At 30.9% G+C, this 288,358-nt stretch overlaps 15 protein-coding genes and 7 long non-coding RNA genes across 35 annotated transcripts in view; 12 read left to right on the top strand and 10 right to left on the bottom strand.

The window, feature by feature from the left end:
* Positions 1–55,295: 55,295 nt before the first annotated feature.
* LOC121128016 (glutamate-gated chloride channel) lies at positions 55,296–135,874 on the top strand. Its single transcript, XM_040723594.2, has 12 exons — positions 55,296–55,547; positions 90,324–90,480; positions 94,172–94,317; positions 97,329–97,396; positions 97,459–97,528; positions 99,183–99,336; positions 105,908–105,990; positions 118,062–118,199; positions 118,261–118,391; positions 120,148–120,329; positions 123,893–124,034; positions 135,175–135,874. The coding sequence occupies exons 2-12, from the start codon at positions 90,413–90,415 to the stop codon at positions 135,469–135,471; spliced, it is 1,479 nt and encodes a 492-aa protein (XP_040579528.1). The 5' UTR covers positions 55,296–55,547; positions 90,324–90,412; the 3' UTR covers positions 135,472–135,874.
* On the bottom strand, positions 83,094–85,106 carry LOC121128017 (uncharacterized). Its single transcript, XR_005868002.2, has 2 exons — positions 83,683–85,106; positions 83,094–83,616 (listed from the first exon to the last, which is right to left on the bottom strand). It is a non-coding gene; the product is annotated as an uncharacterized lncRNA (long non-coding RNA).
* Positions 135,875–142,515: 6,641 nt separating the features above from the next.
* Positions 142,516–158,203, top strand: LOC121127600 (uncharacterized). 2 transcript variants are annotated; one of them, XM_040723018.2, is made up of 4 exons: positions 142,516–142,599; positions 153,915–154,229; positions 156,373–157,235; positions 157,296–158,203. In XM_040723018.2, the coding sequence occupies exons 2-4, from the start codon at positions 154,110–154,112 to the stop codon at positions 158,050–158,052; spliced, it is 1,740 nt and encodes a 579-aa protein (XP_040578952.1). In that variant the 5' UTR covers positions 142,516–142,599; positions 153,915–154,109; the 3' UTR covers positions 158,053–158,203. The 2 variants fall into 2 exon arrangements, with proteins under 2 accessions (XP_040578952.1, XP_071748805.1); XM_071892704.1 differs by having other exon boundaries at positions 142,521–142,599; positions 153,766–154,229.
* Positions 143,600–150,707, bottom strand: Usp32 (Ubiquitin specific protease 32). The gene is given in 14 exon segments (XM_040722825.2): positions 143,600–144,409; positions 144,485–144,994; positions 145,055–145,246; positions 145,578–145,785; positions 145,914–146,104; positions 146,794–146,925; positions 146,996–147,048; positions 147,111–147,264; positions 147,335–148,892; positions 148,894–149,335; positions 149,398–149,797; positions 149,861–149,982; positions 150,051–150,311; positions 150,361–150,707. Coding segments are annotated over 14 exon segments (4,452 nt in total). The 5' UTR covers positions 150,419–150,707; the 3' UTR covers positions 143,600–144,238.
* A 5,824-nt stretch (positions 158,204–164,027) lies between the features above and the next one.
* LOC121128007 (uncharacterized) lies at positions 164,028–190,620 on the top strand. Of its 2 annotated transcripts, XM_040723584.2 has the most exons (11): positions 164,028–164,376; positions 164,475–164,607; positions 182,196–182,362; positions 182,638–182,830; positions 184,600–184,931; positions 188,644–188,886; positions 188,960–189,125; positions 189,189–189,333; positions 189,390–189,531; positions 189,599–189,916; positions 190,162–190,620. In XM_040723584.2, the coding sequence occupies exons 2-11, from the start codon at positions 164,479–164,481 to the stop codon at positions 190,229–190,231; spliced, it is 1,905 nt and encodes a 634-aa protein (XP_040579518.1). In that variant the 5' UTR covers positions 164,028–164,376; positions 164,475–164,478; the 3' UTR covers positions 190,232–190,620. The 2 variants fall into 2 exon arrangements, with proteins under 2 accessions (XP_040579518.1, XP_040579519.1); XM_040723585.1 differs by lacking the exons at positions 164,028–164,376; positions 182,196–182,362; positions 182,638–182,830 and having other exon boundaries at positions 164,479–164,607.
* On the top strand, positions 171,270–173,418 carry LOC139906920 (uncharacterized). The gene is made up of 2 exons (XR_011783119.1): positions 171,270–172,650; positions 172,734–173,418. It is a non-coding gene; the product is annotated as an uncharacterized lncRNA (long non-coding RNA).
* A 1,076-nt stretch (positions 190,621–191,696) lies between the features above and the next one.
* LOC121127897 (uncharacterized) lies at positions 191,697–193,356 on the bottom strand. Its single transcript, XR_011783118.1, has 3 exons — positions 192,851–193,356; positions 192,420–192,586; positions 191,697–192,330 (listed from the first exon to the last, which is right to left on the bottom strand). It is a non-coding gene; the product is annotated as an uncharacterized lncRNA (long non-coding RNA).
* Positions 193,357–206,471: 13,115 nt separating this feature from the next.
* LOC139906918 (zinc finger MYM-type protein 1-like) lies at positions 206,472–208,954 on the bottom strand. The gene is made up of 2 exons (XM_071892703.1): positions 207,042–208,954; positions 206,472–206,985 (listed from the first exon to the last, which is right to left on the bottom strand). The coding sequence occupies exons 1-2, from the start codon at positions 207,828–207,830 to the stop codon at positions 206,620–206,622; spliced, it is 1,155 nt and encodes a 384-aa protein (XP_071748804.1). The 5' UTR covers positions 207,831–208,954; the 3' UTR covers positions 206,472–206,619.
* A 2,475-nt stretch (positions 208,955–211,429) lies between these two features.
* LOC121128718 (tRNA:m(4)X modification enzyme TRM13 homolog) lies at positions 211,430–213,667 on the bottom strand. Its single transcript, XM_040724310.1, has 2 exons — positions 213,508–213,667; positions 211,430–212,717 (listed from the first exon to the last, which is right to left on the bottom strand). Exons 1-2 carry the CDS (start codon positions 213,665–213,667, stop codon positions 211,777–211,779), a joined length of 1,101 nt encoding a protein of 366 aa, XP_040580244.1. The 3' UTR covers positions 211,430–211,776.
* On the top strand, positions 213,510–216,673 carry LOC121128715 (uncharacterized). 3 transcript variants are annotated; one of them, XM_071892702.1, is made up of 4 exons: positions 213,510–214,251; positions 214,308–215,094; positions 215,148–216,188; positions 216,599–216,673. In XM_071892702.1, the coding sequence occupies exons 1-4, from the start codon at positions 213,925–213,927 to the stop codon at positions 216,637–216,639; spliced, it is 2,196 nt and encodes a 731-aa protein (XP_071748803.1). In that variant the 5' UTR covers positions 213,510–213,924; the 3' UTR covers positions 216,640–216,673. The 3 variants fall into 3 exon arrangements, with proteins under 3 accessions (XP_071748803.1, XP_071748802.1, XP_071748801.1); XM_071892701.1 differs by having other exon boundaries at positions 216,358–216,673; XM_071892700.1 differs by lacking the exon at positions 216,599–216,673 and having other exon boundaries at positions 215,148–216,290.
* On the top strand, positions 216,532–221,884 carry LOC121128719 (UDP-N-acetylglucosamine transporter). 2 transcript variants are annotated; one of them, XM_040724312.2, is made up of 7 exons: positions 216,532–216,673; positions 216,716–216,957; positions 217,011–217,165; positions 217,230–217,352; positions 217,415–217,498; positions 221,183–221,315; positions 221,384–221,884. In XM_040724312.2, exons 2-7 carry the CDS (start codon positions 216,792–216,794, stop codon positions 221,776–221,778), a joined length of 1,056 nt encoding a protein of 351 aa, XP_040580246.1. In that variant the 5' UTR covers positions 216,532–216,673; positions 216,716–216,791; the 3' UTR covers positions 221,779–221,884. The 2 variants fall into 2 exon arrangements, with proteins under 2 accessions (XP_040580246.1, XP_040580245.1); XM_040724311.2 differs by having other exon boundaries at positions 216,535–216,673; positions 216,743–216,957.
* On the bottom strand, positions 221,033–223,589 carry LOC121128717 (P2X purinoceptor 4). The gene is made up of 4 exons (XM_040724309.2): positions 223,237–223,589; positions 222,870–223,172; positions 222,473–222,820; positions 221,033–222,420 (listed from the first exon to the last, which is right to left on the bottom strand). The coding sequence occupies exons 1-4, from the start codon at positions 223,397–223,399 to the stop codon at positions 221,978–221,980; spliced, it is 1,257 nt and encodes a 418-aa protein (XP_040580243.1). The 5' UTR covers positions 223,400–223,589; the 3' UTR covers positions 221,033–221,977.
* An 83-nt stretch (positions 223,590–223,672) lies between these two features.
* On the top strand, positions 223,673–235,045 carry LOC121128716 (uncharacterized). Of its 5 annotated transcripts, none has more exons than XM_040724305.2 (4): positions 223,673–223,814; positions 233,082–233,635; positions 233,709–234,140; positions 234,199–235,045. In XM_040724305.2, exons 2-4 carry the CDS (start codon positions 233,112–233,114, stop codon positions 234,890–234,892), a joined length of 1,650 nt encoding a protein of 549 aa, XP_040580239.1. In that variant the 5' UTR covers positions 223,673–223,814; positions 233,082–233,111; the 3' UTR covers positions 234,893–235,045. The 5 variants fall into 5 exon arrangements, with proteins under 5 accessions (XP_040580239.1, XP_040580238.1, XP_040580241.1 ...); XM_040724304.2 differs by lacking the exon at positions 223,673–223,814 and adding an exon at positions 232,372–232,637; XM_040724307.2 differs by lacking the exon at positions 223,673–223,814 and adding an exon at positions 232,735–232,814.
* A 5,004-nt stretch (positions 235,046–240,049) lies between these two features.
* LOC121127804 (uncharacterized) lies at positions 240,050–242,406 on the top strand. Of its 2 annotated transcripts, XM_040723325.2 has the most exons (4): positions 240,050–240,129; positions 240,258–240,499; positions 240,584–240,816; positions 241,835–242,406. In XM_040723325.2, the coding sequence occupies exons 2-4, from the start codon at positions 240,417–240,419 to the stop codon at positions 242,155–242,157; spliced, it is 639 nt and encodes a 212-aa protein (XP_040579259.1). In that variant the 5' UTR covers positions 240,050–240,129; positions 240,258–240,416; the 3' UTR covers positions 242,158–242,406. The 2 variants fall into 2 exon arrangements, with proteins under 2 accessions (XP_040579259.1, XP_040579258.1); XM_040723324.2 differs by lacking the exon at positions 240,050–240,129 and having other exon boundaries at positions 240,331–240,499; positions 240,551–240,816.
* Positions 242,172–243,468, bottom strand: epsilonCOP (coatomer subunit epsilon). Its single transcript, XM_040723323.2, has 4 exons — positions 243,245–243,468; positions 242,728–243,177; positions 242,445–242,669; positions 242,172–242,378 (listed from the first exon to the last, which is right to left on the bottom strand). The coding sequence occupies exons 1-4, from the start codon at positions 243,332–243,334 to the stop codon at positions 242,262–242,264; spliced, it is 882 nt and encodes a 293-aa protein (XP_040579257.1). The 5' UTR covers positions 243,335–243,468; the 3' UTR covers positions 242,172–242,261.
* Positions 243,469–243,980: 512 nt separating this feature from the next.
* Positions 243,981–244,701, top strand: LOC121128329 (uncharacterized). Its single transcript, XR_011783114.1, has 2 exons — positions 243,981–244,118; positions 244,187–244,701. It is a non-coding gene; the product is annotated as an uncharacterized lncRNA (long non-coding RNA).
* A 1,456-nt stretch (positions 244,702–246,157) lies between these two features.
* On the top strand, positions 246,158–246,952 carry LOC121127378 (uncharacterized). Of its 2 annotated transcripts, XR_011783079.1 has the most exons (3): positions 246,158–246,357; positions 246,418–246,485; positions 246,655–246,952. It is a non-coding gene; the product is annotated as an uncharacterized lncRNA (long non-coding RNA). The 2 variants fall into 2 exon arrangements; XR_005867817.2 differs by lacking the exon at positions 246,418–246,485.
* Positions 246,953–257,566: 10,614 nt separating this feature from the next.
* On the bottom strand, positions 257,567–262,056 carry LOC121127379 (uncharacterized). The gene is made up of 3 exons (XR_005867818.2): positions 258,509–262,056; positions 258,125–258,447; positions 257,567–258,036 (listed from the first exon to the last, which is right to left on the bottom strand). It is a non-coding gene; the product is annotated as an uncharacterized lncRNA (long non-coding RNA).
* A 9,801-nt stretch (positions 262,057–271,857) lies between these two features.
* Positions 271,858–274,086, bottom strand: Coq5 (ubiquinone biosynthesis protein COQ3, mitochondrial). Its single transcript, XM_040722717.2, has 4 exons — positions 273,859–274,086; positions 273,647–273,801; positions 273,338–273,579; positions 271,858–272,179 (listed from the first exon to the last, which is right to left on the bottom strand). The coding sequence occupies exons 1-4, from the start codon at positions 274,002–274,004 to the stop codon at positions 271,874–271,876; spliced, it is 849 nt and encodes a 282-aa protein (XP_040578651.1). The 5' UTR covers positions 274,005–274,086; the 3' UTR covers positions 271,858–271,873.
* Positions 274,087–274,118: 32 nt separating this feature from the next.
* On the top strand, positions 274,119–280,288 carry Strip (striatin interacting protein). The gene is made up of 15 exons (XM_071892505.1): positions 274,119–274,337; positions 274,398–274,561; positions 274,658–274,894; positions 274,960–275,117; positions 275,181–275,377; positions 275,435–275,676; positions 275,733–275,830; positions 275,894–276,093; positions 276,157–276,365; positions 278,933–279,041; positions 279,111–279,229; positions 279,299–279,470; positions 279,532–279,736; positions 279,799–279,944; positions 280,019–280,288. Exons 1-15 carry the CDS (start codon positions 274,236–274,238, stop codon positions 280,184–280,186), a joined length of 2,526 nt encoding a protein of 841 aa, XP_071748606.1. The 5' UTR covers positions 274,119–274,235; the 3' UTR covers positions 280,187–280,288.
* Positions 279,008–280,456, bottom strand: LOC121127377 (uncharacterized). Of its 2 annotated transcripts, none has more exons than XR_005867816.2 (4): positions 280,316–280,456; positions 279,997–280,101; positions 279,776–279,894; positions 279,008–279,708 (listed from the first exon to the last, which is right to left on the bottom strand). It is a non-coding gene; the product is annotated as an uncharacterized lncRNA (long non-coding RNA). The 2 variants fall into 2 exon arrangements; XR_005867815.2 differs by having other exon boundaries at positions 280,001–280,101.
* Positions 280,457–286,580: 6,124 nt separating this feature from the next.
* The window catches only part of Ptp69D (Protein tyrosine phosphatase 69D), a 9,002-nt gene continuing 7,224 nt past the window's right edge, over positions 286,581–288,358 (top strand). Inside the window, exons 1-2 of one of the 2 annotated variants that reach the window (XM_071893099.1) lie at positions 286,581–286,620; positions 288,311–288,358. The exon at positions 288,311–288,358 is cut by the window's right edge and continues 106 nt beyond it. In XM_071893099.1, the coding sequence (XP_071749200.1) occupies positions 288,311–288,358 (48 nt within the window). In that variant the 5' untranslated portion in view covers positions 286,581–286,620. Of the gene's footprint in view, positions 286,621–286,672; positions 287,029–288,310 lie in introns of those variants that run through there. The other variant, XM_040724138.2, reaches the window with a different exon arrangement.

The raw sequence follows: 288,358 nt of genomic DNA, 5'->3' as shown, positions 1-288,358 counted from the left end.
GTTAATTTCATGGGCACATGCACAAGTTATTACTTTATACTTAAAGGTTCATTTCATAAGGATTAAATAATAATGACAAAAGCCATGGAAAATAAAAGATCCTGTTTAAATTTCCAACTAAAAAAAACCTGCTTCCGCTTTCTGGTCTATATATTTTATACACCTCTGAGTTTAAGTAGTTATTACAGGATGGACACACACAGTTGACGTAATCCTACGCGGCACCAGTGCCCTCAAGGAATGTATACCAAATATGTTACATATGTACTCGTATATTGAAATATATAAAAGATACGACATTTTTTATTCTTTTATTTATGTTTAAGAGATATCTCTCTCTTTTTCTTTCCGTCTTCATAGTATGCATTATGCTTTTAACTAATTTATTCACACATATCGTGTAATAAAAATATACATACATACAAATAATGTAGTTTTATAAAGTAATACTTTTCGTATTATCTCTCTTTATTCCTCAACTTCTTTTTTGGCATATAATGAACATATGTATGAAGCACAGACATACAAATATACATATTACATACATATATGTGTAAAGAAATATAAAGATAAGAAAGTATGTAGAAAGGATATCAATATAAGATCCCTTATTCCTTCAATCTAATGAAGATATAATATGTAATAATATTCAATTATATTGATCACATATTTTCCAAATAAAATTATGATATTTCACTATATATCAATATATTCTATTTCTTTCATCATACAAAAGGATAGATATATGGATTAATAGAGCTGGGAGAAGCTCTTTCTTGAGTACCCAGAGAAGTTTTTTGGGCTAGAGTTTTTGTATTACTTGAGAAAAATAATCATTTTATTTTTGTGATATAGTGAGACCTCTTTATCTATGGGGGAGAGTTTTATGACCAATAGGTTTGACATAACTATCAAGATATCAGATTGGAGTATTGCTCTTACAATGCGAGGAGTAAATGACTATAAAGTGGAGGCGATAAAGGTACTCTCACGATTATTTATACTTGCAGATCAAAAAGGATTCCTCTTCCTGCAGATCTGAACACAATAATTGTGAGATATGTAGACTCAATTAACTTTTTATCAATAACAAATTATATATTTTTATTTTATAAAGGTACTTTTTCCCTTCTTTTTTCAACGTTTAAATCTGTCATAGGGGTTTCAATAACTGGAAAATATTCAATTTATAATTTATTCATTTCTTGTAATTTTAAAAAACTGTACAATTTGATGCTTTTGGACGATCATATAATAATAAGTCTTTTTCAATTAGATATAGAGGTCACAAAAACGGCTTTTGAAGACAAAAAACTTTTCAAAAATAACTTTTTCAACAATACACCACATGAAATTGAGTCAACAAATTACCCTACGAATGGGATTTCTTAGTTCACAAAAAAATATAAATTTGGAAGAAATTGACTTTTTTGTGACTTTTGACCTTTAATATAACTTTAAAACTATACTTTATTAATTTAAAATATTAGAAAGCTATTGATTTAAGTATGGAAGGGTTTAAATAGTCTTATAGTTGTATGAAGTATAGTTATAAAATAATTTATGGTCAAAATATGCTCGGAATCTGAGAAGAAACAAATTGAACACAAACTGAAAGTAAGGAAACGGTTGGTACAGCAATTATTATTTTAGTGCTATATGTTTTGTAATGTAATTCATGCTTTCTGATATCTGGGACCGTATTAAACGTTTCTAAACGTGTACGATCATTACATTGTACTGACTTATCTGTTAGACTCGCTAGTAGTTCTTGGTTAACCTACAAGGTGCAAGTGTATTTATTACGCTACAACCAGTGATTGTTTAGATAAGTGAAAATATGATGAAATATAAAATAGTCTAAACCCCGTTAGTAGTGTAATAAATAATGTCGGAATTGGATGCAAAATCGGATAAGGTAATTTTTATTAGAATTGGGATCGTAATACACATTGGGATATTTTTTGAAATTGTCTTATCGTTATAATTTTTTGTTTTTTAATTTTCTAATACAAAAGAAGTAATTCCTTTTACATTTAACTCACTTAAAACCTTTATATTTTGATGATTTGTCAGAATTTTCTTATATTTTTATTATCTCCCCCCCCCCTTACATTATAAAACTTGCAAATTCAAGGACCCGGCGCAATCTCTAAACATTCATCAATAAAGGCTAAGCTGTATGTGTTTTTTTTTCCTTTCTTTTTCTTGTCCCGGAGTTCGGACGGCTTATTATCCTCAAAGTAAATAAATAAAAGTAATAGGAAAAAAATTACCTTCTAAAACAAACAAATGCTTAAAATAACCAACATACAGATATTTAAAATAAAATAAGTGATAAAATGCCGAAATATAGTATTTACATAAAGTATTAAAATTAGTTTATCATTTAAAATATACCATTCATAGTCAATAAAACTTCTATCCACAGCTTTTGGGTTTTTTTTTTTTTTCAATTAATAATAGTCTACAAATTGTAGATAGAAATTTTAATGTAATAATATTATATCTCATTAAGTCCAATAACAAGTAGATATCCCCCTCATCAACAATTGTTGTCCAAATATTGCCCAAGTCTTATTCTTCCATTTTGTGAATAAGAACACTTCAGGAATAAATGAATATCATCCTCTTCTTTCTCTTCACACAGTCTACAAATAACTGTTCCGTTCCTTTTCATCCATTTATTTGTAGGATGCTCATTTGTAATTAGTCAATAATGTAATGGGAAATCAGAGGGATTTGAGTGCTTTTTAAAATCACCTTGGTACATTTGCTAATTCCCCATCTCTTCCTGAATTTTTTAATAAGCCTCAAACCAGATAATGTAGGTAGAGTTAAGTGGTTCATGATCACTAACCATCTTCTTCAAAGATCCTCAATACTCTTGGGCTTCAAACTAGATGGTCTGCTCCTTTCATACCCAATAAAACATTACCATGTAACTTCGAACATACAGCACCTATACCACTCCAAAATCTTCACTTAATTTTAAATATTTTCATAAGGGTGGCATTACCATATTCAGGACGGTGATAAAGATCATAATCAATTATTCTTTTCATATCCATATTTATGCTGCTTGTCTATGTAAATGGACTCCCATTCAATCTTCTAAACCATCAAAAATTACTCCTATCCAGCGTTTTTCATGTCCACTAGTCCAAGACACGCATTAAATGACCAATTTTTGATACAACCATTTGATTCCATATTACTATTCTTGCAAACAGGTCCAAACTGTAGTTTTGAAAGTGAAATAACATTTTTTTATTCTAATTTCCATTTCTTCAAATTTTAGGTTACTTGCTCTCTCGACTTGTATATCTAATTAATACATTTCTTAGTTGGTTTTTGTTTTCTTCAGTTTCCTTTACTTTAGAGATCCCTTCAGCCTTATTCACATTAATGTTCAATCTACTTTTTCTTCCAAAGCCCCCTAGCAGTTCCATAAATTCTAAAATTGATATTTTTATGGGTCTTCAAATATATCAAAAGTAACAATTTTGGAGTATATCCAACAAATCTTATAAAAAAATAAGAACCAGTCTATTATTCCTACATATAATATGTAAAAGATAATAATTTGTAACTTTCTAAATAAAAGTCAAAGATTACATCATTTGCCTATCAAAATTATAATTTTATTTCAATTATTACATTATATTTTTGATGTACATACATAGATATATATTTTTCTTTTGCTGTGGATAGCATGGTGTCATCATGTTACTGAAATTGTATCCCTCTTTTTTAAAGGGGAAAAATTAATCAGTGTGGTTACGATTGTTTAATAATTATCTATAGGAATTAATAGAACTTAATTTAATAAGTATTGTTTTGATAATATAAATAATATAATAAAAAGTTATAAAAATCGTATGGTTCTGTAAGAAAACAAGCGTGTATTGTTAAAATTCAATTCCTTTTTTCATTTTCTAAATATTCTATTTTAAGAAGTAGTCTTTAGGTAGTAATTAAACATTTAAAAAAGGAGGACGTTTTTCATGTAAACGGTTGGTCATGTAAACGTTCCCAAGCAGAGAAAGGGTAAAAACGATTTTATTAACATTTTCAGAAAAATCAACGTTACACACGAACATCAATTTGACTTTTAATCAATAAAATCTTTTCACTGGAAGCCTCAGTTTTAGCTTGATCAAAGTCTTGATTCGGATGACCCTTTTCTCCTATTTGAAGTTGTCGCTTTTGACGTACATAGCTGTGGTACCGTATGCCTTCATTGATGACACGATGTACAGTTGAACAAGACACAACGTTTTTGCTGTCAGCTGTATAGGGATAGTTAGTACTGGGATAACTCGCACTGGGAAAATTCGTATAGGATAAAGCTCACCGGGAGGAAGACTTACCTAATTTTATTGAATGTAAATAATAATCTCACTTATGTAATAACTAATGTGTTTCAACCAGAGACAATATAAATAGTATTAATAAAAATAGGATTAAAGAAAAATAAACATACACGACAGTAATTCTAATGGAGGGAGAGCTAATCACTTAATAATCCGTTATCAATTATCATTAGACCTTAGATATGAAGGATTATTCATTTTGGAAGAGACTCAAGGATGAACGAACAAGCATAACATCAAATTAGGCAAGGGCTGTGATTTCCTCTTCGGTATGAGCTAGGATGTACCACTAGAAGAGGTGGTTGGCGAATCACTGAGAGGATTCGAGGAGGCACTCAAAGGTCGAATCGTAGGAGAGCACGAGGAAATGAGAGATGTAAGGGAGACAAAATGTACAACTCAGTATCTTTGGAGTAACTTAGAATTGAAATAGATAGATGAGAACGATTTTCTTCGTCTCTTCATTAATCTTCTTTCCTATTTGAAGAGCAGGAAGCAGGCTGCACTGCGTAATCACTGAAGGGACTTCAATCACCAGAGTTATATGTCTAGAACTGGGAATTCATAACTCCAATGGATCTCAAGCCAAGTTATGGTAACCTTAACAAGTGTCTTATTGACTCCTCCAACGAATTTTTGAGTGTATTCTATAATATGATACAATTAAATTTCCAAATATGTAACTTCATTTGTAATGGTAGACTGCAGTGATTCAGCAGACACCTTCCATGTCCGTCAACCACCTGAAGAAAAAGCTGAATTCCTTAATTACTGACATGGGCATTAGATGAGCTTATCCCCATCAGGAGTGTCCAGGCCGATAAAAAACACAGGAGGAAACTAAAAACCTGTGAACTCATAGTGATATTTTCTCATGAGTATACTCTTACCCAGTTTTTTGACCCAGTCTTCAATCAGCATGTCAGAATGATCAAGTAGTGACATTCAGGGATGTAGAAGCACCTATATGTCTCCACCGCCAAACATCCTGCTTCAAGGATAATGTTAGGCCTGGTTGTCAATGAGAAGAAGACCATACTACAAAGTAAATTTAAGAGTGGCTCCAGTTAAACATACACTTCTGTGCAAAGGACTTCTTGCCGCCGCAGAATCCCTATCTCAACCCTCATGACTATGCCATCTAGGCACACGGGGAGTCAAATGCCTGTGGTAGATGCCACAACAGAACCCAAACTCCGAATACCTTCGTCAACAAGGCTTCGGCCTCCGTGAGCGCCGAGTACATTCAGAGTGTCTGCAGCAGCTTCTGCCACCACCTGGAGTTCACCATCAATTCTGAGGGTGGATACATTGACAAAAACATATTCTTTGGGGTTCAATTCATAGTTAATAAACTTATTTCCTAATTCACCCAAGATCCTTGCATGGACTTCAATACTTTGTGTGTTAAAACGGGTAAATAGTAACGTTACAGTACATTAAAGGGTGACGTTTTGAGGAGTTTCCATCTCAATTTTTTTAACAAAAAAGTAATATTCTTATGTTGTTTAATCATAATAATGGAAACTCTTATTGATAAAATAGGTGCTGTAAAAATAAAGCCGTTACTTTTTTTTTTAATTTTTTTTTTTTTAAATGAATGTTTATCTCTTTAGTAATCGAAGCATTGAATTTAATTTCAATTTCAAAAATAAGTATGGAAATTTATAAACCCTTTAGATGTGCGAGACCTGACGAAAGTTTCCATAATAACTACCTTATTTACAAGTTTAAAATCCTTCCTCTCTAAATATTCCACTCTACGACGTGCCTCCTTGAATTTATACCAGATATTGATGGAATTTTCTGGGCTATGCAGGGTGAGGACTCAAAAATTAGAAAATTTTAAAAGCTGTTTTTACTTTTCCATATTTTTATTTTATGCAATTTTTACTGAAAACTTTTGAAGCAAAAGTAGATAATTCAACAATTTTCTATACTTGTTATTGAATATGTTTCCCTCTATTCTGAATAAAGGCTTCAATACGGGGACAAACAAAAGAGCAGCTGTTCTTGAGGAAGTTCGAGGGCAAGTTGTTCCACTCCTCTATGAAAAGGGGTTTTGAGTAAGTCAATTATTCTTTGTCGATGATGGTCTGATTTTTCTTCTCGTTGTCGACCAAAACAAACATTTTAGCCCATTTCAATTACTTTTGATTATTATCAAGAGATGAAAATGGCTGAAACTTAAATAGAGAACTTCATTAGGTCACTCGTTATCTACACATTCCACAGGGAACAAGTTAATTTTCAAGTGGAATTCTTAATCAAAAACTGTCTAAAACATTTAAGAAGAAAAATATCGTCAAAATGAACGAAAATATATGATTTCTAATTGTTTCAGAGCCTAATTTAATACAAAAAGAAAACAAAATTAATATAATATCTATGATTACTATTAGTAATTCACTATTATAATATGCTATACAACCTTAAATATTTTTTTAAAGTAAACTTTCTTTGACTGGTTTAAGTAATGTGCACATTTGAAATGAATCTCGATTTTATTTATTAATTTGCTGCATAAATATTAAATAATATGTTTAATGGCATAGGGAGATTATGTAATCAAAATAGAATTGGAATTAAATTCCTTTTTTGATGAGTTTTAATGAGAAATTAATGAGGTTCATCTTTACCCACCTCATTGAAGCTGTATTTAATTTTGTTTCAGTTTAACATATTATTTTTTATTATTATACCTTTACTTACATAACGATCGATCTATCTACATATGGGCTTCTATATTATTTCTTCATAATATATTTCCATTGTTTGAAAGGAAAAAGATCCAATTTTTCTTGGCTTTTTGTTCATATTGTAAGTATCTATATTCTTTTTTATACGTACACATAATAAAAAATTGGCATTGTCTGCATACGAGTTGTCAAATGAAGGAAGGAGAGAGCATGGGAAAATAATATATCTTTTGAATTTTTAGGTCAAAATAATATCCATTAAATACGTACATGGTTCATATTTATGTGGAGTGGGGACCCAAAACTTGCAATAGCATGACTAAATTACGAAAAACGTGTTTTTAAGGAATGTAGAAAAGACAACGAAGAACCTATTGGCAGAGCAATAGTAACTGAGCGCACTCAAGCTCAGTTACTAATTTTGTGAGGAAGCTCTTGCTCGTTTTTTAAAGAAAAAGGTTGCTCCGACTCAATTAAAAATTAGCAGCAATCATTTTTTCGCTCGTATAAGAGTACTTGAATTTGACATCTCTTTATGTAGTAATTAAACTTCTGAATTATTTATTCCAAAAAATGAAGAAAAATAATCTACAAGAATAAATGAAACTTAAAGATCTAAAAAAAAATCAATAAAATGATTAATTCTTATGTTTTAACCATTGAATAATTGATTCATTGACCAAAGTCATTTTTTAAAGATAAATCATCTTTTAAACTTTGACATCTTTCCTTAAACAATTGACCACTTTTAAAAAATACTCTCACAACGGTATCTGAGAACAGCAGTGTATAAATCAGAAGGTAACATTTATGCTTGATTAGATTTAACGAAATTCAGCCAAATATTCAAATTACTTTTAATCAAAAATATTAAATTGATAGAATACACATTATAAAATGCAAATAAAATAACATTAAGTGGTTCTCAAACAGTGTGTCTTGAGACTAGGTTAAGTGTGCCGTACGATTTTTGACTTGATTTTTGACTTTGTAATAGATTATAATAAACCGAATTATTGGTTTAATTAAAATAGTTGTATAAGAAATTTTTATTTGTCTTTCGGTGTGCCTTTGCACAAATCTTTTGGGAACCACTGTCTTAGGGGACATGTAATTACAAGGTTTCATAAACTATCATCCAGTTAAGCCTGATCAATATTTTTAGCTTGAACACAAGGTTCATAAGTTTTTTAATTTAGTGTTGCGTGAGATTTTGAGATTGCATGTCAATTTACTACATACATAAAAATATAACTATATAGTATTTCAGTTGGGAAAATTCATTTACAAATAAGAAAGATTTATCTTCTAATGTAATCTCCACATACTAAGGAGCTGGTGGTAACTCTGAGGAAACTGATGTCTGAGTCTTCTAAGAGTGGCCGTCTACGTGAGAGGTTAACTCATGATCTGAAGACATCAGAGAGCCACAGATACAGCATAGTAAAAAAGATTATAACTTATCTTGAGGCATAACTTTAAATCTATTTTTTGTAATCTTAAATATTCTTTAACTCTACAATTTCCCGATGATATTCCGATGTTAAAGATACAGAAAACGGAAAAAGTAATACAAATTTATATAAATAAGTAAAAATTCGAGGGATTTTTTTGCTCTTCTAAAATGGTGAGTGCGTTCCTGCTCTCGCTCGTTATTCAAAAACATACAAGAGCCGCTCGCTAATGCATTGCCAATTGGTGATATGTTTAAAAACTATATTTTATTTTATTCAACACGTCCTCCTTCACAAATAATAAAAGCGTTGACACGCCGGCAAACAGATTGACAAATCTTGACGATGAAGACTGCGTTTACTTTCATTATGTCTGCTTGCAGCGAATCCATATTTGGATGAGTGGAGCGGCAAACATTATTCTTCAAGAAACCACAAACTACAAATTGCAGGGGGATGAGGTCATGGCTGGAGGAGGACACTTGGAGGCAGTCCATAAGTCAGCCATATTGTTGCTGCAGAAATTTATATTCTTCTTGGCTCGATGGGCCCAAAATCGACTTCGTGATGTTTTAAGCAGTCCGAATGAATATGCCTAAGGTCTTCTTCTTAAAAAAAATTGGAGCGGAGGGGATCGCACACACGTTGCTTTTTTTGTTATTGCTACAACATTTTTACGATTAAGACATGAGATAAAAACAAAACTTGTTTATTTTGGTTTAAATGTCATTTGGTTGTGTAACGAAACCTCGCAATTAAAAATAAAGGAGACATTTAATTGAATGCTATTTCAAGTTTTAGGTTCCCACTCTGTATATCATTCAATAATAGTCTATGACTGTTGAATCCATTATTTTTTAGAACTTAAATTAAAGTTAAATTATGTTTTCCAAATATCATATACGTAAGAAATGATTGGGGGGGGGGGAAGGTTTCCGTTGCCTCCCCCTTGTAGGCAAATATAGCAATATTTATATTATATTATACATCTAAAATATATGCAAAAATATTTCTTGAAAGGTCATCATATCTGTAATGAAAAAAGGCATGTCGTAATCACTGGAGGACTCAAGAACTCTCCCTCCACAATACATTTTCCGGCAGTAGTATTTATCAAGTTTAATGATGGTTAGTGATCTGGAAGATCACTATTGTCACTAAAATTGCCAAATATGTAGAATAAAACAAATATATGCAACCCATCGAAAAATGAATCGAAATGTACATTCTATAATATAGTAACAAAGGTCTTATAAACGTGAGACACAAAGTGAAATATCAGTATCAATGTCAAAAATTTTATTCTACGTCTTAAATCTTAAGCATATGTTTAATTGAGCATTAAAAACGTCCTATTGTAACAATCAATGGTCTCATGATATAGAAAAACCAGTAACGTTATAACCAATCTATTTTGAAACCATAAGCTCAATATACTTATAAGGATTAATATATGCTGAAATTAACCCTTAGTTAAGAATAATATCAAATTATTCTCAGGCAGAAAAGATACCCAAAATGTATTAAACGAATTTAAGTGGGAAAATGAAATTTTTTACTGTCATATTAGTCAAAATCGTACTTTGCAGAGAGCGATCATTTCTTTGAGTCATTTATAAGGACCTGCAAGAGTGAAAAGACAGGATAAAATCAAATTATAGGTCCCTTTTAAACACTTAAAAGGTTCCTTTGGATCCCATTTAGAAATAATAAAGTAAGCTTTGTGGACTTTGTATGTCCTTTGAAGTATTAAAATTTGAATTATACAATTATTAAAAAATATTTGTTATTCGAACTATATAATTCGATCAAAAAAAATTACTCTTGAGATAATTTCTCTGAAGGAATAGTTCAATTTTATTGAATTTGATGGATTTAAAGTTAAAGTACTTCTACATCTATGATTTTCTTATATAAGTCTCATGTTATTATGTACCTATACGCTAATTTTTATTTTATTAGCTACATTGCTAATAATCTTGAAAATGATATTTTTCTTAAGAAATGTTTTATAATTCTATGCTGAGAATTATCTGAATATATTTTTGTTAATGTAATATAATCTATAAAATGAATGTCTAAAAAAAAATAATTTGGATCATTCAATTTGTACTCAAAAGAACATTGAATAGTTTTTCTTTTGAATAAGTATCTAACAAAGAAACATAATATATATTTTTGTGCTTTCAAATTAACCACAAAAGTAAATGCAATGTTGAATCCTTTTGAGACTAATAAATAAATGTTTATCCCTATATTGAGGTATTACACAACTTAATTTTTTTTGTAAATAATATACATTTTCTCAAGATGCCAGATGTTATAAAAGCAAAGGAACACCTTCAAAGACTGAAGATTTATCTTGGACAAGAAAGGAAAGACTCACAACTGGACTTGGGATCGAAAGTCATTTCAATTTTTTCCTTAGATATAGATAAAATTCTTATTAAACTATCTTTTATTTTCAGTGGATTTGAACTGTACTCATTAAAAAATATTTAAAGACGTGAACTTGGGATTGTCAGCAATTCCTTAAGATTCGGGTTAAATTGAAGTATTATAACTTTTTCCGACATTTGAAGAAGAGAAAATTTTAATAACAATCAAAGCAAAAAAAGTTTTACATTTCTTTTCTAAAATAAAGTTCCCTTGTTCAGGTAAAACCTCAACTTGAAAAAATAATTCTAAAATTCTTCAATATTGTCTCTTCTTAAAAATTAAGGCCCTTAAAATAATATCCTGTAGACGGCCGGCCCGGCCTACTTCTTTTACTGAATAAAATATTTTACAAGCATACATAAAACATGTGTTCAATCAGTAGGGTCACTTTTCATATTTCGGGCAACGTAATTTTTTTTTAATGCTAGATTTTTTGATTTTTTTATGTTAGTACATTCGAAAAAGAACATATATTTATTGCTTAAAACTACATAATATGTTTAGCTTGTTTGTGAGAGTCATAATGGATAGAAGTATTATGTATGTTCAGTGATTTTTTGCAATTTAATAAGAATGGATTCTAGAATTTTCAAAAAATTATGTTTAAAAATTGGAATTAATTGCTCAAAGACACTTGAAATGTTGATAATGGTATACGGGGAAACTGTTTTGAGTAAAGAAAAAAAAATGTTTATATGCGGTACAAACTCTTACAAAATGCCGCAAAGATGCCAATGATAAGTCTGGATCAGACACCTAAGCACAGTGAAGAAAATTGTTGTTGTATTTATCAAATAGTCACGCAGCTGGATTAGCTAGACGTCACGTCACCTTCATATGATGAGTGTCTCAAAATAGAGAACATTATTTCCAAGGTCCAGGAAATGCTCTACACGGCAAAGCATACGAAAGGGGTTATTCCACCCGGGATCCATAGCTGTGTGTCCAACTTGATTAAAATTATGAGCTCCTTCTCATGTGCAGCCACACCACTAGCTACATAATAATTTTTAATGATAATATTTACGTATTACGTACAGCGTTGTTTATTAATCTTGACCTGCTTCTGTATCTCTCAGAATTTTTAATGGGAGATGTTAAGGGCAAAAGAATAATAAAAATATGGAAGTCGTTGTACTAGATTATTGGTTTCCTTTAACGATAGTTAATTATATTAATAATTTGATATTATAGATATGCTCATTAACCATTTTTTAATGGATATATTGATGTACCAATTTAACTATAACTAATAAATTACCAATTATATGTATTTGATGTTTATGTTAAGGTGATATTTGATTTATAGTGTGTATATGTACTAAGATATGTAAATAATATAAAATAACTATCGTTATTAAAGGAAAAAAATGTCGAATGACTATCAGAGAAGTTGCTGAGGATAATGGCATATCGGTTGGCTTATGCCTTTAATTTTTTTCGAATGTTTTGAGTATGAGACGATTGTCAGAGAAGTTTGTTCCAAAATATACTATATCATATCATATATACGTTGTCCACGAAAATTGAAAACGAACTTCGTATAGACACTATGTTTATTCTTGTACTACTTCCCCCCCACCCACCCAAAATTTAATTTCTGTGAATAAATATGGATTTTTGAATTTTTTTCCCTTAAAATTTGTTTTTTTGAGAAAAACTGTAGATTTGTGTAATTTTTTTCGAAAAAAATTTGATATTTAAAATTTTTTCTCCAAAAAATATTTTTAAAAAAATTCCAAAAAATTCAATTTTTGTGAATAACTATTGATTTTGAGTTCTTTTTTTTCCAAAAACATTCACGGTCCGACAGGATTCATCAATATCACCCCATCGCCCTCTTGCAGGTCACTTGTATTTATGCTTCCAGCGTAACTTATATGTACCATCTTCTCTCCTACATTTTGGCTGAATATTTGTAGAATGCCACCATTTTTTTAACCACATTTTCTGTTCCCCTTGATTAACACTTCGAGAATATTTGTACACGACGACCTTTCTAAAACAAATATCTATTTTTTTTAAAGTATAAAGAGATCGTTAGCCCCATAATCAGACCTGTTTTTCATATCATACCCATACTAAACATACTTTTCAAAATTGATTTCCATAAGCCAACTTTATTGTCAGCTAAATTTTGAGGCAAGATGAAATGACACTTCCTTTATAGTCCCCTTGTGTTTACCAGTCCAAGTCATCCTGGAACGATTTTTCTATATTTTATTGATTAACAATAGAATTTCAACAAAATTAATACTATAAATGGATGTGTGTTTGAGCTCTCTTAATCATTAATATAGCCTCTCTTAGCGGCAATAATGGCGTCTATGAGGTGGCGGATGCGGCTGTAACCCTCTATCATGGCGTTCCAGTACGTCCTAACAGTGGCTTTGAGGGTCTCGGTGTTTGGATGACAGACACTACAAGCCTTCCCCTTGACATTCACCCAGAAGGCGTAGTCAAGGGGTTGGCATCAGAGCTGTAGGGGGTGGTCAAAAAAGCGTCAAAAAAGAGTTCAAAGAAAGTTAAATGACTCATTTAAAAAGAGTCTTGCAACGGAGGAGATGAGTTTCTTTCATTACTGATGTCAAAAGTGGCATTTCCACCCTCACAAGGCTCTTTCCACTCACTTTTTTTATAATTCTCTAGACATCCTGCAGTCAAACCGTGAGATCTCATGCATGGGACCTCATGGACTTGAGCAGATTGATTGGCCTCGGCTGTGGGTTTTTTCAACTCCTCTGGATATTGTTTGACCTTTTTTGATAGATTCATTCTTCCACTCCAACGTTTGGAACTTGCTGATGACATAGACGATGGTCCTGGAGATGCCAAACTGCTTGGGGTGTGCAAATGAAAATTAATCGATCACTTTAGATCACTTGGTATTAAACTTATTTTGCAAAGTTATAACAATTTACACCAAAGATAGGTGATAATGATTCTGTAAGAGGGAGATATTAGCACCAGAATGATCTATTGAAGAACGAACAAAAAAGAAATAAAAGTACAAGGTCCAACCATTTTCCTTTTCTAATTGCTAAACTCTCTGTTGTCCCCATAAAATTGTCATCCCTATTAACAGCTATTAAGGGTAAATATATTGATACAGCAAGTATTTTAATGTTGGAGTTTCCAAACACCGTTGCTTAAACATCCTACTCGTAGAAGGATTAGAAAGGGAAAGGGGCTGTGGAATAGATTTATTTGAATTATTATAAAAAATATAGATTTAGAAAATGGGAACAATTCATAATTATTATAAATAAGATAAATTACTAATTATTTATAATAACGAAATATTAATTTTAGAAATTTTCCAGGAATCGTGTAAAATGTATAAAGCATAATGATAATTTTATCCAAGTTATTAAACTCAATAGATAATTTAATAATGTTAATAATACACAATTTGCTACATTTTTATTCTAATTATGTATTCGATGAAAGAAAAAACCAGCTATATAGCTTTTTTTCTTCTAGCTAACTACAAAATTTGACATAACAAATACTATATTTTAAATATTGTATATGTATATTAGAGTGTCACAAAAATATATATTAAAATTTTTTACAACATGTAATGTACGAACAACCTAACTCTAATCTAATCTACTCGTGTCCGTTTTAGTTTTTATGCACATAATTTTTATAATATCTCTTATCTCCATATTTTTTGCTTTTAAGACCCAGTGACCTGTCTTACTACAACAGCATTATGTCGTATCTTATGTTCCTATTTTAATATTTTTTATAAACTAATTTATCTGCGTATGCCTCTATTATTGATTGAATTGTAGTTTCTCCTCATTTCGAGATTTAATATAGTCCCAGTTTGGCAAATGAGTCTAAATATGAATCATCCTTTTAACTTTGTTTTGGTTTCAGCTGGGCGAACCCCCTAATTTTTGTTGAACCTTACAATAAGTATTGGTTTTTGAATGAAAAAATATCATTTAATTTGATTAAATAGTTAATATCCCTTTTCTTAGTTCGTTAGAAACGAAATTCAAAGTGTTATGTCTCACTATAGTTAAAGTTGTATAAAAATTTATATTTTTTGCATCATGGGTGTATAAATTAAATATAAAAAATATGTACATTCTTAAAAAAAATATTCCTAGTGATGTGTACCGATTGGTCCATTAAAATCTGAACATTTTGAATTATAAACTTATGCAACATATAATTTATTAATTAATAATATAATTTCAACTAAACTAGTATTATAAATAGTGTATGTCTGAGCTCTCTTAATCATTAATCTAGCCGCTTTTTTTTATTTTTTGCTTTATCTCCTTCGGGTCAAGTTTGGCCTTTTTTATAGAGCCCTTCTTCTTCTCAAACGTTTTGGACTTGATGACGACGTAAACTGTTGTTCTGGAGACGTTTAACTGCTGGAAGTGCGTGAATGGAAATTCGTTGATCACGTTCAAGGATCATTTTCTCAACGTGTACGTAAACTAGAGAGCTTAACTTTTTTTATTTTGTAACTAATATTTATGCTGTAATATAACGAAATATCCAATAATATCAATCACTCAACCTTCCTTAATTATTGAATTAATAAGTTTTCAGATTTTAATACACCGAGCGGAAAAATATAAAAAGTTATGAGAGTACATATTATATAAACGTTTCAATAATGGATGCCTGATATTTTGTTACTATAGAGTAACAGTTAATTATCAATACTAACCACTACCATGAAGGTAGTAGGTCATAACGATGACCAACAGAACGTCAAACGACAAAACTTCGACCGAAAAATATTACATTTCCAAATATGAAAAACAGTTCCTAAGACATTTCACTCCAGACATTTCCTGCCCGAGATATTTACCCCACCACCCCTACATAAACTAATAGTAAGGAAACCTCACAAACCCCAATTGATGACAAGAAATTTGGGGTTATTTCGGGAACCACAGAGTCCCAAAATGAGATGAACCCCACCGCTGCGCTGTTAATTCAATTATTTTTAAGTAATTGAACTCTCAGCACACCAATTTATTCCACAAAAATTAATATTCATAATGTTAATATATATTAAATATTCTTATTTAATATCTATTATTTTCTTATAATCAAATTAAAAGAGACATCTCCCCTACATAAACAACAGTAACGCCCCCTGAACACCCCATAATTTATACAGCGAATGTTGGTATGTTTTCATGTATCACCAGGTCTTAACAAGAGATGAAACTCACCACCGTAAGATAGATTACCTTCAATCTCAACAGCTTAATTTATATCCAGGAAATTGGGGCAGCTTTCAGGTACAGTCTGTCCCCAAAAAGAGGTAAAACTCAAAACAGCCTCAAATTTTGGAGGCCCTTCGGGGGGTAAATGTTAGTACTGGTGGTGGGGTTCATCCCATTTGGGCCCTGGCGGCACCTCAAACAGTCCCAATATTTTGGGTGTAAATTAGGGGTAGTTAGGGCTCTTATTGGTTGCTTTAATAGTGGCAGTGAGTTTTATCCCATTTTGGGACACGGTGCTCCCTGAAAACAGACCCAACATTCGGGTTGTTTAAGGGGGTTGGGAGGGGCCCTTACTGGGAAGGGGTATGTTTCAGACGGGAAAAGACTGAATGGGATATATTGCAATAACATTTGGAGGAGCCCCTTACATTATTTCTACAGTCGACATTTTGTCTGGTCTACTTTTAGTCTATTCGACGGTTTGTTGGTCGAAGTTCTGTCTGTCTACGGTATTTTCCATGCACCCATGAAATAATTCAAATCTAACAATTTGAAATGTCAAACTCACACTAAGTTTGCTCTGTAGTTAATTAAAGTAATATTTTCATGAAAAAAAATATTAAATTTCCTCATTTTTTATTTCAAAGTTACTTAAAGGGTGAATGGTGTGTGATCCATTGTCACTCCAACTAAGTCCTGAAACAGATTACGGCACTAATACCCTATATCCTGTTTTAATTTTTTTGGTTTATTCCTTAAGACAAGTAAAGTATACTTTGCGTGAAGCGTTGGAAGCGTACAGAAGCGTCTAAGGATGTCTTACACTATTCAACTTAAAAGTACATGCCAACGTCTGGCTTTCTTATAATTCAAATTTTTATCCAGTTTAGGTGTGTATTTTTATATCAACAATTATCGTTTTAAAATTAATGCTTTCTAAAATGATTATTGAATGAGTTTTGGGGACTTACAATTTCAAAAAAGTGGATAAAAATCACTTCGAATGAAAAAATTCTAAGACTATTATTGAATTTGAATGTTAACTATTTGGTTAATGGATATCCATAATTACAATAAATATTAGGGAAAATTAAAAAATATTTACGTAATCATTCCTTGCTTATGTTGAAAATATATATATATATAAATTTAAAGACACAATGAAAAATAATGAAACCTTTCGACTTCAAGACGTCAAGATGAACTAACTTGTAATTTAGATAATTTATTGATATTACATTTATATGCTAATGCATATAATTAAAATGGAAGAAGATATGTTGTTCTTACAACAGTATATGCAACAAGGTCAATCTTATCACAATAGAATATATAAGAAAGCTCAATACTTCAAAAAGTTGATAAAGGAAAAAAAAGTAGAATGAAAAATGATTTTCATCTACCTCCATTATTTTTTGCACAATATTTTTCAAAATGATTTATTTCCTGCTTTTAGTGAAACTAAAAATTCAATAGATTTGACAGCATTAATCAAAAATCAGGCTAGGATATTGAGTAAAAATGAGTCACTTTGTTTATTTTCATTCATTTTTGAGCACTTGAGTGCCTCAAGAAATAAGAACGACTGAAATAATGATTGAACAGCGTTCAATTATATGTGCATAATTTGTCTCTTTTTCGTTTTTTCTTATTCTTTCTGTTTTTATGAGTCAGGGATGATGCCGGCATTCCGTGATCAAGAAAGTGAATATGTATCGTAAAACGAACAAATAAATGTAAAAAACGAACCAATACTTACTAAAAATGTTAACAGTTCCAAGACTGTGAAATATACGGAATGAATGATAAACCGAGCTATGAGCAAAAGTTAGGTAGCCTCAGGCGTCAAATAAGTAAGGGCTCGGTGTTTGTATGACGGGCACTTCAGTCCTTCCCCTTGAGAGCATTCAAAATGTGTACTCGAGGGTGTTGGTATCAGGGCTGTAGGGGACCCTAAAATGTCAAAAAAAGTTCAAAAGACTCTTTCTGAAACGGAAGAAACGAGTTTTTCCATTTCTGGTGTCAAAAGTGGTCTTTCCACCCTCACAATGCTCTTTCACCAACTTTTATGGTATGTTTTGTATCTCTGGACAGTCTGGTGTTAAACTCCGAGATCAATTGCATGGACCCTTATAAACTTAAGGGATTTAGCCAGGCTGTTCTATTTAATTCCTCCGGATCCAGCCTGACCTTTTTGAGAGATCCCTACTTCCTCTTCAACGTTTCGAACTTGTTGACGACGTAAACAGTGGTCCTAGAGATCCCCAACTGCTTGGAGTGCGCAAATAGAAATTGGTCAATCACGTTCAAGAATTTGATGTAAGTTATAGACCTCAGGTTTTTTATTCTCGTTTTTAACTAATTGCTTATGGTTTTTATCATTTTTTCTGTTTTAAAATAAATATCTTGAAATCTTAACATTGGTGACCCCGACGTGATATCATGCCTCTTAGAAAATCTCATTTTGATTGTTAAGACCATGCAGGCAATGTCTCTCAGATCGAACAAAAGTACCTAGCGAAAAAGAGGTCAGCAACTTAACTCTTGCGTAGCAGATCTACGTCTTCTAAAGTTTTAGACGAAGGATTTGGAAAATTGGTTTCGTAGAATTAAACTGGATTTTTTGATGAGGAAGATCAATGAAGATCAGACCAAATATTGTTTAATGGCTTCAGCATTACCTGGTGAAATTTTAGGTATATTGCTATTAAAAAAAGAAGGACTTATGTATGATTGTGCAAAAAAGACAATTTTACAGAAATATAGTCTCTCACCTTCAGATATAATTTAAAAAAATTCTGGTATGCTGTGCAATTCATCAGGATTTTCCCCTGGGGGAGTTATAGATGAAGTTGAGTGTCTCCTTGACAAGGAATACATTCATGATTTGCGTCATCATTTACTACGAGATGCCCTCATCAGAAATGTCCCTAAAGACCAGCAAGTGTACTTCAGAGCACAGTCCCATCTATTGAAGAGTTGAAGCAAATGTGTGTTGCAGCCAAAGAACTTAGAAATTCAAATATTTCCACTGTTGAAGACTCGTCTGCATCGCCCCCTATCAATGATTTTTTCCAAAAACTCTTCATAACTCGTCCAAATTTACTAAATCTAAAAAGGAAAAAAGAATACGAGGTATATGATGAATAATTAATACCATCTAAACAAGTCGAACTCCTCCACTACTCCACCTAGACGACAGAGTGAGTAAACAAATCATCGTCTTGTTAGTAATACACAATAAAGAACCAAAAACACAACCTTTGTATCATTTAGAGTCCAACGGACTCATAGAACGTTTCCACAGATCATTTAAGACTGGGCTAGTAGTACGAATGCTGGAAGAAAAAGAAGACTGAATCAATGCACTACCTGTAGTTTTATGGGGATTGAGGAACTCAGTACCAATAGACTCAGGTTCTAAATATTCACCTTTTTAATTACTCACAGGTCACTCAGGATCTATGGCCTTTAATTGATTTAACGCGTCCACCTTTAGTTCTGGCAACCAAGACGTCAAAAGTTTCTTTAAAATAATAGAGAAAATAACACACGTTCTTTCGAGACACTTTAATAAAGGAGCCATTACCAAACAATTAAAAAAAAAAATTGTTTTTGTTAAAAATGAACATATAAAACAGTCTCCTTCTCCAACTTTCTTGGGCCCGTTTAAGGTGATTGAGAAGCACGACCTTTACTATAAATTGGACTTGGGATCAAGAACTGACAATGTCTTGGTAGATAGAATTCAACCTACATTTGGGGTTCCAAGTATCCTTCCAGCGTCTCCGATTATAAGATGCACAAGATCTACAACTAGAGAATGATCTATTTGTTTATTTATCAATGTTTTTATGATACCTTTTATTGTGTATTACTAACTAGACGATCTCTATACCTTCCCCAGAACACATAAAAAAAATCTTCCAAACGGAGCGACCCAGATTTTGAATATTCTAGCATTATGCGATGATATCATATCAGTTTATTATCTTAAAAAACAACCCTCCTCAGTTATTGTACCATGTAAATTTAATTTTCCTCTGGAAAGATTCGAAAAATACTACATTCCTCCGTTTCTCTGGCATCTGAAAATGTATTAGCAGTAACAATAAGGAAGAAGTGTTAATAAGTTATGCGACCCTTTGTATGAATCTTTTAGACTTTTGTAGACACTGGCACAAGAAAATGCAAGGGCCGTTGCTTCATATCAACGATGATAAGGGGTTCATAGCAAAACCTCAAACATTGGCGAATCTATATTTTTGTGACTCTCTATGCAAAGACTGTGAGAGAACTATTAATTCTACCATACATGCCTTCCTCTCGATTGTCTTCATGTTCAGATTTTAAAGGGAGCTAAATCATTGAATGTATATTGGCAAGAAAACATCGAATCAAATTTAATAAACGAGATGATATTTTTTGATGTATCGAATAGTGGGACTTCTTCTAATAATATAAAGACATTAAATGTTGCTTTGTCTAATGTCAAAGCCTAAATGCAAACAAGTTATGCTCCTATAAGCCACCGGAGGCTGAATAATTGCGAGCAATTTTTATATTTGCTGCTATACAATATTCTGCCTTCTCTTTGAAGATTCCAAATGTGTCGGGATCTGTATGGAAATATGGAGCGGATTTATAACGATTCTACCCGAAAATATTTGAATGCTTTGAAAGGAATTATTAAACCATAAAACACTTTTGGGAAGTAATTGTTTTGAATGTGAATTTCAGACTCTCTTCACGGTTGTTTGTTCAGTTTCCAAGTGTTTTATTATTTATGATCGTTTTACTCGTCATATTTTATTTATTTGTTTTACTAAATTCTTCAATTGACATGTTTGATCTCAATTCCTGTACTGACTTATTTTATTTTATATAATATGAGTGGTTATGGGCCTTCATAATAAAAAAGAATAAAGTATTAAATATTATTAAAAAATTAGCCAAGATGGAATGATGATGATGCCACTATGTCACATAAACACATGTTTTATAGGACGGCTTTTGTGTCCTATTTGGACCCATTTTTAAAATTTAGCTATAAGGCGTCAAAAAAAATTTACATCTCGAATCCTGTTATCTGTATGTATAAAAATAGAATTTATGTGTGTGTCCTTTATGGGTGTCCATGCCTATAACGGTGCAGTTGCATTTTCAGGTGCAAAAAAAATAAAAATTGATTTCCAATGAAATATTGGATTCGTCCATAAAATAGATCGTTTTATAACTCGTCCAATGGTATATCTCCCACCACTCTCCATCCTCTTTGGTTCAGTTTCCACTGACTGTTCTCTTCAAAGATCCTTAATATTCTTGGGATTCGAACTGAAGGATCTGCTCCTTTCATACCCAATAAAACGTTCTCAAGTAACTTCGAACATGCAGCATCTCATAACCACCTTTATTATGCTTGCCCATGTACTTTGACTCTCATTCAATCTTCTTAACCATCTGAAATTACTCATAATCCAGTGTTTCCTACTAATCCAACAACCCCAAAATAACTTTTTTCAGGATTTTTCAGGGTAGCACCAATTTTGTATGGGTCTTCAACGATCTTACCTTGTTTATTGAACACTGTCCTCCAACTTTTTTTGTATTGTTTTACATTCTTCATTTTCTGATGCATTCAGTTCCAATCTTTACCCTATATTAGATTATCTTTCCTCTAGTCTTCAACTAAGTCCTCAAATTCTTTATATATTTCCATTTCAGCCTTTTGCTTGTATATAAGGAAATTGAGAAACGCTCGACGTTTTTTCTTCTTTCCTTGGGTCACGAGCCATGATTTCTAAGAAAACCTCGGCATCTTTTGAGTATTTTCTCCATCTCATTTCTAATTCAAACAGTAGTTTATAACGTTTTATAAAAATTTAAAACTTGTTATTCACATTGTTTTGCTAAAAAATGGAAACTGATTCAGTTTCCATACCATTTCAATATTTGGCCTCTTGACACTCAAGTTTAAATAAATAGGATAATGGAAATAGTAAGATCGAGGCAGTAGCGAGTATTGTTTAACATTACCTCTCAAATCATCGGAGACCAAAAAATGTATTTTTATTGATTATATGTATGTCTATAATATGGGTTTTATTTTCAGTTTGGTATGTAATCTGTGTGATGTTACTAAAATCGTTCTATAGATTACTATTATGAAGACTCATGAGTATGTACAAATGGACTTTTAAAAAGGAATATGTGCAACCATTACACGGTTTTTCCTTTGTTCCCTTTTATTCAAATGGTTACAGTCATAATAATGATAGAAAATATATTTTATACATATATACTTAGTAGAAGGAATAGAAATAAGAAAATAATATTTTCGCATCAGTGATTATCTTTTTCTCATAACCTTATCCTCCCTCTTCTCCTCTCCTTCTCTTATTAAGGATTTACATACATAGTTGAGGCATATAATATAGGTATGTGTGCATGTACATTACACTCATATTACATACATAAATATCTACTATCCTGTCTCCAACATCTGATTCGCTATAAATGTAATCAAAAAACCCATTCACAAAAAAAAAAAAAATGAAAAACTCTACCTTTGTGTACATATATATTCATTTAAAGTCGTTATTTTATCCATCTATTGATGTGGCATTGATTTGCATTAAAGAGAAGGACACAATTACAAATATTTACATAATTTTTAACGGGAAACATAAAAAGTCAATATTCCTCATATAAGATTTTGATAGGTTACTTTAATGTTCCTTTGAAGTTAGAATGTAATGTAGATAATGATCATCAGAGATTCAAATAATATGAAACACCGGTATGTTTAAAAAAGAAACCAAAAATAGCGTGGTCACCCTGACAATAAAAAAAAAGGATATAAGATGGAATTACTCTACTCCTCTGAGTTCAACAAGGACTTACAATTATAAATCCACAATAAATCCTCAGAGTTACTTTTCTTTTTTCAAACACTATTGATGACTTTATACTTATTGTTCTCTCTTCAAGAACCATATAACAATGATAACAGCTTTGGTTTACAAAATAATCTTTTTTCAGGTTGCAATTACAAAAACAGCATTCAAAGAAGAAAATAAATGCAATGATGAAAATCCACTGTAGAATGGGCATGTTAAAAAAAAAGAAATCAACAATCAACCTGATAATTTGAAAAATGTTAAGGAGGAGAGAAATAATAATGCTCATGAGGTTTCCTATGACCAGCAACAATCAGCTGTCACAAGAAAGGAAGGAGAAAAGGGCATTTTCTAGAATTACTCCGATGTCGATGCCCAATTCTACTCAGAGTTCAACAAGGACGTGCAATACTAACTCCGCAACAAATCCTCAGGGTTACGTTCAGTTTTTATGAGGAAACACAAACGTTTAATCAAGTTTAGAATATAATTTAATCTATTTTGGAATGAATCTTCACTACTCAGGAATTAAATAATAACTAAGTAAAATAATTTTTTTCTTTATGTTACCAATTACAAATTAACGGACCAGCTAAAAAACACACCGGATTTACATCATTGAAAATAATACTATAATGGAAGGAGGCTCTTTGTATATGCTACCTGATTATATGGGTTTTTTTTATTTTTTATTCTCTAAGGGGTTTTCATTATTCTTTCATTTTCAAAAAGTGAATGATTTCTTATATTTTACAACTGTAGAGCCTACAAGATACACTTCTCTTCAATAAATCAAGCAGAAACTTTCCCATGTACGATCCTTTTCTTCATAATTGTGACCGCCCCTTTCATCTAACAAAAGTCCTATAACTATCGGTCATTATCTTGTCACTTGACCAAATTGAAAATACTACATACTTATTGACTTTTCAATCGTATAAGTATCAAGGTATTTATATTATAGAGAAAATCTAGCTTTTAATTTGTATTTACGTATTGAAATATGATATCAGAATACATAAAAAAAAACAAGAAGAGGCAAGCTTGAACGTTTGTCTGTGGAGAACTCATTTTTTAGTGTGCGCTTGATATATTAAAACTGCATTTTTATTTGATCAAGGAAATAACAATGTAGCTCAGCTCATTATATCAAAAAAGAAAAGAGGAGTACACATCTCTATTCTTATTTGAAAGTGTATCTATTTTTTGTCTGTTTGTCGACGCCTAATAGCTCCGAGCAATGCCTGGTATTCTCACTAGTTAATAAAAAAGCGGATTTTTTCATTTCATTTGAGGGCACAGAAAAATAAATTAAGGTTGAAATTCAGCCTATTGCACCCCAGTCAAAATGGGGCTGGTTAGGGACCAGAGTGACGCATTTTTGATTTAAAATGTTGCAAGTGATTCAAATGCTTACATATCTTTTGATTTTGTTTAATATCCTGATTCGTTCGATATAATTCAAAAATATGTATAATTTGATCTTAAAATTACCTGTATGAAAATTATAACATTAATTTGTGATCCGAATCGATATAAATGATGCAAAAATAATAACCACATTGTTTAAAGTGTTGTAGATAATGTGTAGGTAAAATATTGCACAACTACAAGAAAATGATTATGTATTCTTTTTCCTTAATAAATGAGACACATTTAGAATTATCCCATCACTTTTCGAATGAAAGTATGTAAGAACCTTGTGCATACATTGATGTTTATTGTATACTTTCAATGTCCTCATCAAGTTTTTAACTATTATTTTATTACTTAAAAAATACTCATAAATCTTGAGCTTTAATATATGTATCTCGACTTTGCCTTATCCTTTTTACATATATAAATAAATGGAGTTGTTTATTTTGTAAACATTTCAAATGAAATAAAGTATATTTATAAGTCAACATTGGGATACAATTTTAATTATAGACTTTGGCGACTTTTTAAATTCAAAATAATAGCATGTTTCATTCAAATTTTGAAGAAAAAATACAAATTTTGGATTATTTCTAAATCAAAGCACTCTTATTGGAGAGTTGATTTATTTATAGTATGGAAAAACTGTCGCCAACATGCTGGCTTGTAGCACCCTCTGTTGCAGGAAAAATTTAATACAACATGGAGCAACACTTGTTAAATTCTGTGGGTTATACACTTGCATAACTAAAGAAATCGCCATTCCAGTTACAATTAGGGTTTCATGTACTTTAAAGACTAAAGAATTTTATTTATATACTATTTCACTTATTTCTTTTCCCAGGATAGTAAAAAAAAATCTTTTTTCCTTTTCTGAAAACAATTCTTTTTTTATCCGTTTTGCAAATCTTTACTTATGGATAACGACGCTTTTGTAAGCAAACTTGCTCCTAGTCGTATTTTGGTAGAAATTGATCAAGGTTAAAAAGATCCTCTAATGCTCAGACAAGTTGGCTTAATCGGTTTTCTTCTCCTAATCGTGAGTATATATGTAAAATATCTATATGAATAAAGCAAAGTATATATCAATTGATATATATTTGTATGTATTCCATGATTTTTGAGAGTAACATAAGACTGCGTACATACTTGATATAAAAAATAAAAAATCAGACGAGCGTGTGAGTAATATATACAGTGTCATTCAGATCCGCAATGTTCATTTTTTCCACCATAAATCATCCATTCATTATTTTTTGGCGCCAAAATTGTCTTCAATCCTATGATTTTTATCTCTCCCCACTAACTATATAAAGGAATAAGTAAAAATCCATTTTAATTCAGTCAAGACGGAGTCTAGAAAATAAGAAGTTATTGAGCTCTATAAAAACGAATGAAGTCCTCCAAAATTAGAAACGCCCATCAAATCACAAAGCTATCAAACAGAATGAAGAGACTGGTATTAGTCAAGATCAGCAACTAGTACCAAAACCTCGACTGCAAGGACTGCCACAGATTTATCGGCCATCTGTGCCAAGATTTATAATGACCCAAGAAGATCACCTCTTAAATTGGCAGCTGAGTATAGTGTTTCACGAGCTCTGTAGTCCAAGAATATCTCAAAATGCAATTCCTAAAGATTCAGACCTGACCGTTCATAACTAAGGCAACAGGAGAGCTCTGTGTGGAACGGAGTCCAAATTTGCTTCAAAATTTTACGAGACGCACGGAAATTATCTACTTGTACGAGAAAAAAGTTTGATCTGCATGCCAAGATCAACTGTCAAAATTACCGAATCATAGCTGGTCGATGTAATAAGGTTCCATCAGATCTAAGAGCAGTCCTCAATTCTAAATTTGCAGCTTCATTGATGGTATGGGGTAAAATTTCAAGTCAAGACTTCAAACTTCCTTTAGTGTTTTTTCAAAATGGTGTTCGGATTAACCAAAAGCGCAACATATCCAAGGTTTGGAGCCTGTTGTCTTTTCTTGGTATAAACCACGTAATTAAAAAAACAAAACAAAAATAACTTATATTTTAGTAGGATTGAGCCTCTGCACATACCGGAAGACAAACTCAAGAGTCGGTTCCGTATATTGTCAAAAATTGAATTTTGGGCAAAGAACTTTTGGCCCAGATACTATCACCTCAATTATTTTGTTTAGGGTTATCTAGAGTCAGAGGTAGGAACAATACAACAACCAAATTTTGAATCTTTTAAAGCCAGCATTGAGCAGGAATGGGACGCATTACCTGAACCTTTAGTGTTTAAATCACGTCAATCATTTCCAAAACGACTCCAAACAGTAATCTGCAAGGGAGGTGGTTTAATTGAATAAATTTTTTAAAATGTTTGTACTTTTTTAAGTATATAAAAATAAATATTAACAATCTTTTCATCCTAAAATGTCTTATATTTGAAAAATAGGTAATAGATTTTGTCTTAACAACCCTGAGTATATATAGAGGGGTTTCCAATAAGAGGTGGTATTGTGAATAGGCCGCTATTTCGGTAGAATCTCTAATTTGTTTACATTTGACATTTACAAACTACACCATTTATAAAAATGGAACAATACGCACTTCAACAACGTAAAAAAATTAGTAAAATTGCAGTGTTAAAATGGGGAAAACTCAGCTGAGACGGTTCGTAAAACTAAAACATTTTTAGGTCGTCGTGAAACACCTTGCCGTACCACACTACAGAAATTGCTGGGAAAATTTTAGCTTTTGGGACAGGTTAGTGATGTGAAGAATAAAACCCGTGTACGTCCCTCGTGAACAACAGAGAATATCGCTGCAGTAGCCTAAAGTGTTGAAGAAAAGTTACGGTGAATGGATTGCGGTATCGAAAGATGATTAATGATTTTTTATGAGCCAAATTGGATGGTATTAATCTAAACAACATTTACTTTAAAAAAGAAAGCACAAGGTGCCAGACAAGCAATGAAACCATCGTTATTTTACAGGAAAAGTTTCTAGGCCGTGTTATCTCTCGAAGAGGTGATCGCAATTGGACACCGAGATCCTGTGATTTTACACCTTGCAACTTCTTACTTCCGGGCCACGTGAATCTTAATGTATACGCCAACAGCCCAGCTTCTATTCAAGACCTCAAACATGGAATTCGTGAAGCTATTGAGGGCATACAACACCCACTTTGCAATTTGGTGATGGAAAATTTCATAAAAAAGATACGGTCATGTAAGCGTAGCTCTGGCGGCCATTTGGCTCATATTGTTTTCCATTATTAATGTCATACATTTTTCTTTACATTGAAACAAACATCCCATCATTTATCTCAAAAATACCATTTTTCTTTGAATATCAAAAAAACACCTCTTATTGGAAAACCCTAAATATAAAAAGGAATATATATTGTGTAAAAAATTACCTAAAATTATGTTGAAATGAAATTTTGAAGGGTATTAAGTACAATCATATTTTATACAACTCTCTACTGTATAAAATTGTTGTTGTTGTTGACTCATTTTTAACAACGAGCCTGTGTAGGTAAGCTTGTACTAAATATTGGAGTATTAGATTTAATAAGAAAAAAACTATTTACAATTTATGTCAAAATAATATATAAATTTTTTGCAAAATAAATTTTTATTAACTTTTTAATTGAATATATGAACTTATTCTGTATACTAAACTATTTGATAATATATGGAAATATATGTTTTTTATACCATACTGTTTATTGAAATATTTTTTATATTTTATAATCAAAAATTACATGATCAGCAAAAGTCTTTTTAACGAATATTAATCAATAAAAATAAAATTCTATTTAATTTTTAATTAATATATTCAAGCATTTAAAATTACATTTGAAATTCATTTTTATTTTTTGTTTGTGTAATTCTCTTTAATTAATATAATTTTTAGAGATCAAACAAAATATATGCCAATGATAATTGTGGGGGTGGTGGTGGGCAACAAATATAATTTATTCATCTCTATTATGAAAATTTGGAGAGGTTAAGAGTCATTTTTATACAACTTCCTTATGAATAATGTTGTAGAACACATAATTAGCTGCATGGAAAACATTGTAAATTTTCCTCTTAGAGGATCCAGCCTACTCTCCGATTGTCTTCCACGACAATCCTACACGGAGTACCACTGCAATCTCAATCCTCTTTTTGTTCTGTGTGCTTATTGTTGCAACTAGGACAGCGGTTTTCATAGCAATTGACACCTAATTATGTGTTCTACAACACTGCTTATCGGAACAATGAAAAAAATGACTCTTAACCTCTCAAAATTTGCATAATAGAGATTAGTAAATAATTACGATTGACCCGGTATATGGTATATGATATGGATATGAACTTTAAACGACAACTCCTAGGTCAGGTAGAGTAGTTCTAATATCATAATATTTACTTATACTTAATTAGTGTAACTTCATCTCTCCAATTAAAAGAACATTAACAAAAAACTATGGCTGAAATAACCAAACGTAATGTAATTTTTTTTTTAAACAGTATTTTGATTGTTACTAAGGCTGTTAGAAATGGGAGGCATTAAAGTCCTAATTTTTTCTTGTTATCTAATTTAGAAATATGAAAAGTATCCTTTTTGATACGAGTAAATCGCGGTTATATGCCACAATCTTGAAGATTGATCTGAGGAATATTATCCAAATTGACTATGTTTGTGTTTTTGTTCGATTATTGTTATTTTTATAGGAATTTTAAAGGTTACTTGAAAAAATGGACCTGTTAATCGGTTATCAGTTTCTTTATCTTTAAATGATTATTTTCGATAAAAAAATATCGGTTGCTCCATAACCTATAATTTTAAGTATATTTAATCAATTGTTTAACAATATTTTAGTTCTATTTAACTTCAATATATCTCAAAATATACCATAATAAATTCTTCCTTATAATAAGTATAATGAAACAATTGAAATTCAATTTAATAGATAATATATCAGTGCTGTAAATTTGACTCTTTTAAATACTAATTTATTAGTATTATATGACACATATAAAGTTAAAATGCTTGCAGCTATATTTGTCCTAACTACATGTTCAACAAATAATTACCATATATCCAAATGAAATGATAAAATCAATATGTAGCTGTTAATTGATATGGATTTGCCTTATAATTAAACTAACAGGAGTAACCTGCACTGTTCCGAGTCATTCGTCATCGAAGAACAAACCACTTTGCTTTAACACAGGGAACAGAAGAATTCAAGCCAAAAAAGGAACTTATCTTTGAGTGCAGAATCCACATCTGATCTCAGTGTTTATCTCAGTCATCGGAATTCTGAAATATATGGAATTATAATAATTTGTGACTATTATCGTTCAGAGTTATCTTTTAACCTTAAGACAATTCCCAAATTAAAAGTACGATGAATAAAACTCATGTAAAGGGTTTTTTTTAAATATTATAAAAATGTTTCTATTGATTCTGTATCTTGTTCTGAACTCGATATATTTCCATTTTTAGGGTGATAAATGTCGAAAAATGACACACTCCTTTAGGTCCTTAAACTTAATCAATAATAAATATTAATGAGGAATATTATAGCTTTATTTATGGACAAATATCCAATGTATAATTTTTTTGTTCCATTTTGTATTTTTTATGTGGGGGGGTGTACTAGCAAATATATAGTCAACATTATCGTCATATTTTTTTCGATTTCAATGCATAATTGAAATTATGTCATTCTTAGATCCAGTAGTCACGTAGTTCTTAAGCGCACACACAAAAATTAGACCTCCACGGACAGCTTTTTTAATATAAATAAGGCTTTTTAAGACGAAGAAATTACAATTGTTATAAGAAAATATTTATAAGTAGAAATGGACTAGACACTTGCCTAATCTATTGATTTCATCAGGATAAGAATTGGAGCGTACAAGTTACCTTCTCCTAAAAAGACCGCAATATTTGGGAAAGTACAAAGGATGATTTTATATCATTAAAATTGTGGTGAAAATCTAGAAATATTGTCTACGGGTAATTTTGAAACGGCTATAGTGAATAATATTTTATGTTATGAAATTTATTCCCTCGTAGACAAAAAATGAACATTTTATGTTGACATAGAGCCAGAATACACACTTTCACGACATCATAATTACCGTTTTTGAAATTTTTTGGTAAGGGTAAACAAAATAGAACATTTTGTGTGAAATTTTAGACTTATACGAGCACGAGGGCCTAATTGGGAACCCCTCGAAGTTTGCCCCTATTCAAAGGATCTTCGATCTTCGATGAGGCATAAACTGCGTAAACTCAGCCGATTTAAAAAAAAGACTTGCTTTTAAATACACACAGTAGCAATTTTTTAAATTTAACTTTCATAAAACATAAAACTTTTATAAACATTATTACGAAATAATAGAAATTACATCATAGTCAAGCTTCAAGTTTAACCTACCCATACACTATGAGTATGAAAAAAAAATTAGTGTGGGAGATCCCATTTTAATTCAACTTTGTACTTGTTCAACTTTAAAATCTCCATGGAGTATTTTGGCCTATAATTGAAAAATTTCATATTCGGCATAAGAGTAAATGCCTTTTTTTTAAAATAAATGATGATTTATTTTATATCACACCGAAGGTGAATTTGTTGACATTGAAGACTTTTCTCAAAAATACAGTTTTGTAATCCAAGATGTTTCCCAGGGTTGTGGTCAGTGAACAGGCAACAAAACACAAACTGGGCATCTATTACGAAAAAAAATGAAATTTTTTTGTATTATTATCTTCTTCTTACAACTGCCATGATATCATCACAGTACAATTATTCAATTGCTAACAAAATTATATTTTTGAAGGCTACATTCGGAAATTATAAAGTGATTTCTAACTTTTTAGACGACAATGCTGATCAATTCCATTGTGTAAATCCATCATAAATCTGAGAGGCTTTCATATTCCTGAAGTGTTACATTTTTTCGCCACTAGTCATGTAAAGGACCAGAAAACGGAGTCTAGGGGAAAAGATAAACAACCTCACCAAAAATTGTCCAAATCAGAGATGACCTAGTCAAAAGTTACCCAAAAGTGTGTGCATTTGACATGGGATTCCCTTCTAGATATATTGATAACTACACAAGACTTAATACGGGTTACATCAAATCAACGTTTGGAATACTAATAGAATACTCAGTGCACAAATCAAGAGCTGAGTTCTTGATGTTTTGGGGTCAATACCATTGTGAACTGTACAAAAATGAATGCTTAAATGATCCTAAAAATACAGAATAATTCAAGCGATAAGAATAGATTTAATGCCTTCAATAATAATAATAATTATAAAAAGATTTCAAGAATATTTTTCAAAAATCACTAATTTATCATTCTTCTTTGTTGTACAAAATTTTATATATATTTTTCCTTGTTTATAGAGCATTATGTAATAATATATCCAAAGCAAATCAAGGCATAAATGCCTACACATCATCCTCGTCTTTTCTTTTCTTTCCCTTACTCATTTATATTTTGAAGAAACTGCCTTCATTATTTTATAAAATGTTGAATATATGTATGTATTTTTTATGTACCCTCTGCTGAATAGATATGAAGGATAAGAAAAAAATTGTTTGTTCAAAAAAAAAAAAAAAAAATGATATAAGAAAATCTTCTTCTTTCAAAATAAATCTTCAAATAATCTGTTGGTAAATATGTATATCCCTAAGGAAATATTATTTTGTCATTTTATTAAAGAAATGATGAGGGTTTATTTCAATTTAACCACTTTTTAAGCATATAAAAATATATATTAAATATCAGCAGTATATCTTCATTTCTATATCATACATATGTTCAATAATAGAAATGATCCATATTATAATTTTTTCCCATACGTATATCTTTAAAAAAAATTACTTCTCTTATAACAATGTATGTTTTTTTTTGTTGATATAATATGTCAAACTTGAATTGCTCAATTTTCTTAAAGTAGATATATGTATGTATGTCCCTTAAATATTCTTTATGGAGGAAATCTGCGTTATGAGTCTAAAAAAATATACCCAATATTGTATGTATGTAAAGGTTTTTTTTATTTTTTATTAGGGACTCTTCAATTTTTTTTACCGTTAGGGAAAAAACAACACCATTTTACTTTTCTTCCACAATGATAGCAGGTTTTTTTGTCCGCAATTGCAAGGTATGCACTTGTCAAATATGTGGTTTTAACAAGACGGTGCCACTTATCACACAACAAACGTTACAATCGATTTATTGCAAAGCAAATTGGGTGAGCGTGTTATTTCGATTGGCAGCCTCAATCGTGCAATTAAATACCTTTAAATTGTTTTCTTTGGGGTCACGTGAAGCCATTAGTCTATACTAATAAGATAAAACAAAAATGAAGGCTTATTTATGATTGTGTCAAATTCGCACCATCACCTAATTGGATCACGAGAGAATAATTGAATTTTTTTTCTATATACTTACATCTGGATCTAGAAGAGCTCAAAGAAAATAGCGACAATAGAAGAGCTCAAAGAAAATATCGAACGCAAAATTGTTGCAATATTGGAAAAAGTGGCTATGAAAAATTTAAAATAGCAATAGTGATGGAAAATATTATCATTTTTAAAATCATTTACACCAAAGAAAAGTTAGGTGTTATGCCTCGAGATATATTGCATGGATCCTCATGGACTTGAGGGGATTGGTCTGGGCTGTATAATTTAAATCCTCCTTGACCAACTGCCTTTATGACATATACCTTCTTCCTCTCCAACGTGTTGGACTTGTTGATGGCGTAGAAGGTGGTTCTGGAGACTCCCAGTATCAAGGAGTGCGCTAATGGAATTTTGTCAATCACGTTTAAGTTTCATTTTCTCGAATTGTAGAGCTCAAGTTTTTTTTTTTTTTTTATATATAACTAATTGTTTATGCTTCAATATATCGAAATTCGAATTATTTTCAATCCCTCAACCTTCATTTATTATTGGATTTGTAAGTGTTTAGATTTCTATTGACGACTAGGTATTGTTTGAATATCTACACTGATATAATAAAATGCGGGGACCATATTACTAATAAATCAAAATTTGTTACAAGGACATATCTAAATTTAAAAGCACTCCCTGGCCCTATCTAAACCTACTGACCTAAGAGATCAGGAAGTAACAAAATTCGAGGTAGTTGTATATGACAAACAGTTTACGATGACAAGAGATCTCAGAATTCCAGGTTCAAATACAAAATGCATTTGACAGATTTGATAAAGATTGAGGAAATATGCATGTTCAGAACTACTGTGAGAAAGTCGACCCAGTGACCAAGCCGAATCGGGATCCAGTCATACTTAAGCTAATTGAGCAGAATGAGGAGTTAAAAAGATTGGTACTTTCAGATTTTAAATTTAGAAGAGCTTAGATTAAAAGGCTTTAGTTCAAAGAAGCCCCAATTTGTATCTGTTCATTCCACTTAATGGAACACAACATACAAGTTTTCATTTATAAAAAAAAAACATAAAAAAATACAATGTAACAATTGTTTCGAGTTTCGTCATGGGAAAAGTAAATTTACGAATACAAGGTATACTGTAGGGTAGTATCAAATTATTCAGTCAGTTAAGGAAAAAGGTAGTAGGCTATGAGCTATGAGAAGGATGGATAAATTTGGGAGAGAGGAAGGGGAAAAGGTCAACCAGGGCTTGATGACTAGATTGACACTAGATTTCCAATTCTTCTCAACGACAGGAATATGGATGAAAATAGAAGTTTAATAAATTTTTGTATCACAAATTGTTTGATCATTTAGTAATTTTCAAAGAAGACATTAGAACCTAGAATATATTTATATTTCCGGGCTCGCATTGAATGTTTCTAATCATAAAAGTAACCAAACTAAGTTTACTTGTAATAATATGTGTGACAAGTGTAACCCAATTTGATATTCTTACTTTAGGAGGAGAAAAGAGAAATTTGTATTATTGTGAAAGGAAATATTAGGATTGAAGCTAGCTTCTTGTGGGAAATGCAAAAGCTATAATTAAAGCTCATTCGAGATAATAAAGTTAGTTTCGAAAAATTGGAGAATATGTATCCTTACTGTATACGTCCCAAACAAAAATTAACAGTAATTCTATATAGAGATTCATAAAAGTTTGAAAGGAGTGGGAAGGACATTATCATGGTAGATGATGTAAACCTGTTCTTTAACAATAAAAAAATAAAATAGACAATAAAGGGGAACACAACCCCTTCTTACTCTTCGTGTTAACTGTGATGAGAAAATCTTTAATTATGCTATAGCATGCGTTACGGCCGCTAAGTTGTATACATACGTGGGTGGAATGTATTCTAAAGAAATAAAATATAGGACGGGGGATATTCAAGGTGAACCTTTCTTAGCCTATTTATTTAATTATTCTTTCTTCTAACGGATCAAAAAGGCCCCTTTTTCACTTTAACTTAAGATAAATATATCTTATTTACTTTTTTCAGACTTGAAATTTCATGACTTTTCCTACAACGACCTTAACATTAGAAAAAATGTTGTTTTTTTTTTTATCATTTCACTTTTTTCTCAAAACGACTTTTGTACATACATAGATTGTTTGTTACAGGTCAATTTGACCCGGATATTATAAATAAGTAATAAAAAATGTAAAACCCTCTAGGATGACGTATTTGAAAAAGGTAAATTGGTGGTACATCTACATAAATTCTAAATTTATTTACCAGGTTAGAGTAGCACATTTCCAAAAAAGAAGCTAACGTACTGAAGAAGACTTCTATTTTATGAGGATAATATTAAGAAGTTGGAAGAACTAAGTTCTATGGGAGATTCGGGATTAAACTCCAGAGAAGAAATTATATCAAAAATTTACTCTAAATTTCTAATAAGAATCACTACTGAAAACAAAACATGGATAATGGAAATGAGAAAAAGCATAGATTTGTAGTGGGACTGTATACATCGAAAAATCCACTTCTCACTAGGATAACATTTGAGGTTCTAAATTTTAAAAAGTGAAAAATGCAATTTATATACATCAATAGTCTACACTGGTTTATGTTCAGAAACAATAGTAATAAATATGATCCTTCAAAGACCTAGCAAAGTTCCAAATTTCTTCAGGTGAATAATAAATCCCATATCAATGGACAAAGCAATTCGTTATTTAGGCATCAAAGTAAGAATCTGTATTTATTTTTTTCATATACATTTAAATTAAACAGATATAGTAATAATATTTTATAGTTTTATAAAAAAAAAAACAATTTCAGTTATTAATTTAAATTCGTTAAAATATTTTTTTATAAGTTCTAATGTACATACATATTTCATACATTCTTATTTAATATAAGTAAACTGAAGAAAACAGGAAAAAATAAAAGGAGAAATAGGAAGCAGGAGAAGGCCCACAGACATAACCCCTGATATCTTTCAAAGTAAGACTCTTACTATCTTGTATTTGCAGAATTTCTTTAATGAAAAATACAATGTTATTTCTTTAAAAAAAGGTTGAAAAACAGATGAGTAATATTGATTGACTCGATTCTTTTTATTTTTTTTTTGAAAATTTGTTGTTAATTTTGAATTGATGCGTAGATAATGTAAGCATATATTTTAGTAGACTCATGCGTTTAAAAATATTCTTTACTAGGCTCCATAAGTAGAACTGTGCATCTGTCTTCAATCACATTTTACACACATTAATTATTATAATTTTTTTTAATGAGCAAATATTTGATAATACATGGTTTTATTATCATTTATATATTTGTGTTTTCATTATTAATTGAATGTACTAGGATTGATGAGTCTATAAAATATAGCTTTAATCAGCAAACTATCAACACATATAAGAGTGTATATTGTAAATTTATATAATTATCAATCTACTTTTATAAGCTAATTATATAGTATTTAAAAAATGAGTATGGGATAATAAGTCGACTAATTGTCAACTTAACTATCACTTGGCTTAATACATGGACAACAGTAGCACATTTATAGATTAGTCATTCAATTGACCTACTCAAATTTATTAGATAGACCTTAGAGAAAAAAAAATATTGAGGCGACAGGGTTCATGAAAAATTGAGCAATTTACTCCAGCTGACAGAAGGGGTATGTGCAAAGGAATGAAGTCATATTTATTTTTGAATAATATATTACTAGTAGAACAGAATGTCCGTTGAGTTAAGTTATAAATAAAATTTAATTAAATTAAAATACATGGTAATGAATACTGATATTCTGTAAGAAGCGCCATAATTTACAGTTTTAGTAAACGTTCATTTCAAAATTATCTATATATACCAAATAGGAATTTCATTAATATGAGTCAACTATTAATTTTGTTTTGTGTAAAATGAATGACATTTGTATATAATAGTTCTGAGATTAACAGATTAAGTACTATATTTATTAAAAATTTCTAATCCCGGCTGATAAAATTATATTTTAAAGTGACCAATCCACTGTTTTTCTTTAGCTGAAGTAGAAAATTTGTCATTTTTTTCAAATTTTCTAGAAGATATTGAATAGAAATATTTTTTTTGAGAAATATTATTTTTATAATTAATGAAGTCAGTTTTCTTTTGTCTTTGCTGTAAATTAATAGCATTTGAATCCTTCTTTATATATTTTATCTAAGTTTAAAGCAAAGATATTTATAAGAAATTTGAGATATTATAACGTTCAGGGTATATTAATAACACAATAATGGATTGAATCCATATTCGTAAGCATAGGTAAATTATTAAGTTTTAGCAGTTGAAGAAAATGATAAGATTTAAAGATCTGATATCTTATAATATAAAAGTTTCTTGACGGATGGATAAATAGATTAATTAAAGAACTCCAACAATTAATTTGAAAAATGAGCTTATAAGTGAAGGGGGGGGGGGTATCGAATCGAGCTTTTATAAAAGGTTCATTAATCACATAGATTGTATCTAGATGTATAAATTTATATACAAAAAATAATATTTCCTGTAGATAATGGGGAAAAAGAATGGATGAATGAATGAATTGCCAAACACGAAGCACTATGAAACAATCAATAAACAATTATCCTTTGAATGTCCAAAACATTTATCATCTGTTTAAAAAAAGATTCAAGCCTATAGTTCTCCGTTGTATTCGTTATATAATTTATACCTACTTAAAACAATAAAAAAACTTTTTACCATTTTAATATAAAGCAATGCCTTTTCCTAGTCATGCATAAATTATTTGATTGGTTGCTATGGCTATTATTCAGAATTGAAGATAGAGTGTAGATAGATTTTCAGAAACATTTTTGTGTTGGTCGTTGACGTAGTACGTATTTTTCTCTCAAAGTCCCATGGATAGAATATTCTAAAGATATTGTTTCTAGTATTCCATGTGGACTTTTGTAACCAAAAATTACAACTTCCTAATTAGAAAAGGAAAAACAGTATCTACGATTTTTTTTTTTTAAATGAAGTTCATTCTTTGTTTTGCCCTAAAGGACACATATTTCTTTAAAAGAAGAATTGAAGAGCTAATAACTACATTTGCTGTAAAGTTTTTAAAAGATTTAATAGATAAATATAAATTGTAGCTGGACTACATGGAGAGAGCCAATCAAATTATTTTCTCCATAAAGTCCTTTAACGGACTATATGGAGACTGTAGACTATTTGGAGACATTGATGATAAAATTAGAATTTCGAAACGTTTTTTCCAAAAAATGAAAAAAAAAAAAAGATGAGAAAAGAAAAATAATACAAATATGAAATATTAATTATTATTATACAATTCTAATCAAATATTGAAGTTTTGACGGATGTTTTCTTTGAATCGGAACAGACTTCGTGTGGCAGGTGGACTACGGATAGAAGAAAGACCCAATTTCTCATGACTTGATGTGAAAAGGCCTGGTTGGATGAATGATCCAGTTTACTTCCTACCTATGTAAACAGCATGCTACGCCAACAGATGAGATGCCCAACGCGTGAGTAAATTGTTCATCAGATCAAGTAGTAAAGTTCAATTGTCAGTTTGTTCTTACCCCATTATACATAGGTCACAGTGCCCACTAGTAGGATAATCTGGACTCTGAAACAGGTGACAATAATAACTGAAGCTTATGGAAGAGTCAATAGTGAATAACAATTATTGTGCTGAGTTGATCATTATTTTGTAAGAATCAAAATCACTTGAATCACTGGACATTTTCTAGGGCCTGACATATCTTTTTCTGATGGAGTCCAAAGAAAGGAAGACTAGATACATGTCTTGAGAAGAAAGAAAATAATTTCATGTGCTATATTTTAAGCACTTCAGCAAATATAACATCTACTATGAGAACAATCGAAGAAGGAATCGTATTTTACCTGGAGCCATTGAGGGAGTAGTAGCAGAGGAGTTACGAGAGTTACGATATTGTCGTGGAGGAAGAGGTACTAAATCAGTTATATTAAGGGAATCATTGAGGAAGGACATTATGAGTTTTATATATTACATAAAAGTGTTTTTCGTCCTTATAATTAAACAATTATTTCAATAGCTACACTAGTTGTTGTTATTGTATCCATAAAATCATTTCGTGTCTGGGCGATTCGCCTTGAACATTTTTTTAAAATATTAAGTGATTTACTTCAAATGAGAAGCACCTCTTCTTTTTAAAAGAGAAGTAAATTTTAAATATAATAGAATTTATTGTATTATACAAAGAAATCTTAATGACATTTTTGAAATTCAGTAACACAACTTTAAATTCAAATTTCTCAATCCCTTTATGAATATATGATTTCTATTAAAGTATGTTATTTTCAAAGGACTAGAGGTTACAAAAACAGCATTGGAAGAATAAACCTTTTCAAATATATACTTTGTATCAATACATAACAGAAAATCATACTACCGAAAAAGGGATACAGCCTGTTACACACTTCAAAATAAAAAATTGAAAGGTGCTATTGAGTTTTTGTATTATAAACTTTGGCATACAATTAGTTGATTCCCAATTTGAAATCTGTTAAAAATTTATAGAAAATTGTGACTTTATTCTATTTATATAATTTACATTTACAAAATCTAATCCTAACATAATAATTAATAGAAGCAAAAATATACTATATATAATACTAATAAACAGAATACTAATTTTTTATAATTTATGCTTTTATCGACACTGGAGCTTCCATATAATTAATTCCATTGAATCTTGTAAACGAATGTACTCTCAGTCCTACATTAATAATGTTATTCTTAGTAAGTGGGCTAGATTGAAAAATTATTATACTATATTTCTATTTGCTCTTTAAGAAAGTTCCCTTGGACATAATTGCCAATGCTCAATATCCCATTGTAGGTATGGACTTTTTTAGTTTTTATAAGTTCGAAATTGACTGTGGACTAATAATTATAGTTATTATTATATAATTAAATTATATTTCAAATCGTTAAAAGTGATTTGCAAATAAAAAAACCAATTTTAATAATAAAATGTATTCCAACTTTAAGCCTCAAACTGTGAAAATCTCCTTATCCTATTCAATTGTCAAAGCTAGAAAACTCAAAAAATCAATCGGGTTCTTGTATTTATCAACCACTACAAAGGATGTTTTATTTTGGAAGGGCCTCAAAACTATACTTTTCTTCCATCCGTTAGGATCCAAAATCCTCACAATAATAGGTAAATGGATAATTGCCACTAATCAACGAGCTGGTGCACTAATATAAAAACAAAATACACATAAAATATAATTAACAGTTATATAATATACACAAATTGATGAACGAGGTACACTTCTTGACCTATGACTAAAACTCTTTGTGCAAGTAAAGATTTCAATATCTTTTCTCGTTCTTTTGATGAAGAAATGAACGGTATACGGTATGCCAATGATTTTTTGCCGCAGATCCTGGCAGTAGTCAATTGTGATTCCTTTCAAATGATTTAAAAACTATGTATCAAAGTTTGAGCAATAGTGTCGTGTTTACTTCTTTTTTTTTTCTAATTTATCAAAAACTCCATTACAACAATAAAAATTATAAAAACAAACATATTATAAGTAAAATTCACTTTATTATTATTCAAGGCGAAAACGTCACTAGAACTAAATCACTCATCCAATAAACAATATGACGATGAGTTCGAACCAGTTTTTTGTATTTAAATAATCTTTTCTCTCCATATAGTCCAAAAACGGACTATATGGAGATCAGTTATTCTCTATTTTTGTTCCATGGGATAACTTTAAGTCATTTTCTTGGCTATATTTTTTTACAGCAATAGTTTTATTTGCAAATTTGAAAAAAAGTTGACAAACAAAGAAGATGTTGTTGAATATTGTAAAACAGTATCTAATAATAACCATCCAAGACTATTAAAAACATCAACGGAATTTTAGGGCATTCAAAAAATAACTTTTGTTAATTTTTAGGGATGTGCAAAACTTTAAATTCTCTTTCTTTTGGTTTTAAAGAGAAACACAGTCAAAGTGGGTTATCACTATATACGTAAATGAAAAAGAAAATATTTATTAGAGTAGTTTTTGTTTAATGATAATAGTAGTTCTTTAAGTATAATATTTTATCATTCTTTGGTTTAAATAAACTTCATTCAACTGATATTCTGCTAGTATATAACTCTAATGAAGGATCCAAGATAAAAAAGCTACTTACAATATAATGAAAATATATCCATGAAGACATCTAAAAAAATATGTAAATAAATCAGTTTAGCTTGCAGAAAGATGATTGCACACGATTCACGAGTGAGCAAGTTCACAATGACTAATATTATAACTAATATGTATGTATTATTGATTTATTCAATTTTTTTAAATATCAAAATCATTAATTATTGTCCATGCTAATTGAGTAGTAATATGAAAACTCTTTAGGGCTTGTAACTTTTTTAAATCCTTAGGTTTTAATAGCCTGAAATGAAATTAACTCGGTCTTTCGTGAAAATGCAGGCTGTTTGTTTGAGCAGCGTATGAGAAAACGTAGAGGAGAGCAAGAGAGAGATAATGAGCGAGCAGGTGCCTGGCTCTGCACATAAAACACAGAATTACATATTGTCTATATGTAGGTTAAAAAAATATGACAATGGAAGTTTGCGCTCTTTTTGTAGTTGTAAATATAAAGTAATCATTGGTGGGGGAAAGACCATCAATAACTCTGAGGGTTTGTTGTGGAGTTATAAGTACTAGTCTTTGTTGGACTCGGAGTAACATTGAGGATCAACGTTGCTGTAATACCTGCTTATATGATTACTAAATACAGAACGGGATTTGCGGGATTATTTCCCTCATTTTATTGCTACTTGCAGCTAATATAATGAAACGTCATAACAGCCTAAAATTAAGATGTACACGTCCCTGGGACGTTGAGATAGTGATTTTTGCAAGCCCTGTTCTTATTTAATTTTTGGGTTATCAATAGATACAAATTAAAATCAAGGAATAAATAGTAAATTAAATAATATATTCATAAAATAATTCCTTATTTAAAATTGTTTCATAAACCATTTTTGAAGAAATGTTATTAAAGATTATTAAAAATAAAATTTGAATTGATATGACTAAATCTGATTAACAATTGAGTTTTATTTTCTAATATTAGGCATAGTTTATTATTATTTAAGAAAATTACCGAGACAATTATATTTGTATTTTAGTTTTCGATTTTTTTTTTTAAATTTAATTTTTTGTGAATAACTTTGAATTTTTGAGAAAAACATTTCCAAAAAATTTAATTTTTGGGATATTTTTCCTCTGATATTACACTTAATATGTATGAGGTATGTACAAATATAATATTATTTGAAGAATATATATGTACAATATACCCTTATATTGTACATATATGCGTGTATATATGTACAATATAACATTAAAAGTGCTTTTATTTTTAAAGTGTTACATAACACCTGATTATATTGAAAACAGTTTTGTAACTATGTATGCAACAAAAAGTTGTTGTATTTTTTGTCTGCCAGTTTTGTCTAGGAAACACCGCCTTGTTGTAGGTTTCATCCTTTTTGGGGGGTTTTCTGTTGTAATCTTTTCCAAGTTCTCTTTTCCTTCCTTTTTGTTTTTGCTTCTTCTTGAGAGGAATAAAATAATAATGAGATTTTTTGATTGTTTAAAAAGATAAGATATTTTAATTTTTAAAACTTTCTGCAACAATGATATTTTATTAAAGGATATTATCTACATAAACTTTTATCATTAGTTTATAATTATAGAAAATGGACTCTTAATCTCACTGCCATTTATATACATAGGAAATATATATTTATGTTAGTGATGGATTAGATGCAACATTTTTTAGTTTGGTAAAATTCGAGTTTTCGAGTCTAATTCTTGTTAGGACAATATACAAATTTTCGAGTTCGATTGAGCTTCAGTTTCTTAGAATTCCACGTATACAATTTTTAAGACACCATCTGTTTATTAACTTTCCTTTTGACTCAAAATTTACTTACTTGAAATGTAACCAATCAGTACACTAATTTTTGGAGTTTTGATTATTCGAATTAAAACTCGAATCTTTGAAAAAAAAAATTTTTTTTTTGGATGAATTAGAATTATTTCCCAAATCTTACATTTTGATGATTTTTAATTCAATCTACTTATTCTCATCGGAACCTATTTTGGCTGTAATTAAATTAAATTTGAAGAACTAATTCCATTTCCGCTTTTGTAAATCTACAATATTATTGATGAAACAATTGCCCAAATTTCAAAATACGATTTTTAGCGTTATTTTGAATCATGGGTCAATATTTTTATTTGAGGAATTGAAATTTACATTATCCGAATTAGAGCTTTGACTTAAAAGATTATCGTGTGGAATATTTTACTTTAAAAAAAATTCCAAAATTTAAATTGTATATTTTATAGATAATATTCTATTCAGTTTTGTCATCTAAGATTTTCATGATTCTTGGTGCCTGGGTATTGAGTAACCGTAAGTAAATATTACATTTTTGAAAGTATTTTATGTACACATATTTTATCCACTTTTATTATAACCACATACATTTATTTAAATACTTTTGTCATAAGTGTAGAATGTAGACCTCTTTATTGATGGATTATTTATTTTTCCGAATATATTCGAGTCCAGATTATCGCTGTTCCTTTTGTTCAGACTAACATGCTTGAGTAAAATTGATTCAAGTCTTTTGTTTCTATAGAAAATATTACTTTTTTCTTGGTTGATATGTATATATGTAGATCTACTAATCCTTTTTCATTTCGAAGACAAGGCCTCAGAAAATAACTTGGAATGTTTAATTTGTGAAGATAAAATTTCTTAATACTTGGATGAAATTACTAAAAATTACGAAGAAGATGTTTTAAGTTAGGAAAAGATATATATATACGCATATATGGTTCTTCGAGACTCAAATTTTACTAATTAATTTTAAAATAGACACTGTATTTAGACATTATTTTATGCTAAAGAAAATATGATAAGTTTTGCTTTGTCTAATTTAGAGACCAATATTGAATTTCTTGAACTACCTATCTAGATAATGTTTTAAATAAAATACCAAATATTTTGAATATATCAACCTACATATGTTGAGAAAACTAGCACCAAAAACATTATAATTTGCTTTAGTTAGTAATAACTGCTTCACTTCTGTTGTCTAATTCAGTGGTTCCCATTTTTTTTAGTTCGACCCTGAAAATATGTGACTAAATAATGTGTGAACCCTAAACCTCTCAAGGCTTTATAAACGAATCAAAGTCTGAATGTGACGGATGTGCACTGTGCATTGAACAAAGCAGGTCTAATTTGAGTTTAATTTTGGGCACAGCCACTTGAACATCATCTTCTACTTTAAGCTACAATATGTCTTTATTTAGTTAATAAGTAAATGGTCTTCTCACACAAATACGTTGAGCCAAATGGTGTGAGTAAATCTAAAGCGGCTTTTTTATTCTAAATATCCCGCACACACAAATAATTCCAAACAGTTTAACTAAATCTCACTTTGAACAAAGGAGTTTTTGGTTCATTTATTTATATATATCTCTTTTTCAAATGGCATACATCAAATAATTTAATTAGACAGCTGCTTAAAGAATTGTCATGAGTACGATAAATTTGTTTGACTCAAATAGCTCACAAAACAATATCCACCAATATTCTAACACAGCGCCATTTTTTAAGAATTTGGGTAATCTAGTAGAGTTGGAAAATATTGTCATTCGTGAGAACGTTACCCCGCTCCATGAGCTAACAGAAGCTCAGACTTCAATAATTGAAGGTTTCTCTTCCCACTTTGTAGATCAGAGAATTTACATCCTTCTTTAGTATTATTGTTTCTAATATTTACCGTTAGATTACTATAGTTGTTCGATAAAAAGCTCATTTTAAAAACCTATGGCCAAGTACTGGATCATACTCAGTAAGAGGATTGTATAATTATGGATTCTACGTGATGCATCAATGATGAGATATTGTGCAAAGTATGTCGGCAAATGTTTGTATTACGCTATACACGCCTTATGTAACTATTCAGCACTGTCTATTGTTCTACACTTTGTATTTATTACTCATAACCATTAAAATAAAATGAATCTAACTTTGCAAAGGCTTATTTTGTGTTTAGTGTTCCTTACTCACCAATCACATCTTTTGGAAGAAAAATTGTTCAGACTGTCTTGAGAAACATTTTTAGCCTATTTGATTGCAAAAAATAGAGTGATTGATGTTATGGATCTAACCTTAAATATGTAAATTAGCATGCAACTAATTTATGTATAGCATACAAACTTTCAGATGAATCGGGGTAGTTTAAATGGAGTTATGTTCAAATTAGTATGTTTTTATGATCATATCACCACTTTATCTAGCTTTTTCTTTAAAATCCCCCACTTGCATGGAATATTTTGAATTATGCATGTCATTTGGTTAAGTAGCATGCATCAATCTTCCTAGATTAGAAATACATACTATAGCCTTGGCGCCGATTATTAGGAATTACAACTGACAATTTAAGGAGATTTCAATATGACTAAACAATTATTCTACCGGGTTGTCCAATGATATCTGAACACTTACTGATTCAATAATTAATTAAGATTGAGTTATTGAAATTAATTCATATTTATTTCACTAAGTATGAAAAATTAGTCACAAAACATACTTGAGATTTTTAGCTTATGTACAAGTAGACTAAATGTTGGAGGGAAAGAAGGGCTCTGTCAGAAAGGCCAAACTGGACCCGGAGGAGTTAAATAAAACAGCCTAGACCAATCCTCTCAAGTCCATGAGGGTCCATGCAAGAGATCTCAGGCTTTCACACCAGACTGTCCAGATAACTATCAAAAAAGTGCGTGGAAAGAGCCTTGTGTGTGTGGAGAGACCACTTTTGACACCGGCAATGAAAGAAACCATCTCTTCTGTTACAAAACTTTATTGAATCAGTCTTTTGAACTCTGTTTCGACACTTTTGGCTACCCTACTGCCCCTCGACAACACCTTTTTAGTACATATAAAGGGGAAGGACTGCAGTTTCTGTCATCCAAAAACCGAGGCCCTCAAAGCCACAGTCAGCCAGCACTGGGACTCCATGATAGAGGACAACATCTGCAGCAGGTACCATGACTTCCTCCACCGCCTGGAAGCCATCATTACAGCTAACAGTGGCTACATTAATGATTAAAAGAGCTCAGGTATACATCTATTTATAGTATTAATTTTGCTGAAATTCTTTAGTTATCTAATAAAATTATATCTTGTTCAAACTTATAATTCAATGAGTTCAGATTTTAAAGGACCACTCGGTACCTATTTTTTTTTCTTTTTTTGTATCACTTTTAGTCTTTCTAATTGTTCCTTAATGACTTCACAGCATCAATTAATAACTTTTTAAGCTCTCCGATTATTTTATGCACTGTTTGATGTGTTGTTGATTTTTTTTTAAATATATATTCTATCATTTTAGAGGTCTAAAGAAGAAAATTAATTTCAAACTTGAATGTTTATTGACGTTGTATATTTAAATAGAAATTTTGGTTTAATTATTTATGTAACTATTTTTAGATGTTTAAATAAATAAAACCCTAGCTCATGAAAAAAAAAATGATTTAGGGTTTAAAGGTAAAAATGTATTTCAATTTTTAATATTAAAGTATACGTGTTGTATTCATTAAATTTGAGAACCAATCAAAATTATATTTGTATAAATGATTATTTTACTTATAGATAACAATTTAGTGTTCATATTTTTGCATTTTACCTACTGGGTGGACCCTAAATACGTTAAAAAAATAACTTCAAATTAAATTTATATAACTTGTAGAAGTTTAGAAATCTCATTGTAAGACATTTTTGTCAAAAATTATTGATTACCTGTGAACAAAGTTTACTCAAAACATTTATTAGTCATTTTTCAAATATGATGGGGGCGAAAGTAAAAAGATCCAAGAAATTTCTGAATTTGTTGAAGTCTAGCGCATTTCCTAACATTGTGTTAGTGATGCTATTTTTATTTTTTTTCTATTGAGGCTCTATCCATCTTCGCCAAATGATCGAGTTTTGGTCAATAAAAGGTCCGATTACCCTGTAGGATATTTTCAATGGAAAACACAAAGTCAAGTGATGCTATATGTTCAGGCGTCCACATAAGGTGCACCTTATCTTTGTGCCCTAGGGGGACAAAATTAACAGCATTGAGTACGTGGGTGCCATTTTCGAAAAAAGTATCCACTCTTGTGCCAATTCCCACCTCAAGTAAGAGTTGTATACCTTTCAACAGGATTATACTCATTCTCATACATCTTATATGATACAAAAGTGGTATGAGACACATTCCCCTAATTTTTGGAGCAACAACTTTTAGTCTCCATCCAGTCCGAATTTGAAACCGATGGATTGTAGATTCTGGTTCATTTTGGAGGACAGGGTAGGCAAGGAGACATATCCAATTTGGATGTACTGAAAGCTCCCTTAATTAGTGAAGGGGTAACATTCACATGGAGATAAGCCGTACAGTTATTCCTTGACTATAAGGCTCAAGGCAGTAGTTTCTTTAAAAAGGGACCAGTCTGACTTCTTTTTTTTTTTTTTGCATATTATTGATATGATATAAAATTATATGGGATTATTTGTTTTAGAGTATTTTGGGCCATTTTTGTATGTAATTTAAATGAAAGCCTTTATATTTAATAATAGTAGATGATAATATGAACGTACAATTCACACTATTATATTGTTGTATATATAACTAGCCACAACACCCATTTCAAAAGAAAAATAGATAGAAACTGTGTTTTTATTTTTTTGTTTGGTGAACTGAATAGTTTTTGAACATATATATAATTTGGATGGGCAGACAATTGAAAGAAATGATAAAACAAAGGAAAATAATGATTTCTTGTTTATCTTTTGCGATTCTTTCAATTGAAAAATTTTCCCCTTTAAAAAATTTCCCTTCTCCCCTAGCAAAGACGTATTAAATGAGTATGACTCTGCTTATATGCACAATATGCATTTCTTCCAGCATTTTAATAAATGTTTTTTTTGGCATTTGATATGATTGTTTTATTTATATAATATGACAATCGTCCACTTATCAAAGAACTACTTCACATTCGAAGAAGATATAAAAAAAATTCAACTTATCAAAGTAATATTATTTTAAATGATAAACTGTATTCACTTACTTACTCGAGGTTTCTTTCCTTTTTTAAATCATTTTTTATTTATGTGGAGTTTATATATTTTTCTCCAAATTATTATCGATAATGAGGTAAGATTTTACTCCATGTATTATGTATTTGCTTATACAAAAAAGAAGATTTAATTACTTAAATTGATCAAATACATCATAGTTGACGAAAACTACGTGCATTGGTGAAGCGATAATTTAAATAAATTTACAAATGTTTCGAAGTTAGCTTGTCAATACCTCAGTACATCAGTATTAATAAAAAAATAAATATTCTTTTGACAGCTGGTGAAAGTGTGACTGCTAATCGGTCTTGTTTATTACCGGAAAATGTAGAGACAAGCTCATTTTTTTGCAAAAAATAAATAAATAAATATTCATGAATAATAGTATATACATGTATATATTAAGCTATGTTTTTTTAGAGAAGTTAAGTTATTTGTACTGAAAAGAAATTATAAAAGTATAAAATATCGAAAAAAAAAACAACTTGAAAAACAAAAGTAATTCCATTAAAAATAATATTTTTTACAAGATACTGTTCCGAATCGTGTATCGTGAAGGGTGTACCGCGGTCCGTACCGAACTATGCGTTTAGTTTTCCTTCCCAATCCTATCACTTTTATTCAAAAAAAAAAAAAAAAAAAAAAAAAAAAAAGATCGTGGGTTGGTTAACAAATACCAAAAGTCTCTAATAAATAGCCCGCACAGTAATGGTGATACTGATAAAAATAAAGAACATGAAATTTGATAATTTATTGATTGAATAGTCTCAAAATTTATTATTTCTTCTTAAATATAAAAAGAAATGCTAAATTTTCAAATTATTTATTATTTACTAACGGGATCCGAATGTTCATACATTTGTTTCCCAGGAAATGAGAAAGCCTAGTAAGTACGAGAATTAATGAACGTATTGTCAAAGAGTTTGAAGTATAAGTGGGGAATAACATGCAATCATCAAGGAGGTACTTATTGGATTATTCGACACTGAAAGCTAGAGTGAGAAGGGCTTATTAAACCAATTTTACAATTCCAAGAAACGGTAAACAAGAGGTCATATCAAAAGTTCAGTCTTGTCCTCGAAAAATCAGCTTTGTCTACAACATAACTTCTGCTACGTTACAGAAAAGCTCATTTATATTCTTTTTAGAAAATAGTTTATTGATTTACCGATGTCCCCACATTAATTAATATCATGAACACAAAATGTGGAGTAATTATGTGTCTAGAAAAATAAGACCTTAAAAAATTGCTTTGTCTAAGACAAATCCTCTCCCTCTTCGCGTACTCTTGTCTGCTTTGGTTGGAAGGTTTCATTATTCAGGAAAACTATTATGTTATAAAGCGATTTTTTTTTTACTAGCTAAGTTTAGATCCGTCAAAAATATTAAAGTTTTTTTATTTTTTAATATGAGTTGTACTTCCCGTCTAGAGTATTTCCTTCGTGCCTTCAGTTCCCTATCTAAATACCTAAAAATCTCCTTCAAAGACAGTTTATTTATGTGAAAGAGACAAACTAATCACTGAAATTTAAATTGAAAATGTATTGCGTAGCAAAAACATTCATGAAAAAGCTTAAAAAGGGCTAGAAGTGGATGAAAGAAAGCATTTAAAGAAATGACATAAAAGAACTCATTCATAAATACCAATATTGTATAACGCAAACACCTATATTATTTAACTTTATTCTTTTATTTTAATGAATTTTTACCTCAATTTTGTAAATATTGAGAGGTCCCTACTTTACCTTTAATATTTTTGGTGAAACCAGTTAAAGTTTTACGACGCAACACCTCTCCTTACATAGTATTTTAAACCCACTTTTCCTTGAGGGATCACAATTTTTCTATGAGAAAAACTACAATTGATATAATTTCAAAACTTTTTCATGATTTAAATAGATTCACTCCTAATAAACTAGAGTGAGTACCAGGTATTGCTTAGAATTATATTATAAGCTATTGTTTTATTTTTGAAATGACTCGCTGAGCGTCTCACACGCTTGTTGCTACATTCTTATTTCCTTTGCAATATTTTGTAAAATACAATTCATTCTTGTTGATGTTTTTACGAATTAGGATTGTTACAGGTACCAGGTAAATGGGTCCTATAATAGTTGATAAATATGGTCTTATAACTTGTTATTATTTCAGACAAATAAAATAAAGTAGTCTTGCAGTTCTGTGATATTATCCATACACTTAAAACTGAAGTGTCAACAAACAGACCGTCACACAAACTTTGCTTTATTAATTTAAATAATTTTGGAATTGTCATCATAAGTTTTGTATCAAGGAACACAACTAAATATATATGTTTTGTCGGTAGATGCTGTTTCTCTTATGCAATCCTTTTGCAATCTTTAATATTATTCAATAAGTAAAATATTATACAACAGTGTCAAGTTTAAGTTTGCATTGACTTTCTAAAATATATAAGTATTTACAAAAATAAATACCTTCATACATAAGAATTTCCCGTGTTTGGATATATTTTTTTCTGTACTATGGTATTTTTTACATTTATTTCAATCACTATATGCAAAAAAGGGGATCCTTACACCCATTTTATGGACAGTAATTGTACTTTAAAGATAGAAAAAAGGGGCAATAAAGATATGATCCAATTATTGTTTTTTGTTTGTTGCATTGGCCTTAATCTAACCAAAAAAAAAATAATATGTCCCTGACTAGAGGTGGATCAAGCAATAAAATATCGGGCTTTGGGCTACGAGGTATCAGATTTCGGCCAGACCGCGGACTTTTGGGGCAACATATGAGAATCTATATAATAAAGGTAATCATATATATACTCATGAGAGCTAAATATATTGAAAACATCAGCATTTAATAACTAATTCATGAAGTCAAACCCTGATCAACTTTATAAAAATACATTAATTTGGATGCATTACATATTGATATACTCATTACAATGTGTTGATGACTTTCCGATCTTACAAACATATAACATTGTAACGTCATTATGTTTATAGATGTCGTTCTCCAAGTTAAAAATATTAGTAGAGTTATTTACTACAGTATAAACTACTAATGAAGTTCCAACATTGTGCAAAGAAATTTTTGAATACTTTTGACCTATTTCTTCACCTGATCTTAGCCCATTTGACTTCAAAATGTAAGGATTGGTCGAGGGGAAAGGAGAAATGTTTTTCGGCTCAGCAAGGACTCCCTGATAGCAGTCGCGGAGTTTTAAAAAATCGGAAGACGTTGTGTGTACTGGCTTCAAGTTAGTAGTGAAGTATTTTGCCATAATGTTAAGAACAAGGATTAATAATTTTATACATGTTTAATAATGAATATTTTAATGTAGATATAAACAACATTCTCTGAGTAATTTTATTTTTTAAATGTAACCATAAGAATTGGGTAACTTTTGAAAAATTTTAGAACTTATCTTCGCCTAAAGACCCTATGTTTTGAGACTATAACTTATTATGTTAAAATTAAACCAGTAGAATTCCCTTAAACAAAAAATTAATACTCTCAATTTTTTAATAATAAATTATGCATCAAAATCTTAGATTCTTGCAAAAAAAAACCTCGTATATATATTCAATCTTGGCTGTGATAGATATTGCGCCGAGGATCAAAGTATGGAATATACCCGTTCTTATAAAAAAACAAATATTTTAAACTGACCCTTTATTCACCAAGCTTCATTAATATTGTAAATGAAACATGGAAAAACTTTTTATTCACCATTTAAGAGTTTGTAAAAGACACAAATAGTATATTTGAAGTTGACGATTGTGCCATTTAGTGCATATTTCATGTTGATCAGACTCCAATAAGAGGATCTTGTAATCATATCCTTTTTGAGTGGCTGAAGCCTTTTTTGATCCACTGGCAGAACTTTTATTTCGTCTCTGAAGGCATTAAGAATATCCACGTCTGGTGAATGCTCACAACTTTGTCCCGTTATTCGTAGGACTTATTTTCTCAACTCTGCCAAGAACAACTTCATATACCGCATTCGTTGGCCTGGACCCATGGTAACATGGAAATCTCCTTGGGTTTCTTGCCAGCGTCAAAAAGTGCACAAGCCGAAATTCGTTGGTCACGTTCAGATGGCATTTTCTCCGCTTCTAAGACACTTAAGAAGTTTTATTTTTGTATTTGAACGGAACAATTTTACTGCATTCACAAATACATAGATTTATGTAGCAAATCGAAGTATAAAGATTTTTTCGCCGCACCTAGTACATATGATACTGGGAGAAGAGTTGCTATCCCAAAAATATCATTTATTCATATATACATATATATTTATTCCTATATCTACACTGGGACGTGTACACACACAAGCGAGATGAGATAACACACCTTTAGAATTGAGTGAGTACTAACGATACCTGAATATTCTTAATAAAATCAAAGACCAAAGACAAATTCAACCAGTGGATCAATTAAGTGGGCTTCAGACTCTCAAAAAAGGCTATAGTTACAAGATTAGATTATGATGACTCTGAGGGCCTGATCAACTTGAAATACACACTCAATGGCACAATTGTATCATTCAAATATTATGTTTGAGTCTTTGCTAAGCTCTTAAATGCTTTCGAGGTCCACAGGCCCCCATGTTGGATCAAGAAGGGGGTCTACCATATTGATAATGTAAGACTCCTATTGCTGCTCCTAGCTAGCATGCTTGACCTGTATTGATTAATGATCTTATTATTTTCGCTCCCATTTTCTTTTGTATAATGTTTTCTTTGTATTTATTTTTCGTGTACTTGTTCGGTTCGGCGCGCCCCTCAATTTATTCTAAACTCATCATCCTTATACTAAATCAAAATCTTTCTTCTTACTACCTTCGTAGCTACTTCATTTAATTTGTCAAGAGTAAGATTTTTAATATTGTAAGGTATAGTCTCCGTTAATGTGGGGTATAGCAACAACCCCCAAACTACAAATTTGACCAGCAACTTCATCAAAGTCAAAACGATAACTCTGGGTCCCCATACTTACCCAAATTAGCTATTTTGGAACAAGCTATTGTCGAACTCGCTATAATGAACTAAGCCTTGATAAGCCGGGTAAACCTATATATATAAATATCTATATTATATAATCTATTCCATCTTTCTAACAGAAATATCAACATGAAAGATACAACGTTTGATATAAAAAAGTCTCTACATACGTAGAACGAACATATTGAGCGTCCTCCCTTTGACCATCAAAATATTATTTCAAATAAACTATATCTTCGTCGTTTACCTTTAAATCTTATTAAACAGTTTTAAATGTTATTTTAAACCTGACACTTACACTATTTACATTGTATATAGTAGTACAACCATGAGCAAAGGCCAACGAAAGGATATTTATTTTTTTACATCATACCGAAATACATTCTGGCAATATTAGGCTATATCCATGTATGTTTCGGTCAAGCTGTGAAACTAGGCATTCCATGAAATCCTCAAAAATATTGGTCATTTTGTGAAAGGACTTTTTCATATAAATGTTTCTCAAAATTACTCAAATTTTCAAGGATTTTATAAAATGACTAAAAAACAAGGACTCCTTATAATCCCAGAAAATTTAAATCATTTCGTAAAGTGCGTTAGTGAAACAGTCATTTTTTGAAATGACTATCATATTCAGGGATTTCATGAAAGGCATAGTTACACAGTTTGACTATAATATACATGGATATAGTCCAATATTGAAAGGATCTATTTGGTCAATTATAGGGCTTGTGTTAACATTTCCGAATTGAGTTGAGATACCCAAGAATGTTAACTATGGAGTATATTTTTTATTTGATTTATAAAACATAATTTGACCCCAATAGGACGTTTCAAATATAATCGATCAATTTAAGAAAGGATAATTATGGCTTGCTTTTGTGTTGATGTTTCACATTTATTAGAGTGTTCTATTTTTTACTTACTTTTTTGCCGATTCAGATGAAAGGTATAAAAAAAAGCTAATTGCAAACTTCCAAATCTTTTATACTATTTTTGACACGGTACTGGAATTTTAATGATGAAAATTAGGGTGGCTTATGTCTCATTTTTCTAAATTTAAACTTAGAGTAAAACTTAAATAAAACTTTTACAAAAAGATTCAATGAAAATCAAAAACGATTTTCATAGTTTAATTTTGTATAGCAATTCATAATTTTTATGCTTATTTGTTCCATAGAAATGAAAATATTTAAAAAAATAAAAATAGTTAATGGAAATTAGTTCAAGACTTTGTCTGTGACATTAAATTAGAGTTTGACTCAATACAAATATATATTTTTTTAGATCGATTTTTTATGGTTAACTTAATACCGATAAAAAATTAAACACTTAAAATATCTTATCAACCAACCAACAATATTAGAAATAGGAAATGGCATTACACTTAATGGGACTCTATTTTGTAAACTGAGCTTTCAATTTAAACAATTCAACCCTTGTATAGTAACGACATACACTCTTACATCCTTATATTGTATAAAGGCCTACATAAGTATATACCTATGTAATCTTACCCAATGTAAAATGTACACCTTTCTTTGGCATAAAAAAAAAATACATATTTATTATAATTATTTTTTGAACATGCAGAAAGGTTTCTTTTTTTTCCATTATATATATACATAACATTTTATCTAAAATACTTTTCATCCTGTTATCGTTGATTTCTTTTAAACAGCTACCTACTTTTTTTCAATTTAATTCATAAGAAATGGGCAATGTACAGACATACGTTAAACACTTAAAATATCTTATCAACCAACCAAAAATATTAGAAATAGGAAATTACGTTACACTTAATGGGGCTCTATTTTGTAAACTGAGCTTTCAGTTTAAAGAATTCAACCCTTGTATAGTAACAACATACATCCTTATATTGTATAAAGCCCTACATAAGTATATATATCAAATAACTAAATTATTAACAGTAGACAAAAAATATGTTTCATTGGATGTCTATTCCTTTTGAAGATTATGTACACCTGGAGTTACCTCACCTTTGAGTTATAGATGTGTAGGGACATTTGATTTTTATATATCATTTCTTTTCCCTCCGTTCCGGTGGACAACCCCCCCCCCCTCCCCCCTTCTCCACTGTTTTTCTTGCTCCTTTCTTTCTTTTCCTTCTCTGAAAAAAAACTACTATTTTTTTTCTTCTATTTTTGTTATGTGAGTGTTTTTTATTGTATGCAGTTCTCCGTCGTCGTTCAACTCGTCTTCTAGAGCCATCCATTTAAGAATAAATACCACGAATTTGGAATCCAACTCAACTTTTGACGGAGTCACAAAAGTTATATTTGAAACTCCCCTTTTTATAATATGTAAAAACGTAATCATTTTAAATTTACACATCCGGATTGTGAACAGGAAAACGCAGAGTGGCATTCAAAGAATCATTACATTTGGGGGAAGGGAACAGGTAAGAGCATATTTCTGCTTATTGCTATTATTACACGATTCAATAGCTGTAGAATGCTTAGTCATGATGGTAGTAGTGAATTTATAGAAGGAAAAGGCATTTATTGACTTCAGGGTATGTAAATTAGATACAAAGTATGTATTTTATTCTTTGACACCTTTTTCTTATTTAGAAAAGGCAAATAGACTTTCATCCGTGCTACTTAGTTCTAACTCAAACTCCTTTTGAACTTCTGATATGTACAAGAGGGCAAAAAAGAAGTTTATGGCTTAAATAGTGTATATACATAAATATATAAGATTATAAAAATATATTTCCCTTTGACAAACATCATCTTTCTTTATTTATTTAAATCATCATTCATTTTCAATTTATGAGGATATTTAATACGTAGTTAGTAGTTACTGCTGAAGGATTCAACTTTAGTGCAATAAAATAAAAGCAGAACCCTTGAATAAATATTGACTTTACTCCCCCCTCCCTTCCTCTTGGGTACTCACACACACACACATTAGTAATACATAGGACAAAGTAAATTGGATTTTGTGTATTTGGTAGGTTGTAGAGTCTATCAGGTCCGGTGATTATGTCTTCTTGTTTCTACACATTACATTTTATTACACTTCATCCCATCTTCGTCACATTTAGTCTCGTCTTTATTTTAGTAAATGAAACGTAAAAAAAAATGTTTTGTTTTGTCTTGCAAAAATAATCGTTGAGGAATACATTTCATTCGGTCATTGTTGACGAGATAAACGCTGATTGGCGACCTTCTAGACTCTTAAGTTACCTTCATAATTATGAATCTACTCGTATGTATTAAGGATATTCCGCTTAAATAAATAAATGAGCTTTATTCGTTGTTATTATTATTTTTTTATAAAACTAATGCTCACTTTGATTTTTTTTTTACATCTAAAAATGTAATCTTTATTACCTTAAAAAATTAAATTTCTGTTTTTGGACGGAAAAATGATTCGAATGGAAGAAGTGCTAATCCCTTCTCCAATATCTTTCCAACTTTACCTTTCACAAGATAAATTATTGATGATTCTGCTCATTTAATGTTTTGTATATTAATAAGTAATACATATTTTGATTAAAAATTCGGAACATCCATTTGAGTCAAAAATAAACAAAAACTACGCATAGATCTAATTTATTTATATATTAAGGCGAAATATCCTTGAAGGAAAATGGATTTAAGGAGAAATAGTTTAAGGTTAAAGTACCTTCGTACCCCTAAAATATAAGTTCATGCACGCAAAAATTAATTAACATTAATTATTTTATAAATAATTTTAAAAAGAGGCATCCAAGTTACATTAAAAAGCGTTTTAATATTATTACTTTATAAAATGTAGATATGATTGAAACAAGTCGCTCTAAGCTTTTAGAAAAATATGTATTGAGAAGTCTAGTCATTCAAATAAAAATTGAACATTTAGGACGTAACTATATATTAATATATTTTTTAAGTTGAGTGACTTCATCAAGTACTGAACTTTATAAGTTTTAGGACTGATATTAAGGACTGAACTGGACGGGACTGCAGTCTTCAGGCCTAAATAAGGACCAACACAACACATCTCGTATGCATATAAAGAAAAGCAAAAAGGAGGAATATTGTCTTTTTCTAATTTGCTGTCCGTAAAGAACAGAACCTGAACCTTAAATGTTGAAATGGTTGGAAATGATAAGAGATCAAGGAGGATCAAATGATACAACTGTTTCTGTCATATTATACTTTGTTTCAATTATACCCCGATAACGACTATTACTTTCTATTATTATTTAGCGATAATAATAATAATAAAGTTATTTTCGTTTCAGCAAACACCTTCCCTCATCTTACAAGTAAATTAACAATACCGTCTCTGAAATCTACTTTACAAAAATAGTAATATTTACAAGAGTATTTTCATTTTTAAACTTTATTAATTACGCAATTTAAAAAAAAAAAATACTTTAAAAATCATGTCCTGTATGTTTATGTAAAATAAATCAATAAAAAAAGTGTTAGATTCAATTTTTATTTGGTGTGTTAATCACGAATATGTAACTATTATTTGTTTAGGTACTTTTTTAATGTCTAATAATCAAAATATAATCATTTTTTATTTTGTCTTTTTAAATTAATATTTCAACAGGGTTGCGAAATTTAATAAAATTTGTTTTGTTTTTTCCACAAAAAGACTTTATTCGTTTAGAGAAGTTACATATATAAATAAACATTTTAGTTCACAATTAAATCCCAAAACAAAAGTCAATACAACAATTAATTAGCTAGGTGAGTCAAAAGATAACAAAAATTCCGAGTTTATCACATTTCATAAAAGTCGTCAATCAAATAAGTAAAAGGATTTGGTTGAAAGCAAATAAATAAAAATTATTAAAATAAGAACTAAAACAAAAATAGCTTCGTACGACTAAAACAAGAAGGATAGAAACATAAATAAATACAATACCATACCGGGTCGCAAGAAAGGGATACACCACAACAATAGATTAATTTTTCGAGGTATAGTGATTGTAATTTGTAAATTACAGTTGTTTCAAGCGACAGCTGACTTTTTAAGCTTACTAATGTATTGCAATCGCCTCTATCGCCTCTTTACTTAAAGGATAAATTTAAGCAAAAAGAAATCAGATTGCTACTTTGATTTGTGCCTGCCACAGGGTACCTGAAATCGTCAAGATTGTTGGGATCGAGAGAGATACCGTCGACAGGATCAGAAAGCTCATGAAAGAGGGGAACCCCTTAAAATCAAGTCCAGTACTGGAAGGCCGGCCAAACTGACCCCAGAAATGGCTAAGAAGGCGTTTGTGGACAAGCCCACCCTGTTCATGGCCAAATTTGCCAAAAAGAAGTCAGTGGCTCCAATGACTCAACAGCAACAAGATGCATGTTTGGAACGGGCCAAACTCATCCTAACGACCTTAAACATCATGGCAACCGTGTGCCCTATTCTACTGGAAGACGTAGGACGCCTTGATCGATAACTTGGACATATTGAAGACCAAGGTACTCCCGCTAGAAGACGAATTTCCAATTAAAAACACGAAATTTTAATTTTTTACAAAAAATATGGTCATTTTAAGCCCTTTTTGACTTTAATGTGAGTACGTAGTGATGGATTAAAAATAGTTTAATTCATATGCAAAAGCATGACAAACTATTTTTTTTAAAAAATACAGTTCTTGCAAGAGCATTGAGGAATGTACATCCTGAAGATGTTTGAAATTGCACAGTAAATCGCTTTCCATCTTTGACTTTAGAAATTGAACCTATGATATTCTTCTTCCACAATATGGGCAGATCCAATATTTTTTAGAACTTTTCGCATATTTTTTCAACTTATACCTTATAATTTAATGCAAGAGATATTCAAAATCCCTTGGAATGGACATAATGTGATTGTCTGCGGCTCTCTTCAGTGGATTTTAAAAAAGACCATAGTTGAACATTGAGGGGTTGCTCAAATTGTGAAAGGAGGTACTACCCCTGGATAAGGCTAACCATTCTAACTGTTTGGTTCAAAGAGATTTTTAAAGTAAAACCGTTTTTTTACACCAAATTAATGGTAGAGGTGGATGAAAATGACGGTGTTCCTTTCCAAATATTCACATGTGCTGCCACTAAAGGTGGAGATAATTCTCCCAAATGAGCATTTATAAAATCTGTTCCCAGCATAACCCAATTGTAGACCGGGTATTAGGAATTAGTAGCTCGCCACTCAGTCTCTGGATGTCTTAAAATGATAATTAGAGTTTTTTTGATAGATTTTGGGTAGTATTTTTGGAAAAGAGATAGTCAGTCCTCTTCTCACAAAAGATTTAGGTCGCTTGATAGAAGGTAAATAGATCCTATGAAATAACTTATTAAGCCAGGACTTCTTCTTCAATTGCGTTCTCAGCGAGTCAGAGAATAGTTATTGACTTATAGAGTATATTAGGAAATATTAACTCCTTAATATTTTTCTTTTTAATTGATTTTTTTTTAAATAGTATAAAAATAATTTTGTCGCCTTATATAATCCCCACATTGTACAATAACAGTGGTGAAGGCCGATGTAGTGGAGAGTTTTACTTGAAGTTATCCATCGTAAAAATCCAGGTAATATGCTGTAACAAAGAGTGAGCAATTATTTTCCTTCGATATTAAAGAAATCGAAACCCCAGAAAAATTGGTTGTATTGCAATGAACCCATATTAAAAGAAAACCTGGTTACATCTTGGTCCTTATATAAAAAAGTTCAACTAAACAAATTATGTAATGATAATAAAAGAGTCCACTTTACAATTACGATAGGTCGTTTGTAAGCAACTATCTCAGGTAATTAAGAAATTAGTCTCTAAAACTTAAATTATTATATTAGGTACTTTGTCATATTTTCCCCCTTTCTTAACACTTCCATGCTTTGGATCCAGAGCCAATCATTCCATTTTAAAGTTTTACTCAATTAAAGCCTTGAATAATAAAGTTTCTCAAAAGTTTTCTATTCTACTTTTATGGAAAAATAACAGTTATCAAAAATTAACGTACAAATACTGATAATTTGAAGAATGCCTGGGAGGAAATCTGCTTACCTGTCATAAACCTGTATTAAATCAGCTGCAGGTAACTGTGAAAGGAAGGAAATAAACACAAATCTTATTTTCAGATAGTAAGGACATATAAGCTGGAATTGCTCCAATTTCTATCCTGAATTCTACTCCAAATCCAGGAAGGATTTACGCTTATAACTCCCGAGAAATATCCGTCTTTTATAAACGCACGCTCTAGTTATTACCTTAAACATAGTTGTTCCCTTCTCAATAATTAAATAATAATAAAGTAGCTTTGGAAAATAAGAAAGCTTGTTTAAATTACTTACAAGAAAAAGCCACTCCCACTTTTTAGGACATACTTTATAGACTTCTGTAAATAAGGCTATATAATAAATTGGACCTCATGGAAATGTTTCTAAAGTAGCTCTGATTCATATACATATCCGTGTACAAGATACAACTTACTAGTCAAATATTACAAGTTGCAATTAAAAAATGAGATGAATAATTTAGAGTGTTTATTATAAGGGTAATGCATTGGGTTGTAAATATTTTTGACATATTTGTTGAAAATTACAAACTGAAATGTTTTATTTTGCATATTGTAAAGTTCACATATAGCAGGGTTATATTACTTATCATAAATACATAATTAATTTGAATTCTTAATAGATCATCAAGGAAATGATAACGTCAATTAATATCTGGTAATTAAATGACTGATGTTTTAATTAAACAAAACGTAGTGAGATGTAAAATTACAACTTGTACAATTTGCTGCTGCAAGTAACAACTTGTACACAACATATATATGGAAAAAATACATGGATCGTTCATTTTCCTCAATCTCCATGGAGCATCATCATATGAATGAATACTACATTAATATTCTATAACAGTATCACATTGTTTAATTGAGTGGCTGAGTGGTTATTTGGCTCTTTTTTCTTTTGAGTATCTAATTAGGGAAAAAACAAATTGGCCTTTATTTTTATTTTGTCCAATTAACTACAGCCATTGAATTTATTTTTCAACATATTTTGAGTATTTATTAAATAGTATTATTATTATTATAATTAGTATGAAGCAAAACTAACAACATTTAATTATTCATAGTAATACAATTAGTTTTTTTAAATTTTATTAGTTTGCTTGAGGGGGTAAACAATTTGTAAAGGAATTTTGAATTCTTTGAGCAAAGTCAAAGTTTAAAGTTTATGGAATATATTTCAAAGATACAATTACTATTACGGATCACCAAATATATGTATTATCTACTGTTCCAATTAACGAGGGACTCAAATCTCATTTGAGATTACATACTTTTGTTTTTTATTAAGCAAACTTTTTATTTGGCTAAAAGATGTGATATGTACTAGAGATTTCATTTTTTTTTTTTTTTGGTACATCCCAGAGAGTATTTCTTCTGAGTGCTCAAAATTGATGAAGTTTCTGGAATGTGTAGAAGCACTACATCTCCAAGTGAATATTTGGCTTAAATACTTGTTTATTGGTTCACATGAATATCTCCATATCCAAATTCTTCTTCTTCATTTTTTGTAATAGTCGCGTGATATACATATATTGAGCAGTCATTTAATACGCGTTGGAAAATATATACACGCTTGATGCTATATAAAAAACGCCTGCAAGATTTTATTAATACTGAATCACTGAATCATACATATAAATAAACTTTGTTTTATTAATATAGATATATATGTATGAGACGTCATTTATAAAAAACTGTCTTATTATCAATGATGAAAATCTAGTGTAGAATGGGCATGTTTAAAAAAAAGTATCTAAAAGTCAATATGGTAACGCTGGCAATTTGAAAAATATTGTGGGGGTGAGAAGGAATCATATTCATGAGGTGTCTTTACATCAGCTAGACAAGAGAGAAAGGAGAAAAGGATATAAACAAGGACATTTGCTAGAATTACTCCGATGTCGATGCCCAATTCTACTCTGGATCCAACAAGGACTTATAATTAAAACTCTGCAACAAATCTTCTTGGTTACGCTCCGTCTTTTATGAGCGCATACGAATGTTCACTCAGATTTTGAACATAATTGAATCTATTTAGGAAAAGATGTTCACTACTCAAGAATTAAATAATAATGACGACTGCTATGGAAAAGAAAATGTCTTCTATACATTACAAATTAACGGGCCAGCTAAAAAAACAAACATCGGATTTACATAATAACTTAATATATATATAAGCTTTTCCATTGTTAGATTATTTCACTCCAGAAGCTGTTTTGGAAATATATAATTTTTTTTTTGAAACAGCTCGTGTGTATACAATTCCAAATTTTATGGAGTGAACGGGGTATAGGTTATAAGTCAGAGCTTTGATTTCAATTTTTAAGTTTAGAAAAACTAATCAACTCAAGTCCCATATACAATATATATGGCAACAAATATTTCAGTATGTACACGAAGCCGGCCTTTTTTTTTTCACCCGAAAATATATTCTTTGAAACTTACATATATAATAAAATTGTCATTATACACATCAAGATTCTGAATTGATTAACAGATTTCTTCCTCGTGCGAATGCAAAACTTTTTGAATCCGAATCAAATAAATCCAACGTCATTTTGAAAATGTTACCTTGTAATCAGGGCCTCAGTAATCTCAATTCTGTACAATAAAATACTTGAAATTCAGGACGTATTTTCTTTATTCCATAATAAAAAATTCATGTTTTAAAGAAATGAAAATTATGGCTAAATTAAAAACCAAATTTAAATTTGTCCTTCACTACGAATAATATCAAGAAACTGCTTTATCAAAGAGTTAAATCTGAATTATTTTTGGCTATTACATGAATATAAGTATTATACATACGCATTGTACATGTTTATATGAATTAAAGAAAAAGAATTACTTAGCATATCTTTGTTTCTTGGTCTAAATGTACGTCATAATTTTTTGATAACTCCACAATAATGTGAAAAAAGTGAGCAATAAAAAGTCCCAACTTTTATTTAACATTCCTCCTCTCCTTCTTCTTTAGAATAGAATTTATTATCAGATTTTATAAACTAAAAAGGCCCGTACATGAAACCCAAGATTAGGCATATATCAATTGAATAATGGTGTAGTATGACCTCTAACTTTGTGGCAAAAATGTTAGACGCAATTTTTTTTCTTAAATAAGTTTTAACTTATCGTAGACATTGCCAAATTATCGCTTTTCAACATCTCATCTGAGCTTTACAGCATAAAATTAGGATCAATTTAAATATATTTAATTACCTTACTACCTCTTAGCCTCAAAATCATTATATCAATCTTCCTTAATTACTCGAAAATATAATTGAAAACCCTCTACTCAGGTCTTGAAATAGAAAGTCCTTATAATGTATAATAGAATTTGTGAAGAATTTGGTTACTGTATGTCGTAGGATACTAATTGTCCATGGAACAACTCGGATTTGTAGTTCATTTTTTTCTTTATTTTCTTGGCAAAATGCTATTAGGTTCCATTAAAAATTCAGTGCGGAAAGAATAACAAAGCTGACCAAAACATAAAACTAGAACTCAGCCAATATAATAGCAAGCCAATTAAATGGATTTAATATTGTTTGATTAGCCAAGTCCGTCATCAAGAAAATAAGACTGAATCTACGATTTAAAAATTATGAGTAATTCTGAGAAAGCATTTTTCAATGTTTTTCCTCTGCAATGGTATAACAATGAGAAAAATTATACAGCTGAAAAAATGAGCAGGCTTAGGCTTTCGTTTGAATATTTTTGTTGATTATATTAAAAATTAATTTACGGTGAAAAAATCACTAGAAAATTGGCTGATATTAGGACATAATTTTAAGGTAAATCTATAAATTTTGAGCAACTATGTTTTTTGGTTTTTTTTTTGTATAAAAAATAAGAAGCTTTTGTTAGAACTACTCTCAAATATTTTTGTATGGAAACAATACAATCATAAGGTCATACTTATAATTACAAAATTTTAACATCTTTATTTTCTCTAACTTTTTATTTGCCGGGCCAATAACCAAGAAAAAGAGAAATGATACATCCAATTTCATTAAAAATTCAAATATACCCATAAATTGGATGTCACGTATTCAACACACACCTCCCCCACCCGACCCCCTACATCATGAACCATCTATAACTTTGTAAGCCCACATGTCACCAGTTTTGTTGACGTCAAATACGAATCACTTCTAAGAAAAACATAAGTATTTAAATATAAACAATTAACTTCCTTTATTAAATAACCTCCAATTTGTGGATTGAAAAGATATCGTGAATAAATAAAAATTTATATATATATTCCTACGATCGTCCAAATAAATATGATGCAATACTCCAGGAGATCAAAAAGAGACTTTACGCAATATAAAAATATACGTTCGTTAAATAGCCTCACATTCCACTCCCATCTTTTGTATTCATTTCATCATTAAGAAGTTCATATAGGTGGATTACCATATATATTATGCTTGTACACGTAATGTATATCTAAAAACTTTTCAATAATCTTCAAAAACTCTGATTATCAAAATGAAAAAATTTGTGATTTAAAATGTGTATTCTTTTGAATAGAAAAAATGACATGTTAGTAATTTTGTGCTTGAAAGATTTAATTAATCATGGCATTTTCTCCTCTCCCTCAAACATAAAATATTTTAAATCAAAAATCATCTTCAGTTTGATAGGGAGAGTTTTAGACGTTTATAATATGGAAAGTCTCTAGAAATAAATTGACTATACAATATACGTGTACACGTATTATTGATGTGGTAACCCACCTTAGCAATTGTATCTTTCTAATTTTTTTCACGCAAAGATACTGCAGACCTTCACGTTTGACCACAGATGGTTTTTATTTTGTAGATATTTTGAATGTATGTATATAGAGACTGGCCAGTAGTAGAAAGGGGCAAAGATTCGTTATGAAACCTCATCTAAAGAAAAAAGGCTTTATTGCTTGTCGTTACGAGATATACAATGTACAAATTACATATACTTGTATATACATATCTTCTTTTCTGCTTCTTCATTACACGTCAATATAATTTTCTATGATTGATTAAAAGGGTTTTATAAGGGGTTCACTCTATCTACATATGTACAGTATATTATATATATATACTTTGACAAGCTATTTTATTAAATTAGTTTTTATTTTGATGAGTATTGACATCAAGGATTTTTAAAAAGCTGTTTTTAGAGAACAATTTTGTTTATTATACATACATATGCCATAAAGATTTTTTCTTTAACAAACTATAATTAACTTTCTCATATCTATAAAAGAAAAATAATACAACTTTTATAATACCTAGCTTTAAAAAGTACATTTCTCAATTAATAATAAAGTTTTTTATAAGTAATATCATATACATATAATGATTTAACAGTTGTTGAGCAAGAAAGATACAAAGCATCATCCCACCAATTGTATTAAGAATCAAATCTTTTATCAACATAATTGTCTTTTCATAAGCAATTATAATTGCAATTTCAACCTACAATAAATTTTGTATCCCTTACAGATACATCTACCAGAACATTAAAAATGCTTATATTTTTTTTCTTCAGCTGTTGATTTCTCTGCTTTATGATATTATTGGTGTTCTGAACGTTGATTTTGAATTACAATTATATCTTGCGATACTTTAAACATATTCATACTCAGTGTCGTTGCTATCCCCCTTTTTATTTGATAAATTATAAAATTTTATCATATGTTAAGGGTGGGATTTTAAATCCGGAGCAAGCTTAGCCTTCAATATCTTGGCAACCCTGATGTATATATTTATGAAAGAGTGACCATCAGATTTAAATGACAAAAAAAGTACAACATTCTTGAGATGCCTTCCGAATACGAACGCTGTGCAGCCATTATTGTGGGCCTCCGTGCCGGTTGCACGGCCAATGAGATTATTTAGTTTACAAAGCATCCCAAATAAACTGTTTCTAATGTTGCTAAGGCTTTTAAGGAGTCTAATTGACCGGTAACATCTGTGAGGAAGACTCATGATCGTTTTGGGCTTATAACTAATCATAAATTAATGAACTCCTTGAACTACTATGTGTCTTGGAAAGTAACCGTGCACATAACAATGTTGACTCCTTTCATGCTTCCATCATCGAGGCAGAGCCCGACATGGACAAGGAGTTTCTTATCAGTTTTTATTTATTTTATTACTCATAATTTTTTGGTATAAGTCCCCAAATGATTAAAGTTAGCGACACCTTTACGACACTTCTCTCATTTTTCCCAAATAAGAGAAGTCAATAAAGATTCTACCCAATGTATTTCCATATAGGGACATTATGACAAGTGTCTTCCCTCCACTTTTCCTATGGTCGAAGGAGTGTGATGATGTTATCTAGATCTTTATGTCAATTTTTGAAGGACTAATTATCATTTCAAGCTCCATTCTTTAATGTTTTGATCTTGTTTTGTAGGCCAAGATCAAAGCAACTTTATCACAATCCCCTTTTTCTAAAAAGCAATATTTTACTTTGCCATGGCCCTTCATGTCCCGAAAAGAAATGTTTATTTTTTAATATTCTCGAGTACCTAATATTTAGATCTTGTAATGTTCTTGTCTTTATCCGCTCCATATTCTTGATCTCGTGTTAGTCTTGGATTTTAAAGTCTTCCTCTTGTCTAAGGAAGGATGAGCACACATTCATATATATATAGATTAATTTATAACTTTATCATATACATTTACCACACCTTGAGGCAAAAAGATACCAACGACCAGATTCGATATTATTCGAGTTACAACAAAATACTATCATTGATTACATTTTAAGATAAAATAAATTAAAATTTACTTAGCATACTTATTTGTAGAAATACAGATTGACTACTTAAAACTTGACTAAATGTCAAATAAACGTTTTTTTATACATATAGTACAGAAAAGACAGCTCAAAATCAAATTGTGATATGTTTAAATACTAAATTTGGCTATATTTTTTTATTCAGTATGTCCTCCTTGACAAGCAATAGCAGCCTTGATTGACAGTTCTTGACGTTGAAGGCTGTGTCCATGGTGTACAATGCTGTCCTGATGACAGCTCGAAGAGAATCCATATTTAGATATGAGGATCAGTAGACACCTTTCTTTAAGATGCCTAATCTGCAAAAACCAAGGGGCTGAGGTCAAGGCTGTAGGAAGGTCATATGGACCAGAAGTCAGCCATTGCTTACAGAAATGTAAGATTATAAGATTCCGAATACAAATTTCAAAACATTTCCCATCCTCATTGGACTTCTTGATGTTATAGGAGGCAATCCAAATAAAGATTCCAACGGTATATGTATCCTTCTTGGGGCCAACATTCCCGTAGAGGAGTTTGCAATTCCCTCGCATGATAAAACTGTTCTAAAATTGTAATTAATTGTTATTTCAAGTTTTGGTTCCTCACTCAGTACATAAAAAAAAATTTCAATAGTTAATCGAGATTCACTAACACAAGTAGGTACCCTTTTTTTTAGTAAATATTAGATAAACTAAATACGTAATTTAAAAAAATATTATTATTATAATGATAGAAAGAGAGTAAAGGAGATTAATCTTTATATTTTCATCAAAGTAAAGTTATTAAAATTCAAAGAATGAAAATATTCTTTCGTGAAAAATTATATACTTTTTCTTTCTAAACTTTTATCCATGTACAGATTGTAGAAAGATAGAAAATATAAAGAGAGAGCAGAAGAAAAGATAGATGTAATTATGATTGAGTATGGTGAGTTAACACGAAAACATTCTGGAACAAAAATCAAATAAATTGAAAAATGTGCAATTTATTTTTTTACATCATTTTAAATGTACCCCAACATATCATTTATCTATTTTAGTCAATTATAGGCTTTATATTTAAATTTATAGTATAAGTTGAGATACTCAAATATTTTATCTATTTTTTAAAGCCTCCACTTGATTTGTGATACTTCATTTAGACCCAATATAGCCTTTCAAATCAAATCTATCCATTTCAATCTTTTTCAATGTGATAATGGATTCTTGCTATTTTAAATGTTGTTTATGTGATCTCCAAATCATTAACTATAATAATGCATTGGTATATATTAAGGATAGTTTGTCGGAGAAGACAAATGTCATTCGGACTCAATTTAATATATTGACAGTTCACACGGTTATGAATATCCCTTCTAATAGTGATATAAGGAGTGGTCTGTATTAAAGGTCATTTTATAGATTTGTAGATTTCAATTTAGACTAGATTTTTTTAGCTTCCAAATAGCTTATATTATGACAAAAAAATGGAATCAACCTCGTAAGAAAGATGAGCAATGCCATTTTATGCGGCTGTGTCCATTTTTTTACTCGTCATACAGTGTTATCTATATCTCAGCTTTTATAATGGGTAAACACACAATCTTAAAAAAGATAGACGTAAAATGCTCTAAAGCACATTTTAGAATACTTCAATGCTATTTAAGTACATAATTTTGGCCGAAAACGGCAAATTTAGAGCCCAATTTTTTGAGCAAATTTCGAAATGTAAAGCTACCAGTATTTTAGTTTAATCTCAATCTTCTATAATCTTGATAATTGGTAATATTTTTTGATCGTGAACATGGTGTAAATCATAAAAATTTAGCTTAACCCAATTCCTATGATTAATATCCTTAACCCTCACTAAATGATCTATGCAGTGTGTTCCATCTATGTTTTAATCCAAGTAAAGCTCTAAATACAACTGAAGTTGACCACAAATGTCTCACAGTATTACCACAATGTCATTTTGAGAAATGATAATAGAGTCTTGTTGTTCTTCATTTGATATTAGTTCTTTTGTAGCTATGGAAACATAATTTTTCAGCGACCCATTATCTCTATTTGCTTCATCTAACATGGTGATGAGGTTGTATCTAATTGGGTTACTTAGTTCACCTTATACAGTGCAGATTTAGCAATCATATCTCTTGGATTATTTACTCGTTGGTGCTGGAGGTCTTACCTAAGAAACTGCCATAATTATTTAGAAGCATTATTCACTATCAAATCCTTTAACTCTTAACTCCTTTAAGGAAGTTGCCGACTCTGCATTTCTTAACCAGATATCAAGTTGATGGATATTTTCTTCTTCTTGATGTTTCTTCCTTCATTCAGTTTCTGTATGATCAAATGTCTCCATTATTCCAATGTCATTTTTTTCAATTACTTTTGCAATATGAGAGTATAATGATATTAATTTCCAATCTTGTATATTGAATTACAATGTTAATTTTCAGGAATTCGGGAAAATAATGTGCGTGGCAGCTATAAAATGATAGTTCAGGACAGATATTTATGAAGATCGAACTTATACATTCCAAAATGTTTCTTAACCCTATATGGACCAGTGTTCTTCCAGATGTACGCCAACAAAATCCCTCATATAACTCATGTTTATAGTCTAATTTCTATTTATCTGTGTAAACTTACTCAAAAGAACAGCGAATTTTAGAAAACATGGAATGAAGATTTCAGAAATTTTGAATTCAAGGGAAAATTTCTGAACTTTTCTTTTTGGGCCCATCAAAAGGGGTAGAAAGGCGACTAGTGGAAGAAATTGATTTGAGTTATTTCAAATTTTTAGCATGATTTGCAAAATGGATGGGAAGATAAAACTATTTACAGAAGAGTCGTCTTATGTTGTATCTGTTGTCAATCAATTATTCTAATTAAGAGCTGTACTTTTAATAGACTCAACAATTTTACAAAGCTTTTAACTTTCCAGTAACATCCGGCATAAAAAGCCTCACATTGAGATGATCATCCAAACGAGAAATGTCTAGATAGGTTATATGGAAGCTAAACAACCCAGCCTAAATTAAAATAAAATTTTGTCTAATACAGCCTACTCAAAGTAATATAAACATAATTTTTCCCTTCGACATTCATGGATGTATTATATTGTAAAAAATGGTCTATAATATGAACATAATCTATTTTACTAGCATACTTTAAAATAATAAATTCAATGTATTTTTGTCCGTTGTGGATTTTTCTACTATTATTCTCATTATTAGTATTGTGAACATTGATTGGTTGAATTCCAATTAGTTATTGTTCAGCTGTTAAACATGCCATACTTTTAAATAAAGAATGTTTAAACCTACAAGACTGAAAAGGAAAGAGAAGAAAAGACGGTTCAAATAAATAAAGTAAACATAAAAATATATATATATATATATATGATTTATGTTCAGTATTCACGTAACTTCGATCAAAAAATTTAGAATATACCCTTCGTATATGATAAGGTTTATATATTTTTGTTTTAAAATAACTAAAAACCATTTAGAGCATAATTAAGATTTAGATACTAAGAACTATAGTTTTAATTAATAGTTTATGTTTTTGGTTTCTTCTGAAGAAAAATACATTAACCTAACCGAAACGTAGAATTGGATTAAAATACATTACATAAACCTTTTTTAGGGTTTAAAATCATCATAGTTGAGAAGTGGAGTCATTAGTTTGGAAATAATTGATTTATACTTTTATATGCATACAGTTCTTAATGATCAATGCCTTTTCAGCTGTTCCATAATTTAATGACTAACACTTTTTGAATTTGTCATTGCGAAATTCAGTTTCTGATAAATTAAAAATTATAGTTTGCTTTCCTTATAGTTAATAATGCATTTCCTCATTTTTTTGATTATTTTTAAATAAAAGCTATATTTCCATAACATAATATGTTATTGTACATGTTATGATTCAAAAAATATTAACTATATTTGATTCAAGTTTGGCATTCGTTTCTCAGACAGCTTTATTTATACATAATAAATATTTATAACTGGTACATGATTCCGAGGGATTTTGTTGAATTTTTTCTATTACAACGGCAGAGAGTTTTCTTCAACCGTCAATTCATCAAAAGTATATTGCTCACATGTTTGATCCATAAAAGTGCCTTATTCACCATCTCTATTGAATGAATATGCAAAGTTCTTGGAGTATGAATGACAAAAGGAGGTTTGAGTTTATTTCTTGTTAGATCTTTTTCTACTCTATTTGTATTTGATGAAAGTTTTCAACTATTCATTCTCTTCTTATAATCGAAAAGAGCTAGAACTACATTATGTGTGAATAGTTATCGTCCTTCGAAAGGTGGACGAAGAAACATGTTCTAACCAAAATGAGTCTGCAACAGGTGTTGTTGTTTTTTTATTCGGGTAAAAATTGAATTTAAAAGAAATCCTTATGTTTCAATGCATTAAATAATACTCCGTAGGAGTAAATTTGGGACGTCCAGTAACGCTAAGTCACAACATTGACCTTTCGGATAGGAAACCATTCTTTGAAGAGTAGAGCCTGAAGTTAAATCCTGGGATTCACACTCATTCACTGAAGGTAAAATACATCAGTCATCCCCATTATAATAAGATAAATTGAATAGATTTTATAATGGATGTTAAAAGAAACTATAAAGTATAAACTGCGCAAGAGATGAAAATAGCGCAAATACAAATTTTAGACGATACAGAATTAGAGATAAGAAAAACACATTCTTGATTGATATATGTATATGACGCCTCTTTCTATTCTAGTTTCTTTAGTTTTATCTAAACTTAGAATGAATTGCATAACAGCTACCAATAAAATGTTGTACCTTTTTTCTTTTTGAAAGAAAGGTTGAGAGATACAATGAAAATTCTTAAGTGAATGACCTTGGGATACACTAACATGCTAAATTCATTTGTTCAATCATTATACCCGTAACATCAATGATTCCGTTGAATTATGCTGAAGGGATAATTAATTAAATACTCTATAACCGATTCATCAAAATTTCCATGAATCTACCAAAGGAATTCTACGATAAATTAAGTTCCTATGTCACAAAAAGGACATTGTAACTTCATTTAAAGTACCTCAGAGTATACAAAAGATTCTTTTCAGGCGATTTACTCGTAATTCGGAAAGAAATCAGGGGGTTGTTGTTTCGTTTGAAATGAAAAACGGAGTTTAATTAACAAATAAAAGCCGGATTGTAAATTTGAATAAACAGAAAAATGTTACCGGGTCCAAGTCTACCATATCCATATGTCACGAAACTTTGTATGCTGAGAGTTAAAAAGTGACAACCGTGATGATTTGCAGATATATGTATGTACGAGTATGTATACAAATTAATACGAGAAATTATTTTAGAGAATTAATTAATGATGGTTAATTGATATGTATTAAGGAGGGAGTAGGACATAAGATATAATACTCTCAAGAAAGAATGGAATCATTCAAGCGTTATGAAAGAAACCGCAATTAATTTCTAGAGTTTTCTTTGTTTTCGTTGATATTTCGATATGACGGAAAATATCAAGTCAATATCACAACATTGAATGAGGCAATTGTTTCCTTATATACATAATGAATATAATACTGTTAATAGAGGAAATATCATTATTTTTTCTTCTTTTTCCTCCTCTTCAAAATAGTCAATTAAGGCCCATGTTTATTTACTCACATATGAATTTTATCTTGATATTTTTAATTTTAATTAAAAAATACCTTTTTTATTTACAGAAAAATACAATAATGAACGTATTTATAGTGATAAGGATTTCTTTTTATTTTGCTATAAAAAAAACTCTTCTCTGTGCTTCTTTAATGAATGTAACAAATAATTATTCTAATAATGTTTTTGATTACAAATCGTTGTTACTCTTTTTTACTCCAAATAAGACTCAACGAAATGCTTGTTATTTTATGAGTAAACAGTGTGTTAAGAGTCCAGACTTGGGTTTGAGACTTGCGGCTCTACTTTATCTCACAATCAAAGGATCACAACTTTACTAATTGGACTCGATAGCTAAGGCTGGCGACTAGGCTTGGAATCGAATGCTAGTTTATACTGAACTCAAAAAAAACCTTAAATGTACGAGCCCCAAATTATAGTGATGGACTTAGAGTGAGCTCAAAAGAAATCTGAGGACTCGATCTTGTCTCCATAAAAATATTCATATTTAAGACTTGACTTGAAGTTGCAGTGTGATGAATTTTCCAATCTCTGGTTAGCACATTTTTATTTTTTATTTTACGTAAGTATTAATTATTTGCTGTAAATATACGTATTAATAGAGTATCTTGAATATAATGGCATTTGCGTATTTACGAAAGCATTGAGTGTATATATCCAGCTTGTATATACAAATAACTCCGTGTCTGTTTGAGCAGAACCATTAGTGGTGGGAACCTTGTACCTAATTTCTTAGGGGAGAGTTATGAATATCTTTGGAAATTCTTCTAATATGCTATAATAACCCCCATCCCTAAGGTTGTGCAGGTGAACTACTGAGCCTGAGTCAAATTAATTTTCTTCCTCGCCGCTTCCCTTAGCATTTAGAAACCCTCCCAATATCACAAAATACACCCCAGACCTCAGGTTGTACAGTTGAAGTAATGGGCCTCAGGGTCGTTTAAACTGCAACGCCACCCCATTTCAAAGAGCCCAGAACCCCTTCGAATATGCTAGAATGTACACCTCCCCACGGGTTGTGCACCTAAACTGCTGGGCCCAAGGCAAGTTAAATTTATCTGTCGCCCCTTCTCTGAGCACCAAGGAACCCTCTCAATATCCCAAAATATACCCCGTCCCTCAGGTTGTACAGTTGAAGTAGCGGGCTTCAAGGTAGTTTAAACTGCACCTTCACTCTATGTCTAAGCACCAAGAACCCCTTTCTATATGTTATAATACACCCCGCCGTCGTGTTGTGCAAAAAAACTGTTGAGCCTGAGTTAATTTAAATTTATCCAGCGACGCTTGCCTGAGCATCAATAACCTCTCCTAATATCCAAAAAACATCCTGGCCCTCAGATTATACAAGAAAAGTGCTGGACCGAAAATATGTTTAAATTTTACCTCCGTCGTGTTTCTAAGCAACAAAAACCCCTTCAAATATGCTAGAATACACCTCATCCCACGGGTTGTGGGTTGCTGGTCCCTGAGGCAGGTTAAATTATTTCACCGCCGCTTCCCTGAGCATCAAATAACCCCTTTAATATGCAAGATACACCTTCTCAGACGATGACGAAGTGCTAAAAATACTAAGGACCCAAAAAAAGTCACCAGAACCGTATACGAGCCATAAGAACCTACTTGAAAAATTTCAGCAAAATCCATCCATTGATTGAAGGTCATAAACAGGCACACACATATACAGACATTTACATTTAAAAAATAGATTTCAACTATAAATTTAAATGGATTCTCTTGGGTATGGGCCGATTGGTATTAGAATAGAATAGGGTGCCCAACCAGTGATGCAACTTTAAAAAAAAAAAACATGTCGCTAGACAGTCTCATGATAATCAGGTGCAATTCGTCTTATAATTTCAACCCCAACCCACAAATTTAATATTTATACTCATTAAGTCCATCGACATATTTCCCAATAGGGACTCAAAGAGTCAAACAATTAACTCCTATAAATATAATCAGTACCATATTTATATAAGATGGAAAATAGGTATGAGGAACGGACAAGATTTACACCAAATTCAAAAAATGTTCCCTATTTTTTTAAGTAATTTTTTTCAAACATTACATTTATCAACCTTTCCATCAAAAAGTTAAAGATTAGGGGGGAACCCCCTCGAAATAAACTCTTTCCAATGGTTTGACTATTCTTCATTTAACATTACAAATGTCAATAAACTTGACACGATATTATTCCAGTTCAATAAATCAACAATCCTAACTATAATAAGATACAAGAGTAGATAAATCAACAGCTAGAAAAAATACATAGGACTTATTAATGTTGTGGGAATTGGGAGCTGTGAGCTATTACATACGCATAATATACATACTATGAATAGTTGAGCTTTTGAAAGGGAAAAATAAATGAGTGGAGCTAAGTAGAAATAAAATGGATTTTATATTTTGAGTAGATATAAATAGATAAAAACATTCGAAATTGAGTGTAGATATCTAAATAAATTCTTACTCAATTAATGAGCTTAAAAGTAAATATTTCTTTCATATTTACAACATACAGTCAAACCTAGTTCTTTGGTCACCTGTTTAAAGTATTTCACTTCCCAAAGCGGCCATATCTTTTTTTTGACAAGCTTAGTATATGTAAGGTCAAGTAGATACAAGATTGATGCATCAACTAATCATATCGTCATTATTTCATTAGAAGATAGTAGTATAGCTTTGAACCGTAGAAGATCTTTAACAGAAGTAAATGGAATGAATTTAACGTACTTTAATTATCCAATTTAGGACAATAGTTCGTTTGAAGGTGTTTCTTCTTGGTTGTGATTTCCATTCAAGTGTATTCCTTTTTATTTATTATTTGTTTCGCTCGTGTTGCTGATAGTGCATAATTACATAGATATTGATAGGTTTTTGTGTGTGTTGAAGGTGGCACAAGGCCACTTCAATAAAATAATAATTAATTCCAATTCACTAATTTACTGAGCTGTAAAATAGACCTGTTCCTACTTTCAAAGGAAATAAAGCTCCTTTAAAAAGGTTTTTTACCAGCATAAAATATAAAATTGAGAATAAAGATTATAAACCATTTTTCAAGATATAGAGATTTTCATTTAATATTTATATGATAGTTTCCATTATTATTTTTATAAGTGCTATACGTAAATATATATTTCTAATTACTTTATTCAAAGATTAATAGTATAATAGTAAATGCATTCAATCTATGAAAGTAGTCGAACAAGAACAATAATAATAATATTAGATTCATAATTAACAAACTTGAAATTCAAGCGAAAAGAAAATATTTAAAAGTTTTTTGTTTTGTCAAAAATAAAAAAAAGTTTTCTGATTTCTTGAGCCTTTCTCTCTTTCTTTTTCTCTCGCAGCCTCTTTTATTCATTCTTTCTAATCCAAAGGCTCATATACACATACATAGATATATTTTTTAGTCAAAAGAAAATGGCACATCTTGAAAGATGAAAATTAAACGTTTACTACAACTGAGGTTTTGTTTTTGTCTTTTTTGAGTACTACATGGGATTCATTTACATAAATTGATTTTTATTAGGTTATTTAGTTATAGAATATGAGAGAAGTAGTAGACATATATTTGGAGAAAGAGAGAGGCACAAAGCGGGAAAAGAAAGTTTGGGAGAGAATTGAAAGACAATTTTTGAATGACTTTTAACATATATAATGTACGTACATACAAACATATATGGGGTCTCTATCATTTTAGTTGGATTTTGTTCCCTTCCTTTTATGCTATGTTATATATTTTGAGATTATTAAGAATCCACAGTAATACCTCTGTGGACTGTGAGTGTCTTGAACATATAGATTTTTTATTGTTTTGCATTTTGAATAATCTTGGGACAAGACAAGTTGTACTTTTGACACTTCTCCTTAGTAGCCCAGGAATGCATTTTCAATTGAGGCCAAATTATATAATGGTAAAGTCATAGTCAGCAACCTTAAAATTTCATTATCTTAATATTAAGCATAGTCCAAAAAAATTGGGCCAACGCCTGCCCTATATCCGCTCATTTTATATCTTTCTTATCAATAAAAACCTTTCAAAGAAAGGTCACAATAAAAGAAAGGGAAAAATGTCATCAAGGAACTGTATTTTGTAAAAAGAAAAAGCAATATTTGGGTCCTGGTGGTGAAATTATTTTTTTTAAGGACAAACTTCGAAATTGATTTCAAAAAGCCCTTAGTATAAGTTGAGTGATTATGAGTAAGTAGGTCATTCGCTATTCTAAAAACGTCAATCCCTCTTATACATATAAATAGGAAATTGTTTTTTATGACTTGATCAGTGAGTGTGTTTCTAACTCTGTGTCTTGGAGATGCACCAAGATGTTTTTGCTATTTGATAGGGGGAAAAATGTATTTCCTGGTTAGTCTTTAGAAATCCTATCTGTACAAATTTATATAAAAATGTGTGTTAAACGCTGGACAGGGCAACTGAAAAGTGGTGGACTACCAGTGAGCGTAAACACCCTGTATAAGATGATGTCAAAGATAATAATGAATCTTCAAAATAGGAATTAATAAAACTATGAAATAAAATGAAGGTCTTGGAGCGACTACAGCCTGACACAAAATTATTGTTACTACATAAAGCTGTAAAACACGAAAATGACACTTAAAACTTTCTACCTAAAATTTTTGGACCTTTAAAGCCTTTTTTTTAATTCACTTTTTAGGGTATTACTACGATTCAGTGTCATATTTCGACATGAAAGAACTAGATAGTTGAAAATCAAAGTAAGTAACACATTGATACTAACATTTTAGCATTTGAAAAATTATGTATTACTTTATCTTGATAAAAATGTTTAAAACCACTAAACAATCGAGTAAAATGAAGGACCTAACTTAGAAGCTAATATCTTTTTATTTTTGCTTTTTAAGTAATTTATAACGTAGCTGAAAATAGATTAAACCTAATAATTCAATTTTTTCAAAAAATCAATATAAAAAAGGTCAATTTTGATTCATGTTTGGCCAATTTGTTTTTTAATATTGATTAAGAAATTTATGTTAATAATTTAGATTAGAATAATTAATAATTTAGAAATAAGGGGATTAAAACAAGTTTATGGATGCTTCATATTCAAAATAATTTATTAATTGATAGTTTTAAACCGATAAACGATTCAATTTTTTCCCCCAGAATATTATTGCAATCTATATTTACACAATCTAACCATCTAATTATATTTTAAATTCTTAATAAATATGAAAAACTAAATCGATCAAATGTCAATCAAAAACGACATTTTTATGCAATTTTTTTTAAAATTGATATACGGTAAGTTACGCATCGTCGGACACATCGAAGAAATGTTTATGTTTATATATTTTATATAGACATAGTGCGTTATATTTGAAAAAAAATTTAAAATAAAGAAATAGATAAATATGTTAGTAAGAAGTTTTATATAAGAATATTTTTATTAAAAGATTGAATAAAGAGGTTTTTAAAGATTTAAAAACACTATCAAAAAATGCCCAAAATTAATAAATTCGGACAAGTTTCAAATAAAAAAGAATTAATTTTGGACGTTATTCGAATCATGTTTCTTAATTTCAGACACCGTGAAATAGCAAACATATAGGAGATAAATATACATAGGAGTGCAAATGTTGTTTGAATATTTATCTCTTGGGTGGATAAAATTCGAAATACAACGTATTTACTCTTGTACGCAGGGGAGTCCTTGATTATTTTGCAATCCTTGAGATGAAGGATCCCATATTATTTTATGAGAACGAATAGAGGGAAGAACAAACACACGGTACATAAATTAGAAGAAGAAATTAGAAAAAGAAGAATCATCATTCCTCCTTTTGTCGTATTAATAGTTAATATAATTTATAAAAGATCATGTCTGTGTTTCCAACTCCGTCTCGGGAAAGAATATAGTGGACCCAGTTCTGCAATATGATGGCATTTATTCCATGGATACATCAAATATCCGATTCACTGCTAAATATATAATTGGATTCTAACTCTAGCCAAGTATCTATAGAGTTTTTTGGAGTCCGAGTCGCTTCACTTCAACTCAAAGAAACTCGGGAAGTAATCAACTTTGCAAAAGTGTGCAACTATTACCGTGTCTTGTTTGATCCTATCGTCAACTCCAGAAAGTTATATCCTCATTTCCAATCCGATCCTATATTTCATTTAGACTCTTTAACGTTGAAAAGTATATTAATTATTATCCTGCTAATAAGTTGGATCAATTATGAAGAGGAATTGTCTTTAACTCTAAATCCTTCTTTTACTTCAACAATCAAGAGTTATCATTTATATTCTGATAGATGATGTTAATGTAATAGCCTTTTAGATTCTTTGGTTTCATTTATCAATATTAATTATTAATTACATCAACAATATCTGCTAAGACATTTTTCATTACCGTTCTAAAAAATCCAAGTTATCCTCTTTGTTGAGAAAGGATCCAGTCACTAACTTGGAAGATTCATGTTCGATTTATTGATAAGCAAGGAAGTCATTGGATATATATATTTTATTTTTTTTTGAAAAAAATTATTTGCACCTCGATAACTCCTATGTATTTATGAATACAAAACGGCGCTGAGCTCTTACATGATTAAGGAACTAATGAATTACAATTTGCCACTTCGTTATTGCTAAATTCAGTTTCTCATTGATTCATGATTTTTTCATATTGTCTAATTTATTGTTAATTAAGCAATTACTTAATATTATAATATACAATTCATAAAGAAATTAATTTGAGTTCTTAATTGATTAATTAGTTCAAATATATCGCCTTGATTGGGTAATAAGCTTTTGAGCTTGAAAGTTTCAATTGTCATATTCATATTATACGGTTTAAGTAACAATAATAAATATGGGTTTCAGCCTAAGGGTCAAAATACTGTTGAATAGTGTAATTCACTGGAATCAATGTTACAAATATTTTTCAGATTAACAAATTATAGGTATATCTTATTTTTTTTAAATTTAAGTTTGCCTGAATTTATCTAATGCTTATATCTCTAGATAGGCTCACACTTTAGAAATAAATATCATGCACCTTTCAAATATTATTATATTTTTATAATATTGCATCATTACTAACATTTTTCTTCTCGAAACTTCGACTCTGAAAAGGAAAAGTTTGACACAAACAAATGGTGGCCTTTTATTATTTTGGCATAGGAAAAGTATTATTGGGCAAACGAACATGTAGTTATACTCTATTCAATTTATAATACATTGAGACGACTGTTTCACATGTGAAAGAGTTAGCTGACGAAAACTGTGTAAGGGAGAATACATTATATGTTTGCGTTTCTAAAATGTGACGCCAATCAATATGGGAACTTACCATAGTGTATTGTCATTTGATGACATGATCAAAAAAAAGAAACTCAATTTTGGTGCACATATATTTTTTTTTCTCATTAGTAGCTACATATTTCTTTCCTACCCCAAATATCTACTGCACTTACATACTTATTATTAAATTTATTTATCAATTGTGTTCATTATTTTTTATGGGAGAGACAAATACGTATTACAAAATAACGCTCAATTTATTTTAAATTCTGTTAATTAAAACCCTGGGGCAAAAAAAAAACAAACAATTTATTAGATTAATGGATCTATTTACACTAAATATATTTTATATTGTCTCGGACTTTTAAACAAATGATAGTTTGTTAAAATTATATAACGAAATTATATTTATAGAGGAAGGATTATAAATGGTGAGGTGTAATTGTAAGGATTTTGACGAGTCTCAAAAACTCGAACATATCCAACTAGAACACTCATAAAAATCCTTGGTTAGACTCAGTATCTAACCCATTGTATAAAGGGGTGCAAAGTAGCTTATAGGGTAGTGGCGTGTATAGATTATCAACAAGTACCGGTTTTGATATTAATTTTTTTAAACAAATTAAATATTCTTTATCAAAAATCCAAAAAATTATAACAATCCCTTATGTAATTATTTTTTCTCTTTAATTAAGTATGGATGCAGAAGGTAAAAATGTTTTCCAAGCCCTCTACGTTTGGGAAATAATTAATGGGCAGTGATTGGAGTGAATTTAAACATTGTTGTCTGGGTAATTTTTATTTGGGGTCGCTCTAAGGAGAACGCAACACATCAAGTTTGACAGGGTTTGATTGTGTTACCATAAAAAAGCACATTGATATCTTTTTTCCCAGCAAAAAGTTATCTGAAAATGATCTCATTTCTCTTGATAACTGATTTATAATGAATATAAGTAAACTAAAGGTCGAATTGTTGAAAATTTTCTTACAAAGTGCTCAGTTTCAGTTCGGCAATCTAATAAAAGATTTAAAATATAAGGTGATTTCTTTAAGCTATTTAATTTTCATAAAAACTCAGGGTCGCAGGTTCCAATATTTTCAATAATAAGAAACATGAACCTTCTTAAAAAGCATTGTTTATATATTTTTATACAGGTATGTCCATCTAAGGCGATACAAATGAAGCTATGTTAAATTTTAATGCACTTTGTCTGAAAAATATCTATAAAGGGTGAAATCCATTTTTATGTCAAGGTTAGCTAAAATATCCAATATAACAGACCTGAGCTGCTACTTTTAGGTAAATTTGAATCTAAAGGCATACTCTTCAAACACCCAAAGAAAACATTATCAAAGATCGATAAATCGGAGCTTTACAGGTCCTTTTTAGCTTTTTATTGCAAGTTTAGTAGAAACTTAGATTTTCAAGCTTTCTTTTAAAATCAATATCCTCAGATCCTGCCTCGGAGTCATTTGATACACATTAAACCCAAAATCTTATTTGATGAGATAGTTCATGATGAACCGTTCAAATCAAACTGCATGACCAAGCTACTAATAGTAGCATTTGTTTGATGAATACAAGAAAAGAAATTAGACGATTTTTTTTACGAATAACAAACAAAGGACACTTTTATATTCATTGTGTTTTGCTCTACAATTTCTATTTGAGAAATATTTCAATTACTCTACTTTACGATCTGATATTTAAGATTAATCGTTATTATGAAAATATTTAACTAAATAAAAATTTAGCTATGGTAATTGGTACTCCATCATTCAATAAGAGGTGATTCTTTAAGTGCGACGAATAAAAAAGCTTCAGAAATAACAACAAGAGAAAAAATTCAATCTCCACTGAAACTCAAATCCATTGTTGAATCTTATTAATTTTTGTCTTTTCATTATGTTGTGAATTAATTGATTTCAAGAGGGACCCTTGGAACTCGAGTTGGACTTGAGTCCATATTTTGAAGACTTGCAACTTGACTTGATCTCACAATCAAAGACTCGAGACTTGACTTGTACTCGATAGCTTAGACTAGCAACTTGAAAGCTAGTTTATACTAAAATTCATGAAAAACTTTAACTCTTTGGACCCTATATTATAATTAAGGACTTGGACTAACATTATCAGGATTTTTTCCCTACTTCCGTTGAATACTATTCGACTTTCGACAAGGACTCAAGGAGTGTCTACTTCAATAACATTAGTTATCAAGTATCCTAAATTATTTAGATTCATAATATTTATATACTACTGTATCTTCCAGGATCCTATGATTTTAACATATAATAATTGTATATATCCTGTAATACTAGAAGAAAATATCTAATTTAATACGCATTTACCCTCTCTTCAAGTATTATGAGATACTAATATTCTTATTTTATCTCTGATAAATATTGTGATAATAACAGAATTCCCGTAAATCAAAGTGTTTTGGGTCAAAAATATGAAACTATTCCACTTGAATATACAAAAATTATAATGTAAAGTTGTTAGTTTTTCAAAGCATACTATTTGGGTATTTATGTAGAGTCATTATCTACCTCTAAAATATAATTTTAGATTTCCAAGTTCAATTCATCAATAATTATTGTCTTCCATTGGTTGTTTATAAATTTGTAAATTGATAGTTGAATATAGAAAGTTGTAACTTTTGATGAATTGCTTTTTAACATAAATACTAGGATACAAATCATGTATGACTCTCACCTAATGGCAAAATTGGAGGTTCAGAAAATGATTTTTTCCCCTCTACATATCTTATAAATGAATAGTGGATATTTAGTCTAGTTTAATGTTTTACTTTTTGAAATACAAATTTACTGACTTATCTCATCCAGACCCTTAATGAAACTTGTATCATGTAATTGCAGTATATATTAGTTGAAAAGGAGCATCGCATTGCTAAAGGACTATGAATATTAGAAACAAATGGTCTCATTACTCAGAATAAGAAAGTTATCAGTCTTATAGATTAAAATGTACTTTTACTTTAAATAAGACAAAATTTCTTATTATTCACTACTATACTCCTTATTTAATTGATTGAGCTGTTTACTTGAAAACCAATAATTCTTTTATTATTATCAATGAGGTAAAATAGTATTTCGGCTCTATTTTAACAGTAAATAGTGGTAACATTTGGTTTCAATTTACAAAATTAATGTAAGAAAATTATAGGATAGTTAGTTCAAATTTTCACGACTTTATATTTAAAGAACTTAATTGATCTATACTAAAATACACAATGAAATTATCTATTTACATCTTAATATACCTAATATATTAACATTAAAACAAAATTATTCAAAAATTTAACAATAGACAATAATCAATACTTGGCTTATTAACAACTATAATTAATTATAAAGCATTTATATAAACATATACTTTTATAATGGGTTCTTATCCATGGTCAATTATCGTGAATACAAGTAGTAGATAACAAAAACCTTCATAGAAGAATAATCTTATAATTCCTTATATAGATTATGACTTGTAATTTGTAAATATATATTTCTTGCACGATTTTTATAATGTTTTTTATTCAAATTATACAATATCCAAACAAAATTATCTTCTTAATTAAATATATATTGTTCTAATTACGTCAATCACTTGAGGAGCATTACTTTTTTTATTTTTCGGGACTTAAACAAATCATTTTCTGGAAATTCTCGATCCAGATCAAAAGTTATAGGTAAATCCGTACCTTAAAAAAGAAAACAAGTGGATTAAAATATTAAAAAATTAAACAACGGAAAATTGTGAGTTATACTTTCTAATAAATTGCTCAAAGATGATGAGGAAATATCTTGTACCAAATTTTTTGTTGGTGAGGATAAAATTGACTATTATTGCTTGAATTGATGGATGGTGAAGAAGAAGAAGTAGATGGAAATACAAAATCATTATCTTGAGAAGAAGGAATATTAACTAATTCTGTGTGGATTAATATCGATTCGTTTTTTATAGACTTTAAGAAACGCTTTTTTTTATCACGATAAACCAAAGGAACGATTTTCCCTTCTTTCTTCTGCTAATTTATTTTTCAGCATTATATATCCTTCAAGAATAGATAATGGCAAATCAGAGTACGGAATTTGAGGTTTTAATACATTTTTAGAAATAGCTTTTATACTATCAGACCATTTTTTGACATGTACAACTCCAGGAAAAAAGATTTGAAAGTAAATGTGTGATAATTTTTTGTTCCTTTTAAAGGGTGAAAATAATAGTCTAAAAATGTCTCTCAATTATACTACTGAATTACTGGGCATCCGCTCTTCTTGGAATATATCACACTTAGTTTAGTTGATGTATTTTCGACTATTTCCACTAAATCTTCAACACAATCAATTATTTACTGATCATAGTATGATTTTGAAATGACACCGAAGCTGCGGTCTGGAGAAAAAATTAAAAGATTTTCAGCAAGAAAGTGATTAGAAATCTCCTAAATGTGTATACCGCAAAAGCCCTTAAAATATGATTTTTATTCTGGCCTCTGTAAAGGAAAATAAAATGTGGAAAGCGGAAAAACGTAACATCCTATTAAAACATTCTTACCCATAAATATCCAAGACGCAGAATTGGACTTATACTCTAATTACCCCAGCAATTTATCATTGTCCTAAGTACTGCTCTTGATAAAACCAACCTTGACCCCAGTTTTGTGCGACACCCACTATGAGAAATGTGGTTCTACATACATAGAAAATTGTGATTTCGAAAGTTCAGACCCCATGATGTATGAGTATCAACGAATATTATAATTTATACAATAAAATAAAAAGTATAATAACAACATTTGGCATCTAAAAGGATCTTTAAATTAATAAATAGACTATTCACATAAATGAGTCGAATGATACTGTAGAGAAATTTATACATATGCACATATAATATATACTTCATAGATAGAAAGCTCCGTTGTCGTCGTTTTTCACAGATAAGTGAATAATTTAAAAAAAAAAAAATAGCTACTAGCTTTTTCCGAGATTGTTATTACTATAATTATTTTTAGTTTACAAGAAAATATTAACAGAAAAAATAAGAAGACCCATAAATTAAAAGAAGGAATTGATAAGAGGGAAAACTTATTCACAGGAATGAGTTCCGTCTTTCCTTTTCTCTTTCTTAAAAAATAGTGCCCAAATAAGAAATAAAATGAAGCAAAGAACGAAAATATTCCCCTCATCATTAGAAATATATATAAGATGTATGTATTTGAACATTACATATATATATATATATACTTATAATTTAATGCTTTAATGAGGAAAATCCTTTGGAGAAGGAAGGGAAAGACATATTTAAGTGTCCTCATTAAATAAGTACATAATTTCAAAGTTAAGAAAATTTCTACAGCAGTACCAATGTAGAATCTATAAATATGCTTATTTATTTGGTTGTCCATTCCTCCATCATTTATGACGTGATACATAACCCTATAATATAATGTTTAATGAATCATAGACATTTTGTCTGACTCCTGATCATGTAGCTAAACTCATATGTTCTAAAGTGAAATGTGCAATCTACAATTTAGATAAAGGGTGCCGATTTTCAATCTTTAAAAAAAGGTAGCCTTCTTTCATGAGGAGTTTCGTGACATTTATTCCAAAAAGTCTTAAATTTAAAGGACTCCTTGATGAACAAGCTCCAGTGTTTATTACTAGCATTTTTTTCTCCAGTCTAAGATGACTACAGAAAGAGATAACAGAATTAAGATGTCGCAGCTATTTCGTGCAAGGATGAGCGTGGCAGAGAATGCTTGCCAAGTGGGCACATCCAGACCCACTGTTTACACAGTTTAGAGGAGAAGGGAGTACGACAACCGCATGGACAAGTGTCCATGTTGCAGTTGGAAGACAATTATTGATCCAAAATCAACAAAAAACTTATTTGAAGGCAGACCAAACTAAGTCAATGAAATTTTATGAAACAGACCTGGGTGTGGACGATAGGAAAATCGAGAAACATGGTAAATAACTTTGGTCGAAATTCGTTGGTGATGGGGGAGAGGCCGCTTCAGGTGCTACAGCAGGACTGGACTCTTGCACACACGACAAAAGTGGTAAATAATTTTCTCAAGAATAACATCGACTTCTGGTCCATACCGCCCAGATTAGAACACGTTGGACTTTGCCTTCTGACCGGACATTGAGTAGAAAGCTTGTTAAGTTCTTCATCCCAATATCGACGCCTTGAGGCCCTCTGTTGACAAATTCTGGGTACCTTGGACGTATACTTCATAAGTAAGTGTTCCCATTCCATCAGGAAGAGGCTAACGGCTGTCATCGAGACTGAGGGAGGTTATATTAAAAGATTAGTTTTTTCTATATATGAATATAAAAGATATATATTTTTTTTAGTTTTCATTAAATTTGAGCATTTTGTCTCAGAAATCCATCTGGTTGAAGATGTATGTAGATATTGTAAAGATTGAAAATCTGCAACTAAAGTCATGGCAAATGATTTATTTTGTATAGAGAATTTAATACTATGGTTCTTTCATTTTATCAAAAAGAGACCAAAAAATAGACTTAAAGTATAGAATACTGAATCTCAAGGAACCAAAAAAGTATGTACACTATCAAAGAAATCCGCTTGATCGAATTAATATAGAGGGCATGAGATGAAAACAATAGACAAGTCATATTAAGTGAATTAGCTATTCGTTTCAAATGTATCAACTTTAATCTATTATCCATATTAATAAAGCAAAATTAGACTGAATGGATGCCGTAAAATGATGTATGATCCAATAAATATAATGTATCAACGAGTATGTGTAGCTAATGCTCAGCCTGTTATATTGTTAAAAAAACACATTATATAATTATAATTTTAAATATATACTTAAATTAAAACTCGTGCATAATCATATGAAAAAGGTATAATGTTCGAAATGAACATTCAATTAATGTGGGTATTAAAAGTGTTTAAAATTTGGAATTATAGTTTAACAAATAACTTTGAGTAATATAGGGTACTCTCACGTTTTTTATGGTTTGTAGTATAAGAAATTGCTATAATTAAAAAATTATTCAGAAAATACTTCTATATACTACATTGGTATACTAATAATAAAATATGTCCAAAAAGATCCTTATAATTATAATTGTCTTGAATTTTTCATACTTGATCAATCCGTTTAAGTAAGGTAATACACAAAATTTCATCATAGAACCATTTCGTAAAAAATACTCGTAACCTCTTGTAACATTAATAGCATTATCATAAATTTAAAAAACAATACATTGTGTTATAAACTTCAGATAAGATACCAACATATATGCATCAAAAATGTCTCCAGATGATAATTCCACTTATTATTTTCTTCAAACGATTCCAAAATCGAAATTCACGAAGAAAATTGAAAAAAAATGGTACTAATTTTGCAAAAAAAGAAAATGTAAATTGAAAATACTACATCAAGCAGTTAAAATTTAAAGTTATATGTCCAAAATGTTTAACATTGACGTTTCATGAAAAAAGGAAAAATAAATTGAAAAATTATTCAGAAAATGACATATATTTTAGTTAAAGATCAATTTTTATGAGTCAAATTTATATGCAAACGAATCTCCATACAAATTTCTACAAACTTTATTGGATTATTTACTAATCCAATATTTCATTTGAAGTTCATTTTTTTCCACCTGAAAAAAAAAGAATTGCATTTTTCAACCTTTAATTTTTTTCATCCATAACTTTTTTTATTTTGAATAAATTTAGAAAATGTAGTTATTTGTATTATTGTTTTTTGAAATTCCGATCACTTTTTGAAATTTTAGACTCCAAAAAATGGATTTCTGTTCCATTTTCCTATCAACAGTTGATTTTTTTACTCTTGTTCAATTTATGATTAGTTATTCATACTTAGATACATTTAGTTAAGAAATACAAGTAGGTATAATAATACAACATTTTACTCATAGATTTTTCAGTAATATTTTTACAATTGATAACTTTAAACAGAAATACAAGAAAAGTAATTGATTTGGTTCGTAATTCAATCTTTACATTCATGGGTACAAATTCAAACTTTATAATACTAAATCAGCCATTTTCATTTCGTAAGAATCACTTTTTAGAGAAACTGTCATGAAAATAACTCAAAGTTCAGCTATTTATTTGTCAACAAAATATGTGGATGAATAAATTGTAATATTATGTAAATAGACATACTTACTTATAGATAGGTAGAAGTTTTTTTGCTTGTTTGAGTTATGTATCATCTATCCCTAGCTATATTCGCAAAGAAATGTATGGAATTTATTTTATTAAAAAACATATGATGTATTGAAACTAGGATTACAATTTCATAACAAAAATAACAACAATTTAAAGACTTTATTTGGGAAGATTATGCTCATAATTTTTACGGCCATTTCTCCCTCCCAGCCTTCTTACGCCTTGAGCTATTAAAAAAATTCAATACTTGTGTTAACATACGAGTACATAGAAAAAGATACAAAAGAACTTATTTTTTTTCCTTCAAAAAAGGAAGAAAAATATCTTTATCAGAGTAATATATGTTACATTTATATAACCATAAATTCACCTATGAATATTTGAAGAATTACATAATTCTACTAAGAGTCAAACAAGAAGATCATCATTAATCATGTTTGTTAAAAGTCTTATGTTTTCCTGAATGGGCCATTGTCACTTAAATCATAACTGATACGGAAAAATATATGTTAAAATAACCATATGACAATTGTTAATTCATATTTTTGTCTTATTAAAAATTAGCAATAGTGGCCTAAGTTTTTAGGCATTGCTGAACAGACAAACTTTGCTTTTATAATATAGAAGGTAACTCCTCAACAAATCCTAGGTGTTACTCTTCATTTTCATGAGCATACATAATTAAAACAGGACGTCAACAAATAAAAAATATGATGTGAGCTCGTTCCTAAACTTAATCTAAAGTCACATTCATTTTACTTCTATATAAAGTACTTCCTTTTTTTAGTATGAGTTGACCTAAATGCCTGCAAGATTTCAATCATTTTTAAAAATTGTTTTTATACAATTATATATGTACAATTACTCGAGTGTGAGTGCTTAGATAAAGTATCTACAATCAAAAAGCGACTTGCTTTCAGCATAGATACATACACACTTTGCTTTATTAATAGAAAATAGATGACAAAAATCATGAGAGTTAATTCACTTTTATATACCAGTGTTTATATTTTATTAAAATCTTAGCATATGCTAAAAATATATGAGAATTATAATATACTTAAGAGAGCAATAACAAAAACAAACAGAAACAGTGCTTCCTGTGTAGGGCAGCAAAACGTAGACTCGAAAATTTTGAGGGCCTTTCGTGAAATAAGAAGGATCACAATTGAAGTTTTAGTATGAAATAGTTACTATAAAAAAAAAGATCTTCAAGAATATTTAAAGCCGGGAGCAACAACGATTGAAATACATATATATATTTGTATTGTTAATAAGTGATATCAAAATGTAGCACATTGGCTTCCATTTGATATAAATTGAAAGCATTCAAGATCTGGATGTTTAAATTAGAATTCAAATTAACCCCCAGTTATTATAGTAAGAATTTATCTAAAAGTTTAAATCAATGCATCTGAGATCTCAAACGCTCCTTAGAATGACCATAAGAGTCTTAAGTAGAACACAACTACTATCAGCACATACTCATATATGATACTCGTTGGATTTGAACTCATTATGGATTGTTAGAAACTGATTCTGCATCATGGAGTTATAGATATGATTTTATACAGACATCAGAAACAATGAAGCCTGAAAATGTCATTAAAGATTTTGAGTTACGGTTCTACAAGAATATAGTCGTATAATAGGGAATGACGAATCACAGATTGAAATTTCTTGTGCAAGAATTTAAGACAACCTGCTACATTGTGACTATTATATTTATTCACATATAATTTAAGTATTCCAGTATTTTTCAAACCTGTAGATACACTTCATAGGTGTTTAACCATTGCTGCCATGGAAAGAAAAAATATAATTGTCCACACATATATATATTCATAATAAAGTCAACAATTGATAGGTCAGCTGATTTTCAAGGTTTTTTCTCCATTCTCAAAGTACATTGAGTATTTTACGTTAACCATAGGTCATATGCATCATTAATAAAAACTAATTTATGGGCTAAAAACCTTCTGATATATTTATTTATGAGATGAATATTCAATTCTGGCCTGTTGAATGAAAGTAGTCATTTAAATATTAATTAAGAATAACGAAGTAAAGTGTTTGAAATTTAATGTTGTTCGCAATCCGAGTATTTACCATAGTACGTGACGTACTACGTACATGTGCGCTATGTGAATTATTCCATTAATTAATCAATGTAATTATCTTAAATCCCTCTTTATTTTTTATTTTTTTCTACCTCAGGGTTTCATCATGAGGGTCTATTCAAATCATCAACCACCAAAAGAGGATGTACACCTGGAAGACCGAGCTTGAACAAATGGCGATTCACCATGACTCCCAAGTTGTTTCACTTGCTTTTCAGCTTGCTTTTACATATCGGACATATGGATTTTGTAAGGTAATTATGAGATAATGGTCGACCCTTCAAAAAAATATATAATTTGAGTATAGCCTCAGAAATGTATCATCATCTACCCACCTTTAGCTGTATAAGTACAATTAAAATCTATTATTCTCTTTCAAATATAGAAAATTGTGATGCAATACTTAATTTTGGCCCTTCCTTAGAGCGTTTAAAATGTATACAGGGTAGGGTAGCAAAACGTAGACTGGACAAATGGATTTAGAGCTACATCAATAACTTTATATTTTCAATAATTGGAAATTTATTATCAATCAGAGTCTTAACACGTCGCCTGAAGATCATGATGCAGGAGTTGATGAAAAACTCATCTGACAAATTTTCCCATGCAGCCCCTATGGAAGACTTCAGTGAGTCCACATTTGTGTGTGAGGACCTATTGGTTTCCCTCTCCAAAGTGCCCAATATGAAAAAGTATCTTTGGACCAGAATCGAGCCATGTTATGCATTACACCAAATTTTCTCACGAGTATCCCGTTTTTTCCAACTGACATTTCCGTCAGAAAACTCCAGAATATAATAATTGGAAGCTTTTAAGTTTTTCCTTTGCAAAATCTAGGGCAATGTATCATTTTCAAAAATAATACCTTAGAATTTACAAATTGAACTTGTTCTGTAAAAGTCTATTTTATGTATCTTTCATGCAGGGCATTACTTGTTCCAGTATTCTTGATCAATATCAAATTAAAGTAGAAGAAGATTTGGTTGATTAATTATCACAAGCACTATAATGAGAAAATGGGCTTATTACTTGACATATTCCAATACTTTTAAGCCCATAAATATTGACGCTATTCATATTGGTGCCAAAATTCCATTTGCGTGATCTTCAATCATTGAAAGATGATTTTATCTTATATTTTTACTCTTTAAATAATCATGTAGTTAACAGCTGCACAATATAGTTCATACATGAGCTTAAATATTACTAATTATATAGCTTAATTCCTAACCTTGAAAATCGTTATGAGAAGTTGAAATGAAATTCGGGGTAACAAAAAGGATATTATTGTAGATTTCTTCATTTTCTATTCTTATGTATGTAGTATGAATACGAATAAAATTTAACTGTTCATCATTTTTCAGTAGAAAATAATATCTAATTACTTGAGTATATATAGTTATATTATACCCTATTTAATCTTTAAATTGATATTAGATAGAATCGCACGCAATTAAATGTTCTTTTATCTTATATTGATCAATAGATTTATATATAATAAGGAATGACCGATCAGTTTCTATTAGTTAGTTGTAGGGACATTAATTATCCCAATGAGCAACCTAACCATTTGTTTTAAGAAATAAAAATAAATCATAGTGGTGCAACAAACCCCATGACAGGAATAGGTTAACACATTTGAAAAATAATTTTTTAATCTAAAGAATACGGTTCATGACTAAAATAAATCAAAATCAAAATTTAACTACTTGTAGACAAATCTTTGAAGTACTCCTGAGCCAAAAATTCAAGTTAAAACAAGGCCATAGATTATAATTGTAGTGATTGAAAGTATAAAAAGTGTGAGAGCCAACCCAATTGCTCCCTATTTATTATTCAATATTAACATAGGATGTCTATACTATCAAGGAATACTAATTAAGAGAAGGACTACTTTCCTTTTCAAAAAAAGGGTTTACACCAGATGGGCGAAAACATGAATCATTATATAACTTTAGTTTTTGTGTAATACACAAAAGGAGATGAAAAGGTCATCTCGCGGAACACACTAATGAAAAATTCGCTTTAATTTAAAAAAATTCGGTGATTTTGAACATCTAAATTATTTGGTCGTTGGGTCAAGTTTACTAGTGATTCTGAGTGAATAATTTAGCGGATGAGGAAATGTTGGTTAATGTAAAGGCGTGTGATAAAACAAGGAGAATATTACTAATTATGAAAATCGAGTTTATTTTATAGCTCGCCCGTTATTATGGAGTCGAGGAAACTGAAAAGTAATTTTTTTCTATTCTAAGCTGTTGTGACTGTCATTTCCTTTCTTAGGAGTGAACTTCCATTTCTACGACATTCAATTGTCCATCCTTGAGACTGATTAACTGATTTAATTTAAGTGAAATCTGGATATCAATTTCACGAGACTTGCAAGGAAAGTCATAATTGATTAAGTGAGTCAAATAGTCTAATGCTTGTTCACTGACACTTGATGTTGTAGCATTGATAAGGAAAGTGGATTATATTTTATATCAACCAAGCATTATTTCTACTTCAAAATCGTGATAACATGATTGAACATAAGAGTCTGGTAAGCATTGCAGATTTGGTGGACAGGTTGCATTCAGAGTTTAAACAGTTGTCTACCAATTCATCAGCAATTAAGTTGCTACCTGGTGAATCTGTTATGACAAATTAAACTTTCTCAAACAGGAATTTGATTAATCCCACATAATAGACAATTATATTTTTTAAATCAGAAGACCTCAGTACATTTTTAAGGGGGGTAGCAATGAAAATCAAATTTTGTAGAATATTACCCCCCCTCCCTTATACAAGCTTTACAATTGCTTAAAGAATAAAAAAATATTGGATACGAATAATATTTATAAATATGACAAACGCATTGATAGAAAATAATGATCATTCAAAGAAAGTTGTCTTTAAACTTTTTTAATCAAAAAAATAAATCAATAAATTTAATTGTTTCAATAATAATTACATTAATTGTCATTTATTACTAAAACTATTCATTAATATAAGAAAAAAGTATCCATATGCAATAATAAAAATTATTGGAGGTATGAATATTTACATACTATACCCCTATAATATTTATTCCCTCTTTTCTTCACATAAAACAGCCCTATACTCCTTCACTTTAATTGCCCTTGCATCTATCAATGAGGAGGTCAATGACACCATGAACACACTACTCTCTGACCAACATTTGTTTTTTATTTTTTTAAATTCCGTGTAAAAAACAACAATTACTTTCAAAAATTTAATACTTACCACAGATTTTAAAAAAAAGGTAATTAATTTCGAGGAAAAAATTAATTAAAACTGTCATTTATAAGAAGACACGTTATCAAAAATATATATTTTTTTTTAAATGTCATCCAAGAAATATGTCTTCAAAAAATCACTTGATCTAAAACTTCTTATATAGTATTCTGTTAAAAATTGTCTAATTTTAAACCACCCCTCCCCCTCTCCTCTACTTTTAGGGGCGTTGGGTTTTCTCTTTCATAACCCACGTGGTTCTTTATTAACATAATTTGTATCCCTTCTCCCACTTCTTCCTAAAAATGAAGTTTTTTTTTAAAAGATATTTTTCATTCAAATTTTAAAATGAACTTTTGAAAACCGTTCTTATGACCTTCTTGAAAAAAAAAATCATCTAACAACGATACACTACTAATTAATTCGTCATTGATAAGAATCCTGTAAAAATAGTCTTTCGAAGATTTTTTATTCTTGGAGTGCAAAATATTTCTTTTGACTCTGACCACTTCCCAGAATTCCGCTAATGGAGTAATGATCTAAAATAAGCTATTAACGTCCCTTTAAGATTGTAATATTTTAATTAGGGTCGAAAACAACTCATTTTTTGGTTGAAATATGCCCAAGGCAGATTAAAATTTTAAAATGAATCCAATTTCAAGGATAAAGATTACTTATTACTAAGTTCAATACTTTTATTTTATGTAGGCCCACGCGCTTTCGTCACCGTGGACATCTCAAGCCTCGCCCTGCACTTATCAACTATCGTCAGGAAGAAAAACGAATACTGGATCGTATTTTAGATAGCGAAGTATATGACCGTCGAATGAGACCTTCTGGAATGAATTCTACAGGTTTGTTCGTTTGTATTTTTTATTCCTACAAAAAAAGTTAAGACATTCATTACATTATACAATATTTAGTCGTGAACAAATTAAAAATTTAATTACATAGAGATTAACGTGGTCTCTTTAAATTAATATTAGGCTCCTTAACCTTATTCAGAATCTCAATAGAACCTGATGTTTTATTATCTTATAAGTTAATAAACTTTTTTTTGTAAGACCCTTTGCTTTCTTCAATAAATCGAAAGAGATTTCAGTGTATAAATTCATTATCAAATACTATATCTAAATAAGCTATTTCTCCATTGGGGACCATGGAGAAATCAAGCTGTTTCAAAACAAACAAGTAAACATGAATATATAATTTTTAATTGAGAATCGATCAAAATAGTTGTAACGAGGAATTACATTATTTTTTACTGCCAATACAAGACTGAGCATAGTTGTTATGTTTAATTATTCAGGAAGATTGAGATTAGAATCTGCAAAGATTTTATTTTTTGATTCAAGTGATGGAAATAAAACTTTTCCTTCCTTTAGGTAACTTTCATCCCAACTGAACCCCTTGTGCGGAGTTACCGGTTCAAATAGCTCGAAATCCACATTGTCAAATCCTCCATCCTTCTCTAGAATACTTCTTGACACCGAAAGTGACTTTATGCTGACACATATTGATCCAATTGACGAAACAATTAGGGAATTACACTTCAAACTAAGAAAAAAGTTCCTTGTACTGTTCCTGACGCGTGTTCTAGTAATGTTACACTTCCCAAGTTTATCAATTAACTCTCTATTACATTTATCATATAAACATTCAGGATAGGTCATTAAAACAAACCCCACCTTCTCAGAGTAGTATGGAACATATTCATGTGAGCACAGACTAAATTTAGAGGTTAAAAAACATTTTGACAAGTCCGTAGCAGATATTGCGCGAAGATTGAATTTAACCAAATATATATTATTCTTTTCATCCATAGCCGCAGAATTAATTATAAAGCGAGAATCTTTGAGTGCATTGAAGTATAAGAAAAACTCCTGAGCTTCTTGAATAGTAGGAACACGAGAAGGTAAAGTATTTGTAATGAATAAAGAGAACACTTTACATAGGCAGCTGCTATCCCATTTTGATTCATAGTTAGGAAAAATACGCTTAAAAAATGATTGATTCATAGCTTCAAGTTTTTTATACATTTGAAAGTCATATATAGAGATTGAGAATATGTTCTTCGTAAACTTTATATCCTTCAAATCCTTTGCTAACACGTCAGAATAACTTAAATATAAGTAGGATTTTTTGAGTAAATAGTATTAATATTTGCAATGGTATTATAAATAAAAGTGGCATCATTCGTAGGATTCTCTTCGTATAGTAATCTAAATACTCTTCGGGACATAGAGTTGATATTCAATTGAAACAAATCCTATTCTCTTCGTATAGTAATCTAAATACTCTTCGGGACATAGACTGAATTTAGAATGCCAAAATTTACGGTGAATTTCATGAAATCCTTTTCCATTTAAATCAATCAATTTAATTAAAAACACTTTGTTCTTTTCATCCATAGCTCCAGATACAAAACCATAGGGACGATTTGGGATATTATCGACGTATTTCATAAATTCTTCAACTTCCGTTAGGGTAGGAACACTTTGAGGAATAGTATTTTTAATGAATAGAGCATAAATGACATACATTTTCAGAAGTATATATATGTACCTAGATAAAGATATATACGAATTAATTTATCAACATTTGAATCTCCAAGTAAAAATTTGTGGTTGATTTTTTTTTTTTTCTCTCTAAATATGCTTTAAGCTATCTCTATGCAAATAAACCAGAGTGGGATTTACTTGAGTCGATAGAATGGAGTCAAATTGTTATAGATAATAATTATAAATAATAATCAGAAAATTAAAAAAATCATCCAATCCCAGACCAGCAGTGAATAAAATTATTACATAGTTACAACATCTTCGTTTAAGGGCCACTTTTTTAAACATGGATAGACTGTTGAGTACAAAACTAAGAAGGAATGGCCAACTATAGACTTATAGATAGTGATGAAAATCGAGTGAATTTTGGGCATGTTGCAAAAAAAATCAACATGGTTACCCTTAGAACGTTTTGGAAGAAATCAGTTACAATCATCTGTGACAAGGGAGTGGGAAAAGGAAATAAACAAGGACCTTGGTGTTAACCACAATTTTCATGAGCACACTCACACGTAGCTACTCACTCAATATTTAGAATTAAAAAAAACCTATAATAACAGATTGGGGGGGAAAAAATAATATGATTTGATAAGATTCTTTAGCTCATTGTTAAACCTCATTTAAAGTCACATTCATTTTTTAAATTTGATATAAAGTACATAGTTTTTAATATGAGTTGCTTGAGGGTCGAAATGTATTGATGATTCATACAAAAGTTGTCTTGTTTTAATATTTTCACCTAATTCGATAACATTCAGCATTCCATCCCCGGGATTGAAGACTGCTGAACTTGCAATTCCAAATTTTTTCAAAATTTTTGAAAAAAAAAATAAATGGTTTCAAGATTTCATTCTTTTTGGAAAGAGCTTCCTGTATATTAACGTCATTTTTTGTGGGAAGTACTTTATATACAATTTAAATAAATAAATGTGACTTAGAATGAGGTAAAATGAGGTTTAGAAATGAGCACAAGAACTGTTTGGCTCATGATATGATATTACTCTTTTTTTTCTCAAGTTGTTATTATTTTATTCTCGAGTAAAGAACGTCTAAGTATTGAGTGAGTGACTACGTGGGAGTGTGCTCATGAAAAACCGAGAGTAACAACCAAATATTTGTTAGGAGTTATTTTCTATATTATTAAAGTAAAAGTTGTATGTTCATCGACACTTAATAACTCAGGACAATGGTGGGTAACAAAGCTAGTTTCTAATAAGTTTAAACTCGCCCTAAATCATAGAGTTAATAAAAACATTATATTAAGAAAAATACTAATGTTTATCTATATAATGTATATCTTTCAGATGATCCCACTATTGTGAACGTGAACCTCTATGTTAGGAGCTTTGAAAAAATTGATGATGTCAAAATGGTAAGCTAATAAATGGACTTTCATTAAATAGGCTCTCTCTAATTAAGTTTATCTACTTCTAGGAATACAGCGTTCAAATTACCTTTCGGCAGCAATGGAATGACAATCGCCTTTCTTTCGATGATATGGAAGGTAAGTTATTTAAGTTGATTAATGAGAGCAATACAGGTACTTACTGGCCCATTGCGATGGGCCTCCCTCCCCCCATTAAATATATTTTTAACGATTGAAATTTAAATACCACCTTTTTTGACCCAATAGCCTGGTGGGGGAGGGGGCTCTTATTTGGTATCAGCACTTATTCAGATTTTTTGGACACCATTAAGTTTATATTTTAATTTTTCCTTGATTTGGATTAATTTCTCAAATTATTACACAATAGACGTGTAAGGATGAGGCATTTGGTTATTTAGGGATAGTTTATGCTATGGTTGCAATTAGTATTGTGGGTTTTATTGTTTGAGCTCACCATATGTTCACTGTAGGGTTAGATTCAGACACTTGTGCTTATTTTGCGGCTGCTACTATAGTTATTGCGATTCCTACTGGGATTAAGGTGATTAAGTACTTTGTATAGTAGGAAAGTTATTTATAGGCTTTCAATTTATTTGGTTGTGGATTGTTATTCTATTTACTGTAATATCTAGTATAGAACCAAAAATTAAAAACAGAAAAAACCAGAGTACCTTATGAAAAACACATTAGCTGCGTAATTAAAGACAACATTCCTATAAGCCAGAAGATTGTAGAGTTCCACAATAAATATACCATATGAGTCATAAGTATGGTTGCAACTTTTATTAAGGTGAGTGAACACGCTCGCAATTGCTGTTTAGTTCATCTATTTAATTATATAACTACTTCTGATCGATAATAAATATTAAGAATATCGGTAGAACTGATCAAAGTAATTATACTAACTTTTTTCCTATCTTTCCTTCCTTAAATTACATTCTATCTCAGCTGCCTACTATAAAATTTGGAGGGAGTGTCTTCTATTTGCATATTTTTTAATTCTGCTATTCATGTTTTTTTACTTTAGAAGAAGAAAAGTTCCTCAAAATGATACAGGAAAGAATGAAAATAATTTTATGAAAAACAACAGTATTCATGTATTTTTTTCTACAAAAGATACATACATCCTTATATATATTTTGTCTTTGAGAATCTTTGTTCAGAGGAAAAAATTGATTAATCAATTAGCAAAATATGTACACAATAGCAAAATGAATAAAATAAAATTTGTGGTTAGAATAAAACATAAATAAACATTTTAGTTGAAAAATAGTTCTTAGTATTTTAAGCTAAAATTCTGTGCAATCTACTATAAATTAAAATCTTTAGTCTTTGGTAGTATCCTCCAGAACAATAAAATCACAAAACAATAATATATTTACTTCTATTTTGGGAGGTTTTCTTCTATTTTATAGAGGAAGAAAACTTAAATATATACATACATTATACCATAGGGTGGGGATTTTAATTGGTTTTTTTTTATTTCCCAAAATACAATTCAGTAATTCACAAATGTAGTGAAAATAGTGAAGTCAATCACTCAAACCAATCACCTCCTGCTTCAACCACAGCATCCAACCAAACTTGAACCTGGCACATGCCTTGATGAGGAACTCCTTGGTTCCCAAGATATTCAGGTGTAAACTTGTTCCCCATTTAAAATCCTCACTCTGTTTTAATTAAGACTATCATTTCCATGGAGTTGAGGGGTTGAAAGAAATCTTCATTGATTTCCAGAATTACTAAATATATTCTTTATTTTTTCTTGCAGGACGAATCAAATACCTCACAATGACAGATTCTAAAAAAGTCTGGATGCCAGATACGTTCTTCAGAAACGAAAAAGAGGGAAAGTTTCATAATATCATTCAACCCAACCTCTACATCCGTGTTTTCCCTAATGGGGACATTCTCTACAGTATAAGGTAACTGAATTCTTGACTCACCAAGTTCTTGTTTATATTTATGTAGGTACTAGATGCATAGTGGAAGTACTTTAATAAAGTCTTAAAAGACCAACTCAAATCAATAAATTAGAAAGAAGAAAGTGAAAACATTGTGCAGCAATGCATACCACTATCAATTTAATATCTAGAAATACTCAGGAGTTCGACACAGTATTAATTTTTTCAGTTATGATTGGAAGAAATGTATTTGTCAACTATATCATGACGGTACTAAATGTGACTAATGAATTACGAAATTTAGTCAAACAAAACATGACAAAACAAGACGAAATTAACACTAGGTGGGCAAGACCCTTGATTTCATTGTTTGTCAGACTTAAAGTTCTGGAACTATTGCTTATAAAATAAAGCATTCTCTGGCTTGCTTGGGTAATATAACCTGTTACATTGCCAGAGCATATTATCATGAATCAATCACATTAAATAGTTAAGAATGAAATATGTTATGTAAATTTAACTCTTAATATATCAATTTTGATTTTATTTGCTGAGCCTCAGTGATTAAAAATCGAACTGATACAAAAATTTTGATTGGGTTTGATGTTTTTAGTATAAAAGTCGACGTGCAATTGGGTTTCAATCGAAAAAAATTAAGGATTCAATCCAAATTGAATATTTTTATTTGTTTCCTTTTTAAAAATTTTAATTTAATTTCAAATTGTTATTATTTTTTTAAATAAGATGCGAGGCTTTTTAGATTTTTTTAAAAAGAAATTTCTCAGTTTTCTTAAATAAACTTTATTTAGAAGGAAATTTAATGGACCTTAAGGGTGGTGTGGGACCCCTCGCACACATACGTTTATCTAGCCTAAGCCTAACCCTGATCAATGATAATTGCCACTAATAAGTGAACAGAGCATCAAATTTAGATGTCTAATTACATTAGAAACATGATACTTTTTATATTTAATGCTAATTTCCCTATAGAAAAGCTCATGTTTATTCAAAAATATGTTTGATTTACAACACGTCGAAATTTTTGTGCATCTTCCAATTCTTGTCCTTCAAGAATATTTAAAAATTTATGATCCAATCCGTGTTTGATGGATTTCAAATTGAACGATTATGTAAAATTACGTGACTCAATGCTACGCATACAAAATATATAAAAGTTGTATAAGAACGTGCAAAATAATGATATAACATGATATGAAACGAGAATTAAGTACAATGTTTGGGATAGAGTCTTTATAATACATGATATTTTTATTAGTAGTATTAGTATTTTTAATTATTTGAAAGACATGATCAAAGAAGCTAAGGATTAAGTATATTGATGTATTTGCCATACATGTCAAAATTCCTTCTTAATCCATTCATCTAACGAAAAATATATATTCTTTATGTATATCTAGTTTACAAGTTACGATTATCTGCAAGTTGTAACATGTATAAGCAAATTGTACAAGTTTGGACTCAAAAATTCCATAAATAATTTAGAATACATATAGATCGGACATTACACTAATTGTATGGATGGTTGATATATCTTAATGATATAATTTTTGACTTTGAAATGAAAACAATAATCATTCTGAGGTACAATATAAAATTCAAATGCCCACAGTTATATTATTTTTTACAAGGCATTATAAATGCATAATTTTAATAGATCACAAAGAAATGATTACATTCATTTACTGCTATTGATATATTAAGTCATATTGTTTCCCTGCAATTTTTAAAATGAATTAAATATATATTTCCTACTATTGAAATCCTAACATAGTATTTTATTCGATACTCTATTATGATATTGCTAAGATATATTGCCAATACTTGAAGGACAAAGTGTTCCCTTGGGCCAGGGCTACTTACAGGGACAGGTGTTGGTGGCAGCAGGACGGTCCCAGATACCACACTAGCAACTTTACCCAAGAGTTCCTTCAAATCGAGACACCAGCCTTCTTCGATCGGAGTTCTTGGCCGCCTCACTCGCCTGATTGTTCGCCACGTGACTTCGCTGTATTTGGGCGTTTAAAGGAGATGCTGTTGGGAGTCCAATACAAGTCCAATGACCAGCTGAAGTCTGCCCTCAAGAATGCCTGAGCCAACCTTGGCCAGAGCTTCACTAAGTCATGCAGCAAGTTCCGGTCCAGGCTGGAGTTGGTGGTGGAGAACATGGGCGTCCATATTGAATAGACAAGTGTCTAAGACTCTCATCTTTCATGTTAAATAAATTAATACGTCGACCACTTTAAAAATTATTTAACTATTTTCAAAAATTTCAGAGTGTTCACTTTTAGACACGCACACATTTATACTTAGTATTTTTGTGTGAGCGATCATGATTACTTTATAAATAATAATACAAACCCCAAAATATTAAATATAAAATATAGGTCTTTTAAGCTTATAGAGGGTGCTCTGAATTTTTTTTTAAATGAAAATTAAGAAGGGATATCCTTTTTGATTTATTTATGTTGCACACCTTGCAACTTTTTTTTGGCTCGCTCATGCTCTATCAGATCAACAAAATAGTATATAAACCTGGAAAATGATGGGTTTAAAATAATTGCCTGTGTATCATGTTTCTTAAAAACAATGGGTTTACTTTTTGCATACTTGAAAAAGGAGTATGTGTGAAGAAAAAAATAGGTATAGCGATTAAAAAAGGAAAAAAGGTTGATGCTTGTCCTCTGTCTTCTTTTTTGTTCATCATTTAATCAGCTGTGGGGGTGTTCATATATTCCTCTCTACTATCTTTGGTGTATATTGTTTTTAAAATGTATAATAAAATAAATATATATATATATGAATTTAAATATAATTATAACATTTTCCGTGCAATAATGCTATTTTAAATGTAAAAGATTATCTTTTTTATAACAGTAATTCATTCTCTAACCCCAAATCATATCAAAGTCACTTAATATCAACAAGGGGTTTAATTCAGAGTTACAATATGTCTTGCTCCCCCTTATCCGTGTACTCCTAAAAAAATATCATATCCATGTATACTAAGGCCGTGGACAATTATAAAAACTGCAAGATTAATCCCCCCCCTAACAGATCCTAACTACGACACTGATTTTCATCCAATGGTTTTGCATATTTTTGCATCTCCCCCCATCCATTTATAATAGTTGATTTAAATATGACATAAAGGATAATTGAAATAATAAATGAATTTTACTGATGATCCGGCTATAGTTATATTTTTAAATTAATTATTTATAATGGAATGGTATATGTACGTAGTGTAATGGATATTTCTTTTGTCATAGAGAATTGGAAAGAAGTTTAATTTGATTTGATTTCAAATATTTGACTATTGTAAATATTTATGAATCATGTTAAAAACATCCCGCACGATTGATTTTTTTGTCTTATTTTATACATATTCTTCACTTGAGTACACAGGGCTATAATCACCCAGGGCCCCTAAAATTATTCATACATAAATTACCTAAAATTGATTTTGTTTAAGATATATCACTGATCAAACATTCATCGAAATGCTAACTTGTTCATTTTTAAGGTCTTATAACTCAAAGTTGGAATGAGCTACAGATACAAAGTTTTATTTCTAAGCTGTTTAATTGTCAACAGTAGCACAGAGTAAATTTTAGTCAAATCTGTTTCTCCTCAAAGTTTCTTATAGAATGACTCATCCAGATTATCTCACTATATATTGGACTTTTATAATTTAGTTTATTTTTCTTCGTTTGGTCATACCCCCATTAAGTATATCTACATCTAAGAAAACAGTGCTCTAATTACCTTTGGAAAGCCATGGAACGACAATCGTCTTTGTTTAGATAATATGCAGGGTTAATTATTTAAGTTGAATGATTTGGTCAAAATAGGCACTTATCTACATGTTAGAATTCATTTCAACCCCAATAAATAATCCCGTAACAAGATTTGAAAAGTAAGATTGAAATTTATTACCTGAATAGAAGTAAAGGAGTGGAGAGAAGTGGAGACTGCTCCTATTTTGCCAAAGTCTATGACTGACTGACTGATTGGAATATATAGCTTCTTCTTTTTTAGCTTACATTCATCCACTTTTTTTTTTCCTTTTTTTTTTTTTTTTATCCGTAGAGTGAATATAAATATCTAAATGAAACTTGATATCAATTAATCAGTGAGGTAGCCTGACCAAGGGAGGATGGAGTAGCAATAAAGTATAAGAAGGAACAAAAATTACTTTTATAAATAATCCAAAATACCCATTAAGAGCCAAGTTCTGATTTTTCTACATTTTTTTTCACCAGCTTAAATATTAAATATATCCGTGAATATTTTATTTATTTGAGCTTTTTTTTTTTGCTCGCCATACTCATGATGAGTTAGGTAATAGCTTATTATCATATTTTTTAGATATATAATACGTATAAAGTGATTATTTGTAGCTTTATTCACAAGAGCAAGTACAAAAATGGCGCACTGACAGTTTAAAGTAATCTAACGACATTTTTACTTTTTTTTATAAAATAATAACAAGTACAAATATTGAGCATACCTTTGTTTTTTATTCTTAATTTTTAATTAATAGTCGGGAAATATATGTACAAAATTTTAGACTTACTGATTCATTTTTTATTTAAAAAATATAATTTCAATTGTAAAAGGTGTTCAAATTCGAAAATAAATTAAATCATTCGATTTTAAGGGGTTTAGGTAGAAAAAAATTCATCCAATGTTCAATATGGTAGTATTGGCAGCTCACAGAAGTCTACAAATTTATCAAGGATAATTAATTTTTCTATAAAAATCAAATACTAATTACAAAATACAATATTTTGTAATACTAGACATAATATCACCCCTCATGAAGAGCTTTTTTTTAAGGTTGCTTTTCTTTATTTGCTGAGTTCATATGTGTATAATGATTGATGATACTGTATTGTATTGATAAAATCAAATTCATTTACTAAACAGTAATTCAATATTTGTTTTTGTTTCTTCAAATACGTACATGATATCATATCAATATTATATGAATTCGCCATTAGCATAGAGTTTGGGGTTAATTCTTTGAACTTTGAAAGAGTCATTTCAATTTTTATCCTATCCTAAGAATAACATAAATTCAATTCTATTTATGAATGATAAGATGATAGTCTCTAAATAAACTTACTTATCCTTACCGTGCAATAATATATAAATAGAAATTGACAAGGATGGAGTCATTAGAAAATTTGTTTGGAATGTTGTAGAAAATCGGAGAATGTTTTTGCTTTTTCATCATTTTAAACAAAATCATAAGTAATTGTGTTCCTTAAGGATGATTTTGGATACTTGTTTGAAAAAACATTCTAACATAATATTTTTGAATATGAATATGTATTAAATATATAGAATAGATACATCAAATAAATATGTACTGAGTATAATTTTTCATACAACACTAGTCTGGAATTAAAAAAGCTTTTCAATCAAGTAATTTTTCTTCAAAGAAAAGTATTGACTGGCCATTTCCATAATATCAAAAGAAAGGTGCATTGAAAAACATCGAACTTTTTGAATATTTCATTATTAAGGTTTTTCCTTTTATTTTTATTTTCTTATTATTTAAAGTGATTGATTCATGATACTATGCATTGGAAGTATAATGGATATGATCAAAAGTGAGATTGTGGTATCCGAAAAAGTTAAGGGTTTTTGTATTTTAGAAACCACTATCAGTTCTATCTTAAAAAATGGACTATGGATCTCAAATCAAGTTACATATATACACACACAGTGGACTAATAAGTGGGTTTCTGTGGTTGTTTCATCTAGATAACTTAGTTTTCATTTCCTAATTTACCAAATGACTTCACTATATCAATTCCAGTCGTATTAATAGTACTTTTGCACAATGAGACACATTTTGAGTATTGCAGAAATTGATATCAATTTTTCTTTGACAAAAAAGATTAATAAAGTTTTTTTTTAACTTACCTATTTGATAAACAGTTGTAAACAACCCAATCTATTGTACATGATATTCCATACATTACAGCCATAGAACTAAATAATTGATTTTATTTGACTTTTTTTTTTGGGGGGGAGTTGTTTTTGAAAAAAAAATCATAGCTATTTACAAAAAATTATAGCAATTCATAGAAAAAAAAATCAAAAGTTAAATTTTTTTGAAAAAAATTTCAAAAATCCCCAGCTATTCACAAAAAATTAAGTTTGGGGGGAAAAACAAAAATGCATAGCTATTCACAAAAGAATTATAAATATTATTTTTTTGGGTCTGTTACATAATTGGGTCGAATTACGAAAAGAAATTCTTGTAAAAAGCAAAGATTTCATAACTTTGGGGTGAGACTACAGCTTCCCCCCACCCCTTCCTGACACCTCTGTAAATGTTGCAAAAGTAATTGATTAGGAGCTCTTTAATTTAATGTTATTACCTTAGAAGTAGGTTAGAAAGAACTCTAACATGTACGTATGAGTTGGTATATAATATATGTGTCTTAATTAATCTTATTCTACAAAACTATCTCATCTAATGGGCATTATGTACCCAATTTTGTATTTTCATTGAAAGATTAATTTGTGTTAATGTTTTGCATTACTTTACTTTCAGAATATCTCTAACATTATCATGCCCTATGAGTCTGGAACTCTTTCCACTCGACACTCAAACCTGTTTTCTACGTGTAGCTAGCTGTAAGTATAAATTTTATTATTTTATTTATAAAGCCTAATTGTATATTAAATACAGAGTGTTTGGTTATGCATAAAAGCAGTAAATTCGATTCTCTACCTGTTGTGAATTCCTTCTTTTATATAAAAGTTATTTCATTCAAACTATGCAGGGGGGTCAACATGGGTGGACTGGAGGGTCCATAACCCCCCTCCCCAAATAGAGAAATTTTACTAGAAAATTTAATATTTAAAATTTAGTTTATTTTTCCAATTTGAAATATTTTGAGAATAGCTATAGATTTTTGAAATTTTGCTACAAAAATTTAATATTTTCTGAATAGCTGTGGATTTTTGAAATTTTTCCACAAAAATTTAATTTTTCAAATTTCTTAGCAATTTTTTCCAAAATTCAAGCCTTAGAAAATTGGTTGTCTGAGTTTTTGCTTAAAGGTACAATGGCTTCTACGAGAAGTGCATTATGAAGTTGAATTCTCGTTGGGAACAAGTTATTGAACAGAACAGAGCATATTTGGCTTAGATCGGATTATTCTTATACTTCTAATGAAGTATGAAAATAAGGCGAAAAATACAAAATTACTTTTTCCCCACCCTAATATATATTTACATAAAAATATTTTTAGAAGCTTATGTATAAATTCAACAAAACATATTTTGTGAGGAAATGAAATAAATCTTGATTCTACCTAAGGATGGATTAAACAAAATTTGAAATCAGTTTTTTTTTTGTTTTTTTTTCACCCTCCTCTATCCACAACAGTCTAAGACCAACTAGTTGGATGAAAATTTTGCGTATGTTCATAAAATAGAGAGAGAGTAAACATGAGGATTTTCGAAATTGTCAGGATTACCATGTTTTATACAAAAATTCAAAAACCAAACATGCAAAATAAAACTAAATTCATCAGAATTTACAATTTGTGTTTATTCTTAAAAAATAATTTTGAAAACATGTAGATTTAACAGTATTAATTTCCTTAGATAAAAATAGGCGACACCTAGTGATAATCCAGGTAATACTAAATATATGGAATACGCATTCTTTTCTCCCACCTTTTTTTTTTTTTTTTTTTTTTTTTTTTTTTTTTTTTTTTAATATACTGAAGGAAGGAAAAATATTTAAAACAGAATACTCATGTTATCATCTATCAGTATTCAATAATCATGTTCACATACTTCCGAGCCCTAGAATAATCTTATAGTACCTACATATCTATGAAAAAACCAACATATTTAGTATTTTCAAATATTTATTATTCAGATTTTAATTTTTTATCTTTTTATTTGATTGTTTAGAATATGAATTTCTTTTTCTATTACAATTAATCTTGTTACTAGAATCACAAACAAAGTTTTTACTGAACATATTAAAAAAAATAAAAATAGAACATATATTAGGAAAAAATGAACCAATAGAATACCCTCAACACAACAAAAATCATTTAGTGAAGTCCAATTCATTGTAGAAAAATAGTTATCTATCAGCATTTATAAAAACAGATCGAGGATGATCCCTTGCCTTTAGAAAAATAAGTATTTCTTCACTATTAAAGCTGTAGTAAAGCTGTTGATAGACATGACTACACAATAAAAAAAATAATATCACTAGGTTTTTTGAGCCCACCTCTATTTATGCAGTTAAAAATTACACAAATATCTTCTTATATATCATCTTTTTCAACAACAAACTTAATTTTACCGACTGTTGAAAGTAAACTTTTGCAGCATTCTGAATGTAACTTTCTCCTTATAGAATGAGCTGCGTAACCAGCCAAGATACGTAAATCAAATTTTTGTATCCAAAGGAAAATCAAGACCCAAAAAACAATCCGAATGTATAACTGTTAAAATTTTATTAACATCCTTTGTTAATTCAGGTCTTTCGACTTGACTGTATGGAAACATTTCTTTCAAGTTGCATAATAACTTTATTTCTGTTCTTAGTAGTTGTGACAGTCGAACTTTCTACTCCACCTCTAAGAACTGACCACAACTGATATTGTAATTCCCCCCACCAAGCTCCCTCTACCATCCAAACCTACGTTCAATCGGGTCGGAGTTGAATTTACAAAGTAGTATGAATTTTACTCCTTTTTCTTCCAATAAATATTGAGAAAGCTGGCCGAGTCCCGATGAAGTTTCGTGAGCAGCGTAGTAAGTTTCTGGAGTAAGTCCTTTGGAGCATTTGTCTGTGCAATGCTTTCCCACTTTTTTAGCCATTTAGCAAATAAAATTAAAACACTGATCTGATCACCATCACTAGCTGTAATGGGCTTCAAAGTGGAATCATTTTTGGAAATGTGAAAAGTAGTGGAGCAAACGTTGACACAGTTCCAGAATCTTTTCAGCGTTCTTAAAATATTGGCAGTCTCTTTAAAATCTTCGTTCTCTGGATTCTCCTTGGCGGCGTAATGATCAAGGGCATTAAGGGTGTACTCGTGAAAAAAGCTCATACATAAATTAGCAGTGAACTTTTCTATAGGTTGAGGCACAAATAACTTTGTGACAAAATTTATGTGCAAATTTTAAAGCAAGCTCAATTTCCTTTTCATGAATTTGCCTGACGTGATCGAACTGGGCATGTGGAATAGTTTCTTCTTGATCATAGGATGGGCATGAAAATTGTTTTTTACTTACGAAGTTATTGTAAAAGTTATTGAATATATGCACTGGATCGAAGAGAAGAAACACTTTTTGTTCTGCATTTGAGTAAGGATTGATGAAATATGAAACACCTTTTCCGTTTCCAAGTTCATTTCAAAAGAATTTTCTATTTGCTGAGTGAACATCAACTATAGTTGTAACAGGTTCAAATCCAACTTTAGTGACTAGTTGAAGAACCGTCAAAAAGTAATCTTTAATTATACAGGAACTTATCTTTGTAATTGGTATCATAGAAACCATATCCCTATATTGACCAAGAACGCTCTTTATCATACAAAATAATAATGTTTTACTGATTTCTCTATCGTTTTGACATCCCAAAAACTTTCCTCCAACAAATTCCACCCTTTGAGTTGAATAAACTTCGTCAATAATTATTGATATCAGTTTATCTTTGGGAGATAGCGATTTAATTATATTGAAGAAGTATTGGGCACTTGAAGAGTTAATTCCTTGATCATCATTAAAGGAACTTGTTAGTTTTTTTTAAATGGCTCACACTAGGCAAAATAATCGATTCTGATTCAAGAATTTGGTTATATAAAGAAGAGCTTGTCCTTTGTCATAATGTAGATATTCCAAGAAGTCAAGAAGAATATCTTTTACCTTTAATACAATTCAAATGTAGGTGAAGTTGTTCAATGATGAAGTTAATATGGTCATTATGACGAAATTTTTGAAATGTAGATCCCAAAAGAGCTTTTGCAATGGATATGTTTGATATGGAAGATGGGACATATCTATTCTTCAAATAGGCCAAAATGTTGTTTATATCGCAGAATCCTTGAATGAAGGCAGTTGAGCAAATATGATTGACTTCTTTTAACGGAACTGGAGCACCATCAGAAAACATAGCATAACATAAATCTTTTGTGATTTTGAGCCCATAAATAATTTTAGGTATCACATTTTCGGTTGAAATAGCAAAAACGTTGCAGAATCTTAAATAAAGTTCTCGTGAATTCCATGAACCAATGATGATCTATCAAGTTTTTCCTGGATTTCTTCAAAACGAGCAATTATATCAGAATCAATAAATGCAGATATAATGGCTTCAACACTTTTTTCTTTCCTTCTCAAATCTGAAAGTTTGAAATTCAAAACCTATAGGATCAGAACTCTTGGTTAAAAAATAAGGAAGTTCTGAATTTGATGAAGTACCTGTTGATAGACAGAGCTAAGGAAGTCTTTCTTTTATGAGTGGGAGGTACGGATAGATAACTGGGTACTTCGGGGAAAATAGTAGGCACTGCCTCAGGTTTAAGCATATATCTTTTCATTCAAGTATTTGAGTTGTTTTTATATCTAGACACGTTTGAGTCATTTTTCTTCAGTTGGAAGGAAGATTCATGGAAATGGCGAAGGTAAAATCTAGAATGCTTGGAGGGGACAAAATCTTTTCGAGTTATTGCTCTCAACTACTATTTCTTCAAATTCTCATCTTTGGGAAATAAATGGAGAGAGCATTTTGTGTTTGTAGATGAAGCTTCACTCTTATTTATTTGTTTTAGGCTCTGGGTACCCAGTCCTACACCCTGGAACACAACAGGTCAACATGTTGGAAGTTATTGAACACGGCTCAATTTATCACTTAATTCTTAAGTTTAAAGATTATTAATTATAATTTTATTACACTTTCGCAATGAGGAAGTTTTAAATTCAATCTAATGTATATTTTGGAGATTGATAATTTCTAACTCGATGACTTTTTAACTCGTGCAACCTCCTAACGCATAACATGCAACTCTTATCAATATAACTATATATCAAGGTTGCGTTAATTATTATTTTAGTGAGTCCATATGCAATATGCAAGAGAAGAGAGAAGCAATCCCCGAACAGTGAAAAATAAATAGTGACAAAAGAAAAAAGGAATTTCTTATTCCTAGAGACTGTATTGAAAGAAAAGAATTGATTATTCCCTGCATAGTCAAAGGTTTTTTTCATTACGAAGAAAGTGAGAAAAAGATCTTATTTCTGTTTTTTCAGACTAAGACAAAAATTATCTTCTTGACGAAATATAGACGATACGGAATGTGATAAAACAAAATTTTTATCTTATCGCGGTGATATGAAAGTTTTTATGAAAGTTATGAAATTATAAATCCCAAAATAATACTTCTTATCTATTTCAAATCGAAAATGTTCATTATATAATTTTTTGGGTAAGTGGTAGAAAAAAATGTTCTTACTCTGTAGTTTCAGTTTATTTTCAGTAGGTCAATTCCTAGGTTTGCAAAATTTGTAACGAATTAAACATGTCCCGGTCAATTGTGTATGGAATAAAAGGACTTCATTTGCGCAGGCCCCTACCCAAATTCCTACAATTGAATAGACCAAAGTACTTTTGACCTCCATCCTTGCTTGACCGTAACCCGTTTGAGGATAGCATATGGGGACGTATTGAGACACAGGTCTGAGATAAACGAGCACCATATTGGAGCGTATAAAAATAAATATCAGGAGTGTTGACAGAGAATGGGCTAGAGGTGCTGAAGTCTCCCCCCCTTTTTCGATTTTTTTCCAAAAATTTAACTTTTTTGAAAACAACCATGTATTTTTTAATTTTTTGTAAACAGCTATGGATTTTTGAATTTTTTTTTTTTTAATTTCCAAAAATTTTATTTCTTTTTGAATAGATGTACATTTATTTAAAAAAATCAAAAATTTTAATATTTGAATTTTTTTTCAAAAAATTCAAAAATTGAAATTAATTTTCGAAAAACATTTATTTCAATTAAAAAAAATATTTATTTGTTGATTTTTTTTCCAAAACAAATAAAAAATTCAAGCTTCCTACAAAATATAAATCTGCAAACACCCCTGAATATAGAGCGATAGCTTCTTTTTGCTTGTGCTGATTTTGACTGAAGTGCAAAAGAAATCAACTTCTATCAACTTCTATTTTTTTTTTTTTTTCCCTGGTCTGCTCCTCATTTTGAGGTTTGTTGAAGCTTCTTATTGAGACCAAAGGTCCTCATCTTATACACAATTATGAAAATCCAGTGTGGAATGGGCAGGAAATAAAAAGAAACCGAAATCAATATTGGAACACTAAAAATTTGGAAAATGTTTTAAAGGAGAGAAAGAATAATGCTCATGACTTTTCATTAGATCAGCTATAATCAGCTGTGACAAGAGAGGAAGGAGAAAATGTTACAAACAAGGACATTTGCTATAATTACTCCAATATCGATCCCCATTTCTACATTGAGTCCAACAAGGACTTACAATTATAACTGCAACAAATCCTCAGGGTTACGCTCCGTCTTTTATGGGCACACACAAGCCTTCAATAAGGTTTTGAATATAATTGAATCTATTTAGGAAAGTATGTTCACTACTCAGGAATTAAATAAAATTAACAACGGCTTAGGAAAAGAAAATTGCTTCTTTATACTATGAATTACAAATTAACGGGACACGTATAAATGACAACAGATGTACATAATTATATATATATATATATTCATAAGTCACACAAAACAGTCGAAGAGATCCGTCTGAAATTTATAAAGTAGACGTATAATATAACTAACTATGTTTTTATGATATTTTTTTAGGCCTTCGAGGTCATTAAGGAGTGTTTTTGATTGAAATAAGACCTTCCTCTTTCTATATCCTTATCTCTGTCTCGTTTCTTCTACCTTCATTCTTTGTTTCTATTCTCCTCTATTCATCTCTGCAACGCATGCACCCTCTGCTATTATTGAATGAAATATGAGTTTTATGTTCTTTGTACTATGTATCAAAATATCAAGTGTTTATGAGATGAGTACGTAGAAAAAAAAGTTCATTCATCTAAAGTTTATTAGAATTAGATTTACATATAAATATAAGTATATTCATATAATGCTTGACATTATAACGTTCCAAACCTTTGGATACGGGACTCCGTACAATTTTAGTTTAATACTTCTGCCATAGACAATTGGTCAAAATGTTATTTCCTCTAATTAATATCTATAAATACATATGTTTAGTATTTTTCGCCAAACTGGGTTAAAGCACTTAAAGTGCTTATAATAGTAACCCTCAATAATCTAGGTTAAAATAACGTTCAACATCTTTTGTGTTTTCAAGAAATTTTTAATGTATTTTTGGAGAAGAAAAAAATATATAGATTTTATTTTATATAAAAAATAATTAAACTTTATGTTTTAAGGAATACAATATCGATGATAATAATAACTGCAACTGGGTAAATTACCTATTAATCTAAAACTATCTTAAATCGAATCGCTAAAATATCAATCAATATCTAATCTAATATTCCATTTTTTATCATTTTTGTAGGGTCCAAATAGTCTTTAAAAAAGACAATTTTTTAACCAACCATCACAGAATGTGTTAAAATATAATATGAATTTAGACTTTTACCTGTAAATCCTATTTTTTCTTATTTTTAATCTAATTATTGGTTTCCAAGATATAAAGCCATTACAATTCCTCTGCAATTTTCCAAAATAGTCATTTCTTCTACTTATACTTCAATTAATTCAAATAAACTATTTCCGAAAAAAAAAATGTTTTAAAAAGTTCATTTTTTTTATATCCTATCAGTTACTTTCGGAAATTTTGATCTTGTTAATCAAATTCCCCAATGTATAAGATATATATTTATTTTTTATCTAAGAAATTTCCATTTAGTCATATTAATAAAATCTGGCAGGGGTTTTGCATGTATCATCTAGCACTGAGGTTCTTCACCTTTTTTTCTCCAATTCTCCACTTTTTTTTGTGAGCCAACACTACATTTCTCACCACAGCAGCGGTCTATGACAAATTGAATTTTAAACCTTGCAGTGTATAGTACGAAAATGTACGATTTACTTTTTTATGACATATTATGGCTTAATTTTATTTTTTATTTTTTGCATTTTTTAAATTTTTACTAACTGTTATCACATGGAAATAAAATACATATGAAAAGATTTGTTATGTTTTTTTGTTTTTTTTTAAATTTATTTGGGCCATAAAAACCTACAAAAAATATGAGTTTTGCATTTATTTTGCCTTGACGAGTGCCTCTATGTTCGGCTTCACTTTTGAAATGCCGTAGTGCAAATTAGATTCAAGGTAAATCAGGCAGTTTTGCGAGTTGATTTTGATCTTAGCCAATAATCATACACAAAACACAGACAAGTACGCAGAGAGAAATGCAATGAGTTGTGCGTGTGCCACTCTTCGAGGATACTACTTATGCATAGTGGCCCAGAATGTCTTCAGGTTTTTCTCTGCTAATACTGCCTTTGCTGCATAGTCATACACCAGGCTAAGAAACTCGTCTTTGATGTTTTCTGCTTCCTTCGGGGAATTGTCAACTCGAAAGCTGAAGGGATTACTCCTTCATTGGGTTGTCGCTTTTCAAATCCTGAAAATAATGGAGAAACTCGTCTAGCAGACTGTTGAGATTTATGATGATTTCGTTCTTGAAACACCACTAGTAGTCTCGCTGATTCGAGCCAACATCGAAAAACCGTTACACTGTGGCTTGTCTCAAATTTCCCTGCTTTTTCCTGCATATTCACAAATCTTTACCCTTAACATATATGCGTCATCACAACACACACAGTAAATAAAATAACCATAATAATATATAAACGTAAGAGTCATTACTTAATAATGGGAGCTCTATTACCCACCTGTTACACCAAGGAGAGACGTCACAGGAGTGAGTTTGCGGGCAGCTGCGGTTTGACATTTCTATCCCAACAGTTTTGTCGCTTTTACCCAAACATGATTTACAATACCTCACCCATAGCTTGTTTTGGTTGTTAAAGCAGTTTGTAAATGGTTGTGATTCTAAATAAGTGAAATTTTGAAGCAGTGGTTCTTCCTTCCCACCGGTCATTCCCCACTTGGTAACTTTGTCATTCCCCAGAGGTTCAGAACCACTAATCTAGCGTGTATAAAAAAGGCTCAGACAGGTAGTACTAAAGAGACTATAATACTCTTTGGCCCATCAGTCATAACGTCATATTATTATTTTGTTCACCAGCTATTGTTATTTTTTCATTCTAAAGGAGGCAACATCTATCATCTATGTATTGAGTAACTACGTGTGAGTGTGTTCATACAAACGGTTAGTATTACTGAGGGTTTCTTAGGTAGTTCTCTTATATATTTTAAGGCAAAGTTTGTCTGTTCGACTACGCCTAATAACTCCAGACATGGCCAGGTAGCACCGCTGCTAGTCTACAATAAATGTACTTAAGCAGAATGGTGTTATCATGATACCAATATTTTCGTATTGATTCCGGTTTAGATAGACATAATGTCATATAATATATAAATAATCTTGTTAACAGTATAAAATATCATCAAGAAATATGTATATGTAGAGCATATTAGAAACCTTTTCTTTATTAGAAATAGATAAAACTACGTGTGAGCGTCATGGCTTTCTTTCAGTGTCCCTTCTTATCTTTTTATTCTATAACCATTTTTCATTTATAGATACACAAGCTTCCTATATATTGTATGTTCATATAGTGTACACATAAATGGATGAACACTGAACGATTCCTCACACTGCTTTTATCTTCCCTGTTTTAATGACGTGTACATCGAAAAGGAGAAGATAAAGGCTGTTTAAAAATATTCAAATTGATAAGAGTGAATATGAAGTATATAAATACTTTTCTGGGTAAAAAACAGACTCCCGACATAAATGTCTTATGGCATCTATGCATATAGTGAAAATATATACATAGGTATGTAATATATAACGTCTAAATTTTCCCATTCAAAAAATATTCTACTAACTTAACCATTACGTATATATTGTATAACATGAACTATTAGGACCAATATTGATTAATTATTTACTTGAGAGTTAGAAAACAGATAACTGATGAAAAGGCCATTTCCCGCCACCTCCTCAGATGATCTTTTCACATCTCATTAAAAATAATCGTACAAAAGCCTTGCACATGCATAATCCATTTAAGATTAGTTTCACTCATAAAGTATAAGTAAAGAAGGAATACTGAGTCGGGCAAAATGGATATACCACTACTACAGATTAATTTTTCGAGGTATGGTGATTGTAATTTGCAAACTTCCGATGTTTCACGTAACAACTGACTTTATAAGATTTTGAATGAGCGATTGCAATCACCACTATCATTTCTGTAAACAAAAATGGATGCAAAAAGAAATCAGATCGCTGCTTTGATTTAAGCCTGCCACAGCACATCTGAAATTGTTGGGATCGATAGGCACACCTTCTACAGGATTAGAAAGCACATGAAAGAGGGGAAATCCTTAAAATCGTGCCCAGTAGTGGAAAGACGGCCAAATTGACCCCAGAAGTGGCTAAGAAAGCGTTTGAGGCCAAGCCCACCATGTCAATGACTACATTAGCCAAAAAGAAGTCAGTGGCTCCCTCCACCATGTCCAAGGCGATCAAAGCACCCGGGGCAAAGTCCAAAAAATACGTGGAAAGGCCATTAATAACTCTAAACTAACAAAATATCCATCTGGAGCGGACCAAACGTCTCCTGAACGACCTGAAGCATCATGGCAACCATATGATCTTCTTCTCGGATGAAAAAACATTAACTCTCGACCCCGTCTTCAACAAGCAAAACTATCTGATTGTTTGCTTTGAAGACACTTCCGAAGACCTCTACCATATGGACAAGGAGGTGTGTCTTGCTGGAAGACGTAGGTCATTGCCTGACTACGTCGAGGTCTTGAAGACCAAGGGACTTCCGTAGGTCCTCAAGATCACCAAGAAGTCGGGAAAGGCGTTCTACGTCTTCCAGCAGAATGGGGCACCCACCCACACAGCCAATGTTGTGCAAGCCTGGATGGAAGAGAACAAGGAGTTTATGCCGAGTACCTTCTGGTCTCCCTTCCACAGCCACGATCTGAATCTTTTGGATTGCTTTATAAAAAATTTAAGAAAAATTTTATCAAAATTTTCACCCCCCTCTACAAAAAAAAAATCCTGTGGACACCTCTGATGTTGTCCCCCGTATATAATTTATCTCTTCACTTGAAAATGCCGTCTAGATCAACAGTCATTTATAAAAAATGAATGACAGTTGATCTAGACTTATGTCAAGTCGAATCCAAGGCCTGTAGATCACGCCACAGCAATTTCACCTACCTGAAGTCCTCCGGGGAGAAGGAGTGGAAGCTCATGATAAGGGACTACATTGCCAGAGTGTCCTACACCTTCCATGGACGCTTGAAGGCTGTCATTGAGAGCAATAGAAACCAAATTACAAAAAAAAATCTCTGCCATTGTGTGCTTAATAAATTTAATTAAGTAATCTATCATGTCTGTCATGCAAAAGTTTACTCACATTGATTAGTGGTACATCTATTTCACACGATCAGGTATGTGTAAAAAAAAAAAACTTAATTTAGCGCTTAGAAAATGAAAAACGGCTGTTGTGTGTGCTCTTTCTTCTATATTGTTCATTATTTAATATGTAGATTTGAGTAGTTTCTAATATAAAAAAAGAAGAGTGAGAGGAAACAGCGAGAGTGAGACATATAGTTTACCTGAACAAAGACACATGCCACTTTCAACTACCTGTTAGATGATTTTGGGGGGGCGATAATTAATTACTGTATGGAAGAGGAGAACCTCCTACATTTAAAATAGCGTTAGTGTAGGAAAATATTGTAATTATATTTATTTTATTATGATTTTTTTAATTTACCCTAAAATAGGGAGTAATGGATACTGCAGTGGGATAAGTTAACTCCACAACAGCATATGCAATGCAATAAAAAACAAAAAACAATCTCAAAAACGTTTTTTTCTCCTTATTAAATGTTGTTTTTTCATTACAAAGTACTCAACTCTATTAATATGTGCTAAATTTCCTCTTAATTCACTAACTCCCAAGATCTCGCTCCCGCTTTTACTTTCCTCTCTTACAAAATCCTATTTATAAAAATATGATAACATTCAGATTTCCTTCCCATCTGATCAAGAAATTGTCGTTTAAGTCAATATACCTCATGTTTATATCTTTATCTTGGAACAAATGTGAATGTAACCAACGTACATTGAATTCAAGAGAAATGACATCTTAGAATATTACTTCTAAGGATTTTAAAATTTTTTTTGGGCTATACCTAAATCACAGTTCAAAGTGAAAATTGATTTTGTAGATTAGAATATAAATTAAAATTTAAATATCTGTCATAAATTATTTGACTCTTGAATGGGCTAAAAATAAAAATCTCTTAAAATATTCATAATTTTGTTTGTTTTTTTACATTGGCTCTTATTTATAAGAAAAGTAAAAAAATGTTGGAAATTGACACCTACTGTTAATTACCGATTAATATTAAACTGCGTAAAATGGGGCAATTTAATCCCGTATATCGGTAGAGCCCCGTGTATGTATGTATATTAACTTCTAATCTTATCATATATCCAGATGGTTGGACAGTGGACGATGTTGTATATAATTGGAAAGTACCTGAGCCTGTTCAGTTTGTAAAAAACCTTTTCCTTCCTGGTGGATTTGGCCTTCATACCTTTAGTGATGCCTACTGTAATGTTAAAACAGCCACGGGTAAGTGAGCCTCTAAATAAATCCTACCCTTCAATTTTTCATTTTATACATATGTTTGTAGGTGAGTATAGTTGTCTCACCGTCATTATGACGTTTCGACGTCAGCTCTCCTACTACATAATAACGATTTACATCCCAACTTTAATGATTGTCATGGTCTCTTGGATGTCTTTTTGGTTGGATCATAAATCCGTGAGTATTTGTTTATTCCAATTATAAATAGATATTTATAGCAAGTGCATTGTTTGAAAGTTTTTTGAGAGTCGATTTTCCAACTCAGTAAATGTGAAGGTGACTTTATATTTCAATTGGATTTCCTTTATTTTTATCATTAAACCTCATCAAATCTTTTTCAAATAATTTTTCAACCATACACAATTCCTAAAAAGATGATTTCCATCTCTAAGCATACAAAATATCACATTTAAAAAAACAATCTTATTAATAACTTTTTGTTTAGAAAATATAAATTATAAAATTGATAACAGTGAATATTATTAATTTCAAATTGTGACCGAAAAAATTCAAATTTAGATAACATTCGTATTTTGACAAAAAAATGATTTTTTTTTTTTGACAAATTTGACCAAAAAAATTGTCCGAGGGGTATAACCTCCTTGTAGGGCACGTACTTGCCATATGTAACAAACCTATTTTTTATTATTTTTTTTCCTTTTCTAATTTATTCACTCAAGTCTACAAAACACTTTTGTTTGAGAGTAAGGTAAAAGTTTCTACGTGATGCGCATTTATGTACTATGTAGATTTATATGGAATTTGATTATTACATCTTAATACAATTTAGTATGACTATGCAGTTCATTAACTTAATGTGTAAATAAATAAACAAATAATAGTGTGGAGAGAGATATACAAAAAAAAAACACATTAATACACGATTATACCAAAATCAAAATATATAAAGGAATGTTTACCAATAAGATTAGAGTAAAAAAGAATCACACATATATGGCTGGTTTTATTGGGCACTTGCCTCAGGCACAGCAGTAGCTACAATTTTTTAAATATATGTTTCATACATAGTTTCAATTTCTTTGTTGTAAAATGCCTTATTTAATCACAAAATTGATAATCATAACTATCATTTGATTTCGTTGCACAGTTATTATTCATTTATTAGTAATTTAACTTTAGGCATTTGAACTTTATAATGAGCCACATAATACTTATAATTAACTAATTAATATTAAAATACCGAACAAAATACATAATTAAAATATCAATCATCCAATCATTGCATTATACTCATTCCAAGAACTATAAATCCTTCATTTAGAATGAGTCATTTCATTTTGTACAAAATTACATCTTATACAAATTATATACACTAAGAATAAATTATTATAAAAATAGCATGAAAAAAAATAAAGAATTCAGTATTTTATTCTAAAAAAAGCAATTATTAAAACAGGTTATTATAATAATAAACCCTTTCTAAAATTAGGTTATTCCAAAAATGAAATAAAACACTCTTTTGTTAAAATATTTCTTTTCTTTCTACAAAAAAGGTAACATTAAAAAAAGAAAGAACCCTCATTTTATTTTCTAAAAAAGCGAAAATAGTGATTTAAAAAATAAAATTATGAAAGAGGAAAAAAGAAAAGGAAAAACGGTTGTTGCGTGTACTCTTTCTCCTTTTTCGTTCATTATTTAATAGATTATCCTAGTGTTAACTTCTCACCCTGAGGTAAGCATTCTTGACGATCATTGGTTTAAATTTCTTTAAAAATGAATTTCGACATAAAGAAATTTAAAGATAATAACAATATTTTTCCTACATTTAAGCTATTCTAAATGAACAAGGTTCTCCTCCTTATAGCAGTAATTTATTTTCTCCCCCCCCCCTTTTTCTCGCGCTCTTTTTTTTTACAAAAATATCAACTCCAACTAGTTTATTTCTTCATGAACTCCTTTTTACTTTTTCCAGGCTCCTGCCAGAGTTTCCTTGACCGTAACTACTCTACTTGCCATGTCTACAACGACCTCCTCCATCAACAACTCATTGCCTCCAGTTGCGTATACAAAGGCTATTGATGTTTGGACAAATCTCTGTGTCACTTTTGTGTTCTTAGCATTATTAGAGTATGCTTTGGTAAACTATGCGGCCAGGTGGGTATTTGTTTTTATATTAAAGATAATATTTTTTTACATATACCTACTGTACAAGTTTCAGTTCGTATAAGCAGAGTCTACAACATAAAATTTATATGTCTCACAATATATTATTTAGCACTCCGTTCGTAAACTGGGATATTACAGAAGCAAAAATTAGTAAGAATGCTTCTTATTCCTTTAAATCTACATTTAATTGCCAATACTTTCCAGTATTGGCCTGAAATTTTAAATCTGAATACAAGCAGTTCTATATTCATCTTGGGAAATAGGTATTTTTTAATTGAGATTTAGTTAATTCAATTAAACCTTTCGCATCAACAGGGCACTGGTGTCCTATATTTTGATTCATTTTCCATTATACTTTTAAAAAAATAATTTAGAAGGTATGCTAGTAAATCACTAAATTTTATAAAAACCCTTTTATCATAACTCCTCATCATAAAAGCTATAAAAGTCTTCAAACTATGCCATTATTTGGAATTTGATAAAATAACATTATATCTATCTTATGCGTTTCATGTATGGATATTTTTTATTGCATATTTAATATTTTTCTGGAATAAGGAATAATAAATCAAAAATTTGCTTTGTTTTGATCAAAAATGCAAAAGTTTTGGCAGTTTAACATCAATTGGACATTGCTATCCCTCTGGAATTTGAAAGGTATTTTTTTCTCTTATTTATCATATTTAAACATTTGTTCAGGATTAGAGAAGTATCTTTTGTTTTTTGTTCTTTTAAAATTTAGAGTATTCATATTAAAGTGCATTTTATTAGCGTTGATTACCGTTCACGCCCAGACATATAGAGTTCTTGCTGTTAGTTTTTCATGATAGATAGGTGTGACATCATTCCAAGCACTCTTCAAAATGTTCCACTTACTTATGGCGCACTTTTCTCGAACTTTTCTGTCTAGGTGTTCCCACAATAGCTCTATTGAGTTCAAATCAGGAGATTGAGCTGTCTTTTGCATACAAGATAAGATGTGAGAGGCTTCTTTCTTTTCCAATAAGTTTTGCAGAGCTTGGATGTTGTCTTGTTAAAAAACAAATTTCCTTCCAATTAATCTCTGTCCAGAAGGAATGGCCAGCATCTTCAGAATAGAGTGGTAACTATTCTGAAGGCCTGAGAGAAACATTACATATGAAATTAAGGCACGCCAAAACAGCTGTATTTTTACAGACATATACCTGAAAAATATTTTATGGATCAATTTTTTTCATAATAATTTTCATCGGGTTTAATTAAAAAATGAGCTGCTGTCATTATTATTTAACTCCTAAGTAGGAAACTTTCTCGTCTAATATATTCAAAATCAGATCGAACATTCGTGCGTTTTCATAAAAGATGGAGAGCCACGCTGACGATTTGTTGCAGAACTATAATTGTAAGTTCTTGTAGGATTCAGATTATAATTGTGGATCAACGTTGGAGTAAGTCTTGCTTATTTATTTATCCACCTCCTCCCTTGTCATAGCTGATTGTAGCTGATCTTATAAAACGTCATGAGGGGGGGCTGGATTGACAGTAGCCCTCCGCAAATTAAGGAATTTTTGCTTTTTACAAGAAATTGAATATTATTATTTTCTTTTTTTTTAATTTAACTTTTAAAATTTTTTCCCACAAAAATTATTTTTTTGTTGAATAACTGTGGATTGTTGAACATTTTTTTTTTTTTTGAATAACTGTAGATTTTGAATTTTTTCCCAGAATTTTTTTTAAAAAATCCAAAAATCACAGGTTTTAACAAAAAAAATTTGGAAAGAAAAATTTATACATATATATAATCCTGCGGACGCCCCTGTATCCTGTTGTCAATTTTTTTACTTCTTATCCTTTATCAATGTTCTGAACGTTGATTGGTTGAATTTGAATCAGATCTTGAGAATAATCAACAATTTATTAAGTAATAAATCAATAGTTTGGAAGAATGATACCAACTGATTTTGGGCTCTTTCTGTTTTCTTTTTGTTTTTTTGTTAAGAAAAGGTTGCGAGATAGAAGAAGGAAACAACGTAAAACATTTTACTGCGATCAAACCCTGAAATTTCGAAGACAATCAAAGTAAAAGGGAGCATATATCGTTCATATGTAAATACTACCTCGACTTTGTTTATAAATCTTCAATTTGTATGTATTCCTTTGAGGAAAAAGACAAAATCCTTTATACTTTTAGTCAAACTTTTAAAAAGGAGGTCCCTCCGGATTTGGTTTATTCCATTATTATTTGTTCGTCTGTCCCTTTCTTTGAAGAAGAAATCACAAAAAGCAATCCCCTGTTGATATTGTGAAATATTTTGTGGTAGCTTAATGGTTGGATTTGAAGCAGCCCTGGCGAACCATTGAACGTTCCTTGTGAGATCCGTATCTGAGCAAGACCAAAAGAAGTAATATAGCAAAATGATGATTCGTTTAAAGTTACGTATGTACTTGCATACATAAAAAAAGAAAGAAAGAGAGTAAAGATGAGAAGAAGAAGAAAATAGTATTTTCGCATCAGTGAACAAATTTTTTCTTACTTTATATTTCTGTGATTTATATACTCTAAAATAGCTGATACATAAAGAAATGAAATACATACTTACATAAAATATATTTATAAAGTAAAAGGAAATAAGTAGCTGTAGTAGCTTTTCTTAAGGTAGAAACGTCGTATTAAATCCTTTCTCAAGCAAAGAGGGTCTTTTTCATGTTGAATTATAGGTACATTCCTTTGAAGAGTATTACTATTAGATTATAATTGATCACTCCAACAACTCTCAAATTCTAACAGGGAAGATCATTTTTAACAAATTTATGGGCCGATTGTAATAGTGTTGAAACTTGATCCGAGACCGATATTTTTTTCGGTCCGCACCCCTTTGAACCTACAATTCGGTCCAAACTGCAATCTTAGAAAGAAATTTAATTGTTTTTTTTTAAATTGCTGCACTGATATTTTCGGTCTTATTCTTTGGACCGATTGTCTCCCCCATCCCAGTTTTTACAAGATGTTTATATATGAAGCTGTTTAACCTTCATATGACGTCATTGTATCGCGTCAGGGAAAAATGATAAGGGGAAAAATGTCAAGCAAAAATTGGCAGTGGAAAACATGATAGAGAAAAAAAAAGGAAAAGTGACAAAGTGGATAATTGGCAAAATTCGAATGGAAGAAGTGTTAATTACTTAATTCTCCGTTGTCAATTATAAGACCATTAGACATGATGGATTATTCATATTGGACAGAATACATGTTTTGATGATTAGAACTTCTTCCTGTGTCTAATAGAGTTTCATTGCTATCAATGTATTTTTTCAAGTTTTGAAATTATTTATAAAAATCCATACTATAAATTTTTCAATATTCGAATTTCTTTCTCGAGAACAAGTATATATGTATATAATACACAAATCCTGTATATATGTAGGTACTTATGTATTCACATACAATATATAAGTGTAGAGAGTTTTAAAAGCCTCCTTAAGAAATGAATATCTAATTAACTTAGCATACTTAATTTTCATTTTTTTGTGTTTTTTTAAAATGTTTTTTCTTCTTCTCTTTTGTAAAATAGGGCTGACGCAAGGGCGAATGCCAATCGAGCATCAATGGAACGACAAATGGAGAAGGATAGAGAACGAATAAACGATCCTGCCAATAATTTTCTAATTAAAGAGATGGATATGAGGCAGAATCAGGTTCAACTCATGTCTCGAGTAAGTTGTAGAAACACATTACATAATTATTACTATTTTATTACAAAACTAATTGCTGGTTAACATGGAATTCAGTTTTTGGCACATTACTCAGCTTTTATAAATAAAAAAAAGGCATTATGGAAATACTTTAATAGCGATGAGGCAAGGTATAAGGCATACATAGATCCCTAAAAAACATATAACATCTTAAAGCAATGTAAAGTATGCCGAAACATATCAAAATTCAAAAAAGCATATTTTTCAATAGATCTAACATAGGGTGGACCTTTAATACTTTAAAATGAATAATCTCAATTTCTTTTTTTTTCTATAATAAATAACTGAAAATTTCGCATAAATACTAATGATAATATCAATAGATGACAAAAAGAATATTCAACATTTTCGTCTCTTGTGAAAATTACAGCCTTGAAGGATGGGCTTCCTAAAGGGCATCTCTTCCAAAATGAACCAATTTTTAAAATCCATTGGGTTCAATTCCAGAATGGATAAAGGCTAGAAGTTGTTTAATCATAAGCTAAGGAAATGATTTTCAGTCGACTTTTGAATTATAACAATTTTGTTGAAAGGTTACCTGATGTGGGAGTTGGCTTCTGGCTGAAGGATTTTCTCCAAGATGCTCCCCACATACTTAATACTGTTATTTTAGATCCTCGAGGGACAAAGATAATGAACACATTTCGTGACCATCTGATGTCACCCTATACCATCATTGCTTCTGGTTTGTGTATTTAAAAATCCACCAGACCGAATCAGATCTTTTTTAAACAAAATCCAATCATTTTGAGGGTTTGAATATAGCCCCAACAAGAAAACTTTGGAGACTTTTAAGTGGCGTGACAGACTTCAACAAACTGAGAAATTTCTTGCTTAAGTTGAACTTTTCTACATTTATATGAGGTATATATAAGTTTAAAAATAGTTAAATTATTTACAGTATTTAGAGTCCACCCTTTATCTCTCAAGTTGTCCCAACTAGAGTGTGTCAACCAGGTATTCTTTGATGTCAAATCAAGTACAGAGTGCGACAGGGAAAAAAATATTATTTTAATTATGTGAAAATATTCCTTGTTGTACTCTGTTTAATGTGTCATGAAAAGGTTAATCGATTAACTACCTAAATCTCTTAAATTAACCACAAATGTATGATGACCTTAGAATATAAATTCATACGTGAATTTCAAAAGAAAACCAATGAACAAGAAAAAAATACTCTGAAGGTGTAAATTAAGAAAATGACTCAGCCTTGGGTGTACTCACCACCCTAAAAGAGGCGTAGCTATGGTACTCGCAAATGTTGAGTTAACAAGTTTCGTAGAGACTTGAAAAAAAAATTGAAATATACGCCTGGTTATCAACTAGCTCCATTCTATCGTACATAATTTTTAATAAAGCTCTAGGACAGTCAAAGTTTTTTGTACTCTGGCCTCTTGCATTCTTTTTAACATTAAGGCCATTATTCTCAGTTTGTTTAAGTGTGGCACGCATCCCAAAAAAATATATTACAAAAAGCCTAAACTTAAGCGGATATACAATTCACAGTAAATTAGGGTCAAAGTTAGGACTTTTATACAAACGGTGGACCACTTAAATGTGTGGTTTGTTCCTGAATTCGCCGGTAGGGATGTTTGCAAGGTTTCCTTAAAAGTTGATGAGACCATCCTCTATCTTTGTGTACCGCATCTTGATCAACTCCTGTCAGTTGAACACGAGACATTGTTGAATCTCATTAAATATTGCAATGGCCATCATAAACCACTTCTCCTAACCATTAACTCCAACGCTCACAATCAACTCTGGGGCTGTAAAAACGTCGACTCAAGGGCAGAGAGTCTTGAGAACATTATTGAAGAAAATGGCCTGATCATTAAAAAAGAAGGCGATGAACCAACTTTCGTAACTCAGCGAGCTAGCTCTATAATTGATATTACTATCATGAATCAGCATGTCTATAATATATTTGATATTAATGGTTGTCATGTAGATTTTCGTCCAAAAATGTCGGACCACCGATATATAGTTTTCAATTTTGGTAAATACAAGCCAATAGCTGATCAATCAAGGAACCTGAGGAAACCCGACTGGAAATTTTTTAGGCTTTGTACAGATTCTGCATTCCTACCTACAATACGTCCCTACGCTAGCACTATTGACCATTGTGCCAAATCCCTCTACATGATTATTAACAATGCGCTAGATATTGCCTGTTCAATTAAAAGAACTTCAAAAATTAAAACAGTACCATGGGGGACTAAACATCTTGCTAGATTGAGACATAAACTTAGCAAACTTGAGCTAAAGCGTAACAAATCCTCTCACAGAGAAGTGTATCTGATCACCAAAAATGAATATCGTGCAGCACTCAGAAAAGAGCAAAAGGCCTCCTGGAGGTATTTTTGTAGCAGTACAGAAGGACCAAGAGACATTGCAAGACTTATTAGAAATTCAACCAATCTTTGAATCAATTGGATTACTAAGAACAGATCAAGGATACCCTCAATCACCAACTGAATCTCTTTAAATACTCCTGGAGACCCATTTCCTGGGATACAAAATCAATTCAATAAACGTAAACCCATTGCGATCACCCGCCTTTAATATTGACTTAGTGGACGACAAAAAAGTACGAGAATCATGTAGGTCCTTCTGAGCTTACAAGAGCTCAGGACCAGACGGACTAAAGGCAATTATCCTACATCAGATAGAAAATATAACATAATTCAATACAATTCGGAACTTTATAAAGTGATTCTCAGTACATGCCTTACACCCCACAGCTGGAGAGAAATGAAGGTTGTATTTTTGCCAAAACCGGATAAAGATGACTACAGCTTGTCAAAATCATTCAGAACAATTACTCTGTGTAACTTCTTTCTTAAAGGTCTTGAGAGAATGGTTCAATGGAGAATTGATGAACTAATTCCAATATTCTCCTCACAACATACCTATACAAAGAGTTTATCAACAGAAATGGCTTTGTCGTAAGTTACGAATATCATTGAGAAATCTATCCATCAAAATAAATCTACACTCGTGTCCAGCTTTGATTGTACTGTTGCATTTGACTGTATTCAATTCAACCCAGTGAAACGTGCAATGGAAAAAATGGGAATATCAGATAGTATCACATTTTGGTACAGAGAACTCCTTAAAAGGCAAACAGTGACCGCTGAACTTAAGGGCGAAAAAATTAGCATAAAACCAACAGGGGGTAGTTATCAAGGAGGTGTGCTTTCACCTATGATATGGAACATGATAATGGACACTCTACTTGAAAAATTTAATAATATCGCAGTCAAGGCTGTTGGCTATGCTAATGACATCCTTCTACTAATGAGTGGAAAGCATCCGCGCACCCTCGTTAGCAAAATACAAGAAGCGATCAATACTCTTCTAAAATGGGGAACAATGAATGGTTTGACCTTTAACCCGGACAAAACTAAATCAGTTGTTTTCTCAAAGGCATATAAACTGCAATCTAAATACTTCCTACGATTAGAAATTCGTAGGAAACTCATAAATTTTTCATCGCAAATAAACTACCTTGGCGTTATATTTGATCAAGGACTTACTTGGACTGCATACCTCAAAGAAAAAGCTGCTAAATGCGGTCGTTTTTGAAACATGGCCCAAGCAATCATTGGTAAAGAGTGGGGTTTAACCTCAGACAAAGTTTTATGGTTCTATGAAGCGATGATAAGACCAATAATTTCTTAAGGGAGTCTTATATGTGGCCATACTATTATAGCAAAAAGAGTGCCGTAAAAATTTTAAATGGCTTTCAAAGAAAAGCACTTCTTGAAATGACCCACACACTTCAGTCCACGCGGACAGCAGGGATGGAATCATTTATGGGAATACTCCTTCTTGATCTTTATTTAATAGGAAGGCAACAAAAGCAAGATGGAGAACAAGACACTTATTACAGGATACCTGGGACGGGATTGCAACCTTCTGAAACGTCGTGGACACCACTTCTCCTGTGACAAAATACTATACCAAGCTCACCTAAACAAACCCAGTGATTACATTAAAGGAAAGCTAATTTGGATGGATGACTCTGAGGTTGATAATCCGGACACAATTATATACACAGACGGATCAAAGGATGAAGAAGGCAATACAGGTGCTGGATGGGCCATTACCAGGGGAGATGTTGTAAATCATCACTCGATGGCATCTTTGAATAAAGAAACATCCGTCTTCCAAGCTGAGGTTTTTTCCATAAAACAATTGGTAGAAGAACTTCTAAAACAAGAAAAAGCCTCGAAAAATGTTGTGATCCGATCTGACTCTCAATCAGCAGTTGCCGCTCTGATTAATCCACTTATCACAAGTGATGAAGTCAAATAGTGTAAAGAAACCATCAACCACAGAAAAAAAGATAAAGAAATATTCATTGAATGGTGCAGAGGTCACAATGACATCACAGGTAATGAATTCGCTGACTATCTTTCAAAAAGTGGAACCGTGAGTGTGTTGGTGTACCTCTCAGTTATATTAAGAAACACTTGATGACTTACTTGATAAAATATGGTGTAGTCGTTTAAAAAACAATCAGAGCATGAAACACACACATGTGATGATGAAAGAGCCAAGATCAAAACCAGTTAAACTTCGACGTCAATGCCTGAAGCTACTTGTTCAAGCCTACACAGGACATGGGTCATTCCTTGCTCATCTTTTTAAATAGAAACACAAGTACACTCTGCAATATCTGCAAGGAAGAGACTCAGAGTGCAGATCATATCGTAAATAGATGTCCTGGTGATAAGATTAGATGATTAGAAAGCAGAGAAAAGAGCATAACAAAATCCGCAGTAAAGAGAAAAAAGAAATGCTCGATACTTCAGGGGCCCTAAGGATTATATTTTGGGGGGGTTTGGGTTTTGGATTTTTTTACAAAAATATTAAATTTAATAGAAAAAAGTTTCCGAAAATCTACAGTTATTTACAAAAAAAGGAAAATTTTTGGAAAAAGAATTTCAAATATTAAAATCTTTTGGAAAAAAAATTCAAAAATCCACAGCTATTCAAAAAATTAAAATATTTTAAAAGAAATTTCAAATATTAAATTTTCTATAAAAAAACAAGAAAAACTTAATTTGGGGAGGCTACTGTGTAGAAGTAGATTGTTGATTTAAGAAAACCATCAAATGAGAAAGAATATTCCTAATGATTCCTCAGAACCGGCGATGACATCATAAACAAGAACTCTTAGGAAAGTTATTACCATTATAACTGAACAGTGATGTAAATCCGGTGATATTTTTTACCTGGCCCGGTTTGTTGGAATTGGTATTCTGAAGAGTGAATTTTATTATCCTATCCAGGTGTTATTATTTTTTTCATTTCTAAGTAGTGAACATTGGGGATCGACATAGGAGTATTAATTCTAGTAAATGTCCTTGTTTATATCCTCTCTTGTCACAGCTGATTGTAGCTGATTTAATGAAACGTCATGAGCATTATTCTTTCTCTCCTCCAAAACATTTTTCAAATTTTTAGTGTTCAATATTGATTTCGGTTTCTTTTTTTATTAACATCCCCATTACACACAGGATTTTCATAAATAATTCGGAGGGAGATCATTTTTAACTGCCAAAGTGGGGAGCAGATGCTTCAAATTTATCTAATATACCTAAATTTTGCCTACATTTGCCAGTGGGTAAATTTCAATCCATGCATCATTATTTTAAATGAGTATATTTCACAATACGAGTACACTCTTATTTAACACGTGCATGCAGTTTACAGTATACAAATAATCATTCTTTTAAGTCCTTTGCAGAGAGTATTTTTCGTGTTTTGTTTGTATAATCCAAATATTCCTAATGATCTTATACAAAATATATGTACATTGTACATATTTGCATAGAGATTTATTGTGTTATGAGAGGGCCTCATGCAATGATCCCAACACTAAGCCCTTTGCGTATGATCTACATAATATGTATACATATTGGGAAAATAAGTTTTTAAATTGCAGTATCCAGAAAAACTACTCTCTATCAAAAAAGGCAAGGTATGAAACTTTTGATTAGCAGGAGCAGAATAAAACTGTAACTCAGAGTTCAAAGTTATAATTTTTTTTTCTAAAAACATTATTTGTCGTCTCTTTCCTTTATAAGTTGGTTTTCTTACAGCTCCAGGATCCTGTTTTTGGAATTCCTTAGCCCTATCCCAGCTGCAATAAAAAACTTCAACAGTAAGTGAGCAGAGTGTTAATTTTTAGTGGAGCTGGGTATTGTATGATTGTATCCGACCCGTCAACTCACTATATATTTAACGACACAAAAAACTTGGTTCGTAGGCATAGAAAACCGAGTGTCACTCAGAACTCATTCAAAAGCTGGGAACTCGAAAAAAAGTTCAGAACCCGTCAAAACATTGGAACTCGTCAAAACTTGGGATTCTCCGTTTTTCTTTTTCGATCCCACTATAACATGTAAATATTTTTAGACTGACTTCCTTTCTCTATGAAAATTTGAACTTATGTTTTCCCAGAAACAACAATAGTAGAAACATATTCATTTATGTGCAATGTGTACTCTTAGTCCTAGTTCGTTTGAAAAGTAATCTTTGTTCGATTTTTTAAACTAGCTCCTAGTGGAAGTAATTGACATGTCTTGGAATTACGCTGTTTTTTAAGCAAACACTCAAAAAGTTATCGTCAGACCAATAGACAAACGAAAAATTTGACTGCATTAATATAGATTAATTAATATTTCTAAAGGCATGAAGGAGAGCCAATATTAAACATAAATTTGAATAGCCAGATTTGATTTTCAATCTACTAGGTAAAAATTCGTTTGCAAATCCCTTCAGATTTAAGCTTAAATATATTCCCCTAACACTTGCAATATTTCAATGCTAGAGTATTATCTTCATTGTTTAAATATTAGTTAAATTTTAGAGTAAACTAATTGAATTAATTTTTTAATGAATCTTGGAAAATTAATTACTAAAACAATTTTTAAATTACAAGCTTCAATAATTGTTTAGAAAATATGATTTTTTTTGTCTGACAAGTTTTTTAGCGAGCAGAAGTTGTAGGATGAGTAACGAGAATTCAGACAAGTAACGAATATTCAAGCGAATAACGAGTAAAGCTCATAATTCTTCGAATATTTGTTTTAGAAAATTCAGGAAATTATATTCCATACAAACAGGTCGCATGTACCTTATACGAGTGCATAGTACCCCATGTTCCAACAGTGGCCCTGAAAACTAGTATAAAGGGAGCTTCAGTTTAAAATGTATTAGTCTTGGGGGGAAGCTTTGCATAGTGAAGTTTGGGAACCCTTGGCTTAAGAAATATGATAATTATCATATTATATGGCCCTGGCAAGCTTAGTAGCGCACCTGGATTCATAATCTACACCAACCTTTCCTTCTTGTATTTACACTCTCTGGTACCTAAAACCCCTTTTCCAGATCTATAAAAAGCCCTTAGCTATTTGGAACTCATATACAACTGTATCACAATGCAACGTACAAAAGATTATTGGAATTACACACAAAAAAAAAGACTTATTGATTAAAGCTAATTTATTTTTACGATATACATTTTATTTTCGTTATATGTATATTCAATATTCACAAGAACCGATAGGTAATATATAGCAGTCTCGGTTCGAATTTGTCGGTTCCGGTTCTAGCAGTTCAAGAACTAGAACTTAATGACCGCTAAGGTCCAAGACCTTGACCTTGACCATGTGTTATAAATGAAAGATATGTCAATGTTACTTTGACAAGGTTAGTCAGTAAGCATTTTCAGTTCTCACTGAAAATTAACTAACATAACAGATGATGACACCATTGGGACCCCAAAAACAGGAATATAACTATAGGAAATAATTGAGTAACCTAAATATACTGTTAATAAATAAGAAATCAATGGAAAAAATCAATTTAAATGACTAAATTTTTCACCTTTTATATACTAAATTTACACCTAAAAAAACTCCCAATAATGTCACCAGAAAGAATAATTTAATAACAAATAACATTGTGATATATGACGTTTGACAATATTTGCATGAGTAATAAGTTACTTAAACTACTACATATCACGACCTGCTTTTCTGTCCAATCTTATTGCTCAACCTCGACTGTCAAAAGGGAAAGACAATTTTAAAAAAACAACATATGATAGCTAGTCTTCTGGATTTTCTTGTTTATAGTTATTAATTATTATATAACATTAAATTTGTATTTTATTAAAATAAGCATCAATGACACAAATTCTAAACGAAGGCCCTTGATTGATGAAAATTATTATATTTTTTTTAGATAATAATACATAGAGTCCGCTGCTTTATATAAGACAAGAGCCAACTCATAAAAATTAATTAAAACGTCTGAAAGGAAAATACACTACATTTTGTTATTTTCAAAAAACAAGCAGTGTATTACTCCAGAGAAAAGTAATTTCGTTTTATATTAACTTGAAGAAGCGAAAGTAATAATGTTATTTAATATTCGTGTAAATATTCAAGTAATCCTAATTTTATGAGGAGAGTATTTTTTTTTTTTCAAAAAGAAGAAAAATAAAGTGAAAATAAATCAATACTAATTTATCCAATAGATAGATAATATAAATATTTGTCACGTTATCTAACCATCATTTACAACCTTTATGGTTTTCTGATTGTTCAAGTCATATATTGTGTTCTTCTCATAAGATGTTTGTCTTCCAATAATATAGTTAATTTTGGTTAACGATTTGGAATATCATTCAAGCTACGTATTTATACCCCTAAAAGTAATTTGCAAAGAATTCAATACACTTCCTTGAGAACTTATGGCTTTTTCTGAAGAATCAAAGCATGATATAGAAAAACTAAAACTTGAGACACCAAAAAAATGTTATTTTAAATAATGCCAAAAATAAAAATGAAAAATCAAGTAAATAGATTTAAAAATAATTAGAAATAGTATATTTATAAAAGAAACGGTACTTTTTAGGTATAAAAGAATGAGTTTTAATGGCGTCAATCAATTTTTGTTAATGACCGTATTTTTAAACCTTATTAATATTTATTATTATTATGGCAGCGTTATTTGAATAAAAAAATTATTAAATCAAAACTAACACTTTTGACAGCAAAATATATTAATTCTGTCATCCCATTTTGCAACATTATTATCACTGCAATGATAAAGGTAATGATAATACAGATGTAAAATATATGATATAAAAAGTTAATTTTCTCGAGTATTAAGTTTATCGATAAAATGTTTTAAATGTTCAATAATGATGGATTATAGAAACTTATGTGAATTAGATACACAATGAACTTGGACTCATATTACGACTAAACAAGGTCGTCCACAAAATTATGATTTGGGAGAGCTTGGTTTTCAAAATTAAATTTTTAGGAAAAAATTTCTAAAATCGATGCTATTCGCAGAAGATAAATTGATGGGAAAAAAGTTTGAAAAATTAAAATTTCAAATATTATATCTTTTCAAAAAGATTTGAAAAATTTCAAATATTAATTTTTTCAAAAATTTCAAATACTAAACTTTGTAGAAATAAATTTCTAAAATACACAGCTGTTTGTACAAAAATTAAATTTTTTAGAAAAGAAATTAAAAACGTAAATTTCAAAAATCAAATTTTTTCACAAGAAATATCAGAGATTAAATGTTTTGGTTTGCTGGATAATTTGCCCGAGTGAAAAAAAATTACCCTTATTTTTCCCGTAAAAATTTTTCATCCTGACCAAAAAAAATTCTAGTCAAAAGTAAAAATTCCTTAATTTGGGGTCTACATTCCCTCCAGCCCACCCCTGCTAAATGTATGAATAAATATTTTAGTTTTAGTTGACGATATTATTAATAAGTAACGGTAATCGAGCGTGAACCCTTCTTCATCTTTTTTTCTGATTGATGATTTAGTGAACAATTTCAAACGGAAAAGTTGCAAGAACAAAATATTCAGTCTCATCTTTTAAATTCGAAGCCAATTATTATTCTCCATTTTAAGCCTAAGGTCTATTTTTGGTGGAACAACGGAGAAAGTGTCTCATTGTTCTATGGACCCTTATCAATTGTTTGTATTGTGGAGTACGATTTCATAGTTCTACTTTGTCTCTTTGTCCGATACTCAAGCAGACATTGATCTAAAGACAAACTCAATGGAAATTGGGAAGGGTCCATAAGGTAATGAAGCATACTTCTCCTTTGGCGGTACCTCCACCAAAAATTGACCTATTAATTATCGAAACACATTATTAAATTATTCATCATTCAGAACTGCACATATATTTTTGGTTTGGTAATATGTATCAACCACAAACCAACACAGCATGGCATAAATTATCATATATATTTTTAATCATTTAAGGCAGTGGTCGGGGAAGTGGTGTAAATTACCCCAAATGGTGTAATTAGTAATAAAATTTTGGGGTAATGGGAGTACTACTTCCTAGTGTTACATTTATTTAGAAAAATATATGTATCTAAATATTTGGAGCGGAATTAATTAAAAATATTTCTGTAAGTTACTTTCCGAAATTCATTAATATATTTGCTAGATGAAGCACACTATTTGTAGATATTCCATTAATTAAGATTTAAACTTCTTAATCATTAAAAATATCGACAAGACGTGATGACGTAAAAAATTATCATTTCTCTTTACAAATTGCAACAAGGCAGGTTTTTTTAAGTAACCCTCTGTTTCTTTTTCTGGTGACGTCATTGGGTGCATTTGTTTGGTTAAATGTAGTCATTTAAATTTGTTTTTTTTGCAGTGATTCCTTATTTTTTAAGGCTGTATTTAGATTTTTCTATTATTTTCTATCGTTATACTCCTGCATTTGGGATTGTAATGATATTAAATTTTCAGTGTGCGAATCAAATCGATGCAGACCAACCTTGTTATAATAATTGAAATGAAAGAAACAGCTCTTTCTTATTAATTTTTTACTTCAAATTGAAACACAACTCTATCCAAGGGACGTATGATATTTACTAAACTACCTTTTTCCTCGCTTTTTGAGGTCAAAAAAAAAATTAATTTAGAATTTTGTAACTTGTTAAAATCTGAATATTTGTTGTTCTCCTCGATTTTATTTTCGTCATGTACATATGATCAAATAAATCTCTTTATTTTAATATTTTCTAGGACCCTTTGATCCGTCGTATTGAGGGCTCTAACATGGTTCGTGAAAATAATAAGCTTCTCTTCTCAGAGTTACCTCGAGATCGCTTTGGTCGTTTTAGAATAGATCAAAATGGGCCGGATTTTACTCAAGGGAACCCAATGACCGTCAAGAGTGTCCTCACCTCCATCAATACACGTGTTCAATCGGAAGCCAAGCGAATAGACGTCATATCAAGAGTCATCTTTCCACTTTCCTTTGTGGGCTTCAATGTCATGTACTGGTCTTACTATCTTACAAGAAGTCATTTTAGCTCTTAAAAAGTGTTTTGGCGGAACCCATAACCCATAAAGATGATGTTTGGACAGGGATTGATGAATGAATGGTTATGAGATACACAAGAACCTACTCCGCACCATACACATATCATTCTTGGTTGAGAATCTGACTCTAACTTAACTTCATAACGAATATATAATTATTCGCCTATTTCTTTAATAGTGTACGTAGTTGTTCATTTCAAACTTTGTTATGTTACCTTTATCAAGAGCATAATATGTACAGCCATAAAATTATGTATCTCTATGAATGCTTTCACGTAGATTAAAAGTTAAGACATAGAGTCTTGCTAGTTATCATTATTAATAATATCTTTATTACTACATACATATTTCAAATACACTCTAATTGCTAATACACTTCAAGTTACAACGATAAACACATCAATATTTCTATTTATTTCCTGGGAATATACATCATTACTATAAATCCTTCAGAGAATATATTTGGTTTTGAGGGGGTTTTCAACCATTTTACAGGGTTGGGGACTTGGACCAGTGGCTCCGTGCTGGATATAATTTTTTAAATATATTAAAAATACCTAAATGATAGAAAGAAATATTAGTATCTACAAAAAGGTAATTAAATAAAATATGGAGTTCATTGTATAAGTATAAGTTTACCATCACGTCATACTTTCTCTTTCTATCTAGAAATTGGAGACAGCTGCAGGAGATAGTTGAATTTCAATCATTGCAACCTTTTAACAATAAGGAAATTATTTTCCTAAGTAAACGAAGCAACGCTTTGCAAAACACGAGAGGGAAGTACCTCTACTCAATTCATCACAATTACTCGAATAATTTGTAGGATTTCCTCAGTACCCTAACCGAATACCTACTTCATGAGAGACAAACTCACAACTTCCTCCACTTAATAATACTTGCAATTTACTTTCATGATCCTCCAAAGTGCTAATTGTCAGAATATTTCGGGAAAAAAAGAGATCCCTCTTCTCCTAATCTAATAATATGTTATTCGCTTTTTTTTTATGTTCCTTTAATTGGTTAGATGGAGTTGCACTGATTCAATATTCTTTTTGTATCAAGACGTATATTTTCATCTTCTGTTATTTAATCAAAAAATGGTCACTCTAATTTATATGCATACAGGTAACTGTGGTAATTTACAGTTAATTATAGAGTTACATTGCTTGGACATTTTTACATTAAAGTATGTTTGTATTACTTTTACCTCCGCAAACGAAGTGTTTGCCTCTGTTTGTTTGCTTGTTTGTCTGTCTGTTGTTATCAAGGACTACGGAAAAAGTTACAAATCGATTTTTTTTTTCATGTTCCTCTAATTGGTTAGATAGAGTTGTACTGATTAAATATAAGTCAACATTATAGTATTAAAATTACTCCATCTAACCTAGGGATCTTGTTTGAAGTCCATTTACATACATAAAATATTATATATTTCTTTCTCTAAGGATCACCAGAGATCGAACGCACATTGAGTTCAAGAGAGTAATATCCCCCGAGCACACGTTGTCACTGAGCTATGGCGATTGCATTTCGCTTTTGCAAAGTTATTTCCTTATTATTAAAAGATTGCGATAATTGAATTTCAACCATCTGCTATATCTGTCTCCAATTTCGATATAGAAAGAAAAAGTATAACGTGATGGATAATTTATACAATGCACCTGAAATATGAAAACAATTTATTAAAAAAAAACCTTTTCTAAAAAAAATCATTCTAAAAATAAAACATTAGTTTCTAAAAAAAACATTGAAAAGAAAAACAAAAATTTTTTTTTTTTTTTTTTTTTTTTCAAGTGAAAATATTTTTTTAAAGGGAAATACATAAAAGGCCTAACACAATTATCTTTTCCCCGGGGTGTCCGCAAGATTTTATTTTGAAGGGCTTCATTTTTTTTTTTTTTTCCAAATTAAAGACCAAGTACTGGGCCTGAATTTGACCAAAATACTTTTTTCAGAAAGGAAATTCTTTAAAAAAAAAATCTCCCTATTTTTTTCACAAAGCGAAAATTTTTGCCTGATAGAAACAAAAAATCCCTTGATTCAGGGGGAAGGCTACACCCCCTGCGAACACCCATCTTGCTCCATGCCCTGCTTATACTAAAACCCGTCCTGATTTGGACTCAACACTTGCAACACAACTTAAAGACTGTAACTCTAGTTAGATTTCAAAATCTAGGTAATACTGAATTCAAGACAATTAATAACAGTATGGACTTCATATTATAATAATTGCATTGAAATGAACTCTAAAAATATATTAAGGCTCGAAATGGACTGCATAAAAATATTGAAGGACTTCTACTTCATTTGGACTAGTGAGCAAAGACTTAAAACTATACTTGGATAAATAGAATGATGGATTTTTCCTATTTCTGCCACTTTATGACACAAATTATATTGAAATTAACTCTTATTGAAGACTTGAAATTTGTACGAGGATTATATTGTCTTCTCCAAAAAGGAATCTTTAACAACTTACAGAGGGTTAAATGTGATTTCAGGGTATCCTTTATTTAAGTGTATGATTTAGTTACACTTCAATATACAATTTGCACAATAAATGATAAACAAATGTTTATGAAAGCTCAATCATGTACTTACCTACATAGAGTGTCATTATTTCGTTACTACATGAATGTATGTAGAACCTAAAAGATACAAAAAGATTAAAGGGTCTTGCCTTTTATTTATTTTGTATCAGTATTCATTTCCTGTTACTTTTTAGTCCTAATTTATAGCATCGAATAACATAAAAGTCATATTTATTCCTATATATTTTGACAAAAAAAGGACAAATTGAGAGCGCGAAAAATATGTCGAGTGTCAAGATTACCTATATATTTTATATACTTACAATCAAGGCATTTCATTTTATCTAGAAACAAAGGTAAAATATTTTGAGTATGAGTTAATGGACCTTCGATTTGTTAGCACAGATCATTCTTATGTACCTCCGTAGTTGCTTAATGGACCACATACAAATTCAAATTTATAGAATAGTCTCAACATGGATGAGACTCTCAAAACAAAGGGTCATTTGATCAATTTTGGTAAAAAATGATATTTTAATTCACCTGGATGATATGGAACATTTTATGCAGCTTCTTATCCATTAGAAAAATAGATCAGTTGGGTTTATTCAATTCCATTTGTCAACTGATATAGTGTCTACTCAAACAATTATCCACTTGAGTCAATGATATTTCGACTCGACTTAAATAGCGAGTTGACTTTCAAATTTGAAGAAACCGTTGTCAACTTTAGATTTTATTACTAAACCTCATTAAATGTTTTGAGTTTCGTGGTGTTGTCCCTATGTGATTTCCTAGTTAATCACAATTTAATCTCTATGTAGACCCAAATTATATTTCATAGATTTTCTTAAGGAGTTATAATCAATTTTCACACAATGTCCACCCTATACCTATGTGATGTATATGTCATTTCATCAATCCTATAATACTGTTTATGCAGTGTATCCTTTTAGAAGGCAAATAAAAACTAGTAACCCGATTTAGATTCGTTTATACTAATGCTACTTTCGGATTACCACAAGCATGGGGTAATATATGGGTCAATTGGAGATTTTAAAAAAGCCCTATAACTTCAAATATTTTTTTGTTTTGCACAACAGTGCTAAAAAAATTTAATGCACAACATCAAGGCACATGTACTTTAAAAGTTCTAGCTACATGACTATAATAGTTTTAAAATATAATTGATTTTGAAAAAGTGTCTCATATTATCCCCGTTACCCCTTACTATACATTAGAGCAGTGGTTCCCAAACTTTTTTGAGTTCGACCCTTAAAATATGTAGCTAGACATTGGGCGACCCTTACAACTCTCTTTGAGAGATGAATATAAAATTTAGTGTATATTCTATATCAACCCTATAAAGTTTAATCCAGATGCAAGTAATATAACCTATTTGAGTATATTGATTAAAAATTAAGATTTTAATTATACACATTTTGAAAAATATTAGGAATACAACGACACAATAATCGAAATATCGTAAATATAAAATTAACGATATATCATCTACTACTCGAAATCATTTTTAAGCTATCAATTTTCTTTTTTTGCGGTAAATAATGTCAAAATTGAGACTCACAAACAAATAATATTACAGGCTGTGGATCTGCTAATAAGTTCATAAAGAAATCAAGGTCTTAATATGAAGGATGTACACCGTGCATTCAGAAAGTAGGATTATTCTAGGTTTAATTTTGGACACAGCAAAAGTGTTGAGCCAAATTTTATAAGTAATTTTGAAGCTGCTTTAGCCAGCAGTGGGTACTCATTCATTACAGAAACCCAGAACTCGTCAAGTGTTTTAGAATCAAAATCTATTTTTAGTGTTTTGTCATATGAAAATTTGATAAGCATATCTTCCATATCAGACCACAGATGATTAGCTTTGGCGGTAAAAGACACATATCCAGTTATGGTTTTGTGAAGCACGATCGTTTGGAAAATAAAATGATCCAGAAGATACTTATAAAAAATATGTACAGGGTTCAGGAGCAAAACGTAGACTGAATGACTGATTTTAGAAAAATGTCAATAATTTAGAAAAAAAATTTAACAAAACTTTGAGACCGACCTTTGTTAACATGTTCACTCAATATGGTCGTCCTCAGCAGCAATCACAGCCTCCACACTGCGGCGGAAAGCCTTACAGGAGTTGATGATGAACTGCTCAGACAGGTTGTTCCACTCCTTCACAATGGTGGCCTTCAGGGAGTCCACGTTCGGGTGAGATGTTCAATTAGACTCCCTTTCCAAAGTACCCCACACTGCAAAGTCCAACTGGTTCAAATCCGGGAAGATGATGCTCACATGTCCTTGGGCCAAAAATCTGCCATGTTGTCGTTATACAACTTTTGGCATTTGGTCGATGTGTGTGAGGGTGCACCATCATGGGTCCACAGATAGTTGTCCTCTAGATAGGTGGCCTTGAGCCATTGCAGTATTGTGAACCTCAGCACCTTGTAGTAGGCCTCCTGGCAAATTTTCTTCTTACCGTCAGACGCCACAGCCCCCAGGAGGTTTTGTACAGAACACCACCTTGACCTCCTCTGGTGATTTCCCAACCCAACGGTAGTTCTGACGGTTGTATACCTGGTCCACTGTGAAAATCTTCTCGTCAGAGAAATTTTTTACTGTGGATCCATTTGCCTTGATCCATGCACGAACTTTCTTGCAGTCTCCTTTACTTCAGAGTGTCCGTCAACAGGTGGAGTGGGGTCTTTGTGTAAGAGGACAACTCCAAGTCCTCTTTCAAAGCCCTCCTGAGTGTCCCCTCGTCCACGTCAAACTCGTTAGAGAGGCGATTCATGGTTTTTGTGGGGTCTTCCTTGATCTTCTTCTTCAGGTCCCCCAGAAACTCAGAATCACTTTTCAAGTAGTGTCCTCCAATTCCTTCTTTCCTTGAGATGTATTTTCCATCATTTTTTCATCTTGGCCACCTTGAAAATGAGGCGTCTGGAGTACTTCACAATGTTCATAATATCTGCCATCTCAATTTTGGCATCCAGAAGGTCTGAGATCCTTTTCCTCTTTGCTTCTTGCTCACTCATGATGAAAGATTTGAGAAATGTGTATTATTGTTTACGTATGCAGGAAGGACAGGAGATTCGGAATATGCAGGAAAAAATCAAAAAACCTCTCTATTTTAATTACATAATTAGCATTTATTAAAAGTCCACGTTTTGCTTCCGAACCCTGTACATTCCAAGGTAACTTGAAATACATTTCTCCCTCTGTTGTAGCCTGCAACTTCCCACTGGGGTAGCGACCCCCACTTTGGGAACTACTGCAATAGAGTGTCACGTTTTTGGATCTACTGGTAACAATTTAAAAATGTTTGTGTTCTAAACTCATTTTTGGTATAATAGTTATGCTTTGATGATGAAAAAAGGGTCTTATTAGGACTTTTCTGGCCGCCTGCTCCACCTTTTCACTTTGGTTGTAGTGAGATACTGAAGAATGTATTGAATTTTATCTTTTTTACACCAATTTTGGAAAGCTTTATACTTCATATATATATAATCATTTTACACTAAAAATAAACTGATTATATAATTCAGTGTATACGCAGTGGCGTCCACAGGATTATTTTTTTATGTTTAGAAAAAAATCCTTAAATTGATTTTGGAGCAATTTTTTTTTTCATAGAAGTAATTTTTTTAAAATTCTCTCCATTTGGGGGGAGGGGGGGGGGCTACAGCCCCTCCAACACCTCCCTGCAGACGCTCCTGATACTACTCGTACGAATACATATAATATGAATTTGTTTTGATTGTATCAACAATTCAAATGGTTTTTTTCCAGATATAAAAAAAGTATCTAGAAACAATATAAACACGTCATATTGTTCCATAGTCTAGTCTAACATATTTAGGGATCCAATTCTCTGCCCTAGGGTCTATCATTAGACAACAATTTGCATGAATGTTGTTTTTTTTGTTTCTTCGGTTAAACAAATTAACGATTGAACGTAAAAGAACTAAGAACTAGCGTCATAGGCCTCAAAATTCAATTTTCTATCATAATCGTGTCAAGTAACAAACATTACTTTGGTTCTTTGAGGTGTGTCACATGAGCTTAATTTATATAGTGGCGTAACTAGAAAAATTCACTTCTGTATTTGATTACTACCTTGAGAAAATGGTATTGGGATTAATTAGGATAAATTGAATGCCTATATTAACTTAACCTTGTTATGGTTTATACTTTTCAAGGCGGATTTCAATTCCTAGTTAATTTCAACATAGCAAAAAGATAAACTGTTAAAAAATGATTATTGATCTTTGGTTATAATCTGCAGATCAGTTTCTACTTATAACTTGTCCTTTGGGCCAACAATACGAAAAGCTTAGAACAAACTACACTAGTAGATAAACTCTTAACAGTAAGTACTCTTACACAACAACAGTGCTGTATCAAATGGACTCTTTAACTGTTTTGTTCAATAATCAGTTGTATAATTCCCTTATGTAATCATTCCTTGTTTAGAATTTTTTTTATCGCTAGTCTCCATAATTGTGTGAACTGTGAATTATGTATAATTTCCTAAATCAATCCAGAAAGAAAGCTTTAAGAAGATTTATTTCAGGTAATAAATATTTTCGATATAAAACATTTGCAAGTTGCACACAAAACCTCCTCCCGATAATACATGATCTAATAAAGGAGTCCATAACCTTTTTTGTGCCACGGAGCGTTTTTGTATACAGACATTTTTTGTATCTGTTTTAAACTTTAATGATGCAATGGTCGGTCATATTTCCAATTTCATAATATATTTTTTAGGCTTATATTATATTTAATGATTATACAAGTTAAATACCCCCATTCCCAGTAGAGGAAGATATATATGGAGGTGATAAGGTATGCAAAGACTGTTCCCTTGCCTTTAGCTGTTAACTTCTTGGTCCGTTTTATGAACAGTATTTTGTCGAAATAGCCTTTAGTTTAATAGGTAGTAAATAAAAATCCTTGTCTACTCCATCGTTAATAGACAGATAAAAAGTAAATCATGTAATCGGCCTCTTAGAATTTTCAATTTGATGTATCGTACTGATTGCTGGGTAAGACAGGCAGATTTTGGCAAAATATGCAACCACTCAAAGTCTATGACGTCAATATTTAAGTGTGGTGGAAGTGAATCATCAGTAAAACATGCATTTTGGTATGTATTTCTATTAACCTTGGTCTCCTCTGTATCCCTTCCCATATTAAACACCGCTTCGACAACCCTGAATTGCAAATTTCATTTTAGAAAATAGGTGCTGACACATTCATTAGTCATCTAGTCATGAGAGATGTCACTTTTAAAAATGAAATATCTTTCGACTGATGACTAAAAATATGAAAATCCAAACGTTCTTAACGAACTGGTGTTTGGGGAAACCTGATTTTTATGCTAAGAGGCTACAGTATAACATTATATATAATTTAGTATATCATAACTTTCTACTCCCTCAGTTTACATATAGTCAAATTGAGAGTATTTTGTTCATACTGATTAAATGTATTGTTAATGTGGAGTCTACCACTAAATTACAAGATACATAAGAAATAAAGATGTACATTAATATTATCATGGAACGGGATTAATTCAAAGCAAATCTATATTTTATTTTTCAATCACGACTTTTCTATTTTTATCATTTAACAATTGTTAAAAAAACGAACTTTTAAAAATAAATTAAAAAAACACTTTTACAAAGAAAACAAGCGTAGGTAATACAAAACAAAGAATTATTTTTTTCATATTATATAAAAGTAATGAGAAAAAAGAAAGAATTAGAAGATAGGACCAAGAGCTCTGCTTTACAAACATTAGAGTATTATATATGTAGAGCAACAATTACATATAACTAGAACAAATAATTCGCCATATAAATATCACTAATATGTTAATATATTTATTACTTGTTATTTTATTCATCATACACTTTTTTCGCATCTTCTTTTAAATAATAATGGCCAGTGCAAAATAAAAGAAACTGTTACCCAGAAAGGAAGAAACTCGAAGGATGAATAGAATATGTATATATCAATATAATAAAACAATAAATCATTTCAAAATTATTCTTCATAAAAACCCCAAGTATACATATACTACATAAATATGTTTGTATTATTTTGAATAACATCAACATTTTCGAGGAGAGAATTGTCCTAGTTTATAATTAAAAATAATAATAGTGAATGTCCTTTTATTTACGCCGATAGTTAAATTGCTACTACTACATCAAGGAACACTGTTTTTTAAAGTCAATATCCAATTCATCATCTAGATCCTGAGTACTTGGAAGAGGTCCCGAAATTTTTGGGAGATAATTTTCTGAGGATAAGGATTCTCTCTCATAAAATAGCATATAGGCACTAGATTTATCGATTTGGCTTTCTTGCACTTCCTGAAATCAATGAAGAGTAATGATAAAGCACCTATAGCAAGAATGGGATGAGATGAGGGATTCATCATTACTTACCTTACAAGTACTGTCATTATTTAAGTACCACTTATTGGAATGTTTGGTATATGATGTATAATGTCCACCTCCCAAAACACCCGAGTGACAAACCATTCCATACATATTGTACTTAATATCCAGGGGCTCAGAACCATCCATCAACCTGTGCTGATGAAAATCCCTTAGATTGTCATCAATGACGGGAAGCATATTTAATGATGTAGACTCTTGTCGAGTTCGACGGTTGTAAACAGTGGTGTTTTGAGGTTCATCTGTAGTTTCAAAGACGTCGTCATCATCATAGTCGATGCTTCCACTACCACTTAGATTTCCGTTACACTGTAGAGTCTGTAAGGGGGAATCAGGAGTACTATTGCTTAATTTGAGATGCTTAAAGCGTTTGAGTGTCATCGATGGAACAGCGGCTAAATAATCTAAGGGCTCAAATTCCTTTGAAGGAAACTCCACTATTTTATGCGACTTTATCCATCGACCATTCAAATAATGAAATCTCTTGAGATGGACTATCTGTAATATATGTATAAATAAACCTCTGTCAAGATGATATTCTAAATATAAAATACGAACAAGTATGGGAGGTAGTTTCCAAATTTGAAGCTTTTTAGCAGCCAATTGATGTGTCTCGCAAATGGAACAATAATATTTTTCTTCTGAACCCAGTTGTTCTTCCCTAGTAAAAGCTTGAAGACATTTACCCAGCGTAATAGGTTCTGTAGCTCTTTTTAATGATTCCTGTACACTATAATCTTCATCGTATACCTGAAAATGATTATAAATTATTGTTAATAAAAAAATCCTTCACTATAAGGAATATAAATTATTAGTATGTAGCTCATATTTTATTATCCTAAACCGAATATAAAACATCATATCATGTACCTATGTCATTGTAACCTAACTTCTCTTATTTCCTTCTCTCTTACTTACATTGAATCCAGTCAAAAGAGTAGGATAATCATATAAAGATTAAAAAATATGGAGCGTGAAATTGGGTTTAAAAAAATAATTTCGTTTGGTTACTCAAATTAAACTAAGAGAGACAAAGGAACGGCGATTGCCTTACAGTATAATTGAACTAAACATATTATACCTTTTCTTGAGTTGATCTGTATCGAAGATGCAAAGCAGTTTGATCCCAATCAATTGCAATGAATGAAGAGGCAAAGGAGTATTCTTTAGTATTACACGGAATTACACAGCCCCGGCAAAATCGATGCCAAGGGCACCAATGACACCAGGATCCCCCTTTTTGGACGACTTTGAGAACAAAAGGATACTCATACTTTAAACTATCGTCGCTAAAAAATAAAATTCAAATATTAGGGTAGTGAATAAATTTTAAACTAATAAGTTATTATTTGAAAATGAAGAACAGGAAAAAGTGAGTATAATAAATATTAATTATTTCGCAAACAAGCTTGCTTACCAGTCTAATGCATGGTTTTGAGTAGTTGTTTCTCTGGGTGGGAGAGGTGAAACGAGTCTTGAAACTTGTGTCCAAACAGATTTGTATAGGTCTTGGTAACTGGTTTTTTCATCACAATTTATTATCAAAGGAAGTCCAAATAACACAGGTTGGTATTTTTGGGTTGAAAGGAAATAGGACTCTTGAGGAATCTAAGGTACGGAAAGCAATCAATCAATCAATTCTACATCAAATAAAAGGATTTCAAGAGAGATAGGGAACCCAAAAACTACAACAATAGGATTATAAGTGACTTTTTGAATCATTGACAAATAACTAAGTGTATTTCTCCATTCATATGGTTCAACATGATACTCAGTATTTACTGAATTTGTTGACTTAAACGAAAACTGTATTTTCTCCTACTTTAGATAACTTGTCATTCTTCTTAGTCATCAGTTCTTAATTAAACTATTTTAGCTTATATCAGAATTCATAGATGAATAATATTTATTTCAATAATAATTAATAGGTCCTAAATTGTAATTTGTAGCTACAAAATGACTTACTATCTCATGCAATCCCTATTTAAAATCCTTTCGTTAGTATATAATTTATAAGAAACTACTTCAATTTATCAACAAAAAAAACCGAATTTACATTAAAAAGTTCCTACTAGACAATGTATCTAGGTAGGTATAAAAAGCATGGGACACTATACTAAATAGTTAAAATAGATTTTTTTTTCATTTGCTGAGTATGTATTTATAATTACAGCAGGCCATAAAAACTTAAATTAACCTTTTTGAAGTGCTAATGACTTCAGCTGATACATATGTTAGATATAATCTTTCACTAAATAGATTATCCACAAACCAACAACGTAATATGTTTTACTTACCATCTTCCTGTTCAAACCAACAATTATCCCACGTTGGCAATCTCCCAAATCTTTTGATAGATCCAGAGGAAAAACTGAATTTGACTTGATGGATCCATTTCCCTCAAGTTGAATCTCTTGTTTACTCTTTTCCTTTATAGAAAATAAATTATAACATTTAAGTTTAAACAATTGTGATGATGACTGTTAAAATTGCACATACCTCAATTCCCTTAACATGTCCATTGGCTCCTTCATTCAAACGATCATTCGCCTCTATTATTTAGAAATACAAATAAGTATTATTAGAAGAAATATGAAGCATTAAAATATATTACGTGTACAACGCGATCTTTGAATATCTGAAAAGGTCTGAGTATTTCCAGTAGTAGTAACATGACTTAATTTCGATTCAGGACGTGCTTTAAATTCGTATGCAAATATGCAAGTTCCATTCATATTTTTAACTTTTTGCTCCTCACTCGGAGGCACCTATGTTGAACAAATAAACCACAACTTTGTAACTACAAAAAAAATTTAATGATGCAGAAAAATGACTTACTCTGAATTGAGCATTGACTACATCGACTAGAATCAAATTTTCTGCCGGTATCCGGCATAGTTTAGTTAAATGATTACGAATAGCAGTATATTTTGAATCCATATCTAAAGTAAGTCCATATTTAGTTGGTATGCTTCCGTTTTGGCGAATAACAATCACTTCAATATGAACAGAGCTCTCCATTGGCAAAGGTAATGATAAATATGTGAAGGGATCGAACCTTACACTTTCATGACCACATACTTTACAAGTCACTTTTGATTTAAGTTGGCCATGAAATAAATCGACAATGATAGACTTATTCCTTGCAGAGTGGCTCTCCCACGCTTCAGCAGCAACCTCATCATCAGGTCTACCATCAGAATCTTTCAATTCAAAATAAGATTTTTCAGTCACTCTATTTAGATCTTCATGAAGACCATCAAGTAAAAAAGCTAACAGTTCCTGAGAATCTTGCTGTTGAAAACCACTAAAATGTTGACGATAACGACCTATCGTCCATCTAAGTTTGATAGGAGCTATAGTTCTAGCTTCTCCAGACCACATATCTCGAACAAGATCACCAAATCTTTTAGCTATATGTCCCTTCATGCCCAGAGGATTGGTTCGATTCAGCTCAAATAGATGACAGTTGTTGTTAAAATATTTGTAAAGAATTTGAGTATGTGCAACACACTGAATCGCAGCATTCATGTAGCATGTATTCCCGAGATTGTTGAGACCAGTGACACCCTTAATGCCACTGATATTGTTATTGTTATTATTAAAATTATTTTTATTACCACCACTCATCAAAGAAGAAATCTCTTCAGGCCAAGTTCCATCACGACTTCTCACTTCAACCAGGATACCATCATCATCACGAAAGCCAAGATCCTCTAATGTACGACATTCGTTCTCTGATAACTGTTTCATGTTTAGGTCATCTCTATAAAACCAGAGTCTCATATCTTCCATCTTGATGACAAGTCGAGAAGATAAAAAGTCACTGATCTGATTTATAGTAGTACGTCTGGAAAAGACAGCTTGATTTGCAATATAACGACGTGTAGTAGTTGGTAGATTTCCAGCCGCATGTATAGCTGCAGCCGAGTATCCTCCAACAACAGTAGGAATTTGAGGTGGTCTAGGAACGACTTGATGCTTCATTATTTTGACGGCTATGGGATACAACTCAACTTCGAATACTCCATTAGAATTAAGAATGGTTTGACGAGGAAGAGACATTACCCCGGCATCTCCATACCAAAGAATCAACGCCTCCCATAATCTCTTAGGGACAAGTTCAAAGTCCTTTCCTTGTTGAATTTTAGGTTTGAGTCTAGCCCCTTCTCCAGTAAGACTACTAATACGATAGGGAGAAGGAATGGTCAAGTTCGAATTGTCTATATGGCCAGGACGTGGGAGAGCATTGGCTGAGGATGTAATATTAGACTCATCAATAGATTTCTTGGACGACAAAGAGCTTAGTGATGTTGTGGATCCAGAATTTATATCTGATATTGAGGAATAACCTGTAGCTACAACCCCTTGAGAATGATTTGATGCAACAGCATTTAATTTTTTTTGACTTATTTAAGAGTTTGGGTGTCAAATGAGGATGAAAATTGACATAAGAATGCCAATTACTCCACCAGTTCATTGATACCAAATTCCAAATCGAACCTGAAGAGTGTGGTAGTTTTTCCTCTCTTTCAATCCAACCTCTCACAATATCGCCTTCATTACTCCTAGTTAAAGGTTTGAGTCCCAGACAAACATGGCATAATTGGTATAAGAGCTTAGAAAACTCTTTCATATGCCCACTCTCACAGGATGTTGTCCATACAAGAAACTCTTGAAGGGTTAAATGAGTTCCTTTGCCGTAATTCTTGGTCACAAAGGAATTTCCATCGTTCTTATTTAATTGAAGGTAAACTTCATTGACCAATGTTATCATCGAGTTAAACTCATCTTCATTTAAAACTCCGTCTCGATTAAGATCGAACATTTTAAAAACAACTGAAAAAAAAAAATATTTGTGATGACTTAATTGCGTTATAATCATATAAAATACATCGTACATTTCTGGCGTTCCAGTTCTGGACCTCGACATGCAGCCGACACTCCACAAGACAATTCTTTCAAATCAATGTGTCCATCTTCGTTTTCATCTAAAGCATGAAAAAAAGGTGCTGCTAAATCATCAGGAAGAGGAGGTGAAACAATATTTTTGACAAGATTTAGATCTATCTGTCCCGAATGAGAAGAGCCCGTCAAGGTCCAAAATCTTTTTTCTAATTCAACTATTTCTTCTTCATCAAGATGAGTGACGCCAGCCAATGTTTGATAAAAGGTAGGAGTATCCAGCTTATTAACGAGAGAGAAATGATCTGTGGGTGTCAATAACCACTTGGACAACCCTAAGCAGTCCGGATAATTCTCAACCCAAATTAGAAATCGATCATATGACACTTTTTCACTCTGAACCATGAATTGGAGGATGAATTTAATTTACGAAGGGATAATAGAAAATATGTGGCTTACTTCAGCAAAGAGGTGTTGAAGCTCATGGGGAAGGCAGTCCCTTTCCCATTCTCTGACAAGACGAAACATCTCGGACTTTTCTATACAAACTCCATTGCTGGACGTCAATAGACCAAACATCACTACAAGGAAATGGAGGAAGCAATCAAAATAGGCACAAATGACTAAGTAACAACTATTCGGACATTACTTTTGATTTTCTCTTCTCGCGTTCCACGAGTAATTAAGACTAAAAGGGAGAGGATTTCTCTAAAATTAAGTCCTTTAGCGTTCGCAGAGGAACTTGAAGACCAGACAGCAAGAGTATAAATCCGATCCGCAAGTTTGGAGGGCACGATATCACCAAGGACGTCCATCACAAAGTTGTATTTGCTAATTAAACCGCTCACGTTGGAGCGTGAAGAGAGCCTCCGAAAAGCATCTTGAAGTCTTCTTTTTTCCCCCTCCGTCACTGAAAAGAAGAGAATCAGATACTGGGAATACAACGGAATCTTCCTCACCTCTTTTGAGAGCCTCTTCACTACTCAACGGAAACTGCTTCGACTCTTTACCCCCCATATTTAGTAATTAGTAGAATCTCTCAATAATTAGACAACTGCTCATTCCACTACTCCCGAATCAAGTCCATTACCAGTCCTCTTCTCCGCGCGCAGCATATTCATCTTTTATTTTATCATTTTATTTTGAAATTCACTTTAGTACTAAATAGTAAATATTAAATATACAAGATAGAGAGAAACAAATGTTGAAACTAGAAGAGCAGTGATCATGACTCTATTTATCTGTCTTATCCCTCCTCATATGGGACTCACTTCTTCTTCATTCAAACCTATATTTTAATTCGCCATGACGTCATTCTACCTTGTTCTTAAACCCTTCTCTCTCTTTCAATATCTCCTACTTCTAGCTAAAATAGTACTCTCTTTGGTGTCTCGCATTTATTACCTACCTTTATTTATTCATATAATTAGGGATGATGTAAATTTTGCCATGACATCTAGAGAGATGAATTATATTAACATAGAAATTATTTACGATTTATTCAACGTCAATGTCAATTGGGGGTACTTTATAAATAATAATTAATATCTCACGTTGAAATCATCGAACAATCACGATTACTAACATTTAGGATGAATTCACTTAAAAATAAATTAGTAATCATGGGTACAAAGAAAAATTTTCTTTTAAGACTTTGCCCTTGTACCTTTTTGATTTATATATATACACAAGGAAATATTACGTATTAGAGTTAATGTAGTGGCATTTAGCTGGGAAATTATTTTTTAAATTAAATCATAGATATGGGTCTCTTATTAGTACTATTAATTATTTATCGATTGTCGGAGAGATCTCATTGTTTCAAATCCACTTCTTTTATGTCTTACTCTATTGCAGTTCAAATCACACGGACACAGATTAAAATAAGTATTTGGATCTTATCAAATGGGCATCATTCCAAGATAAATACATGATTCAAATAAATATATTATAATGTGATGTCTCTTTGATATAAATAGATTCAGCGACTTGTTAAATGAGCATAGTATGAAATTGTATGTATGTATGATTAGTAACAATTTAAAGACTTGCGATTTTTTCGCCTTAAAAATGAAGAAGCATCCAAGCTCCTCTTTCAGATTAAGAATCTTCATTATCTCTCATTATATCTGGTCATTTCCATAATAAATGTTTAGTGAACTAATACAACTCGACTGATATAGATTTTTTTTTTCGACCAATATAAATTAGTTAGGAGTTGAAAACCGATCAACATTAAATTGGCTTATTTTTTAAACTTTTTTTTTAAATTACCCTTTACATTTTTCTTTGGAAGATTTTTATATAGTTCAATTATATTTTATTGATGGTCAGTGTGGTCAGACATATGATTCTATACGTGTTTGCAATTAAAAGTTATGTTACATATCTTTAATTACATTGATTGTCATTAAAAATTGTCAAAAATATTAATTAACAATGGAAAACCCTTCAGAAATGCCTCTAGCGAACACGTCTAGGTTTTGAATGGTTAAGAAATGAAAAACTATTAATCTTATTTTGCTTTTGGCGTGGAAATTGTCGATTTCGTTTTTTTATTTTAAAAAATTAGATTTTTTAAAGTAAATTATAATCAGCAACTTTCGCTAATTACTGATTAATTTTAAGCTGTTTAAAATCAGTTGATATATCGATTGTGCCCGAGTATGTAATTTAAATCGTTTTGAGGAGAATATTAATATAGAAATATTTCAAAAACAAGTTGACATTTTATTTAAAAGCGGGTATTACTTAATGGATAAATTAATTTCGTTGAATGATATCTGAGGATAAAATTGAAGTCGAAAAAGGATATAGTTAACTGTCTTTCAGTCATTACTAGGATATTTGTTTCATTTTACATACTAATGATTATTATTGCATAGAATAGAGAATTGTCTTTTTTTTATTAACTTCCATTTATGATAAAAACAAATTATACACAACTCTAGGTTAAATACGTAAATAGATACATAATTAAATAATATAATATAGAAAAATGTCTTAAGTCACGTTTTGACTTATGTAGCATATACATTAGTGTCCTTAATCTTATCTTTAGATATACATATTGTTAAAACTGTGACAAAGTTCTAGTTAACAAAATAGTTTCTCTATAACTTCAGAAGATTTACTTACATTACTGAGTTAAATATATTAATATTACATTAAGTAGTTGTCATTTCGTAACAATCTCAACGGAATAAATTTGCATTTATTCTGTTGAGCAATAAAATGATCAAATTAAAGCATAATTGATACAAAGTCATCATTATGGAATGAAATCAGGTTGTTTACGTTAAATAATAAATATCAAAAATTGACATAATGTAATCCCCCTATTCTCTTGTAAAGTGATTCATTTTGCATTTTATTGTATGTATGCAACATTACTGTATTATAATCATATTTATATCTCCATTAACAATAATTAATTGTTATATTAGAGTGGATTAATTATAATTTATCACTTTTGACCTTCCAAATGCTCTTGCAATTAAAATATTTTCCAGATCAGAGGAACTAAAAGTCTCAATCCCATTGAATCCTTTAAGTAATAACTTAATAAGTTATTATAAATTATAATACTATCAGGAGAAGCACCAGCTCAAATCACGTAATCTACTGTGCAAAAAACATCCCTTTTGAATTTTGATGAGAAATTACTGTAGGGAAACTATTATAAGCTTTGTACATTAAATACTTAATTCACATAATCTTTTTGACACTTCATATCCCCGATAATTCATTCGTTATCATTTTAAGTAATTACTTAAAATTACATTATTTTGATTATTTTATTTTCATGAATTGGTGATGTGGGAAATCAATACAGTTTTGATAAAGTTTCCTATAATTTCCTCTTGATAACTTTATTTAAGAAGCCAAAATTCACCAATTTATATCATTAATTAATTAGATAATTTTTTGAACATTTATTTTGGAAAACCTTTTCATAAATATCTACTCAAAATTAGCTTATAAATATTATGCAGTGAGTGCTGGGTGCATCGCTCTTCTAAAAATAATTTCAAATATTACCCAAACATGGAGGGGTTGATAAAAATAACAAGTCATGTTGGTTTAATATGTCAACTAGAATGAAATGTTACAGTCGTATAATTGTACAAAACTTAGTTTCTCATAAACATAAACAAATAAGATTTTCCCCTGCCAGGTTGCGTGATTTATCTGGTGGTCTTCCAAATATTACTGGACATTACTAACTATAGTAGTAGTGGTATCGTCTATCGTCTAGTGTCTCTAATATTATAATATAAGAAATAATTAACATATGTCTACTTTGATTTTGAGTTCTATACATAAGTCAATCCATCATTTTTTGTTCAAAAACAATTTTTTAGGATTTCAAATTTTATCCCAAAATGGTGATATGGATATAAAATTACAACTACGACAAATACCATAGCCTAATAACTGTAGAAAGTTCATAATATGAGTTCACCAAGAGGAATTTATGATCAAAAATTATGTTTTTCACCCACCGACCTAGCTCGGCGTTTTCCCACAACAGGTTGCGTGATTGTAGCTTGTGCTCCTCCAGATAGTATTAGAACTCATTGAAGAAATATTAGCCCATGTGCTGCAGATCAATCTGACGTCACATTCGAATGTATATACCTCGTGTTACCAAAGAGTAAAGACAAGAAGTTTTGAAACACGGGAGAGGAGTCCAAGAAAAAAGTCGATGAAAATGAAAAAGATTAATAAAAATAAGAAAACACTAGAGGAGAGTGAGGCTATGGAAGTGATGGAGCAGGAGGATCCACAACTTGATAACCTCAGTAAGAAGAAGAAAAAGAAAAAGGTAATTAAAATTTTTAATTATAATAAAGTAATCACTAATTAGCCATTGTTATGTTATTCATCCTACATTTTACTTTTAAAATTATGAAGTTCAATACTTAATTATAAAACGTTTTCACTGACGTCATAAATTGTATCATAATTAAAGGAAACGCTATCTTTTGGGCTCAAAATTCATATTTGTTCTACAATGAAATAAAATGGAGAAATTTCCATTAAATCTTGATCTAACTTCATTAAATGGCTTTATGAATATAAAAGGACTTATCATCTGCACTGAATGCTACTTCATACCAATGATAAACAGTGATATTTAAATATAATCGAATAAGTAATTGTGCTAAAAGTCCCTTTGGAACGTCTAAATTTGTACAATTTTAATTCGTTTTTGTTCGAATAGAGACGAGAAAAGTAGTATAATTTAAGAAAAATATATAATTCCCTCCATTCTAATAGATAACAAAATAACTGGGCTAATAATATGGGCTCCTGGGTAATAGGAGATACCCTAATATAGACTTTACTATTCATTCTATAGTTACTTTGTTTTGACATGTAACAGTAAATGACATGATATTTCACCCATTTGGCATTCAAGCTAAATGTGACACCCATCTGAAAACGGTATATTTTTTTAATTGTACTTGTGATAGTGGATTAAATTTTAGTGCAAGTAAAGATTAAATAGTAAACAATGTGTTAGAATTACGTAGTGCTTAAGTTGCTAAGATTATTATTTTTTAGTGACATAATAAAATATATTGAATGACTCAGTGGGGTAATATGAGACGCTAATTGAGGTAATATTGGCCATGGCTTTGAGGATGTTTCTGATATTGTCATGAGGCTTCCAAATCCTAAATTTGTGGGGATTGCATTCAGAGCTGGCACAACTTAGAATTTTGGCATTGATTAATTAAACTTTGCAAAGTAGGGGGTGTAGCCTATATGAAGCTTAACAAACACACTATGCCCACGCTCTATGTACTGTTTAAGCTGTCTATGATGCTGCTAGGATATTTCTTATTAATATTTATTGATTTCAAAAGGAGTTTACTACTAAAGAGACACTTTAAATAGTGATATTATGCTATGTTAGTTTACTTATAAATAATGAACTTTAAGCTTACAATTTTATCAATCATATTGTACTGTTTGCGGATTATTACCTAATTAGTACCTCAATCAAAGCATTAAACCAATTAAGATCCTTGTTTACTGACACAACTTTAGCATTAGCCTGAGTATGGTAGAATATGAGGCAATTGCAGGTTTTCAAAAAGTCCTCTAATTTCAAATATATTTTTGTATTAGAGATAAGTGAATTTTTAATGCACAGCATAACGGAACATCTACTGTGAAAGTTCTAGCTACATGACTATAATAGAAAAAAAATATATAGGGGATTTTGAAAAAGCGTCAAATATTGCCCTAGTTACTCCTAACACACTTTTAATTAAAATAGAGAGAAAAAAGAGGAATACAGTTTTGTTAGACATTAAGGTTTAAGTCCTTTTATTTGTTGTTCCCATTTTGACATCCAATATATTCACTAGTTTCCATAATATTAATGGAAAAAAGGGTTTCTATTGTTATAAATCTTGGTTGTTTAGGCCCTCAAAATGCATAACATCAACAATACCGACGTCATATGAAAACTCTATTTTTTGCATTAAAAAAATTGCAAACGAATCAAGATTTTTGTTTTAGGTTAGAAGTTAATTTCTTAGTCAAGAGTTCAGTAGTTGTGTAGGATTAATTCAACCTCACTATGTTTGAATAAAAGAAACCTTATTTCTCTTTAAAATGTTTTTTTCTTTATTTGAAACTGCTATTACACGATTGGCTAATCCCTTTTCTTAATTTAAGGCCATGTTTGAAATTAAAACTTAGTTGCAAAATATTTTGAATTCCTCCCCGATTGCATCAAACTTGCTAGTAGAGCATAAATAATTTTCTAAAAGTTGAAAAACAAAACAGATAATATTTTTAAATACGAAAAAATTAACTATGTATTAGTTATCAAACGTAAAATACTACTACAATCAGGTATTGAACATCATAATTTTTGGAAGAACTAAGATTTTTGACTTAATTAGCTTTTTTAGAGCTCTTACTTCAATTATATTCTTTTGCTTATATAGAAGAAAAATCAGGAGAAGAAAGAGGTCGATGCTAATGAGCCCATGATTGAATTTGAACCAGAGGAGAAAGAGGCTATCAAAGATACGGAGCAGCAGGAGTCAGATCATGGAGAAGAATCGCAAAAGAAAAAGAAGAAGAAGAAGAAAAATAAGCGAAAAATAGATGAGGAGGAAGAAGAAATGGACTCTGACTCTACTTCTATTAAAAAGACTAAACTCAGTAGGGAAGATGGTGATGAAATCTTTAAAAAGTGTTTTTATGATGGAAAGGGAGACTCGAAGCTCTCATCCTCAGAGATTAAAGACTACTTTAAAAAACACTCTATTCATGTGTATGGTCAAGGATCCGAGTCTATTGTTCCTGTACTCTCCTTTGACGACATGTCTTCTCTTGGTAAAAAATGTTTAAAATGTTGCAAAAGTTTCAAAGCTCCAACTCCTATTCAATCTATGACTTGGCCTGTTGTAGCCTCTGGCAGAGATGTCATTGGTATTGCAGAAACTGGCTCCGGTAAAACTTTGGCGTTTAGTGTCCCAGCTTTAGCTCATATTAGTGAAAGAAAACAACGTCCTGTTAAGGGTGTTAATTCAATGCCTATCATGTTGATTGTGGCTCCTACTAGAGAGCTTGCAATGCAGTCTCAAGTCGTTTTGGAGAGTGCTGGAAAAGAAATCGGGTTTAAGTCTCTTTGTGTATATGGCGGGGTAAATAAATATGCGCAAAGGCAAAGCCTTAAGTCTGGGGTAGAAATCTTGGTTGCAACTCCAGGAAGGTTATTAGACTTAGCAGAAGAAGGTTGTGTTGATTTAAGCGGTGTAAGCTATGTTGTTTTAGATGAGGCGGATCGTATGCTGGATCAAGGGTAAGATAAGGGATTAATAGATTTGGAATATATGTATATTAAATTGCAATTTTTTTATAGCTTTGAACAAGACATTAGACGGATTCTCGGTCAAACTCATAAAGAGCGTCAAACTTGTTTGTTTAGTGCCACTTGGCCAGACAGTATTCGTAAACTAGCCCATGAATTTCTCAAGTCTCCAATTAAAGTAACCATTGGCTCTGAGGATCTTGCTGCCGGTAAAACTGTGACTCAAATCGTTGAGGTTGTGGATGAGCGTAGTAGAGATGGTAAAATAAAGGGACTATTGAACAAGTATCATAAGAAGAAAAATAGAATCCTTATCTTTGTTCTTTACAAAAGGGAAGCGGATAGACTCTGGAACTCACTCAAACATGAGTGGAACTGCACTACTATTCATGGGGATAAGTCGCAAGACGCTCGAATTCAAGCTGTTGAAAATTTTAAATCCGGGAAGATTCCTATACTTATAGCAACTGACGTTGCTGCTCGAGGATTAGACATTCCTGATGTTGAATATGTCCTCAATTACTCATTCCCTCTTACTATTGAAGACTATGTCCATCGTATAGGACGAACAGGTCGTGCAGGGAAGTCAGGGATCGCTCATACATTTTTTCATCTAGGGGATAAGGCACGAGCTGGAGAATTAGTGAATGTTCTAAAAGAGTCTAATCAAGATGTACCCCCAGAAATGTATAAATTTGATTTGTCTGTCAAGCGTAAGGAACATAAACTTTATGGATCCTTTGGACCAAAGGACTATGATGAAGAATTGGCTAACAAAAAAGCAACAAGAATTGTTTTTGATGATTAGTATGATTGTATATTTGCATTTCGATGGCTATAATATTATGTATTTTTGATTATTTGTGACATGAAGTGCATTCATCAATGTTCTAATTATGCAATTTATTTGAAAATTATATCTACTAGAAATTTGAATAAAAAATTTGTTATGAATCTGTCATTCGTCGAGTTACTGTTTTTGAATAATTGAATAAATTAAGGAACCTAGGAAGATATAATTTATAATGCAAACTGCAATAATGAATAATAATTTAACCAAAAATTAAACGGATGGTTAAATTTTGAAATACCTTCTATATATTTTGATTTAAGGTATTCATCCAAGACGAATTAACTGGCTAATACAATTTTCCCATCACTTCTTATTTTTAATAGTAGATGGAACTAGAAGAAAATAAAAGCTGTTGCTAGGCAGCAAACACGAAGGAGAAAGAGTTGTTTGTTTTTGTATACGAGTACATAATGTTACTTATGACATAAATAGAAATTTTTGCTTGGCAAATGCTAAGCAATTATTAGGTACATCTAAATTGTGTTGGAGTTTTGGACTTTATTAAGAAGTTCCAAAAATAAATGTCCTCTTCTGCTATTCAACCCTTAAGAGACGGGTTACTAGATCTATAGAGTTGGACCAAAAACTCAAGACTTCAGTGCTATCAAAAACAATTAGCTTCTTATGGCTACTTTAAGGTGTGGAATCGTCCTCTTTTTCGAGAAATATCCACTTTTCACATATTTTTTTAACTTCATAAAATGCCCGGATTTTTGTGGATCAAAAGACATGTTGAAAATTGTCTTAAAATGAAAATCAAAATTTAAAAAAAAACAAGATTCTATGTATCTTTTCTAAAAAACGCCCAAAAATCATAATATTATTACTTTATTCTTAAGTTTATTAATTTCAAAATATTAAACCCCTCTTAAAAGGGACTCTGATGAGTGATTGGTAGTGTTGGATCGGTCTAAGAAGACTACAGTCCGGTCTTAATAGAATTTGCAAGTCTAGGACCGGTCGTTATTCGTCATTTATGTAACTACAACAGATGAAATAGATACTAATTAACTACGTCATTCAGTTGCAAAGTTTTATCATAAGTTCTTTTAAGGAGAAGTGAAGTTTTAATGCTTTATTAAGTTTCAAGTAGAAGATGTGAGGCTTATTATTATGGGGTTCGAAGCACTTTTTTTATTTTCTTCAGCCATAGCAAGTAATTTGAAGTACTCGAGGGAAAAAGATGGACACTCATTAGAAGAAGTTCTTCTCGTCGCTGATTGGCTTAAAATTGTCAGCTGCCATAATATCTATTTAAAAGGTCTTGGATGAGTTTTATTTTCTATTTTGTGGGCATAATTTAATTACTTGTTATAGTTGGCCTATTTTTTATAATAATAATGTCAAATGTGTAGAAACGTGTATTATAAAAATAGATCATCTACAGATAACAAGTCTCTAGACTTCTCGTGCATTAAAATGTTTACCTTTCCCAAAGACATAAATAGAAGTAAGTTGTAGTGCAATGCAATCAAACGTGCTAATTGGAATCCAACCAAAGAGTCATGAGTTTGTTCAGTAATATAATCAACTATAATAAAATTAATGGGTTAATTTAAAAGGATATCAGTGGCTTTTATATTCAAGTTTGCAGTTACTCAACCTTATTTTGAAAATAATTTTTGGATAAAGTCTTCAAATGGACGGTGGAGTTTGGTACATAATATAATCCCTTCTGAACATTCTAAGATAATAAAAAAAAGAAAAAAGCTCTCGTTTAACTGAATCTTTTTATTTGGGAATCTATCTCATGTGTTCAAACATACACTTGCTATGATGAATCTACCTATTCGTCTCCTTGCCTAAATCTTCTTGTTTCTTGGGAAAGAGTTCCTAGGTGAGTTTATACTGGCTCTCGTCCATATTTATATCGTAATGTCAAAGAAGATAGGTCCTCGGAGTCTGTCTCTTTAGTGATTAAGGACTGATTCACGAAGATAAAGAAGAGCTCATATCGTTTTGGATCAGGGAGTTTTAAGGGAATATGAATATGTTTATTCATGAATTACTCCTTCACACGTAGTAACGGATGGTTAACTTAAAAAACTTATTTGCATGACATTAATTTTGAGGAGCTTTGAGGAAAGTGATATTTTTTTTCATAAAGTTAGAATTGCAATTATTTATTTCAGAATCTTTGGATTGAGGTTAATTTTAAATAATTTGATCAAAAATAATTTTTTACAAATGAATTGAAGACAATAATCCAATTTATCTTTGAATACAGAATTCAAAACTGATCTCAAAATTTTTCTTAGCATTTGTCATTATTATTTAATTCCTTATAGTGAATGAATAAGTTATAAGGGTCTAAAGAAAAGTGTCGTTTTTTATCATTTTTCAGCCTAAAAATAGAAATATATCGAGTTCAAAAAAATATACCTTATCAATAAAAACACTTTTTAATAATAAAAATCACTTTTAAACAATTTTTGTTAATCCTACTTTTAATTTGGTGATTGTTTTAAGGGTAAAAAATGAATCTGAACGATAATTGTCCCGAATTACTATAATCCGAATTTAGATGACTAAGAGAAAAATGGAGATCAGTTTTGGATTCTGCGCTTAAAGATAAATTCCTTTTTTGGCTTGAATTCATCTTTGCAAAATGAATGTTCCCCCGTGTTATATTCTAAGCCAAATTGAGCATTTGTGTGTGCTCATAAGAGACTGAGTGTAACCCTGAGGATTTGATGCGGAGTTATAGTTGTAAGTACTTGTTGGACTTAGAGTAGAATTGAGATCAACGCCGGGATAATTTTTGCCAATATCCATGTTTATTTCCTCTTCCCTCCCCGTCACAGCTACTTGTATCTGATCTAACGAAACGTCATGACAGCTAGGCTGCTCTCTTCCAAAACAATCTTCAAATTGTCAGGTTACCATGTTAACTTTCGGTTTCTTTTTTTAACATGACAAATATACACTATACACTCAAATATATAACTCTGAAATGATGAAAATAATATAATCCAACAATATTTAAAAAAAGGAACCGAAAACAAACATGTTCACTCTCACAATTTGAAGAATGTTTAGGAGGAAAGTGGTATAGCTATCATGACGTTTCATTGGATTAGCAGTTATAAAAGGAGACAAATAAACTAAAATTGGACTCTGCATCTAGCAATGATATAAAAATGAATTATTGAGATGTCGATTCTCAACTCTACTCCGAGTCCAACACTCTAAATATAGTTTGTAAGTTTTGGAGATTGAGCTATCAACAAAACTTTCTCCTCTTTGAATACAATTTATGTAGGTACATGTTTTTTCTTCACACATCAACAAGAGTCTTATTTGATGGTTACTGTGTCTTACGTCAACTTGGGTTTCCTAACTTAACTTTGCTCTTGAAGAATCCATCAATTCTCGTCTCTGAGATACATAGTATGGAGAGGTACAAAGGCTGACATACTTGGATCTGGTTATCTGCAACAAGCGGATGGTAACACCATGGCACAGATTTCTTGCCTTTGGCGTTGATTTGATGGTTCTATCGTAGTAGTTTTTTCAAAGAATGCTTATTGTTTTTCTTCTTTTTCAATACCAAAAACTTGTTACATATCTTATTGCTCTTTTTAAATATTTTTTTTGCCATCGAAGCTTACACTTAGTTACATCACAGTTATTTTCATAGTCAATCCTTTTGCCTCAACCACCTTTCCTTTCATATGAACAATGTATTCTTAACTCTTAATTGGCTGGAAAAGCCGGATTCAATCCTGATCTTTTAGTATAAATAATCGGTAGATTAATTAATCTTGATCAGTCATGATTAAGATCAATGATACGCTGCTAATGAACTTTATTATAAAGGAAATAAGTCTACAGAAATTCCACGGCGTTTAAGGCGATTTATCAGCCGACAAAGAGTTTATAAAATTTTCAAAAAACTGCATTGCAGATAGGATTGTTAAAGCCATATAGCATGGTTTTGTACTGAAAAAATCATAACACATTGTTGTTAGCACATTTTTGCGTTTGAAATATGAAAAATATTGACTTACGGGATTTTTTTTTTTTTGCATAATTAGAAACTCCATCTTTGGTTACCGTCAAAAAGGTATTTAACTATTTATTATATATTTTGCTAGTTAGTATGTTTTCACATATGGTCAACAATTTATTTTTGGTTGAAATTGATGTTCCCTTTGAATTTTTAACTCAAAATATGTATTGTTTATTACTATAAAACACATTAAATGGAACTATCATAATATGAGGCAAGATAATACTTTTATCATTATTTCAACCGAAAACAAGCATTTTATACTAATAAACATTATCCATTTCGGTTAAAAAAATCAAAAGTAACATAATTTTAAACCAAAAATAAACAATAAAGACGTAGAAACCCAATTTATTTATATCAAGGGCAAATATCCTTAAGGCAAAAGGTACCAAAATAAAAAATAGTTTAAGGTGAAAGTACCGGGTTCCCAAAAAATGACTAGGGATGTGACATGTTCAGAAATTTTAATAATATGAACTGCCGGTATGCTAAAAAGAAACACACCAAAAATTAACATTGTTGTTATCCAAACAGTTTGAAGAAGGTTTGGAAGGAAAGCAGCCTAGATGTCATGATTTTGTATTAAATTAGCTACGAGCAGCTATGAGATCAAGGAAATAAAAACAAACCCCACTCTATATTTAGAAATGATATAGACAGGAATTACTAATATGTCGATCCTCAATTCTACTCCGAGTTCAACAAGGACTTACACTTTTAAGTCCATAATAAATCCTCAGAGTTACTCCTTGTTTTTCACGCACTAGAGATTATTTTATACCTATTGCTATCTCTTTAAGAATAAAATAATAGCGATGACAGCTCTGATAAATAAAAAAATATTTTCATCTAGCAATTACAAAAAGAGCGGGATTTTCAAATTTCATATTATTTTAACCACAGAAATATTTTTAGAATGAAATTGTAATTTTTATATGCAAAAATCCCGACTCTAACATTAATACGAGTCAAAGGATATTCATAAGGAAAGTAAACAATTTTATATATCAGTATTCAGGTTAATAATCCCCCCCATTCATATCACTATCACCTCTTTCCTTAAAGTCTCTTTAGTAACTAAAAAATATTTATGTGGTGTGCAAATTGCTAGCAAAAATAAGATAATGTATTTTTAAGCAAAGACAGTCTTGCTCAACTTTCCCGTGAGGGAGGAGACATGTCTAAATATTACCGTGTTTTGGGTTTTTTTTCAATTTGCCGTCTCTAAAAATTATTAGCACAGTCCCTTCAGCGGAGGGGAAACAATATATTTTTTAGACTTTTACATATGCATTATACAATACATATCTCTAATGGTTGTCTATGAGAGGGGATCTTGAAAGGTGAAAAAAGTTGGAAAGCTAAAGTATAGACTCTAAGTAGAGTTGACATTTTCTAATAAAAAACTATGTATTGAAATTAGAAAAGGATAAAACGGTTATTTCTTTTGCTCCTCTTTCTTTTTTGTTCATTATTTAAGAGGTCCTCGTGGTGTTAACTTCTCACTTTGAAATAAGTATTATCGCCCACGGGTTAAATTGTATTAAAAATGTATCATAAAATAAATATAATTATAATATTTTTCATGCACTAATGCTGTTTTAAATGTAGAAGGCTCACCTCTTTATATCAGTAATTAATATTCTCCCCCAAAATCATGTAACAGGCAGTTGGTGGTAACAAGGGTCTTAATTTAGTAATATCATATGTCTCACCGACCCCCCCCCCCTTCTCCTCGCGCTCATTTTTTCTTTGCAATAATGTAAATTCTAGCTCTAAGATACATGTAAAAAAATATCATTCATGGGCCATAGTTATATAATAATAAATGCACTCCTTTTGAAGCGTATATTAAACACATTTCAGTTGACACCCTACATAATATTTCTTCATCAAACTGTTTTCCTTTTTCCAGCTGTTGTTATTTTTTCATTCATTCTATGTCTAGCAGCAAGACTTTAGGAGTCACATTCATAGCATTAAAGCGACAGCAAATATGCTGATTTTCATGCCTTTTTTTGTCCTATCAGTTTTTTTAATTTTTCATCCTCTAATTTTTAAGGACTACCCCTTTTCTTATTACTGTATATAATTATTAAGTAAACATATATTTTTGATAATTCTCTTTATGTCTTTTTTGCGGAACAAAATTATGTATTATTAACCATGGACTAAAACACAAGACCTTGTTTACCAACGTCTGCCAGATTGTTATCCAATGCATTTGAAAGTTGTAATTAGAGGAAAGTACATAATGTTCTCAGGTACGTTTTCTAGAGAGCTCCAGCTATTCCTCGTCCCATATCATATTTTTTAGTTCAATCCACCCACGCCACACATTTGATCCTTTAATTCAATCCAGAATCATGAGTAAAACATCAAATTCAGCTCCGAACTCTGCGAGACAAATTAATGGTCATCGAAATGCAAGACGAAAGGTTCCTTTGATATCTTTTTCTGAAATGGAAAAGAATCCTATGTATAGAATGTTAAAGGTAAGGTTTATATATGTATGTACATAAATGATGATATATTATTCGGTTCTACGTTGAATGTGGTAATGAATGGATATGAATAAGTCTAGTAAGGAACATGAGAAAGCTGATTTTTGTTGCTTAGTAATAGGTATACTTACATATATCTATGTAATTTACGTCAATGAAACATAATTACTGCTAAAAATGCATTATTTTATCATACAATTAGACTGTACATTTATTACAATGTATATTTGGGCACCTATTCTCATGTTTAATAGAATTAAAGATAACAATTACTATGAATAGTTTATAATAGTGTTAAGACTCAGTTCAAGACCATTTTTTCGGGTTCGGTTTGAAGGGATTTTTCTAGACCGATCTGCGCCGATCTTTTTGTCCAGATCGCTGTTTGAAACCGTGGACCGAAATTTCCTTGTCTAAAAAAGATCAAAACGGATTGTTACTGTAGACCAAATTTTAGTACGAGACCTGTTCAGACTGAAGATTCACAAAAATAGTAAAAATAATAACGGTATCAGACGGGAAAACAAGACAAGTTTCTAACCATTATTTGATACAACAAGGGTACTGTAAAATATCCAAATAATCATATTAGTAAATATTAATCATCTGTTGAGCCCTTGGCCCTCCACTTTTGAAAAACAATAACAGGGAACAGCTGCAGGAATAGTCCCAAAAATTAATAAACGAATCTTGAAGTTTAAAAATAAAGACCAGTTGGTCCCCAATGAATTTAAAAAATCGAATCGAAAAGAAGGAGGAAAATTTAACATTTCGATCATGTTACAAGCGAAAGATTAGTTACCATGGGGATCAACAAATCTGTAGATGACATTTGAACAGCACATTAGTCCGCTCAAGAAACTGATTAGTTTAATCAAAATAAATGTGTCAAGAAAATTTTATTTGTCTTTTGGTGTGGCTTGGGGAAAAAAAAGTTTGGGAACCATTGTCTTATGAGACATATGTTTACAAAGTTTCGTGTAATATCATCTAGTCAAGCCTGATAATTATTTAGTTTTATATTATATAAAGGTTTCTCAAGCTTTTGAACTTATACTTGCCTGAGATTTTGAGATCTTAAGTCAATTTACTACATAAAAATATAAGAAAATTGTATTTCAGTTCAGAAAATTCGTTTACAAATAATCCAAGTCCCAGGAGATGCCTTTAAGGAACATTTCATGCCTATGAAGAATATGGGAGTGTATTTTTATCACTAAAGGACTAATGGGATTTTCTCTTATATGCATTTCCTCCTTCCAGCGGTTATAGACTGTGCTCTTTGGATATCTGAGCATCTTATTGATTTACGCTAGTCTGAGTCTTGTGCAAGCAAATTCGTGTTACTACGGGTCTCCTACATCGTAATCACGTGTTTTGATTCAAAAGTTACACAACTAACTTAAAACTTAGGCTCAATTTCTCACTATAAAATGAAATAACCAATTTAAATACTTTCCCTATTTTTCAGGATGTAGTTAAATATGGTCTGGATTTACCTGAACGACCCTGTAAATACTTACTTTATTTTACCAAATTTTACAATTCTTATCCATTTTTCTATAGGCAAAAGGGAATATTTTTTTTATCAAACCTTTTCCTCCCACTGCAAAGAGGAGAAAAAAACAACAATAAGGAGTTCATTCCATGGGCCAGTGGTAGGGGAGGCCACGAGAAATTAGAAATAAATTTAGAAAAACATAAAAAATGTTATATAAAAAAGGTAATTCAGAAAAACCTGGGGGAAAAAAAAGCCATAAAAATTAAATAAAGATTGATCTTCAGTAAAAAAAAATTCTTAACTTATTTAAAAAAAATACAAGATCCTAAATTCCTGTAACAAATAGTAAATATATAAAAAAAAAATTTTGTAAATGTTCAGCGTAGGAAAATTTTGTAAATGTTCAGCGTAGGAAAATAATCTCGTTCCGCTACTGCCTAGGATTAATCAAACTCTAGGTATGGAACACAAAACTACTAAGCCCATCTCATCATAAAGAATGCAATAGCTATTCCGTTTCTTGTGGCTTGAAGGTAGATATTAACCCTCAATTAATTATACTCAGCCTTGGCTATTTCGAGTATAATTACCATCGAGGGTTTGTACATTCATTTATAAAAAGTATTCTTTCAGGAATTGTGGTTTATGAGGAATTGAAACACTCGAACAACGCACGTAATCTTAGATATTGTAGTACACTAAATTAATATAATTTTTTTACATTGTTTTTAGTGGGAAATAAAAAGATTTATTGACTACTAAACAAACGTCTATCAAAGTGAACACACAAATATGATTATTTACCTTTCGAACGAAGCAGAAATCCTTCTAACATGAACAAAAAAGCTAAATTGTAAAAAAAAAATGTTTTGCTTTTCACTCAAGTATATATTTTGTTTATAGCAAAAGTAAATTTATTTTTATGACTCAGTGCTACAAATAAGAAAAAAAAAATTGCTATTTATATTTTGATTTTTAATTATAGGAAATATCGATTAAATAGATTTACTGATATACAAAGTGCTTTTTATACATACATTTCAAATGGTCAAGAAAGTATCAGAAATGTTTCGATTTCGCTATAACCATGTCAATATTAAATTAATCAAAGAAATACTTAGATACATATCATTGAAGTTTTTTCTTTTTTTATTATTATATTCCTACCTTAACACTCTCAATACTGAGTCAATACTTATTTGTAATAAATATAAGAATTAACTTAATATTTTCTTATCAAATTATAAATCATACACGAAGATTAAATTAATGTCTTATGATCTAACAAAGTAGGTAAAAACAGGAATAACAGGGGCTGTAGCCAAATCAAGGAATGTTTGTATAAATACTCACGTTGTAGAGAAAATTATCATGAGGAAACATGAAGGATTTTTTTGTAGGATAAAATTTCTAAGAAGAAGCTTATTATATCAACCAGCCAAATAAAAATTTAAAAAATTTTATTTATATTTAGCCTATTGATGTTAAAATTCTAAATTGAAACGATTTACTATAAACTATAGTTATATAATAGGTAAATTACTATTGTAAACCTGTCCATTTGATGTAAATATAATCAAATCGGAACCCTCTTTTGACACTTTTGAAAATGCAACATATAATTGATTATGGAAAATTACTGATTTTGGTAAATATAAAGAAATTTTTTCAAATGTTTGCCCCTGTGATTTATTCATTGCCATTGCTAATTTGCCATGTTCCTTCTTCAACCATAATGAAGATTGAAGATACATACTAAGATTAACTCGCTCATTCTCATCCTAATTCCTTTTTTAAATTTTTATTTAATATACGTTCTTCCTTTTTCTATAAGTACAATAATTTGCATTTTTAATTTTTATGGTGCATTTTTGAATTGACAATTCAAAAAAATTTGATACATGATCTTGTTGTAAAATCAACTTATTAGCAAAAAATCAAACTTCCCTTCAGAGCACTGGAATAGTGTTTGATCAGAATTAAACAAGCCTTACGTACGAAACTCTAAATTCTTAACAACTTTTATTTAGATATAAAGTCTGTATTTGTCTCCGTTTTTGAAATAAATGCGTTTTTATCATTGTTTTTCTAAGTGGGACGTACATCACACAAAACTCTCAAATAATAAAATTTAATATGATGTAGGATTTAGGAAATACCCGGTGGGGCAACATAACTTACTTTTTTATCATGCGTGGCAAACAAGCTGTAAAAGTAGTACTGGGATAAACGTGGGTTTGTTTTAGAGGCGATATTCTAAAGTTTTCTTCAAAGTACAGTCAGTCGCATTCATGGGTTGGAGTAGTGAGGAACGCGCATTTGTTGTCGAAAATAAATATTGTGAAACATTGGTTGGGCATAATACTTTATAAAATTGGAATAAATGCATTTAAGTTGCTGAGTTTTTATGTTGCGATTTATGAAATTCTGTTAATTGCTTTAATTTCTAATATGCAAAAAATGATTTTTAAATTCATTTTCATAATTCAAAATTTGCAAAATTCTTTGAACGAAAATAACTCAATGGATAATGTTGCTAGAGAGCTATTGATAAACGTCAGATCTTGCGTCATACAAGGATTTTAAATCGGTACCATTTGTTCAACTTAGGTAATTCTAACTGGATTTATTCCGGAAAGCCCAAAAATATAAAGGTCTTTGCAGAATCCCCAATAATTAATTGAAAAAAAAATCAACAAATATTAAATTAACAAAATTCGGGGTATGGCCAATGGGGGACATCACCTTTCTAATATGATTTTCAAAACGGTCTAAAAAAACCTTTAAATATATATTATCATTATGAAACAAAAATAAAACTTTTCTGATTTGTAAACCTTGTTTAATTACTTTTTGTAAAAGCATAGTTATGTTGTTGTAGCCTGTACAATGAAGTTAAAAAAGAAAAAGGCTTTCATGGCCTTATCTCACTTACATACAAATTTACCGTCTATTTTGATGTATGTTGTCGTGTTTTCTGCTTCTTCTCCTTATCAGTGTTCTGAACGTTGATTGGTTGAAAAGCTGGGTGTAGGCTGGTGTTAAACCTCCCTTATAGACTATTAGAGTTGGGAAAAAATGAGATGTCAGGTGGGAAATTTGGATTATTTATGTAATCACTGTCCAAAAATTAAAGGTTGCTGTTAAACAAAAATGTTATTTCATAGAAATGCCTTTTTAAAAAGAAAGAAATATTACTTTCTAATGTTGGCACAGTATTTTAAACAGACCAGAAAAGGTTTGACATTTTTTATAAATTCAAAATTTTTCTATTAAACATTCTTCCACAAACTTTGGATAAATAAATTGAAGGGGGAAGGTGGACTTATTTTTATGACGCTCCAGTTAGGGGCTATGGAAAAATTTTCAATTCGAACCCGTTATTTTCCTCAACTATCTGATATGATTTTAAAAACTGTGTAAAAAAAACTTTTAGTGTGTACTATTAGGACTTATCAAACGGAAAAAACGTTTTTCATTTATAAAACTTGTTTTATTGTCATTTAGAAAAAGGAAGATATGTAATTGCACCCTGTATATGAACTGGAAACCTTTGAAATTACTCATGGATGTCGGGCAATATTATTAATGTAAGACTTAGAAATTGAATGATACAAACTTATAATATGTATGTGGGATCCTAAGGGATATTTACAAATTTTAATTGTATGGTTTTTGCTGAAATTTTTCAAAATACAATATCCCACAATTTTTCACGGAATCTCTTATTCCTGAAGGATTCTTAGCACTTGGATGCAATATATTCTTTGTCATAAAATATAAAAATTATATTTGAATTAGAGGTGGATCAAGACTGGAAATATTGGGTTAAAAGGTGTCGGGTTTCGGGCCAAAATATGATAATCTATGCAATAAAGGTAATTCAATATATATTAATTACTGTTTAAAAGGTCTTTCATAGTAGGTTGAATCAATTTTTCCATAGATCCTTCCAGTTCTTTCGTATGGCATTATTGGCATGTACCTAGAGTGTAACGTATTTTCCTTTTTATTATTCGGACCACGTGTTTTTCGGCCTTGGCGAAATGAGGTTTGGATGACGGGCTTACAAGTTCCGTCCTAAACCAAATCCACCTCTAATTTGAATCATTGAAATATTGTAAAACTGATCGTGTATTGTACAATTACAAACAAAAAAACCACTAAATAAATATATTTCAACGAAAAAATGATTTATTTTTTTTTGGGGGTATGGGTTGGGGATTATTGTGTCAAACAATACTAAGCTTTAAATATAAGTTTATAACCTGAAAATAAGGTGAATTGAAAGAAAATAAATAGGGCCATCTATATGTGAAGCACGGGACTTTTTAACTCATTTATTACTTATATGTGTAATTATCCGGGCATCCGCAGGATTATATTTTAGAGAGGGCTTGTTTTTGGAAAAAAAAATTAATTAAAAAAGAAAACTTTTGGAAAAAAAATTCAAAAATTAAATTTCAAATATTAAATTTTTTTTAAATAAATTTTTGAAAAAAAAAAATTCAAATATTAAATTTTAAAGAATATCAAAAATCCACAGTTATTCATACAAAAATAAAAAAATTATAATATTACATTTTTTGAAAAAAAAATCAAAAATCCACAGCTGCTGACAGAAAATTAAATTTTTTAGGAAAAAAAATGAATGATTATTTTCTTGAATATTTGGAGGGAAGGCTACAGCCCCCAGCCCACCCATTACGGATGCCCCTGATTATGTAATTTTTTTTCTAAGATGTACATATTCAATAGTATATCGTATTCATAATAATTCTGTAAAATAATTAATGACAGAGTATGAGATGACATAAATTCTAAACAAGGGTCAATAATTTATATAAATGAATATAAATCAAAAACTTTAGTTAAATGAATATTGTACTAAATGTACATATGTAATATACATATGAAAAATGAAATACATGGATAATATCTAAATAATCAATCTGCCTATAATAATTAACAGTTATTAACGAAAAAAACAGCATATGTTTATCCTTCGGACAGTCGAGGTATCAATGTTATAAAAAAGCTCCACGAAGGAAATGCTAGTAAATAGCCGATATTGAGTTGTTTTCTGATATAATAAAGGTATCAACCTGTAAATAGGAATTATGTGTATATATGTATAAATATATGAAATAAAGAGTCAGTCTGTTCTAAGTATTTTAAGTGTATTTATTAGATAGTTCTAAACATAAAATGGTACAGTCGGTAAAATCGTTAAGATCGAGTTAACAGAAAGATTCAAGAATGCATACGAAGGATGAATTAGAAGAAGAGCATCGAGGTTTGATAGATAAGGTCAAAATGTCAGAAGGAAATCTAACATTGGTCAATGAAAATAAGAAGAATGATCTGACGAGGAGAATGATGATGCTCTTGATGGAAGAGCAAAAGCGAGCTCGTGAAGAGTCCATCTCAAGAGATGAACATCACCATGAAATGGTGGAAAGAATGTTTAAAGCATTTAATTGTAAAAATTGTGACTAAAGTAGAAGAACGACCTTTGGAGGAAGAAAGTGTCACAAAAATAAATCAAGAAATGAAATACTTATAAAATCTCCACCTCAGGTTAAAGAAAACATAGAATATAAAGAATTTGTAAATTGGAAGACTTTATGAGATAATTATGTGTTATCTCTTGGATTTGGGGATCAAAATGAAATAAAGAAAATGACAGTTTTTATGTCATTTTACTGTCCGAAAATGCTGGATAAGGTAGAGTATGCCATGTATATCAAAATGGATGGAGAAAATTCTTGGATCAAATTGAAAATTGACCAAATAAGAAAATTACGGTAGTATTGAAACCGGTCAAGTTAGTGGCAAAGAAGCAGAGTGAAGATAAGTGCTTTGATTCATTTTACACGGCTTTATGTTTGATATTTGTTTGAGTATGGAGGAAACCATTACTTGGTATATGGAGATCGTCTTTCAGGATATCCTCATGTAAAGAAATATAAAAAAAGTTCCATTTTCCTGGAGAAGTAATGGTGGCATTAAATCAACCTTTCCTCCAAAAATATACGAAAAAAAGGGGCAAAATCATCTGGTATTTAGGCGTATAAGTCAGTCATACCATCTCATATTTATCTCTTTAAGTCCTTCCAACTATCATTGTCATATTATTTCTCCACAATTTTTAAAATTAATTATCCAACACATCGGTCAATGTGACCCGGGCTAGATAGAAAAACAACATTTTTTTGCCAAAATTCATTTTTATTCATCAATATAATCTCCTTTTAGAACAATACAATCATTCCAACGTTTCTCTATCTTTTCGATACCACGGGTGTAGAACGATTTATCGAAACTTTCAAAATATGCTTCAGTTTCGGCAATCACTTCCTTATCTGAGCCAAATATCTTTCCACAGGGCATCTTTATGAGTTCTGAGAAGCGTCAGTAGTCGCTGGGGTCAGATCTGAAGAATTCAGTGAGTGCAGTAGCAATTCGAAACCCGATTCGACCAATTTGGCATTGTCTTGGTGATAGAGCATCTTTTTTTTTCTTCAAATGAGGTATTTTCTGGGTAATTTCGAACTTGAAACGATCCAACAAACCGATATAATAGTCTCTGTTGATTTTTTTTCCATGTTCCAAGTTGTCAATTAATAAAATTCCATCCTAATCCCAAAATATAGAGGGCATGACCTTCCCAGCCGATGTTTGAGTCTTTGGACAGCTTTCTCCGTCTACACACCACTCAGAAGACTACCGTTTTGATTCTGGAGTGAAGTGGTGAATCCATGTTTCATCGATTGGGATGCACCGATGCAAAAACTCCTTCTTATTTAGCGTGATCATCTCCAAACAGCTCTTTGAATCATCTGCTCGTTGTTGCTTTTGCTCTGGTGTGAGCCAACGCGGCACCCATTTGGAAAACAGCTTTTTCATACCCTAATGTTCGTGTATGATGGTGTAAACACTGCCTTTTGATAACTTCAAAATGTCAGCTATGTATTGCAACTTCACATTGCGATTGCCCATGACGATTTTCAATGTTTTCCGGAATAACTGCCTCATTTGGTCGACCAGGGCGTTCAGGATCATCGGTGTCCGTACGACTACGTTTGAAATCGGCAAACCATCGTTTGATGGATTTTTTCGATGGGGCAGAGTCCGAATAACATTTTTCAAGCCAAGTTTTGGCTTGAACGGTGGTTTTCCCCATCAAAAAGCAATGATAAATCAACACACGAAATTTCTTAGAATCCATCGTTTTTAAGAATCACAAAAGTAGCGTCACTTAACCCACTGTAACTCCATAAATAATAAAACAAACGTCATGAAATTTTGAGAGTAACCTTTTGAATGTTTGTACTTCCGAAAAATCTTTTGTTATTTTGTTAGTGGCGCCATATAGTAGTTAGGCCTGGGAATTATTGACCGATGTCTTATATTATTCAGAATAATAAAATCTTTAATAGTATTTTATTCGAGACATAATTATAAAATTACTCTGTAATATTAAATTAAAAGCATAGCTATACAATTGGATTTTTATATGGTAGCCAAAAAACTTTCATAGGAATAATAAAATGGCCAATATGTATATAAATATTATACGACGAGGGATCAACAATAAATTGTATTCTTGTCCTGTTGGAAACCTAGCATAAGTTTTGAAGACCTTATTACCTCCTTTATTCAACAAAAAGAATAAATTATGAAATAGCTATGAAGTATCCAGCAAGACGAAGGAATCGACAGTTGACAACATAAAATAAGGTATTTTTGTGTTAGTGACCGAAATTATTTTGAGGATTTAATAAGTTTGATCCACTTAAAATCATAACAGTCTCAGACCAGTCTAAGATTTTGAGACCGAATCGCAACACTAATATTAATATATTTTAGTTTTCATCCATTTAATAATGTATAGAATAATATTTTTTTTTTTAAAGGCAGTACCTAGATGAAGCGATATATATTTAATATAATTGCTGTATGTAATTGGATATTTATGTAAGGTAACGGTGTTAGTAGGTATTTATAATATAAATATTGTTTAAATTACATGTATAAGTTCGTACACAATATACAGATATTTTTTTCCTGCTTTATTTTCCAAAAAATAAATAACATTATTTTTCTTAAAGTTGAAGATTTTATCAAAAATTATTTAGTAAATGTTTCTTTTTAAATATGGGCTCATTTGACCTTCAATTATAGAATATACATTTCTGTAAAGCTATTTAATTTTTTTGGGGGGGGTCTTAAGACTGAAAGAACCAGCCATTTTATTGTTATTATATTCTACCCAAAGTTATCAAAGTAACAATATATTTTTAGTACAGAATGGTCTATTAAAATCTGAAAACTTTGAATTTTAAACTTCAATGAGATATAATTTTTAATTGATAATAGAATTTCAATAAAATTAATTCTATAAATAGTGACTTTGAAGACCTAGGTGTTTGGATGTTGGACACTGCAGGCCTTCTCCCCGACATGCAGCCAAAAAGTCTAGTCCAGGGGAAGGGTGCATGAGGGCTGTAGGGGGCCAAAAGTGAAGAAAAAAAAGAGTACAAAGGAGGAGATGGGCTTCTTTCATCCCTGGTGTCAAAAATGGCCTCTCCAAAATCAAAAGGTTACTTCTACCTCCTTTTATTTATATATATAGCTCTCTGGATAGTCTGGTGTGAAATCTCGAGATCTCTTGCATGGGTCTTCAAGGACTTGAGGTGATTGGCCTGGGCTGCTTTCTTTAACTCCTCCGGGTCCAGTTTGGTGTTTTTGCTAAATCCCTTCTCCACTCCAAGGTTTCAGACTTGCTCACGGTGTAGACAGTGGTCCTGTAAACACCCAACTGCTTGAAGTATGCGAATGGAAATTTGTCGATCACATTTAAGTGTCATTTTCTCGATTTGTACGTTAGCTAGAAACTCAGATTTGTTTTGTTTTATAACTAATTGTTTATGCTTTAATATGTCGAAATATGAATTAATTTAAATCACTCAAACTTAATTAATTATGGAATAAGTAAGTGTTCAGATTTCAATGAACCATCCGGCTGGTACAAGTCCTCAAATTAAAGATAGTTCAATAAGAAAATTGTTGTTGAAGCTTGATAATGTAGCATTTTTGTTTTTTTCTTAAATCTTATATACATTTACTAGCTAAGGATACCTGGCGCTGCTTGGGTGAAAGAGGGATCGAGAAATCAGATTGACAAAAGTCAATACTATTTTTTTTTTAATGTTTAGACCTTTTCGGTGTGGGCATGCATTATCATATACATATGTATTATTATTAATTCAAAAAATAAAAAATTGTACTGTAAACTTGAAATAACTTAGTAACATATATGCATAAAAAAATTTGTCTAGATGAGAAGCACAGTTTTATTTTTATCAAAAATTGTCAAATCGAAATTTGAGAAGAAAATTGGAAAAAAAGAGTCGTAAATAGGATTTATTTGCATTGTAAAGATAAAAACAAAACTACCAATATTTTGTTAGTACTTGCAAAAAAAAATTGCAAAAAATATATAATAAAATGCTCCTTAAATTGGACATACTATTTTTTGAAGCGTTAGAGTCTTAAAACAGATGTATTGAGGATCATTGGGATCCTTAGCTTAGACAGGGACTCCCTGGCTTGGTTAAAAGTAACACATAAAGAGGTAAAAAAAATGTCGTTTAAAAGTTATCATAGAAGCGGTTGCTGAGCATTATACGCATTTAACCATATTCAATCTCATAATGATGAATCTATTAAAATTTAAAATATCAATTAGTAAATAACTCATTATTAAAAACTAAAATTATAATTTTACGTTATTATATTTAGCTATTGGTACTATCGATAAGTTAGATAAAATTTAATTATATATAAATTATGCATCAATTGACTGAAACCTTGAATGCCCCTTTCTCAAAGCAATATAATTTGGCATATTGTTCTTTGTTCATGAAAGTGATGGGGTAAAATTTTCAGCTTACATTTCAAAGGGGAATTTTAATCTCCATTCGTTCAACAAAATCATTATTTCAAAGTAACAAGGATAATTGAATGAAATTCATTTTAACAACTCATCCAAATCAATATTCTCACGGATTCGCACCATCACAGGAAACAATACTCATCCATCCCAGTGGAAGCCCTCAGAAACTAAAAGCTTTTTTGATACAATACTAAAGACGTTTAGCGAAAAACGCTCAGAACTTATGACTTAACCTAATATGCCTTGTATGCAGATTGCATCGAAAACATGTTGTGAGAGTTATGACTCCTCTAACACAATGTTCAATTTTTCAGAGTTACCATGTTAATTTTGTTTTACATACTGAAAATGCTTACGATTTCCAATCATTATTCAACTATTACATTGTTTAAATACTAAAGGGTTGCTGAAGGATCTGGTCTTATCTGCTTAACTTTTTGAAATTGACTTATAACTACTGTATTTATGTTAGGTTTATTTAGAGCATTGTGTAAATATTTTTGTATTACTTGTCTGATTGTAACTTTTATCAATGCAATAATGTCCTTTCTGGCAGATTACTAGTTATAACATAAATGTATAGTGCAACTTTTGTATTTTGCCTTCTGAACAATTTTGTACTGTTCAGATAGAACATTTTTGTTCTAAAGCAACTAAATATGTAAACGTATTTAACCTCATAAACAAAGTTCAATGTCAATCAAACAACTGTTTGAATTTACCCATAATACATAAATATTCATTAATGTGTTGTCAAAAACAAACGAGTTATGTTCCATGGTTACCAAACATTAACATACCAAAAAGTTTCCTCATTATCTACGCTTTAGTTAATTGAAGTCGTGTGGGAAGGGAAGAAATAAATTACTAATTGTCTATCTAAATTTATTTGAAAAATAAGGTAAGTCCAGTTCTTAAAAACGTGAAAATTAAAAATAAACCTAAAAAGCTTGGATATTGAACGGCGTTCATTGTTTAATGCTTGAACATAGAAAAATAGGACAACTAACGGAATACATCTTTGAATAGCGTTTACTTAGCCCTTCAATTCTTCGTTCCCTTTTTATTATTCTCAGAATACATCTTTTACACCCAGACCAAAGCTTAAATCAAGTGATGAAATGATGACTACGAGATCTATTTTGTCCAAATTTAGTTGGCTTTGGGAATACTTTTGTATTCACCAAACTCTGTAGGTACATAAATAACAAAGCAATCTTGAAAAATAGGCTTTTGGATAAAATTGATAATATAGTCGGCATTGGGTTGGGTTGGTCTGCAGAGTTATGTATATATATATTTTTTTTTAGGGGAGGGGGAGGTGGTTACAGCACCCCAGCCCACCTCCTACGGGCACATCTGTTTGGGCATTCCTAATATTTAAATTTGGAGTGGAACGAGATCTAGCTCGATACCTAGGAGAGAGAATTTTCTTTGCCCACAGTATAAATTACATCCCTAATCAACATTTTCCAATGTTGTATATTTTTGGTTACATAAATACCCTTTATTGATTATAATTCCCATGCTGTTACATAAATATCTTCGGGCAACAAGTCTATAATGACTTTTTTGAATCAGGGTTTACACTTTTTTACTACATATGTATATCCATACATAATCCTCAACTACAAGTAAAATCAGAACAGTTAATAATTATGACAGCTTTTAGAATCACGTATCCACAAACAAATGCATATATTTTGATTACACCTGTTTAGTAGGAGCAGGGTATAGATTCTTATTAAGTTGTAATTGTTATTAATTGAGCATCACTATGTACAGATGTTCTTGTACCCCTGAAATTATTTTTGTTGCAAATATGCATTATAGCTAAAAAAAAACGCCTTTATGTATAACCTTTAACAAAAATGTATCAAATTGCATTTTTTTTAAAGATCTGAAACAGCCCAATTGCTAAGTGTGAACATATATTTGTATGTTTTTGCATTAGTAATGACACTAAGTAGATAATTACTAATTAGTAGTTTTTAAAAAATCAAAAAATTATTATTTTTAAATTATTTTTCTTTTATGATACCTTTTACACTATAATATTTTTTCAAATAAAAAAAACAAACATTTATGGGTTAAAACTGATTCTGAAACATCATGATTGATCTTTACCACACTTATTCTCTATGTATATCTGTAATTATGATGTTTCAGAATCAAGTTTAAAAGAAATGGACGAAAAGTGTCTATAACTGTACATTAGGTTTATTTTTCAACTTTTTTCGAATTTTGATTACGGCTAGTAAGGAAAAGTTGTAATATGATAAGAAAATAATTTATGCAAAATTTCTTTGCAATATGATGACATCTTTAGGTTTGACAGGAGAGAATATGTATTTATTTACTCCATAAAGATTAAAATAACGCATTAATCATTAATGTATTTGGATAAATATTACTCTAACCTAAAGAGACTATAAGGGAAAGAGAATTGGTTTTATTGTCTCTAATTCTGATTCGTCTAAAATTATGTATATCCCCTTTTTCATCTTTTCTGCAGTTCATTGTTATATCACGTTTTTTTGACTAAGATTAATCTAATAGAAGGCAACATTTCGGACAGAGTTATGTATTTTTCTTTAGAATAAACCAGAAACATAAACTAATAATTAAAACCATAGTTTATAGTATCTGAATCATAATTATACTCTAAAAAATTATCAAAGGTATTTTAAGTTTTATCTAAAGCTACCTTGTGCAGCAAAAAGAGGGAACAACATAAAAAAATTAATTGTTTCTTTCTGAAAATATAGAAAATGAAACCAAACCTCAGCACTACCTTGATACAATTGCCATAGAATAATGAGTTCGAAACTTAGATTTTTTTTTGTATATACTTTAACTATATATCAGTAAAAATAACAAACAATGTAATTTTTTTTAATATTTTGATTGAAGAGAAAGCCACTTCATTGTTTCTCGTCTTTTCATTGTGTTGTTCTTTTCGTTTTTAGAAAGCCCCACTTTTATTATTTCCTGGAAATCATAAAATGAAAGAAAAATAAATATATCAATCAACGATAACAAGATTAAAACACTATACACTGTTGTCAGTCGTTGCCAAAACAAGGAAGTAATACTAAATATATTTATACTTATATGATTAATTATATTTTTGATGAGGCAACGAATACATGTTATTGAATTAATCTCCGTATTCTATCATTAAGTAAAACATTTTAGTGACTAAGTACAATTTAGACTCTATTGAGCAGAAGTAGGAAAAAGTCTGTGCTCACAAGTCCAAGTCCTTGAACTTTCTTATTAAGCCCAGTTTGTTCCCTCACATTCCCTTGAAGTTCATTCTAGTCCATGATATGAACATAAAGTCACTCTTCTTTTCATACATATGAGTATTATATTTAAAAATCCAAGTTATAAAATAGACACAGCCATTTTTTATAAATCATTTAATTTTAATTGATTAATTCAACAGGCTTTAAAAGTTAATATCTATATTAGTAAAGCAAAGGTTATCTGTATGATGTATGAGCCTTTGAACCAAATGAAAGCATTTTGATTCAGAATTAATAATTTAGTGATTTTAGTTAAATCTCAGAGGCGTTTTGCATGTAGCATAGAGCGTCGATCCAGGGTGGACTGTATATAGTGCACCCTATTGAAGATCATTGACATATTTTTGATGTAAGAAAAAACAATGTGGTTGTATTAATGAAACATTGCAAGCTTGTACAGGTAGCATCGAGAATGTTTCTGTTTCTTTTGTTATTGCTCTCTTATCTATATCATAATTCATATGCATTTACTTTATATCTTAGATTTGAATAAAATATAAACAACACAGGTATGTAAAAATTAGTCTATCTGTATGTCTATTAGCCGACGCTTAACTATTCAGGCAATACCGGGTACTGCCCCCAGTCTGTTAAAAAGAGGTACAAAATATTAGATTAAAGTCTTGTCAACTTTAATAAAATTAAAAGTATATCAGGCTCAAGACAGAAAGCATTTCAAAATTCACATATGTATAATGTATTACCTTCATTAAGTTTGACAAATTGTTTAGCTAACTGATGGAATTTCAAAGATGTATTATACTTGCCAATCATTGCTTTGGTTTGCGATGTATCGCTAAACAAATATTCATCAAAACGCTAATTTATTCATCCTTAAGGTATCAAAGTTGGATTAAGTTACAGATACAAACTTTCATTTCTGAGATGGTCTACTATCAATAATATTTATAATATACAAAATTTGAGAAAAATCCGTTTCCTTTTAAAAATTTATAATGGAATGACCCATGTGCATTTATTTACTAGTACTTTATGATATCCTAATATTTAGGTATTTATGTTTTATTTACCAGTGGCGTCAATTCAGTCGCTAAGGTATGGCAAAATTGAGGTATGTTGATGAAATACATACTAAGTTTTCATCAATGTTTTCTGGAGGTCCAACTACAACTAGCAACTGCCATATCTAGCTAGTATTGGGTCAGTCCTTATTTATTTGGTTCAGTCCAGTCTTATGAACAGCAATTGGGATCATTACATAAGAATGTCAGTCCTTCGAACTCTCAGTGGTAGAACTGGTTAAAAAAGAAGATATAAAGTTGAGTGACGTCATCAAGGATAGAACTTTATTAGTGTTGTTAACCATTCTTAAAACTATGTATGCATATGATCAATATAAAATAAAGTATTTAACGTTAATTTACTTTTTAATGAGAATGGACTGGACTATTATACTTAATACTCTATGTGAAGCCTTTTTGGTGTAGAGAAAATTTTTATACCATGAAGAAAAAACAATTGCAAATAAAACGCGAAAGAGAACTTGAAGTAGAAAGGTTTGTACGTAAAAGCAATATTCAAGTAATAAGGAAAACAACTAACGGAAATGCCATTCTAGTATTTGCTACCGTATTGTTAGTTTTTTTGATAAGCATCAAAGGGCTTATTATGGTTTCCTCAACTGAAAGTATTAAAAACTTAAAAGAGATTTGGTAGAAGAGGTAGTTGTTACTAAGAATGCATATATTTCCAATGTTTATCAGGATAATGATTAAGAATTATGACAAACTTTGATCCTTTATAAAAAATACTTAAAAGTTTTACTCAACGAATTCAATGTGTAAACTGATGCATGTATGTACATTGTACATACTTTATAATGGCTTTAGTAATAATGATGCACTGTAGAGAGTGCTTTAAAATGAGGAACTTTTTCAAGGACTGATAATAGGGACGAGACAGGGCAATACTGATTTGAATTATCATATTAAGGACAAGTACAACCCTATTGTTAAAATTAGCCACTAGCCAACAGGATTAGTCAAAAAAAAATTCTAGCCCAGAATACCACAAATATTGGATCCATTTTAGACTAATACAGAAGTAGTATAGAAGTCCTTTTGTTTTAAAATTGGTAAGTTTAAGTTTAATATTTCCTTAAATAAAGGAATGTAATCATTTTCTGGGGTTTTAATATCCTTGATAATGAACTTTAAAGTATGCTGATATTATTTGTCGTATATACATACATAATATATATTAATTCCATTAGGTTGCCCCAATAAATATTAAGTAATTTTTTATTACATCTTTTTACTAAAAAGGCAAACTATTTAAAGTATGCACACTTATGATTTTTACTTCTAATGTAATTTGCATTTGAGTATAAAATGTCCTTTCAAAGCTCAAGTCATAGTCAAGGGTTATCTTTGGAAAAAAAAAAATAATATTAGTATATCTGTTGTAACAGTACAAAAAATAATAGTGTATACATTGTAAAAAAAATATTATATTTGTTTTCGGGACACCCTAATGTTCTTATGTGTATTACATTTCCTAGAAAGAGAGGCCTTTTTCTACTCTCTCTTTTACATACACGAGTTTTTTTATACTAGTAGTAGGCCTAATAGGCATTGAAAAAATATGCATGTATAAGAAAAGAATATAATATATACCCCACGCGGGGAATATATTATATTCTAACCCTTTCTATGGAAAGAAATAGACTTTTCTGTAATTTAGTTTTTATGTAACTCATGACTGTGACATAGTATTCCGAATTCTCCATGACCAATATCAAAATATGTTTTCCAAAAAAAGACTAAAAGCTCTTTTTTCTCGAAAGGAACGCTTTCCAGAGAAATTAGAAGAAGCCAAACGAAACAGGAACACTCTTTGTTTCCCTGACATTCAAACAATATCGGATGAGTGTGAACTAAATGAGGATTTTTTTGATGCTCACATACTGGAAGAGAGGCACGATGAAGGATGGTTTAAAAGCTCTAATCCAAGGCAAATAAGGAAGCATCTTCTTATTTTCAAATTTCATAAATCAATCATAGTTAATCATTCACAGCTTCCCTTTCCTCATATGATATTCTATTTTTGTTTCAAGAAATTCCCTCCCTTGTCTCTAAAGAGAGATATTTATTATTATTTTTTTGACATTTGTTCAATTTTTTTCCTCATAACTTCAATAAACATAGTATTGATTAATTGATTACATCCGAATGAAATTGACAAGAAGTGCTTCATTATTTGTTTGTTTTTTCAACCAAAAATGAAAGAATACCACTCATTGTTGAGTATGGGTCATCATATAATACTGGAAGGCCTGGTTCAGCTGGAGATCTTGGTTACAGGGAACAAAGGCCTCCTACTGAGTCATTAAAGCTTATTTCAGGTCCGGAGTATCAGCCATCTTTTGTCAAAGGACTACATAGTTGTGAAATTTTGGCCTCTGCCTATGGAGTAAATGATGTAAGTATAAGTTTTTTTATGATATTTAAGCTTATTTGACTCGGTTTTATTTTTTACCTCAATCAATCTTGGAAAGGACTACTAAAATTTTAATCAACATAGATTCATAGGCTTAAAGAACTAAAAATAAGGACTTTTTGATGTACAAGAATATCAGTAGGGTCCTTTCTATCCAGTCAAAATCTGACAGGATCTCAAATTAAAAACCCTAACAGGAAGTCAAATTTATACCAAAAAATTCCAATACACCGTTACTTCATTTTATTATAATATAACCTTTGCTTTGAGCTTGGATTTGTCACATTTTCATGATGGTTTGCCATAACTATCCTTTAAAATACTTTTGAATTTTGCCATGATACGAGCTGACAGTCGTGCAGAACGTTAAACACTCCTTATACATAAGATCTACGTAACCCAAAAAATATTTCGGGTTTCCCAGAGACAAATCCATAATCTAAGTAGTAAAATGATAATAATAATTTTCTTAGAAACTAATGAGGATACGGGAGTACTTTTTTGTCCGCTAGGGACGCTGGGGTTGCCATGAATTACTTTATAACTAACATTAATATGAATGTACTATTTTAATTGAATTAACAGGATACATTCTGAAAGGAGAATAAAAAATTGCATATGTCACGAGTTATAATGATAAAATAACATCCTCTGTGGTATCTCAGAAGTAACATCTTGTGAAAAAATTAGTTATCTCGTAGTAAGACTACCCATTTCGACACATTGTTTATAGCTTCGCTGGGAGTAATAAATATATTAGTCATTAACAGCTTATCCAGATATAAATAGTGCTTAATTCTTCAATATAAAGAATAGACCTTCATTTTATGTACATAAACAGTTAGTTACCTTACCTGTCTATAATTATATATGTAGACTTTCAAAAGTGACAGACAAAAGTTGCAACAGTTAGGTACATATTATTATATAATTTATGTTTTCAAGATCAAAATTAGCACTTAGGGAAAGAGCTTCTTAATATTGTCACGAATAAGTTTGTAGGGGGAAAATACTTAATATTACATTATTAAAAATATTTTTTACCTAATATTCTAATGATATGTACATTAATCAAATACTTTGCTACAGTATAACCTATCTAAAAAATTACATGGTTTTTATCTGATTACACTGTTCAAGCAGGAAATAAAGCAATATACGTCGAGAGCCCTACTAATTTAGGATTTTCATGAAACTATTGTATTTCAAACAATATAATTTTTACAATTATTATTTTATTTAGAAACCCCGCTTCCAAAATAGTTCCATAGACTTGAGATTTATTTTCTTCATGCCTTGACAGGGACGTCCGGAGAATTGGTTTTTGGATTTTTTTTGGAAAAAAAATAAATTAAAATACTTAAAAAAAAAAGTCAAAAATGTCGAAATTACATTTTTAGGAAAAAAAATCTCAAAATGTAAATTTCAAATATTAAATCATTTGGAAAATAATTTCAAAAATCTACAATTATTTACAAAAAATTAAATTGTTTGTAATAAAATTTTTAGAAAAAAAATTCGAATATTGAATTTTTTGAATAAAAATTTCGAAAATCTATAGCTATTCACAAAAAGTTAAATGTTTTGGAAAAAAATTTCGAAAATTTATTTAAATTTTTGAAAAAAAATTCAAATATTAAATTTTCTAATAATAAGCTAAATTTCCTTAATGTGGAAGGGGGTACTGCCCTCTAGCCCACCCCTGTGGACCCTCCTGCTTGATGTAACTTATAATTAATCTTATTTTGCAGAATTTCAACCAATATAATATGTACGTTCTTGATAAGCCCATGGTTCCGAAGTACTCACAAATAACCACATCTCACAAATCCTCATCCTCTTCACTAGCGAGTCGATCTCTTGCGCCCTCAACCGCCTCCACTGGTATATCCGCCCCTTCCGCCTCATTAACAGCAGCACAGAGAAGGAAAACATTGACAAAACAAAAGAAGATAGAGTCCATTGAGAGGGTCAAGAAGTCAAATCCACGTCAATACTCTGCTGATTCTGGATATGAATCCCCTAGGGTTGCTTCTGTTCATTCACATTTTGAACTACCACCTCGTGTTACAACCTATATGGAGTAAGCATTTGTATTTTTTTAAATAATTTCTAAACAATTAAACCTTCATGATGAGAAAATAATTAGTATTACATAATTGTATAGAAAGGAAGTCATTTTGCCAGATTGATTTCGTAATACCCTTTTGTTTCATTGGTACATAGATATATATTCATATATGTAAGTCTACTCATTAATCTAAAACTGCATTAATGCATGTACGAGTATATGATATGTACCCACATAATAAATAAACACAATATGTCTATTGTAATATTCAACAAAAAAAAAGTAATGAAGATCCATTAGCAAATGAATTTGGACAAACTTAATTTTCATATAAGAAGAAAATATGTGTTGCGTAAACATAAAAACAGTCCTTTTAGTTCTTTATTGAAAAAATAAAATCAGCTGTAGGTCTTTCAGGAGTTCCGAAATACAGTATTTCGTCAAAAAATTGTTATGCTTATCAAAGCCGGTGACAATCTCTCGGTGAATGCACGTAAGTTATGGATCATTAGGACCACTGTATACAACGCTAAGAATTATCTACAACGAAATCGAATCCTCTTTCGATCGTCCCAGGACGGGAAGACCAAAATTGGTCCTCAAAGGGAGTCTCATAAGGATTGTGATGGCAAAGATAGACACAAACCCTCGTGACGACATCCGGAAAATGGGCAGGGACCTCAGGGTTCACGAAACAGCTGTCTGACGCATTGTTAAAGATGATTTGGATCTCAAGTCTAGAATTGTTACCAATTTCAGGTTTGACGGCTTTACACAGACAAAAGAGGCTGGAACGATCGAAAATCCTCCTTAATAAATTGAAGAACCCCAATAGGGAAGTCCTCATTTTTTCGGATGCAAAAATTTACACAGTTGACCCAGTCAGCAACTCCCAGAGCCTTTGGTACATCGCCAAGACCCCCAAAGACGCTCCTCCCGAGGAAAAACTCAACGGGCGAACGAAACACCCAGCCAATGACATGATGCTTGTTGTCATTGGTTCAAATGCTAAGGCATTTCCACCGGTGTGGATAAAAGGGACCTTGAAAACCAATTAATATAAAATTATATTGGCCAAGAAGGTGCTTCCTGCCTTCAATGCAACCTACGGCATTGGAAATTGGGTATGTATGTACACAGGATGGAGCATCCGAAATTATCCATCTTCTTGCTTAGAGTTTGATAGTAAAGTTAGTAAAACATGCTCAGAGTGCAACTAATAGAGAAACTTTTGGTCCATGGACTATGTCACATAATAACTGAGCTCGATGGTCACAAAAATTGAGCTAACTTGTTTTCAGGTGTTCTAGATTATATGAATAATATATATCAACTTTATGAAGCGTTTATTTATTATAAATAGGGAAACTTGGGAAAATTACTTGTGGTAACATTCACCACTTTGAATTTAATTATAAATTCAGAAAAATAAGTACAAGTTACCCCCTGTGTGAAATGTATGAAAGTGTCGTTGATGATTTGCTTAATGATCAATTTTATGCTCATTGCATTACTAAATGATTATCTTAGGAATTAGTGATGAATAACCTCTTATAATGAAAATCGCCATTGTTTCTCATTCAATATGGCTCATATCGGCAAGTCATTTCGTATGACTCTACATCTCAAAGCATGGGTAAGCTGGAGATAATTGGTTTTGGAATTTTTTTTTGAAAAAAATCCTACAAATAAAATTTTTTGAAAAATTAATTGAAAAATTTAATTTTTTGGAAAAAAATTAAAAAATTGAATTGCACATACTAAATTTTTTTGTAAAAAATTTCAAAAATCTAAAGCTGTACATAAAAAATTACATTTCATGGAAAAAAATTTCAAATATTCAATTTTTTGGATAAAATATCAAAATCCACATCTAGTTCACAAGTATAACCTGAGAGTATTTTGAGATATCAGGAGCTTGATGCTCAAGGAAGCGGCCGTGATACTGCAAGCTCGGCGTCTGACCCAGAATAAAGCAACCTCCTCTTCATCTTATGAAAGAAGAGTGCCTAAATATATTAGTAGACTCCTACTCATGAAACCAACATTAGAATAATTCCTAAAATTTTAGTATCTTTATTTATTTTGTTTTCTATTAAGCAGAAGAGTTCTTAATTAATTCTAATTTCATAATATCCCAAGCAACGCCGGGTAAACCTACTCTAGTAGCTATGATTTTTTGAAAAATTTCTGGAAAAAATTTAATATTTGAAATTTTTTTTCCAAACATTTTTTTTACTGTTGATCCTTTAAAAAAATTTAATTTTTTGTGAGCAACTGTAAAATCTTGAAGTATATTTGATCAAAATTTAATATTTAAAAAAAAAATTATTTTTTTTCGAAAAACATTTAGTTTAGCTGAGTAGTTGCTATGATTTTTGCAATGCTCAACCTCTTCTTCAAAAAAATCCTCTCAGTGTTGTAGTCTGCATGCGTACAAAAATCACACTTCATTCATGTTAAATGATTGGGAAACAAACCCAAATAACTAAATCGGTTTCGTTATTTCAGTCTTGTATGGGCGGCGAATGCCCTCTTTATGCCTTCCCTTTTAATTACCCATCCGAATCCATCTGTTGGTCCTTTGGATTAGATTGTACTATACTAGTAAGCTCTTATCGGTCAACATCCACTGTTGAAATTGTAGTTAAACAACACCATTTTCCTCTAAGTGGTCGAGCAATTTATCTTTATACGACAAGATACTGAATATTTAAAAGTTAAAGGGGAAAGAAAGGAAGAATAAGGCAGAATTTCATGTTTTTTTTTTTTTTTTTTTTTTAAATTTACTATTATGGTAAATTAAAATCCCACTCTATTTTTCTTGTACACATATAGAATATAAGTAGGTTAAAGTTCTTACAAAAAATTGTTGAAATAGATTTTGAAGCTTGGCTCGGGCACCATTTCATCAACTTTGCAATAATGTTTTAATAGTAGTTTTTGCATATATGTTATTTTTTTTAATAAAATAGGAGTTAAAGCGTGTACTCTTTAAAAAAATAATGCATAGAAAAAATTAAATTGGTCTGTCCTAAATGGAGTTACGGCTTACTCAAGTTCCAAGGTATTTCAAAGAGGGGCACACTTTGAGATACTCCCAAACGGGCCCTCGCGCCTCTACAAGACTAAAATGTTACATATGTTGTAGTGATGGGACGATTCTAAAAAAAACTACCGATGCCAATTCCGATTTAATTTTTTAATATTTTAAATAATAGTTATAAAATACAATTTTGCCACCAGGAGTGTCCAGAGGATTATATTAGGGGAAGGGGGCTTTTTTTAGATTATTTTGAAGAAAAAAAAATTAAATAATAAATTTTTGATCAAAAATTTCTAATATACAATTTGATATATAATCTTTTTCAAAAATCTACAAAAAATCTTTTTTTTTTTTTGCTATTTATTTTTTTTAATCACTAAATAAATAAGTATCGGAATCGCATATTAAACATTATTTTTCTGATACCAATTCTATGATTTTTTTAGATTCGAATAATCGTCCTAATAATAATATTTTGTTTCTTTGATGCGGTAGACAATAGACATACTAACCAAAAATTATCAAAATCTGTGTAGATGATGGTAGACTTGCCCTTATATTGACTTTAAAGAAAGAAAAACTAACTTATTTTAATTAATGTTTATATTTAGAATGTGTACAATGTACATTGTTGAACATAAATCGAACTATAATCTTAAAGTTATTCTTTATTCATAGGTCGGAATGCTACTTGGCTAATTTACCTCGCTGTGATCAATTTATTGCTCATTTATGCAGAACCTTAAAACCTCTCATATCAGACCTAAAGTTTACAAAAAAAAGAGCCAGAGATGAAATCAACGAATTTGCAAAAGTTCTCCATCGACTTGCGCAAGAATCAGTTATTTCCTTCCCTCGATCAACAAAAATTGTCAATACAAGTCCTAGATTTCAAGAGTTCTTAAGGATATCTGTGGAAAAGTATGTTTGTTTATTAATATAAATATGTATAGTTTATATTTACATACATAATTTATCAATTAATATTAAATAGTGTCGTTGTTCAACTGGTCCATGAAAGAGTTTTCCCCGTGATTTGCCTCCTATCGAAGCGTGAGGATAGAGAATTGTCATCTTGCCTCCGCTTTTTAAGAGAGTCTGGTTTGTCAGCAGATCAGTTAGGTCTTCCAGAAGATTTTTGTATCCCATTATCAGCTGCAGTGAGAATATACCTCAAACAAATATTTCAAGCTCCCTTTTAATCATTTAATATATATGCTTAGATTGTAGAATTGTCAGCCTTAGATATGAAAACTACACCCTTGGATAGAATGACATGTATGTATGATTCAATTGAACAAATTGGAAATCATATACGGCACGCTATAGTTGAAGCAAGAGGTGAAGATGAAACTGGCTCTGTTCTTCGTAAGATACATTTTTGAGTTTATAATTTATCTTAACATAAATTTGCTCCACTATAGGACTGGATGATTTACCATATCCAAATGATGCAGAACTTATCATGCTATTAGCTACTGTTATAATACATGCCAGACCTAAGCATCTTATGGCTACATTAAACTATGCAGATGTATTTGCATGGTCCGTTCCCGCGGATATGATGTAATGTTTCTTTATACATACAACTTATGATTATATTTCATTTGAATACTAATTATCTATATTATAGAGAATGTGTGAAACTCATTCAGTCTGCCGTTGATCTCTTACGCAATGTTCAACCAGAGAAGTTACCACCTACTTCAGGGAAGCTAAAAAGAGACGTAAGCATGGAGGAAATCATTCAATTGGCTGATGAATTCGAACAAAGCTTTGATCGACAAGGTAATCGCCTTGAGCCAGTCAAATCTGCACTTGATATGCATCGAGAAAAGTTCACATTGAGGCTGGAACTCAGTTCTGAAGAAAAGAATCGAAAGCAGGAAGAGGCTTGGGCGCTACTGGATCGATGTCGATCTCCTTTAAATGAATCGGGGAGATTTAAAAGGTGTGTTTGTTAATAAGAATAAAAAGAGGTCACTCAGTCATGAGTTACTTATTGACAGAGCAACCAATTAATGTAGGCAAATACTCTTCTTAACCACTAACCACAAGGATAATAATATCCGACATACACCGTTTAACCCTTCTTTTACTTCCTCTTTTGCCAGAACTTATGGATTTGTAACATTTACATAATATCAATTAGCCTTAAAATGATCATTACGTGTTTTTTTTATATATTTTTAACAGGGGATTCCTTGCTCGAGTCCATGACAAGTTGATATGCTCTACAGACTCTGTAGAGATCGTAGACGAATAGGATATATTAGAATGATATCTTAAGGACCAATTAGAGAAATCTAATTCAACAATGAAGATCACATTCTCTACATAGCTTCCTTCACAAATCCATGAGACGGACATTTTATAGGATAAGGAAGTGATTATGCATATTTGAGTATGATAATTATTTCATGAACAATACATACACATTTCAAATGAAATTTTATCATACATCCTACATTCATACATAAAATACATACGGTACACAAATTCTGTTGATCAGAATTGAAGATACAATATTATAAACAATATAAGTCATTCTAAAGTAAGTCAGCAGTATTTTTAACTTATTATTATTCATATAGTTTATTGATTGTTTTATGTAGATTCTTTATATTTATTGGAAAAATCTATTTTTAAAACAAAGTACAATGTGTTTTATTTTCCTTCTTTTAAAGGAGATACTGTTGTTTTTATAGACACTATTGGTAGAGTCCTAAAAAAAATATGACATGTCCGTATGCTAAAAAAAAACCCAAAATTGTCGTGGTTACAATTACAATTTGAATTATGTTTTGAAGGAGAGCAGCTCAGCTGTCATAACGTTTCATTAGATTAGATATGAGCAGCTAGAAGATGAAGGGAATAAATGCAAATCCCTCACTCATCGAGCAAGGATATTGGGAAGAATAATATATCCGATTCGATTCTCAATTCTACACTGAGTCCATCAAGGACTTATCCCCCCTAAAAATCCTCAGTCTTACTCTCCGTATATTATGAGCATATGTAAGTTTGATTACTTTTTACTCTCTTCAAGAATAAAATAATAATTATCACAGATTTTGAAAGTAAATTGCTACATATCCCTTTTTGGTTGTTGTTTTTTTTTAGGATATGAGCAGGCCCTATTTTCTAGAACTCTAACTATACATAGGTATGTCTTATCCATAAATTCGATTAATCAACAAAAATCATCAACATTACCCAGAGGTGGGAATATGTCCTTATATAGCCAGTCCAAGTCAAGTCTCAAATCTTTGCTCACAAGTTCAAGTCCTTGAATATTTTAATCGAATCCTCATTCGAGTTCATTTCAAGTCCATGAAAACGTGTCCCAATTGAATTTTTCCTATAAAAGATACATTAAAGAGGAAAAGAGTCTAAGGAAATACTGTTCATGGTCAGACATCCAATAAAGTATCGGATCTTAGCTTTCGAGTCCCTATAGAGTTGCAAATCTTTGATTGTAAGATCTTGTCGAGTGGGAAGTCTTCAAAATATGGACTCAATCCCAACACGAGTCGTAAGTCTTGTGTACTATTCCCTGCCTCTGACCAACACGAAAATGTACAATGTACTTTATTGTTTGCTGTCGTCTTTCAATTTATCTCCTTTTTTTTAAAGTTATGAATGTTGATTGGTTAAATTCGAATTATATCTTGTTTCTTTTTGGAGAAGACATTGTGAGATTCAATAAAGGTAACAACATGTTGTGGTATTTATACTTCTAGATGTTTATTATGAAATTTAAATAACAAAGAATACAATAACAATAATGAAATTTTGACAGAAAATATTTTTTTCATAATAAATTGTAATTTTATAGGAATGATTTAGGAACTATCATTTGATATATCTAGTATGATTAAAAAAACATTTTCCTTGTACTATAAACCAAAAATATAACTAATCATAAAAAATGTGCATTATTAATAATTGAGTAAGAACAATAATAGTACTAAATATAATTGAGACGCTACATCAGTGATATGATAATCCAGTATCAAGATTAATCTAAATGTATAGGAGTTTACAACAAATAATAACGTTGATTATAATTAACCTGTAACCAATTGACGATTGTTTAGTTGAGATAGATCATACTACAGAATAAAGACTTTACTTGATTACTTTTACGTATAAAGTCAATACCTATGTATTATATAGTTAAACTCATAAAATTGATTACAGATGTATAATTGAGAATATAAACATACATATGTTATAATATCTTAAATCTAGGTCAGTCTGACTAAAAGTGCCATTAATCAATCTGGACTAAATTACTTAACCAGTCGTGGGCTTCGTTATTTATAAATTGAACCAAATTATTTGGTATATGTGGTCTTACATCTGAAAATGTACAAAAAAATATAACATGAAGTTGTTTCTTGCAAAAATTTGTGTAGATATTCACTAAAGTTTGGTTTTTAAAGCCTTACCTACTACTACTACTTTTTGTTTTTCCTTTACTTCTTCTACACAAATACATCCATCTCTGGGAGAACCACATTTGTGAAAGAATAGTTGCCCAGTTGTTCCAACTTCCGAAGGACGATTACCGCTAGATCCAGTGAGTCCAATCAACTTGCCCTTACATTTCCTCCATCTTGATTGTTGTATGTGTTTAATATAATTGATTTGTACGTTATTAAAAAGTTAATGCGATTGAATCTAATAAAAGGGACTACTTTGAGTGTATAACATTTAAGCTTAAATGCTTTAAAGTAAATTTAAATCCATTAAAACTTTTATAATTATATATTGGAATTGTATGATCATTGCTTATATATAAATATTTTTATGTAATAAAATGTATTTCTTATGGTACAAATGTCTTATCTGAAAATATTAAATTGAATTTCATTCTTACCTATAGCAAACAAATCCACAATTGACAGCTTTTCGACTATTAGTATAATGCACGAAAAGGGTGCTCATTAATAACCCGATGATAATCATTGTCTTAATGGTCATATTATGTCAACTTTTATTAAGAGCCTCTTATCACCCTTGTGTAATGATGAATGAAAATAAAATGAATCCATGTAATTATGAAGTTACTGGAGCATAGTACAGCACATGCCATTTTTATAAGAGCGCTGTAAAAAATAACCTGAAGAGGTATAACATCAAAGCATTTACGTGTATGAAATATTTTATTTAATTAAACTAATATTTGTAGTGATCCAAATGAAGGAATTATTATTTAGTTATCGAATTTGATATCATATTTTTGTCTCATTAAGTTGATTACAATGCAGTTAATAATTTTGCCAGATAACAGCTACCAGGAAGAAACATAGAAACACGTTAAAATGAAGCATAATTTTTAGGAATGGAAAAATTGATTCTAAGAGGATTCGCCGTAAACATTTTACTTTCGATAATATTGAAGTGAACACTATTTATAAAAGATCCCTTCCTGTGTCCCTTTTTTAAAAAATTTCATTATTAAAGTTGTTATTTTAAATTTAAATTAAACTTTAAGAAAATACACTGAAAATGCAGATCAATTATTATATACACAAACTTGATAATCCTATAGAGAAAAACGCATGCAAGTAGAAAGGGGGAGAAAAACATATGGTATCATTGTTTAAAGTACTGATGTGATTATCAGCTGCCTGCTTTATTCTGATTTTTGAGGGTATAACGAAAGTATTTATTAGCAAAATGTTTAATGAAGATATACTATGTAACTCAGACGTTTTTTATCCGTTACAGTAGATTTGAAAACATCACACTCCATAAAATTGTAATTCATTATAAACCATATTCTCAGAATAATAACTACTGAAACAACAAAGTAGAGTATTTCGAAATATATTTAAAGTTCCAAGTTTAAAAAAGAAGGCTTATATTAAATATAATCTACATACAAAACAATAAACCATCATACATTTATGTTAAATATACAAAATTAAACAATTAGAATCATATAACTAATAATAACAATAAATTATAAATACAGAATATTGAAATAATAGATTAATTCCAATAATATTTTCTTGTTCTGACATCGGAATTCTGTTAAATATGTCATAACTTTACGTTGCAAACCACAAGCCATACGTGGAGTTTAATCAAAAAGATCATCATCACACCTTTTCTTCATGTGGAAGTTGCTATATACAATTGAGCACAGGATAGATATATCTCTACCGATGAGATCTAACTAATTATTAATAATAAAGTAAATGTCAAAATCATAAAATTAGACAATAAGTATACTTATAAAAAAATGTTAGAATTAAATCCATCGTAAAGATTTAGAGCAAAAGCTAATTATGTAGTAATGTCCGGCGATATTAATCCTTTTACGAGCATCAAAAAAGATGTTTTCCCCGTTATGTATGCTTATATAACAACATACTATTATAATGAAGGAATTATAATGCAACTACCCCCTTTGTTGTGACCATTTTAACAGTTGTTTTTGCCTTTTATCAGTTTTCTGAACACTATTTATTGGAGCTTATCATCTATAGCTAATCCTTAAGTAATAAAAAAGTAATATTTATTGACTATGTAATATTGGAAAACCTAAGTGAATAAACTAGTGTCAGACAAACTAGTTGCGAACAATCCAAAGATACTACCCCCGTTTTTGTGACCATTTAAACAGTTGTTTTTACCATTTAATGAGTTGTGTATCATAATTCTTGATATTTTTAGCTAAAATAGAATCATATTTTATGGTTAGATTTAAAAAAAATGAATACTTAGTGTTAGATGGTACAAAATTCAGAGTTCCATTTCGAAATTAGTAAATATTTTATACTTTTTACTGATAACTTGATCGTCATTTGGTGTGGATGACTCAAAACATTTTTATATGTATTTCTATAAATGACATCAGTAACAACATCCTCCATTAATTTAATGATGGTTCCTCGGGAATGGACGTGTTTACCCGTGTATTTCTCCATAATTTTTTGAACTTAAAGACTTTGGTATGATCATTAGGTTTTCCAATATTACATAGTCTATAAATATTACTTTTTGTCACTTAAGGTAGGATGATTAGCAGTGATAAGGGTATATTACATGCAAAAAACATATTTGTGAGATCAGAGGTAAAGTCTGACTTGATGTATTCATCATTAACTTGATTTTTTAGATGAATATCCATGCTCTTGATATGAGATGATGATAATGAGTGGCGTTTAATTATAGACGGGGGAAAAAGGCACATTTATATCGACAAATCTGACAAGCCATCTGTTTTTCGTCTGGTAAGTATTTCCTAATTCCTGGCCCTCCATTTCCAGAACTCCAGACAGAAGGAGATGTTATTTAGACATTTTATTCAGTTCTCTATCGACTATCAGTATCTAATACTATATTAATATTGAATAATAAAGGTAGGAATTGATAATGTTCTTGATAGAGGAAGATGTTTATAATTTTAGTCAATGGACAATGATACCTTAAGTATATCTTCCCTTCTCCTCGCACACTTTTGTATCGTTACCAAAATTATCAACTTTAGATATACATAAGGATGGGCATCAAGCGAGTGCGTGTAAAAAGCGGTAGCGAGACATATGGTACATTTGATTAAAGCAGCGTTGCCCAAAGGGGGCGATACCGCCCCCTTGGGGGCGGTGCTTTGATCTAGGGGGTGTGGTAATGGGAAAAGGGGTGATTGGGGGGCGGTAGAGCAAAAAAACAACAACAACGGTGATTACATATTATTACATAAAACAAACAAATTGATCTACAAAAATAATGAAATATGACTACAAAATAGCAGGAATGAATATCTTGAATATTATCCGGTTAATACGATGAAAATACGTTATCGAGATTGTACAAATGTACTTCATTATTCGTGCCTATATATTTTGCTCTATACTTAGTTTACTTTTACTCTCAAATGCAAACAGACTACTTAGAATAAATACTTATAATTTTGTTAAAAACGTGAAACTACGGAAAAGTAAGATCCCAAAACTACAACCCAAATTCCACATTCTAAAACTTCAAGCAAGGACGTCAAATAATTATAAAACTGTATTAAGATTTTTTTTTTGCATCAATTAGCTTTTATTTCTTTAATTATTTGGACCATAGACAAATCTTGATCTAGGTTTCTGCTGTTAAACACATGGTTGTAGTTGAGAATAGTTTGACAAGAAAATACAGTTACAGTATTAACCAGTTAACCAACCCAGTAGGGAGTTATTTTTTTTTCTTCCTTTTTGGATATTGTTTTGCTCAATACTAAAATGCCATCAAAAATAACTTGTCTCTATATATTTATTTCTCAATTATTTGGACCATAAGACCTTGAGATTTATCCATCTTCTTACTGCAGCAACATTTCAAACTCACATAACTTACTCATTTGAAAATTCCCGAAGCGATGTTTCCGTTAAAACTTTCTAAATTGTTTCACCCATTTCCAGCCCTAAATGACAATAGTTATAGTCGTATCTTATATATTTTTCCAGGATAAAGAATGGCAACCCATCAACAAGCAAAAAAGAATTGTAGGCAGTATAGCGTAGAATATTTGAAATATGGATTTGTATCAGCAACACTGAATCAACATCAACCTATGTGTCTGCTGTGTGAGAAAGTGTTTTCAAACGAAGCCATGAAACCCTCCAGACTTTCGGAACATTTGAGAACAATGCACTCTGAGAAAACAGAAAAAAATATACCATATTTCCAGTCGCTTCGAGAAAAATTCAAGGCACAAAAAACTATTAAAAATATGTTTTTTTTTGAGCACTTCAGAACAATCCACTGACGGTTTGCGTGTTTCATACAACATATCTTTGATGATTTCTAGATCTGGTAAGCCTCACACAATTGGGGAGGAGCTTATTCTGCCTGCAGTAAGAGAGGTTCTGCACACTGTTGTACATAAGTCACCGGACCAAATTATAAAATCTATATCTCTCAGTAATAATTCAGTTCAAAGAAGAATAGATGAAATGGCTGAAAACGTAGAAGATAAATTGTGCAACATTCTTGCCGTAACCGAATTTAGTTTGCAATTAGATGAGTCCACTTTACCAGGAAATGAATCCTTGCTTCCTGCTTATGTTCGTTTTGTCAAAGATGAAAAATTGGTACAAGAACTGTTATTTGCTAGACAACTTATAACAAACAGTAAAGGAAAGTCGGTATTTGATATCGTTTATAATTTTTTCAAAGAGAAAAAAAATCCCACTTACTAATATTCTGGCGTGTGCAACAGACGGTGCACCATCCATGATAGGTCGTTATCGTGGCTTCATCAGTTTCTTGAAGAAAGCCGTACCTGGTGTACTTACAGTACACAGTGTAATTCAAGGCAGCATCTGGTATCAAAACACCTTAGTGGTCGACTTCACAAATCAATTAATACTGTTATCACATCAGTAAATAAGATCACGGCACATTCCCTCAATTCCAGACTGTTTCGACAGCTTTGCATTGATAATGATGAAGAGTTTGATCGTTTATTGCTACACACAGAAGTTAGATGGCTATCAAAGGGAAACTGCCTCAAACGATTCTATTCTTTGTTTGATACAGTTGTTGAATTTTTCCAAGAATCTAATATTGGGCTATGTCATAATTTAAAAAAAATCAAGAATGATATTGCCTATTTTACAGATATATTCCTAAAATTCAATGAAATTAATTTGCAATTGCAAGGAAATGATGCCAATCTTATAAAAGTCAAATCTGTTATCTCCCCTTTCCTGTCTAAGTGTAAATTATTCGAATGAAATTTAGCACGTCATGAACTTTACCAATTTCCAAGCGGAAATGAACTTGAAGGTCATCATCAGATAATTACCTTCAAGTGTATTGTGATCATATAGAAGAGTTGCAAAGAGACATGACTGAAAGATATCAGGATATATTGGGGCTAAAAATACCAGACTGGGTTATCAATCCATTACTAGAAGTCAGTAGTGAGGAAACAAGAGAGGTAGAAGAAGAATTAGTTTCAATTAAAAACGACATTGAGCTAAGTCCAAAGTTCAAGATATCCTATCAAGATTTTTGGCTATAACAAAAAATATCTGACCTCTATCCAGTATTATGGAACAAGGTCAAGATATATTTGATTGCTTTTCCAACGTCATATCTGGTAGAACGGGCCTTCAGTGTAGTTACTATGCTTCTTTCCAAACAAAGGAACAAACTTAGAATTACCGAACGTGGGGATCTACGTCTTCTTCTTAGTGAGTTTCAACCTGATGTGGATAAACTAATATCCTTACACCAAGTACACCCATCTCATTAGAAGGAATTGTGAAAAACTAAAGTTAATTTTTTTTTTTAAATATATTTGGTGTTTAATTCATAAATTTGTTGTTTTAATTTTTGAAGAAAAGGTTATATATGCAGGGGCGTCGGCAGGGGGGTAGCTGAAGCGGAAAATCGGGGAATTTAAAAAAAAATCAGTAATAAGAAATGAAAATTCAATGGATTTAAAAAAAAGAATAATATGTAATTAAGAGAAATTTTATAGTAAAAAAAAATTTATAGGATTTCTTTTAAAAAAAAGGTCATTCGATGTGTGAGAAATAATCAAGCCCCCCAAAAAAAAAAAAAATGTCTATGGGAGGGGGGCACTACAAGTTTATTTGGAAGCCAAGGGGACGCCAGCATGAAAAAGTTGGGAAACCCTGGATTAAAGTTATGGTTTTGGAGAATATAATATAACGTGCTTCTACTATAGAAATGAAAATGTTCTATATTTGCATAGGCAATGCAGACAAAACTATCGAGAAATGAAATGCACATTAAGTATCAATCAAGGGTCAAAGTTATATAATATACATCACACACTCCACCTTATAAATAGAATTGTGATTGAGATAAGTTATTACTGCATTATATACATTAAATTGGTCAAATTTGCACTTTTTTTTTGGAAATGTTGAGACATCACAGACTTAAAATATGCATTTGGGTAAAAATAGATGAATGACAAATTTTGAACAACTTAAAAAAGTTTTTCAAAAATTTTGTCTTCTTCCTTTATTATCTTCCAAACATTAACAGATATGATTAAACTTTTTCTTTAATTTGTTTTACATGATGAAATAACTTTGATAAAACATTAATCCTATTTTGTTCTTAAATTAGTTTTTTTGGATTTTAAACGGAATAGTAGTGAAGAATTTTTTTAACCTATTTCTCAAAGTGCGCATTATCGATCTTTATTTTTTTTAATTGAACGGCAATATTGTGGAATCTTTATTGTTAAAAATGAACAATATTATCAGAGGGACTTTGAACCTTCATTAAAGATTTGTCAAGAAGCTCTGTTGTTATAGAAAGTCATGCAATTCGTTTAAAATATGCAAAAATGTATTTTCTTAAATAATCTTTTATTTTTTTCTGATTAATCAAACTAAAAAATTGACAAAACCAAATATTATGTAAATACAATGAGTGTTGTTGATATTAAAAAAAAATAATAATCTCCTACTTAATGAACTTTTTTTCGAATCGGAAAATCTCTTTCGATGGTCAACTTGTAATAAATATTGCTTCTGCTCTTCATCAGTAGTTATTAAAGAGTTGAATTATTTTATGAGAGCAACCCCTCTTTCAGCCAAATCATTAACACCTATTAAGTTGTTCATGATTGAACAAGCAGCCTTATAATCTTTTCTTGAATTCCAAGTTTCAGGGTAAGTTTAAAATTTTATGAAGATAATTGCCCAACATTTTTCATGCTTATTATTGCTCGCTTTGGTGTATTCGATGGATTAATGGGCCTTTCCTAATTGATAATTGCTTTGTTTATATTTCTTTTTTCTTAAAATGACACTTTTTGCTCAAGAAATGCCAAGGCTATGTTATGATCTTTTAAATACCACAGATGCCTTGAAATGTTTTTTGTTGCAGCTTCTAAAATTTGTGGATGTATATTTTCAAAAAATTTCAAGCTTAACAGAAATTCAAGATCTTGCCGTGGAGCAGATATAACATCAGGAGCTGTGAACCAAGCTCTGATATATATTTTCACGATAAAAATAAAAATATTGCGAATTCCTCTAATTTACTTAGCAGTGAGCTTGAATTGATCTCGAAACAAATAAATCTTGAGAGCGTACAATCCCTTGCTCATCCAACGAGCATGATGTATAGCTCCTGGTGCAATAAAGTGTATACCTCGAGGAGGAATACCTCCAAAAAAAGGTATAAAAAGTTCTAGCAACTCTTTATAGTAATTTCTTACTTGAAAACTATGGAGTTGTCTCTTAGCAATGTCAATAATTATACTATTATTCATATCTGAAATGACTTTCAAATGACTTAAAGTATCTTTTGTCAATTTTTTCCCACTCCTTCTGAAACCTTTTAAAAACTTGAATATCAGGCCCAGATGAGGGGCCCATACAAATGGAGAAAATACTTGTTAAAACCAATTCAAATGCATGATGTCGATAAGGTAAGTATATAAGATTGTTTTATTCAATTTTGATTGAAGTAATGCACATACGCCATTGATTTTCCTAGTGTTGATTGCTGTTGTATCCAAACATAGGGCTCTCACCAAATGTTTGACTGTCCAATCCTCTAGAAACTGATAAATAGCTTTTGCTTGGGCCTCGCCAGTTCCAGAGGCCAACTTAGGAACATCCAGAAGTTAACTAGTACCGAATCAAGATAAAATTACAGGTACACGATCTATTTGTTTTTTTTTTTGTTAGGTCCTAATGCAAAGTTTAATGAGATAAAAATTGTCTTTCAAGTTACTGTATATTTTATTTTTCTAATGTATTCTTGCCCTCCGTATCGATGATCTGCTGATATTGAAATCCTGAATACTTTTGCCAATACTTTTAACTGTTGATGTAAGTAAAAAGGTTAAATTGCAATCAGATAGCTTTGCTCTTTCTATCGATCCAGCCAATTCAGGACTTACCATATTTATGACTTTTTTTTTGTGATCTGTAATAGACTTCATAATCCTTATCACTATCTACCAATGTACTTTCTTCGTCACCATCATGGTAAGTAATAAATTATTTTTTGGAGTTGATGTTATCGTGTTATTGTTTTATCCTTTTGGGTTCTTGGATATCTTGCCTCTTTACTATTTACCTTTCTTTTCTATAATGGGCTTTATCTTCTATGCCTATATATCTGCGATGTCCTTTCTCTCTCTGCGCCAAAAGAAATTCTTTATCTTCTGGATTCTTGATGAGAATGAGTATTTTTACGTCAAGCAAATATTCTAGTTTACTCTCAAAGGTAATTTTATATGGTTGATGAGTTTTAAATGTACGATTTTTATCCTTTTTAATCTTCTACCACTCACAATGAAGCTTTTTGAGTTGTATAATAGAATTAGGTTTAGGACGAACAGGAATTCCAGCTTTTTCCCAAAACAAAATAACATCCAATATGATTTTGAATTACTATCATGAATGATTTTTTTCAATGTTATATGGTGATACAAAAAACAGGCAAAAGCTGCCTTCGAGAAGGTAACTTTGCACCAGTTATTTGGGCCTCTTCGTGTCCAAGTAACCAGAAATCTTTGGTTTGACTTCTTTTCGATTCTGCCATTACTTTAGTATTCTTTGTTTAAATGGAAATGCGATTAATATTTTAAGTTGTAAAAATACATATAAAAAAAGATATAGTTGTGTGATTAACAGGATATTATGTAAAAGTACTCATACAACCAATGATATAGTTATTTATTAATAATCCTATGCAAACTTTAATGAAGCTTTAAAGTCCTTCTGATAATATTGCTCACTTTTAAGAATAAAGATTCGACAATATTGCCATTCAATTAAAAAAAAGGAAAGATTGATAATGCACGCTGTGTGTAATAAGATGAAAAAGTCATTTAGTACTTTTCCGTTTAAAATCCAAAAAAACTAATTTAAGAACCAAATAGTATAAATATTTTATAAAAGTTATTTCATTATGTAGAAAAGTTATTTCATTATGTAGAAAAGTTATAAAATATCTGCTAATGGTTGGAAAATAAAAAAAAGAAGTAGACAAACTTTTCGAAAAAAACGTCAATTTTCAAAACTTTAAGTTCTAAAACTTTTTTAAATTTTTCAACATTTTTCATTCATCTATTTTTACCCAAATACATATTTTAAACCAATGACGTCTCAACATTTCCAAAAAACTGCAAATTTGACCAGTCTAATACATTACATCAAAGAAACTGAAGGACTCTTATAAATGAAATATTTTTCTTAGGGTAAAAGACGAAGCAGAGTTGACTGAAGAACAAAAGAACTTCAGAATTTCCATTAAGGAGTCAGGGATGGAGGATGAGAACCCTTTCTGTTCCACATTTAGGCTTTGAGTGGATTATTCTGTCCTTTTATGGAACTCATTTGTTCTTATAGCAGAATACGATTATTCCGAAGAAGATTTGGAGGAATTTATGTATTTTTGAACATGGAAGCAATTATTCACGAGGTCAGAAGTCACTATCACTTGAAAGAGAAGGGTCATCTGCACAATGAAATATCCTTCCATTAAGGAAGATGAGCTCCACTGAGTGAGGCGGACAGAGACGAGATCCCTTGAATAGAACACAAAGAGGGGATCAGAAGGTGTTTTGCTAGGATATCCAAACAAGAATCCAACAATAACTTACAATTATAGCTCCGAAACAAATCCTCAGGGTTACGTTCTGTCTTTTATGAGCACACACGAACATTCAATCAGGTTTTGAATATAATTGAATCTATTTAGGAAAGGATGTTCACTACTCAGTAATTAAATAATAATTACAACTGCAAAGGAAAAGAAAATTCCTTCTTTATATTACCAATTACAAATTAACGCGCTAAAAAATACACTGGATTTACATCTTTGATCATTATTATTCCATTCTTGAGGATTGAACTTATTTTTTTTATATTTTTATTAATGTCATATTTTATTAAAATCTAGCTATACATTTGTAATTCTGTTCTACCCTAGCTATTTTAAAAACAGCCACCAAAATATTACAATATGCATCTGGTCACTCTGAATCTCACTGCCTCTACGGCATGTGTTAGGGATGGCGGGACGGATTATTGAGAAATGTATAGCTAAGCTTTTAATAAAATATGACGTTAATACAGTAGACTTAGTTAATTTCTACTACTTTATGTAATAGCGTAGCCATACATATGTAATCCTACATAGTTGTTATATTCCAAACCAGCTGGAAAGAAGGAACACAAATTATTCTATACTTTACTAAATATCTATTTGCGATACGTCGTAAACTTCGAATCTTAATACCGGCCTGTAACGAATAAAATAATATTTTATGAATTATAAATTAACTATTTCCTTATAGGGACATTATAAAACCGATGAAAAGATCGTGATTCCTCACACCAATACCTTGCTTAATAACTCCTTGTACTAAACTCACATTAGCTCTTTTTAAAGCTACAACAACACCTCTTAAGCTATGAGCTTTAAAAGCTTGAATATTAATACCTGTCATATGGATGATTTCTTAACCATTTACTAGAAGTCTGAGTTGCAAAGGGATGACAATTCTCCCTCAAAGTCACTATTAATTTATCTTTTTATTCTAGTCTTATTGATATATTCAATTATATGTCTAACTGGATCCAGTCTTTCGTCTGAAAAAATTAATTCCACTTCTAATATGGACTAAACTTGAATTTTTCTAGAACCAAAAATAGAAAATCGCTATTTATTCTAAACCTCGAACTTAATAAAGTTAAAAAACTAGCTCTAGCTATATTCGCCAAAGCCATTAAATTAAGGGTCTTTTTTGACCGTATTTCATATGAAAAAAACTATCCAGACACCTTGAATCTTTACATATATTAAGGACCATTTAACATTCCACGTATTTAAGTAATGGAGGATTTAAATTGAATGAACCTTACAAGAACCGTCAATAACTTATCTGATGATAACACCTCCGCCCTTAATTGACTCCTCACTAAAACCGCTTTTGTTGTTGCAAGGGGCTATAGGATGACGTGGGAGGGTATACTAAGTAATTCATTACCACATTCTCTGACACGTTAAAGGGAGATAATCCCTCTCGTAAATAAATATTCTTTAAATTTTTAAACCTCAATGTGCAAGTCCTCTTAGTTGAGGAACAAATATCAGAAATAATTAGGTTAATTGCCTTCGAATCGAAACCTTGATTTAATATAATTCTGCGAGGTTCTGAGACGAGAGAATTGTCCTCACTGCCCCAACCTTAGCGACTCCCTCGTTACCTTATGTACCTCAAGGGACCCTCTTGCCCCTGTTCACTGCTCGGGAGTTATCATAATTTCTGGGAGCAATTTTGTTTTTTACGACTGCTTGTAACTCTCTGAAAAAGTTGAGCTTGAGGGAAGAAGTTACCCTTCTTCTTCCACCTGATGGACCATCTAAGGCCTCCGATTGATCTTCTCTCATCTAAGTTACTTAATTTGACTTCGCGTGAAAATCCTTTGATACGAAGGAATCAACCTCAGGTTGGAACAAACGGGAGGTTATTTGGTTGAATACTTCTTCCTTCAGCCCAAACTCCCAAATATGAAGAGACTCCCTTGATAAAAAGTCCGCTTGCGTGTTATCTTTTGAAAGGAATCCACACAAAAACTCCCCAAATTTATTTTTTCATCAAGCGTTTTTACTTTCTCACAGCGATATCGTTCAGACGTTTCACTTTGGTACATCCTTCTTTAAAAAGAGTAGTTGTATTATCCACATGAACTAATATCTGTGGTTGATATGAAATTAAAATAACGCTTACTTTACAGCTCACATACCGAACGCGCTAACATGAAGATCTCGATCCTTCCCTGTCTACAAACCCTGTTCAAATGAGCCGTATGATAATGAAATGCAATAACCAGGTAAGGAACCATCCGTAAAAACTTCCAGCGTTGGATCAAATTTCTTCTCGCTAGTGCAAAGGCTATTCTTAGTTCTTCCCAACATAATATAACTTTCTCACTCTTGAAGGTGATTTGTATTTCTGTATTGAAAGGGTCATCAAAATTTCCCTTTTCAAATATAACTCAAGGCTTCAGGTTCTAGCTTTGGGTAAAAGGCTAGGTTACTTTAAAATGAAAATATAGAACTAATTCAATGAGTGACATATGTACTTAATTGAATTACTTAACTTTTCAGGAGACTCAAAAAGGAAGGTGTGCCCTTCAGTGTGGCCAAATTTTCCGAAATACCTCTCTTCTCCTTTGCCTCTTCCTAGACCCCCCGAGCATCCACTAGTGGCCTACAACTCCAGCTCGAAAACAAACGTCAGGAACCCTTAGAGCTCAAAATGTTTTGGGAAGAAAAGGTGATAACCGTTACCGCCCTTTATGATAAGTTGTTACTTAAACATTACTGTCGGGATTTATACTAATTAAATCCCACCAATTGGCCCTTGGCTGGAAGCGACTGAAAGTAGGGACCTTGATATTAAGGCTAGCCTCGAAATCCAAGAAGACATTACCTTTTGAATCTTTCATGGGTATCACAAGCTAAGCAATAGTTCAGTCTCCCATTCTCTTAGCACAAATGCTAATGTCATCAAATTAGTAAATAAAGTAATCAACATTGCTGCGTATTTAAGATCAAAAGAGTTATTGAATAATGAAGAGACTTATGAAATCATCGTGGGCTTATTGAACAAACTACATGTATTCCCAGATTTGGAGGCAATTCATTCTTCAAAATTGTCTTTCGTTATAGAACAGATGGCATTACTCCTCAAGAAATCCAACAGTTGGAGATTTTCACCTTGTCTTCTTTCTTTTTGTCTTCTGTGGCAAAATGTTAGTACGGCCATCTATGATCAAATCTTTATGTCAAATTGCCTTACTTGTCCCTGTCCCAAGTATCTTAGAACAACTATGTCTACTGCAGTTACCGTAGAGACTGGACTACCGTCATCTATAGTTAAATATCTTGGAACAAGGATCAAACACCTTAGCAGCAGAGAGCATACTGTCAATCCTGTAATTGATGAGGTCTACTCCGTAGAAAGAGCCGAGTTTGTTAGAGGTAAGTTCTTGGGCTGCAAGAACAACCAAACAACTAAAACGGGCCTTACATCTATGATCAAATCCGTTGGAGGAAACTACATGGATGTGGTAGCACTTATACCGGTTGCCAAATTAAACGTTTAATTCCTCAACAGCAAATATACTCAGTGCCGTATGTCAGGAAGATTTTTCGGTCCGCTTTACAAGGGTGAACGGTTGATTTTCAGTGGTGAACGTGGGATATTTAAACAGGGCAAATGCTACAGCATAGATTAAGTCTTGCAAGAATATCGTCCAATGGACTGTCTGACCATTATTTTCTTTAGCCAAACATTGGGAAAAATAAAATGAAAAGGAAAAACTCTAGACAGAAAGTCAATGCCGACCTATTCATAAAGGAAGGAGTATAAAGGAGTATAAAATGCACGGTGCAAGAAAGAGAGATAATTTTTGAACTATACAATTAAGTCAAACAATTTAAATCTCCTTAAATATTTTTAAAATAATAACGGATGAAGATAATGAACGAGATTATAATATACCATGAAACGGTTACATCGACGGAAAATAAATTATGTTCACAAGTCTTGATGTTCTTACCTCGCATGTATACGTGGTGATGTGTTTGAAAAAAATGAAAAAAAAATGCCTGTGTTCTTTATCATGATTAGAAGAAGAAGTTTTTCCTCTCTTTCCTTGACGCAAAGGTGTCAATCAAACTGTCCATGTCTTCATGGAGCACCTTGTCCACCATCACCCTGTCCATGTCTTCATGGAGCACCTTGTCCACCATCACCCTGTCCATGTTCAAGAGGGTGAGGGAGGAGAGCCTCTCCTGGTCCATGGTGGTCCTCATGTGGTTCTTGAGCCTTCTGAGACAGGAGAATGACCGCTCCGCCTCACAGCTGCTGATGGGCATTGAGGCCCGGATAACGATCACCTTGTATAGCTCCGGCATCAGGCGGAACACTCCCGAGCTTATTAACTCCGCAGCAATTTGTGATGAAACCATGTCTTCTGTGTCAATATCTGCCTAGAGAAACATAAATTTTAAACATATAATGCAAAATGAAACATTATAATATTAACCTTGAATTGCTGGAAGATTGCATGGTCTGACTGGAGCTGCTCGAGTTCAAGTCTGTAGTGCTTGGCGACACGCTCAATGACACAGGTCTCCACTTCACTGTCATTTACGATTGCAATGAGATCCATCGTGATGTTTGTATCGTCGGTGGCAAATCTGCTCTCAAGCTCTAATACAATCTTATTTATTGAAACATCGAAATGTGTTTCACACAAGTAGGATTCAGTTGTTCCTTTCCACTTTATTCTCCTTGGAATCTTCGCCTCCTTGAATCCCAAATCAATTGAGTCCTCCTGGTCAAATACTGATTTCCTCTCAGACGACTTCAACTCAGCAAGTTTCCAGATTGATTCAAAGATTTTCTCATTCTTAAGATCTTCAAGAGTCCTAATCACTAGGTTGACGTGTTTCCAGGCCTTTGTTAGGTCAACCTTTCTGCCTTGAAGTTCATCTGACAAGCTAGATGTGTGTCTGAGGAGTGTCTTCAACAGTTCAATGCCGAAAACAAATTCGTGACTAAAGATGCTGTTGAGCAGAGAAGTTGCTGTTGAACTCGACAATGTATCTTTATCCTTTCTCATTATTATGAGGATCTTCATTATTCTGACCATCCCTAGAGATACAGCGTGTACAGCAACGTAGCGGAGACTCCAGCGGGTAGCAGACTGGTTCTTCAGGGTCATCACCTTGGCATGCTCCTCATCTTTACTTGTTATCTTCACCGACTTGTAGATTGCTGACCTCTTTGGTGACCCTTCAATGAAGTTGTATAAAATTTGTACTGCCCCCATTGTATTTCTCAACAGGGTTATATCTGAGAGAAGATCCTTGACTACAAGATTGAGGACATGGGCGTAGCAGTGGATGTAGACACACAGTGATTAGTTGATAACTGCTTCCAAAGGAAAGAATACTTCAGCATTCCCCTGAACCGTCTAGGAGTTAAGTCATCATTACACCCTCACTTGCTCATATAAAAGAAATCTACCATAAAGAGTCAACATTTAAAGTAAAGCAAGTACACAAACTCGCTCTCAGAGCCCTCCATCCAACAGCTCTTGAGAAGACAAATGTGAAGTTAGCAGATACCGTTTTTCATGAGTCCACCATTAGAGTTCTCAAATTCTACGCAGATAAAAAAAAACAGAATTCAATGACACAGCTGAGTTTGTTCGGACTATATAGAACGTTTTAAATGTGAAAACTCCAACGGTTGGACAGAAGAAAAGATATACAACCATAAGACAAGTCACTAAAGAAAACTTGGACTGTCCTTCCTTAAGGAGTTTGCAGACTTTCTCACTGTTGAGGAAGAGAGAGGTGAAAGAGGCCTGACTGCAGAAAATTTTCTTGCAACTAAAAACACATGTGTAGCTGTAGCCGATTTGCCAAGTACTTACTGATGAAAGAAGAGAATACTTTCGTATACATCATGCATGCAATGTTCCAGTCTGATAAGATCGAGGAAAGGTTTGGCTGGTATATACAGCTTAGCGGAGCAAACTATTAGATTAGTGTCCGACAAATTATGGAGGTAGAAAAGAAGATCAGGATCTAATCTCTTCTGAAATTTAATATCAAGACCATATCAGAGGTCAAAGATGTGTTGGCGTAACCAAATCGGATACTATTTTTACAGATTGGCAGCCTTCAGATCTTGAGACAAATTCTACTGCAATAAAAAGCAATAGATTGTTTTTGTTGCGGGATATATTGCATACTCTCTCAAGAAGGAAGTCAAATGTGCGTCATGTAGATCCGTTTTAGCTGTTGACGATTCTACACTCGACACTGGCATTAGGGTTGTGGTAGAATATAATGAAGAATAAAAACCTCAGCAGGTCCATTTACATCATGAGCAGAGGAGGTCTGTTGACTCCAATATATATATTATTCCTCAGCTGCCTCTGTACTCACTCTCTGCACACCTTCATCACCTGCCAGCTAGAAAAGGAACTGCCTACTCAACAAACCCAATCCAACACTTTATTTCGTAGCTATATTCCATGAAAAAATGCTTGACAGCTCAGAAACTACAATCGAGGAAACTACAAATGGACAAGCATTCTTGGCAAGATTTCACAAATCCTCTTCAACGTAATAGACAAAAATTTGGTTCCCCAACTTAATGACAACATCCGAGAGGAAGGCAGAAAAAGATCATATGAAAATAAGCTTAAATCTAGAAAGGTTGCCAAACTTCAATCCGATAATTTTCAATTTAGTTAATTTTTTGATGTTATAATCTATTTTCAAATAATTAATGTAAATTATATTGGTGAGATATTGCAGCTTATTTAGTCTTGAATTATTTTTAATTGTCCTATTATGAATAAATATTTATAGATTTTAACTCATACTGAAAAACCGTATTAATATATATTTTTATTAAATAAATAACTTATTCGTGAAAATCTTCTAAGTCAGCCCTTGGACCGCTCGTTTTCTTGTCTGTTGTCCAGGTGATCGAGACATCCATGATTATAACCAAGGATGGGCGCGTTTGGTCAAATAAATTACTTTTTTGAGATTAGAAAAGGAAAACGGTTGTTACGTGATGTCTTTCTTCTTCCTTATTTTCTTATTCATTATTTATTACAATTGTTGCACAACATCTCCCTCTAATAAAGACTATACTAGCCAGTTACCTTAGTGCAATATAAAATATAATTAATTTTATTAGTTAAGTCCCTCAAAAAAAGTTTCCCTCCGCCTGGATTGCAATTCATTGTATCTACATCCATCCATTTTCCCTAGGAGTTCATATTTTTCATTAGAATATCCTAGCCACACGCCTTCTGATCCTCTCTTCATGTTCTGTTCAAGGGATCTCGTCTCTATGTGTCTGACTTGGTGGAGCTCATTTTCTTTAATGGAAGGATCCATCATTGTTCCGATGTCCCTGCCCTTTCAAGGTCTGTGATAGTGACTTCTGACCTCGTGAATCACTGCCTCTATATTCAAAAATACATAAATTCTCCAAATCTTCTACGGAATAATAGTATATTGTTATAAAAACGAATGAGTTCCATAAAAAGACAGAATAATCCAGTCAAACCCCATATGTGGAACAGAAAGAGTTATAATCCTCCATCCACTGATCCTTCATTGAAATGTTGAAGTTGTTTTGTTCTTAAGTCAACTCTGCTTTGCCTTTTACTCTTAGAAAAATATTTCATTTATAAGAGTCCTTCAGTTTCCTTGATCTATAAAAACACAGAAATAACTTATCTCAATCATAAGGTGGAGTTTGTTGGAGTTTGTGATGTATAATCTATACAGATATAAATGGATAAATTATATAGCCTAAACCCCTTCATTTCTTTAATAAATGTGTGCATCTTTAGTCATTGGTAAACTTGATAATCCTGTAGAGAGCAACGCGTGCAAGGAGAATGGAGGGGGGAGGATAGAAAAACTTATGGTATCATTGCTTAAATACTGACGTGAGTATCTGCTGCCTGCTTTATTATGATTTTTGAGGGTATAACGAAAGTATTTATTAGCAAAATGTTTAATGAAGATATACTATGTATAATTGACTTAGATGTTTTTTATCCGTTATAGTAGATTTGAAAACGTCACACTCCATGAAGTTGTAATTCATTATGAACCATATTCTCAGAATAATAACTACTGAAACAAGAAAGTAAAGTATTTCGAAATATATTTAAAGTTACAAGTTTTAAAAAAAAGGCTTAAATTAAATATAATTTACATACTAAAAAATAAACCATCATACATTTATGTTAAATATACAAAATTAAACAATTAGAATCATATAACAATAAATTATAAGTACAGAATATTGAAATAATAGATTGATCTAAATAATATTTTCTTGTTCTGACATCGGAATCCAGTTAAATATGTCATAACTTTAGGTCGCAAAACACAAGGAAGAGGTGGAGTTTAAGAAAAAAGATAATCAGCCCTTTTTCTTCATGTGGAAGTTACTATATACAATTGAGCACAGGATAGATATATCTCTACCGATGAGATCTAAATAATTATTAATAAGAAAGTAAATGTCAAAATCATAAAATTAGACAATAAATACAGTAATAATAAAATGTTAGAATTAAATCCGAGGTAAAGATTTAGTGCTAAAGCTAATTGTGTAGTAGTGTCCGGGGATATTACTACTCTGATGTCGACCCTCAATTCCAGTCTGACTCCAATAAGGACTTGCAATTATAACTCCGCAACAAATCTTTAAGGATGCTCTCCGTCTTTTATGAGCACACAAGAATGTTAAACAAAGTTTTGAGTATCATTGAATGTAGTAAGAGTTAAATCAGGATTGAACTTAACAAGTTTTTAGGACTGATATACAGGAATGAACGGAACTGCAGTCTCCAACCCTCAATAAGGACTAATACAACACTAATTATCCTTGCTTGTTACAGAGTGGGAATTTATTTAACATAAGATCGCCGCTAGTTTAATAAAAATACTAGATTGATAATTGATATTAGAGATAATAAATTGATACCCTAATAATTATGTATATAATACTTGTAAAATAATATCACGTTTTGTTCAAACATCACTAGCTACTTTCAGTTATAGTATGAATAAATAAAATCATACATAAATGGAAATTATAAAATATTAATATGCAGAACGATACTTCTATTAGTGTACACAATATTATTTTTTATCAATAAAACGTTTGTGAAAACGCAAATTGTAATAAATCTGTTTAAAAAAAGAGAAGATATTTTATCATAAATATTATTTTGAAGCAAAGAGCATGACATTTTCCAATGATATATCAGACTCAGTATACTGAATCAATTCTGTAGTTGATAAATGTGGAACTCTTTCACGTAGATACTCCAGCCTTCCAAAGTCTAGTATCCGTTTAGCCATTCTTCCAATTTCTTCCTTTTCTTCAATACTAAACTTAAATCGTTGGGGCTTTCCTTCATTAATTGTCTCTTTTGATTTATCAGTTCCACAGGTGGCCCAACTTGTTAAACCTCTAATAAGGTAAAATTCATTGGGTTCAAAGTGCTTTTTGTAGAATGTTTTTCCAGCATAAGATGACCATGAACAACGATGATGGCAACACAGTGCAATAATTACGCCTTTAACTTTACTAGAAGAGGATGAGAGACATCGTAGAGCTAAATCAGTAGCAGCTCCACAAAGATGCTTGCTCAATCCAACAACAGCCTTAGCTTCGTCGATTTTTCCGAGAACTAAATCCGCAATATCCGTACGGATCCTTCTAACACATATTGAGTCATCTTCATTCTTCAATTTATTGTCAAATTTTCGTCGTTGACTCGCTTTGTCCACAAGAAAATATTTTTTATTCGGATTAGTTTTTGTGAGCCAATAGGTCAATTCTCCTCTTCCTGAGCCAAATTCAACAAATATACTATCCGATATGTCTTCACATCTTTGTAGGTGACTTAAAATGCTTGCATTTTGAAGAATATGCTTCTGTGATCCAATATCACGACACACAGCAGAATGACTACGAATATCTTTACGAACGGAAATCTTTATACTTTTTACTCTACAAATGAGATCGAGAATAACATCGTCATTTACATCATGGATACTAATTTCTGGAATATCTTCATCCGTTGAGGCATTTACATTCTTAGAGTAATATGGTTCTGGATCATCAGGTGGCCGACTAGGGCATTTTAAAATGTGTTTTTCTGAAAGAATTAAAGACATTATATCCATTGTCTATTCCATGACGGATTATGATAATAGTAGAAAGTATAGAAATATATTCTAAATAGATGTGTTATGTTATTATTTTGTTTTTTTGTTTGTTTTTTTAAATTAAATTTTTATCAAATGGGCAAAAATGTTGAACCTCAATAGAACAATGTTCTGAATCTTATTAACTAGTAACAAATAGTTCATAACTTGGTTTTTATGTTATAAATAGGTACTCAAGTCTCAAACAAAAGGTATGAGACTCACGCATTTCTCACGCATTTGTAACTCTTATCATCAATCATGAAAGTATAGCAGATTTAAAAGCAAAATGCTGCAAATGGGAGTTATCCACTCCCATCATAAAGCTATCTCAACATGCCACAAATACAGTTAAATATATTATGTGAATATAAAATATATATCATTAGCATACATTTCATTTGTCATAACATTAAATAAAAACTTGAGAACCCGGTTGAATATAATGTAATAAAATAGATGACGTCATAATAGTGATTACGCCACGTAGTATGATTAAAACTCCGGTTACTTATTTATAATAATACTTATAACTACATTATTAAAGTAATTTTTACCAATGAAATAAATGTATATATATATAACAATGTATTTTTGAATTATAACAATTTTGTGTAGTCGCACGTAATGCAAGTCCGCAATAGTATGATAAAGTACATTTTAAGAAGTGACGTCATAGTTTATGATAAACAAAAATAAAACACAATGCGTGAATGTTCGTCAGTTTCACTTGATACTTACTTAGTTTTTGTTTATCAACAGTGTGTTTTGGATCCAAAGGACAAGCTACCCGTTCTAAAGCGTGTTCACCACAAAAATTTTCTCCTTTGCGAACCGTCATCCGACAATTTCGTTTTTTTCTTTCAAGAAAATATCCACATTGGCGTTTCTCCTCTTCCATGATGTTAAAGTTGAAATCAGCTTGAAAGGTTTTGTGTAAAGAAGTGAAAAGGAAAAAGAAAATTCGTGTTGTTTCTTTTGTAAATTCAAAGTTCGAACTTTCTTTTAACTTGGATCCATCTCTTCTCTTTTTCAAACATATACTAATTATTAATAAATGCCAATATAAAATAAATATTCGGAATATAATTTAAATTATAATAGGAAGAGCACTGATAGTGATAACGGATATTATCATATTAGTAATAATTTTTCTATATGATGAAAGGCGGCATACTTGAATTTGATAAAACAGTGAGAGACTTTCAGGCTTCATTGACTCTCCTAAATGATGATTCTTTCATGCAAGAGTCGATCGATAATCTCTGGAGAAAATATCGTGATTCATATACTGGAAGAGTCAAACTGTTTCTATGCCTCCTATCCCACTCTAGCATTGGAAATCATTTTCGGGATCTTCCATACTATAGATCCGTTTCTTATTTAGTTCGAAAAGAAATTCCAATTTCCGCGATAATAAAATATTTTTCGTTTCCTTGGGATCACCAAGACTTAGGGTCTATTTTTCTGCATCTTCCTCATCAAGTACGCGAATATTTTAAAATATTTACCATTTAATATTATGTAATTACGTTTTCCAGGTCACATGGGAGTATTTACAACTTATACTATCGGAACCACCTAACTATGTGCATCCAATCTTATTCCGAATTTTAAGAAAAAGTTTAGTTGTTAAATGTGAAGAAAATGAATTTATTTTAGCGGCTACAAAGGTTCTTTGTCAGTATAGCAAAACCCAGATACTGGAACTCATTTTCTTTATAACAGTTGATTTTTGTGATATTTTAGTATATGAGTCTAATGAATTTGTACATGATTTATTTCCATCTATCGAGAATGATGAAAATGAAGGAATAAATGAGTTTTCCATAGCTATTTTAGATATATGCAACACATTTTGGGACACCTTTTCTGAACGGAGGAACCCTTCACAACTTTACTGGCCTCTTGATGAAGTTGATAGACCGGAAACAGATGACTCCATTCTGAAGCATTATGCCCATTGTATTGTTAACAGTAGTTGCCCAGACAATATTAAATCAAAAATTTATCCTATCGCAAAGGAATATAAAAAATATAATACCATGTCTTTAGAAGATTTATTATCTTCGTCAGGAGAGTCTGAATGGACTGTTTTATGGGAAAGGGTTGTTGTAGACGAAAATATGTTTTTAAAAAACATTAAGAGGATGAAAGAATCGATTCATTTAAAACTGAATACTTGGACCCTAAAGTATCTATACTCTCACTTTAAATCTAATAGTTCATCTTTAGAGATAAAATACATGCTGCGTGAAGTATTTTTATTGATGGCATTGCCAGAAAAAATCTTATTTCTTCATACTTTTATTCATGATTTTGATACAGGTAAGTGTTATTCCTCATATTAATGTTTGAACTTACTCTTTTTATTTTTTTAGATACAAAACTGCTTAAAAGCGATGGATTTGATGACCAGGTCAAGACGTTTATGAATAAAGCGGGAGATTATGATTTTATTACAGCCCAGCACGATGCTTGTTACTTGGCACTTTCGTCACCTAAAGAATTTCTTAATATTTTATTAAAAGAAGTTCTTAAAGGTGGTCATAAAGTGTATTTAAAGATCCTCTTGGAATCACTTCAATTACTTTTGTTTCATGACCCACTAGTTATAAAAGACAAATTAATTAACGCTCTATTAAAGTGTCCTGAAGAAAAAGTACCTGACATTTTAATAACAATTGGTTTAATAGTGGAATGCAATTATTTGGACCATTTTGGAATTAATTTAGTTAATACAGCTCATAATTTATTTACGAAAAATAAATTAGAGGGTACGTGTCGTTTAATATCTGGACTGAAAAGTATCACCAAATTTATTGATTTTGATAGCAATTCGGAACTGTTAGAAACATTGTTTAATATTTTCAAGGCTATAAGTGATCGTAACTCATTGTCATCTATTACTTCTCGTATTCAAGATGAAATTTTGTGTATTATTAAAGATAGAAGAATACCTAGTGAAGAACGTCAACCATTCATTGAAATAACCAACAATGAATTACATAAATTGCTTCGAAACAGTTACTTCTCAAATTTGAAAGATGACAGCATTGATTTTGACAAAAGTGGTAGACTCGTTGAATTCATTGTTTCAGTACTTCCTATGATGCTTCCATCGGAATTTCAAATTATGTTTCACCAAATTAATTTTCAAGAAGATAAAGTAAAAAGCATATTTAAGGCTTTAGAAATTATTGCTCTTAGATCAGAGTATGATTTGTATATTTTCCGACAAGCGAGCCTGGAAATAACCAATCTCGCTTTAAAAAACAAGTGCGATACATCGTTTCTTTATGAATTTTTAAAGAATTTAATCAAGTTTATATGGATTACCAGAGATAAATTAGATATTTTACCAATTTTTGAGATATGCCTTACTTCTATTATTAATATTGTCACTGATAGTTTTGTTAAAGGTAAAAAGGATATTAAAGATATTGTTATACTATTGAATTTTGTTCCAAATTGTGATTCTAAAAGCATTTGTTGCAAGAAATTAAAGCATACCTTATAAATAACGTGTTTTAATAATGATGTAATTATTTTTTTACTGATTTTTTTTTTTTTTTTTTTTTGTAATTCTAGAAATTAAATATGGATGTTACACAAGTGTTGTGAATTGTTCAATCACCTAATAACTTTTTTCTATATCGCTCTACAAACATATTGTCTTGTGAGTTATTGTGTGCTACAGTCTGACTGAGCTAATCATTTCCTTATAAGAGAAGGAGAGTTGTTTTTTTTTGCTTTGCTTTCTATCTTTAACGTAACAAATACTTTGGTAGAACTGAATTTGAAATTCAATATCTACTTGCATTAACGTTAGTTGACATATCAAAATCGAACAGTATGTTTCTTCATCTTTGAAATTATCTTTAAACTGATTCAGAAACAAATTTAGGTAAACATCTCGAATATAGTTTTTTTAACCAATGAAAATAAGTGAGTGCGTCCTTTCCTTTATTTCTAGACAGAAAAAAATAATTACATGAAGTTAAATTTTAGACTTATGAAGTATCATGTTTAAACTTGGAATACTTTTTTTACTTGTACTTCAAACCTCGTCGAATGTACTTCTTATGCGTCGATCTCAATTAAAAGACTCTAACTCTAGTGCTCTTATTGTTTTTTACGTGGAAATTCTAAAGTTTTTTACGTGTCTTTTAATATTTTTTGTTCAAAATGGTAATTATTGCTTTATTTAAACTTTTATTGGTTATTGGTATATTGTATTTCAGGTTTTAGTTATCTACGAACATGGAATGAGCTGAAAGAGAAAATAGTTGTTCAGCACCGAGAAACTTTAAAACTTATGGTGCCTAGTTTTTTGTATGCAACTCAAAACAACTTGCTGTTTTTTGCCTTGGCAAATTTGGATGCTACCTTATTTCAAGTAAGGAATTCAAATGTTTTGTTCGCTTCATTTAAAAAAAAATAATAATTTTATATCCATAAAGATAACCTATCAGTTAAAAATCCTTGTAACGAGTCTTATGTCTCTTATTTATCTCAAGAAACGTCTCTTTATATCCCATTGGATATCATTGATTCTTTTAATGGTGGGTGTTGTGCTAGTTCAAGTAAGTTACTTATAACTAAATTAAATTGGTTCTTATTATTTCTAAAATTTCTTTTATTTTAGCTCTCATATCATAAAAGTGATTCCAACTTCAACCATAGTCAAAACAACACACTGATACTTTCTCCGGATTTTAGTTTAAATAAAGTAATTCAGTTCTATATTTGTCATTTTTAAGGGATGTGTTAGGGATAAAATTTGTTAATCGAGTTTCATGAAGTAAACTTAAAAACTTGCTTCATCCGTCTAAAATGATTCTCTGCATCAATGAGTAACCAGGGGCGATAAGCCTACGTATACAATTCCAATTAAAATAGACCAACGACATCTCTGCCGATATAAATCAGTTCACTATAAAACTTTAGTGCTCCTTCATCGCTGATATATTAATAGAAATGAATAATTAATAAATGCAGGAATATTCAGCTCTTATCAATATATGATTTTTTTAATAAATACTCAACTCAATTTTGCCGATATTCACATCCTTAGTAACACTAATACACTATAGCAGTAATTTATAACTAAGTTAACAATAATTATATTCGGAGACCAAGTATACTTTTCACTAATGCAGGCCTTATGAGTACATATTATGCAGCGTATTGCACTTATAATATATAGCCAATAAACTTAATTATCCTATCTCCCATACTATAATTTACTCAGATTGCAGCAACAATTTTAAAGGACAATTTTTTAATTGAATTATATAATAAGGATTTTTGATGATTAATTTTCATGTATAATTTAAACGAGAATTGATGAGTGTAATGAGTGAAATCTGAGATTACTTGATTTTTTTTTCTCATAAACTCAGTTAACTATTTTTAATTTTACTTACAACAAACCACTTGTCATTACATTATGAATTGATACAATTGTGAATCCTTTAATATTTCCATATTGGGTAGGGAGAGCCCCAGGTATACGAGGTGTGTTCAAAAAGTAAGATGTATTTTCAAATTTCGCGGCAAGGTACATTTGATATGCTCAATTTTTTTATCTCTTTATTTTAGTACACTCGCCACGAAGATATATATACTGTTTCAGCTATATAATATGTTTATTTGTTTATGAGAGGCATAACGGTTATATATATTTTGCGTGATCGGCGATTTTTTTTTAATGAAAAATATGGATTAAAGAATTTGCATCAAATTTTGCTTAAAAATTAATTAAGTACTCCAAAGTACTTGAAATGTTGACAGTGGCATGTGGTGAAACTTTTCATGTTTACAAGCGGTACAAACTCTACTACGATGTTAATGACGAGTTTGCTTTTGACGCCCAAACACACCAACAACAGATAAAAACGTTGCGAAGAAAATTGTTTTGAAGACCGTCGAATCACAATCAGAGAAGTTGTTGAGTTTATTGCAGAGGCGACCCCCTCTAAAAAAATAATTAAGGATTTGTTTTCTGGAAAAAAGTAATTCGTTGTGGGAGGGGGAAAGCCAAGCCACTCCACCCAAAAAATAAAAAAATCCTGCGGACGCCCGGTATTGACATATCGGTTGGCTTTTGTCATAAATTTTTTTCGAGCATTTTGGTCATGATACGAGTATCAGTGAAGTTTGTTCCGAAACTGTTTAATTTTGAACAAAAGAATCGTCGCATTTTTTTGGCCAACAACACCACGATCATGCCTCAGTCACCATATTCACCGGATTTAGCCCCATCTGACTTTTTTTTATTCCCAAAACTGAAGAGACACATGAAAGAACAGAGATTTGGAACGATTGAAGAGATAAAGACTACATCGCTCGAAGAGCTCCAGGCTATACCGAAAAAATGATTCGAGGATTGGATAAGTGTATTCTATCTAAGGGGGATTACTTTGAAGGGGATAACATAAATATTTCTTCCTAAAAAAATACGAAGTCCCCTTACTTTTCAACACACCTCGTGTTTAGTTTTTTTTCCCCCTTTCACCTTGTAGAATAACTAAAATACTGTGAAATCATGTGATGATTCTCTGAAAAATGAAATTACTGTTCTAAATTATAAGTCACTGAAAGATTCCTATAAAATCTAAGAAACAAAAAAATAATTTTTCCACTTTAAAAGTTATTATTCCTCCCAATTAATTGTTGTTTATTAATATTGTAATGCGATCGTATTGTAAAATTAGATATTTTTTATGTTTATCCACTCCAGATCACCCAAGAAATAGTAATTGTTATGCCTCATTTTTGTAATTATCATAGAAGTTACATAAATATAATATTTTTACTGAAGATTTTAATGAACTGATAATCAAATAATAGCGTTTGCTTCATATAAAAGTAAAAATAGAAAGAAACATTCAGTTAAAAAATATCACTCATTTTCAATTAGTGTAGTAGTTTCTTGAATTCCGAACAGCATTTCATTTTGAGCACTACCTCAAAATGAGTTAATTGTAAAGAAATGATTATAAAAATTATTTTTGTGGGCCAAAGATATTCGATCCCAATTTTATATGTCGTTGAAATAATAATTATTTAATGGTTAAAATTTCTATTAAAAAACTTATTTTTTTAAATGGGTAAGATATGACAATGAGATGTCAAAGCTTCAATTTAAAGAATTTCCTTTATTAATTTGAGATTTTTTTTTACTATTTCAGTCCAAATAAGCGGACACCAATTAGAAGAAATCGCCCTTTATTCATTTCAGTGTTCTTTGTTTAGTGTGTCCATATTTTTGAATAACAGTTGTACCCGTCATTATTAGGCGTGGCCTAAAAGTCAAATTTTGCTTTAATAATATAGAGGATATCTTCAGTATTTTTCATGAGCATACTCTCACGTAACAACTCAATACTTATATCAATTCATATGTGTCTTCTCCTCAAGAATAAAAGAATAATAATTTGAGAGGGGAAAAATGATTTTATAAGTACTTTAGTCTCTAGAAGACTCCTAAAAACAGTGACATATGTATGCTACATATAAAACACCTCCGAGTTAATTCATTTTTATATACTAGCGTTTATATTTTATTCAAATCTTAACATATACTCGAAATGCTTATGAATTATATGCATAAGAGGCAATAACAGAAACAGTGCTACATCAGAGAGCACTATATACATGGGGAGTGCACTTCTTTTCAGAAAATACATAGGTTGACATAAATCATCTTTAGTATATCTACGTGACGTTTGATTGGATAAAAAATTATACGTAGATATACTTAAGATGATTGTTTATGTCAACCTATGTATTTTCTGAAAAGAAGTGCACTCTCAATTTATATAGTGCTCCCGGGCTACATATACATGTGTTATTAATACGACACCATTGTTATTTGCTAGATCAAGATATGTTTATGATATACATCAGGGAGTACTATATACAGTGCACCTTGTGACTGTTTTTCATAAATTCAACTTTGCTTTATTCATAAGATTTCCAAAAAAAAAAAAAGTAATTAGTATATGTTATAGATGAGGAATCTACTACTCTTGATATCGTATTAACCCTCGACGGCAAAAAATATTGATTTGTATTGTGTACTAAAATTGTTCCGATAAACATTTATTGCATTTTGAACTCCTTCTTCATACTTCAAGTTGTACTATCCAATCTAATCTATCTAAGACAATGGTTATCAATTTTCTTACCTCCATTACCCAATTTCATAATCTCACTAAGTTATTCCATTCCATATTTTTTGCTGAGAAATTTAATGAACTTTTTAAAAGAACCCAATTTTATTAAAATTAAGGTTTTTTTTAAATACATAGATGTCATTTTATACGAGACACCGATTAAGAAACACTTATCTAAGATGCTAAATTTACATAATCTAATTAAAGTTAATAATACATTATTCTCATTTCAGTCATCAAGTTTTCTTGGACTCCTTAGTGTGATAGCTGCCTGTTTTTCATCATCTTATTCTGGGATATATTTTGAAAAACTTGTCAAAACAACAAATGATAATAATTCTCTCATTATAAGGAATTTACAAATGGGTAAGAACTACGATCAGTATTTATATATAACTCATAAAACCCTTATCCATTTGAATTGTATATTTCAGGTATCTTTTCAATTGTATTTAGTGGCTCCATGGCATTACGCTCCAAAAGCTTGAATATATTTCGCTTTGGAAATTCTTTTAATTCATTAGTTGCATTGATTATTTTAGTGCAGTGCTTTGGTGGACTCCTTGTTTCGGTTGTTATCAAATATGCAGACAATATACTTAAAGGCTTTGCTACCTCAATATCAATAATTGTATCTTGTGCATGTTCCTATTTTATTTTAGGGGACTTAATCGTTGATTTAAAATTTTTCTTTGGAACCTTTCTTGTACTCATTGCAACGTTTCTCTACGGTATGGCCGATACATTTAATAAGATTGGTTTGTTAGGAATGCTAATTAAGTGTAAAATCATTAAAAAACAATCATCATGTGTTATTGGTGTGATCTAAATTAATTATTTGTTTTGTCATACTGAGTTTTATTTGTTATTTTAGTTTAAAGTGTTTAGTATGATAAATTTCTTTTAATAAACAAAATAATTTATTTGTCAAAAAACATGTTATTAATACTAAACGTATTATTTAAAGTAAGGAAATTCGTTAATTATTTTATTGATTGCACAACCGAAATAATACTGTTAATCTTAACTTAGACACTATCATGGGTAATGATCACGGATCGCTCATCTAAATTATCATCAGAATCATAAGTATCATACAAGTCCTGATGCATCCCATTTGATCTTTTTACATTTAAAAATTTCTTTATTCGGTAAAGATGTTTATCCTTCGATACATAGAGTATAAATGCATCACAAATCACAGTTGCTACACCCAGAGTAGCTAATCCTGCACCAACGTTTAAAAACGTTGGAATAATATTGAATTGTCCAGCTCTTCCCATTACTTCAACTCTGAAATTAATTCCAAATACTTTGTGTAATGTTCTTCGATTCTCTGAGTAATAATTGGAATAACGATAGTTCCAACCTGGATCAATTTTTGAGTATGGATTATCTAGACGATTGAAGGAATATATTGGACGACAATTCGACATAAAATCCTTATCCAAGTCACATTCCCAATTAATTCCTACGTTTAGAAGCTATATTAACTTTAGACATAACAAAATATTATGATTTACCAATCACTATACTGCATCCATGCATCGATATATCTTCATATTTATATCCAGCTTTATTGACAATGTAATCTAATTTGAATATTGGACAGTACGGATCCGTTTCTTCATTGTATAGACAACTTTTCAAGTATGATGTATTACTGTTGGGAAGTATATTTGTTGTATGCAACTTATAATAAGGAAATTGAATGAAGTTCTTAATGAGAACAGTTAAATTTCTTGATTGATTTAATATAGCCATATTATTTTTTAGAGGAAAAATTGAATCATTTTCCACAGGGCACCATGCATTAATAAGACATATTGAATCTTGACATTTACCAGTTAATATGCCATGCCCTTTCGGACCTGAAATACATTTTAGGTTGTAAATTCCATTATTAAAATATGTAAATACCTAGATTTTTTCCAGAAGGACAATCCTGATCAGATTGGCATTTAGCTCCTGGCACAGAATATAATTCTTTACATGTAGATTGAGTTTGATTTGGAGTAATTATTACATTGGTTACAACAAAAAATACTCCATTTTCTTTGGCAGGAATGACATAGTCGTTGACATCCCATATTTTATTGTATAAAGATTTATAATGATGATGGACAACGTAATTAGAAAATTCATCGTCAGAGTAATTTGTTACCAATACTCCTTTAACTTTAGTATTAATTGAAGAATGCACACTGTCAAACTTCTGATAACCTATACCAATTTAATTGGAGAATAATTAATCTGGAAGTTATTATAATAGTAATATAATGCTTACCCTTTTGATATAGAAGTACATAGCCAATCACATAAGAAATTATAAATATTTGTACCAATCTTGAGAGGATACCAGCATATTTCGATTCAATTCGAACAACTTTAACTGTATCGTATTCAAAACAAAGACCACTGAGGAAACTCCCAATAGTTAAAGAGCACATTTTTACAAAATAATTGATCAAGCATAAAAATTATTTTTCGACAATTAGTCAGAAGTGCAATAAAACAACTACATTAATTAAGTTTATAAATATATACGCAAATGCAAATACAAACAATATTTCAAGCTTATAATCACTATTTTACAATATAATATCATCAACGTTTAATAAATATGATACACGAAACAGAGTTCAGTATCATCAAATTACTATGATTAAATGCGGTAAATGATAAGGAAATCATGTTTTTTTTACATAGTATTAAAAATTACATAAAGTTAAGTCTTAGTGTAGGAGTACTCCCGTCGAAGTGGAAGTTTTTATGTAGAATTGAATATCTTCAGAAAATCAAATCACAGCTCACTTTTACGAAGAAACAATCGCATAACATATTCACTAACAGTAATTGAAATAAGTAAGTCAAGTATATTATTATTTTATTAATTATTATATTATGTTAATAAGTATTTAATAATGTAACACTATGACTATTTGGCCGATACAATAACTAAGGTATACCATGAAAAGGTTGCGTAGGGATTTCATTATTATGACGTCATTTTTCAGTAAAGCTTATAATACGTAACTCGATCAATATTAGCAACATCAACGCAAAGTTAATTAGTTTAGAGCTGTAAAATGAACGGAACCAAATCTTTGAGATTTGTCCCATTTGACTTCTTTAATTACGGTTATAATAAACGACATTAATTACGTATATATATATATTAATAAATTTGTTAAAACTTTTTATGGAGTCACTTCCCGACATTACTAAGTACATATATATTTTAAAGAAACTATTCGGGAAAGAGGCGTCATATATATCAATCAAAAATCCTTTTTCTTACCTCTAATTCTGATTAGTCTAAAATTCAGTATATGCACTTGACAATTTTTATCTCTTCCACAGTGCATAGTTCCCACGTCTTTTTACTAAGATTCATCAAATGTAATTTAATATATGTCAGCGTTTCGGACAGGGTTATATATTTTTCTTTAAAATAAACGACAAAGATAAACTATTAATAAAAATCGTAGTCTTAATTAAAATTGTGTTTTAAAAAATTATAAAAGTTATAGCCCTAATCATCTACGAGAGTGGTTCTAAAATGGGGTACGCGTACCCCTTGTGGTACTTGAAGCCACTCCAGGGGCACTTGAGATTTTGAAAAAAAATGTTACAAGTGGTACATAAGTCAGAGGCTTCTGCAAGGGGTGGGCTGGAGGGGCTCTAGCCCTTCCAAATTAAGAAACTTTTGTTTCTACCTGAAAAGGAAATATTTGAATTTTGTTAAAACTTAATATTTGAAATTTAATTTAACTTTCTATGAATATCTATGGATTTTTACATTTTTCCCCTAAAATGTAATAGTTGAAATTTTTTTCTTTTCAAAAAATTTATAATTGAATTGTCAACAGCAATAGATTTTGAATTTTTTTTCCGAAAAAACTTAATTTTTTGTGAATTAATTTGTTAAATTTTTCTCCAAAAATTTTAATATTTGAATTTTTTTTTAAAAAGATTAATTTTTCGTGAACATTTGTGGATTTTGAATATTTTTGCCAAAAAAAAACTTAATTTGTTGAGAATATATATGGATTGTTGAAATTTTTTTACAAAAAATTGAATTTTTGTTAGTAGTTATAGATATTTGAGATTTTTTCCCCAATTTTTTTTTTTGTGAATAACTTTGGATTTTGGATTTTTTTTTTTTTTTTTTTTTTTTGAAATTTAATATTTTGAATTCTTTTTTGGAAAAAATTAAATTTTGGAAATTTTTTCCGAAAAAAAATAATTTTTGGATTTATTTCGCAAAAAAAGTCCAAAAATTAAGCCCCCTTCTCAACGCCCCTGTCACTAAAGCAAAAAATGCTTTGAACAGGTAAGAGGGTTAAACAAATATTTTACAAGTGGTACATCGTAAAAAAAAAGTTAAGACCCCCTTTTCTACGAACGATATTTATATTCTATATTATTTGATTGAATCCTATACATAGTTTTGTTTACTTTTTATTTTAACTATCTTGTCTCCTCTTTCCTTTATAATCTCTTTTAAAGGAGTTTTTAAGGATGAAAGGAGAAATAGGTATCAGCCGGCTAATAAATTGAGAGTCGATAATTCAACCTGCCAGCTAGAACGCTCGCAGGGCTGTGATAACGAATAGACGAGAATCTACCCCAGTAACTTTTTGAGAGACGGAAATAATTTCATATGACAAATTATTCTTCTTATATCTTCTTTCTTTACTATTGAGTACAACATATTAAACATCTAGACTATACAAATATATATACAGTTAAAAACGGTTATTTGCAAATTTTGCTTTTCCAAAAAAAGTATATTTGTTCAATGTTGCATTTTCGTTAAATAGTCAAAGATTTGTGGAAAAAAACCTCCCCCCCTCCTCAGACCAAAAACCTAGTAACAGACCTGATTTTAACAAAATGCATAGTAACATATATTTGTAGAAAGACAAAAACGGTGTGGGGGGGGCTTAAAAAACGGGGCCACAAGTGTTCAATCATGGTCATAGATGGTTAATATAATTGGAAGATAAAACATTCCAACCATTATATAACTATATAACACTATCCGACAAAATTACACTTTTTTAAAGTACTAGAGCTTCAAATACTCAGTTAAGTAGAGTTTGATCCCCTGATCACAAATATGGTTTTATTTTTTCCTTGTTAGCCTGAATGCCTTCAGAAAAATACTATTTTATTATTATTTTTAAGGTTCAAAGCTCTTCTAAACGCTTGTTATTGAAGATAAGGATAAATTATGCAAATATATTTCTATGTCTTACGTTAAAAAAATATAAAACTATTTTTAAAATGTATGTATCATGCTTATAACTCAGTTATCATTGTTCAGAGTTGAAAATAGATGTTGCTTATTCTAGACTCATAGCTCCGAGACGAATATATAAAAATGTTTAGAAGTATCTTATATGATAGCTGCAAGTCTGAACTTTAATTTTTTTTAAATAACCTACCCAAAAACAATCTATATCGTTGTCAATTTGAGATAAGGCCATTACAATATTTCAAGGATAAAACTCATTTTTGAATTGATCTCATAAGAAAAGTCTATATATTTGCATGTCATAGCTTAAAGGAAGAGAGAGAGAAAAGAAGGCGGTAGAAAATAAAATGTGTGAAATGTAATTCATCTAGAGAGTAGGATCCCGAATTCGAGATCGGTGTTCATCAATATAGAAGAGTGCATGTGTGGGAAGGAATGCCTGACTACGAAATCACCGCTGAATTGCCCCTGACCCCTAGTATTTGACTTTGTGAGGATTTGCTCTTAAATGCCTGTCGTTTGGAATCCCTCACTCACTATGGGCCTGTAAAGAGTTATCTGGTGTATAGGGAGCTTGAAATAAGGATTAATCATTGTCATTTGAATATATATTCTTCTCTCCAGATCTTCTACGGAATCTTCGTATACTTTTGCATATAAGAACTAAGGAGTTCCATAAAGCCACAAAATAAGCGATTGTAAGACCCAGTAAGGAGCAGAAAGAGTTCTTCCATCCACAGCTCTTTCATTGAAATTCTTCCAAGTTAACTCAGCTTCATCTCTTAGCCTAAGAAATCTATTTAATTAATAAGAGTACTTCAGTGTCCTTGATATAGGTATATAACGCAGAAATCACTCATCTCAATCACATTTATAAGTTGGACTTCGTGATAGACAGATAATTATATAACCTGGACACTTCAAGCTCACACTTGATTTCTTTATTACTACTGAGTCTCTTTTGTCATTAAAAAAACAGTAGAAGATTATTTTAGACTCTTAAAGATAAAGTGATTTTCTTTTCTCGATATGTTTGTCTGCAAAACGGAGCATATGTAAATGGGGAACGCCTACTTGTGCTGTAGCTTCCAGCATCCCGAGTCTCAACCGGGTTGAAATTCATTCAACTGTACTCGAGATCAAGGAGTTTGGATCCCATGGGGTCGTAAATCCCATATAGAACCTCTGGTCAGAAGGTTGTAAGCCTTCTGGCCTTGGGCAGGTCCGACTACTGCTGGGGGGTTCCAACATGATTTAACTTTATCTGTGCATTTCTGTCGGCTGTTCACGAATGAGAACTATATATCAGAATGAAAAGTTATCCATAAAAAACTTCCTTGAGGGGAAAAATGGGTAAAACCTCTAAAGGGAGAAAAATCACAGTAATAAAAAAAAAGCTCCAGAATTTTCTTTTACTAAGGATTTTATAATAACCTGGCTGGTGCCTTCACCTTCCTGCACCTTCAAGGGGTTCGCTTTTAGCAGAGTCTTTAAACTTAATGATTTCGTCCCAATTAAACTTGTCTTCCCATAATAAAGGAAGAATTAGTTTAAATGGCATTATAAATGGTATAACTGATATTAATTTCATCTCTCTTATTCAGAAGATGATGGGACTTCTTAGATATATTCACACCTTTTGAACATTAAGATTACTATTGTAAAATGCAGGTTTTAAACCATCCCCAGTAACAAGGTTTGAAATTGTAAAAGAATCAGAATTTTTCTGTGCTTTGTTCTTAAAATTATTGTTAATAATTCTTAAAATATTATCCACACTTTCATTGTAGTAATTAGATTTGAACGCTTTACATGGAACATCAAATAAAGAGTCATTTATATAATTTTTACGTGAACTTTTATTTCTAAAATTAATATTATTATAATTTTCTTTATCTTTTTGAGGATTTTTCCCTCTCGAGATATAATTAAACTTTTTAGGTGATTATTAATATCTTGCTGAGATTTAAGTAGTTCCTGAAGTAAATTGGTCATAAAAGGACGTTTATCTCTGCTACTGGATGCACTACCCCCCTCTAGCCTCCTCGTCCGAAGAATTCCTTTGGGATTCGTTGTTTTCCTATTAGGATTTTTGTCGCATAAAACGACGTTGTGACAATCCCCACACAAAAAGTAAAAAAACACGAACCCAAGCACTCCTTTCTATGTTCCTCATTGAACATAGCCAAACAGAAGGCGCATTTCTTAACACTAATGAAAGCTTTCCTCCATTGCAATCGAGAAAGCGCTTATGATTTAGCACAAGTCTCGGTGGAGTGACTATCTCCATGGAAAATGCATCCTCCTTTCGATTTTGAGACACGAATTATGGATTTTACTTCCTCCTTTTCAGGGTCGTATTTATGCCCAGTGGCATAAGCTTCCAGCCAAATAGTAAAGTCTTCTATATTGAGGATCAATCTCGGATTCCAAGCTGTGTCAGATCCTTCTTGAACCCTTTTTGTTTTTGTTCCTCTTCCTTTTGCAAGAAGAAGAGCCACCCAATCAACGACCGCTCTCAAATGAAGTATTTCATTTATATAAGTTATCAGTAAAAAATCAAGAGAGTTAACTCTCCGCGTTTGTGTATCTTCAAGGATATGTTAGACCTGGTACATGGCGGTTTTAGAGGATTTTAGGAGGTCTTGGATCGACATGCCCCGCTTTACTTCATCAAGGTATGCCTTGGCTAATTTAAAACTGTTCTCATAAGTTCGATCAAGCTCCCTACGACCAATTCATACGAGGCGGCCTCATTAGCGAGGAGATGTGCTTTGCCCTCCAAACGGTCCTTGAACTTTTCAAACAGAATTATTGGTGAACATCCATCGTAATTAGCTTTGATATCCACCTTGATTTGAGCCCATTTCTTTTTTAAGACAAGTAAAGGCGGAGAACTTCCGTGGAAGGGCCTACACCTGAAAATTTTAGTCCGATAACTTTCCTTACATCGTAATGCAGAGCAGATTCCCTTTGACTATCCACTGTGATGCTAGTAGATGAGAGTTGACCTTGGGAGAGTAGGTTCAAATCTAGGTGGTGAGGATTCGCCGCTTCTGTTCCTCCAACTTATCAGACGCTTCTATGAAGGCCATTGTAGAGGGTGTATCGCCGATATTATACCAGTATCTGGATGTAGTGTTTGTGAGGGTCCTGACATCATCGGCCTTAATTCTATTTCTTGCGAGCTCTGCGATGAATAACTTCGCAACGAACACCGAATTGGCTTCATTTGAGTTGGGGAGATTATCATCCATTTTTCGAAGAAAGACATTTAACCTCAATAAAGCCACTCGGCAATCCGCAAACACCTTCTTATACACGGAGTAACGAGATGTAGATAAAATATTAGATTCGAATCCCTTGAAAACACAACTAGAATGAAAGAATTGCTATTCACATGGAACCAACCTATAATCCAAAATAATCCTCAAATGTAGATCTCAAGATCCGGCTCGAAGGACCATGTAAAGATTAGTAGACTGTATAATTCGGAAACCTACTTCGGTAACCTTGTGTGTAAAAAGCAACCCTCAACAATGAATATGATAAATATTATGGGTATGTTTACTAAAATCTACCATCACCACTTTCTCTTTCTAATTATTCTTCCTTTTTTTTTCTCTCTCTCTCTTTCTATAGCAAAAACTTTTTTTCACCTAGACTTAACTAAATATTAATCCTACAGCAACCTAACATATTAAAATCATACAATAGATAAATACATCACCACGATAATTATTAACATGATAATCTGGATCTTTTAAAGTACACCAACCGTCATTACTATAATGAAATTCCCCGTAATCTCAATCTATTCGTGAATTTAGTAGAGAAAACATGCTTACAGATATTTTCAATACTCTTGCATCCGAAGAAGCTGCAATTGTATGGCTTCAAGCCCAAGGACTCCTTCCATGGTTCGTGCGGCAGGAATTGTTAGAAAGTATTGTGTGCAGGCATTCTTTGGTATATGCGTTCTCGGGCATCTTGTAGGAAAGAAATATTCAATTTAAAAAAAAAATTTAAAAAAATCACATTTCTTTTAAACATTCTAATATGATCATTTATCATTGGTCGAAATTATCAACGGTTTCTACTACTAAAAACCAAACCGGCCTTTCTAAACGTACAGTTGTAGATTAGTATACTTTTTGTTTGAAATTTGTAAAAAATATTTCGAAAAAAATCAAGTAAGGTTTCATGGGCCTGGGTGCGTTGTTGAGATCGACGAATCCAATAAAACTTCAATAAATATATCTTAAATTGTTATTTTATTTTATCAGAGTGGTGGAAGTGGTCGTTAAAAAATGTCTTGGGTCTATATTGAAAACATATAAATTAGTATCATTAATCCAAAGCTACTTCATTGATTCATACTCATTCAAATTCAAACTAGAAAAATAAAAAATTTGTAGTATATAATTCGTTAATTTCCTATACCTATACTTTTCTATGTTACAGCATATTGAATATTTAGTTGAGCCTAGGGAAAAAAGTTCTTGGTATAGAAAGAAAGTGAGAAAAAAAAGGAAGAATAATTAGAAAGAGAGAGTGGTGATAGGAGATTTTAATTAACGTGCCCAATATTGTAATGAGATTAATACTATTTAATTGAATTCAAACAAGCAAATTTGACTCCTTCCTGACAATAGCGACAAAATAGCACTCAATGAGAAAAAGGGATTATATATTTATGCATAGTGAATGATCCCTTTGCTGGCCTGCATTAATAGCTAGAAGTTAGAACTCTTCTCTCTTTTGGCGCTAATAGACAAAAGGAGAAAATTGGACAAATTCAAACTTATAATCATTAATTATGCTAACGTGGTTTGTATAATGCAAATAGCAATATTATGCTAAAATGATCGATTTGCCGCGACATCTGCTATTACATATAAATAGTTATATGGAACTATTAAGTGATTATGTGTTTTAAAATAATATAAGTGGCATCTTAACTTCTATTGAAACATATCATTACAATTACCTTAAGTATTAATTTAGTAATCCACTTCTAAACAACTAAATTGTGTGTCATCTTATTGGAATATTACTCTAGCTAAGAACAATGATCTCTAAAAAAATATATTAATAACAAATTATATAGTTATTTCGAACTTTTAAGTGATTATTTGTTTTATAAAATATATAACAGACCTGTTAACTTTTAAAGAATTATGTTGGAATAATCTGAATGGCATTGCAATTTCCAAACTTATTGAGCCGAGAATCCTCCTTTTAATGATATTTTTCAAAATTTACATTCCTTATTTATGAGTTCTCCGTTATTTAATTTTTTTATCTTATTTATTCATTCGGTTTAATTTTGGACATCCAAATGCTATTTTGTTATTATGATTGTTGTCAGGCGAGTGGAAATTTCAAAATATTTTCTATTATTAGTTATAGAACTGTACCATTTCAAACTATTCAAGGCAATAGAAACTGGGAATGCATCAGAAAATTTGATTTCCCGAGTATTATTCAAATATCTACTAAAATATATCAATCTCTCTAATAGAATAGTAAAAATCAGAAGCCAACAGGCTTATTCAAAACATCATCTTCGGTTCTAAAGAACTCTATATTCAAGATAAATGACAAATTAAGATCCTATTGTAAGTTTATGTTTTCACATGAGCATTTCTTGTTTAGTACATAATATCCACTTATTCTTAATATATTATCGATTTCGTGCTATATTGATGGGATTTTTTATTATGAAAATATATATGTATAATATTAAAGTAATGATGTACATTCTCTATCTAAAGAAAATTGATAAATAATCATAAATTATTTAGATGCAGTTGTTCAAAGATACAAGGCTACTAGGGATGTGCCTTTAGCGAACGTAATATCTCCATTAGCCTGCTATCTCAAGTGAAAGACATGACCCGGCTCATACTATGTGGATTTTTGAAATTTTTTTTAATATTACATTTTTTGCTCTGTTGCATCATTTACCCGAATGACAATAAAAAAATAACAGTAAAAAGCAAAAATTCCTTAATTTGTAAGCCTACAACCCCTCCAGCCCACCCCTTACGGACGCCTTGAGTACCCCAAGGTGTACGGGTATTCCCATTTGACAACTATTGGTACATGTTATATAGATACAAATCACATTATATGTCATCTGAAGTATTTTTTTAGTAGTAAACGAATTTTCAGTAGTTGAGAAAGAAAACCCCATAGGAAACTGGGCATGCGCACATATTTCAGTGTAAATAATGGTTTGAAGAGAGTATTGTCGTATATGGAAAAATGAATGCTAAATGAATACAACAATTACAAAATGCTGTTATTGTGTTATACGTAGACACTTCAGTTCTGAATAGAGGCCATGTTAGAGGAAGTGGAAATTGGTTAATCAAAATCATATAATAAATCGTACACTATCAATATATTCAATTCAAAAGGTTTGCACTCAATCATTATGATTTTTTAATTACATAACATTATGAATTATAATTATGAATGCACTTAGCTGATATATATCCACTCACGTATCATTATGTATTTCTGCTTGTTACTTCATTGTTGTGTTGTTTTTTAAAGCTACAAAATCAAGTTTTTTTTGTGCATTTTCAGTTCTAGTAACTACAATAATAAATAAATGTGTTACTGGGCTTCAAGGATTTGCACATTGATGAAATTTGATTTACTTATTCGGAAAATAGATTTCCTTTGTGAACTCATTTTGTACTCGATTTTTCTTAAAAATGTATTTCTAAATTTGTAGCTAGTGAAATGAAGATGCATGTTATTAACATAATATATACAAAGTATCAATCAGACACATGAGTGCTCAATGTTCATTTTGTAGTCCTAGTAGTAACTTTTTATTTATTTTATATTTAAAGTCATCATGTGCCAATGAGACGTTAATCAAAATGATGAGCTATCTTCGCCCTATTAATCTACAACCCTCAAGACTAGAAATACTCTGCCAAGATTCATGGTTATCTCTCACTATTATATTAATCAAAAGGAACTTTATTACTGAATCAGAGGACGGTGATGCATCAAAAAAATATGATATTTGGAATTTGCGTCAAAAAATACTCACAGAGTACATTGACTTTCATCTACCTGCGCGAATTCAAGAAATAACATTTTTAAGGGGTATTCAAGTCTTGAGGAATGAGTTAAGTTGTAATGGAGATCTTTTTCCTAACTTTTTTCGATTGTTTTGGCGCCGAGGGTTCATTAATTTACATTTACCTCAATTACTATGCGGTGAGGATCGAATATCTGCTCTGGAATTTTTAGTAAGATATCCCACGTTTTCAAAGAAAGAAGATGATGCATTTTTAATGGTCGAAAATGCAAAGTTTCGTCTTTTTGATCGATCTGGTCTAAATATTGAAGAATCGTATTTGATGAAGCGGGTCTTACGAATGCTTCCTTATCTGAGGTACATATACTTAGTATTTTTAATTTTCTATTAGCTATCTTTTCCAATACAATCAATACCATTTTGATTTAAGGCATTGCATACTTTGGAAATCTTGTGATGATGCAATGCTTCACATTATTGGAGATTCATGCCCGTTTCTTGAAACACTAGATTTATGGAGATCAATTAATGTTAGTGATTCAGGAATTAAAGGCCTTTTACATCAAGAAGGAAAAGTATCTTCAACTCTTAAGAGAATTGTTCTCAAGGATACATCTGTTACTGTTATGGGAGCGTTAGAAGTTATCATCCGTTGTTCTATACTGGAATCAATGGATTTGAATCACGGTGATGTTATTCAAGAGTTCTTTAATATGATAGGAAAAAAAGATAGACGAGAATCATATTCTTTGAAATCCTTATTTTTACCAATTGTTCAAGGGAAAGAAAATATGAGAAATATGTTAAAATTCTTCCCCAAATTGGAAGACCTAACAATTTGGACTACATGCCCTTATTTAAAGTAATATATATTCAATCATTATATAATTTACTCATTCGTATGTTTCATTTATTTGTAGAAACTTTCAGGAAATTATTCTGCCAAACTTGATCACTTTGAAGTTAGGTGGTCTACATTCGTCATTAATTTTGACAGAGTTTTTAGGATCTATTGGAAGACAACTCACAACGTTAAAAATTGAAGCAATGCATGCACAAGTTCCTCTCAATTCCATTGGTGAAAATTGTCCAAACTTAGAAGAGTTTCACGTTATCAATGCTAGAATTTTCTCATCAGTTCTTCATAAATGTTCTCATACAAATTTTTTTATAAAACTAAAATTTGTTTATTTCTTTTTAGTTCAATATAGTAACTCTGAATATGAAGATACGGATCACACATTAACTCACGAAAAATCTGCATTACACTGCCTTCTGTATCATGCTCAAAATCTTGAAGTGATCCAAGCAACTGGTTCTCAAGACCTTTCAGATGATTGTTTAAAATCAATTCTTTGCGATAATCCATTTAAATCGCTCAAAAAATTCATGCTCACTAGTCCGTTTACATTTTCGTCCGACCCTCCTCAAGTACCTCTTGTTCTTACTTCATCATCAGTTATTCTTTTAGTCGAAAACTGCCCCAATATATTATGTATTGGAGATTTGAGACATTGGAATATATTTCCTGCCGAAAGAAAAGTATTAATTAAAAGAGCTCAGGAGTGGGCTTGCCTTTCAGAATCAATGCCCCTTTCAAATACTTCATTCTAGTCGACAGTATTCCTTGTGTCAATAAATAGTGCCATTTCATGTGTTTCGTTTTCTTAGGTTTTTTTTATTATAATTGTTTATTTGTATCCTAATCTGTTATCTATTAAATTTATATACTAAAACGTAAAAATAAAGGCACAAATTATTATTGTATATGCTTAATATAAATCTAAAAAAAATAACTCTAGATAAATATTTTCTACAAAATCATACCCTATACCTTGATAGTGTTATATGTCGATTGTAGGTACAGTTTATTTACAGTCTTTCAAAAGCTGAATCATATAAGTATTATTTTTCTTCATTTGCCCGAGTAATTTTGAGAAAAATCCTTAAGAGGTAAGTAAAATACTCTACCCTCCCACAATCCCTCTTCCTCTTATTGATAACTAATTATGTATCTTGAGGATTAAAAAGAGACAATGTTGAGACTCAAGAGTATATCTACTCGCTAGTGAAATATGAAATTAAGACGAATAAACTAATGTAATTTGTAGGTCCAAAGTGGTTTAAATTAATCTTACAAAAGAATAAGAATCTATATTTTGTGTTTTTGAAATTTTTTATATTAGTTATTAGTATATTTTTTAATTGCTATATAGACTTTAAACAAACTTAAAAACACAGAAAGAACGTAGACACAATAAATAAGAATTAAACTTTTCTATTTAAAATCTCAATCATACACTATCACGAATACACTATCTTAAAGATAGTCAATGGAAAATAGCTTATTTATGTTAAAATTCTAAATTAAAAGAATTTACTATCAGCTATAATTATTTAATAGGTAAATTTCTATTGATAAACCTCCTTATAAACAACATTTTTTGTTGTTTCTGTCCATTTGATGTAAATATAATCAAACTTGCACCCTCTTTTGACACTCTTGAAAATGCGAAATATAATTGACCATGTGAAAATACTGGTTTTGGTATATATAAAGCAATTTTTCAAATGTTTGGCCCTATGGTTTATTTATTGGCATTGCCATTGCTAACTTGCCATGTTCCTTCTTCAACCATAAATGAAAATTGAAGATACAAACTAAGATGAACTCGCTCATTTTTTTCCTAACTCTATTTATTAATTCATAATTGATATATATTCTTCTCTTTTAAGACAAAGATTTTTCAAGAGAATATTACTGAATATATTCAATTCATGAATTACTCCTTGACACAAAGTAACTGATAATTAACCTAAATAGTTCTTTACATGACATTAATTTCTAGGAATTTTGAGAAAAGTGACGAACCTTTTTTATCATGAAAGTCAAGATTATTTTTATTTAAGAATGATTTCTTTTGAGCTCATAAATAAAGGCAACGACAACAGATGAATCTCTACCAAGACTTTCTCTCCATACAGTTTATAGAAATCTAAATACAATATTAATCGGAGACCTCTAGCTCCTTGTGCAATGAAAGGAAGGGTGATGCTTTCATAATGTATCGTTAATTTCAAAGTATTTTTGAGTTAGATACTCTTGGCTCATACTTTGTATCAATTTGACTATTATTTTTTTCTTTATAGAATGTGAATATTTAATACATATATGATGATATCAGATGGTCTTTTTAAATTTATTTTGTATATTGAAATCCATTTCAACTTATTGATCTAGTCTATATTTATTTCATTATGTTAGAATTGCAATTATATATTTTAGAATCCATGGGTTGTGGTAGCGAATTTCAAATTTATTTGATCACTGTTTTGAAAATTATAATATTAGCAAAACTCGGCCCCTTCAGTCACGGGATAAAAATACTGTGGATTTTCTCTTAAAACTTTATTTCCTCTATTGAACAAACCAAATTGGTTATTTTGTAACCCCATAATAATTTAAAAATTTCAGTAATTTGTCCAAAAATATATTGAACATCTTAACTCAAAATGAAATTTTTGAACTATTTATACTAATTTAACAAACAGTTGCTCCATCTCTTCAAACATAGTGATTTCTTGCGTTTGATACATGCTACCATTGATTTCTGATTACAATTCTAATTCGCACATCCAAAAGCATTTTTCTGTTCCATGAAATATGCCCAATGTCTTATATGTTCAAGTCGAGAGGCGATTGATGGTTCAGGTTTTGGAGAAACACTTGCCCTTTTGCAGGAAGAGTCGCAGACAAATTTGGATTTTTTCGGTACTTGTGAGCTTTTAGAATATCATCTGATATTATCTCTCTCAATGTAAATAGATCTTTGATAGATTTAAGATCTTTCTTTCTGTATTTCCCCGAGCAATTACATGCTGCCCTGTCAATCATGTGAAATATTGCACGAAGTGTCCAAAAGCGAGATCGAATAAATATTCTGTATATGAAAATGAACTGCCTGATCTAATCCACACCACCCATATAGTAGTTGTATGTATGTAATCTTTTACTATTTCAAGTCTTGGAAAATCAAGATAATTTTATGAAATTTTATCCTATCGTCAAGCAGTAGTCTCTTCACCAAAACCCAAAAATGAGGTTGTTAAAGTCATATCTTACCTATAATCATAACTTTCACGGCCTTTTTTTGCTCAATTCTTTCTCAGTCAACAAAGGACACTTTAAAATTATGTTACTTGTGATTGTTCCAACGTAGAAAACTCCTCTGTTCTTCAAAGGGCGAAAAAGGGAGTGATGTGAAATAACTATCGAATGCTAATTTGAAATTACAGTCTGGGAGTACATTGCAGAGCTATAGGACAACAACTGCACCCAACCCGAAACTCTTCAGATCTTCATCCATAGGTGTTGTTTTACAATGGTAAGCAAAGAAATAATTACAAAGACCATCAATAAAGATTTTGAGTCATTGTGTCCAATATAGTAGGCCGTAAATACTGAACACACTTATATAGTCATAACGTGCAACCTATGTCACATAATGTAAAAGTTACTTCTAAGTCACAGTTTCCAATACGCTGGACAATAAATGAGTTTTTTTGGTCAATGAGTATATTTCATTCAACAATATTATTACTTAATATCATAGACTATACACTGAAGTAATAGTGTAAACACAAAAAAGCTAATTACTCATTGCAAGAATTAGGAAATATTGGCAAATACTAACTCTTAATGGAACAAGTAGAATTTACAGCCATACTTCACGCTGTCTCAAGATTAACAGTCATATAATTGGCAATATACAAGTTCAATACGTGGGACAGAATGATTCTCATACTTGTTTGGTCCCAATTTCTATTTATAAGCGTTTTAAAAATGTCCAATATATTGGACGAGGGGACTGAAGGGGTTAGGGTTAAATATATAGAAATTATTTTTGATTTCCACACTATTCAAACAATTTAATAATTTAGGAAGATGAAATACTTAAGAAATGTGAAGATGATGATTCTAAAAATTTGAAGAATTTTTAGATAGGAATGGATAGGACCATTTTTGAACCTATGATTGACAATGAGAGTTTAAGGGATAACAATCTTTAAATAATTTGTCGCTATTTTGTAGAATTGTGATAACTCGATTTTGACGATTTTTTTAATGATATATTAATTTAAATATTTAAAGTTATAACCAATTGTCGATTTGGAACAGATGCCATTTTATTGACTTGTGATAACTCAGTTATATTTAGCAGAAATATATAACAGCGAATGGATTTTCCACATAAGTGTCCCAAAATTGGTAATTATTGTGAATATAGTTCAAAAGTTATTAGTAAATTGAAAAGTCAAAATTCTTGTTTTCTCTACTGAGAAGTGGCGAAAACTAGTTATCACAAGTCTACAAAACAGCGACGAATTATCAATATAATTTTGTTATATGAAAATACAACTTTTTGTTTCACTCTCTATGTATATAATAATTAACAGTGCTCTCTGAATGCGTAGATGAGAAGCCTAATTCTTCCCCTTATATTTATGTCGTTGTTGTTTTTTTGTCTGTCCACTCTTTCCCTTGAGTCCTTTACTACTGAGTAAATTAAACCTATTGTCTAATAGTTGCCTTGTAACTTTGCACTAAATAATTCATGATTACTTTTCAATTTTCTTTAGATAGAGAATGTACATCATTACTTAAATATTATGTATATTTTTATAACAAAAAACCCCATCAGTATAGGGAAGAAATCAATAATATATTAAGAATAAGTGGATATTATGTACTAAATATGAAATGCTCAGTTGAAAAACATAAATTTGAAATAAGACCTTAATTTGTTATTTACCTTGAATATAGAGTTCATTGTAATTATTTTGTTTTTAAAACCGAAAATGATGCATTGAATAAGTCTCTGTTGGCTTCTGATTTTTACCATTTTCACCCGGAGAGATATACATATTTTAGTAGATAATTGAATAATACTCAAGAAATCAAATTTTATAAAGCATCCCCACTTTTTATTGCCTTGAATAGTTCGTAATACAGACCAATAATAGCAGTTCTACAACTAATAATAGGAAGGATTTTGAAATTTCCACTCACTTGACAACAATCATAATAACGAAATAGCATTTGCATGTGCAAAATTAAACCGAATGGATCAATAAGATAAAAAAAAATTAAATAACTGAGAAATAAGGAATGTAAATTTTGAAGAATATCATTGATGGTTTATTATTTTTTAAATCAATAATAAAATAATCGTATTACTTTTTTGTTACCTTTTAAATATTGTTTTCAGTAAAACAACTTATAATTAAGTAGTATGACAAACATTTAATAATTTATCTATTTCGTGCAGATCCTAGGTAAATCCACGGTGATTAAATTAAGTCAAGATACTTTACCAGTCAAAAAAGTATTCGCAATATTTAGAAAAATATTGATCACGTGGTTCACTTTGATTTCGCCACTTGGTTTATAGTTTTGTGTCTATCAATCTGTTCATCTGATTAAGTTTTCTTAGCTTATATTCAGCCATACATAAAATATTAATTATTGTTAAGAAATAGTAATTTGTAATCATTTGATACATAGCAGCCCAAATACGAAACAAAATTTCTACTTAAGACCCACGTACGTCTGCCATATATATATAAAAGGAGTAGACTAACACCAATAATTTTATTATCTCTGAGCAGCTACTACACAATTCATCTTGATAAAGGGATCTAGGGTCAAGTTTAATATAAATATATTTTTTTTGTATTTATATAAACCTTTCTACTCTAACTTATCAGTCATAATCCAGGAAGAACTATATACATATACATATTTATCCTGCACAATCCTTAAGTTATAATATCCAATTATCAGAATTGACGTAAATATTTGTTGATACATAATATAATTTAATGAAATTCTTATATAATAAATAATAATCAATATCCTATATATTATTTACAAATAAACTAACTACACGAAACATTATTCATGTAAAATATCTTTTAGGAATAAAGTCGCAATTTACTTGGGTCAAGTAGTTTTGAAATCTTGAATAAAATGCATACGTATGAAACTATACGGCATAGTCAAATTGTGTGTTGTACACATATAATGTTTACATATACATCAAACGTGGATTTATTAAGATATTGAGTGTGAAAAAGGATGAATCTACAATCATCTGAAGAAAATCCAGGATGCAAGGAAAATAGAACTGATCCTGAGGAAATAGAAGGCCTTGAGCGTTGGTATGACTTTACAACACATACATGTTTCTACTATATTTTTTTCTATTTTAGTAATGAATTTTATAATATTGATCTTATTATTAGTTATGCTCTAGATACTGCAGCCCTTATGGGTGGAAATGAGTATCTTGTATTTGAAATTATCGACAAACTAACGCAATGCACTTATAATAAAGAAGAATCCTTGGCATTAAAGTGGGCTCTCTCTAAACTATGGACTGACGAAGAGGGAACAAACGAATTTCTTAAAACCTGCGATCTTAACCAAGGGCATCTCCTTGACTTCTTCACACCCCAAATGAAGGAGAGTTTACCTAGTATGTATAATCGCTAGTGTTGTGTCAACTTGAGCCATTGAGGATTGACTCAAGTCGATTAATTAGATAAGTGATTTTTTATTGATGAAAAATGACTTCATTAATTAGCTTAGGATAGTCTAGACCAATGAGTTATTATACTTATTCTTAGTATAAGAACTCATTGGCTAGAATGTCACAATCGGGGGGTACCCTCACTATTCCCCTGAGGAAGCCTCAAAATATGGGTGCCTGCTCACGTCGAGTTTTTAAGGCAGCACTTTGTGAATATACAGGCTGGGATCATAGAAAAATAGGGGAGAAAACGGCGTGTACCGAATTTTGAATGCTGAGTGTTGGATATCGGTAAAAATAAACAGATTGCTGTCTTATCAGTCCGGTATTGATTAATTTTATGAGTCCTAGGACCGTTCCTCATCTGTATTTTATGGTAACTTGAAGTTTTATCAAAATAACCACTTTCAATGAGATGAGATATCTGATGTTTAAAGTAAAAGGTGTGTATAAAAAGATAGCTAGGACTACACAACCGATTAATCGGTCCTTAGGATCGACTGCTGATGAATGGTGATGATATGGACCAAACCAAATAAACTTAATTAGGTGGAGGGAAAAGACTGATTACTAGTTCTGATCCAATACTAGATATACCTCATACTCGCAGAATCTCCCTAATATATATTAGAAATTGCATCTAATGACCAGTGAGAGAACCATGTTGAGTTGGAATTTTTTCCAGCATCTTGTATTAACTACCACTGTTTATTATTTAGAATCCCTAAAATTGTTAAAAAGTATATTAAGTCTCTCTGAGAAAAATCTAATTTGGGTCTATAAAGTAGGTTAAATTGATATTGATTAGAAAATAACTTAGGGACACACCACTAAACTCAAAATATTTGATGAGGAATTTAGGCATACAAATCATGTCGACACAACACTAATACTTGATCAATATTAGTAATCGTAATATCCAACATTAGAACATATTTATAGTAATTATCCATTACATTAACAGGAATTGTCGCAACTGGCTTACTATTTAGTGGACGCTATGACGATACAAAAGTTTATCAAAATATAGATGATCCAAATAACAACGTAATCGCCCTTAACATGATGCACCATAACTTCGAATCCCCTATTGGAAAAACTATGAATGGAACACTCTGTAATCAGATAGCTCTTTTATATTTTAGTCCACCTGAAGACCACAACTTAGCTCAACTATCACCACGAAAAGAGCGGAGGAACCAGGCAAGAAGGATAAGTGAAAGTCTCGCTTTGGAAAAAGAAATGCTATCCTTAATCAATGTATTCGCCATTTTCCCAATACCTTAAAAGTAAACGACATGTTACATGGTATGACTCAAGTGTATTTTTATTGTATTAACAAAAAATAAAAATAAAAATAAAAAATACAAACATTTATGTTTTATTAAAATTTAAATGGCATATTGAGCCATTAATCTATTGAAATCGTTTTCTCTGTCATGGCAGTCTTTAATGAAGGAATGATGTGGATCGTGATCTTTTAATTGCGTCATATATCGATTGTAAACCTAAATGAAAAATATAAACCACACGTTTTATGATGAACATAAATGCATTATAGGTATGTATGCTACCTCAATCGGCTTGCCTGTCTGTTGAGAAAGTACCATCAGATTAATCAAAGTGTCAGGATTGTCTGAATCTTTATCCAGAGCTTCTTGTAATGCAGCCTCAGCTTCTTCAAACTTCTCCTGAGCTAAGAATGAAGCTGCTTGGCCATTTAGAAGAATAGGAGTAGAACCAAACTTTTCTATGAGTTCTTGATATATATAATAAGCTTCTTGGATTTTTTCACCGCCCTAAAAAGTTAAAAAAATATTATTACTATATTAATTTTGAGCAAGTATAATAGCGTACAATGGCCATGTTCACCCATGCTTGGGCTAACTGTGTGAGAGTAGCGTCGTCATCAATATCTTGTATAACTTTTAACTCCTTTTTGGCAAGATCTAGGCGATCCATTTTCAAAAGAATTTGTAATTTAAGAGCGGCTATTTCCAAATTGTCATTTCCAGAATAGGAATGAAGGACTCGAAGAGCGTTTTCATAAAGTCCTTCGTGGGTATAAATACTAGCAGAAACTAATGCAGAAATAGGACCCTCAATGTTGGATTTTTCCACTTCTGAGAGGATTTCCTCCTTGCACGAATTTTTGTTTTCGGAGTATTTAGAAAGGGTCAAAAGAGGGCGCAAGTTCTGATGAGAATCCTCATCAATTTCATTCCGAATGACCCCAAATTTACGCATGGCAATATAGCCACGATACATAAAAGCATCCTTCTCGACGGACACGTCAGGATCCGAGACCTGAAACAAAAAGTATTTGAATAAATACAGACTCAGAACAAAAAAATAGATAAACTATGGAAAGAACCTTTAATTTTTGGGCTTCCTTCACGGTATTAGCGAAATTACCGATATAAAATGCATTCTTCACATCAACTAATTCGTCAACTTCGGACATTTCTCTCACTAAGTTTAACTTAAGTTAATTAACGAAATGATGAATCAAAGACAACTCTTATTATGATATTTGACGTGTCAAATTATCCAATGAGCTGAAAGCAGGGGTACCAAACAGAACCTAACATATAGCCAGTTGGGTATCAATAGTTATGGAAATTAATAATTATTGCTTGTCTGTTATTATTATTAAATGATGTGAAATCAATAATCATATATATATTTATCTCGATTTATAAGGCTGGCTGGAGTTGGTTGTGAAGAGAAGGAGCAAAGGGGTCTATAATAATAATATTAAATGTAAATTATCTTATTTCATTATTAAATTTGATATTTATTAAATTATTATAAGTTAAAAATGTATCTTCACTCTTCAGATATTCATCATATTTCTCCTATAAAAAGTTTGTTCTAACACTATTATAATTATTAATTACTCTTTCAGTAAAAACTGTAGCATTTGAGTTAAAAATATAGTTATTAATTACAATAAATAATTAATTGGATGAGGGTCTAGAACAAGTTACTATTCAACAAATGTTTATGTACATATTAACTTAAAAACCTACTTATAATGAAATATACAAAATATTTCAACAGGTAAGTCAATGTTGTGTGGGATGAAGTATTTTTTAATATTTCTTTATCTCAAGTAAAAGGAGGTATAGTTTGACTAACATTGATGAAGGCCAAACCATTCCCAAATAATAGTATTGTTTTAAATCTGCTTTATTCATAATGAACGTATTAGTGCCTCAAATTATTATCTGTATCTTTTGTTTGTGGTGAGTTAGCAAAGTATTCCTTTAGTCAAATACATATATATCACATTTAAATTGTTTTTCATGAATAGCCAGTTGACTCAGGGTGGTCCCACAGTCTATAAATTGGACAAGGATGGCGCAGCAGAGCCAAAACTACAAGCTGTATGGTCTACCGCAATCCCTTTAGAAGAACTTCCTCAGTATAAAGTAGGTCTTGGATTTGGTCTTGTTGATAAAGAGGAAAAACTACGCCAGAAGAAGTACAATTTTGGATTGATCACTGCCAAAAATAAACATAGATTCTTTGCTCCTGCTGGAGTACGAGAACTCACGAAAGAGGAGTTTGATAACTTTGCTTCCGTATAATTGGCTCAAGAAACCATAAATCATAATACGCCAATTACTACCATTAAAATCTTTTCTATAATGCTGTTTTGTTTAAAGAAATATAATTTTGTTAAGTGATGATTTAAAAAAAGTATGAATATAATTGAGTAACATTTAAATCCAAAAGTAACAATGTACCTACCTTAGAAAAAAATTTATATCCTTTTAAATTTATATAAATCATCATAAATAAATATAGCTATACATAGTTTATTAACTTATCGTTTTATACTAAAAAAAAAAATATATAGTAATAGTTACAAATACAGATGAATTATTAAAAATCTCTTTAAATTTACTGATACAAAATCCACTTTTTGTTGTGAAGATATTACGCGGAGGTATTATCTTCATTTTAGAATAACTGATTCATATATAAATGGATTTAAATATTTATTTCATTATTGAAGAAATCACTGAATTACGGATATGGATTTTGATCTGGTTATAAATTGATTTGATGTATTTTGAAATTATTTATTAAATTATCATCAAAAATCATCATTTAATCATTAGATTAAATGATGTAGTGATTCTTTAATTTACTTCCCTAATTCTTCTTTATCTATATATATAAAAGAGAGATTGTGTGTGTGTGTGTGTGTAGATGTTCTGTAAACATTCGTTTCCACACTGTTGAATTTAGGGGGCTGAAATTTTGCATGGGCCCCTCTTTTGAGCTTGGACGTGCTAAGACGGGGGTGTCGATTTTTCGGGGCTGATATAAGGGGCTCTATTGCTATGCCAAAAACACAAAACCCGTTTTTTTTGCAGCTCATGGAGACTAGATAGGGGTTTAAGTAATTTATCAAAAAGAGATTGACGTTTCAAAGAAGAACTATACGAATAACTACTTTTTCTAAATTTATTTAAAATCAAAAAAGTTCTGGGCAAAAAAATAAATCGGTGAAAATTACAATTTCGTTTATTTCATGTGCAAAAAAAATGAATTTCCAATGGAAATGGGATTAGTAAATATAATAAAGCTTGTAGAAATTTGTCTGGAGATTGGTTTGCATATAAATTTGCCAAATAAAAGTTGATATTTAACTGAAATATCTGTCATTTCCATAATAATTTTTCAATTTTTCACTCATTACCCCCCCCCCCTTTTTTTCATCAAACGTCAATTTTCAATATTTTTAAAAGAAATACCACAAAACGATACATTTTGGGCTAAAATTTGAGAGTCTATCGTAGTAAAGAAATATATTTAATTTCCGGAACATTCTGTTGCATAATTTTTCCAATATTTGCAAAAATGAACCAGTTATCAAGGGTTATTTTTTCGACAACATTATTCTTCACAACTTTTTTGTTTTTGCAATTACAAAAAAAATATTGGTAGATTTTTGTTTCTTTTACAATTCCAATAAATGCAATTAACAATTTTTTTTGCAAAATTTGCAATTTACTTCGCGAATTTATTTTGGGGGATTTTTTGAAGTACATAGAAAATGTACTTCTCATCTAGACAATATTTTAGATGCATATATGTTGGTTTGTTATTTCAAGGTTATAGCACATTATTTTTTTTTATATTCATAATTATAATACTAAGGTTACAAGAAGTTATAATAAGAGTATTTTTTTTTTTTTGGGGGAGTGCCTCTACATTGACTTCAGTAAATTTTCCTTCTTCTCTTGATAATGAAAAAACACCTTGTTATAGAGTGCATACTTATTAGAATGACAAGGACTATTTATTGAAGCGTTCAGCTGATGAACAATAAAGAAACATAAGGATCAAATCATTCAGTTATTATGTTAACATTACCCTTTCAGTTATCAATAATATTTCTTAAAATCTTAATAAATGAATAATTAGTGATAAAATAACCTTCTAATTTTTACAAAAAGAGTTCGGTATTAGGTAAGTTTATCGTAGTGGATATCATTGGAACTTGATGCATTGATATTTTTTTATTCGTAGAGTTCAATGCCTGCTTGCATTGCATTCAATTGTACTTCAAGAACACCGGATTTTTCTAGATTCCTAGAGCACGATCTTGCTAGTAAATTGTGGAAGACATGTGAAATTAACCACAATTATGTGAAAATAAGCTATTTTCCATAAGTAGTTTTATAACTTTATAAAACAATCATATGTTTTGGCATCCTTGTTATTTGTTACTTAATTTCCATATATTTTATAACTATCTATTTTCAGATGTCCAAAAAATCCAATGCTTCTAAAGCCGTCGCCAAGATTGGAAACAAACTAAATGGTCAAGGATATGTTTTAAGCACTTCAAGAACTCTGATATCATTAAGCACAAAGTTAAGTGCACACTTGTTAGTTGTTGATGGAGCACTGTCCCTATTTTCGACTTTTCAATGCACTTAAAAAAGTGGAGTCCCATCGATGAATCTTAATGGGAAGAACTTATGAAGAAGACAGTAGTAAAAAATGAATTCTGATGACATGATTGAAAAAAGACCAACTGTAAATATAGTCATTACTCATACATATGCCTTAATTAGTACTATGGAATCCTTGGGGGGGGGGTGAAAAATTAGAGCAAAAAGAGACATCCTGAAATCAAGATAGCATTCATATTTGATAGTTGTCATGTCTTATTCAGTTTAAGAATCAATCATTTGAAAAATATTAATAATTGGTTAAAAAACTTAATTTTATTATCTAATATTTTTTAGATTAAATGATACTTCATTGATTACATGTTTATTTGTCTTATATATTCTAAAACATTTTTTTTATAACATAAGTATTTACGAGAACAAATGAGAATATTAGGAATTTAAAGAAAAAATCAATTATGAAAATGTTCTTCATATTGTTCTCATAGGCTTCATGCGATTCAAGGCGAATTTAAACACCAATACTGGAGATTCCTTTAAGAGATCATACTCCTTCCTAAGAGTGAAAATTGGGATTGATGAATTATTGTAACAATGAACTATTTCGCATTTTCCAGATTTCGTATTTATACTTTCCATTTGGATAAGAGAAAAGAGGAAAATTTGAACTATGTTGAGTACCCTCATTATCCATTAGGCCCCTAAAATCACATTATTAAGTCAGACGAAACGGCTATTTAGTGTTTTGATCCTTTTGTAGTCTGTATTCATCAGCTGTCTCTCCCTTCAGTTTTTTCCTTAAGTAAACACTATATTTTTTATCTCTATGCTTCCAAGATATATAGAGCCAAGGTAGTACAGAGACGTTTTCCATTCAAACTACCAGTGCAAAAAAGGCAAAATGATGTCACAAAGTAGGTCTTTAGTATAAAAAAATAATTTTCGTTAATAAATAAACTATATATTTATAAATAGCTTTGAAAAAAGTTATTAATAAAAGTTAATTATTATAGCTACTTTTCTTAATATATTTTTTTAATATACCTAATAAGAACTACATATCAATTAATATAATAATCAGGAAAATATATCCTTCTTCCATTAAAATGATTGTCAGTAGGATAATCTTGTTGATAAGATTTTACAACTAATTTACTATCTTCTTTAGTATTGTTAATTCATCAGTGTAATAAGGTTGTAAAGGAATCATTAAGAATGGCTGAAAGTATACATCTATGTTCGGATTCATCTCCATGCCCGATGGGATGTCTTGAATTGTCCAAGTTCTCATGAGTCATCCTACCATTCATTCCCATCTTATCCTCGTTTGAGAAGAAATTAGGCTCAATTATGTATGAGGAAGGATCCATTTAATCTTGATACTTCATTTATATGCAGCATATATTTCAGTGATGATTCGTTCGAGATTTCCACGTTAATGTATCAGTTGATTCCTGAAACAAATTTTAAAAGAGTGTTTAAACCTAAATCCCTGCCAAATATCAATTCCCCAAAATCTATTGAAAATGAAAAGTCCCCAAGAACTCTTAGAGCAGAGCAAAAGGAAAAAAGTGGGATATTGAGTCATTTATTGGAATCCCCGATAGTACCTTCTGTTAGTCGCCATAAGGTTAAGGATCTAAAAAAGCAACTAAAAGACTACGGCTTACTAGTTACTGGTAATAAGATTGACCTTGTGAATAGACTTGAAATGACCAAGGAAGATAGTATTAAAAAGAAGGTGTCTATTGAAATTTTGAACTTTGTGGAAGAAACTCAAGAATCAAAATATGCTGTAATAAAGTGCATCAACAGAGGAATTAGTCTCTGATATTTTAGTACCTCAATCGTCAAAGGAAAAATGTGCTAATCAAAAATGTCGATAGGAAATGATTGAGTTGAAACTTCAAATTCGCAGGCTCAAAAGAGCTTTAACGATTCAGAAAAAACAAGAAGACCTAATACTTCTCAGTTAGTCAAAGATATCCTTCATGAAAAAGGCCACAGTAAAACAAAATTTAACTTTTTAATGGGTAAAAAAATTCTTCCTGGAAATTTAACACAGGAAGAAATCACAGAAAAACTTCTAGTTGTAATCAAGACTCTCTTGAAAATTTCTTTTCGCGGTTGCGTCAACTAGGCGGCCCCAATGACCACCCAACTCCTGTAGATGCACGCAATGGTATACATCTCTTTATGCATGGCCGACAAGCCGAATTTCCTGTCCCATCCGCTTCAGTTCAATGTAGGAGTAAACAAGGAACTGGAGCTCTATTATACGAATCCAACAGGCTTGATCATATTGAAGATGGACAATTCATTACAGCTTCGATGGCTCATACATTCAATTAAAACATTTAGTATGAATCTTGTGTTGCTCTAACAGCTGAGGATTATCTTCCCGAGTTTACTTTTACAGACCAAGCAATCCAAGACTCAGACTTTGAAGGCTATTTTATGGCCAATCAGGGATTGATTAATATGTGTCGCTGGATTGCCTACAAATTTCAAGAGGAATACCCTCATTAATCTGAAAAAAAACCAGTAACTTGAATTCGTCAGAAATATCTCCCTGGCTTCAAAGTGTCTCTAAAGGTGGATTAATGCAACCCTCTCAGCATCTATTAGAAGCTTTAAAAGAACATGAATATCTTTTTTTTTTAATTCATGGAGTTGGAATTCGAAGGGATAAACATGTCATAGAAAAACTTAATCTTGAAAACTTTTTATCACTTCAGAGGGAAGTTTGAATTTAGATTCTAAATTATATTTTTGAAGATGATGATTAAGGACTCTAATAAGATTAAAGTATTGAAAGAAAAATATTTCCAGGATAAATTTAAAAAGAGACTGATAAAAACTCATCGTAATTAAAAAAAAATTCTGAGTTTGTTTTTCATAAATTTATTACATATATTAAATTGAATAGTTTCTGTTAATAATGATTTTAAATTTATTTGATGTTTAAATTTGTATTATTTACGTGTATAATTCAGAAAAATATAAGCTAAGACCTATTTTTAGTATTTTATTTTAGAAAATAAAAATAAAAACTTAAAGTCGATTTTAACGGCTTCTAGCAATTCCAAAAAGTTAATTTTTACCCTCGAAAGACGTTCAAGGGTAAAATAAATAATTTGAAATGTATTTATAATACATTTATCATTCATTACAAAAAAAAACTACCACGCCTACACTGATTAAATCAGGGAATAGTTATTTCAATGAAGGATATTTTAAAATATTCACTAGTTATTAGGTAAATAAAAAAAGTATATTAAGAAAAGTACCTATAATAATTAATTTTTATTAATAACTTTTTTCAAAGCTATTTATAAATATATTAAGTTTATTTAGTAACCAAATTATTTTCTAATATTTAAGACCTACTTTGTGACGTCATTTTACATTTTCTGCACTGATAGGCTGAAAGGAACGTCTCTGTACTACCTTGTCTCTATATACCTCTTGTATACTTCTACCACAATACATGAAAGAAACATTGTAGTTGTTGTATTTATCTAGTAAACGGCACGCAGTTTCATTAAATAAACCTAAAGGACTTCAGGCAAAGAGTGAACACTCAAGTCAAGGAAGGTAGGATTTCGTAGATCTCTCTTCTGATTAGCTTAAAATTAGAAGCTGCTACATGTTCCTCCAGACTCGCAGCCAGTTTGAAGAGGCCGTCTCTCCTTCCCCCTAGTGAAAAGAGAAGAATAAGGGAAACTACATCATAATAATAACACGATATTATAGGTTGGTGTTAGGAACATAGTCCTCCTTGTCTTTTGATTGATTTTTTTATTGTTTCCTTAACCGCTCCTTCCGTAGTGTCCTTTAAATAAAACTACGTGCCGTTCACTAAATAAATAAAACAACTGCAATTTTTATCTCATATTCTCAGGTAAAAGATGTCTTTGGGTCCAGTTATGTCCTAAACTTATAAAGTCCTGTCTTTGATGACGTCGCTCAACTTTATTTCTTCTTTTTCTAATCAGGTACTGATATTTTGAAATAGATTTAATTATGATTAATATTAAATCTATATTCTGATTCAGAAGATGAATAAAAGACATGATCATTAATAGATTGAAACACCTAATTGTTTATCTTAAAACTGATATTTTGCGGAAGTTACAGCTCTGGAGGTACGTTTAACGTAGGGTTATATATATCTTATTTAAACAATATACGACTGTCGTAATGATGTTCGGGTCGATGTGATGTAATTGTCCATAACGCGTGTACGACTGATATTTGACTTCCACCACGCTTTTTAATATTGACGTATGGGTGGTTGCGTGTTTTGTCAAAATATGTCTCTCTTGTCCAGCAGTCGCTACGATACATCAAATTGAAAATTCCAGCAAGTCCGATTACATGATGGTCTAACCAAGTATTTCCATTTTCTATGGGGTGTTTGTTCTTGAATTGGCATCGGGAAAATAATGTTTAATTTGCAATTCTGATGCTTATGTATTATTATTTATTACTATTGGGCAAGTTTACTAAAATCTACCATCACCACTTACTCTCTCTGGTTATTTTTCCTATTTTTTTTTCTCTCTCTTTTTCTATACCAAGAACTTTTTTACCAAGACTCAACTATATATTAAATATGCTGTATCATAGAAAAGTATAGATAAAGGAAATTAATGAATTAGATACTACAAATTTTTATTTTTCTAATTTTAATTTGAATGAGTATGAATCAATGAAGTATCTAAGAATGAATGATACTAATTTATATGTTTTCAAGATAAACCCAAGATATTTTTTAACGACCACTTCCACCACCCTGGTATAAATAAAATAACAATTTTTGATATATATATATACTAAAGTTTTATTTATATTATAATATTTAAATAAGTAAAGTAAGATAGACGTTTAAAACATATATCCATAATAACAAGCATATTTTTTCTATAATATCCGTTAGTCCACTTCCGATAAACATCAAATATACATCACCTATTGAGATAAAAAAATATATTATCTTTCTAAAGCAATAACATGATTTGTTCTTACCCTTTCATTATCCAGTATTCAACTCCTTATTTATTTTTTGTCTGCTTATCAGAGGTTCAGAGAAGCAACAATTACTCATCTCTGTGTGTTTCTCTTCAATCACTTTACTCGTACAGACATTTGTAGTGGATTTAGCTCAATAATATGATCCAAAATGTGATCAAAAACTTCATTCTTTGAGAATTTATTTCGCCACATATACTCTGATAAATAGGTGGGAAAGAGATATCTTGAAGTGTTGAAAACAACTAGCTTACGCATCATGCCCTTGACTCGTCTCCACAAGGACTCAATAGTCTGAATATGAGCTACAGGCAAGGGGTCCACATAATTTCTCTTATGCACCACAGTAAAGTGTTGCATACCTAAGGAATGTACCCGCCTATAGGACACCCAAGCGTCGGGCATGATAGTAGTTCTGGGTTCGACGTACTTTGCGATGAGTGACAAGAGAGTACCCACTTATCGGTCTTCAACCTCAACCATGAAACAATCCCCATTGTCTCTATCAACCCAGTCCCCTATTCGATGCATACCTATATGATACTTCGTCTTTCCGAACTTGGACTCGTCAATCTCAAAACTCATATGAATAATTATCATGGTGATGTAAATATGTATTGTATGATACATTTTAATATATTACGTTGCTGTAAGATTAATATCCAGTTTAGTCTAGGGAAAAAAGTTAGTGCTATAGAAAGAGAGAGAGAAAAAGAAGGAATAATAATTAGAAAGAGAAAGTGGCGATGGTAGATTTTAGTATACGTACCCTGAATTTGTTACGTGAGTCTTATAATTTTATGAACATTGTAATGAAAGGATTTATAATAATAAATACTCAATCAAGAAATACTGAGAAGAAACAAATTGAACACAAACTAAATGTGAACAAATGTGTTATAAAGACATGTAATCGATGCCGATATTGTTATTTTAGGGGAATAAGTTTTGTAAATGTATCTAGAAAAACTCGCCTTTTCAAAATTTGACAAAAGCTCGGAACCCATCAAAACCTCCGAACTCGTCAAAACTTAGGATTCTCATGTTTATCTTTTCGAGTCCATTATAACATGTAAATCTTCCAATACTGACTTATTTTCTCTGTGAAATTAAGAATTTATGTTTTCACACATGCAACAAAGTTCAAGTTATCACCAATTATGCACATATTGTAAATATTAAATAGATGAACTTGCTATTAAACCAGTAGTTAGTTTATCCCATATGATGCCAGTTTCTCATGGATTGTAAACTCCTATCCACGTGTAAAATTAAGTTAAATAAAGCCTCACGTAAGACCTTAAAAAGTATACTATTAATAATTTCAATTAACTTAACTTAATTATGGATAAATACTTAAAACCGGATCGCTTTGAGGCAGAACCTACAGAAACTTCATCGACGAAGAATTGGATCCATTGGCGAAACTCTTTTAGTAATTTCTTAAGTAAAATCATCTCTGACAAATCTAACGAAGGTGACAAACTACTCCTTCTTTGCTATTATCAAAGTCCCACGAATTATGAATATATTTTTGAAGGGATAGAATTCAAGAGTGCAATAAAAATACTCAATTCAATCTATATTAAGAAAAAAAACGAAATTTTTGCTCGTCATCAGTTAGTTACGAGACGACAAGAATCCGGAAAATCACTTGAACAATTTTTCCAAGCTTTAAAATTATTAGGCAAAGAATGTGAATTTAAAGCTAAGACTCCTAACTTCTGCTTATGACCAAGCTTTAGCTTTAGATATGGCTCAAAGACACTCAGATACCTATGCTCAAACTCCAATACTGAATGCTCTAACTCCCTCTAAAACGCAAGGAATAATATATAAACCGGAAGAACCTGTAATTGCTGTAACTTCAGAAATTTGTTATTTCTGTGGCAATGCACGTCATAATCGTCAAAATTGCCAGGCTAGAAACGCTGTTTGCAAAAAGTGCAGTAAAAAGGGGCATTACGTTCGGGTATGCAAATTCCAGCAACACAGCAGTTCAGCACTAATACTTGCCACTTCTACAAAAGCCCCCATTTGTCTAAAATCGGCTATTATAGAAATTCTCACAAACAATTATCCCATTTCTGCATTAATTGATATTGGGAGTACGGACAACTTCCTCCAAGAAGGAATAGCAAGGTCAAGAGGATGGCCAATAACTGAAATGAATAGTAAAGAAACAATGGCGTCTACTTCTTTATCATCAAAAATTAGGGGAGCATGTCTCGTCACTATAACTCTGGGGAAAGAATTGTATAGAGATGTTTCCGTTAAAGTATTGAAAGATTTGTGTTGTGATTGTATCCAAGTGGATCGAGTCTTTATAATCCTAGAGGAAATGGACAAGTAGAACGCTACAATGGAATAATATGGAAGACAATACTCCTTAACTCAAAAACGAATGATTTAAAGCAAGAACAATGGGAGAAGTTTTTGCCAAAAGCTCTTCATGCAATCAGATCACTCTTGTGTACTGCTACCAATTGCACTCCTCCGAGCGTATATTTAATTATAATAGAAAAAAACAACAACAAATGGTTTGGCCCTTCCTTCATGGTTAACGACTTCGCGAAAGATACTTCACATAAGAAATGTTCGACAAAGCAAATACGAACCTCTAGTCGAAGAGGTAGATCTTATTTAAGCAAACCCTGAGTTGCCTTAATAAGACAAAACAACAGAATCGAAACCAATGTTTCGCTCAGAAGTCTAGCTCCAAAGAACGGTGATGTTAATTACTCCAATTCAAAAGAACCATCAGGCGATCAATTCAATACAGCTTCGGAGATTTTATCACAAGAACCAGATCCTACTATTTCTCCGGTTAGTGATAATCCTACAACACTCCAAAACAACAATTGAAAAGAAACCACTTCTACATCTTCTCCTTCCGTAACTCTTAGAAGATCATCTCGAATTGTAAATAGACCTGAATATCTCAAGGACTACATTGAAACAAACTCTTTTGGGTGAGAAGAATGAGATAAAAACCAAAGTTCAAGTTATCACCAATTATGTACATATTGTAAATACATATGTAGAAACTAGTGTCTATAAATCCTAGAACAGTCTGAGACTGATATATTTTTGTTGGGCCCAATTAGTTCGGTTCAACAAAAAAGCTCGATATGGATCGGTCTCATAGAAAAATTCGACCTACTTCGGTCCCAAAAAATTGGTCTAGACCGATTTTACAGATAAATTGTTTATAACATGACATCATGTTTTTTCAAGTACAATGACGTCATACGAAGTTTAAACAGGTATAGTTCAGATTAATTTGGATACCGTCGTCTCTTATATATATACAGTATTTCTTCTAGAACATATCTTTTAGTTTTGATATTTTTTTTTTTTTTTGAAAAAATTAATGACGGTTGATCTAGAAAAAAAAAATGGTGTCTCATAATATATAAAACCTAAAAAAATAGGTCTACAGGGCAGGACCGAAAAAAAATCGATTAATAAATTGAGACAAAAAAAAATAGATCCATAAAGTGAGACCGAAAAAAGTGGGTTTACGATCTTAGAACGTGGTCGGGACCGAAAAATCGGTCTAGAAAAAATCACATAAGACCGAACCGAAAATAAAAAAAAATAGTGCTGGACCGAGTCTTAAAACTAGTAGACACTTGTTGACTTTTGTGCAATGTGTACTCTTAATAATGCCGTGTCGTCCGCCAACGATTCCTTCTTTTGAACGACTCTTTTTAGTGAACGTACTGAGCCGACTCAGTTTCATGAGTGATTCGTTCGTTTATACTATATAAGTTTCCCATATATAAAAAATATCACTCAACTTTAATCAAATATTTATATCGACTTTGACTTTTTTGTTAAGTTATTACTTATTATGATTCATAATTTATGAAATATGAATATACATATTCAAGTATTGCACGGTAGCTTGATACTTCGAGTGCACACAAATTTGCGCACACGAACCACTGCAAAATAACCAACTCAACTGTTTTAACGAAAGCAAAGACATCTTTATACTTATTGTTAAATGCTAATTTATTCATTTATCATCGTTTCATTTTCAATACTCATTGCAAGTTAAAAAAATGGGTAAAAATAGCGCATACATTGATCCGAATGGTAGAACTGGATACAGATCAAATAAAAATGAATAAATAAATTTGAAAGTCACATTACATGGCTTTCCAACTAATATAGATATAATAAATAAATGAAAAATAACAATTCCAAGAACTTAGGCACAAGGTATTATACTCGTATCTGTTACATCGGAATTCATTAACTAAATTAAACAGTATATAATTATTTTCTCAACTTTGTATTTCTTTCAGATAGCAAATCAATAAATACAAAAAATGCAGTAGAATGTTCCCTTCACTTCACAAATAATGATTATAGAGACCAAAGCTTAAATACTGATCAACCTTTAAAACTTCAATTATTGAAGAAGGGTGTTATTCCTTTAAAATTCCCTGGTCCAAGTTATTTTTCTAGAAAATACATTAAATGTAGAAATACAGAAAAAACAACGGCAGCTAATAGAAGAAAATCAAAAGATTAATCATATGAACCAGGAATTGATAAATTCCGATAATTTTTATACCCTGGATGAATTAAAAGAAAAAATTAAAGAGTACAATATTCCATCAAGTGTACTTTTTATTTCCAAAGATACTTCATTAACGCACTTCCTTATTGAGAAACCAAGTTTAGGTTATTCAATTATTTTTTGGTTTATAATATAAATATTTCACCCGCTTTAAATAAATACATGTTTAAAGGAGGCCTTCTTATATTGCCAACGGTAAATTATTAGTAGGACTTATCATCTAATTTGAACGTTAAGCCAGGAACAGAATTAGAATCATATAAATATCTAGAAACTAGATTCAAATCAATACAAGATAAAGATCATAAAGTATCTATCCTCATATATTAAGTGTATGTAATGAAAAAAAATTGAATATTCAAAAGGGAAAATTACAGGGCTAAAAAACATGGGCCCTACAAAAACATTGTGTTTTTTTTTTAATTAATAGTATTTCTGGCAAATACAAGGATACCGCTGCAAATATTCCTGTTTCAACCCTAACTTCTGATTTAATACAATTATCATATCATTCTGTTCTGAAAATGGTATGCTCCATTGGATTTAACGTCGTAGTAGTAATAACGGATGGACACTTTTGCAATAAAAAATTCTTCAAAACAATGTTGAAAAATTCATACTCCCCTGGAAATAGAATTTATTTTCCATTTGATATGGTTCATATTTTTAAGAATATATATTATAATCTACTCACTCGTACAATATTTGATTGTCCACCATTTAATGGTGCTTTCAATGCCTGCGAATTTCAATCATATTCGTAATTTATATGAAAAAGAAAATTTCTTTCCTGTTAAGTATGCGCACAAATTAACTGCTCAAGTAATTAATCCACGAATCATTGAGCGAACTAATGTCAAACTGGCTGATTGTTTCTTTCATGACTCCACTATATCTGGTCTGAGGACGTATGAAAATATGAACTTAAAACGGGGAGAAACAGCAAACTTTTTGTCCTTGATAAAAAAATTCTGGTGTTGCGTAAATCTAAAAAATAAATTCGAAGCCCATCGTTTGAAAGATAATAAAAGGACAGTTGTTGAGCTTAGGGATTGTGAAAACCTCATTTTCTTACAACAATTTCTCAACTGGATTGGTGAATGGGATAACTTAAATAAATTAGGTTTAAGCAAGGAAACTTCTTACACTCTGAAACATTCGTTGGCTAGTGTGATAGAACTTTCAATATATTTGTTAAAATTCAAAGGAATGGATCATGTTCTTCCAGGAAAGATTAATTCTGATCCTATCGAAGATCGCTTCTTTACATATCGCCAACTTGGAGGAGCAAATTATTATATTTCAATAAAGCAATTATTAGAAGCTAAAAAAAAAAAAAAATAGACTTTTGAGTCTTTCTTCATTTTCTAAAATGTTTATAAAAGAACTAAAATGTTCTTCTGTTAAAGCTGAAGATCCGAATCAATTTTCAAAAATTGTGAATCAAGCCCTTCCGAATATTGACATTAACGACACTATTTTCCACGATGTTAAAGGAGTCGCCTTTTATATATCCGGATGTATAGTAAGATTATAAAAGTCACAAAATGCGAAGAATGTCATAAGTTACTAAAGTCCAGTGATTTGCCACCAATTTTTTATCTATCAAAATAAGAGAGTGATTTAGTAGAACTCAACCATTTAAAAGAAAATTTGTTAAGCATGAATAATAGAGGTGGATTAGTTTCACCTTCTGATATAGTATGTCTATCTTGTGTCTTCGCTGTTAAACTATAAATGGAAATTATGAATGATGATGAAACAAGGGCATTATTTTTTTCTTTCAGTGAATCAAATGACTTATTTTCAAACACATATCTTATTCATATCCAAGAACAAACAGAGCTTAGTTCTATACTAACAGTTGTATGTGATGAGGGTAATTCCTTTGTTGTATGGAACCATCGGAGTTACTAAACATTATGGAGAAGCCTGGGATATACTGGAGGAGGACGAGCTTTTCCTGGGAATATATTATAAATGGAGTTCTCCCTCTTTTAAAATCCAACGAACCTTTGAATATTAACGTACGAATAAATAACAGAGATTCATTTTTTACAAGCACAGGCCTGACCTTCACTGAGCATCTATTATCCAGGGAGCAAACCATGATAAATAATTTTATTTTATTAATAAGGAGAAGTAGGTTGTTATTTAATGTCACTAACAGGTCAGTTTATCTTGGTTCTCCCACAACACTCTTCATGGTATTAGAAGTTCTTTCGAATTACAAAATCGAAACGCCAAGGACAAATTGCTCCAATGTTGAGGTCCCATCACTTATAGTTAAGAAAAGAATAAAAAGATTAAACCGGAACAACAATAATTGACCCTATAATTATTTTGAAAAACCATTTAAGGGACTCCCACCAAAAATGCCTTCGTCACGGAATGTCAACATTCTCTTTGTTCACAAATGAGCTACCTTAATAAGAGGTTGAGACTCCTTCACATTTATTTTATGATTGTCACAAAGTTACTCCGGTAATAGAAATGGCAGAGAGTTTAATAAGAATATAATACTACCAAAACTTTACTCGCTCGTATTTGCTCAGCGCTACATCCTCAAGATACGCGGAGTCAGACAAGATTAAGGGCTTCATATTCGAAGTGCAGAGAATCCTTTATGCTACAAGGGAGAACCTTGGTCCTGTTCCTTGTGTTCTACGAAAGTATGTGATGTGCATTTACCTATTTATGAGTAATAAATAACGTATTAATTATATTATATAACAGGAAGAAAGATGAGGCATTCACAAAAGGAAAACACGGGAATGCCAAATCAAAGATTATATGTTACAACTGAAGGTCTTGGCACATTAGATTCCAATGTAAAACAACTTAAGAATCACTTTATTCTATTTACAATGTACATAATGAAACAAGTATAGGAGGAAGGGGTGGGACTACATCATTTGCGAACAGAGGTTTGTTGTTTGAGCGAAGAGTACGGGGGAAACCAAAACGGTTAAACCATAGGAATAGTCGTTTTAGAGTAGCAAGAGTAGATCCATTATTCATTCGTGCAGCCACTATCCATTTGGCCTGCATCGATTATCACGAGATCATCTTTACCTTAATATTTTGAATAGTCAACGTGGACTCACTCCCATTCAGTCGAATGAGCAATCGGAACAAATTGAGAAGGAGGATCCAAAACATTCCCCACTTAATTTATTTGGGACAGCAAATCTTACCTGTCCAAAAGGGAAGCCCCTTCTTCACTGATATTGCGTTACGTTTGGAACAAAAAACCCTCATTTTCGAAATGCTACCTATCCGTCGTGGTTTTCATCGACGACTAAGAGAAGTAGAGGATCTTCCATTGTAGCATCCAATAGTTGAAACTTTTTATTCCGGAGAATTCAATTGAGTTGCACATTATTTTTTTCAACAGAGTCCTTACCAATAGGTGGATTATCCAGCAGATCACAAGACAGTGCATCAGCATTGGGTATATGCATAAGTTTGACATATTTTATGTTCTAATTAAACATTGGCATTCTGATTGCAAAATGTGAAAGACGGACCGACACTACTGAGAGTAACTCCTTTCTAAGATTAAAAATGTACAGCAAGGGAAGATGATCTGTTTTTATTGGGAATAAACGTTCTATAAGATAGCGTTCGAATTTTTGTCCATAGATTATAGCAATAGCTTCTTTATCTATCTGAGAATAATTCATTTCAGATCCAGAAAGCTTTTTCGAGGAAAAAACAACAAGGCGCTCGAAATATTTATCCAATTGGGATAAAACAGCAACAAGACTCAAGGGAGAATCAATCATTGACAAGAATACAGGCATGGAAGAGATTTAATGCATTATGCATCGAACATTGCTGACAGAATCCTCCATCTTCAAGAGGGTATCATTAGCTTGATGAGACCATGAAAAATCAACTCCTTTTTTTAGTAGTTCATGAAGAGGCGCAGCAACACTCCAAAGGTTTGGAATGAAAAGCTTGTAAAATTGAAGAAGTCCAAGAATGATTAGACATCAGAGACATTTGAAGGAATAGGGGAATTCAAGACAGGCTTTATCAATTCAGGATCCAAAGACCGAATTGATTATAGATCGATACATTATATTGAATAAGTATATACATAAATAAACGTCTGTGAAGGGATTTCCGGATAACTCTTAAAATACGGTTAAAGGGCATACATATCCAAAATAAATAGGTTAATTATATCTTATTTTTAATATATGTGTTTCAATATTACAAAAGTCAAATAGATCCATCCCAAATCATCTGAAGTAATATCAAGGGTATATTTGTTTTGGAAAGTTTCAAAATACTGACTTTGATGCATATAATTAATATCTCATATTTGATGAGATATATTAAAACTTCATATAACGAGTATTAGAAGAGACGGCTAACGTAAAAAATCTATCTTTCTACCAAACCCCCTCCCCCCATGATTAGAACCTTTGAAGGTCCAATGTTTTAATTGACGAACGTATTAAGTTATCACTAGAGTTGCTGAATAGGATTTAAGACTTGCGACTCCACTGGATCTCACTATCAAAGACTTGCAACTCGATTTTGACAGTATATTTAATTTATACGAAACTCATGAAAAGCAGTTACACTATATTATAATTATGGTCTTAAAATGTCTGGAATTATCTTGAACAAAATCTAAAGACTCGAATTGGACTCGATAAAAAGATTAAAGGACTTGGATTCGGGAGCAAAGCTTGAGACTAGACTTGGAGCTCCAGTATAATGACTATTTTTTTTTTTATATATTAATGACTTTACTTCACTGTATTTAAGAAGTTTAATTATTTTTATTTCAATATTAAAATTTTGAGAATTTGGCAAAGATACACATAATGCCATGTGACTTACAAGCATAGGAAGAACAATGATGTATTGAAGAATCTGGGACATATAAAAAAGGGGACTTCCTACAGAATTTGACTTCATTCAATGTATCTACGATAGTGTTCGTCAGGTATTGATGTCAAATTCTATTCAGTTATCCATTTTATCCATCCATATTCGTAATGGACAGTTTAAAAATACTGACATATATGTATATCCTTCATATCTCAATTTAATTAGATATATTAAAACTTCATATTAAGAGTATTAGAAGAAACGGGTAACATAAAAATTCAACTTTTTGCTAAAAACAAACTAATTCATCATCTTCTATTTATAATTAGTGTTGTGCCTGTCCTTATTTAGGACTTCAGTCTCAGTTCGGTCCAGTTCAATCCAAAAAACTAATACAGTTTGGTACTTGATTGACGTCTCTCAAATATATCCAACAAAGTTGAAAGGAGGCTATATTTCGCCCTCTTTTTTGTGCATTTGTTAGTCACTAGGATTACGGCAAAAGTTATTGATCGATTTTGATCAAACTTGTAACAAAGATTATATGAATTATGATCGCACTAAGAGGCCAGTGAATTTTGAAAGATCATGGTCAAAAATCAAGTTATATACAGAACGTAAATAATGCATAATCAACCATAAATTTGGAAAAAAATGAGATACATCACTCAATTTGATTTTAGGGGAAGATTTTGCGCTCTACGTGTGGGCAAACTTGCACAGGATACTCAAAAAAGAACCTAGTGAAATCCTGCAGAAAACCCTCATGACGTCATTCCGGCGACCCACTTGCAAATACTTAATGGCCCTTTTATACCATTCCAAGGCAATCTAAAAAGTAATTTGTGAATATTGCACTTGAGGACGGTGTTTATACAAGTCAGTAAGATCAAGTCTATGTAGATGAGTTCAGATCTGTAAGGCCTGAATAAACTGTTAAGCTCGAATCCTTATTCTTGACCTTCTTCAATGATCAAGTATCCAAGCCCACTCCATTGGACTCTAATGTTATTCTTAATATTTCTAATTTGGTTTATGGGCATTTAGTTGGAACCAAATTATTCTTCTGCTATGCATTTTACCTGTACAAATAACTATCGTTATTTCAAAGGTTATAAAATGATATACCGTTAGAGGAGATAATTAACAATACTCATTTGAAGTTAATATCCGTAGTAGTCGTGCAAATTAATTTTGATACCTTCGATAGATCTCATTGAGATAAACTTCGAAAACAATTATATTGAGTAAACATGACCTAATAATTGCTACGAATAAACGACTGAAGTACACAAACTATCCAATCAAATAACTTTACATGAGAGATAATCTTTGTTAATTTTGATGTTAAGTGTGCCCTTTTTATTGCGACTTATAAATAATAAAAGATCTTAATCAATGTATGCAATACTACATAGTATGGGACATTTAGACATAAAAGGAGGCTGGTATTCTTTTTTTTTGAGAAAATCCATCAAAAATCTTACTCAAAGGATAGATCAAACTCTGGTTTATAAATTAATAGCAGTAGTATCCAGCATTGCTTGGAGTTATTAAGCGTAGACGAATAGACAAACTTCATTAGTCTATAGATTTGCTTTAATAACATGGAAGATAATTACCAAAGAAATCTTCAGTGTTACTCTCCATTTTTCATGAGCACACTCACACGTAGTTACTCAATACTTCGATGTCCTCTCTCAAGAATAAAACAATAGCTTCAGAAAATATAAGAGACATTGTTCGGTTTGCCAACAGGAACAACAAAAAAAAAAAACTCGCACACTGAAAGATACTTAGGAAAGGTAGTTATTTGTTCCTCACAAATATTACTTAATCAATTTTTTTTCATTTCCAACTTAAATTCGATTTTTATAACTGTTAAAGTCATTCCTGGTTACGGGAGCAGTTCAATTTGTTGAAAAACTACTCACTGTTATAATCTATCTATTGGTTCGAAAAATACCTGGTTGCCCTTTGAAATCTAAATATTTACTAATTCAATAATTAATGAAGGCTGAGAGATTCAAATTAATTTATATTTCGATATATTAAAGCATAAACAAGTGTTTACAAAAAAAAACCAAACCTGCACTCTCTAGCATACGTAAAAGTCGAAAAAATGACACTTGAACGTGATCGACGAATTTCCATTCGCGCACTCCAACCAATTGGGCGTCTCCAGGACCACCATATACGCCGTCAGCAAGTACGAACCGTCGGACAAGAAAAAGGGCTCAGACCAAACTGAACTTGGAGGAGTTAAAGAAAACTGCCCAGACTAATCTCCTTAAGTCCATAAGGGTCCATGAAAAAGATCTCGTGGTTTCACATCAAACTGTCTAGAGAGCTATCAAAAAAGTGAGCGGAAAGAGCCTTGTGAGTGTGGAGAGACCACTCTTGACACCAGCAATGAAATAAACCCATTTCTCCGTAGCATGACTCTTTTAAACTATTTTTTCACACTTTTGGCCCCCTAAGACGCCATGACAGAGAACTACATTTGCAGTGGGTACCAGGGCTTCTGCTACTATCTAGAAGCCATCATTGCCGCTCAGGATGGCTATATAAATGATTAAGAGAGCTCAAAAACCAACATCTATTTATGGTATACATTTGGTTGAAATTTTATTTTTAATTAATAAATTATTTCTTGTTGAAATTTAAAGTTCAAAGTGATGAGACTTTAATGGACCACTCGGTAGTATACATAACAATATATCTGCTATTATGTAAGTAGATTTTGATAAATTTTGGCAATTCTAAATTAAACTAGTTTCGAGTAATTGAGCCAAAATAAAATAGTGTTGCAACGGTCCCCGGTCTACCTTAAAAATAAATTATATTTTTAATATTGATAGTAATCAAGTTTAAAAAAATAATGGATATATCATTTATTAGTCTCTAGTCGTCCGGACAAGAAGTAAAAATGCGATATATAGTACATACATAGATAATTATTTCCTTTGAAAGCTAATTAGTCCTTGAACACAATGTGTACATGTAAAAAATACTGGAATCCATGTGAGCGTAAAATTCTTACAAAATATATTTTTGTAAAAAATAACTATTCCAAAATCCTTCTGGTACAGAGTCCAGGGACTCAAGTCTGGACTCCAGTACTAAAGCTCTGGAACAGGAGGAGGGGTATCTTTTCCCAACTACGCCCATACATTATTTATTCGAAAAACTTTCATTAAACCATCATAGTTTAACAAATTAAATTTAGTAAAACTTATTAAACAATATCTTGAATCTTGGACCACTCAAAATCTGTTCATCCCGTATTATTTAATGCAACATCTGTTTGCATCATCCCATATATGGATCTGAAAAATATGCATTAAATACGTATTAGTAAAGCAAAATGTTCTTTTTACCACCTGGCCCAATACCTTTTGCAGAAAAATGAGGAATCGCGATTCATGATGTATATAGGAAAAAATGAAACATCTCATATCTCCCATAAATCAATCATACATCCTTTGATAGCTATTGAGCTATGCAGCTATGTTTTTTTTTGTTATTCTATAAAAGAATATAGTTGATTTTGACAATATTTTTTGCCTTAAATATCTTTAATATCATATCTTCTGATTTTGATAAAAAAATTGTTTATACAAAATAAAATGACTTAAGAAAAAATGATTCAATTTATAAAAAAATAAGGGCTTGGAACGCCCGCTCTCTAAAATTTATATTTATTATTGTTATTTAAGCCATAGAACACGAAAAGGATCTTTAAATTTCCAATTGCATTAGTTTTGGCCTTTAAAGCCCTTTTTTATACGAGGTATGTTCAAAAAGTAAGGTGACTTTTCAAATTTCGCGGGCAAGGTACATTTGGTATGCTCGGATTTTTTTTTTTTTTTTATGTAGGTAGACTCGCCACAAACATATATAAACTGTTTCAGCTATATAATATGTTTAGCTTGTTTGTGAGAGACATAACGGTTAGAAGTATTTTGCATGTTCCGGGATTTTTTGCTATTGAAAAACATGGATCTAATAAATTGCATCAAATTTTGTATAAAAAATTAAATCAAGTGCACCAAAACATAGGAAAAGTTGACAATGGCATACAGTGAAACTATTCTGTTTAAAAAAAATATTTACAAGATGAACAAACTCTTCCAAGATGGCCAGGAAAATGCCAATGACGAGCCTCGCTCGTGACGACCAAGCATTTCAACAACAGAATAAAACGTTGAAGCAGTTAAGAAAATGGTTTTTAAAAACCGTTTCATGGTGAATAAAGAGTATTTTCTTGAAGTTATGCGCCACTTTTGAGAAACAATACGAAGAAAACGTCCAGAATTGTGGAAAAACAATTCATGGGTTTTGTATCACGATAATGCCCCTACTCACTCTTCTTTACTTGTCAGATATTTTTTAGCCAAAAACAGGAACATAATCATGCCTTACCTACGATACTTACCAGATTTAACCCCGTTTGACTTTTTCCAAAACTGAAGAGACCTATGAAAAGACGGAGATTTGTAACGATTGAAGAGATAAAGACTGAATCGCTGGAAGAGCTCAAGGTTATACCTAAACGTGCTTATGAGAAGTGTTTCGAGGATTGGAAAAAGCTTTGGCCCAAGTGTATCTGAGGGAATAACTTTGAAGGGAACAACATAAATATTGATGAATTAATTAATATATTTTCCTCAAAATACAAAGTCCCTTTACTTTTTGAACACACCTCGTATCACGTTTTTATAGTATAATTTTGATTCAGAGCCATATTTCAAAATGACATCACTATACAAATGAAAATTAAAGCTAATAACAATTGTTAAAAAAAATATTTTAGCATTCCAAAGATAAAATATTTATTAATTTATCTTAAATACAGTTCCTACAAAATGAGTATAATTGAACAAAAATCAAATAAAGAGAAGAGTCTTTTTTGGAAGCTAATATTTTTTGAATATTTTTTTTTGAATGGGATTATATTATAACTAAAATAAAAGAATAAACCTCATGTTACAACTTAAAAAGATTTGCTTCCAAAAAATAAGTTCTATTTTGATTGATTTTTTCAGAATAACTTTTAATATTCTTATAGAATAATTAATACATATACAATGTAAGGTTACATGATAATGTTTCAAAATTAAATATAACTAAGTCAATTGTTTGACTAATTGTAAGAGATAATGAATATTTTAGAGGCAGAAAAAGTTCAGAAATTAAATATAAATAAGTAATTTAGATTACTTAGATCTAATCAATAAATACTAATCAAATACATTGGATAGGAAGTCTATTTAAATTGAGGTTAATCATACTGACTCTAAAATATTAACTAATTATTATTTGTCAAATAATCAAATTAACTATATTGAATTTCAGAACATTTTTAAGCAAATAAGTAGTGGACTTCCTTTCCTACTACATTCAATTATATTCAAATCCTGATTGAACATGCGTTTGAGCTCATAAAAGAACCTTAAGGATGATTTGTTGCGGAGTTATAATTGTTGGACTCAGAGTAGAATTAAGGATCAACGCCGGAGTAATTCTTGCCAATATCCTTGTTTATTTTTTTCTCCTCCTCTGCCCTTGTTAGTGTTGATTGTAGGTGATATAATAAAAAGTCATGACAGCTAAGCTGCTCACCTCTAAAACATTTTTCAAATTGTCAGGATGAGCACGGTCATTTTCTGTTTATTTTTTTTTTGAAGTACCCAAAATACACACGAATATCATTACTGGTTATTTGGACCTATCAGCAGAGATGGGTTTTTTGTAAGAGCGCTAGGAGAAGGCGGGAGTGAGAAATATAGTATCCCTGAATTGAGACCTTTGTTAATATCAGCTGCTTGACGTATGATTTTGCAGGGAGAAAATGAATTACTGTTCTAAAGAGGAGAACCCTCCTCATTTAAAATAGTATTTGTTAAGGAAAGGTGAAAATATTGTAAATATATTTAAATTCATATAGTTAGGGGGTTTACGCACTACAATCCAATATATAAAGGTCTTAAAGACAATTTTCTATGTTATGTAGGTATGTACAATATACATGCTTTTATAACCTTGACATTTTAAGAGGGATAAAAAGAGCTGATGGGCAAGGAGGGAGAGAAAAAAGTTTACGAATTTCCTTGTTCAAATTTTATGAGCAAGACATACTAGACGTTCACGTACACTTAATTCATAACTATTTATTTGTTGATTTGAATCAAAGCTTAAATTCTTGACAAACTATTTATTACGAATCAATAATAAGGTCACACCCACCAGAGGCGACTGTAGGATTATATATATATATTTATTTGGGTAGAAGGGGATTTTTTTTAATCTCAAATTTTGCCCTGCTGCATAACTTGGTGGATTTTTTTTTTTAGAAAACAAATCCTTATATAAAATTTACCTCAACTTTCCAGTTAGATGATTGTTAGAAAATATTGACTCTTAAAATGAAGAAGATTTGTGAGTATGTTACGAACTTTGGTATCTTGAATCCCCTCCCTCACTTTCAGGTTTCCCCAAATAATATATAATTTATACACTTATAGTAAAATATGAGATTAATAACAGGTGACTTATTCTACTACTTTTATAAGAATATAAACTAAATTAATTACCCTAAGTAAGGGGTCATTCAAAAAAGTATTTATGATCATCTAGAGTCTAGATCTATGATATAAATTATCAGAATCCTGATCGACCTAAATAATAAATGAGTCCTAACAAAGAATACTTAAGCAAAAAAGCATACATATTGGATCCTTGTTACTCTCCTTCTTAAATTAAGAACCAGCTTCCTGAATTGTTTCAAGCTCGTCGTCACAATCCTCAAGTTTTATCTTATAATTCTTCCTATATAAGGAAGATTTTGTAAAAATTACCTCTCTGGAATTACAATTTAGGCCACAAAAGTTGGCACGTTCAACCTGGAATATATAATATACATATATCTTATTTAAATAACAAGCGCGTATGTGCGTATAGTAGTGATGTGCGGGTTGATGTGATGTAATGACTAATTATGCCTTAAATTTGAAGAAATAAAAATATTGGATCTTATAGTGGGAAATGCTACATTTTCGAATGCTTAGGTCAACTATCAATTTTCTCTTGTCTGATGTCGCGGCGTCAAAGAATTTCCCTTGCCATTCATCAGTATCGTCACACTGGGACATATAAAAATAAATGTCCAATCGTCATTCTATGTATTTTATCTCTATGGGGTTTTCTGAATTCTGTGATTTTAATTTATCATTGAGAAAGAAATAGTTAATAGTATAGTTTCTCTATATAGTTTTCCTAAAATAAACACAAACAATTATCAGAGTCTAACTATTCAAGAAGTTTCGATTTTTGAACCTCTAGAATCCGAACCAATAACGTCAAACCGAGACCTGAATATATTGCTTATCGGTCTCGGTTCTTGTGCATTTTCCCCCCATATAGAATATATAAAGAAAATACAATATACATATATTATCAAAATAAATTAGCCTTAATCAATAAATAAATTTTCTGAGTTTTTTTTTCTTTTGAAATGCAGCTTTTTCCAATGATTTTTTTACGTTGGCAGGGTGATACAGTTTTATCTGAGTTCCAAATAGCCAAGGGGTTCTTATGGATCTGGAAAAGTGGTTTTAGGCACCAGAAGGTGTGAATAAAAAAGGGAAGGGGTGGGGGAGGGAGATTATGGATCCAGGTCCGCTCCTAAGCGTGTTGGGGCCTATAATATCATAGCTATAATATTTCTCAAGTCAGGGGTTCCCAAAATTTTCTATCCCAAGGCCCGCCTACACTAATACATTGTTATACGAAACATGTGTACTATGTATGTGTAGGCTGAAAGCAATCCTCAATTCACCATCTTCCTGCGCCCCCCCCCATCTAGTCTCCCTTCACTAACCCAATTAGAAAACCATTGTCGTAAGAAACTTTAGCGTTCGGGTCCCTTGCTGGATCTTGGGGCACTATATACTCTCCATATAAGGTAGCTGCGATCCTATTTTATCTAATATTATTTCCTGGGCCAGAATTTTCTATCGAAGCCCCTTGTTTTAAGATCCTTTATAAAAAAAGAACAGAGACCGATAAAGCTTAACAAGACCGGGAACGATAGAACCACCGCTTAACCTGAACTGAACTGAGCACAATCTTGGACTGAAGTAATCGCACAGATAAAATTATACATATTAATATTACATTACTTATGCCCTCTGGGTAACCTTCATCCCCCTCCAAAAAACAAAACAAATAATATGTCAATTTAATGTATATAAGACTACTTATATGAAAAAAACAGGATGGAACTAAAAATATATAGTATAATAGGCTTTGTTTCTCATGACTAGCATTGTACATTATAATACACAAACTTTATCTTCATTTTTATCAAAAAAAAAAAAAGTCAACTGACATTCCTAAGTGTGATAAATACTTTTAATCAAGCTTTAGATGAAATTATGGCTTCGCTGATGATATAAAGTGTCTAGAAATAAAGAAAAATTAGCTAAAAACATTTTAGCATTCAAATCGAGGTCCAGATATACATAATATGTTTAGCTTTTATTCGAATCCGACTATGTTGAATAATTTTATCCTCAGCTTAATTAGATTGTCAGATGAACTCTTCGCAGTTTGTTGAAATGTGAAAATAGTTCATGTAAATATTGGCAAAAAAAATGTTACTATATTCAATAAAATATTCAAGTAATAGTATAATATACTATTGTGAGAACATAATATTATCCCCTCTTTATATGAATTATTTTAATACATGAACCCAAACTATATCTTCCATTTTACTAATTCTCGATTGGGTTAATTTAAGTATATTTGATAAGGATTGTTTCATAATTGAGATGTCATTCGAAATAAATGCCTTTCAAACATAAATTTTATTTGATAATTTCTCGTGAACAATATTAATTAGTCATTATATGTGTCATACGTCCTCATAATCTTTTGAGAGAAAAATACAATCACAAATAATTATCCTGTGTATGTAGCTAACTAACTAATATAAACGTATTTTTTTATGTCGCTCCCTAGCTACATACATGCATGCCTAATGTAATAACTAATAAGTAATAAGTAAAAATGAAAGGAAAGAGGGAATATAATATTTATTATACAACTTATAAACAAGGACTTAACGACCTAAAAATTTCTCTCATTTTGAACTCTGGAAGGAATCATTGCTAGCCTTTCAAATAATATGCTTTTTTCATTTAACGAAATTATCAACCATTTTTATTACTAAATAACGAAAATAGGTCATTCATTGTTTGTATATTGTAGTATTTTGTGGAGAGGAAACCTACAAAAGGGGATTTTATTTGTCAGAAACTGAATCAGAAACCTTAATATCGACCAATCAACTTGAAAAAGAAGAGACAATATCGTCACAAGCCGTAATTTCAAGGGCAAAGCAGTGGAGCCAACACAAAATATAAATACTCTATCCATTGAATTGTTTCATTACAACTATCATGCAAATAAAAAGATGACATTTATTCTTTTTGGAATATTTAATTTTAAAGCTTCATTAAATTGATTAATTTTATAAGCAAAATTTCTATATAAGCCCTATATGTTACAAAATATACAGTTGGCGCCCTTGATTTTTCTTGCTCTTTCGGCGATCTTTACTAAAATGATTTTCTTTTTAGTCCCCTTTTTACACCTCATTCCCTGATAGAGTTTGAATTGAAGGAGTCGTACAACTGAATAATACTTAAGGTAACGAAATCAAAGTACTCATTTTAACGAACAAAAGTGGTGATAAGTAGTTTTTATTTTGTTCATTAGATGACTGACCGAAAAGCAGTAATTAAGAATGCGGATATGGCCGAAGAATTACAGCAGGACGCTGTGGACTGCGCGACTCAAGCTCTCGAGAAGTACAACATTGAAAAGGATATAGCAGCTTACATTAAGAAGGAGTTCGACAAGAAGTACAATCCAACGTGGCATTGTATCGTTGGTCGAAATTTTGGTAGTTACGTCACTCACGAGACGCGGCATTTCATCTACTTTTACCTTGGCCAAGTTGCTATTCTATTATTTAAATCCGGATAAAAAATTTCCAATGAATTATCATTATTAATGAAATGTCAGATTTATCCATTTATATTACTTAATGGAATTCCCTACACCGTATATGTTCACCTTTTTCTGTTCCTCATAACGCGAATCATTTTAAATAAACTATTTTTCTGTTAATTACTCTAATTTGGGAGATAATATTATGTCATTAATATTTGCCCCTTTCTCTTCAGACAAATATATATCTACGATTTCTTTTATTAATATATAATAAAAATTATTTTATGAATAAAAAATATACCCGTTCATTTCCTACATATGAAGGGATTTCGCGCCCTTATTATCTTCTTCACTAGCTGCATACAAAAGAAAAATCAAGTCCACGGCATCTATTACAATTCGTAGTACTAATCACTGTCTAACGTGGGATGATAGTGTGGAAAGAGGGTAGTGTCTATGTATACTAGTAGACAGTAGGATTACAATTAAATTTGAAAATAATTCAACGAGTGGGTGCCACACATATTTTTAATAAGGAATTATATAATATTGAATAATTATATTTTTATATTATCTTAAACCCGGAATGAATGGCAACAATACCTAAACTTAAATTTTTATATGTCACAAATCTAAACCCCGCATTTTTTATCATTTGCATGAATTCTTCTTGAGGAGGAAAGTTCTGAATGCTTTCTATCAAATATTGATATGAATCCCAATCTCCAGTGATGACCTCACCTAAAGGAGGAATTACATTAAATAGATATGAGTTATAGATATCACCCAGTATGGGTTGTTCCATAGGAGCAAATTCCAAGCACATAAATCTGCCTCCGGGCTTCAGGACTCTGTATGCTTCCTCCAACGCCTTTTAAAATAAAAAAGAGAATATTGAATCAAAATGAATATTTACTCCGTGCTATTAATATAATTGTGTTCTCCTTCAATAAGAAAGTTTATAAGATTTTTTTCACTAACTCAAAGGTATTCAGTTATTTAAGCCAGGTAAATAAATATAAGTAAAGTAAAACTGTTAAAATATACATTTGCGACAGTCAAATAGAACACTAGAAATAAGCGACATGTAACCCAATCCTTTCTTTATTTTCAAAAATCTCAAAGAACCTTAAAATAATACCTTAAGATACTAGTTTAATTTATTCCAGTTAGCTTGTGTCTAGAATAAATTCGATGAGAACTGACTCGTATGTTGGACCATTGAGCCAATCGTATCTCAAAGTGATGCATATTTTAATTCTATATGAACTGAAACTACCAAGGGGTCATTTTTGAACCTTTTATTTTTTTTTAAAGAAAATTGTTCTGCCGTCAAATGGTATAATAATCTACTTTTTCAATTAGCTTCTTAATTTTAGTCTATCACTTTAATATATTAAAATTTCATAATCTTAGCTTAAATGACGTTCGAGATGTAACTACCAATGAGGATCACATTTCACCCCTGAAGTTAATATTTTATTTATTGATATCTTTTCAACGAATCTAACTGATTATGCAGACAATCTGGACGATCTTCCTTTCATTCAGTGCTCTATTGTATGGCTCATTTCTGTCTTTTATAACTTACAAACGAAAGACCTTAATATTCATTGTATTTTTATACATTGCACTAATTTATACTGTTTGTTTCCTATTTACGATTTCTCACTTGCACCTTAGCTGTGAAACTAAAGAAAAAGTTGTAATAATTAAGTATAAAAAGTTTTTGAAATAAATATGGATGTATGAATGTGATAGAACAAATTCATAAAATGTTTTTTTACTATAGGTATAAAAAGTGACCTCTTTGGCAAGGACTCAATCAACTCAATTAATATCTGTATGTAGATAATACAGGGTCGTATTTGGGAGGTGGGCAAAGTGTAATCAATAAGCAAGGGGAAAAAAGTATCAATAAGTAAAGGACTTTTAAAACTTATTGCTGGTAAATATTTATAACTGAAAATACAGTCCTGCAAATATAGATTTAAATTAATACTAATAATAGCAATTTAAAGTAAATTACCTCATGAATACGCACAACATTTCGGATACCGAATGCAATGGTATATGCATCAAATGAGTTATCTTCAAATTGTAGGGACTGAGCATCTCCTTCAATGAATTTGATTTGTGTTTTGTTGTACCCTCCATCTGAGGCTCTAGACTGACCTACATCCAACATAGATTTATTAATATCACAGACTATAAGATGTCCATCAGGAGAGGGCTCTTTAATTTTTTCAAGTATACGAAAAGCAATGTCTCCTAAATTAGAATAAGTTACAGAGGAAATAAATGATCACATAATATTTATGGAATATATGTTTTAAACCTGTTCCTCCCGCTACATCTAATATTTTATAATCTGGCATCGGATTAAGATCATTAACAAATGTATTCTTCCATATTCGATGCGTGCCAGCACTCATAAGATCATTCATGAGGTCATATTTGGTTGAAACAGAGCTGAATATATCAATGACTGCAATAAACTTATAAAATTAAAAGAAAGATCGACATAAATTGATTAAATTTCACCTTTATTTTTTTTTATCCACCTCAGAAATCGTTTGGAAGCCAAAATGTGTCATTTCATCCCTGGAGTAAGAGTCCTGTTGGGAGAAGTTTTGCAAGCATATCCTAGGAACATAATGCCTGATTGGAATGAGACTCCGGTTTGCTGCAAACATTATATTTTACTTACTAATTATGTAATTAAATGAGCGATGGAGTTCTAGAGCTACTAGCTAGAGTACAATCTATAAAATGAAAATAGCTAAAAGCTGGAGATTGGAGCGTGAGCCAGAGGGCGCCACTTTCTACATCAACATCAGAATCATAATAATATTAGTAACATTTAATATTAATTATTATAAAAATTAAAATAATATTATTTATTTATTAATAAATAAATAATATTAATGATGGAAAGAGAGGAGGGAAACTCTTCGGGTATTCCAACTGGACCTCCGCGACTCTCCAAGATCAAGGAAGTTGTTCAGCGACAAAGAAAAGACTCTGAGGTAATATTTCATTTGTGTGGTATATTAATGTAACCTGTAAGAAATTCCTTTTGTTCGCAGGATGAAGGGAGTCCAGACATTGATTTTGAGTATAATGATGATGATAGCTTACCTAATGAAATATCGGAACTCTACTCATATACAGAATATCCTGAATACAATCTTAATCAACAAAGTTTTAATGAGTTACTGCTCTATTTTCGATTCAAAGATAAAAGCTGGGGGTAAATGAATGAGTAATTACTAATTACAAACCACCTTATTCATTGATTAGACTTTTGAGTACAAAGATATATATAAAATTACTCTTTCTCCATTAGACATCTTAATATGGATGAAAAACGACGCTACATTATGAATCTTGCCAACATGATTGATGTTTCTAAACCGGATGAACGTATGAAAGCTATTCGTGCTTTTCTTTATCTGTGCCAAGGATGTTGGTTGGAATGTCAGTCTGATGCAGAATGCTTTCAGTCTATTGAAGAAAATGTAGTATTGCTCTATGACTGTGGTATTTTTACCGCATTTGTTGAACTCTTGGACATGGAAATTGAGTAACTTATCATATGAAAGATATTATAAAATATCTTCAAATCATGTATTTGTTTATTCCTTTTAGAAATCAAGTGACTGCTAGTCATGCTTGTAGAAAATTGGCAGTGAATATAAATGATTCTATTGAACTAAGAGTTATTCTTAGTGTAATATATACGATGGTCCATGTTCTTAGAGTTCATCCGGATGAGTTTTTTAGAAAAGAATTTCAAGATGAGTTGAGTAAGTGGTTCATTATGTTATAAGCCTAGTTATGTATTATATATTTTTATTTATCTTTAACAGACACTCCTATTAAAGGGGAACTTTTGGCAATTCGCCTTTTCTCAATGATAACTAAATTCTGCTCAGGAACTTCACCCCATTTCCCAATGAAAAAAGTGTTACTTCTTCTTTGGAAGGTTCTGTTAACTTCTTTAGGCGGATTTGAGACTTTAAAGAAGTTAAAGGATGAAATTCGCGAGAAAAATAATCTTGAAGCTGTAATAATTATCATTTACCTTCTGTCAAATACTCACACTGAACATTTTATCCGTTAGGTTATTGAAGATACTGTTACAATATCTAAGCAAATGCGTCCTGCCTCTCCACCAGCTGCATGTACAGAATTTGGTGACCCTGGAAATAATTTTCGTAAAGCTGGGCTTAGTTCCTATAGTCAAGGTGCTCGCAGGCTAAAGGCACCTAAACAACATCATATAGATTTAGGAATGAACCCTGATGATGATGATGATGATGTGGAGTTCGATAATTCCTTGCAAGGATCAGATAATGATAAAAGGTTTAAATACTACTTTAAAAAACCAAAAAAAACAACAACAACTTTTTCTTCTGTAGATCTGTGTTCTCAAATGACATATCTGGATCCGAAGTTGTCGATGATAACATTGATCGTATTGCCAGCACAAGTCCGGAAACTTCAATAATTAATCCAGGTAAATACATTTTGGTAGTTATTTAAAAATTGGATACATTTTCTCTTATATTTAAATAAATAGGGATTAGAGCGCTACCCTGGACACCTAAGGTTAGAATGGGAGATTTAGACCAATTTTTGGATTATTCTAGACTAAAATTTGTTGGATATTCCTTAAGGGAAGATAGAACGACTCTTGCTGGGCTTCCAGATCCTATTCATGAAGCTGTTAAGGTCCTAAAGAAACATATGTACATTTCTCTTTCAGAAAAACAGATTGAGGTTGTTTAGTTTCATCAAATTAGTTAAAGAGGATATTATATATAATTTTTTTTAAATCATTAGAGTGAAAATAATATATTGAATAGACCAATTTTAAATAAGGATGTTGTACCAGAATTGACGGCCACTGAGATTCTTTACAAAGCAATGCTTCCTTCACTTCCCCAGAATATGATATCTTTGCTCAAAATTCTTTTAGCGGCAGCTCCTACTTCTAAGGCCAAAACGGATTCAATTAACATTATGACTGATGTAATTCCTGATGAGATACCGTAAGTCCTCAAATATTTATTGTCTATATGATTTTGATCCCTATTGCAAATATTTCTCACGAACTACTTGAAAGGAATTACTTTATCATAGCTGTTATTGACAATTTTAATTGGAAAACGTATGTGGTATTTTTAAAGGAATTTATATATCTATCTACTTGCATTTGCATTCATTGTCATGTTTGATATGTCATTTTTTTTTTTTTTTTTTTTAAATCATGCTCAAAATTATCATCGATTATTTAACTGATTTTTTTTTTCCAAGTTATAACTCCATTTAAGCTCCTGAATAGCCTCCATAAATTGGGATATGTCTTACAGGATTATAGTTAAAACACGCAGTTCCAACTTACTGTATTTGTATGTTAAACATAGGAGAAAATTATATGGCCAACTTATAACGCTCAAGGAGATACAAAATCTTGTGAAAATCGTTTAAAGACCATTTTCTCCTCTTTATAATAGTGAAATACCATTTTTTAATGTTTTTAACTTAGAATGCAAACTGTTCTGTAATCCCACAGGAGACCCAAATGCACGAAACAACTCTAATATACTTTTCCGACCACTTCCTAGACGGAGTCAATATATAATTTAATAAGATTTTTACTTAATAAATTTTTATCTATTTCTAAAAAAGTTAATGGGTAAATATTCAAAAATTTCTGAGTGACATCTAGTGTAGTGACGGCCCTTATTTAGGACCAAGGACCGTCCAGTTCAGTCCCACTTGTCGGTCCTTAAGGGTGTTTTTCCTCTTTTTAATTATTCTGTTATATAATAAAATAAATTATGTAACTAAGTAACAATACAATGTTCATACTATATTGTATTATTATGAAAAATATAATATTTTTAGCAAGATATGTGTAATAATCTTAATACATATTTCATATATCTTATATGCCTTAATAAACCATCGATTTATGAGAAAATTCCAAGGACCGACAGTTAAGGATCGGTCCCAAGGACTGGACTGGACCGACACAACACTAGTGACACCCCATTTTTTCCAACTCTAATAACCCCTTGGTCAGCGAACCTGCTTAGACCTAAAGCCTTAAAAACAATGGAAAAATCATCACCCCTTTGAAATCCAACAAGGCTTCATATCAATCACGAACTAGCACCTAAACGGATATTTATTTGGTACCTCATTCCCGATTTCATAATTACATCGTGTTTAACTGAACATGGTTAAAAGCCCATGTCGGAATCTATCCAATGACTTGAATGCCTTGCCCCACAAGAAAATCAAACATAATAAGTCAACAAGTTGTACTCAGTGTATGAGAGGGGCAGAACCCTTAAAAAGGATGCATTTATAGATGTAGAAATTACACATATCTTATCATTTTTTGAAGTTTTTCTTTCTGAAACTTGGACATTTCCAGGATTTATTCTCTCTCATATCCATGTCTGAATCCTCGGCGTACTTTTGATAGGTTAAAGTGGCCGAAGATCTTTTCTTTGGGTACAGACGGACCTCTCCCCATCCTTGGAAGATTGGAAGAACTAAAAGCTTGTATGATCTGCTCCAACTTAAAAGCTAATAAGTGTCCTTTATTTGCTTTGTTGACTTCACTCAAGTCCTCCCATAATTTCATTGAATTTCCATACACTCCCGAAATTACCCCCCAAAAAAACAAACAAACAAACAAAAAAAAAAACACATTTATATTTTTAAAACTCTCGAACTGAGAGAGTATTTTGCATAAAGCAAATACTAAGCTGGACAACATATATTCGAGTTTAAAAAAATAGCCATGAAACGGCTAATCATGTTCAATAGCCTGACGACAAGGTGGGGAGAACCATCTTTCTATTGAATAGGAAGTAGTGGAGAAACTTACCAAAGAAGTAGGTGGTATCGAACTTCCCGTATACACTTAAGGAGAAGGATGTGCGCCCTCATAGAATTCCCTTGTTCAGAGTTAACTCTTCACCATTTATCCTCCTATTTTTTCTTCCCTAAGCGATTTAGTATGTTTTGATACCGCCAACGAACATATGTCGGTTTTGTGTTTCATAATAAAGCTAAAACACTCGTAATAATAAGACTCAGGCGGTAAAGGTCATGGCCTCCACTTTTTTAGAATTTACAATTATCATACGATAGCAAAAAAAAAAAAAAAATAATAATAATGATAATACTGTTAATGATCGTCCAATTTCCAAAACGGTATGCAAAGGCCTGAAACTATCAAGTACAAAAATGCATTATCAAATTATGATTACTACAAAATTCGAACGACCACACTCCACGAATGTAGATAACGGAAAAAGTAAAGCTTGGATAAGTAAGAATATGAGCTGAAATTACTGGATCTTGTGTATCAACCAGTCTTTAAGAATTTTCTCTAGTTAGGGATTAGAGGGGTAATAAATAACATAGAATATAATTGTATTTCTAAGAAGATGAAATTAAATATAATTATACTTTGTAAAATCGGTATTCTTTTAAATAGATTTGAGAGGTTTTTCTTTATTTAATTTTGTATTGAGGATAATTCGTCTTATTCTTATTTACATACAAATTAATTAATACATACTTCCTTATTGATCAGAATCACTTCAATTCAATCCATGAAGCTGGGCATTGATGTTCATCGTCATAAAGAAATAATTGTTAAGGCAGTTAGTGCAATTCTACTACTTTTATTAAAACATTTTAAGGTAATTAAAAAAAAAATTATAATGATATTTATGTTATATATTTTAATGATATTCTATGTATATCCTTAGGTCAACCATATTTATCAATTTGAATTTATGTCACAGCATCTAGTTTTTGCTAATTGTATACCTTTAGTCTTGAAATTTTTTAATCAGAAAATGTCTTCATATATTTCATCAAAAAATAAGTAAGGAATTCAGTTAACCACTAATAATTATTCATTGCCTAATTCAATAATGTATGTTTTCATTCAAAGTATTGCGTTGCTAGACTTCCCGTCTTGTGTTATAGGAGAACAACCAGTTCTGACTGCCGAAACTGTTGAAGTAGGAGATACATCTGTATATTGTTGGAGAATAATGTTTTCTTGTATCAATTTACTTCGTGTTTTGAATAAGTTAACCAAGTGGAAACAATCACGTATTATGGTAGACCACAATATTGATTTTAATTAAATTACATCTTAAATCATCGTATCTATATTTTCAGATGCTTGTTGTTTTCAAATCGACGCCTATATTACAAAAAACTCTCAAAGTAAGACATGCCATGTTTCAGTTGTATGCTTTGAAACTCTTGAAAATGCAAACCAAATATCTTGGTCGGCAATGGAGGAAGTCACACATGAAGATTCTTACATCCATATATACTCAAGTTCGTCATCGTCTTAACGATGATTGGGCATATGGAAATGGTATTAATGATTTTTCATTTCTTTATTTTCAGCACTTACAACAATTAGAATCTTTATTTCAGATGTCGATTCTCATCCTTTGGATTTTCAAGCAGAAGAAAGTGAATTAAGGACTGCTGTCGATCGATTTCACTGTCGTCGTTATGAATGCCTCAATTCTTCTCATGACGGGGATTTTAAGAATATGACAAAGGATTTTTTCGCAGATGTAAAGATTTTATGATTAAAAGAATAAGTACTTGTTAGAAGTGCTAATATACCTACAAATATTTTCTTTTCCAGGATTTCCATTTTGAATCTGTTGACAACTGCATTTCATCAGTTCTAAGTCAAGAAATAGAATTGATGCCAGAATTCAAACAGAACTATGAAAAATGGTTAAATCGAGAAGTATTTAAAACAGAAATAAAGTGGGAATTACTTCTTGAAGAGAATAAAAAGGAACTATAGAATTACTTATTTTATATTTATGAATGAAAAGAAAGTTATTTTATTCATAAAATTAAAAATAATAAATTTGGGAATTAGTTTTATTTCTAACCACAATGTTAATGATTATTATAATTATTTTACACTTACACATTATATTAGTCAGTTACATAATGTTATGCAACTCCTTGGAAAATCGATTTTTTCATAATCTAAAATTATAACTTCCAAATTACCTAATTGATTTTAATTGACTTATAGATTACTTTATAGCTACAAAATACATACAACAAATTATCGGAATGGAATTTGTTTTTCTATTACAATTTACGATGAAATATTTCCTCTCTCTGTGTATTCTACTACAACAACAAAAATAAAAAATGTATGGGCAGTTACTGAATTTAAATAACACATGATATTAATAAAAAGAACTGCGAATTTTGAATATTTGCACATTATATGTTACTGGAGAATCTGGTACTAACTTCATGGACTATTATTTCTTTAATCCCCGTCACTAATTCTATATGAAATTTTACATAAGAATATCTACTTGCGCTTTGAAACATTAAGCAAATTATTTTCCAGGAATTGTTATATAATGTTACACGTATGTACTGAAAATAACATGAGATTTGAATTTGTCTCTGTGAGTTATACATATTTATATTTTTATGTCATTGGGAACGCCTATTTTCATATTAGAAATACCAGCTTTTACTGCTTCTATTTTTACCCAAATGTTTCTGAGTTTGATATTTTTATAATATTATATTACTCGACTAATCAAAAAGACAATTTCAACGAATTTTGATTCATTTCTTCCATTAAACAATTAACAAACGGTGGAAATGCTAATTCAAATTAATAATATCATTTTTAATATTTAACGAACATCGGTTTAAACTTAAAAAACGCTGAGTTTGCATTTATTATGGGATGATAAAAATCTGTTAAATATATTTAAAAGACTTTTATCATTTTATTTTAGTTACAAGTTCATTACTATTTGATATGAGGCAGAGAGAAGGGAAATCTTCAATATATCATTTTATATTACTAGAAAATAGTATAAACTACTAATCTTATTAATAAAGCAAAGTATGTATGTTTGTGTATGTATATAAAGTTATTTTTGATTGTTTCTTAGGATTATAATTGAGCGTGTGCGTCATAGTAAAAAGAAGAAATACATTTAAGGGTGTCTGCAAGGGGTTAGCTGGAGGAGCTGTAGCCCCCCCACCCAAAAAAATAATGGATTTTTTTTACTAGAAAATTTAATATATGAAATTTAAATTAATTTATCGATTTTTTTTCCCAAAAAATTTAATTTTTTGGATTTCTTTTTAAAAAAATTCCAAAACCAATCCCTCCTTCCGCCCTAAAAAAAATATATATATAATCCTGCGGATTTCCCTGGTATATTAAAAAAATGTATGTATAAAATGTGTAAAAATGAATGAAGTATATCGCTGGCATTTTTGCCTACTCATATTCTTACAAGTCATATATATTAATAAAGCAAAATTTGTTTGTCTATCTGTCTGTATGTATGAAAAAAAGTCTCCGGGCCTCTGAATATTATACTTCCTGATGTACATCATAAACAATTAGTCGTATTAATGAAATATTGCAGGTGTATGCATAAAGCATCTAACATGCATCGTATATAGTGATTCCTAATGTATATCATATGCATATATTTGAAGGAAGAAATAACAATACAGTCTTATGAATAAAACATTACAGGCCTTGTTCATGTAGCATTGAATATATAGCATTGTTTCTGTTTGTTTTTCCTATTGGTCTCTTATGTATAACGTATTTAATATGCTTTTTCAGGATATGCTTGGATCACTTGTTTGTAGGTTTTTGTTTGTGAGCGCTCTAGATTATTCAGTACTCATCAGCTATACGCTCGTATTATTTTTTATCTTAAAGATGCATACCAACATGCAGCGATAATATTTTTTAGAATTTTACAGTCTTTATTTTTTTGTTTTATATAAAGTTATTTGTAAAAAATCGTTTTTCGAGAAATGCTATTTTAAGGCCGCCAGGAGCTTGAAGGTCAAAAAATTGTTACCAGAACTAATTATTGAGCCTTAAGAAGCTAAATAGGTTCTGCAGCCCATTTAAACATTTCAAGTGGCTTATGACCCACCTATTTGACAAGCAGTTCACTTGTATAACCCGTTGGTAGGGTGTATTATATAATATTAATAGGGGTCCTTCATGCTCAAGGAAGCCGTAAAGGTGCGTAATAATACACTTTTTAGACAAGAGATTCACTTGCACAGCCCTTAAGGTGTATTTTAGGATATTTGAAGGGGTTCTTGATACTCAGGATAGTGGTGGCGATGGATTTTGATACCCCTTGTGGACAAGCAGTTAAATACCATAACCTGTGGGCCGGGTTGCATTATAATATATTCGAAGGGGTTCTTGATCCACCTGCAAAACCTGTTGGCGAAGTTATATTTTGCAAAATAAAATGGACTTCTCTTGTGACAATTTCTTATCATACTATAGTTTGATTGTCTGAACACAATATAAATTTCAATAAAAATGTACTGGACTATTTTAATATAATGGGCTGCATTGCCAAATGTTTTAGTGGGCCGCAGAACCTATTAAGTTATTTTTTTTGAAAAATTGCTATACAAAACAAAACTATTGAATAAAAATTTACTTCAATTTTAGACCAAATATCTTAAATAAAAAGTCCAAATCTAATTTTTCAGGGAAAAAGTGCTTAAAAAAGCTAATCTGGCAACCTTGTTAAGAGTTTTAGAAAATACGAGATGCCATCAAATATTTCTTTTAATGTTTGTAAGTAATATGAGCGTTCTACGTGTTTTTATGATACTCCTTGCTAAATATTACTACTTTAAGTGAGAATGAATAGTGAGCCACACTTGGACATCCCTTCAATAGATTAGCAAATTGCTTGCAATGAAATTGTATCTTAATCAAATCCTTAATCATCAAATTGCTTGCAATGAATTGTTTAATTATCAAATTACTAACAATAATTTTACCTGACAATGTAAATGAAGTCAAAATGACAATTGACTACTCTATTGGAAATTTTATGGATTATCTGGGAATTTTGTACATTGTCCAGGCATTATGCACATTGCCTGCTCTAACGGGCATTTTCGATTTTTTCACATTGCCCGTAACATATATATATTTATATAGGTGCTCACACTGTTGAACCTATGAGGGTAAAATTTTTCATGGGACCTCTTTCGAACTTGGCCAGGCTAAGACGGGATGCCAACTTTTTTTTCTTTTTTTTGAGGGGGTTTGGGGGGATTTCATAGAAGGAACTCTTATTCTATACTCTACTTTTTTCTTAGAGCTCAAAGAGACTAAGTAGGAGGTTGAATTGCAAATCAATAAGTGACTGGCGTCTCAAAATACAACAATACGAATAAGGACATTTTCTAAATTTACTCAAAATCAAAAAAGTTATGGCCAAAAAGAACTTAGTTAAAATCGTAGTTTCGTGTTTTCAGTTGCTAATATTGGATTCATAGATAATATAAAGTTTCTGAATTTATCTGGAAATTCGTTTGCATATAAATATGACCCAAAATATTTCTTTAACTGAAATATCTGTCATTTTCTAAATAATTTTTCAATATTTTTTCTCTCTCTTTTTCTCATTTTTTCATCTAACGTCCATTTTCAATTTTTAAGAAGAAATGCAACAAAACGATGCATTTTGGACATAATATTTTATAATCTAACAACCTATAATTTATTTTCAGTTTCTATAACATTTTATTACATAATTTTTGCAATATTTATAAAAATGAACCAGTTATCAAGGGTCATTTTTTTGACAATATTATTCACCATAACTTTTTTGTTTTTGCAAATACGATAGAAAATCTTGGTAGGCTTGTACTCCTGTTTACAATTCCATCTAATGTATTTAGTTTTCTTTTTTTAGTGAAATTTGTGTAAAAAAGTCATTGCAATTTTATTTTCGATATTAGATTTTGGTAAATTTTTGACAAAAATAAAAGATGGACTTATCATCTAGACAACTTTTTTATAGATACATGTTGGTATGTTATTTGAAATTTATTACACATTTAAAAAAAATTTCATAATACATATATTTAAGCTTGTCCGCGCCTAAGTGGTCTAAAAATTAAGAAGAAATAATATTGACCATTTTTAATGTGATTTCACACTCCTTCCTTGTCTCGGGCTATCTTTGCTAGTATTATATATATATATATAAAAGATATACAATTAGTAATAAAAATAATTTAAAAAAAAAGAGGAACAAGGGTTGTGTATATTTATTTATTAATATACAATATATTATATGAGTGTTAAAGTAAAAACTAAACCAGGGAATAATTAAATGTTAATAAGTAATAATGATTAATGAATAAATCATTTTCATGTGACGTCATCTTTGTTAATGTCCGCTATTTTTGTGGCCTAAATAACCAAGTTTTATAATAATACAAACCCTATTTTCATTCATATCCAGGAAAATTATGAACTTATTGTCAGTCAAAATGGGAGCAACAAATAAAAGTACTAAAATGGATCCTTCTATTGCTTAGTTTTATTATCTATCTTATCCAAATAGGTATTAAGAAATATTTTATTTCATCATTATAAAATCCTATTTCCATTTTCTAGACAATAAACTAAGAATTAAATAGAAAAAATACGATATTTTTCTCTAATTATCCTACTTTTCTCGTCCTTAATCGATCAAAAAAAAATCTAGACATTTCATAGGGGTTTTTAGTACTTGTTACTTTGATTTAAATCAAATATCATTGGCATCAAGTAGTAATTAATGCAAGTGTCAAGGCTTTTTTTATTCTACAAGCCATTTAATGAAGTTTCGTACAGATTGATTGGAAATTAGTATATTTCAGTGGTAAACATATCAACTTTGAGCCCCCAAGATGGTGTCACCATCAACTATGATGCAATTATAATTAAAACCTCAAATTCAAGCTTTTTTAAATTATAATTTATCTTTTTTTCAATAGAAAGTTAAACAATTACACTTTCAATGCCTTAGAAAATGTACTATCACATATTTTTAATTTAATTCTAATTTTATAATGAAGCAAATACAATATCAGGGGCGTTTGCAACGGGGGGTCTAGAGGAACTGCAGCTCATCCCGAATTAAGGATTTCTCGTTTTTTACTAGAATATTTTTTTGTCATTCGGTCAAATTATGCAACAGAGCAAAAAATTTAATATTTTTTTTTTTGTGAATAGCGAAGGATTTTTGAAATGTTTTCTAAAAAAATTTATTAATTTTTGAATAGCTGTAGATTTAAAAAAAAAATTGTTCTTGAATAGTTAAGTTAAAAAAACAAACAAAAAAAACAAGCCCCTCTTCCCTATATAATCCTGGGGCCGCCCCTGAATATGTACTTGAGCCCAGAAGTTAAAATTGATTATTTTAGAATTAAATAAAACTTTTAAAAAAATGTAATTAAATAATTTGTATAGTATATGAATTTTATGACAAATTAGGGTTATATATGTATTTTATAATTACATTTGGTTAAATTAAAAATATGTCATTGAAATTATAATTGAATGATTTAACTTTCTAATTAAAAAAAAAAACACATTGATTTTTTGAAAATGAGTAAGAAATAAGCTGTTAAAGTTTCAATTTGAAGCATTTACTAAATGAATATTATGATAAAATAATTTGCACTCCCGTCACATTCCATACATTCATATTCCATACATTCTTTATCATTTATTCAGTGTTCCTTGACAAAACATTAATATTATGTTGATGGCGTCCGGAGGGGAGGGCAGCAGGGGCTGTGAAGCCCTCCTCTTCCCCAATCAAGGAATTTTAGTCTTGATAAAAAAATTACTGCTTTGTAAGAAAATTTTGAAAAGGGAAAATAGGGGAAAATAATTTTTTAAGGGTTTATTTTCTAACAAAAAGGTAATACGGGCCTGTATTACCTTTTTGTTAGAAAATAAACCTCAAGAATTTTAAATTTCTTCAAAAAAACTAAAATAACGCCCCTACATATTAAATATTATAATTTATATTTTATATTAATATATTATATAGCTAGTATAAGTCCTTTTTCCTCAGCAACTTGTCGGCAAAATTAGAATAAAAAAAAGAACAGCTGTTTTCTCTTTCTTGCCTGATGGACAGTGAATGAAGCAGGTTGTGTTAGGAGGGGAGAAGAGGGCGGAGGTATAGCCATCTAGGGAAGGAAGAAGATTTGAACTCAAAAGAGAGAGAAAGAGAAAGAAAGAAGGAGGGAGTGAAAAGAAAGAAAGAAAAAATGAAGCTAAAAGTTGAAGCAGCATAAAGGAGGAGGATAAAAAGATAAAGAGATAGAGAGAGAGAGAGAGAGAGAGAGAGTGAGTGAATGAGTGAGTAAGTGATTGAGTGAGTGACTACTTAGTGCTAAGTAAGCCGAGTGACTGAGTGATCCAATTGGCAATTCCATCTCCTATCATTTCTAATATTGTTTGTTATTGTTGTGGATCGAGCAGCCATTTGTTCACTTGTCCTAGTATTTTGTGTGTTTGTTTCAATTGTGAAAGCTGAAATGAGTGTGAGATTGTGTGTGAATGATTATTGATCTTGGGAGAGGATGAAGCATCCTTCATTAGTGTGGTGTTGGAGCGGAGCTGGCGCTGCCCACCTCCTTCTCCTTATTCTAATCCCTGCTGCACGGACTGAGGAGGAAGCTTTGCTTGGAAAGACTGGAGAGTTATCCTGTTCTTTCAGCACGGATTCTCTTCAAGCACCCGATTTGGAGATTCGTTGGGAACTCAACGGAGTTCCTCTCTCTCGCAAGGAATCCAAACGCCAGGAAAGAACCTTTTCTTACTTAAAGGCTTTGTTTTATCAATATTTAGCCGACTATTCATTACTTCCTAGTATTTGATAGTTTCATTCAGGGCGCTATTTATAGCAGCAGTGAACCTCAAGCTGCTTAATTCATAATTTGCAGAACAGTTGTGTACAAATGTCCATCAAAGGCCTGCATTTTTTCTTGTTTAAAAATAATACATGACCCAGATTTGATATCATTAAATTGAGTCTGCTCATGATGTTCTACCAATAATATTACATCAGTTCATATTTTCTTTCCAAGTTAATATCCCTTATCAATAGCTACTTATGTTCATGGATCATATACAAATATTTGAGAAATAAATAATAATCAATGAATTCCTTTTCTTTCTGTATTTTTGCATTACAATGCCACTCCTGATCCAGATAAAGACCAAGAGAAAAAGGAAAGAAGACGCAGATAGAAATGGGAAATTAGTGATAGCTATTTGTGATTCAGTATCAAAATGGCTTTCTCTTTTATTATATGAATTGTTAGGGGGCGCTTGGCTCTGACTTCTAGAGAAATGTATTGTATTCTAAAAAGGGATATACTACTTTTTTTTGTTGAGAGACTCATACCGGTAATTACCTTTCTTAAATAAAGGAAGGTTTCATCCATTCTTTTAGTAAGTTAAGGTTATGATTTTTAACATGTCAAACATTCTCTACCGATGTATCATAATACATCTCTATTTTATGAAATGATGTTAAGACATATATATACCTAATATTCAAATTAGAACTTCCCTAAATAGAGATTTTATAAAAAGAATTAAATAAAAAGAACCTAAAAATGATATGCAAATGCTATTCCTGTTAAAGGTTTTCTATTTAACTCTCATTGTCAAAAAATGATTAATTTTTTGATGCATAATTAGAATTTGCTACCTAAGGACATTTCGGCAATATTTCATTATTTTTATTATATGAAGATATTTTGCACAAATAATATTCAAAATGACACTCTTTTCGACAAAATTACTATGATACTGTACTAATAAGAAAGTTACTCAATATCTTTTTAAGTGATTGTGAGATCCCCCCCCCCCCTACATTATTTCACAAGCTTAATTTTCACTTATTAAGCTACTGTACATATATATATTTAAAAATAAAAATAAATATTTATTGTATCGTTATAAGAAAAAATAAATGAGTGAAGGAGGAAACTCTGGGAAAATAAATCTATCATGCAATGTTTAATTTCAATCAATACTTTATTGATAATAAATATAATATTTCGTAATTTTCAACAGATGACTGTAAGTAAGTCCGCGGACGGAGCTTTAAAAACAGAGCTGATT

This window comes from Lepeophtheirus salmonis, chromosome 13 (assembly GCF_016086655.4).
Source record: "Lepeophtheirus salmonis chromosome 13, UVic_Lsal_1.4, whole genome shotgun sequence".
Lineage (NCBI taxonomy): Eukaryota > Metazoa > Arthropoda > Copepoda > Siphonostomatoida > Caligidae > Lepeophtheirus > Lepeophtheirus salmonis.
The sequence above is the reverse complement of the archived record's forward strand: the minus strand, read 5'-3'. Positions and strand labels throughout refer to the sequence as shown.

What these genes read in the sequence shown, in the direction of transcription:
- LOC121128016 (XM_040723594.2), top strand. Translation starts at nt 90,413, where the DNA reads ATGACTCCCAAGTTGTTTCACTTGCTTTTCAGCTTGCTTTTACATATC. An exon ending in TTCTTTCGATGATATGGAAG is followed by an intron (nt 97,529 to 99,182) that starts GTAAGTTATTTA and finishes TTTTTCTTGCAG; the next exon opens with GACGAATCAAATACCTCACA. An exon ending in TAATGTTAAAACAGCCACGG is followed by an intron (nt 118,200 to 118,260) that starts GTAAGTGAGCCT and finishes ATATGTTTGTAG; the next exon opens with GTGAGTATAGTTGTCTCACC.
- LOC121127600 (XM_040723018.2), top strand. Translation starts at nt 154,110, where the DNA reads ATGAAAATGAAAAAGATTAATAAAAATAAGAAAACACTAGAGGAGAGT. An exon ending in AGAAGAAGAAAAAGAAAAAG is followed by an intron (nt 154,230 to 156,372) that starts GTAATTAAAATT and finishes TTGCTTATATAG; the next exon opens with AAGAAAAATCAGGAGAAGAA. An exon ending in GATCGTATGCTGGATCAAGG is followed by an intron (nt 157,236 to 157,295) that starts GTAAGATAAGGG and finishes ATTTTTTTATAG; the next exon opens with CTTTGAACAAGACATTAGAC.
- LOC121128007 (XM_040723584.2), top strand. Translation starts at nt 164,479, where the DNA reads ATGAGTAAAACATCAAATTCAGCTCCGAACTCTGCGAGACAAATTAAT. An exon ending in CTATGTATAGAATGTTAAAG is followed by an intron (nt 164,608 to 182,195) that starts GTAAGGTTTATA and finishes TTTTCTCGAAAG; the next exon opens with GAACGCTTTCCAGAGAAATT. An exon ending in TCCGTTCCCGCGGATATGAT is followed by an intron (nt 189,532 to 189,598) that starts GTAATGTTTCTT and finishes TCTATATTATAG; the next exon opens with AGAATGTGTGAAACTCATTC.
- LOC139906918 (XM_071892703.1), bottom strand. Translation starts at nt 207,830, where the DNA reads ATGGGGGCAGTACAAATTTTATACAACTTCATTGAAGGGTCACCAAAG. An exon ending in CAATCTTCCAGCAATTCAAG is followed by an intron (nt 206,986 to 207,041) that starts GTTAATATTATA and finishes ATGTTTCTCTAG; the next exon opens with GCAGATATTGACACAGAAGA.
- LOC121128718 (XM_040724310.1), bottom strand. Translation starts at nt 213,667, where the DNA reads ATGGAAGAGGAGAAACGCCAATGTGGATATTTTCTTGAAAGAAAAAAA. An exon ending in TGTTGATAAACAAAAACTAA is followed by an intron (nt 212,718 to 213,507) that starts GTAAGTATCAAG and finishes TAATTCTTTCAG; the next exon opens with AAAAACACATTTTAAAATGC.
- LOC121128715 (XM_071892700.1), top strand. Translation starts at nt 213,925, where the DNA reads ATGATGAAAGGCGGCATACTTGAATTTGATAAAACAGTGAGAGACTTT. An exon ending in TTCTGCATCTTCCTCATCAA is followed by an intron (nt 214,252 to 214,307) that starts GTACGCGAATAT and finishes TACGTTTTCCAG; the next exon opens with GTCACATGGGAGTATTTACA. An exon ending in TATTCATGATTTTGATACAG is followed by an intron (nt 215,095 to 215,147) that starts GTAAGTGTTATT and finishes TTATTTTTTTAG; the next exon opens with ATACAAAACTGCTTAAAAGC.
- LOC121128719 (XM_040724312.2), top strand. Translation starts at nt 216,792, where the DNA reads ATGTTTAAACTTGGAATACTTTTTTTACTTGTACTTCAAACCTCGTCG. An exon ending in AATATTTTTTGTTCAAAATG is followed by an intron (nt 216,958 to 217,010) that starts GTAATTATTGCT and finishes ATTGTATTTCAG; the next exon opens with GTTTTAGTTATCTACGAACA. An exon ending in TGGGTGTTGTGCTAGTTCAA is followed by an intron (nt 217,353 to 217,414) that starts GTAAGTTACTTA and finishes CTTTTATTTTAG; the next exon opens with CTCTCATATCATAAAAGTGA.
- LOC121128717 (XM_040724309.2), bottom strand. Translation starts at nt 223,399, where the DNA reads ATGTGCTCTTTAACTATTGGGAGTTTCCTCAGTGGTCTTTGTTTTGAA. An exon ending in TGTACTTCTATATCAAAAGG is followed by an intron (nt 223,173 to 223,236) that starts GTAAGCATTATA and finishes AAATTGGTATAG; the next exon opens with GTTATCAGAAGTTTGACAGT. An exon ending in TCCTTCTGGAAAAAATCTAG is followed by an intron (nt 222,821 to 222,869) that starts GTATTTACATAT and finishes AATGTATTTCAG; the next exon opens with GTCCGAAAGGGCATGGCATA.
- LOC121128716 (XM_040724303.2), top strand. Translation starts at nt 233,019, where the DNA reads ATGAGTGCTCAATGTTCATTTTGTAGTCCTAGTAGTAACTTTTTATTT. An exon ending in CGAATGCTTCCTTATCTGAG is followed by an intron (nt 233,636 to 233,708) that starts GTACATATACTT and finishes TTTTGATTTAAG; the next exon opens with GCATTGCATACTTTGGAAAT. An exon ending in ACTACATGCCCTTATTTAAA is followed by an intron (nt 234,141 to 234,198) that starts GTAATATATATT and finishes ATTTATTTGTAG; the next exon opens with AAACTTTCAGGAAATTATTC.
- LOC121127804 (XM_040723324.2), top strand. Translation starts at nt 240,417, where the DNA reads ATGAATCTACAATCATCTGAAGAAAATCCAGGATGCAAGGAAAATAGA. An exon ending in ATAGAAGGCCTTGAGCGTTG is followed by an intron (nt 240,500 to 240,550) that starts GTATGACTTTAC and finishes TTTCTATTTTAG; the next exon opens with TAATGAATTTTATAATATTG. An exon ending in AATGAAGGAGAGTTTACCTA is followed by an intron (nt 240,817 to 241,834) that starts GTATGTATAATC and finishes TTACATTAACAG; the next exon opens with GAATTGTCGCAACTGGCTTA.
- epsilonCOP (XM_040723323.2), bottom strand. Translation starts at nt 243,334, where the DNA reads ATGTCCGAAGTTGACGAATTAGTTGATGTGAAGAATGCATTTTATATC. An exon ending in AGGAAGCCCAAAAATTAAAG is followed by an intron (nt 243,178 to 243,244) that starts GTTCTTTCCATA and finishes TTTTTGTTTCAG; the next exon opens with GTCTCGGATCCTGACGTGTC. An exon ending in CATGGGTGAACATGGCCATT is followed by an intron (nt 242,670 to 242,727) that starts GTACGCTATTAT and finishes TTAACTTTTTAG; the next exon opens with GGCGGTGAAAAAATCCAAGA.
- Coq5 (XM_040722717.2), bottom strand. Translation starts at nt 274,004, where the DNA reads ATGTTTGCAGCAAACCGGAGTCTCATTCCAATCAGGCATTATGTTCCT. An exon ending in TCTGAGGTGGATAAAAAAAA is followed by an intron (nt 273,802 to 273,858) that starts ATAAAGGTGAAA and finishes TTATAAGTTTAT; the next exon opens with TGCAGTCATTGATATATTCA. An exon ending in AGATGTAGCGGGAGGAACAG is followed by an intron (nt 273,580 to 273,646) that starts GTTTAAAACATA and finishes ATTCTAATTTAG; the next exon opens with GAGACATTGCTTTTCGTATA.
- Strip (XM_071892505.1), top strand. Translation starts at nt 274,236, where the DNA reads ATGATGGAAAGAGAGGAGGGAAACTCTTCGGGTATTCCAACTGGACCT. An exon ending in GACAAAGAAAAGACTCTGAG is followed by an intron (nt 274,338 to 274,397) that starts GTAATATTTCAT and finishes TTTTGTTCGCAG; the next exon opens with GATGAAGGGAGTCCAGACAT. An exon ending in TTTCAGAAAAACAGATTGAG is followed by an intron (nt 276,094 to 276,156) that starts GTTGTTTAGTTT and finishes TTAAATCATTAG; the next exon opens with AGTGAAAATAATATATTGAA.